This window comes from Bombina bombina, chromosome 2 (genome assembly GCF_027579735.1).
Source record: "Bombina bombina isolate aBomBom1 chromosome 2, aBomBom1.pri, whole genome shotgun sequence".
In the NCBI taxonomy this organism is placed as follows: Eukaryota; Metazoa; Chordata; class Amphibia; order Anura; family Bombinatoridae; genus Bombina; species Bombina bombina.
In genome coordinates, this window is record NC_069500.1 from 816,343,966 (window position 1) to 816,632,323 (window position 288,358).

General features: G+C 38.5%; 1 protein-coding gene across 1 annotated transcript; it reads right to left on the reverse strand.

Annotated features, from left to right (window-relative positions):
* Positions 1-13,742: 13,742 nt before the first annotated feature.
* Positions 13,743-242,205, reverse strand: MYO1F (myosin IF). The gene is made up of 28 exons (XM_053703064.1): positions 242,054-242,205; positions 186,848-186,985; positions 97,642-97,731; positions 90,900-90,994; positions 79,959-80,046; positions 79,400-79,489; positions 78,509-78,640; positions 74,972-75,106; positions 74,753-74,885; positions 73,929-74,125; positions 73,126-73,206; positions 65,779-65,865; positions 62,243-62,329; positions 61,774-61,941; positions 61,541-61,626; positions 56,973-57,054; positions 54,017-54,123; positions 53,804-53,902; positions 53,134-53,278; positions 51,550-51,664; positions 46,340-46,509; positions 37,656-37,801; positions 34,340-34,486; positions 33,664-33,812; positions 33,373-33,450; positions 32,809-32,998; positions 15,844-16,013; positions 13,743-13,937 (listed from the first exon to the last, which is right to left on the reverse strand). The coding sequence occupies exons 1-28, from the start codon at positions 242,054-242,056 to the stop codon at positions 13,861-13,863; spliced, it is 3,285 nt and encodes a 1,094-aa protein (XP_053559039.1). The 5' UTR covers positions 242,057-242,205; the 3' UTR covers positions 13,743-13,860.
* Positions 242,206-288,358: the final 46,153 nt, after the last annotated feature.

Consider the following 288,358-nt stretch of genomic DNA (forward strand, 5'->3'; position numbering starts at 1 on the left):
TATTAAAAAAGGATATAAAACTACCCTCAGGTGCATGTATAAGCTGCATTATGACACTAAAATATGATATTGTTGTTTACCCCTGATCCCATCCCCTCTCCAAACTATCCTTTTTTACATATGAAAACATTTAAAATCCAAACTATTCCAAAATCCAAATACACAGTTTAGATAAAGGGTATGCTACCTGTACATAATTTCTGTAAGATGTGTTTAGCTTAAAGCTATGGTTATCTAGAAAGGCTTATTATGCTTCCCCATCAATTTTAGTTTGTACCTTTATTTCCCTGTACTGCCTTCTTCTAAACTTAATTCTCACCTGTGAACAGTGCCAGATTGGCCCGTCGGGATAACAGAAGTTTCTCTTGTAAGGTGTATCCAGTCCACGGATCATCCATTACTTGTGGGATATTCTCATTCCCAACAGGAAGTTGCAAGAGGACACCCACAGCAGAGCTGTTATATAGCTCCTCCCCTAACTGCCATATCCAGTCATTCTCTTGCAACTCTCAACAAGCATGGAGGTAGTAAGAGAGAGTGGTGAAATATAGTTAGTTTTTTTTCTTCAATCAAAAGTTTGTTATTTTTAAATGGTACCGGAGTTGTACTATTTTATCTCAGGCAGTAAATAGAAGAAGAATCTGCCTGAGTTTTCTATGATATTAGCAGGTTGTAACTAAGATCCATTGCTGTTCTCACATATGTCTGAGGAGAGAGGTAACTTCAGCGGGAGAATGGCGTGCAGTTTACTCTGCTATGAGGTATGTGCAGTTACAATTTTTTCTAGAATTGGAAATGCTAGAAAATGCTGCTGATACCGGATTAATGTAAATTAAGCCTGAATACAGTGATTTAATAACGACTGGTATCATGCTTACTCTCAGGGGTAATACCCTTATAAAAATGCAATATAAAACGTTTGCTGGCATGTTTAATCGTTTTTATATATGCTTTGGTGATAAAACTTTATTGGGGCCTAGTTTTTTCCACATGGCTGGCTTTATTTTTGCCTAGAAACAGTTTCCTGAGGCTTTCCACTGTTGTAGTATGAGTGGGAGGGTCCTATTTTAGCGCTTTTTTGCGCAGTTAAAATTACAGACTGAGACATCCAGCTTTCCTCAGAAGTTCCCTGAATGCTATAGGACATCTCTAAAGGGCTCAAAGTCATTTATTGGGGAAGGTAGGGCCACAGCAGAGCTGTGGCAGTTTGTTGTGACTGTTAAAAAACGTCTATATCGTTTTTTTGATCCGTTTTTTGAACTAAGGGGTTAATCATCCATTTGCAAGTGGGTGCAATGCTCTGTTAGCTTATTACATACACTGTAAAAATTTTGTTTTATTTACTGCCTTTTTTCACTGTTTTTCAAATTTTGACAAAATTTGTTTCTCTTAAAGGCACAGTACCGTTTTTTATATTTGCTTGTTAGCTTGATTTAAAGTGTTTTCCAAGCTTGCTAGTCTCATTGCTAGTCTGTACAAACATGTCTGACATAGAGGAAACTCCTTGTTCATTATGTTTAAAAGCCATGGTGGAACCCCCTCTTAGAATGTGTACCAAATGTACTGATTTCACTTTAAGTAATAAAGATCATATTCTGTCTTTAAAAAATGTATCACCAGAGGAATCTGACGAGGGGGAAGTTATGCCGACTAACTCTCCCCACGTGTCAGATCCTTTGACTCCTGCTCAAATGGCGCCAAGTACATCTAGGGTGCCCATAGCGATTACTTTACAAAACATGGCAGCAGTCATGGATAATACACTGTCAGCGGTATTAGCCAGACTACCTGAATTTAGAGGTAAGTGAGATAGCTCTGGGGTTAGACGAAATGCAGAGCATACTGACGCTTTAAGAACCATGTCTGATACTGCCTCACAATATGCAGAAGCTGAGGAAGGAGAACTTCAGTCTGTGGGTGATGTTTCTGACTCAGGAAAGATACCTGATTCTGATATTTCTACATTTAAATTTAAGCTTGAACACCTCCGCGTATTGCTCAGGGAGGTTTTAGCTGCTCTGAATGACTGTGATACAATTGCAGTGCCAGAGAAATTGTGTAGACTGGATAAATACTATGCAGTGCCGGTGTGTACTGATGCTTTTCCAATACCTAAAAGGTTTACAGAAATTATTACTAAGGACACACGGGACTTATGGCAGACAGTCCCTAAGGTGGAGGGAGCAGTTTCTACTCTTGCAAAGCGTACTACTATCCCTGTTGAGGACAGTTGTGCTTTTTCAGATCCAATGGATAAAAAATTAGAAGGTTACCTTAAGAAAATGTTTATTCAACAAGGTTTTATCCTACAGCCCCTTGCATGCATTGCTCCTGTCACTGCTGCTGCGGCGTTCTGGTTTGAGTCTCTGGAAGAGGCTTTACAGGTAGCGACTCCATTGGATGACATACTTGGCAAACTTAGAGCACTTAAGCTAGCCAATTCCTTTGTTTCTGATGCCATTGTTCATTTGACTAAACTAACGTCTAAGAATTCTGGTTTTGCTATACAGGCGCGCAGGGCGCTATGGCTTAAATCATGGTCAGCTGACGTGACTTCAAAATCTAAGCTGCTTAAAATTCCCTTCAAGGGGCAGACCCTATTCGGGCCTGGTTTGAAGGAGATTTTTGCTGATATCACTGGAGGAAAAGGTCATGCCCTTCCTCAGGACAGGTCCAAATCAAGGGCCAAACAGTCTAATTTTCGTGCCTTTCGAAACTTCAAGGCAGGTGCGGCATCAACTTCCTCTAATGCAAAACAAGAGGGAACTTTTGCTCAGTCCAAGACGGTCTGGAGACCAAACCAGTCCTGGAACAAAGGTAAGCAGGCCAAAAAGCCTGCTGCTGCCTCTAAGACAGCATGAAGGAACGGCCCCCTATCCGGTAACGGATCTAGTAGGGGGCAGACTTTCACTCTTTGCCCAGGCGTGGGCAAGAGATGTCCAGGATCCCTGGGCATTGGAAATTATATCCCAGGGATATCTTCTGGACTTCAAAGCTTCCCCCCCAAAAGGGAGATTTCACCTTTCACAATTATCTGCAAACCAGATAAAGAGAGAGGCATTCTTACACTGTGTACGAGACCTCCTAGTTATGGGAGTGATCCATCCAGTTCCAAAGGAGGAACAGGGACAGGGTTTTTACTCAAATCTGTTTGTGGTTCCCAAAAAAGAGGGAACCTTCAGACCAATTTTAAAGATCTTAAACAAATTCCTCAGAGTTCCTCAGAGATCTTAAACAAATTCCTCAGAGTTCCATCATTCATGATGGAAACTATTCGTACCATTCTACCTATGATCCAGGAGGGTCAATATATGACTACAGTGGATCTAAAGGATGCTTATCTTCACATTCCGATACACAAAGATCATCATCGGTTTCTCAGGTTTGCCTTTCTAGACAGGCATTACCAGTTTGTAGCTCTTCCCTTTGGATTAGCTACAGCCCCAAGAATCTTTACGAAGGTTCTAGGGTCGCTTCTGGCGGTCCTAAGGCCACGGGGCATAGCAGTGGCCCCTTATTTAGATGACATCCTGATACAGGCGTCAAACTTCAAAATTGCCAAGTCTCATACGGACGTAGTACTGGCATTTCTGAGGTCGCATGGGTGGAAAGTAAACGAGGAAAAGAGTTCTCTATCCCCACTCACAAGAGTTTCCTCCCTAGGGACTCTGATAGACTCTGTAGAAATGAAAATTTACCTGAGGGAGTCCAGGTTATCAAAGCTTCTAAATTCATGCCGTGTTCTTCATTCCATTCCACGCCCTTCGGTGGCTCAGTGTATCGAAGTAATCGGCTTAATGGTAGCGGCAATGGACATAGTGCCATTTGCACGCTTACATCTCAGACCGCTGCAACTATGCATGCTCAGTCAGTGGAACGGGGATTACACAGATTTGTCCCCTCTACTAAATCTGGATCAAGAGACCAGGGATTCTCTTCTCTGGTGGCTATCTCGGGTCCATCTGTCCAAAGGTATGACCTTTCGCAGGCCAGATTGGACAATTGTAACAAAAGATGCCAGCCTTCTAGGTTGGGGTGCAGTCTGGAACTCCCTGAAGGCTCAGGGATCGTGGACTCAGGAGGAGACACTCCTTCCAATAAATATTTTGGAACTGAGAGCGATATTCAATGCTCTTCAGGCTTGGCCTCAGATAGCGACAATGAGGTTCATCAGATTTCAGTCGGACAACATCACGACTGTGGCTTACATCAACCATCAAGGGGGAACAAGGAGTTCCCTAGCGATGTTAGAAGTCTCAAAGATAATTAGCTGGGCAGAGATTCACTCTTGCCACCTATCAGCTATCCATATCCCAGGTGTAGAGAACTGGGAGGCGGATTTTCTAAGTCGACAGACTTTTCATCCGGGGAGTGGGAACTCCATCCGGAGGTGTTTGCACAATTGATTCATCGTTGGGGGCAAACCAGAACTGGATCTCATGGCGTCTCGCCAGAACGCCAAGCTTCCTTGTTACGGATCCAGGTCCAGGGATCCCAAGGCGACGCTGATAGATGCTCTAGCAGCGCCCTGGTCTTTCAACCTGGCTTAGGTGTTTCCACCGTTTCCTCTGCTCCCTCGACTGATTGCCAAGATCAAGCAGGAGAGAGCATCAGTGATTTTGATAGCGCCTGCGTGGCCACGCAGGACCTGGTATGCAGATCTAGTGGACATGTCATCCTTTCCACCATGGACTCTGTCTCTGAGACAAGACCTTCTACTTCAGGGTCCTTTCCACCATCCAAACCTAATTTCTCTGAGACTGACTGCATGGAGATTGAACGCTTGATTTTATCAAAGCGTGGCTTCTCCGAGTCAGTCATTGATACCTTAATACAGGCACAAAAGCCTGTCAGCAGGAAAATTTATCATAAGATATGGCGTAAATATCTTTATTGGTGTGAATCCAAGGGTTACTCATGGAGTAAGGTCAGGATTCCCAGGATATTATCCTTTCTCCAAGAAGGTTTGGAAAAAGGATTGTCAGCTAGTTCCTTAAAGGGAAAGATTTCTGCTCTGTCTATTCTTTTGTACAAGCGTCTGGCAGATGTTCCAGACGTTCATGCATTTTGTCAGGCTTTAGTTAGAATCAAGCCTGTGTTTAAACCTGTTGCTCCACCATGGAGCTTAAATTTGGCTCTTAAGGTTCTTCAAGGAGTTCCGTTTGAACCTCTTCATTCCATAGATATCAAACTTTTATCTTGGAAAGTTCTTTTTTTGGTAGCTATTTCCTCGGCTCGTAGAGTCTCCGAGTTATCTGCCTTACAATGTGATTCTCCTTATCTGATTTTCCATACGGATAAGGTAGTCCTACATACCAAACCTGGGTTTTTACCTAAGGTGGTATCTAACAAGAATATCAATCAAGAGATTGTTGTTCCATCCTTGTGTCCTAATCCTTCTTCAAAGAAGGAACGTCTATTACACAATCTGGACGTGGTTCGTGCTTTAAAGTTTTACTTACAAGCTACTAAAGATTTCTGTCAAACATCTGCTTTGTTTGTTGTCTACTCTGGACAGAGGAGAGGTCAAAAGGCTTCGGCAACCTCTCTTTCTTTTTGTCTAAGAAGCATAATCCGCTTCACCTATGAGACTGCTGGACAGCAGCCTCCTGAAATAATTACAGCTCATTCTACTAGAGCTGTGGCTTCCACTTGCGCCTTTAAAAATGAGGCTTCTGTTGAACAGATTTGCAAGGCGGCGACTTGGTCTTCGCTTCATACCTTTTCAAAATTCTACAAATTTGATACTTTTGCTTCTTCGGAGGCTATTTTTGGTAGAAAGGTTTAACAGGCAGTGGTACCTTCCGTTTAAGTACCTGCCTTGTCCCTCCCTTCATCCGTGTACTTTAGCTTTGGTATTGGTATCCCACAAGTAATGGATGATCCGTGGACTGGATACACCTTACAGGAGAAAACACAATTTATGCTTACCTGATAAATTTATTTCTCTTGTGGTGTATCCAGTCCACGGCCCGCCCTGTCATTTTAAGGCAGGTAATTTTTAAATTTAAACTACAGTCACCACTGCACCCTATGGTTTCTCCTTTCTCGGCTTGTTTTCGGTCGAATGACTGGATATGGCAGTTAGGGAAGGAGCTATATAACAGCTCTGCTGTGGGTGTCCTCTTGCAACTTCCTGTTGGGAATGAGAATATCCCACAAGTATTGGATGATCCGTGGACTGGATACACCACAAGAGAAATAAATTTATCAGGTAAGCATAAATTGTGTTTTTTCCCCTCTTACATTTTGCTGCTAGCAAAACTAGTTATTTCACCTTTCTAACTGCCAAAAGCACAAATATTAAAGGGACAGTCTACACCAGAATATTTATTGTTTTAAGTTGAAAAGATTTTATTGTTTTTTCCAAAAAGTAAAAATAACAAGTACAATTACAGTATTACAGCATTAGAGAATGAGGTCACAGCCTTTTATGTACAATACCTGAATTTAGAATTAGACTAGCAGAAGTCATGTAGCAATACATATAATAATATCTTTGTTCATGCTTAAGAGGGGTAAGATTCCATTGTAGAAAGCTACTTAATGTTAGCAGGATGCATGCTGAGGTATTGAGAAACTCGAGATGTGACAACATAATATTGATACAGTGTCAAATAGTAAATCCCAAACAAGGGTAATCTAAAACCAAAAGCTAAGGCATTCTGTGTATTTCATACTGCTGTATAAAGGATGTCTACACCTGATCTAGGTGGTCCTCAAAGAGTTAGCATTTGGTTGCCGTCTAGCCCTCGCTTCCGTATACATGATCCAAGGCTCCCACAGGGAGATGAATTGTTCTTTAGTATCAAGTATATCAGCTGTGGTGCTACATAACTGAAAGTAGTAGTTTATTTTATTATGGATAAGCTGAAAAGTGGGAACCACCGATTTCCAGAATTGGGCAATAGTCAATTTAACTATGGGTACAAATAAGAAATATTCATTTATTTATTTTCATGTTAAACCCAGGTACTGGGTCATGACGAAGAGCCTGGGCCGGGGTCAGAGTGAGATTTGTCTCCAAAACTTAACTTACTAGTGTGAAGGACTGTGTCCAAATATTAGATACCTGCTGGCAGTGCCACCACATGTGTGGGTAAGTTCCTCTCTCAGTACATCCTCTCAAACAATTCGCTTTATTTGGGTCAGTGGTATGCAAACGGGAGGGGTGAAAATACCACCTAAACGCTACCTTCATGTAATTCTCTTTTAAATTAGCACATATTGAAAAAGAAGGTCCTTTGTTTAATGTTTTGTACCATTTCTCAGGCGACCAAGAGAAATCAAGATCACTTTCCCATTTGTGCATAAAAGGAAGCTTGGTTGCGACAAATGGAGCATTAAAAATGAAGTAAAGTTTTGAAATGATACCTCGAGCGCGATTCGAGTTTAAGCATAACTGTTCCAGGTATGTGTCATTGCCCTTAATGTTTCTGCCCACCACCTCCAGCACCCTTGCCCTAAGTTGTAAGTAATGGTACCAACTTGGTTTGTCTAGCTCGTTAAGTCCAGCATATGTGTTGAAATCTATGAATTTCTAATTCTGTAGTGTGTCAGCAATGCAATATAACCCTCTATTAGCCCATTTGTCATGAAGGGCTATATCAAATTTAGTGAAGAAAGTCACTAAAGGTGTCGCCCTAGATTTTCCTGGTAGTAAGCAAAAATTTGCGTTTATGGAGTCCCATAATGAAACCGTGTGATAAACAGAAGAATTTTTTCCCCAAACTATGGGTCTATCAGACCTATCAGACCATAATAATTTGTATATTGGCTAAACTTTTTCAGGAGTATAGTCATTTTAACTGTGGCAATTCTACCATAAAGTGAGATGTTCAGCTTCTCCCATCTCTGAATCAATCCTTTTATCTGAGAAAATAGGGGACGGTAATTGAGATGATATAATAAGTCTAATTTATTTGAGAGAAGGATTCCCAGGTAACGTAGTCCTCTATCCACCCATGCAAAATTAAAATTAATCTCGATTAATTTCTTAGTATGCTGTGGCAAATTCATGCTGATGGCTTCACACTTATCATTATTGATTTTGTAACCTGATATTAAAGTGAATTTATCTATTGTAGAATATATTAGAGGTAGGGAAATAATGGGTTTGCTAATGGATAAAATTATATAATCCGCAAATAGGCTGATCTTATATTCATGGGAATTCACATTTATCCCCGCAATGTCCTTATTCTGGCGAATATGAGCTGCCAGAGGTTCAATGCATAATGCGAAAAGTAGCGGGGAGAGTGGGCAACCTTGCCTCGTTCCATTTAAGATGTTTATAGACTTAGATTTATATCCAGCTATTTTAACAAAGGCATTCAGTTGGGAATAGATAGATGATATTGCAGTCTTAAAAGTGCCTGTTATACCCATCGTCTCCAGTACTATGTCAAGGTAATCCCAGTAGATCTGGTCAAATGCGTTCTCTGCATCCAGAGAAAGAAACAGAGAAGGCACCTTATTAACTGACGAATAATCTAATAAATCTATTACTTTACGCACATTGTCTGGGGCTTCCCTATTGAATATGAATTCCACTTGATCTGAGTGAATAAATTTTGACATTAGATTGTTTATTCTGGATGCTAGAATCTTGGCAAAAATCTTGATATCCTTATTTATCAGGGATATCAGCCTATAATTCTTGCAATGTTGCTTATTTTTACCTGGCTTCGGGATCACTGAAATGCGAGCCATTAAGAATTATTTGGGGATATTTCCTCCTACTAACATGTGATTAAACGTGGAAACTAGCAGAGGGCCTATTTAATTTAAAAATAATTGATAGAATATGCTAGAATATCCATCAGGGCCTGGGCCTTGCTGGGTTTCAGGTTTCGAATGGTTTGCCTAACCTCCTGAAGGGTAATAGGTGAGTTTAGGCTAGTTAAATTGTCAGAGTCTAATTTGGGTAGGCTACAAGCTTCAAGGAAGTCCTTAGTATTAGAAGTGTGTTGTGTGCTGTTGTTTTTTCGGGGGAGGGTGTATAGGGATTGGTAGTAAGTAGCAAAAGTATCTGCAATGGTCTGTGGGTGATTAGTAGTGGCTCCGTCTGGTTTTTGTAGTTGAAGAACTGTTGTTAATCTAGTTAAATCCTTTAATCAATTGTCCAGCATTTTATCAGGCTTGTTAGCATAAATTAAGTATTGAGTATCTATGAGCTTTAGTGACCTAGTAGCCTCTAAAAAAAGAAGATTATCTAAAGTTTCCCTTTTAGAATTAAGAGTTCGCAATATAGAAGGGTTATGTGTGGAACAATGTTCAGCGTGAAGTTGATTGATATCCTACATAAGACTATCTATCAACAACTGAGAGCTTTTAGTTTTAATGCTAGCTTCCCTAATTAGTAACCCTTGTGTAAAGGCTTTAAGTGCTCCCCAAACATAGGCAGGATTGCTAACTGACTGATGGTTTGTCTCCATGAAGCCTCTAATGTCTGCCTTCAGTGTTTCAGTGAGTAACTTGTCTCTAAATATAGTTGGATTCAAAGTCTAGCTTCTATTTCTTAAAGGGTCAATTAAGCCTGTAAGTTTAGTTAAGACTACATTATGGTCAGACCAGACATTGGGGATACTATTGGAAGCAATAACCAAAGGAGCTAGGATTTGACTAATTAGAATATGATCAATTCTGGAGTAATCTTTGTGTGCTGTTGAGCAGTAAGTATAATCTCTAGTTTTTCGTTTATGGGCTCTCCACCTATCTATAAGATTATGGTCCAATAAAAAGTCATATAGTATTTTTTTGGTGCTCTGAGGTTGCGAGGACCTTCTAGGGATTGATCTATCTATATCAGAATCGACTACCAGATTGAAATTGCCTCCGATAATAAGACGGTCTTGCCTCCAGCTTGTCAGTAGTTTGCTAATTTTGGATAGAAAAGGGGCTTGGGCTTCATTGGGGGCGTATACGTTTCCAATAACTACATGGGTATCATGAATCCTACCTCTTACTATGATATAATGGCTTTGTTTGTCAATAATAGTCTTGTCTGTTTTAAAATTAATACTGTCATGAACCAGGATAGAGACCCTGCACTTCTTTTTCTGACAAGTATTTGGGTGTTTGGGCCTTCGTAAAATGTGTCTCCTGCATGAGGATGATGCGGGCATTCAGGGAACGATATGTGGAAATGGCCTTTCACCTTTTTATGTTAGAGTGTAATCCCCTAACATTGTGTGAGATAACATTCAACGACATTGTGTGTAGATGTCTGGCCGCAGATGGAATATTGTAAGAAACAAAAGGATACAATAGGCAATACTAGCACTCTCACCAGAATTAAATTAACTGGATCTGTCCTTTTATGATAATATGCATCATTGTGATATAAATTATATTCTAGGTATAAAGGGTACCTTATAGAGGGGCAGCTCTGTGACCGTGACCTGTAAAAGGAACAAGAAAAAACAATACAAACAAAAAGCAATAACCTTATCAAATAACAAGTAACCAAGAAGTAATGGGGTCTGAATTTCAGACTCAACAGTGAAAAAACAATGGGTAACCAGTTATCACCCATACAAAGAACAAAGTAGTTGTTAGTGGACTCAGCAGGGGGGGGGGGGGGTTAGGAGGACGGGGGTAAGGAAAGGGAAATGGGGAAAAAGGGTATTAAATAGTACCAATTTTGTGCTATAAACCTGTTAACAGTTATAAACAATGTGTATCACAAATAACTATCCCGAACAGGGAAATCAAGTCTACTCAGGACTTAAGTAGGACTACTCAGGACTTAAGAAAAAGAGAAAGTTTGCTATGAAGTCCTCAGGTTGGGTTCTCAGAGTCTCGTCTAGACTAGTTTTTGCCATTTCTGTTTATTGGGGTTCAGTCTCATGCAAAGGTCTTGCGCTGTGGTTTGGGAGAGGTGGATGTTTCTGGTGTTACCTTTTTGAGGTGGAGTTTGTCCAGGATGTCTTGCCCTTCAGATAGTGAAGAGCAGTAATACGTTGATCTCTCGTGCATGAAGATGAGCTTAAATGGGAACCCCCATCTGTATTTAATTTGAGCCTTGATCAAGGCTGCAACAATAGGCTTGAGCTTGTGTCTTCTCCTGAGGGTAGTGGATGATAGATCTGTGAAGAGTTGCACAGTGTGTCCTTCAAAAGTAATTTTGGGAGGCTTACGGACTGCTTGCATGATTTGATCTTTAACATGAAAGTAGTGAAGTTTAGTGATCACATCTCTCATTGCTGTGGGAGTGGGGGGTTTGGCAAGTGCCCTGTGTACTCTGTCCATATGAAATAATGACTCATCCACCTCAGGTAGTATCTGCTGAAAAAGCTGTGTGATTCAGGCAGGTTGCGAATTCTAATGTGTGATCTTTGGACCTATTTTCAAGGTCCTCTAAGGAATCTTCCAGCTTGTTGGTCTGTTCCTGCTGAGACTGGATTGTTGATTATAGGTTTGGAATTTCATCTGAAATGTCATCCACTCTATCTTCCAATGAGGCGGTGTGGTCACCAATATTGGAGATGTCCTGTTTCAACTCAGAGAGTGCAGCTCTCATCTCTTCATGGAAGAGCTGTTTGATTTGTTGCAGAAGCTCTACGTTCGTAGAGGCTAAAGTAGACGAAGGTGAAGGGCTCTTAGTCAAAGATGATAAAGAGTCTTCTTCCAAAGAGGTTTCTAGTGCTAGCTTTGACGGATTGATTGCGTCCCTTCACCTTGGTCCCGTATATTATGAGATCTTAGTATATGGCGACGTACTGGACTTGGGCTGAATAGAGTGCCAAACTTTGTAGGTTTCAATGCTTAATAAGGGGGGCCCACTGAGTCCACATCAGTGATAGGGTTTCAGCGAAGCATCACTACTATCATTAATGGGTCAGATGTTCCTTGAAAATGGGCTGTCTGAGGGGGTGCCAATACTGAGGCTTATCCAGCCCTCTTCCCACGGCATCCCAAACCGTTGGCAAAGACCCAGGTCTAGGGTGGGAAGAAGGTATCTTATTACAGTCCTCCCAAATATAGTTGGCACCCGCTCAGATATATAGTGTCATGGGTTCATATAAACTGACATGCACCTTAACATATTTTCTCACCCAGAGCTGTAGTGATTTTCTAATTCCTTTATAGCAGAGTTATTGAACTTCTGCAAAACTCACCTTCCCAGGGGAGTTGTCCTCATAGGGCAATCACGGAAAGCAGTTGAGTATATGACCCACCAACACACGGGATGGCAGGAAAGGGGATGGGGAGTGAGTATTGCTTAGTGATGCTAAATAACTAGATGTGTAGCTTTGTTGCACTACAGTAAAGTATTAGTCTCTAAATAGGTGGCTAGGTAATGCAAAATGTATATAGGCCGTATATTTTCTTCCTGTCACAAGTCCATTAATAAAACAGGGATCTCAGTAATCCTCCTCAGACCCAGGAGTTATGAATGTTACTTTGTTACCACCTGGGAAGGAGCGTATGAGGTTTAGGCCTGAGTAAAATTTAAGGAGTAGGTTGCTTCCAAGTTGTTATCCCCCTACTATCACTGTGTCATCACCGTAACGGGGATAAATGCAAAGTACAGTAGTAGGTTTTGCCGGCCTTTTGTAAACAAGTCCCAATCGCCAGTTCTGAAATAGGTTTATACAGGGATCTGGGGCTGGGCCCACTCTGACCTAGTTGATGCATACCTCCAATATGGGGACTCGCGCCTAACCGCAGCCCTAATCTTCCTGCTAGTGATCCTCCCTGCAGCTGTCTTTAGCGGTCCTGGGTGACCAACAGGGACTCCAGGGCTAAAGTTCCCTCGATATTGATGTCTGCCACACGTCGGGGAGATTCTGCTGATCGCGCACCGACCGTTCTGCTTCTCTACTGCTAGTAAGGCCCAAGGCCCCGGAACCCCACAGTGTCACTGTCTTTAGTAATGGGATGCTCCTGGATCTGCTCCAATACCCAACCGGGGGTAGTTGATAGTCTGGTGTGTTAGTTATGTGTGTTAGTTTAAGAGCAAACAAGCAAGAATATAGCTTTTAGCTCGGGTTACTAGCTAAAAGTCGAGGAACTATGCAGGGACACGTTCGCTCCTGGTGATGGTTAACTCGGCCCTGAATATTTATTGTTTTAAAAGATAGATAATCTCTTTATTACCCATTGCCTAGTTTTGCATAACCAAAACAGTTATATTAATACACATTTTACCTCTGTGATTATTTTGTATCTAAGCCTCTGCAAGCTGCCTCTTATTTCAGTTCTTTTGACAGACTTGCATTTTAGCCAATCAGTGCTGGCTCCTAGGAACTCCACTTGCGTGAGCACAGTGTTATCTATATGAAACACATGAACTAACACCCTCAAGTGGTGAAAAACTGTCAAAATGCCCTGAGATAAGAGGCAGCCTTCAAGGGCTTAGAAATTAGCATATGTTCCTTCTAGGTTTAGCTTTCAACTAACAATACCAAGAGAACAAATCAAAATTGGTGACAGAAGTAAATTGGAATTTTTAAAAAAATTACATGCCCTATCTGAATAAGGAAAGTTTGTTTTGGAATAGACTGTCCCTTTAAGTGATTTGACTACCTTAGCTGATAGTAACAAGCAGAGCAGTTACTTTATCTCTTTGGCTCCTAGTAACACAGGCATTTAAGTGACCAGTTGTTATGCATTAATTTGACTGGACAGCCAGTTAAAAATACTGATCAATCCAGTTGAGTACCAGACAACTAACAGGCCTAACACACATCCAAGTTCCTATTGACAAGTCCAGAGACATGAAATCACAAACTTGGTTTTTAGACATAATGGTGTATTTAATTTGTTTATGTGCAAAGAGCAGTCTTCTATATAGTTTATTAAAAAATGTATTTGGATTTGAAATCACTTTGAATTGTGCCAGTGAACCAGAGTTCATATTTTCTGTACGTAATTGCCTGGGAATAATCCTTCCTTTCCATAAAGTCTTCCTTTCCACCAGCCAGATGGGTCTGTAATATAAGGGAAAACAAATACAAATAAACCAGGGTGACAAAGAAACATAAGCAGTAATGAGATATGGCATAGATCTGACAACTGACATCTGCCACTCACATTTAAGTTTAAAACAGTGATAAATTCAATAAAAAATAGCTATTAGGCATCAAAACTGTCCCTCCCCACCTTAAATAAAGTAATACCCCAAACCTCCAAATTTTTCTTTTATGACTGAGATAGAGAAGCAATGCACTACCAGGAGATAACTGAACAAATCTAGTGAGCCAATCACATGAGACAAATGTATGCAAGCACAGGCACCAATCATCAGCTAGGAAATGTACATATTATTTTTCAACAACAGAAACCAAGAGAACAAAGTAAATTTGGAAATAGAAGCAAATTTAAAATTATGCGTGCTCAAAAAAAATACATAATTTTCTCTCATGCATTTGGATTGTTTATATTTTTTGTTAAAGGGCCATTCATTAAAGGGATATGAAACATTTAGCCACTAATCAGCAAGTGCTACCCAGGTGCTGAACCAAAAATGGGCCGGCTGCTAAGCTTACAAACCTGCTTTTCAAATAAAGATTCCAAGAGAACAAATACATTTTTATTTAATAGGAGTAAATTAGAATCATGCAAGAAATAATGTGTGTTTCATATACCTTTAATCATTTTCAGACAAATGCAACAAATATGGAAATATTTAATGATCAACTAATTTGAGGCCATCACAATCCATACATTAAATACCATTTCATTATTTTAATGCTTCAGACCATCAGAGTTGAGACAATTATTCCAGTAAGTCAGAAGGATGAGAGGTTTCTGAACATTCAGACTCAAGTGCTTTGCACAGATTTTAAAGGGACAGTATACTGTAAAATAGTTTTTCCCTTAATGTGTTTACAATTGCTTTTTTTACCAACTGCAGTGTAAAAATGTATGAAAATTAGCTTTTGAAGGTTTATTTGTGTATATTATAGCTCTTATTTTCTGTTTTGAAGCCACAACCTAATAAAATGGGTTGAGCTTGTAGGTATAATCAGATCTCATTACTGTATCACATTGTGTACATATACCTGCTTCTTTATCTTATATCTGTCTATAAACCAATCACCAGTACTTGAGAGAACAATCGAAAAGCAACATTTTATTACCTTATCTCTGCTATAGCCCACTGGGAGTGTAATTTATTCTGCTGGCTGTGTTTACACAGCTTAGCTATAGCTTGGACCTGCGGCCACAAACTTTCAGAATAGGTGGGGATACCACAGGCTAAATCAACTATTTAAAATGCCAATATAAGGGTAAAGGAGCTACTTGTAAACAATTTAATACACTCCAGCAGGTAAAGAGGATCATTGGGAACAAATTAAAGGGGAGAAACATTTTGAGTAAACTGTCCCTTTAAGAAAGACAAAAGTAGCTGAGCTGAGAATGACAATTTTCTACTGCAAATCTAGGAATGTAACCCTTATGGTATCTATACCTTCCACCACTAGATGATACAGGGATTTAGCAGATCCCTCAAATCACAATACCCGATAAGGTGACACTATTTGAACTTCCCTAGATTACCTTATATAAGAATAAGAATTCTCACATAATGAAATGGAAACTAAAAATCAAATTATGCAAGTCACTTCCTTTACAACAGCAGATATATGTTCTGAGATGTTGTTAGATATAGAAATCACTGCGCACTATGAAACATTTTTTTTTTTTTTAAAGATGGCAGGCCAGACTTGTCAGATATAATAGAATAAAGATCATGAAAAATCTCCCTCCCACTGCAGAGTAAAATAAACAGAAGAGAACAAGGGGACATGAGACAAGTCTCACATGACAGAATGACACAGTGGTGCAATTACAGGAAACTTTTGTGACATGTTGCTTGATCTTGGCACACACCTTCCAGTAAAATATCAATAATATCATTAACGTTAAAGCTGAGCTCGTCCACATCCTGGCCCAGGTACTGGTAAAGAGCTTTGCATCGAGGTCCTACGGGTCGTTGCTGGGGTTTTGGCCGTCCCACTCCTGGTGGAGGTTTATGGCTCACACTCTTTCTCCTCTGAGCTCTGCAAACCAAAAAATGTGTTAGAGAATGAGACACAAAGACAAAATGACTATACATACAGGTGACCCTCGGTTTACAACGGTTCAATTTACACTGTTTTAGAATAACAACCTTTTTTTCCAGTCATGTGACTGCTATTGAAAAGCACTGAGAAGCAGTGCATTTAATAAAATAGCCAGTAGGTGGAGCTGTCCGCTTGTGTTGCAGCAAAGCCAAGCAAGCTGAATTTAATCAGTTTAACCAGACCTGAGCTATCGAACAGATTTCAAAGGAACAAGGTCTTCCTGTCTATAAATCAGTCCAGATTGGAATGCATAGAAAGAACTGTTTGCAGAAAAATGCAAGTGAAGTCTGTGTTGTGTGATTATTATATTAGGTTTATAATGCTGTTTAGCAAATGTTTTTGTTTCTTTAACTTAGTTTAATGATATATTCTGTGTTGTGTGAATTTTTTAGGTTTATAATGCTGTTTAGCATTTAAAGTCTTCATTTCAAAGCTTTAAAAATAATGTATTAGGTGTTACTTATGACAATTTTGAAAGGGGCCTGAAACCTAACTCACTTCCCATTGACTTACATTATAAACTGGGTTTCAATTTACAACTAACCACTGCTTAGTTCATATCCCTGTTGTATATCCCTTTATAAAACAAGAAAAAGATTCATAGTGATTTTAGCCAGACATTTATGGAACTCACAGAGGTTAAACACCTAATACAAGTTTGCATTGCTGGGGGTCGATCCGATATAAATCGTCGCCCGCAAAAGCCGGCGACGCCAATATTTACGCTGATTTGGTATCACATATACGGCGTAACCTAGAAGTTACGCGCGTATATTTCTGCCGTCGCCCGTAGTTTTTTGGGCTATAGGCAGGTATACCAAACCAGCGCAGTTTGGTATCCAATATGCAGCGTAAGGACTTACGTGGCGAAAATGGAGAAAACTTACTCCATTTTCACCTCGCCACAAAAAGCAGCCGTAAGAAGCCTTACGCTGACTATTGGAGCCCCGTAACTCCCTAAACTGGCTGCTAAAATAAACCTAACACCTAACGCACCCTAACGCATGCGCAATGTCTATCTCCCTGTCAACCGCGATCTTCTAAAATAAACCTAACACCTAACGCATGCGCAATGTCTATCTACCTGTCAACCGCGATCCCCCCCCCCCGAAATCCCTAATAAAGTTATTAACCCCTAAACCGCCGCTCCCGGACCCCGCCGCCATCTACATAAACTAACCCCCTACTGTGAGCCCCTAAAACCGCCGCCATCTACCTTATCTATCCCCTAATTAGAACCCCTTACACCGCTGTCATCTACCTTATCTATCCCGTAATCTGACCCCTTACACCGCCGCCACCTATATAAAAATTATTAACCCCTAATCTAATCCCCCTATACCGCCGCCAGCTATATTAATATTATTAACCCCTAATGTAAGCCCCTTACACCGCCGCCATCTCTATTAAAATGATTAACCCCTAATTTAATCTACCTACCCCGCCGCCAGCTATATTATCTATATTAACCCTAAGTATATTATAGTTAATATAGTTATTACATTATATATATTAACTATATTAACCCTAATTATATTAGGGTTAATATAGTTAATATAGCTACTATAGTATTTATATTAACTATATTAACTCTATCTAACCCTAACACCCCTAACTAAATTTATATTAAATTAATCTAATTCATTTATAAACTAAAATATTCCTGTTCCTGATCGGAACAGCCAATAGAATGCGAGCTCAATCTGATTGGCTGATTGGATCAGCCAATCGGATTGAACTTGAATCTGATTGGCTGATTCAATCAGCCAATCAGATTTTTTTAACTTAATTCCGATTGGCTGATAGAATCCTATCAGCCAATCGGAATTCGGCGGACGCCATCTTGGATGACGTCATTTAAAGGTACCTCATTCGTCGTTCAGTCGTCGGCCTGGATGGATGCTCCGCGGCGGCGGAGCGAAGAAAGAAGATTGAAGATGCCGCCGGAAGAATGAAGACTTTGCTGCCGCTTGGAGGAAGACGTCGCCGGAGGAAGAATTCTTCTTTGCCGCTTGGAGGAAGACATCGCCGGAGGAAGAATTCTTCTTTGCCGCTTGGAGGAAGACATCGCCCGGATCGGATCAGGAGTTCGGCCCGGTGTGGTGAAGACAAGGTAGGGAGATCTTCAGGGGGGTAGTGTTAGGCTTTTTTAAGGGGGGTTTGGGTGGTTTTAGAATAGGGGTATGTGGGTGGTGGGTTGTAATGGGGGGGGGATTGTATTTGTTGTATGCAAAAGAGCTGAATTCTTTGGGGCATGCCCCACAAAAGGCCCTTTTAAGGGCTGGTAAGGTAAAGAGCTTTGAAATTTGTTTAATTTAGAATAGGGCAGGGAATTTTTTTTATTTTGGGGGTTTATTATTTTTTTAGGGGGCTTAGAATAGGTGTAATTAGCTTAAAAATCTTGTAATCTTTTTTTTATTTTTTGTAATTTAGTGTTTGTTTTTTTTGGTAATTTAGTTTAGTTAATTTAATTGTATTTTTAGATAGATGTTTGTAGTTTATTAAATTTATTGATAGTGTAGGTGTATTTGTAACTTAGGTTAGGATTTATTTTACAGGTAATTGGGTAATTATTTTAACTAGGTAGATATTAAATAGTTAATAACTATTTAATATCTATTATACCTAGTTAAAATAATTAACAATTTACCTGTAAAATAAATATTAACCCTAACATAGCTACAATGTAATTATTAATTATATTGTAGCTATCTTAGGGTTTATTTTATAGGTAAGTATTTAGATTTAAATAGGAATATTTTAGTTTATAAATGAATTAGATTAATTTAATATAAATTTAGTTAGGGTTAGATAGAGTTAATATAGTTAATATAAATACTATAGTAACTATATTAACCCTAGTTAATATAGTTAATATATATAATGTAATACCTATATTAACTATAATATACTTAGGGTTAATATAGATAATATAGCTGGCGGCGGGGTAGGTAGATTAAATAAGGGATTAATCATTTTAATAGAGATGGCAGCGGTTTAAGGGGCTTACATTAGGGGTTAATAATTTTAATAGAGATGGCGGCGGTGTTAGGGGCTCACTTTAGGGGGTTATAGATATAATATAGCTGGCGGCGGGGTACGGGAGCGGCGGTTTAGGGGTTAATAGCTTTTTTATTGTTAGGATAGTGAGGGGGGATAGCGGATAGAGGGTTAGACGTGTCGGGCTATGTTAGGGAGGCGTGTTAGACTTGTCGGGTTATGTTAGGGAGGCGTGTTAGACAGTGCGGGTGTTTTAGACTTTAGTCAGGTTTTATAGGCGCCGGCAGATTCTAACGTGCCGCAAGTCACTGGCGACGCCAGAAATGTGTACTTGCGCAGATTTCTGGACATCGCTGGTTTGTCAGACTTACGGCACGTTAGCATCTGACGGCGCCGTATATGGGATAGCTCGAGTTGCGAGCTGAAACTGCGGGCGACGCCGGTTCCCTCGCTTGCGCCGCAAACTGCGATCTATATCGGATCGCGCCCCTGATTTGAAAATTGTTAAATGATTTGGCTAGTATAAAGTGATATAGGCTTTTTACATACCTTTTTCTTTACATTTTACAACTGTTCAAAATGTGTGCCAGCTAACAGCAATCTGAAAGTTATTAATGGGCTGAATGTAATCTGAGAACAACTAATAGTTTTTGGCTGCCATCGACTTCAATGCTGTCAAAATTTGGCAAGTGCAAAACTAAACCTGACAGCTTTGTAAACTCCCAAATGATGTAATCTTTTTGGTTGACATTTTAATTTCTATTGGTCATGCAAAACTAATATTTTAATGGATATTGGCCATCCAAAAATAATTAACACCACCAACATAAATTCTGGCTTAGTAAGCATTGTCACTAATACAACATGACTTGCTCTAGCACGTTAGAAAATAAAATAATTGTTTTGCATTGCAATTTCTCTTTTAGTTGAGAATTTCTATTAGTGAGCAATTCCTTTTTTTAATTCCATATTAACTTTTTTCCTTTGAATATAATTTTAAATTATTTTTAGAGTTACTAATATCTGTAAATAATAATAATAATGAAAAAAAAGATGAGAAGTTGGACCTAGAAACTTGACATCACATTGTGTCTTTACGTATGTACCAGGGTAATTTTATTATTTTTATTTATTTGTAGCAAATATGGTTTAAATTGCAAATTGAATTTTCTCTCCCAAATTACTCTAACTTTTAAAATGATCCAAAAATAAAATTGTTTTTTATTCTAACCTTAATCATTATGCATCATTATAAATTAACATGACAGTCCAAAATAGAAAAAAAAACATCTCCAAATACCCATAGCTTTAGGAATTTTGCAGACTGTTTTCTACTCTACCTCAGTTTTGGATGACCTTTTTGTTCCGAATATTCAGGGAAATTCGTTTCCCCAAATATTCAGTGGCTGCATCGTTCTTTATAACGAGACAAATACTGAATTTTCGTTAAACATTTACATTTGTTTTCGTTAAAATGAATGTAAATGTTACAAAGCACAAGTGAAAAGTTCACCTGTAGCTACAATGCTTACCTTAATGTGCTCTGCAGACTATGGAGAACGCTAAGGTAAGTATTAGCCAGTTAAACAAATGAATACTGGCGATTTTCATCAGTATTTTTTTGTTTTCTTTATTTTTGTCGCTGCATTCACTCGGCTGTTTGTTTCATTAAAACAAAACAAAAATCCGATTTTCGTGACGAATGTGCATTTGTCCGAAAACGAATGCACATATCTAAAACGTATCCCTTCCAAATCTCTTAAAGTTTAAAATGTAATTTCTGAAAGTGGTGGATGCCCGGATAACACGATCTACCGAAATGCATAGTAGTTTCAGGGCGCAAAATCTGGGGGAAAACTAACTTTTTAAAAAGTTAGTGCCCCATAACCAACTTTACACATACTGTAGGGGCTGAACTGGCATTGGTGCAGCAAGTGCAGTGGCATCAGGATTCAAGTGTTGGGGATCCCTTAGCAGCCGTCAGACAGTCTATACATAGGTTTGTGCATAATGTGTACAACCTAATGCAGGGGAGCCCTTTAGTAGTGCAGATTGCAGATCCAAGTTATCTACCTACCTATCTACTCAAAATCATTATACAGGGTATATTATTACTATTGCTTACTACTAAGTTACCTTTTGGGTGTACAAAACCAATTTTGCACCAGGTCCACTACTGACATACTGCTAGGGTTGCCACCCGGCTGGTATTTTACAGAAACAGCTGGTATTTTCACATTAAAGTTGAAAGCAAAGAAACAATATAGAAATAAAGATGCTATCATAGTGAAACTTCTTCCAAGTGTATTGGAATATGATTATAAACCAATGATCATTAAACCAGCCCTAGCAGCTTTAGTTCCTAATATAGCTTTTTAATTATTTATGCTAATGAACATGGCCGGTCATTTTTTTTTTCCTTTCAGAAAAGGTGACAACCCTACATACTGAACAATAATGTAACAGTATTATTTATGCTTAGTTAACGTTTAACCAGTTCTTAAAGCTACCGGCCAAGGAAAAAACTGTAACATATGATAAAAGTCCCATAGAGTGTATAGGATGATGCTAAAGGGTATGTATGAGGCATGAATCCAGCAATCTTGACTTTATATGAAGCATATCTAGCATTGCAAACACAGGACATTTGCCAAACAAACTGTACATAGCTATTTTATAAGTGCAACTGCAACCAGATCAAGGATAAAAAAGTAAAATTAGTACAGTCAGTTTATAATAGTAAGCCACAAGGTGGCAGCAGCTTGCATATCTCCACAGCATATTCACCTTCGTTTAGAGTTTGTTTTGCTTTTGTTGCTGTTGGGAGTACAAGCTAAAGGGACAGTCAAAATTAAACTTTCATTATTCAGATAGGGCATGCAATTTGAAACAACTCCAATTTACTTTTATCATCAAATTTGCTTTGCTCATATGCTAATTTCAAAGCCCTTGAAGACTGTCTCTTATCTCAGTGTATTTTGACAGTTTTACACGTTTAGACATTGCTAGTTCATGTGTGACATATAGGTAACTATGTGCTCACTACTGTGGAGTTATTTATGAGTCAGCACTGATTGGCTAAAATGCATGTCTGTCAAAAGAACTGAGATAAGAGGGCAGTCTGCAGAGGCTTAGATGCAAGGCAACTACAGAGGTAAAAAGTATATTATTATAACAGTGTTGGTTATGCAAAACTGGGGAATGTGTAATAAAGGGATTATCTATCTTTTTAAACAATACATTTTTGGAGTAGACTGTCCCTTTAAGATTAGTTAACATCAAACATTTTCTTAAACATAATTCAATATTCCCTATCTTTTATGTAAAGGATAAAAACACATTAAAAAAAACTTTTTTATAAATGTATGTCTGAATCAGAAAATTGACTGCTCTGTAAAAACCTTGGTATAAAAACCTAAATAGTTTGAAATGTAATTCTGCTGGTATGGTCTTTACAGATTCAGCCTGTCCACAACTAGTATAACCAGGAGCTAAATGGTATTTCCTTTCTTGCTTTTTCAAACTAAGATTAGTAGGAGCTTCTGAAAGGCCATACAGTGGCTTTACCTAACTCTGTGCGTTTTGTTCTGACTAAGGGCCTGATTTTCAAAAACTCGCCAGCATAGAGAGCACATTTTACTGAACCATAAATTGTAAAATAAGTGTCTCTGCTTAACATAAATTATATTATTGAACTCCCCTTAATGAAATACACATTTCCCAAGGTAAACATTGCATTTAAAAAGATCCCTAAGGAGCCTCGTAATACTGATGAGGCAACTTAAAGAATCTTGCCAGACCAGTATACTTAAAGAAATAGGCTTCATTAGAGATCCATATAATTGTAGATAGTCCATTCCAAACATGGTAAGAATAGAGTTTTGCATACACAGATACCCAGTTGCTATCATCTACTCCTATCACCTGAGAGTAGGCTGGCCAGGTGTCCAGTATTCAACCAAACAGTCCAGTGTTTTAGCAGGCTGTCCAGTAACATCTACAGAAAAATACTGGCTGCATTAAATGTCCATATTTTTAGTGTTCCCTGAGTGCCAGTTAAATGTAAAAAGTATGCCATGGGGCCTATTTACCATGGTGCGAGCAGACATGATCCGATATAGCGGATCATGTCCACTGCACATCGATAAATGCTGACAGCATATGCTGCCAGCATTTATCATTGCACCAGCAGTTCTTGTGAACTGCTGGTGCATTGCCGCTAGGGTTGCCAGGTGTCCGTTATTAGACCGGACTGTCCGGTATTTCAGGCTACTGCCCGGTAATTTTATTTAAAAAAAAACGGACATAGCCTTATGTAGTTTTCTTACAATATTTTTTACTAGCTGCTTTTGATTTACCCAAGCCCAGCCCCGCCCCCTGTAGGCTAGTCCGTGTCAACTCAGGCTCTGTTCAGGTCAGCTGATTGGATCATCATCTTTCTGATCCTGACAGTGTGCTGAGCCGGAGTTGCGGTCGGACCCTCTCTGTCCCCTCTGCGCTGCCGGTGTCTTGAGTTACTGACTGGCTGTGTCGCGTTGGACATCGTGAGCGTGACGTCACGTCAGTTACATTATACGATAGCAAGAAGAGAAGACCCACTCTCAGACTCAGTCTATGCTGCAGGCTAGCAGACACAGCCAGTGAGATGAGGTATTATATAGTTGCACTGTAATATATATATATATATATATATATATATATATAGCTTAGCAAAATATATAATAATATATAAAAATATTTTACGCAGCTGTATTTAAAAATATAAAAAAAAGTTACCAGCCCCCAAATATGTGATATATATATATATATATATATATATATATATATATATATACACATATATATATACACACACACTGATGTATTAAAATACTTTGCTTAAGACCCGGGGAGTGCACTCCTACTTTTGCTCTGAATAATTTTTTGATTGCACCCCGGGCATTTTGTCTTATGAGAAGTGAGTGCAGTGCCCTACACACAATATATATATATATATATATATATATTTATATTTATATTTTAATACATACACACACATAATGCAATATATAGGTGTGTACATATATTATACAGTATATGTGTGTGTGTGTGTTTATATATATATATATATATATATATACACACACACACACTATGCAGCTGTATGTAAATTATAAATAAAAATTACTAGCCCAAAAATGTAATGTGATATATTGTGTGATATACTGTATGTATGAATATATATATATATATATATATATATATATATACACACATACATTTATATAGTGTGTTTGTGTATATATATATATATATATATATATATATATATATATATATATATATACTGATATATATATATCACACACGCATATATATGCCTTTTTTCTGCCACAAAACCACCTACCACACTTCATTCCAGCACCAACCCCCCCCCCCCCCCGGACATCTGCTGACTGTCCAGTATTTTCTTGAAGGACAGCTGGCAACCCTAATTGCCGCCCCCTGCAGAATCGCCGCTAGCAGGGGTGTCAATCAACCCGATCGTATTCGATCGGGTTGATTTCTGTCCGCAGCCTCAGAGCAGGCAGACAAGTTATGGAGCAGCGGTCCATTTGGAGCTTGATAATTCGGCCCCTATGTCTTTATTTATTACAAATATGTCCCTAAAAGAAGTGACACTATATATGCACCATTCTGTGTGTTCCTGGCAGTCAAGGAGGGTAAAAACGTGTTACAAGCAGTCATGTGGGTTTTAATTCACCACATTATGAGCAAGATTTCAAGTTGCGCAGCAAATCATTTGCAAAAACTCTGTACGCGTTATGGCTTTTTCTCATTTGGGGTTGCACAGCTATTACAAGTTGCAAAATAACTTATTTTGCGTGCACATTAAGCCATGTAATGAAAACCGAGAAATCATGTGCGCGTTCACGTATTCCCCATAGCAGTCAATGGAGAAGACAAATATAAAAATAACAAATAACACAAAAACCCTAATTTTTTGTGGAAAAACCCTAATTTGTTGTGCAAAGCCCATGACGTTTTCTCCTTGAAAAGTGCACATGAAAATGCGAATATTTCATATTGCAAAACTGTTTTCGCAACGGAATATGTTCTATTTATTTCTAAATAAATTCTTTTGATGATATTTGGACTGCTATATCTTTTTATTGCGAGATATGTACTGTATATGAATATACAGTATATATATTTAGATATCTCGAGATCTATATGCGAATATCACATTGAAAATACATCTTAGATATTGTTTAATGTGCATAAGATTGTAATGTAAAATCGTTTCATTATCTCCCTAGTTAAACATCTGTATACATATAAATCCATGTTTCTCTATGTATGTGTATGTAAGTCAATGTAAAATCCCTGCGTCAGCGTTTTTTCCCAACACCCGAGATCTCATATCTTTGAGCCCTTATAACTTTTTTGTGCAATATTTTTTTTTAAATAATTTTTATTTGACAGTGTTATTATGAGTGTAAGTGTACTTTGTAATGTATTCTTGAAGTGAACTTTTTATGTCTTTGAGCGCAGAAAGGATTGTTGCATAAAAAGGTGTATGCATGCGCAATCACAATTTTTTCAAGACTTGTAATACCTGCTCAATGGAAATTGATTGCAAAAAGACCACACTGTGCGCGCTGAAAACTCATAATGCGCTACTTGTAATCTTGCTGTATGTGTGCTACGGTCAGTATACATGTGTTACTTGTAGCCAAAGAGAAAACATTATGTGCAAGATACTAGCAGCCGACAAGATACAAAAATATATGTTGGGTCAAAGGTGGGATCTAAGGTAGAGCTTTTGGGGTGGTGCATGGTGTGATCATGTACCACCTGTGCCCAGTCACCAACAAGTTGTCCAGTATTTTTGTGGAGGACAAATGGCAATCCTACCAGAGAGTGTCTTTCTATGGATAGGTTCACCAACGTTAACATCAGGTAAGTCCATGGCAGACAAGTCACATGTCACTTTAGAAATGTGCTTCTTGTGAAGCATTTTCTTACACATAGCTGTCACCACACAGACTTTCATAAAATGCTGGGTATAAGCAGAAAAGTCTTGACTCACCTTTACATTAGATGCTAAACTGGACTACTTTTCATGCCGTCAATAGGACTATTCCTCCAATAAAAAATGGCCTTTCATTACTCTTTATCTTTACTATTACATGTACTCTCCCCCCACCCTAAAAACATATTTACTATACATTCCCATTTCCTAGTGCTGTCGCCTAGGCTTATTATTGTGATTTCAGCAAAGAAGTCTGGAGTTGCTCGATCTCTCATAACTGTGAATAATTGCCACCAATCAATAGCAACACCTTGCATAGTTAAATAGATCATGCTTGAACATTGTTAAGGCTGAGACATATTTAATATTTAATAATATTTTTTCTCTTGACCTGTTCAATTCTTGCCGTTAAACAGTGACTGACAAAATCTCATTGTCCATGTTGGGCAGTACAGGATATGTCAGACCTTCCTGTAGCAAGCTTCTTTACCCTTACTGATTTTATAATGATGAGCAAGAACCTTTATATAGTATTTCACTTTGAATGTGGGTGTTAGCTCTATCCACTCAGTACTGGAGTATTTTTAATCTTAGTGTTGTTTGTTACTCATGTTTGTGTGCACATTTTGATGAATTTTATTTTGTGTATATGTCATTTTTTATGCTTTTAAAATGAGATGCATATATTAAATACATTTATTTACAACATTGCTATCCGGTACAAATTAAGCTTACAATAAAGCTCAATCTTAGAGTTTGTAAACTTGAGACGTTGAGTCAGCCTGGTTTTAAATCTTTCACACTGCCCCCTAACACACTTAGCATTGTTCATGTTCAGCATTGGATACATACATTTCAATGTTTAGACTATGGCACTATGGTTTTGTGAGCAGCATGGTTTGAGAGCAAATTGTCTTACTCTTTATTGTAAAGTGATGTTTCGGGACAGCTCTGTGTCCCTTCCTCAGACAATATACAGTATATATAAATGTATTTATATATATATATATATGTATAAATATATATGTATATTTATATATATGTGTGTGTCTATATAATATATATATATATATGTGTGTGTGTGTATATGGATATAATATATATATATATATATATATATATATATATATATATATATATATATATATATATATATATATATATATATAGGGAGACTAGAGAGAAATGCACTCTTCTATGCACTGTTCTATGGCGATTCACCACCTGGGTGCAACTTCTTTTAGCCCAGTAATGCTTTTCACAGAGTAGAATTCTCCTGTAGTATATCAGTCTGACCCCGCCCATTACGGCCAGTCCAGCGCCGAAATACCAGGCATCTCCTCTCTGAACAAGGAACACAGCAACGCCAGACAATCGTTTCGGCCTTCATTGGGCCTCGTCAGTGAGGTGTAGCAGTATTCCTCTAAGCACACTGAGCAAGGGGTCCATGTCTGGGTTACCCTTTTTTTACATAGGGAGACTAGAGAGAAATGCACTCACAGGAACGAACAACCAGCTCAATACCATTGTTAGCCTGTTCTATGGTGATTCACCACCTGGGTGCAACTTCTTTTAGCCCAGTAATGCTTTTTTATATACATACAGGTAGCCCTCAGTTTACGCCGGGGTTAGGTTCCAGGAGAAATGGTTGTAAATCGAAACCGTTGTAAATTGAAACCCAGTTTATAATGTAAGTTAATGAGAAGTGAGGGAGTTAGGTTCCAGGCCCCTCTTTAAAAATTGTCATAAGTAACACCTAATACATTATTTTTAAAGCTTTGAAATTAAGCATTATAAACCTAATAATATAGATTGTATCATCATCAAACTAAGCTTAATGAACAAAAACATTTGCTAACAGCACCTAAATAAATAATCACACAACAGACTGCATCATCATTAAACTAAGTTTAATGAACAAAAACGTTTTTTTACTAGCAGTTTTCTGCAATAAGTTCTCTGCATTGTTAGCATGTTAGATAATATTGGTCTGCACCTATTCTATGCATTTCAATCTGCAGTGATTAATAAGCAGTTAGGCACCCTCACCTCAAGCAGCTGGACAGGAAGATAATAGGGAAGTGGCTGCTCCATAGCTAATGTCTGTTCTGTGTACACAGATCAATTTCAGACCTGTTAAGTTGCATAATTTTGCTGCAAAACAAGCAGACAGCTCCACCTACTGGCTTTTTTAATTAGTGCATTGCTTTCCAAAGCTTTTCAATAGCAGTCACATGACTGAAAAAAAGGTTGTTATTCTGAAACGGCGCAATTTGAACCGGCGTAAACCGAGGGCCACCTGTATATATATATATATATATATATATATATATATATATATATATATATATATATATATATATATATATATATACTGTATATATATATATATATATATATACACACACAGTATCTCATAAAAGTGAGTACACCCCTCACATTTTTGTAAATATTTTATTATATCTTTTCATGTGACAACACTGAAGAAATTACACTTTGCTACAATGTAAAGTAGTGAGTGTACAGCCTGTATAACAGTGTAAATTTGCTGTCCCCTCAAAATAACTCAACACACAGCCATTAATGTCTAAACTGTTGGCAACCAAAGTAAGTACACCCCTAAGTGAAAATGTCCAAATTGAGCCCAATTAGCCATTTTCCCTCCCCAGTGTCATGTGACTCGTTAGTGTTACAAGGTCTCAGGTGTGAATAGGGAGCAGGTGTGTTAAATTTGGTGTTATCACTCTCACAATCTCTCATACTGGTCACTGGAAGTTCAACATGGCACCTCATGGCAAAGAACTCTCTGAGGATCTGAAAAAAAAATGGTTGCTCTACATAAAGATGGCCTAGGCTATAAGAAGATTGCCAAGACCCTAAAACTGAGCTGCAGCATGGTGGACAAGTCCATACAGCGGTTTCACAGGACAGGTTCCACTCAGAACAGGCCTCGACAAAGAAGTTGAGTGCACATGCTCAGCGTCATATCCAGAGGTTGTCTTGGGGAAATAGACGCATGAGTGCTGCCAGCATTGCTGCAGAGGTTGAAGGGGTGGGGGTCAGCCTGTCAGTGTTCAGACCATACGCCGCACACTGCAACAAATTGGTCTGCATGGCTGTCGCCCCAGAAGGAAGCCTCTTCTAAAAATGATGCACAAAAAAAAGCCTGCAACCAGTTTGCTGAAGACAAGCAGACTAAGGACATTGATTACTGGAACCATGTCTTGTGGTCCAATGAAACCAAGATAAACTTATTTGGTTCAGATGGAGTCAAGCGTGTGTGGCAGCAACCAGGTGAGGAGTACAAAGACAAGTTTGTCTTGCCTACAGTCAAGCATGGTGGGGGGAGTGTCATGGTCTGGGCCTGCATGAGTGCTGCCAGCACTGGAGAACTACAGTTTATTGAGGGAACCATGAATGCCAACATGCACTGTGACATACTGAAGCAAGCATGATCCCCTCCCTTCAGAGACTGGGCCCCAGGGCAGTATTCCAACATGATAACGACCCCAATCACACCTACAAGACGACCACTGCCTTGCTAAAGAAGCTGAGAGTAAAGGTGATGGACTAGCCAAGCATGTCTCCATACCTAAACCCTATTAAGCATCTGTGGGGCATTATCAAACGGAAGGTGGGGGAGCGCAAAGTCTCTAACATCCACCAGCTCCATGATGTCGTCATAGAGGAGTGGAAGAGGACTCCAGAGGCAACCTGTGAAGCTCTGGTGAACTCCATGCCCAAAATGGTTAAGGCAGTGCTGGAAAATAATGGTGGCCACACAAAATATTGGCACTTTGGGCCCAATTTGGAAATTTCCACTTAGGGGTGTACTCACTTTTATTGCCAACAGTTTAGACATTAATGGCTGTGTGTTGAGTTATTTTGAGGGGACAGTAAATTTACACTGTTATACAGGCTGTACACTCACTACTTTACATTGTTACAAAGTGTAATTTCTTCAGTGTTGTCACATGAAAAGATATAATAAAATATTTACAAAAATGTGAGGGGTGTACTCACTTTTGGGAGATACTGTATATACAGTATATGTATGTATGTATATAAATATATATATATATATATATATATATATATGTGTGTGTGTATATATGGATATATATATATATATATATATATATATATACTGTATGTGTGTGTGTATATATATATATATATATATATATATATATATACACACACAACCCCAATTCCGAAAAGTTGGGACAGTATGTATAAATATATATGTATACTGTATATATACTGTATATATATATATATATATATATATATATATATATATATGTGTGTATGTATCTATATATCTATATATATATATATGCACAACCCCAATTCCGAAAAGTTAAGACAGTATCGAAAAGGCAAAAAAACAAACAAAAAGTGTCATTTGAAAATTCAATTCACTGTGTGCTATATTGAAAACACATTTTTAACACATTATTTGATGTTTTACTTTGTGAATTTAATGTATTTTTAAAAATATACAATAATTTCAAATCTGATGACTGCAACACGTTCCAAAAAAGTTGGGCAGGGCAATTTAGGACTAATAGCGAGGTGACAAGTTGAAATAAGAATGTGATGTGAAACAGGTGAAGCAATCGTGTAATCATAGTATATAAGGAGCCTCCAAAAAAGGCCTAGTCCTTCAAAAGCAAGGACAGGTCGAGGCTCACCAATCTGCCAACAGATGCTTCAGCAAATAATCCAACACTTTGAGAACAACATTCCCCAAAGACAAATGTGTAGGAATTTGGGCATTTCATCTTCTACAGTGCACAATATAATTAAAAGATTCAAGGAATACGGTCAAATCTCAGTGCTTAAAGGGCAAAGCGGAAAACCACTTCTGAATGCGCGTGATCTCCGATCCCTCAGGCGTCACTGTCTCAAAAACCATCATGAGTGTGTAATGGATATCCTGACATGGGCTTGGTAATACTTTTGTAAACCTTTGTCAGTCAACACCATTCGCCGCTGCATCTACAGATGCAAGTTAAGGTTTTACTATGCAATGCAGAAGCCATACATCAACACTGTCCAGAAGCCCGCCGACTTCTCTGGACTTGGTTTCATCTGAGATGGACAGTAGCACAGTGGCAGGTCTGCACTTTTGGCAGGGTGAGAGGGGCATGTGCCCAGGGCCCCCGCACTTAGTGGGGCCCCACAATGTCAGGTTAAAGGTATAAGAAGGTGCAATATACATCCTGTATGTAGTTTATGAAGAAGGGTTTATGATATCAGGAGGTATAATATATAGTGCTTTTCTTGATATAGCTAACACTGAATGTTGGGACAGATGTATGCCATTCAGGGAACAGGGCATACAGAGGGAGGGGAATAAGGGTGCTAGGCCAAGGGGTCCCACAAATTTGTCTTGCCTGGGGCCCCGCAAATGCTAATGGTGGCCCTGCACAGTAGAATCATGTTTTGTGGTCCGACAAATCAACATTTCAAATAGTTTTTGGAAAAAAACAGCATTAATTTTCTCTAGGCCAAAAAGGAAAAGGACCATCAACCTGTTATCAGCGTCAGGTCCAAAAGCCTGCGTCTGTTATGGTGTGGGGCTGTGTCAGTGTCCACGGCATGGGTAAATTCTGTGAGGGCACCATTAATGCAGACAAATATGTATACATTTTGGAGCAACATACGTTGCCATCCAGGCATGTTCTTTTCCAGGGAAGTCCCTACATTTTCCAGCTGGACAATGCCAAACCATATTCTGCCCAGATTACAAGCACGTGGTTGTGTAAGCAGAGAGTGTGGGTGCTAGTATGGCCTGCCTGCAGTCCTGACTCTTCTCTCATTGAGAATATGTGGCACATTATGAAGCACAAAATAAGGCAACAAAGGCCCTGTACAGTTGTGCAGCTGAAGACATGCATAATGGATGAATGGGGGGAAATTACGCTTCATAAACTTAACTAACTGGTGTCTTCAGTGCCCAAACACTTAATAAGTGTTTTTAAAAGAAAAGGTGATGTTACACAGTGGTAAACAGTCAACTTTCCCAACTTTTTTTGAGTGTGTTACAGTCATCAGATTTGAAATGAGTGTATATTTAAAAAAAAAAAAACCCATTAAATTCACAAAGTAAAAGATCAAATAATGTGTTTTCAATATAGTACAGGGCAAAATGAATTTTCAAATGTCTTTTTTTTGTTTTTTTTCTATTTTCCATACTGTCCCAATTTTTTCTTAATTGGGGTTTTACATGTATATATATATATATACTGTTGTTTTTAAGTTTTGAATAAACTTACACTTTTAACTGAAACTTTGTCTGGATGTCTACTTTGTTTTCTGCTCATATATATATATATATATATATATATATATATATATATATATAGAGAGAGAGAGAGAGAGAGAGAGAGAGATAGATAGCCCTTCCAATGTTAAACTTTAAACATTCAATCAGTTATGCTTTATAATTAATGATGCTAATTATGCACAGTTTTTATTTTTTTCCTAAAAAAGGTGTCTGACAACCCTAGTACCAAAAATAGGTTTTGAAAAAATCAGATATCAGTGGCTTATGACCAGTTTCTGCAGTGAATGCATCTTATTTTTAAAGAAAGTGGTGGCATTACTGGCAGGTAAACATGCAGCGAAGGGATACCAGTTCAGTCTATAAATAGTTGTTGCTCAGTGAGTGCCTTTGATTTATTGTACAATGAAGGATTGCTCACTTACCCAGCTACCCCCTGGTCTGGTACATTGAGAAATTCCATGTTGTGATCTGAGGGAAGTCGGCTTCTTCTTGGGACAGAGCTTTTGGGTATGGCAGCAGCAGGTGGAGCTCTGACCTGCCGCTGGGCTTGGCTGTAAGTTGGGGTTCTAGAGCTGCTTTTGGGGACATGAGGGCCACCATTTCTAAAGCCACCTTTGAAAAATAGGATAAAAGCAGAGATTGTAATGTAAAATTGGGAGGCAAGAATAGAGTAGATGAGATTGAGGTTTGCTGGTGGGCAGGGTAGGCTACCAGGGCCCAAGAATAGAATTACACCAACCCCCAACTTTCTATCGACTAGAAAATAAACCCAACCATCTTTAGCAGTCTCAAAGATAACATTTTAGCAGATTGAAATTCAACAAAGGCAGCTGATGGACAGCATAGGAGTTGTTTTCCCTAAAATATACATGGCCTGAATATGATCTCCTTGTGTGCCACCCCTTTCAAATGCTACCTGAGTACTGTGGTGCCCACCTGTTTCAATTATAGAGCTGGCACTGGTAGTGGAGAATGGCTTTACTTACTTGTAGGAGGTGGAGGAGCAGCACGGTTTGGAGGTTGTCGATGTCCACGACTCTGGGGAGCACTTTTTCTTGTGGGTTCTAAAGGCAAAAAAAGCATCACAAAAAATACATAAGGCCAACTTTTCTTGATTGCCTCCCTTTCTGTCATTCTTTTTATTTGTATTTTTCTCATTTTCTTTTTTTGATGCTTCTTTAATATCCCTTCCCTTATTTTTAAAACTTCCCTTATTTCTTTTACCTCTCTTAACCTAAAATCTAGCATTTGTTACCTACTTTCTGATAGAAACTTACTGGTGTTTTTAGGTAGCCCATCCCCAATGCTGATCATCAGTGTTTTGCCTCCAGGTTTCATCATGGCAACCTCACCCTGCCCCCTCATAAACTGCAGGCCTCGGGTTCCACCTCCTCCCCAGCCTTCCTTCTTCACTCGAACATGAATGCTAAGGAGACATTGGAACAATAATAAGGCATCACAAGTACTGAGGGGTTTTGGCACCATACTGTACACATAACACACACTCTTAACTGTTTTATCTCTCATGTTCGGATATTCTGTGATACAGTACATGCTGTACTTCCGTGATGCAAAACATGCTACCCTAGCAATGACTTATATATTCACACACACCTCTGTCCTTTTCTCTTCCATCATATTTTTATTTACTTATTTTTAAAATGTAGATAATATTCCATTACACAGCTATGTTGTCATAGCAACACTATTCATTATTTTAAGTAGTATGTCTCAAATCAAGCTGCCACTTTTCTTTCCATAAAACACCATACTGCATAATCATCCTTGCACCTTTTTTATATTAGACAAGGGAGTCACAAACACATCTATGATATTCTTCTACGTTTATTTAAAATATGCGTTATTTCTCCTTTTTAAAGCTGTTGCAGTTATTGACTGGCTACTTTTTCTGTGTAACACTACAGCTGAGAATTCCTCCCTTGTGTATCTTACGTGTCAGCAAAGTTGAGGGCCAGTTTACTTTTAGTCATCTCCTCATAGCGTTTGCACATCAGGCTAATGAGCTCTGTCTTGAACACGGACTCCAGAAGAGTATCATGGTCCCCTTCGTGTAGAATAAAGAAGTCATCCTGGCGAGTGCTGTTTGGGGTCAAGAAGATTAAGTTTAGATTGTAGCAATGCCAACTACCCATTTGATTTATATAAATGTTACATGTGGTTATCAGACAGTTTAAGAGTGTAGCTGTCTGTGAGTGTTGGTGAGCACCCAGAGCTTTTGTTTTAAAATTTCCCCATATGGGCTTTCAACCCAGGTTTGTCTGGGTTTAACTCTGAGTCCCTGAAAGCTGTGTAGCTGCTACTGGCGAGCACCCAGAGCTCTGAGTTTTGCAGGGTCATGTGATATGTACCCAGTTCGGTTTGAGAGTACAATCCTTTTCTATGTTTTGTTTGTGTCTAGGGAAATTACAAACCCTTGTTTGTATCTCAGTGTGTTTGATTGAAAGCATGCATTGTGTGACTGTAGATTAGGGACCCAGGGATAATAGAGGATGTGGTCCTGAGCCGATCACCATTTGGCCAAATGCTGTAACTAACTCTTCTATTTTGCTTTTGCTCGAGCTGTGTGTGCTTGCAAGAGAGTACCAGACTTTCGTTTTGTATGTATGTATATATGTGTGTTTGTGTGTGTATGTATATATATATATATATATATATATATATATATATATATATATACACATACACACAGTATACATACACATTTATTTGAATTTTGATGTCCCTTTAAGAAAAGATTTAGAGAGACAGACGTCCTGATTTTGTTGTGAAATGTAATACTTTTTTTTCATATGCAACTTATTTTTTGATTGCCTAATAGTGTCATCATGCAGTCAACAACTTCCACATTTAAAGGAAAATGTTGTCTTCTATGCACATACACCACTGACTATACATTCTTGGTATGTATTATGGACTACTAATACTGAAACTGAGTCACTTTAAAAAAAAAAAAAAACTGCCCTAATCTGATATTATTCACTAGAGCCCCACGAAAGTTTGTAAACTAATTTTCAATGGAAACAAATGTTGCATAGAATAAAACACAAGTTTGAACATTTAATTTAATTTTGGTGCTTGGTGAAATGCTTTTGAAGTATTATATATATATATATATATATATATATATATATATATATATATATATATATATATATATATATAATTAGATTAAACTGTTATTGCTGGGTGTAGAGAAAGATACAGAAAGAGATGGAGAAAAATAGTGGCAAATAAGAAAGAGAGACAGGGAGGTATAGATTAGTACCCTCTGCAAAGTGGCCTAATTTTGATTTTACTGTGTTATTTATTTAGCAACTTGCAGATAAGGCACATAACACTGCTGGTTAATCAAACAGATAAGCTACATGTGTGGTGTAATGCTTCTCACTTATAAAACTGCAGTTTATAATTAGTGTTTAACATCCCTTGAAGCAGTATAGCATTTTCTAATAGCCAAAAGTATAATAAACTGATATGCTGATACTTTTTTGTTCTTGGAGAGTAGCTAAGGGGATGAGAGAGAGAGACAGACAGACCAGACAAATGATTTACTGCAGTATTTATTAACTCCAGTACTTCAGTACTCCTAAAAGGCCAGATTTTCATATCTTAAAGGGACACTGAACCCAAACATTTTCTTTCATGATTCAGATAGAGCATGCAATTTTAAGTAACTTTCTAATTTACTCATATTATTAAATTTTCTTCATTCTCTTTGCATCGTTATTTAAAATGCAAGAATGTAAGTTTAGATGCCTGCCCATTTTTGGTGAACAACCTGGGTTGTTCTTGCTGATTGGTAGATAAATTCACCCACTAATAAACAAGCGCTGTCCAGTGTCTGAACCAAAAAATAGCTTTAGCTGTCTTCTTTTTCAAATAAAGATAGCAAGAGAACAAAGAAACATTGATAATAGGAGTAAATTAGAAAGTTGCTTAAAATTGCATGCTCTATCTGAATCACAAAAGAAAACAATTTGGGTTGTGTCCCTTTAACTAGAGCACAAGTGAAGTAATTAGATGATTGGTGAGCACAGGTTAGTAACCATGGTTACTGATCAGCTGGCTATTTCACCTGTGCTCTCGTTAAGTTTTCCAAGGAAAAATTAAATTAATATTTGAATATAATTGTATTATACTTTTGACAATGCTGGTAAACACAGATTATAAACTGTAATTTCCCAGTGCAAATGCAGATTTGTTTTGTCCAGGTATACTTTTTATGCCTTTTCATTTTACTGTCCCCTAAAACAAAATAACTTTGCTAACAAATGCAGTTGCAGAAGGAAAATGGAAGCGGCAGCCTTCCCCTCTTTTCTCCCCTTAAAGGGCCATAATACCCAAATGTTTAAACACTTGAAAGTGATGCAGCATAGCTGTAAAAAGCTGACTAGAAAATATCTCCTGAACATCTCTATGGAAAAAAGAAAGATATTTTACCTCAAAAGTTCCTCAGTAGCCACCTCCCATTGTAAAGGATTTCTAAGCAGCATTTTAGTGTGTTTGTCCTGGGACATCTTAGGGAATGAGCTTCGTGAACTCTCATATTATTTCACCAATCAGGTAAAGGAAGTTTACTATGAAATCTCATGAGAGTTAAGTGAAATCTCATGAGATCACAGTAAGAGTTCATGACCTCAGCACTGCTGATGCTGATTGGCTGCTGTTCATTTCTTCATTTTTTTTTATTTTTACCTGCAGCTTGGAGCAGGTGAAGTATAACTTTTTACACAGAACTTACTCTGCTGAGCTGAGGAGATTGTGAGGTAAAATATCTTCATTTTTTACATAGAGATGCTCAGGTGATATTTTCCTGTCAGCTTTTTACAGTTATACTGCATCAGTTTCAAGTGATTTAGCATATGAGTATTATGTCCCTTTAAGGAGGCACTGTATAATGTAGCCTCAGAATATTCTAGTGGCAGAGAATATTTTTTGGAGTTTTCAATACCTCCCAACCATGCCAGATCTTGCAGGATTGTCATTGGTTAGGCAGTCTGACAGCTGTCCAGTTTTTCAGGGGCTGCCTTGGCTCCACACATGACATCACCAACTCTGCTCTATTTGCCCACAACATTCTACCCACAACATTTCTCCCAAAACAGCTCCACTCAATAAACAGTTGGCAAATTATATATAAATGCCAGTCTTCTCCTCATGCATGTCAGCTATACACACACACATATATATATATATATATATATATATAATTTTTAAACAACCCTTGAGTTTGCTATGTCCAACTCACCTGAGAGAAATACTCTGCACACATTGAATCTCCAGTTTCTTTTTCAGGACTTCCTTGATCTGACCTTTCTCAGGTCCTTTCTTTACCTTTTCACGTCCAATCAAATAAATATATTTGGGGCTGAGAATAAGATCTCTTTTAATACTCTGTGGAAGAGATGATGTTATTTTAGTTGAATGCAGACATGCATGATCCTCTGTGGGCAGCTGTTTAAGCCCCAGGTACAAAATGTATGCATAAGTTAATTTAAATAGAATACATTTGTAAATTAACTGCTGCTATTCATCGTAAAATAGACTTAAATCTCAACATTTAATCTCCCCCCCCAAAAAATAAGCAAAATAAAACATTGCAGTATACATTAATAATTTATTTTGTCTTTGTTTTTCTGTAAAATACATGTGCACGTTTCACAAAGATCAAAACTGAAATTTACATAGGTGCATTTAAGTTTTAAATAGAAAGCCTTTTGGCAATATACTTCCTTTAGCAAAAATGCTTCTAGTAAAATGTATTACTGTTTTGTCAGCAGCATACGCACATATACTGTAAGTGACCGTGCACCAGTATTCAAACACCAGACCTTCTTAGAAAGGCAGCACTGGCTTGTATGACACAAACTAAACGGACTGTATACTTGAAATTGTATATTCTTTAAAAAGATAGATAATCCCTTTATTACCAATTCCCCAGTTTTGCATAACCAACACTGTTACTTATACTTTTTTACCTCTGTGATTACCTTGTATCTAAGCTTCTGCAGACTCCTCTTTATTTCAGTGCTTTTGACAGACTTGCATTTTAGCCAATTAGTGCTGACTCATAAATAACTCCACGTGAGCACAATGTTATATATATATATATATATATATATATATGGCACACATGAACTAGCACTATATAACTGTAGAAAAACTGTCAAAATGCACTGAGATAAGAGGTGGCCTTTAACGGCTTAGAAATCAGTTTGAGCCCACCTATGTTTAGCCTTTAACAGAAAATGCCAAGAGAAAAAAGTGAATTTGATGATATAAGTAAATTGGAAAGTTGTTTAAAATTGCATGCGCTATCTGAATCATGAAAGTTTAATTTTGACTAGACTGTCCCTTTAAGTCTTCACTGATGCAATACACACCACAGCCAGCTCTCTAAACAGACACAGAGTTTAGCTTCTGATTTTCTAGGCACACGTAGCATATGTGTGTATGCCCCTGAAATGGCAATACATTTTACTAGAAGCATTTTTGCTATTTGAAGAATATTGCAAAAATATTTCTATTTAATACTGAAATGCATTCATGCACATTTCAATAATGACCTTTCTATCCCTTTTTTAAGCACAGTGACATTTACCTGAGCCTGCAATATTCTACACAGGAATTGGCTAGATCAAAGCACAAGCTCATTTACAAATGTCCATAATTGACCAAAACAAAATATACCATGAACATGGATTCCACCAGGCTTTTTAAGATGTTTACCCCTGAACGTATACTGTCGGCATTTATCGTTGTGCGGCGGACATGATACGCTACATCATATCATGTCCGCTCGCACATTGATAAATATAAGTGCTATTGCATTGTCTTTATATCATACAATTGATGATTATGCAAATCTACTGTATTTACTTTGAGTCCCTTTAAAATACTCATTGCATTTGTCTTTTTCCAACTGTTGTGAGTTGTTTCATAGCACAAACCTACAGAGACCGACATTGTTACTTTTCTACTTGATTTTCTGGTGTATTTTATATATGTATCAAGAGCATATGAGTAAATACTGTAATTCAGGTTTATACCTCAAACCATTTTACTGTTATTCCCTAAGACTGAAAGAGTCTCGGTGCATCTTATCTATCTTCTTTAGTTTCTGTATTATTGTGCACAGCCTTTCACCAAACCTATCTTATCTCTCTATTCTTTAGTGAATGTGTTGCATAGAACCTAACACAAAAAAATGTTTATTCTATAGAAATTATTGAGACCCACCAGTAATGTAGTCAGACAGCAGCTAATAGAAGTTCATTATAGATTTGTATCTTCTAATAATGTTCTATGACCAATCAGAAGTTCCAGAAGATCGTCAGTAGTAATAACTCATCTGACCTGTGGCCACATTATGAGCAAGATTACGAGTGGAGCGGTATTTTGTGCTCTCGCTCGCACATCAACTTCGCTAGAAGTAAGCTTTTTGTACGAGTCAGGTAACATGCGTATTACAATTTGAAAGTAAAAAGTTTGGCGGCGAGACTGCGCTATCAAAAAAGCGATCGCCATTGAAAGACCAATGATGTATAGGATGCATTGCTGGTCATTAAGGGGTTAAATACATATTTCTGTATATATAAACACTTTATTAAATATGAATATTACATAAATATTTTTCATGTTTTCAGCTACTTAAAGAGCCACAATGCATATATATATATATATATCAATCCTGAGATTGATGGAGTGTACACCTGAATAGCACTCTTCCCCTATTTAGTAATGGCAAAAATTGGAGCAGGTGTAGAGGTCAGGATTGGGAGGAGTATGTGACGATATATTAAAATATAACTTTTATTAGACAATTAAAAATAAAAAGCAACAACACACACAATAAACATATATACTTTATTAAAATCACAGGATAGGGTCTGGGTAAGTTCTCTCCGTGAATCACGGGAGATAGGAGTGGTTGTGATAAATGTTTAAGAGAGCCTGAATGTCAATGAGACATCAGGGTATTCTCTTAAAAATATATATTATTTCGATATTGGTAGCACTGGCTCAGTATCAGTAGATACGCTAATTGGCTTGGATATACTGTGTGTAATTTATAACTTGCGGTGGAATTCAATTTTTATATTTATAAAATTGAATAATGGTAGTGCAACTTTCAAATATTCTCTTAGAAATCTGTCTGAAATTTATATAGAAAAAAAAAAAAAAAAAAAAAAAAAAAAAAACTAAAAAAACAGTGAGAAGTGAAGGGTGAATTTACAATATTGAAAGTGATGGTGGGTGAGTTTATTATCAGTATTAATATTGTAATATGAATATGTTGCTGTTTATTATTGTAAAAGTTTCCCAATATTGTTAATTTCTGGTTTCTTTTTGTTTGTTCTGAGTTATTGTAATCTGATTTATATCTATATAGTATATAACCAATATTGCAAACGGTCTATTTAAGACCAGCATATAGCCTTTAAAAATATCGAGTATTGAATACGATAATACGTTCAAACAGAAAACTATCAGCATAAGCAATACTAAGCCAGCCTTACGAGGAGCAGCTATCTTGCAGCAGCACTGTAACCAAAAAATATACAAGACAGTGATAAGTGTGCAAATGAAACAAACATAGGGGGATATAAATTCAATAACTTGGAAAATTATTGCAACAGAATTTGGGTCTGAAAAAGCTACAGTTGCTATATCCAACATAAAAATATAGCACGAACAGCACTATACCATTAAGCAACTATCCTATGTTTCCAAGCCAAGAATACTTGATTCTATATAAATTTCAGACAGATTTCTAAGAGAATATTTGAAAGTTGCACTACCATTATTCAATTTTATAAATATAAAAATTGAATTCCACCGCAAGTTATAAATTACACACAGTATATCCAAGCCAATTAGCGTATCTACTGATACTGAGCCAGTGCTACCAATATCGAAATAATATATATTTTTAAGAGAATACCCTGATGTCTCATTGACATTCAGGCTCTCTTAAACATTTATCACAACCACTCCTATCTCCCGTGATTCACGGAGAGAACTTACCCAGACCCTATCCTGTGATTTTAATAAAGTATATATGTTTATTGTGTGTGTTGTTGCTTTTTATTTTTAATTGTCTAATAAAAGTTATATTTTAATATATCGTCACATACTCCTCCCAATCCTGACCTCTACACCTGCTCCAATTTTTGCCATTACTAAATAGGGGAAGAGTGCTATTCAGGTGTACACTCCATCAATCTCAGGATTGATATCTTTTGTCTCTAATAACCAGTACACAGCACCTCAGCCACCTTGCAAGATATTAAATCTGGATTATAAACAAATTCACATTACTATATTCTACAAATTAATCCAGAGAATAATAGGCTACCCTATTTTATAAAATTGTGCAGTGCCATTAGTAATTTTTGGTTTTCTTTGATATATATATATATAGCTGTATTCATTTGTATTTGTGTTTATATGTGTATATATGTCTGTAAATACATATATACACATCTAAATGCATAAACACACATATATATATATATATAAATATATATATATATATATATATATACTGTATAATATATATTTATATAGGACTCGAAATTTCAAGTGCTAAGCTACTAGCCAGGACAAAATGTTACTCGCCACTTCTAATCCCACCCACACCACACTACGTCACCCCCTCTTTATATATGCTAAGCCATTGTGAAACATTTTGTAATATTGTTTTTATTTTATACCATAGCAAATTAAATAATGCTATATACAGTAATAAATTAACAAAAATAAGTTCATAGCCGTTAGAAACATCAACTAGAGGTTCTGGGAAAGACAACAGCTGGATAGAAAAAGGAAGTTGTTGAACATAGATAGTGCAGAGAGTGCTGACAGTCATGGAAGGTGATAGCAGACCTGCAGATTTTTTATTTTTTTTAAATAACAATTTTTTATTGAGAGTTCAGTTCAAAAATACATCAGTACATTACCAAGAATTGACACAATGTATAACATATGAGCATACAGTTATTAGTGCAGTTTCACATTCTTGGGTAAGCCATTTAGTAGAACCAAATATCTCAATGGGTTTTTTTATTGTATCCAGTGAGAATGAAATGCTGTCAAAGCTATAAATTGCTGAATCAAGTAATATAAAATGTGAAGGAGAAAAGATAAAAGGGTATAAATAGTAAGTATCTGATGAGTGTCCCTGCAGCGAATGTATCCATAAATGGTGAGATGGGGAAAGGGGAGAGGGTGAGGAGTAGGTAGAGGGATAAGGTGAAGGGGATGAGAAAGAAAAAAAAAAAAGGGGAGGGGAGGGGAGTGCAGGCCCCAAATTGCAGTTGTAACTGAGGGGTATATTCTAGTCTGAGAAGGACTCCATCCAGGGAAACCAAACCTCATAATAGAAATCAGTTTTGTCTAGCGATCTGTAGAAGTATAACTCCATCTGTTTAATATAATTTATAATGGAGAGAACCTGTGATGTGGAGTAAGGCTATCTCTGGTTTGAAGGGTAGGTCAATTCGGAGTAGATTAAAAGTGTGGAAAAGCCATCTCCAAAGGGGGCGTATCTTGGGGCAAGACCACCATATGTGTAGCTGGGTTCCTATCTGTCCACAACCTCGCCAGCATCTGAAAGAGTGAGTGCCATATATCTTGTTTAATGTGGAAGGTACTAAGTGCCATCGCACTATAATTTTATATTGTAGTTCCCATAAAGTGAAGGAGTTTTTTGGTTATGAGTATTCGTGTATGCCATGCATTAGTGTCAGCTGTAAAACCTATCAGTCTCTCCCAGGCTTTATGTTGGGAAATTTTATGGAGAGTGGTAGGTTCAAGGATAAGATTATAATGAAAAGACAAAGCGTGGTTAAGACTATGTCCCTGCAGCCACTTTGTCTCCCATTTGGTAAGAGATCTCAAATCTTGTCTGGGGAATCCCCAGGATTTCAGCCAATTGCTAAGTCGGAAAGCTTCAAAACGTAAAGAAGTAGGGATATGAAATTTCAGACAAAATTGCTAGTGTGCAATCCATTGACCCTGGTCATAGAAATCTGTCACTAACACGGGTTGTAGGTTTTGCCAAGACTTCAAATGAGAGTCCGGGAGACAGAAGAGAGCTCCAGTCAAAGTGAGAGCAGGAGAGGGGTGGGGTGCTAGATCTGAGTTGTGTCTGATGTGATCCCAACATTTCAGGGTGTCTATAACAATTGGTGGTAAATTATCTAGTTTTCCTCTGTAGTGGGTAGGGATCCATGGTAAGTCAGATAGTGTGAGTCCTGGTGGTAGAGTGAACAGTTCAGAATCAATCCAGCACAGGCAATCAGTGGTGATTGACCAGTCGTGTATGTGTGACAATCTGGCCGCATTATAATAAAGAATTAGATTGGGTAGGGCTAAGCCCCCGTGTGCGTAGTTGGTCTCTGTAATGTGGTGCTAGAAGTCCGAGGCCTGTGGCCTTTCCAAACATAATTTGTTATGAGGCTCTGTAACCTGTTTAATAGGGGTCTGGGAATGTTATATGGTATACATCTGAATAAATAGGTGAGCTTAGGTATAAATGAAGATTTCTTTGAACTCCCAAGTGAGAAGAAGATTCCTGAATTCTGGGAGCCTCTCTGTGCAGTTTTTAGCTATTGTGAACTCCGGGTTGGGTCTTAAAGATGTGCCTAAAACTTTGATAGTGTAAGGATTACATTGGAAACGGTACTTTTTTTGTAAGAGAAAAAGTTCTTGAGGAGGAATGTTTAAATATAGAGCCACTGTTTTATTAATGTTCAATTTATAGTAAGATAAGCGGCCAAATTAATTGATAAGTTCGAAAACAGCAGGGAGAGAGGTAGTTGGTGAGGTAAGGAATAGGGTTATGTCATCTGCATATAATGAAATGGAGTGTGATGACGTTGCGAATTGTGCACCTGTGATATGCGGATGGAGTCTAATCGCTTGTGCTAAGGGTTCTATTGTTAGTGCAAAAAGAAGGGGCGAGAGTGGGCAGCCCTGCCTAGTACCATTGGTGATTTGAAAAGTATTGGATCTGAAGCCTACTCCTTTAACTCTAGCTGTGGGCGTCGAGTAGATAGCCCTAACTGCGCGTACAAAGGTGTCCGAAAGGTTGAAGGCTTCCATCGTGAGCCAGAGATATTCCCATCTCACCCTGTCAAACGCTTTCTCAGCATCCAGAGACAGGGCGAGAAACGGGACCCCCTTCCTTTCCATAACTGAGAGAATATTGAGAATTCTCCTAGTTGCATCCGGTCCTTTTCTGCATGGTATAAACCCTACTTGATCTGAATGGATCAGTGGGTTAATAACGCTTGAGAGTCGTTCGGCTAATATTTTAGTGTATAATTTAATGTCTAAATTAAGAAGCGATATGGGCCGGTAGCTACTACATTGATCAGAGTCTTTCCCGGTTTTCAGAATAGTAGTGATGGTTGCTTCTAGATATTCACTGTTGACGGTTCCCTTTTGCATAATCTCGGTAAATAGTCTACACAGTATCAGGACTACTATAGATTGAAAAGATTTATAAAAGCGTGCAGTATAGCCATCCGGGCCAGGGGATTTGCCTAGTTTCAAGCTCTGAATCACTTTTAGAACTTCCTCTTGTGTGATAGGATTGTTCAGAATGGTGGCATTCTCTATGGAGAGGAGGGGGAGATGGAGAGAGCTTAAGAATGTTTTTTATGCTATCCGCATCGGGAGGGGAGTAATCTGGGTTCTCTTTTATATTATACAGGCAGTGATAATAATCTTGGAATGTTTTACCTATATCTTTAGGAGAATAGACCAATTTGTTCACTGAGTTTCTGATTGATAGAACTTTGGCCTGTGCTGTGCAATGCCTGAGTTTGGCCGCGAGAAGTGTGGAGGCTTTGTTGCTATGGTGATAAAAAATCCTCTTGAATTTCTCTAATGTGTTGTGCGTCTTTCTGAGCTCTAACTCCTGAATTTGTTTGGTAACATCAACGATTTCTTGGGTTACTGAACTGGAGTAAGATGCATTTAATGTTTGTCGGAGTTGTCTGAGACGGGTAACGAGAGTTGTTAAGGGGGCCCCTGTTTACTGCGTTTATCTGCATCAATGGCAATGAAATGACCCCTGAGAAAGGCCTTAAAGGCGGCCCATAGTATCTCCGTAGAGGTCTGTTGATTGTCATTGACGTCTAGAAATTCTAGTATCTTCTCCTGTATCTCTGTTTTAATGAGGGGATCTGTAATAAGGTAATCTTTGAGCTTCCACATGGGAGGAGAATGAAGGCTAACGTGTGGGTTCGTAGTTAAAGTAGCAGCGTCATGATCTGAACAGGAAACCGGTAATATATTTGTAGAAGATATACTATCTAACATTCTGGTGCTAACGAAGAAGTAGTCTATGCGGGTGAATGATCTGTGTGGGGGGGAGAAGAATGTGCATTTCCTATCTTGTGGGTGAGTCGCTCTCCAGGGATCATATAAGTCATATTGTTGGAAAGCCCTGAATAGAGGGTGAGTTGCTCTCTCTAACGTGGATATCTTGGGTCCTAACCTATCTAGATCCGGGTGCCATATCAAATTAAAGTCCCCTCCTAGTATTAGTTCACCCTGTTTCACAGCTGACACCAACTTTAGTAATTTTGTCAAGAATTTGATTTGTTTGGAGTTAGGAGAATAAATGTTCACTAGGGTGACCAGGTGACTATTTAATTTACAAATATGTATGATGTAGCGGGCTTGGGGGTCAAGTTCCAAGTGAATGGATTCGTATTGAATATCTTTGCTAAGATAAGATTTTTTTTTTTTAATAATTATTATCTCTCCCTTCTAACTATTTTTCTTGACTCCCTTCTCTCTCCAGTCTCTCTTTTTACCCTCTCCCTTCTCTCTTAGGCCATAGCTGTACTTTTAAATGTCATTTTGATGTGTTTGTGTAAATTGTATTTGTTGCTGATTATGAAGAAAAAAAAATACCTTAAATCTTCTGTCATATTTGTTAACAGAGTCAGCAAAGTCAATTCTTTCTCGTTTGGCCATGAATTGACGGAGTTCTGGCTTATCTTCCATGCCCAGGTAATCTCCAACAAAGTTGCGATTGATACTGTTTCTTCGTCGCTCTTTGAAGCCGTAAAGTATGTTAGAAGCTAAGGATTATAAGAAGTTATAGTGAAACAATATGCTCTCACACTATGATACTTTACGATCATGTCATAGGGTTTGTCTGTCTCTTAGTTCTCAACCTCAAGACTTTGGGCCTGATTCTCAAAAATTTGCAGGAATGCTGAAGCAACAGCAATGCACTACTGAGAGCTAGCTGAACACATCTAATCAGCCAATCACAAGAGACAAATGTATGCAAGCACCAATCAATCACCAGCTTGTTCCCACTAGTGTAGCATATGTACATAATATTTTTTATCAATGGATACCAAGAGAAAAAAGCACATTTGAAAATAAAATAGAATTTAAAAGTGTCTTAAAATTACATGCTCTATCTGAATCATGCACGTTTAATTTTGACTTTCCTATACCTTTACATTTTTCCTACATACTAAGAGTAGGAATTTTACTGCATAATTTAAATTTGCATTTTGCGGCACCCTTTTAATACAAATTTTAATGTGTACTATTACCACAATATATAATGCATAGTTGACTACCATTTTAAATAAAACTTTCAATAATTTTTTTTAAACTTCTAATTTTGCTGAGCACTATACTGTGGGGTAGATTTATTATTGATCGGATGGACAAGGTTCACATGTAGGGACTGGAAATTGTGGGGCATATTCATTCCCCATATTAAGATTCATGCATTGCTGCCCCTGCTCTCGCTCAGCTTATTTTCTTTTGCCAACTTTAAGTTTACACACATTAGCAAGATACATAGCTTTTAAATTAAATGTTATTTTTAAAGAATGCTTCATTGGATTTCATAGAACTAAACAATCTTTTTAGACAATCTTGTCTGAGCAGAGAGCTTTAGCAAATAGGCCCCTAAATCTTAAGAAATATTATTCATGCAAATCAAATTGTGTCAGCTGATGTCATTGATGATGTCATCTGTGTCAGTGTTGTGAGCTTGAGTCCACTCTCCAATATATACTATAAAGTCCCATTCCAATCTGATAGAGTTTGCCATGTGAATACATATTTAAAAAAAAAATATTTTTCTATATCATTCCAATTTATTAGAAGTGCTATTGAATGAATACTATATAACTGGAAAAGCGGTTTCTTAGACCCAAGTGAACAGTTATGTGAAAAAGGCTTATCCCAGAGTTTTTGCACCGATATTTCATGGGTCACATAAGTAAAATATATGTGGTAAATTCAAAAGTGAAATGTGGGGGCTAATTAATGCAATATTGATGATAACTATTTGTGTTGAAATGTGTCTTTTTTATATCTATACTATAATTGCGTTTGTAATGTCCGTTGCCGTCGGCAGTTGCGCACGCATCCTCAATGGAATGTTGGCAGCGCAAGGACAAAAGAATACACCTGAATGCAGCGAAGCTGCTTCCAGGTAAATTCCGAAAATGGCAGGGTGGGTGGATTCTTTCATAATGGCAGGGTGGGTGGATTTTTTGTAATGTCCATCGCCGTCAGCAGTTGGAATGATGGCAGCGCGAGGACAAAATAATTCACCTTGATGCTCTCATCCTATTGGCTGATTTGAACAGCCAATAGGATTTGAGTAGCTCTAATCCTATTGGTTGATTTGAATTGGAAGAATCAAATCAGCCAATAGGAATTCAAGGGACACCATCTTTAATCGTGTACCTTGAATTCACTATTCAGTGTATGGCGGAGATCATACGAAGAGGATCCTCCACGCTCCATGGCTCCGCGGTCTTCAGTTCCAGGGTCGCCTTATTTGCGTTGTGGGTTTTGGTGGTTTAAGGGGTTAATAAGTAATTTTGGTTTATTGCGATGTGGGAGTTTTACGGTTTAAGGGTTAATAGGGTAAATAGGTTTATTGCGATGTAGGGGTTTTGCGGTTTAGGGTTTATTAGTTTAATTAGGTTTATTGCGATGTAGGAGTTTTGCGGTTTAGGGGTTATTAGGATAATTAGGTGTATTGCGATGTGGGTTTTTTGCAGTTTAGGAGTTAATAGGGTAATTAGGTGTATTGTGATGTGGTTGTTGACGGTTAAGGCGTTATTAATTTTAGTTTTACTTGCAATGTTTTGATATTTTTAAGACAGTAGTCCATTATAATTATAGTATTGCTTCACCTGTAGCTTAAATATTTATATAAAAGAAGAGTTACAAAATAGGTTGTTTCTACATCTGTAGTTTAAAAATAATTAGACTGCCCTCTGGGCAGGCTTATCGACTAGTATCCAATAATATAAATTCATGTCACTTGCAATTAACAATTGTTAATAATTTTTTTTGTGATTTTATAATTAACACAAATACTGGTAGGAATGTGAATTCAGAGTTCTCTCATTGACTCACTGTCTTCTTGGTCAGCAAATACTTATCAGTAGGACAGACAGCAGGAAAACAAGAACCAGGATCATCCATCCCGGCCGACGACTGAACGACGAATGAGGTACCTTTAAATGACGTCATCCAAGATGGCGTCCGCCGAATTCCGATTGGCTGATAGGATTCTATCAGCCAATCGGAATTAAGTTAGAAAAATCTGATTGGCTGATTGAATCAGCCAATCAGATTCAAGTTCAATCCGATTGGCTGATCCAATCAGCCAATCAGATTGAGCTCGCATTCTATTGGCTGTTCCGATCAGCCAATAGAATGCGAGCTCAATCTGATTGGCTGATTGGATCAGCCAATCGGATTGAACTTGAATCTGATTGGCTGATTCAATCAGCCAATCAGATTTTTCAAACTTAATTCCGATTGGCTGATAGAATCCTATCAGCCAATCGGAATTCGGCGGACGCCATCTTGGATGACGTCATTTAAAGGTACCTCATTCGTCGTTCAGTCGTCGGCCGGGATCGATGCTCCGCGGCGGCGGAGCGAAGAAAGAAGATTGAAGATGCCGCCGGAAGAATGAAGACTTTGCTGCCGCTTGGAGGAAGACGTCGCCGGAGGAAGAATTCTTCTTTGCCGCTTGGAGGAAGACATCGCCGGAGGAAGAATTCTTCTTTGCCGCTTGGAGGAAGACATCGCCGGAGGAAGAATTCTTCTTTGCTGCTTGGAGGAAGACATCGCCCGGATCGGATCAGGAGTTCGGCCCGGTGTGATGAAGACAAGGTAGGGAGATCTTCAGGGGGGTAGTGTTAGGCTTTTTTAAGGGGGGTTTGGGTGGTTTTAGAATAGGGGTATGTGGGTGGTGGGTTGTAATGGGGGGGGGTATTGTATTTGTATGCAAAAGAGCTGAATTCTTTGGGGCATGCCCCACAAAAGGCCCTTTTAAGGGCTGGTAAGGTAAAGAGCTTTGAACTTTTTTTAATTTAGAATAGGGCAGGGAATTTTTTTTATTTTGGGGGTTTATTATTTTATTAGGGGGCTTAGAATAGGTGTAATTAGCTTAAAAATCTTGTAATCTTTTTTTTATTTTTTGTAATTTAGTGTTTTTTTTTTTTTTGTAATTTAGTTTAGTTAATTTAATTGTATTTTTAGATAGATGTTTGTAGTTTATTTAATTTATTGATAGTGTAGGTGTATTTGTAACTTAGGTTAGGATTTATTTTACAGGTAATTGGGTAATTATTTTAACTAGGTAGATATTAAATAGTTAATAACTATTTAATAGCTATTATACCTAGTTAAAATAATTAACAATTTACCTGTAAAATAAATATTAACCCTAACATAGCTACAATGTAATTATTAATTATATTGTAGCTATCTTAGGGTTTATTTTATAGGTAAGTATTTAGATTTAAATAGGAATATTTTAGTTTATAAATGAATTAGATTAATTTAATATAAATTTAGTTAGGGGTGTTAGGGTTAGATAGAGTTAATATAGTTAATATAAATACTATAGTAACTATATTAACTATATTAACCCTAATATAATTAGGGTTAATATAGTTAATATATATAATGTAATACCTATATTAACTATAATATACTTAGGGTTAATATAGATAATATAGCTGGCGGCGGGGTAGGTAGATTAAATTAGGGGTTAATCATTTTAATAGAGATGGCGGCGGTGTAAGGGGCTTACATTAGGGGTTAATAATATTAATATAGCTGGCGGCAGTATAGGGGGATTAAATTAGGGGTTAATAATTTTTATATAGGTGGCGGCGGTGTAAGGGGTCAGATTAGGGGATAGATAAGGTAGATGACAGCGGTGTAAGGGGTTCTAATTAGGGGATAGATAAGGTAGATGGCGGCGGTTTTAGTGGCTCACAGTAGGGGGTTAGTTTATGTAGATGGCGGCGGGGTCCGGGAGCAGCGGTTTAGGGGTTAATAACTTTATTAGGGATTTTGGGGGGGGGGGATCGCGGTTGACAGGTAGATAGACATTGCGCATGCGTTAGGTGTTAGGTTTATTTTAGAAGATCGCGGTTGACAGGGAGATAGACTGCGCATGCGTTAGGTGTTAGGTTTATTTTAGAAGATCGCGGTTGACAGGGAGATAGACATTGCGCATGCGTTAGGTGTTAGGTTTATTTTAGCAGCCAGTTTAGGGAGTTACGGGGCTCCAATAGTCAGCGTAAGGCTTCTTACGGCTGCTTTTTGTGGCGAGGTGAAAATGGAGTACGTTTTCTCCATTTTCGCCACGTAAGTCCTTACGCTGCATATTGGATACCAAACTGCGCTGGTTTGGTATACCTGCCTATAGCCCAAAAAACTACGGGCGACGGCAGAAATATACGCGCGTAACTTCTAGGTTACGCCTTATATGTGATACCAAACCAGCGTAAATCTTGGCGTCGCCGGCTTTTGCGGGCGACGATTTTTAACGTATGGACCCCCAGAGGTGGCAGACTTACAACATCACAGACATCATCTGGTATGGTTAAAGTCCTGCTGGTGCATAGTTGGTAGTGCAATCATAAATTCTGGCAGTGGATTCCGACTTGCTCCCTAAAAACCTGGGGTGGACAGGTTTCCAGTGTTATAAAGAAGGGCCTCTCTTTAACTTGAATGACCTTGATATGTGGACATTTAAGCAAGTGATAGTACAAGCTATTTTTGTAAACAGATAATATACATTGTGTAGGGCACACATTTCCGTTTACCTTCTTCTCTCATTTGCTCATATTTCCTCCTGGCGATATAACGTCTCCATGCTTTTTGTATGGTCCTAGCAAACGTATCAAATTTCCTCTCCCTCATTTCTTCCAGTAAGAATAGCTGCAAATGTGAAAGCAACAGGTGTGTTAAGGTAAACTACAGCAAACACTTAAAGGGACAGTATACACCAATTTTCATTTAACTGCATGTAATAGACACTACTATAAAGAATAATATGAGCAGATAATTATATAAAAATCCAGTATAAAACCTTTTAAAAACGTACTTAGAAGGTCCAAATTTAGCACTGTTGATGATATTAGCCTGGGACACCCACTGAAAGGGGCTTTTAGCAGAACCCCCCTTCCCTCTCACCTGCATTTGAAAAGTCCCATTATACAAAAAGAAGCAGTCTGAAGTCTGCATACATCAGTATACATTTAAAACATTGGGGCTTGGTTAGGAGTCTGAAAATCAGCACAAAGTTATTTAAAAATAAGCAAAACTATAGATTTTTACAAAAACAATCCAAGATGGGCTATATAAATGGATCATCTACAAAACATTTATGCAAAGAAAAATCTAGTGTACAATGTCCCTTTAAGAGGGAAACAGGAATGGGGCAATTTGGTAAAAAGGATAGATTATCCTGTATTTTGTTTTCACCAAAGTTAGAAGATACATTCTTCTTCTTCATTTGTCAATCTGACCAGAGTCAATTTTAGGATTTTACTGTAGCTAGTTATCCAAACCTTAAAAGGTGCCAGCTGCCATGAACTTTCACAGTAGTGCAGGGTTTTTTTTACATGTGAAATGCTCTACACAGTACAAATAAAGGTGGAGGGGCAAGAGGACATTTAAAAGAAATGCTAGGATTAGGTAGCAGAAGATGAGGTCCACCAGGTGTAACGCTCCAACTCCAATTTTGCTTTTTTGGTCAACTTCTTTCTTCACTAAATTGTATAGGCTATAACCACCCTTGCTTCTGACGACTATATATCTTCTATAAGTGTTATACAGAGAGCTTGGGAACACAGTGGATACATCCCTTTAACTGTATGTGATAAAAAAGCTGTGGTTATTGAATTAATTACTATGTAATACTAACATATAATAGGGAAGTGACCTATTCTCTGAAACTTAAACTGAAAGTTTGGAAGTAACATAAAATGTTTTTGTTTTTTCCAATTACTCTTTCTATCTCAGAGGTGCACTCTACACATTTTCCTTTGTTCCTTCTAATTCAGAGCTTGTGCTTGAAAGTAGTTTTTCTTGCCCGTTTGGCTCGTCTCTTTCCACCAATACAGCTTTTGGGTTATTCCATTCAGCCTTTTGAGCAAACATACTATAGTTTGTAATGTGCATTGCCTACTAGCGGGTTTTATTACATTTATATATGTATTGAAAGTGGGCTGGCTAAGACACACGCCTTCATTTCTTAGCATTTTGTTGTTATTGCTTTTATAAGCGCAAAAGAAAATTCTTGCCTTAATGACCCTTTACAATTAAATGATGACAGCATAAATAATAATAATAAATAGCATAATATAATTCAGGATGGTAAAATACAGACAGTTTTGGGAACTTACTGATTCAGGATTCTTAACAAACACTTTGGTTCTGCCCATCTGGTACTGATCTGAATCCATGTTTACCGATCTCAATAGGTGCTGTACTCCCTGGCGCTCATCTCCTCTCCACCTTGGCCAGGTTTCTGGTGTCAGGATGGCGTATCTGGTGTGGGTGTAGGCAACAAATATAACTATTATATTGTTATGAAAGAAAATATCCTACAACCCTGTCAAGCTCCCAGCCTTAGGCCTCTATTTATCAATGGTCTTGCGGACCTGATTCGACAGTGCGGATCAGGTCCGCAAGACCTCGCTAAATGCGGAGAGCAATACGTTCTCTGCATTTAACATTGCACCAGCAGTTCACAAGAGCTGCTGGTGCAACGCCGCCCCCTGCAGACTCGCAGCCAATCGGCCGCCAGCAGGGAAGTGTCAATCAACCCGATCGTACTCGATCGGGTTGATTTCCGGCGATTCCTGTCCGCCTGCTCAGAGCAGGCGGACAGGGTTATGGAGCAGCAGTCTTTAGACCGCTGCTTCATAACTTGTGTTTCGAAACACGGGGCATCAAGCTCCATTCGGAGCTTGATACATATGCCCCTTTGGGTCAGCTGTATCATGTAATGATGAAGGACAGAGTGTAAACAAACAACAAATAACCCTATTTTATTTTTGTTATTTTTTTTACCTTTGTAAGAATTTATTAAACACCCTCCTATATGCATAACCAGCTCTGCGCACTCTGATGTTTTCCTTCAGGCCTAGATACTCTACTTGATGTTTGACTCTAGGATGAGAAGATATTTAGTACTGACTACATATGAAACCAGACCTAGCTGGGGAAGAGAAACCCCACATTGATCATGGAACCCCAAATGTATTACTTATTTTCTTTCCTTACCTGTTTTCCTCCCAGTCTTTGGGCCTTTTGGTTTCATTGGGTTTGATACAGCGGATATAATGAGGAGTACACTTCATTAGAGTGTTTACAAGGTCATTGGCTTGTTTCTGCAGAGGGAAAGAGAGAGAAAGTAAAGATGTTAAAGGGACATTTAGCTTATAGCACATATAAGCAATCAAGCACTGTGCTGCAAAGGCAATGTATTTAAATCATCAGGGATACCCCACTTGAGAAGACTAAAGGAATCCATTTTCCTAGAGTCATTTGCTGTGGCTAATTTGGTTCTCTATGAACAATCACTGCATAGATTTTTGCAGGTTCAGATACATTAAACCCAAATTTTTTCTTTCATGATTCAGATAGAGAATACCATTTTAAACAACTTTGTAATTTACTTCTATTATCTATTTTGCTTCATTCTCTTGATATTCTTTCCTGAAAAGCATATCTAGATAGGCTCAGTAGCTTCTGATTGGTGGCTGCACTTAGATGCCTCATGTGATTGGCTCACCTATGTGTATTGCTATTTCTTTAACAAAAGATATCTAAAGAATAAAACAAATTAGATAATAGAAGTAAATAGGAATGTTGTTTAAAATTGTATTTTCTATCTGAATCATGAAAGAAAATATTGTGGTTTAATGTCCCTTTAAGTATATATTTAGGTGTATTTCACCTGACAAAATAAATTTGAAATTAAAGTTTGAGTTATACCTCTTCACAACCCCTGTACTTTTACTAAAATGTTCAATTAGATATGCTTTACTTTTACATGCAAGTGATGTAATTTAAATATGTTAATCTGGGTTATAGGGAAATATTCATTAGAAATATGTCTTTTTGACTATCATGGAACAGATCATTGGAACATAATCCACGTGATGTCATTAGGCCACATTGTTTGTTATTTCCCAGCATTCTGTGCCTTTATGCTTCAACAGAAATATACATGTACAGTGACATAGAAAATAAACTTTATCAAGTTACTTATTTACTGAAATCCCCATAGAATTTAATGGTGTTTTTCAATTGATAATCATTAGATACGTTGTTTTCTAAAGTATTGAGATTAACTCTATAGTGGGTAACAGCTCTTTCCATTCTCTTCTTCTTCCTATTCCAGCAATAACCAAGCACAATCTGTAAAGAAGGAAGGGGCCTCAATGAAATGGCTTAAAAAATAAAATAGGAACTGAAGAAAGCTGAGTCCCCCCCAGATAATTATTGTTATGTGAAGTTTTTATCATTTAACACAAGCATATTCCCAACCATCATGCAAATTGTTTTAAAAAAATATAAAAAATGTATATCCTATATTTTATAGGGAGTTGTGGGACACTTTATTTTAATGTTTTGAAAACCAAACATTTTAGGCCAAATTACAGGGGAGCTCCAACAGTAACGCACAAGCGATAAGGGGTATATTGTGGGTGTTTGCGAGCATCTGGTTTTTCACTCATATTACAAGTTTAAAGTAAACATGATCGCTTGAGCGCAATTCAAGTTAACGCTCGTCGGGTTAGCGCATCCTCAGAGCTCTAGTTAACTTTTTTGTGGAAAAAAAAGTGTCACAAAACACATAAAAAATAAATTACAAAGTAATTGCACAAAAAAAAGGTCTCAAATATAGTGTTAGAAAAAAAAGGCAGGCAAAGGACTTTAACATAGAGTTACATACATATACTTGTCTAAAGATAGATATGTATGTATATATATATATATATATATATATATACACAGTATGTGTGTGTGTACATATGTATTTATGTATTTATATGTGTATTTACAGATATATATATCATATATACACACACATATATATATATCTTCCTTTCCTTTCCTTCCTCAGTTGTATAAGTAGTGTATATTGCAGGTTACCGGCTCCTTCCCAATATGAAAAGACAATATCACAGATTCAGTAAAAAAGTTTGTCTTTATTTGGCTCAACGCAAAAGCGTTTCAACGGTCCCAGCCGTCTTTCTCAAGAGCAAAAAAAGTGCTTTACAAACCAAAGCATCATGCTTTGGTTTGTAAAGCACTTTTTTTGCTCTTGAGAAAGACGGCTGGGACCGTTGAAACGCTTTTGCGTTGAGCCAAATAAAGACAAACTTTTTTACTGAATCTGTGATATTGTCTTTTCATATTGGGAAGGAGCCGGTAACCTGCAATATACACTACTTATACAACTGAGGAAGGAAAGGAAAGGAAGATACCAACGACTGATACAAGCTGAACCAGCGCCTCCAGCTAGCACACCTGATATATTCACACAGACCTTGGGAGAGACTGTGGGACGGCTGCGGTTCACCAGAAGGGGAAAGTATTAATACATATTATACACCTGTTTGCATATATATATATATATATATATATATATATATATATATATATATATATATATATATATATATATATATATATATATATATATATATATATATATATATATATATATATAAGTGCATTGGAGCCATTTGCAGTTAAGTAGAAAAGATGTAAAATCTTATACAATATTCATATTTAATAAAGTGTTATTATGTGTATTTACTGTAAATATATAATAAATAACGCTCCACTTGTAATCTGGTCCTTTATGGTTTGCCAATTTAAAATTAAAATTTAATGGGACATTGTAGTCAATGTTTTTTTTGTTTACTTAATCTAAAATAGAGCATTTCAAAATATATTTAATTATTTTAAATCATGCTCCTCTCCTCAATATACAAGAGTTTTCCTGTCACACTTGCAGAGTCCTCTCCACCAGTAAGGTAGAGGTAGTTCTTCTTATGAGCCAATGATCATTAGAAGGAAGCCCAACCAATACTACAGTATTAGTTCCACTTTAAAACAGATTTTGCATAATATGTTTGTTCCTGATGGTGCTTTTTCAAATACATGACAAAAATATTTGAGTATAATGTCCCTGTAAAGATTTTGCAAGGTTATTATACAGTACCTTAATTTTTGAGCTCACTGTGCTTGGTCGACCTTTTTTATCTGAATCTAGTTTTTCTGGGAAGAGACTCTGCATAAATCGGCTGGATAAAAACAAATAAAGGAGTATGTCAAGGAAGCAAAATGGAGAAAAATTAGAACAACAAACAAGGAAGTTAAAGGAAGAAAAAAAGAGAAAAACTAGAGGAAGAAAGATAGAAAAAAGATGCTAGAGAGTGAGGCAATGAGTTGTAATATACTGGATAAAATAGTGTGTTAAAAGGCCATTGGAGTGGGAAACTGTACATGGTCTAATTTGTTAGAATATATCAATTTAACACTAGCAACTCTGCAATGCTTTATTTTTGTCTCAAGAAAAGGGGTCAAACAGAGGCCCGGACATAGGGTATACAGGGCATTTGTCCTGTGGGCCGGAGCCAGTTGCAGGCCGGGACCAATTTCTTTTGGGCCACCCAGTCACCAGCATTATTATTTGTGTATCACACAGGGCCAGCTCTAATCTACCTTTCTGTGTATGTAGGCCAGGTCTGGGCCAATCATGTCCCCACCCCAGGACTGTGTTGTGCCCCCCAGCATTACATCAAACTGATCCACCTTACAATGGGTGATTAATAGACTGCTAAATAGCTCCCTGTAGAGCTGTCTCTTCTGATGGATTTGCACTGTGTCTGTGTCTGTGACAAATCAGACAACCTCACACCTGAGTAAGTAAGGAGTATGCACAGATTATTTATTCCCATATCAATATAGCACTGTTCTTGGGGTCTGCGTGTGTTTTTCACAAAATTTATGACCGCTTTATGCCCTCTAGTAAATATTTACTATCTATCTACAATTTTGAGATAACCTGTGTCTCGCCACTTGGGCAGGGGTGTAACTACAGGGATCTCAAAGGTCTCAATTAAGACTGGGCTCAAAAATTTAGTGGGGCCCTTCTGCCCTTCAATCAGGAACCACCTGTATCATATCTGGCCCCTCTGTGTGCCACCAACAACCCCCAACAATAGAGTGATCAAAGTATCTAGAATTTGCCTTTAATGTGGCAAGCAGGAATGGACTGGGACCAAAAATAGGCCCAGGCATTTAACCCCTTAATTACCAAGGACGTGTCAGGCACGTCCTACAAAAAAATACAGTTAAGGACTAAGGACGTGCCTGACACATCCTATGGGGTTTCAAGCGCTGGAAGCGATGGTGATCGCTTCCAGGTGCTTTCAGGGTATTGCAGTGATGCCTCAATATTGAGGCATCACTGCAATACCCTTTTTTACCCACCAATACAATACCCACCAATACAATACTCTGTGGCCCTCTCTGCATCGACCATCGATGGTGCAGATCGTTGCTGGGTGGCAACTGTAGCAGGGAGGTGGGTGTGTGGCCCATCGTTTACTAATTCCGGATCCGATCACTCAGAAGTGTGCGCAATTCGTCAGGAGTGTGGCGGGGGGGATATTTTGTAAATGTATGGCAAGGAGGGAGAGGGAGGGGGAATAAATGTTGGGCAAGGGAGGGGGGGCAGCTACACTACAGAAAATGTTTAATTATATATAATTTGATGGCGGCAAATAGCTTGAGGGGGAGGGTTAGAGAGCTGTATGAGGGGAATCAGGGAGGTTGGGGGCTAAGGGGGGATTCAACACTGCAGAATCAATATAAAAAAAAATTAAACTTTCTGCCAGTACTTAAGATGGCGGTGACAAATGTGAGGTGGGGGAGGGAAGAGAGCTGTTTGAGGGTGGTCAGGGAGGGATCAGGGAGTGGGATGTGACAGGTGGGAGGCTGATCTCTACACTAAATCTAAAATTAACCGTACAAGTTACCTACTTAACCCCTTCACTGCTGGGCATAATACAGGTGTGGTGCGCAGCGGCATTTAGCTGCCTTCTAATTACCAAAAAGTAATGCAAAAGCCATATATGTCTGCTATTTCTGAACAAAGGGGATCCCAGAGAAGCCTATGCAACCATTTGTACCATAATTGCACAAGCTGTTTGTAAATAATTTCAGTAAGAAACCTAAAGTTAGTGAAAAAGGTAAGGTTTTTTTTATTTGATCACATTTGGAGGTGAAATGGTGGCAAGAAATATACCAAAATGGGCCTAGATCAATACTTTGGGTTGTTTACTACACCACACTAAAGCTAAAATTAACCCTACACGCTACCTAATTAACCCCTTAACTGCTGGGCATAATACAAGTGTGGTGCAGCCTTCTAATTACCAAAAAGTAATGCCAAAAACATATATGTCTGCTATTTCTAAACAAAGGGGATCCCAGAGAATCATTTACAACCATTTGTGCCATAATTGCAAAATCTGTTTGTAAATAATTTCAGTGAGAAACCTAAAGTTTGTGAAAAAGTTAATGATTTTTTAAATTTGATCGCATTTGGCGGTGAAATGGTGGCATGAAATATTCAAAAATGGACCTAGATCAATACTTTGGGTTGTCTACTAAAATAAATATATACATGTGAAGGGTTATTCAGGGATTCTATGGCTAACTATGGCTAATTTGAAAAAAAAAAATGGTTTGGAAATAGCAAAGTGCTACTTGTACTTATTGCCCTATAACTTGCAAAATAAGCAAAGAACATGTAAACATTGGGTAATTCTAAACTCAGGACAAAATTTAAAAACTATTTAGCATGGGTGTTTTTTGGTGGTTGTAGATGTGTAACAGATTTTGGGGGTCAAAGTTAAAAAAGTGTGTTTTTTTAAATTTTTTCATCATATTTTATAATTTTTTTATAGTAAATTAAATGATATGATAAAAATAATGGTATCTTTAGAAAGTCCATTTAATGGCAAGAAAAACGGTATATAATATGTGTGGGTACAGTAAATGAGTAAGAGGAAAATTACAGCTAAATACAAACACCGCAAAAATGTAAGAATAGCCCTGGTCCCTAATGGTAAGAAAATCGAAAAATGATCTGGTCACTAAGGGGTTAGGTGAACAGCTCACATCAGTCAGTTAAACCTCTGTCAGATAGGAAGCCATATGACACCAAATCTCTTGTCCTGCAGCAGCTCTGCTAGACAGCCAGACAGAAAAATTAAAACAGCTTTAGATTGTTACCCGTGTTAAGAGCGGTGGTATATAGCAGCAAGACCCACATAGGAGCCTGGCTCACTGGAGCATTTGCCCTGTATGCCCTATGACCATTCCGGGCCTGGTAGCAAGTTATCCAAGATGGCAGCCACAGTGCTGCTGTACTGGAAAAACACCACAATATTTATAGAGGAAGGCTTCAAAAGTGCATATTCTCTGTAGTGGGCTAAGCAAGGGGGGAGGAAGACAGTTACAGCTCCTCTTGATGCTGCCTGTTGATGTCTGTGTGTTATTTTCCTCTTATAGTACAACTTATGTGTGATTACAAGTGCTACAGTGCCTGTTATTTTGAATGACTGTGACAAAGCATGATGATCAATAAGAGATTATTTAATTTTGTGAACTAAAGTAGGCTGTTTTGTGTGGGTCAATTAGTTGTTACAAACTTCAAATGATTTTGCAAATCAAGCTAGTACATTATATATGTCAGTTTGGGGGTATAGTTAAATAACAAAAGGTCGGAGTGGTCCAGTCCGGCACAATTCTCTAAAAAAATTAAACATGTAACTTTACTATTGTAATGTCCCTTTAACTGAGAGTTTTTAAAATACAAAGATTATGGGAAAATGAAAAAAAGGTGAATTTTATAAGTGCTAGAACATTGAGGTTTATATCTGACAAGAAGTAAAATGGGCATGGGAATCCTAAATGATCCATCATTAAATAATCCATACTTGTTTTACAAATTACATTTATTTTGTTAACATAAAATGAATGCAGTAAAAGTTAAAAGATCAAACAATGCATTAAATTATTTCAGGGCAACCATTTTGGGAAACCCAAGGCTGCAGCACTGAGCATAAAATCAATACAGGTCAAAGCAAGTTGTAATACTATTACAACTTGCTTTGACCTGTATTGATTTTATGCTCTTGATAAAGGCTTGTTTGCCGAAACGCGTTGAGCTATATTTAAGCAATATTTTAATAAATCCTGAAGCTGCATCTGAAGACACCATTGTGATGGCTTTTACTAAAAGGCTGATTTAAATTGATATCTTGTGAGTATAACCTGTGTGTGCGCCAACCATACTGCTTGAAACGTGCTACACCATTGTGAGCTTTTTATTTTGGAGGTGGAAGAAGCCAGGTTCTCAGAGGAAAAGGGCAGCTTGTATTCCCAGGGGTGCCACTTTCGATATTTCTTGTTTCTGGATACGGTTTGGGAGAACCGGGCTAGCAGCGAGCATCTGAAGGGAAGTGCTAATATAGCTTCATACTTTACTGCTATCTATAAGATTTGTATGTATTTTATGCAGAAATCCAAATTATTGCATAGTGTGAAGATATGCACAGTACTCATATTGATTGTTTTGTAATGTTTTGCTCTTTGTTTTACTTTTTAATAAATATAAAGCTATTACGAGTGGTGATTACTGGATGTGTCACATCATTTAACACAAGAAAATAGTAATGATATGTAGAGGGGGAGGGGTTAAAGGGTCCTTCTTACTATTCGCTACTCTGCATCAGCTCAATGAGATCACTGAAAAGAACATCTCGATTCCTTTCACAGAATCCTTCTATATCATAAGATACCTGCACAATAGTGAGAAAGACAACGAAAGTCAGACAATGGTTAAATAATGTTACCCAAAAATCTGTTCTATTAATCTTCATCTCTTGACAGATATCTAACCATTATTCCTCCATCTTTAAGTTATATATACCAATAAGTCTGTGTACCTTCCCTGCATAATGGTGAATCACAAAGCCTGAGTTCCAGTTGTTGAAATGTTCATGGTTCCCAACAGCTGCTTGGAGCTTCTGTAACAGTGTTTGATCTGCCCCACCACTTGTAGCATGCATGGTTGCACACACATCGTCAAGCACACTCATAATTCCTGGAGGATTCTGGGAACACAGAGGAAGTTATACCTATTGTTATCTCTGACCCATAATTCCTTGCTGTGTACTACACATATACTCATATATATACATCATGAGTGAAAAGCTATTTCTTCTCCCAGTAATAATAATAATATCAGCCAACAAAATAAATGAGGTCACTGTATAACTAAAAAGGAAATATTGCATAGGGCCATTGCCAAAAAGGCTGTCAGGTTAGTCATGCAAGTGAATGTATATGACTGTATTCATATTTATTTTCATATCATACTGCAAAATGATTTTTCTTAATATATAATTTTCTTACCAACTTGTTCTCAATTAGGTCACACACAATTTTATTGTTGAAATAATCAATGGGTGTCCATTTTATACCTTCAGCCACATACTCTTCCTGGAAAGGAAAAAAAATCATTACATTTAAGATTAGATCAGTGTAACACAATAGTTCTGCGTAACCCATAAGACCATAGATTTACTAAAGCATGCTAAGTTCTGAAAGCTAGCAATTCATACATGACATGGGGCAGTCCTTACTCAATTCTTAAAGAAAATGGGCTGAACCAGGTTGTGTTATTAGCTATGAGCAGTGGCAGTTCTAGAACTTAATATTTGGGGAGGCTAATTGGGGGGCTAAGACAGCACACATGTAATATATGGTACCCTTTGCAGCTCAACGGGAGTGCTACACTTGCATTTGGAGGTGCATAACACCACTCAGCACCCCCATAGATCTGCCACTGGCTATGAGCTGCCCTACGTAGAATAAAAGAGTATATAGACAGCATCATGTTCTTTAATATGGCATTCCACAATAGTGCTAAACATTCTCCATATTAACTGAATACAAATGAAAACATTTTGTTGCTGCCAGTGCCGTTTAACTTATTCTATTAGTACGTTACTTTTTTCCTATTAGTTTAGAAAGCCAGAAAGATTTTCAAAAGTAAAATACTTAAATAATTGAACTGAGAATTCTCACACAAATACACTCTGATCCAGGCCCACTCACTGAGAGTGAGTCACATATTTTACATAGTATATAACAAAAAATTAATTCTTTATCATCTAAAAATGTAGTCCTAATTACAATACTATGGGGTCAATTTATTAATGTGCGAGCGGACATGATACAATGTAGCATATCATGTCCACTGCACATCAATAAATGCCGACAGCGATTTATCATTGCACCAGCAGCTCTTGTAAACTGCTGGTGCAATGCCGCCCCCTGCAGATTCGTGGCCAATCGGCTGCTATCAGGAGGTGTCAATCACACCGATCGTATTCGATCGGGTTGATTTCTGTCCGTTGCCTCAGAGCAGGTGGACAGGTTATTGCATCAAGCTCTGTATGGAGCTTGATAAATTGACCCCTATATGTAAAATTCAAAGTTTAAAGTGCATAAAACTCACATTACATCAAGTATAATAAGTCGCCTGCCTTAGGGCTGATTCTCTCTGGTTTCTTTAAGACGCCTTGTCAGTATAACTAGGTACCTCAGGGATTGCTTTAACCCCTTAATGACCACAGCACTTTTCCATTTTCTGTCCGTTTGGGACCAAGGCTATTTTTACATTTTTGCGGTGTTTGTGTTTAGCTGTAATTTTCCTCTTGCTCATTTACTGTACCCACACATATTATATACCGTTTTTCTCGCCATTAAATGGACTTTCCAGAGATACCATTATTTTCATCATATCTTATAATTTATTGTAAAAAAAATTATAAAATATGAGAAAAAAATGGAAAAAAAACACTTTTTCTAACTTTGACCCCCAAAATCTGTAACACATCTACAACCACCAAAAAACACCCATGCTAAATAGTTTCTAAATTTTGTCCTGAGTTTAGAAATACCCAATGTTTACATGTTCTTTGCTTTTTTTGCAAGTTATAGGGCCATAAATACAAGTAGCACTTTGCTATTTCCAAACCATTTTATTCAAGATTAGCGCTAGTTACATTGGGACACTGATATCTTTCAGGAATCCCTGAATATCCCTTGACATGTATATATTTTTTTTTAGAAGACATCCCAAAGTATTGATCTAGGCCAATTTTGGTATATTTCATGCCGCCATTTCACCGCCAAATGCGATCAAATACAAAAAATCGTTCACTTTTTCACAAACTTTCGGTTTCTCACTGAAATTATTTACAAACAGCTTGTGCAATTATGGCATAAATGGTTGTAAATTTTTCTCTGGGATCCCCATTGTTCAGAAATAGCAGACATATATGGCTTTGGCATTGCTTTTTGGTAAATAGAAGGCCGCTAAATGCCGCTGTGCACCACACGTGTATTATGCCCAGCAGTGCAGGGGTTAATTAGGGAGCTTGTAGGGAGCTTGTAGGGTTAATTTTAGCTTTAGTGTAGTGTAGCAGACAACCCAAAGTATTGATCTAGGCCCATTTTGGTATATTGCATGCCACCATTTCACCGCCAAATGCGATCAAATAAAAAAAAAAGTTCCCTTTTTCACAAACTTTTTGTTTCTCACTGAAATTATTTACAAACAGCTTGTGCAATTATGGCATAAATGGTTGTAAATTTTTCTCTGTTATCCCCTTTGTTCAGAAATAGCAGACACATATGGCTTTGGCGTTGCTTTTTGGTACTTAGGCCGCTAAATGCGCATCACACGTATTATGGCTAGCAGTGAAGGGGTTAATTAGGTAGCTTGTAGGGAGCTTGCAGGGTTAATTTTAGCTTTAGTGTAGAGCTTAGCCTCCCACCTGAAACATCAGACCCCCTGATCCTCCCAAACAGCTCTCTTCCCTCCCCCACCCCACAATTGTCCCCGCCATCTTAAGTACTGGCAGAAACTCTGCCAGTACTAAAATAAAAGCTATATTTGGGCTTTTTTTTTTTTTAAGAAAAGGCATATTTACATATGCTGCTCTGTAGGACCCCCCTTTAGCCCCCAACCTGACTGATCCCCCACCAAACAGCTCTCTAACTCTCCCCCTCTGCCTTAATGGCCGCCATCTTGGGTACTGGCAGCTGTCTGCCAGTACCCAGTTTAGAATAAAATTACTGATATTTTTTATTTTTTCCCCTTTTCTGTAGTGTAGCTCCCTGCCCCACCAAAGACCAACCCCCCACCCCCTCCTAGATACCTCCGATTTATATATATTATAATTTTAATACAGCATTTCTCAAACTTTTTATAAGTTATAGTTTCTGTAGTGTAGCGTTCCCACCCGCTCCCGCCCCGTGCACGCGCCCCCCCCCCCCCCCCCCGGCACGCGCGCGCGCCCGTGCGCGCCCCCATCAGCCCTGCCCCCGATCCCGCCCCCCTCTACATTACCCGGCCCATCGATGGCCGCCCACCCGCCTCCCAAGTCGGCTCCCACCCACCAACGATACCGGCCATCGATGTCCGGTGCAGAGAGGGCCACAGAGTGGCTCTCTCTGCATCGGATGGCCAGACAGTGTTATTGCAGGATGCCTCCATATCGAGGCATCACTGCAATAACCGGAAAGCAGCTGGAAGCGAGCAGGATCGCTTCCAGCTGCTTTCCACACCGAGGACGTGCAGGGTACGTCCTCAGGCGTTAACTGCCTTTTTTTTGAGGACGTACCCTGCACGTCCTCGGTCATTAAGGGGTTAAAGACAGTTTTTACCTTGGGAACTGTGTATCTCATTGAGGTGAGTTCACTAATATCAATTTATACTGTTTCATTCTTAGACACTATGGTTATGGCATCCTTAACTTTTCAATCTTTCCACCTGCATAACCAATTCATTTTGTATGTGGCTTATTATTGCCCATAATGCATTGCATGACCTTCACTGATTGTTGTTACCCAAAGTGGGACTAGGTTAGACCCTCTACCTGCTCAGCCTTTAATGTCAGCTCAATGAAGATCTGCTGCAGCTTCTCATTCACAAAATTGATGCAAAATTGTTCAAAGCCATTTTTCTGATTGAGTAAAAGAGAAATGGTTATTGTATCACAACGGCTTACCAATGATACTTAAAGGGATATACAAGTGCAAAAAGAAAATACTCTAATATGTTATGTTGCTTTTATATAAATTGTTATAGATTAAACACATAGTTAAAGTCAGCTCCAGAGCAGCAATGCACTACGGGGAGCTAGCCGAACACAACTAGTGAGCCAAAGACAATGTGTATAGCCACCAATCAGCAGCTAGCTCCCAGTAGTGAAGGATATGTACATATTCTTTTTCACAAAGGATACCAAAAGAACAAAGTAAATGTTTGTGTGTGTGTATATATATATATATATATATATGTAGTAAAGAATGGGGATGCACTCGCCAGGATTTCCAATGATTGTTAGTTTGTATTGTTTGACGAAGGGGGTAACACCCCGAAATGTTACATTAAAGGTAACTTTGGAAATCCTGGCGAGTCTTTACTACTATCAATACCATGGAAGCACCCTGGGTGGATGAAATGTTAACCGTGAGTGCTGGCCTGCCTGCTGTCTATATATATATATATATATATATATAAATATATATATATATTTATTTATTTATTTATGATTGCATGAACAAGGTTACTTAAAACTGATTAAATTGCTATTGGTCTGGTCTAGATTCTTTTTTAAAAAAAGATTATCTTACGGGGGAAAAACATTGCAGCACAAATATTGTGGAATCAATAATGAATTGTAAATGCTCCTCATCACAGTCATGAATTACGCGTCACTTTATAATCAAAAACACCTTCAAAGCTTTAAAGAACAAACAAATTTAAAAAAAACTCCCTTTGCAAAACAGTCATATATAACATATACAGAAAAAAAAAGCCAGCCCCCAGGGACTTCTTTACTATAACAAAACAGACCTGCAAATATTTCGCAAGTACTAACATTTACATAACCGATTTAGGGAAAGATTATGAGTGGAGTGCTATTTAGAGCTTTGGCTAGATCGCTAATTGCTCTAGAAGTAAACTTTTTGTGGGCGTCGGCTTGCACTCGTATTATGAGTTTAAAGTAAAAAGTTATCCGTCTCGCGCTAACCTGACGCACGCAAAGTTAAAATTGATAACCTACAGGGAGTGCAGAATTATTAGGCAAATGAGTATTTTGACCACATCATCCTCTTTATGCATGTTGTCTTACTCCAAGCTGTATAGGCTCGAAAGCCTACTACCAATTAAGCATATTAGGTGATGTGCATCTCTGTAATGAGAAAGGGTGTGGTCTAATGACATCAACACCCTATATCAGGTGTGCATAATTATTAGGCAACTTCCTTTCCTTTGGCAAAATGGGTCAAAAGAAGGACTTGACAGGCTCAGAAAAGTCAAAAATAGTGAGATATCTTGCAGAGGGATGCAGCACTCTTAAAATTGCAAAGCTTCTGAAGCGTGATCATCGAACAATCAAGCGTTTCATTCAAAATAGTCAACAGGGTCGCAAGAAGCGTGTGGAAAAACCAAGGCGCAAAATAACTGCCCATGAACTGAGAAAAGTCAAGCGGGCAGCTGCCAAGATGCCACTTGCCACCAGTTTGGCCATATTTCAGAGCTGCAACATCACTGGAGTGCCCAAAAGCACAAGGTGTGCAATACTCAGAGACATGGCCAAGGTAAAAAAGGCTGAAAGACGACCACCACTGAACAAGACACACAAGCTGAAACGTCAAGACTGGGCCAAGAAATATCTCAAAACTGATTTTTCTAAGGTTTTATGGACTGATGAAATGAGAGTGAGTCTTAATGGGCCAGATGGATGGGCCCGTGGCTGGATTGGTAAAGGGCAGAGAGCTCCAGTCCGACTCAGACGCCAGCAAGGTGGAGGTGGAGTACTGGTTTGGGCTGGTATCATCAAAGATGAGCTTGTGGGGCCTTTTCGGGTTGAGGATGGAGTCAAGCTCAACTCCCAGTCCTACTGCCAGTTTCTGGAAGACACCTTCTTCAAGCAGTGGTACAGGAAGAAGTCTGCATCCTTCAAGAAAAACATGATTTTCATGCAGGACAATGCTCCATCACACGCGTCCAAGTACTCCACAGCGTGGCTGGCAAGAAAGGGTATAAAAGAAGAAAATCTAATGACATGGCCTCCTTGTTCACCTGATCTGAACCCCATTGAGAACCTGTGGTCCATCATCAAATGTGAGATTTACAAGGAGGGAAAACAGTACACCTCTCTGAACAGTGTCTGGGAGGCTGTGGTTGCTGCTGCACGCAATGTTGATGGTGTACAGATCAAAACACTGACAGAATCCATGGATGGCAGGCTTTTGAGTGTCCTTGCAAAGAAAGGTGGCTATATTGGTCACTGATTTGTTTTTGTTTTGTTTTTGAATGTCAGAAATGTATATTTGTGAATGTTGAGATGTTATATTGGTTTCACTGGTAAAAATAAATAATTGAAATGGGTATATATTTGTTTTTTGTTAAGTTGCCTAATAATTATGCACAGTAATAGTCACCTGCACACACAGATATCCCCCTAAAATAGCTAAAACTAAAAACAAACTAAAAACTACTTCCAAAAATATTCAGCTTTGATATTAATGAGTTTTTTGGGTTCATTGAGAACATGATTGTTGTTCAATAATAAAATTAATCCTCAAAAATACAACTTGCCTAATAATTCTGCACTCCCTGTATTCTCCCATAGGAGTCAATAGAGAAAAAAAAGTGGGAAAAAACTAACACCCTACTCACTCACAAACCCGATCGCATAGTCTCATGTGTGTTAACCCGACATGAAAATATGAATACTTTACATTCCAATTTTCTTCACATACTTTCTATTTATATGTTCTATTTAATCCTAAATACATATTTCTACATATATCTGATGTTTTTTTCGGATATATATATATATATATGTGCCATTCTTTCAAACTAAGGAACACAAATTGGAATAGAAGAGAGAAACAAGCCTTAGAAGATTTAAGTAAAGACCCCAATATCGTTTTCAGAGAAGCAGATAAAGGTGGTGCTATCGTAATCCAAGATCGAAAGGACTATCTTACAGAGCACAAAGGATATTAGAAGATAAATCTACCTATAGTTTGTTAAAGCAAGATCCAACAGTACAGTTCTCAAACGAACATATGTTTCTTATAAACAACGCACTCAAAAAGAAAATCTTAACAATTGAAGAACATAGATTCTTGAAGAATGACAATCCCAAAATGGCCACATTCTATCATCTTCCAAAGATTCACAAGAACCAAAGCAATCCCCCCGGCAGGCTAATCATTTCAGGGATAAATAATTTGACGAGCAGTCTCTCACAATATGTGGATCACTATTTACATCCTCTGGTACCAGAACTCAAATCGCATATAAGAGACACACATCACATTTTTCGATATTGAAAGATTTAAAATGGGAGAGAGAATTCTCTTTTGCAACTCTAGATGTTACTGCTCTATATACCTCGATTCCACACAAAAAAGCTGTCAAAGCAATTGAATATTAACTAAAAAATAACTTGAATAAAGAACAAACAAACTTTATATGTGAAGCTATCAAATTCATTCTTTCAAAAAATTATTTTTGCTTTGAGAATAAAATATTTCTGCAATTAGTAGGGACGGCCATGGGCACAAAATTTGCTCCGAACTTCGCAAATCTATAAATGGGACAATTTGAGGATATAAAAATTTGGAATGACAATCCCTTTCTACCCTATATAGTCAAGTGGTATAGGTTCATTGACAATATTTTGGTGATATGGAAAGGAGAACAGAACCTCTTCCATGACTTTGTTGATTGGATCAATAAAAATTAATTTAATCTCACATTCACGAAAGAGTGGAACCAACAGACAATACATTTTCTGGATATAACTATATACATTGAGGAAGATAAAATACACACAAAATTGTACATAAAAGAGACTGACACAAACGGATACTTGGATGCCACCAGTGGATATCATCCTCAATGGATTAAAAACATACCGTTTGGTCAATTTCAAAGGATTAAACGTAATTGCTCAAAGAAAACTGATTTTGAACAAGCAGCAACAAAGAAAAATTTAATGAAACATTTTTTGACTCCATAAACGTAGAAGAGGCTTATGGAAGGGTTGAAAAACTGGATAGAAAAACTCTAACAAGCAAAAGACAAAACAAAAACCACAAAATATAAAACACAATGATCCTCATTACATCACACATATAAAAATGCAGCACCACAAATAGAGAGGATCCTGAAAACACATTGGCACATTTTAAAGGAGGACCCCATAGGGACACTCATATCTAATAAACCAATAATGACATACAGCAAAAATATGAATTTAAAAAACATTCTAGCACCCACAAAACTTAAATGCAGTAATAAAACAAATTTTATCAATGTAAATCCAATAAATGGATTTTTTTAAATGCGGCAGGAAAAACTGTGAGTGTTGCAAATATACAAACCACGCTATAGATTCCAATACAAAGTTTTATGAACTGTAAATCAGACTACGTAATATATCAAATTGAATGCATTTCTAAGAAATTTTACATTGGAAGAACGAAACGCACCCTTAAGACAAGGCTCCTTGAATATGTCAAAAATATTGAAGGGGAGTCCTCAGAATATGGTTTAAGCACCCACTTTGAAGAATACCATAATACAAATTCAAAAGCATTACGCATAAAGGCTATTGAACAAATTCCTCCAAGTTGGGGAAAAGAAAGATTATTGCAACTTAGGAAAAGAGAAACATATTGGATATATCGTTTAAACACTAGAGTTCCATACGGTTTAAATAGAGACATTGACCTAGCAGCCTTTTTATAAATAACTACTTTAATATAACTGTCCCCAGTTTTAATTAACCATTAGCTTTTAATTAACCATTAGCTTGTAAAATAAATTGTCTGTTATTAATATTTCTTTTATTATATTTCTTTTATTTTATTTTATAGTGTTTATCACAATTTGTATATATTTTAAAAGGGTGTGATTTCTTTAATATCTATTAATATCTTCTGATATACAACATTCACTCTGCATTAATATGTATGCTGCAATATAATAGCTCAATGATGATGAATCTTTTTGCAGTTATATAAAATACATAATATAATATATATAAAATAAAAATACAATAATATTGTTTTTAAACAAAATTAATTTTTTATTCAGTGGACCATTCCGGTGAGTATAAAAATAATCACATATTCTTTGTCTCACAAAACACTCTTATATCAACTAGATTTTTAACTCTTTGATCTATTGCAAAAGCAGAATAAATTCATAGAGAGTCATTTCTAATAAATAACCATTTTGTTTTAAGTATCTTATTGGTGTCTAATATAATTTGCCATTTCCGGTCTCCCAGTATAAATAGCTTCTGAGGACTGTACTGGATTACCCTCTGACGAAGTGGACTAGTGTTTCATGAAACGTGCAAGGGATCGCAATACTTTGTGATGTCACTTCCGGTTTCGGTATCTCTCGTTCATCACATAGCGTTGTCCATGCTACCACACACCTTTCCCCTTTAGGGGGACCAGATAAGTTACTTAGCATTCAATACTTTATGTTCCTTCAATTGTTTTTCATCCATTAATATTTTTTTTGTATATATATTTTTCTCGTGTGTATTTGTGTTCTAATTTAATTTACACTTCTATTTCTGACACCCTGGCCCCAGTGCGAAGCTACTCGTTTTTAACCGGTTAGAATCTGTTCTGTGTTTACCGCTATCTATTTTGTAGCTGTTAGACTTTTTAGATTTTTTTAGGTGCTGCAATATTTATACAATTATTTTTAAATTTATATCCTCATTCTCACTTGGTATTACACGCCAATCATATCAACTTTTATATTGATTATTATTTCATTTTATTCTCCATGTCTTAATATTGGCGGTTATTTTTGTAGTATTTGGTCACCCCCCTCACCTTCATAATTTCTACGAGTTAGATGGTGTTTGAGGGACAGACCTATATTAATTTACTCCATTTGTTTCCACATCCAGAGAGCTTTGATTTTGCATTTGGTATTAATTTCATATATCCTATACACATTTACATATAATTATATATATTATATTAGATTAATATATATTAGATTAATATATATATATTAGATTCTTTAATATGATTATATAATAAACTCTATATGATTATAAACAGAACCATCATTCACATCTGAATTTATATTCTATTCATATCCACTTGACCACACTATTTGGGTTTTAATTTAATAAACTAATCATTCTGAAACTCAGATTGTAACCATCTCATGTTTTATTCTATATCTGATGACTAATACATCATTAACTTTAGCATTTATCTAGCGCTATTCTCTGCTCCTTCTCTCTCTCACACACACACACACACACACACATATATATATATATATATATATATATATATATATATATATACATATACACAGGAATATATATTTATAAATACATATAACATATTCTGCTATGTGCAGAACATTGGAATGTGAAATAGTTACAGTAAATATACATTATAACACTTTATTAACTATAAATATTGCATAAATATGATTTTACATGTTTTCCTCTACTTAACTGCAAAGGGCTCCAATGCACTTATATATATATATTCAAAAGCAATCACATTCATTAGAATGCAAACTCAAATTTGGAAGATAATTTTACTTGCTGGATTGAAGATTGAATGAAGACTCATTCAGCTGAAGGCAATGTCATTTACAAAAAAAGAAGGAAGTCTTACTGTCTTTGGAGGTAATTCAATTTACCTCTCTCGGGATTGAAGGTAGTCTAGCTTGCTAGTAGAATACAGTATCAAACAATAGTTTCCAGCCTTCAATTTTAAAACAGGCTTTTATTTTCTCATATTGGGTCCAAGGATAAAATGTACAACGTTTTAGGGCAGCACTAGGCCCTTAGTCATGCCATGATAAATGACTAAGGGCCTAATGCTGGCCTGAAACGTTGTACATTTTTTTTCCTTGGGCCCAATATTAGAAAACAAAAGCCTGTTTTAAAATTGGAGGAAGAAACTATTGTTTGATACTGCAGATGAAGGCTTGGCAAGTCTGTGATTCTGTGTTCCAGTGACAAAGAGTGTGCTGTTTTTCATTATCTTTGATAATAATTGCTAGTATACTACACTTTATTTCACTGTCAGGCACTCTTTCTTACTGGTCAGCAGTGTCCCTCACTACACCTGCAGTGTACAGCCACAATTATATTACTCTATATTAATGCTTTTAAGAAATTATTGACAAAAATAAATACCTGGAATATTTCAAAGCCATATATATCTAGCACTCCAATGCTGTATTCTTCATGAGGTTTTTGCATGGCCCTGTTAATAGACTAATGAAACAAGAAAAATAAGGTATTTGTATTATTTACCCATATAGATAATTAACTCTCTGAGTATTTCAAAATGTATACATAGTCCATTTAGTTTCAGCAGGGTAACATTTGTGTCATAGGCCCTGTAACTACTTAAAGGGACATAAAACAACAGGTTGAGATCTCTGTATATCCTAAAAGTGATTAAAAATAGTTTGCATTAAAAAAATTAAAAATTGCTGGCAAGTATTTTAAAATAATTTTCAAAAATAAGCAAAATGAATTACATAGCTAAGCTGCCTGGAGCAGCTAACTCCCCCCCCCCTTATCAGTGTTTAGACACAGGCATTGTATTTCAACTGAGTTCACAGCTTCTAGGCCTGCTCCAGCAGATAATCCCTATGCACTTTTGCATTGTACCAAAACCACAATAGATATAGATACAGCCATAAAAGGAATTGTGTGGGGGGCAGTTAGAGCTTTACAATTCAGAAACTAAAAAGAAAGGATTAATGACAAGTCACTGCAGTATAAATTTGCAGTAAAGTAATTAAAGTACTTTATTATTTTTTGTCTCTATCCCAACTTGTTTTATGTCATTTTAAGGAAAGTAGGTTGCCCTTTTGTTCTGCCTCTCTTTCACATTGAGTGTGACTGTATGTAAGAAAGACCCTATTTTTTTTTGTGAATAATCCAAAATGTCCCTCAATGTAAGTAAGGTTCAGCATATTTATTCTTACCTCTACCAGAAAGTCAAACACCCTTGCATATAGTGCTTTTGCTAGAGCGTCCCTAGTGTAGGAGGCCTGCTCAACATTTAGGGTGACAGTGATGGATTCGGAACGTCCTCCCCACTTGCTGTCCATTTTACGACTAGTAATCTTATTATTTAGACGGTCCTTGTCTATACCCAGCAAGTAGGCAGGGAAAGCCAGGACTAGAACACAAGAAAAACAGTATCACTCATGAAAAGTCACTTGTAAGAAGACAAAAAGACACTTAAAGGGGCCGATTTATTAAAGTGCAGATGGACATGATACAATGTATCATGTCCATCTCACAACGATAAATACGCTGTCTGCATTTATTATTGCACAAGCAGTTCTTGTAAACTGCTTGTGCAATGCTGCCCCCTGCAGATTCGCGGCCAATAGGCTGCTAGCATGGGGTGTCAATCAGCCCGATCATATAGGATCGGGCGGATTGTAGACCGCTGCTTCATAACTACTGTTTCTGGCGAGCCTGAAGGCTCGCGCGGGAACAGGGGATTTGGCCCCAAAGACTCAAAGCTATCTCCTTTAGTATAAGACAGAGACAGTATCACTAGAACACCCAACACAGTATTATTATTCATAAGAAATCTTATCATTATGTTTTCCAACTAATTTGATCCAAATGAATTTAGTTTTATTGTAAAGAAGACGAACTTTAGAAGAACCCTCTTTTATTCACCCTCAGCTGAATCTCACTCATTTGGAATGCAGGTTTAGGAAAGAGCAATTGTTTCACACATCACAAAGTTATATATTCAGAATGCATTGCAAATTCCAGTTGTATTACTCACGGTCTGCACATTCTACCCCGGCGTAGTTCCCTTGTTCTTGAAAGTTGATGTTCCCTAAATGTAATATGCCAGCGGCGATTTGCAGGACTAACTGCTGCTCCTCCCCGGTAATACCGATCACTTGCATGGCGTTCTGAGGAGCCACGAGACAGAAGATGAAATGGAAGTTTTATATGTGAAATAAACAAATGAAACGTACAAAAGTGTGAGACCACTCACCAGCATTTCATAGAAATCACTCTTATCATCTGTTCCATCCACTTTGTATGTTTCTGATTGATTTAAATAAAAATAATAATCAGCTGACATTATCCCCAGATTCTGTCTCTGTTCTTGTGAAGCCCCCTCTAGCAGCTGTAGAGAAACAAGAGGAAGCAGAAACATGAATGATTAATATTGTTACATTTAAAGGGACAGTAACATACAATTTAAATGGGCATGAAAACTAAAAGTTTTCTATTGTCACTCACACAGGGCATACAATTTAAATCAAGTTTCTAATTTACTTCTATTATCAAATTTTCTTCATTCTCTTTGCATCCTTTGTTGAAAAAAACTTGGGAGCACTATATGACAGCAGTTTGCAAGAATTTTATCCATTTGCAAGAGCACTAGATGGCAGCACTATTTCCTGTCATGTAGTGCTCCAGATGCCTACCTAGGTATCTCTTCAACCAAGAAAACCATGGGAACAAAGCAAATTTAATAATAGACGTACATCACAAAACATTTTTTTTTGGATTTCAGTTACCTTTAATCTTTCATGACTCAGATAGAGCATGTCATTTTAAACAACTTACCAAGTTACTTCTATTATCAAATTTACTTCATTCTTTTGGAATCCTTTATTAAAGAGTAAACTCAGGAGCAGCAATGCATTACTGGGAGCTAGTTGAACACCTCTGGAGCCAATAACAAGAGGCATATACAGTATCTGCAGCCACCAATCATCAGCTAGCTTCTAGTAGTGCATTGCTGCTATTGAGCATACCTAGGTATGTTTTTTTCAACAAATAATACAAAATCAAAATTAAACTTTCACAATTCAGATACTGCATGCAATTAAAAAAAACTACTTTCAACTTTGCTTCTATTATAAAAAGTATAAAATGTACCTCTCTTGGTTTCCTTTATTGAAACTATTCTCTATAAGAGTTATGTCTTAACAAAGGACACAAAGAAAAAGAGCTAAAGTTAAAGGGACATTAAACCCAAATTTTTTCTTTCATGATTAAGATAGATAATACCATTTTAAACAACTTTCTAATTTACTTCCATCATCAAATTTGCTTTTTTCTCTTGATATTCTTTCCTGAAAAGCATATCTAGATAGGCTCAGTAGCTTCTGATTGGTGACTGCACATATTTGCCTCATGTGATTGGCTCACCCATGTGCATTGATATTTCTTTAACAAAGGATATCTAAAGAATGAAGCAAATTAGATTATAGAAGTAAATTGGAATGTTGCTTAAAATTGCATGCTCAATCTGAATCATGAAAGACATTTTTTGGGTTTAATGTCCCTTTAATAGAAGTAAATTGAAAATATTGTTTTATATTGTACTTCTATTTGAACCTTAAACATTTAATTTGTATTTCCATTTCTATATTTTAAACAACTTTCTAACTTACTTCTAGTATCAGATTTGATTTGCTCTCTTGGTATTCTTGATTGAAGAAGAAGCAATGCACTACTGAGAGCTAGCTAAATGCATTTGGTGAGCCAATAACATGAGGCGTATATGTGCAGTATCAGCTCATGAGTCTACTTACGTATCCTTTTCAACAAAGGATATCATGAGAATAAAACAAATTAGATAATAAAATTAAATTGGAAAGTTATTTAAAATAAAACGCTCTATCTGAATCACGAAAGAAAAAACTTGGGTTTTATGTCTCTTTAACCCCTTAAAGGGACAGTTTACCATAGAATTGTTATTGTTTTAAAATATAGATAATCCCTTTATTACTCATTCCCCAGTTTTGCATAACCAACACAGTTATATTAATATACTTTTTACCTCTGTGATTACCTTGTATCTAGGAACCTTCTTCCAGCCCCCTGATCACATGACTGTGACTGTTTATTATCTATTGTCTTAAATTTAGCATTGTTTTGTGCTAAATCTTAAATAACCTTCTGTGCCTGAACACAGTGTTATCTATATGGCACACGTGTACTTTCTGTCTCTTTGTGTTGAAAAGCAATTTAAAAAGCATGTTATAAGAGGCAGCCCTCAAAGGCTTAGAAATTAGCATATGAGCCTACCTATGTTTAGTTTAAACTAAGAATACCAAGAGAAAAAAACAAATTTGATGATAAAAGTAAATTGGAAAGTTGATTAAAATTACATATCCTATCTGAATAATGAAAGTTTAATTTTGACTAGACTGTCCCTTTAACCCAATGTGATGTATATATACTTCATGCGTTACTTTGCCTGTCGTACTGCATATACGTCTGAGCAGCAGGGAGCTCCAGCAGTATCCGCTGTTAAGTTACAGTCGAGAGCTGGAGTTCATGAGCTCTAGGCATCTCCCTGCATATAGAACTGGAGCACAATCGGTGCTCCGGTTCCATAGGAAGGCAAATGCCAGATCATTACAGACATTGACACTGTGTGAAGCAGAAGCCATCGGGAGGTGTGGGAGGGAAACCAGGAGGAAGGTGGGCGGTCCAGCAGGGGAGAGAGTGGGATAGCCCTAAACTGCAGAAAAAAATAAAGGGAGAGGGAGGGATGGGGAGCTACACTACAGAAAAAGTGGGGTGGGTGGTTCCAACTAACAATTGCTGGGGGAGGTGGGTGAACCACTACACTACAGAAAATGTTACAAAAAGGATAACAAAAATAAAAAATATATGTAATTTATAGGTACTGGCAGACAGTTGAGAGAGTTTAGGGTTAGAGGGGGTATTTGGGGGGATCAGGTAGGTGGGAGGGTTGAGGAGGATCCCTACACTGCATAAAAAAAATAATATAAAAAATAATAATGCTAATCATTAAAAAAAAAAACGTCTGCCAGTACCTAAGATAGTGGTGACCAGTGAGGAAGGGACAAGAGTTGTTTTGGAGGGATCAGGTAGGGATCAGGGGCGGGAGGGTAATCTCCACTCTACAGCTAATAGTAACCTTTACAAGCTACCTGATTATCCCCTTCACTGCCGGTAATAATAAAAGTTTGGTGCCCAGCTGTAATTAGCAGCATTCTAATTACCAAAAAGCAATGGCAAAGCCATATATGTCTGCTATTTCTGAACAAAGGGGATCCCAGAGAAGCTTTTACAATCATTTGTGCCACGATTGCACAAGGATTATGTAAATAATTTCAGTGAGAAATCCAAAGTTTGTGAAAAAGTTATCAATTTTTTTTATTTGATCCCATTTGGCAGTGAAATGGTGCCATGAAATATACCAAAATGGGCCTAGATCAATACCTTGGGTTGTACTTAAAAATATATATATAGTTTTGATAGGTAAATAAATGTTTAAATGGAGTGATGACAAAAATGCTAAAAATTATCAGGTATTTTGGGAAAGTTCTTCTCTTAAAGTCCCAGTAGCGAAGGGGTTAAGGAACTTAGAAGTCATTATTTGGATCAAAGAAGTCTGATCATCCATTGTTCATCAAAATACAACATGCAAGTGACATTGCTCTTGGCTTTAGCCCCACTAAACAATTATTGCCTTCATTGAGTTGTTAGACTACATATAAAAAAAAGGGATGACTATAAGTTTACACAGCACAACCCTTACCTGGTAAAAGACATGAAAGTTGCGCTCATTCTCATTCTGATTGACCACTCGGGATTTTTCCAAAAGGAAGTTAGAGATTTTCCCACCATCTGGCTCCCCCCCACGACTAAACTGGATCTCAAAGTATTTACCCTGTAAAAGGAAGCAAAAAGTATTTTGGCAAAATAAAGGCATGTGTTGTCTTAGCACAATATATAATACTCACTGTTACAACTGTTGTATGCAATTATGGTTTTATTGACACTGTAATAACTTATGACTAAATATAGTGGTTTGCATGCCATCCTGCCCATTTATAGATAACTATATCAGTGAATAGAGTGATATAAAGGTAGAGATTTTTTCCAATTAAAAAAAACTCAGTGAGCATTAGAAAAATTATGTGTGTGGTGTGGTATTTTGTGTGGTGTTGTGTGTACAGTGTATTGTATTGTGTGTGGCCTGATATTGTGTGTTGTGTGTGCAGTGTGTGGTACTATGTGGTGTAGTACTAGTTGTGGTGTGGTACTGTTGTGCTGTGTGCAGTTTGTGGTATTGTGTGTGGCTTGGTATTGTGTGGTACTGTGTGTGGTGTGGTATTGGGTGTGCTGTGTGCATTGTGTGGTATTAAGTGTAGTGTGGTATTGTGTGTGGTGTGGCATTATATGTGTGATATGGTATTGTGTGTTTGGGGGGTGGTATTGGGTGTGGGGCGGGATTGTGTGTGTGGGCTGGTATTGTATGTAGTATTGTGTGTTGTATGATGTGTGGTGTGGTATTATGTATAGTGTTGTCTCATTTTGCAATGACATTAAACTTCCAGCTTGTCTTGCAAGTAAAAATATAACAAAACAAAAACATTTGCCATGTTTCAAAATTCTCTATCCCTCTGATTCTAGTGTATGTACTCACAAATCGGCTGGAGTTGTTATTTCGTACAGTCTTAGCATTACCAAATGCTTCAAGAAGAGGGTTGGACTGGAGAATGATATCTTTGACATGCTAAAAAACAAAGACAAAGAGGCTATGATTACAAGGGGAACATAACCAATAGCTCAGGGTGCGCTATCTTGACCCAACATTTTCCAGTCATTGGACAACCTGATCACGAATACAGACACCAAATCATTTGGGGTGAAAAAGTCCACAGCTTGTTTTATTAAACACCATAACATTAAAATATAAACATCTTAAAACCCTCAACAACAGAGCTTGCCCTGGTAGCTACTAATACGGGCTATCCACCTTACGTGGCACGCCTCCATAAAAACCAACCCTCTCCTCCTACCCCAACAGGAGGTACCAAAATGTCCACTTAAATGGCATAAACACCCAGGACAAGCACCCCATCAATGCTGTGACAAAATTAACACTTGTTTCAACTGAAGAAGGACTGTGGAATCACATTATTAGTAAATAGTCAATGAAAAGATGAAGAATAATGTGCATGGGTGAGTAGGATTATGGGTACCTGCACTTTGTCTCCACCCCCAGACACTTTGGATATGTATCCCATAATGTATTTTGCAGCCACTGTTTTCCCTGCTCCGCTTTCACCACTAAAATAAATAGATGATTGACAAAAGATCAGTGCATTTGGCCCAATAATTATATGATTTTGAGCAAAATTCATTTTGAGCCATTGATGCAGTTCATAACATTTGTATTATTTATTTGGATATCTACCCATCATATAACCTCGTCAAAAGACATAGGCCTCTATTTATCAAGCCGTCAACCGCAAATACGCTGGAATTCTGCAGCGTATTTGTGACGAGCCTGATTTGCCTTAGTTATCAAACCCTACAGACCGGCAAAAGTAGAATTTAGTGACGTAACATACGATCTGCCGGACTCAGTCTGACACAGATCGATGTTTACGTCACTACAGATGTTCCGAACGCAAGTTCGGCACTATCTGACTACTTTTGCTAGTTATCAAATAACTAGCAGGTACGCTCTGCACTTTTCCGGCCCAGCGTACCTGGTTTTCAATCCACCGCCCTGGAGGCCGCGGATGCCATAGGAATCAATGCAAAGCAGCGAAAGCTCATGTTCCCCGAGTCTAAACACCCCTAATCTGCCCCCCCTACACCGCCGCCACCTACATTATACTTATTAACCCCTAAACCACCGCTCCCGGACCCCGCCGCAACTAAATAAAGTGTTTAACCCCTAAATCGCCACTCCCGGAGCCCACCGCCACCTACATTATACTTATTAACCCCTAATCTGCCCCCCTACACCGCCGCCACCTACATTTAACTTATAAACCCATAAACCGCCGCTCCCGGACCCTGCCGCAACTAAATAAAGTGCTTAACCCCTAAACCGCCGCTCCCGGAGCCCACCGCCACCTACATTATACTTATTAACCCCTAATCTGCCCCCCTACACCGCTGCCACCTACATTATATTTCTTAACCCCTAATCTGCCCCCCCTACACCGCCACCACTATCTTAAATGTATTAACCCCTAAACCTGTCTAACACTAACCCTGACATCCCCTAACTTAAATATAATTTAACTAAATCGAATGTATTAACCCCTAAACCTAAGTCTAACACTAACCCTAACACCCCCTAACTTAAAAATATATGTTACAATCAGCCAATAGAATGCGAGCTCAATCCTATTGGCTGATTGGATCAGCCAATAGGATTGAACCTCAATCCTATTGGCTGATTGCACTAGCTAATAGGATTTTTCCTACCTTAATTCCGATTGGCTGATAGAATTCTATCAGACAATCGGAATTCAAGGGATACCATCTTGGATGACGTCACTTAAAGTTACCTTCATTCAGTCGTCGGATGTCGTTGGAAGAGGATGCTCCGCGTCGGATGTCTTGAAGATGGACCCGCTCCGCGCCGGACGGATGAAGATAGAAGATGCCGTCTGGATGAAGACTTCTGCCCATCTGGAGGACCTCTTCTGGCCGGCTTAGATGAAGACTTCTGCCCGTCTGGAGGACCACTTCGCCCGGCTTCGTGGAAGACTTCGGCCCGGTTGGGTGAAGACGTCTCAAGGTAGGGTGATCTTTAAGGGGTTAGTGTTGGTTTTTTTTAAGGGGGGATTGGGTGGGTTTTAGAGTAGGGTTGGGTGTGTGGGTGGTGGGTTTTAATGTTGGGGGGGTATTGTACTTTTTTTTACAGGTAAAAGAGCTGATTACTTTGGGGCAATGCCCCGCAAAAGGCCCTAGGGCTATTTGTAATTTAGTATAGGGTAGAGCTTTTTATTATTTTGGGGGGCTTTTTTTTATTTTATTAGGGGGATTAGCTTAGGTGTAATTAGTTTAAAAAAAACTTGTAATTATTTTGTTATTTTCTGTAATTTAGTGTTTTTTTTTGTACTTTAGATAATTTTATTTAATTTTATTTAATTGTAGTTAATTGTAGTTAATGTAGGTAATTAATTTAATGATAGTGTAGTGTTAGGTGTAATTGTAACTTAGGTTTTATTTTACAGGTTCTTTTGTCTTTATTTTAACTAGGTAGTTATTAAATAGTTAATAACTATTTAATAACTATTGTACCTAGTTAAAATAAATACAAAGTTGCCTGTAAAATAAAAATAAATCCTAAGATAGCTACAATGTAACTATAAGTTATATTGTAGCTATCTTAGGGTTTATTTTATAGGTAAGTATTTAGTTTTAAATAGGAATAATTTATTTCGATTTAGTTAAATTATATTTAAGTAAGGGGGTGTTAGGGTTAGTGTTAGACTTAGGTTTAGGGGTTAATACATTTAATATAGTGGCGGCGGTGTAGGGGGGCAGATTAGGGGTTAATAAATATAAATTAGGTGGTGGCGGTGTATGGGGGGGCAGATTAGGGGTTAATAAATATAATGTAGGTGGCGGTGGGCTCCAGGAGCGGCAGTTTAGGGGTTAAAACTTTATTTAGTTGCGGCGTGGTCCGGGAGCGGCAGGATAGGGGTTAATAATTTTATGTAGGTGGCGGCGGTATAGGGGGTGGAAGATTAGGGGTTAATATGTATAATGTAGGTAGGCTCCGGGAGCGGCGGTTTAGGGGTTAATACATTTATTAGAGTTGCGGTGGGCTCCAGGAGCGGCTGTTTAGGGGTTAAACACTTTATTTAGGTCCGGCAGGGTCCAGGAGCAGCGGTATATTGGGTAAACAATATAGTATAGTGTGGGTGTTTAGTGACAGGGTACCAAGAAACCTGTAAAAAAGCAGAATAGCAGCGAGATCGATGACTGTTAGTTACCAACAGTCCGCTGTTCATCGCCCCGTACTTGGTGCGTGGCTTTTTGACAGCTTATTTGGTAACTTTGGAGAACGTATTCAGGTCTGCGGCAGTGATGTTAGGTAAACTTAGGTGAGCGTATTGGTGCCATCGAATGCAAGAAAGTCGACGGCTTGATAAATAGAGGCCATAGAGCAAAAATATAAGCAACCTCTACTACAGGTACAAAACCCTTTTTACAAAAAAGTTATGGATTTTGGAATATTTATATATTTGCATCTGTAAAATTGGACAGATTGGAGAGGGAATGGAACCAGCAATATCTTATGCAATTTAGGCAATATACAACTTATACATGCAAGCTAAAGGTAGTTTTATAGAATTTGTAATACTTTTCTATACATAGTACCATAAGAAAGATAGTACTGTAGTGTAATCAGAAAGGCAAAAGTTATTGTTCTAAATAGATAAAGACTAGAATTTGCATTTTAGAACATAAAAAACAACTTAAGACACAGGCAGAGAAAATCAAGAGTTACTGGTTGTAAAAATGGAAACTTTTTAATTTTTTTTTTTTTAAATATGAATAAAAAAGTCTGAATTTTGGAATTCTGGATTTGGGGATCTGTATCTGTACTACTATATGGAAACTGGTTAGTTCATTAGACCAATCATTAGTAGCAAGCTATCTCCAAAATACATTAAAATAGTTTTGAGATATCATTATTTAACCATCTACAATGCACTTAAATTTGAGCACTGTAATGAAATAATACAGCATACACAACACAATGCCTGATGATAAAAAATCTTGTTTTTTTTTAGAACTTATGCTAATGTGTTTCTCTTTCACGTCACAGCATAGCGAGATAAACAGCTCTAAAGGTTGAATGTGCCTCTCTATAACTCTTTGAGGTACCTTGCAGTACTCACAAGACTTTTTAGATAATCTCACCAGGCCAAAGAGCTTTAACAAATAAGGCCCATAGTCACAAAAATTCAAATTTTCCCCAATTAATACGTATTTACCTCCAGCAGATCTGACCTTTCCTCTGTAGAGTTGCAGCAGCTAAAACGTCTATCTGTTGGCTAAACCTAGTGCTTACCCTAATTACAAAGTCACCATTCACCTGTTCTGAGAAGGGTGGTTGACTACATTGTTCAATTTCAGTGTCTGGATGGGCAGTGAGCTTTTGGTATAATTGATATCTTATGGTTTAAGGATAAAAAAAAGTTTTATTAAAGATACTTTATGTAGAGAGTTCATTGTTAAATGGACAGTGAAAGTATTATAAATGAAATACTCTTACCCCAGATGTGCCCTTTTAAGGATTCCCTAACTTGAAGAAAAAAATAATAAGTGGAGTAGATAGGATGTTAAAAATTAGAAGAAAGTGCAACAGATTCTGCTTCCAGGTGGTGACCCACCAAAGAACAAGCTACTGAGCTGTTGTTTGTTCCTATTTAAGTGCTTCTATCTCTTGTGTATATTTGTATCATGACCCTAGGGATATTCTCCCTAAGGGTGATGGGTGGAAACTAGGACTCCCTACCAATGTGCATTGAGGGATATGGATGCAGCTCATCGATGAGGCCCACAGAAGGTCAAAATAATCATCTGGGGTTTCTATGTTCCTTGTTCAGAGGAGACTTGCCTGGTATTTTGTGGTTGGACTGTCTTTTTTTAAAGTCAGAATTAGATTGAAACACTTGAGGAAAGTTCTCCTCTGTGAAAGGTACAATTGGGCTAAAAGAGGCTGCTCCAAGCAACTTAGCTGTTGTTTGTTCCTGCTTGACCACTTCTCTCCTTGTGTATACTAAACAGATACATTTCTAATTTGAGTATCTTTAAAAGAGCATATCTGAGTTAAGTGTATTAAACAGAGTTTTGCATTTCATGTGTGTCTATAATAGAATAAACTAAGACTTTTCTTCTCTATATGATGCCAACTGCTGTTTTGAGATCTCTCCACAGGTGCTCTATGGGATTGAGATCTGGACTGATTGCTGGCCAGTTAAGTGCTCTCCAGCGCGTTGTCTTAAACCATTTCTGGGTGCTTTTTGACGTGTGCTTTGTGTCATTGTCCTGCTATAAGACCCATGACCTCTGGCGGAGATCCAACTTTCTGTCACTGGGCCCTACATTGCACCACAGAATTCTTTGGTAGTCTTCAGATTTTATAATGCCATGCACACAGTCAAGACATCCAGTGCCTGAAGCAGCAAAGCAACCCCAAAACATTAGTGAACCTCCACTATGTTTGACTGTAGGGACTGTATTCTATTCTTTAAAAGTCTCATTTCTTTTTCTGAAAACATTAGAATGATGGACTTTACCAAAAAACTGTAATTTTGTTTTGTCTCTCCACAGCACATTCACTGAAAAGGATTTTGGCTTGCTCAGGTAAGTTTTGGCAAACTCCAATCTTTTTTTTTTATGTTTCTGTGTCAGCAGTGGGGTCCTCCTGGGTCTCCTACCATAGTGTCCCTTTTCATTCAGATGGCAACGTATAGTGGAAGCTGACATATTTGTACCCTGTGCCTGAAGGTCAGCTTGAATTTGTCTGTAAGTTGATCAAGGTTCTTTATCCACCATTCGAACAATCCTTCCTTGTAATCTTTAATCAATTTTCCTCTTTTCTCCACATCCAGGGAGATTAGCTACAGTGCCATGGGCTGTAAACTTCTTGACAATGTTGCGCACAGTGGACACAGGAACATTAAGATCTCTGGAGATGGACTTGTAACCTTGAGATTGTCCATGCTTTTCCACAATTTTTGTTCTCAAATCCTCAGACAATTCTGGAAACGGAAAGGCTAAGTTAATTGTTCACCATTTTAACACCTGTTAATTGATACAGATGAGTTTAAATACAAATTACAGGAGCATCACAAACTTGGAATGCAATTATTTCTTAGAATTTTGAGAAGGTGACAATAATTTTGCGCGGTCTATTTTTTGAGTTTTGCGTGGAATGTATCAGATTTGGCTTTTTTTCTCCACTTTTCTGTTTCATACCAATACAAACAAAAGAAATAAACATGAGAATGCCTAAACATTTATAATTGCAACAATTTTCTGGGCAAAGTGGTGCATTATCTGATAGAAATGCAGGGGTGCCAATATTTTTGGACATGACTGTATATATTCAGATAGACCATACAATTAAAAAAACAAAAATTACTTCTGTTTCAAAATTTACTTCTCTGGGTGTCTTTTGTTAAATAGTATATATGTCAATAATTTTGCATCAATGCTTTAAACAATGTTATACCCTCTTATCACTAGATTGTGTGTAGTATTGGGTGTGTTATTATGTGTGGTATTGTGTATATGTGTGTGTGAACATGGGACAATAGATAAAGAATGAAAAATGTTTAAAACAAAATCTGTTGGCTATATATATATTTATATATGTATAGTACATATATATTATATATATGTATATATAGTCACACAACTGCACTCAGTATCCATGCATGTGGCTCAGGGGGGAGGGGCCCCAACCAACCATTAGTAATGGGCCCCAAAATTTTTAACCGCGGTCCTGCTGGAGAGTGTTGGGAGTAAGGGTAGAATCCTTGATAATCCTGTGATTTGTTAACAGGCTGTTACAAATTATTGGACAGAGTAGATCACTAGACAACCAACACAATGTGAAAATCAATTATGTAAACACTGAATGGCACAGTTATTAGCAGCATGGAAATTCCTCAAGATGGAGTCCTCCTGAATGTCATCTAATTAGGTTTTGATTTGTATCTATAATAGTCCTAGGCAGACAGAAATCTAGGGGTGCACGTTTGGTACTCTTGGGTGATCTGTACAGCCTATGAGAAGCTACTGCTCCTTAAAGGAACAGTCTTCACTAAAATTGTTATTGTTTAAAAAAGATAAATAACGCCTTTACTACCCATTCCCCAGCTTTGCACAACCAACACTGTTATATTAATATACTTTATAGCATTTAAACTTCCACATTTCTGCCTGTTTCTAAGCTATTAAAGACAGCCTCTTATCACATGCTTTTTTATTTGTTTTTCACAACAGAAGACGGCAAGTTCATGTGAGCCATATAGCCAGGGATAGGCAAGGTGTCCGTACACGGACACTGGTGTCCGTTACTGGCCCTTACAGTGTCCGCCGCCCGTTGTGCAGTGGGGAGGGGTTAGTAGGATAGATGAATGCTGGTCCTGACTCCTCCTTAACATACACGGCACCAAGTTTTGCTGGGCCGGGGCCACCCTCGTGACACAGCTCAGTATTGGGAAAATGACGGAGAGAGAGAGGGAAGAAGCAAGCTGTCTGCAGTTAAGCCTGTGTCAACCACCGTGAGTTGTGACCCGTACCAATTCCTTGATCTGTGCTGCAGCCTGGTGCTGGTGTCGGTGTGTAGAAGTAGCAGACCACTGCCTACTGTGACAAACCTTACCTAACCAAGTAAGTAACCAACCATGATGATCATGCGAGTAACATCAAGGTGGGTGTGCTTGGTCAGGAGTTGCAGAGCCCCCCAGCAGCCTCTTTAAACTGGCTGCTCTGACTCTCATTATTCTCAGACGGTCTCATGTGTCCCAGCAGCAGGAGCCTCTAGAATCCTGGAAGCTCCTGCTGCTGGAACACATGATACTGTCTAAGAATGATGGGAGTCAGAGCAGCCAGTTTAAAGAGCCTGCTGTTCTGTTTGTACTGGGACACCCAGTGAATGTCTTAGCAGCCAGGGGTCTGCATGCTGAGACCACCAAGGGGAGAGTGAAGGGTTAAAACAGGCTCTCTGCAGGGAATAGATCTAGGAGAGCTGGTAACAATTCTGTGCTGCTTGTATTCAGGTGGAATTCAGTCCGGCTTCACCACAGATACATATTTTATTTCTGGGTGCTGATGGGCAGTACATGAAAAGTGCTGCCCATGCTGTATGGATCATTGGTGTGCTGCAGGGGGGGGGTATCCAGTGAGGGAGGTATTATATAAAACTGCCCTGACTAGTTAATTGGTGTCTGTAATAAAGAATAGTACAGGACAACACTTTTCGTGTACTGCCCTTCGCTGCCACTTCTGCTGGATGCTATTCCACCATGCATCCACTACCCTCTCAGTAAAGAGAGTGTTTTTTGATGTTTTTTTTATTTGAAATCTACCTTGGTGTCCTTCACTAAGTTCTGTACCTTGGAAAATGTCCACCACAGCCTTGGTCCGTGCCTATCCCTGCATATAGCATTGTGTTCACGCTCGAGGAGCTATTTAAGAGTTAGCACAAAACAGTACTAAATGCAAGTCAATAGATAAAATATAAAAGTCATGTGATCAAGGGGCTGTCAGAAGATGCTTAGATACAAGGTAATCACAGAGGTAAAAAGTGTATTAATATAACTGTGTTATTATGCAAAACTGGGGAATGGGTAATAAAGGGATTATCTATCTTTTAAAACAATACAAATTATATTGTAGACTGTCCCTTTAAAGGGACATTACATTCAAAATGTAACTAAGGGACATGAAACCTATTTTTTTCACAAATCAGACAGCAATGCAATTTTAATACACTTTTCAATTGACATCTAGGGCAAGATTACATATGCGGCATCGCCCGCAAAAGCTGGCAACGCCGTTTTTTACGCGGTTTTGGTATAACATATACTGCGCCGCATATAAATGTGGCTCGTATATTTTACCCATTGACCGCAATTTTTACTCCCATAAGCTAACATAGAACCGCGTCGCAAATTGATATCACATATTCAGCGTAAGGACTTACGCAGCGAAAATGAAGACATTTTACTACATTTTCACCTCGCCACACATAGGCAGGTGCAGCAAGCCTTATGCTGAAAATGTGAGCACCGTAACTCCCGTAACTGCCTGAAAATATAAACTAACACCTAACGCATCTATCTACCTGTCAACCGCCAACCCCCACCGCAATAACTAATAAAACTATTAACCCCTAATCCGGCATTAACCCACATTGCAATAAACGTAATACATGTATTAACCCCTAATTCGCCATTAACCCACACCGCAATAAACCTAATAAATGTATTAATCTCTAATCCGCCATTAACCCACATCACAATAAACCTAATAAATGTATTAACCCCTAATCTGCCATTAACCCACAATGCAATAAACCTAATAAAACTATTAACTGCTAATCCGCCAAAAAACGCAGATAACTAATTAAATTACTAAGCCCCCTAAACTAACACCCCCTAAATTAACCCCAATTACCTAAATTAAAATTAAAAAGCTAACATTACTTAAAAATAAAAAACCTAAAATTAAATTAATTTAAGATTACAAAAATAAAAAAGTTTAACATTACATAAAATAATCAAATTATCAAAAATAAAAAATTATACCTAATCCCTAGGAAAATAAAAAAGTTTCCCCCAAATAAAAACACCCCCTAATCTAATACTAAACTACCAATAGCCCTTAAAAGGGCCTTTGGCAGGGCATTGCCCTTAGTTAAACAGCTCTTTTACCTAAAAAATACTAAGTCCTCCCCCCCTCAACAGTAAAATCCCCACCCACCAAAGCCCCCAGAATAAAAAAACAACACTAAAAAATCCTAAACTACCCATTGCCCCTAAATTTGTATGGGCATTGCCTTTAAAAGGGCATTCAGCTCTTTTAAGAGTGCCCAATTGATCCCTAATCTAAAAACAAACAACCCCACCCCCCAAAAAAAGCCTAAATTTAACCTCCAAATAGGTACTCATTGTTCCTGAAGTCCGGCGGGGAAGGTCCTGTTCTAGGTGGTGAAGTCTTCTTCCAAGCGGCCGACATCTTTTTCCAAGCGGGGACCACTTCCTTCTTCATCCAGGACCAAGCCGGTGTGGAGCAGAGATGAGCGCGGAGCAGGACCAGCGACTGCGGAGCCATGGAGTGTGGAGGATCCTCTTCGTACGATCGCCGCCATACACTGAATAGTGAATTCAAGGTATGTGTTTAAATATGTTGTCCCTTGCATTCCTATTGGCTGATTTGATTCTTCAAATTCAAATCAGCCAATAGGATGAGAGCTACTAAAATCCTATTGGCTTATTATTGCATTGTGTGGGTTTGGTGGATTAGGGGTTAATAGATTTATAAGGTTTGTTGTGATTTGGGTGAATGGCAGATTAGGGGTTAATAGTTTTAATAGGTACTTTGCAATGTGGATTAATGGCTGATTAGTGGTTAATACATTTATTAGGTAGTTTGCGATGTTGGGGTTGGCGGATTTAGGGGTTAATACATTTATTAGGTAGTTTGCGATGTTGGGGTTGGCGGATTTAGGGGTTAATACTTTTACTAGGTAGATCGCGATGTGCGAGGTGAAATTACGGGCGGCGCGGGTTTCAGCAGTTACGCTGAAGCTTGCGCCGCATATGTAATCTCGCCCATATTGTCTAATGTGCTCAATTCTATTGGCATCCTTTGTTGAAAAACATACCTATGTAGGCTCACGAGTAGCAATTCATTACTGGGAGCTAGTGACTGCACATATATACCTCTTGTCACTGGTTTACATGATATGATCAGCTAGCTCCAAGTAGTGCATTGATACTAAGGATACTAAGATAATAAAGCAAATTTGATATTATAAGTAAAATAGAAAGTTGTTTAAAATTGTATGCTCCATCTTATAATTTACTTTCATTATTTATTTTGCACGCCTTTCCTGTAATGTAAAGGGACACAAAATACACTGATATTGTAAAATAAAGGGCCAGATTACAAGTGGAGCGCTAAATATCGTTTTTAGGAATTTAGCGCTCCACTTGTAATCTATCCCAAAGTTTTAAATAAAACAACTTGGCAATATACTTTAATTATGTGTTTTCCCCTCTACCTGTAATAAAAAATTATGAGTTTTTCAAATATGAGAATTGGAAGCACACACACCAGAATTCACAAACTTAACCCTGCTACATATCTTTCCCCAATTGGCCTCAGTAGAGGGGGTCAGATAAGGAACTACAAACCAAAGATTGTTTTGTTAACAAAATGACAGTGGCTAGCCGTGTTTACTCCAGTAACAAGTCTGGCAGCATAATAACCGCTAATATTCTGGCGCATTATTGTTTATTCTTTGACCATTTTGAACATCTTTTATTATGTAGTTTAATTAAACACCTATTCGTGTTTTCTAAACATTTTTGATATACTTGTAAACTAGTGATTCATCATATAGTAATAGAAGTGTACTTAACCTGATAATGACACACTGGTTCTCGCCATCTATCAACATATTACGATACATGTTGTCTGTCAAGGCATAGATGTGCGGGGGATTCTCATACTGAGCCTGAGAGAGACAGAAAGTTAATGCCCTGATGACTTGTCCTTCTACTAAATAATGTCACTTCTATTGACAAATCCCCTTTTATTGTTTCATATAATGCTCCATATATCCCCTCCCAATAGCTTATCTTGTTGCTCCATAACCATCTCTTGATAAGTACTGCTCATCTTTATAATTTATTTACTATACTACATAACTTAAAGGGACATGAAACCCAAAATGTTTCTTTTATGATAAAGATAGAAAATGCAGTTTTAATCAACTTTCCAAGTTGCTAAATTTGGGCTTCATGTCCCTTCAATCATATATTCCCCTTTTGCTTCACATGACCTCACCTTATATCTAACCGTATTGCCCCATATAATACCCTCCTATAACTGCTCCCTTTTCTGGGGTTATTATCCTTCCCTTATTGCTTTACATAACAAAGTTTACATGTTTTACAGATATATTTACAAAAGTATTTTTTTTTTTATACAAAGTATAACCCTTTCCTCAAAGGGATATAAAACACACATGGCCAGATTACAAGTGGATCGATATTTGTCACTCACGCTTGCGAGCTAACTTCGATAGAAGTTACCTCTTTGCGTGTGTCGGGTAGCACTTGTATTACAAGTTAAAAGTAGAAAAGTTTTTGCTTGTGCGCTAACCCGATGCACCAAAAACCTAAGGCCTAGATTTGGAGTTTGGCGTTAGCTGTGAAAACCAGCGTTAGAAGCTCCTAACGCTGGTTTTAGGCTACCGCCGGTATTTGGAGTCAGTGATTAAAGGGTCTAACGCTCACTTTTCAGCCGCGACTTTTCCATACCGCAGATCCCCTTACGTCAATTGCGTATCCTATCTTTTCAATGGGATCTTCCTAACGCCGGTATTTAGAGTCGTTTCTGAAGTGAGCGTTAGAGCTCTAACGACAAAACTCCAGCCGCCGAAAAAAAGCAGGAGTTAAGAGCTTTCTGGGCTAACGCCGGTTCATAAAGCTCTTAACTACTGTGCTCTAAAGTACACTAACACCCATAAACGACCTATGTACCCCTAAACCGAGGTCCCCCCACATCGCCGCCACTCGATTAAATTTTTTTAACCCCTAATCTGCCGACCGCCACCTACGTTATACTTATGTACCCCTAATCTGCTGCCCCTAACACCGCCGACCCCTATATTATATTTATTAACCCCTAACCTGCCCCCCACAACGTCGCCGCCAGCTACCTACAATAATTAACCCCTAATCTGCCGACCGCAAAGCGCCGCCACCTATGTTATCCTTATGTACCCCTAATCTGCTGCCCCTAACACCGCCGACCCCTATATTATATTTATTAACCCCTAACTTGCCCCCCACAACGTCGCCGACACCTGCCTACACTTATTAACCCCTAATCTGCCGAGCGGACCTGAGCGCTACTATAATAAAGTTATTAACCCCTAATCCGCCTCACTAACCCTATCATAAATAGTATTAACCCCTAATCTGCCCTCCCTAACATCGCCGACACCTAACTTCAATTATTAACCCCTAATCTGACGACCGGAGCTCACCGCTATTCTAATAAATGTATTAACCCCTAAAGCTAAGTCTAACCCTAACACTAACACCCCCCTAAATTAAATATAATTTTAATCTAACGAAATTAATTAACTCTTATTAAATAAATTATTCCTATTTAAAGCTAAATACTTACCTGTAAAAAAAAATCCTAATATAGCTACAATATAAATTATAATTACATTGTAGCTATTTTAGGATTAATATTTATTTTACAGGCAACTTGGTAATTATTTTAACTAGGTACAATAGCTATTAAATAGTTAAGAACTATTTAATAGTTACCTAGTTAAAATAATAACAAAATTACCTGTAAAATAAGTCCTAACCTAAGTTATAATTAAACCTAACACTACCCTATCAATAAATTAATTAAATAAAATACCTACAATTACCTACAATAAAACCTAACACTACACTATCAATAAATAAATTAAATACAATTTCTACAAATAACTACAATTACATAAACTAACTAAAGTACAAAAAATAAAAAAGAACTAAGTTACAAAAAATAAAAAAATATTTACAAACATAAGAAAAATATTACAACAATTTTAAACTAATTACACCTACTCTAAGCCCCCTAATAAAATAACAAAGACCCCCAAAATAAAAAAATGCCCTACCCTATTCTAAATTAATAAATTTAAAAGCTCTTTTACCTTACCAGCCCTGAACAGGGCCCTTTGCGGGGCATGCCCCAAGAAAATCAGCTCTTTTGCCTGTAAAAAAAAACATACAATACCCCCCCCCCAACATTACAACCCACCACCCACATACCCCTAATCTAACCCAACCCCCCCTTAAATAAACCTAACACTAAGCCCCTGAAGATCTTCCTACCTTGTCTTCACCTCACCGGGTATCACCGATCGGTCCTGGCTCTGATATCTTCATCCAACCCAAGCGGGGGCTAGACATCCACTGAAGATGTCCAGAAGAGGGTCCAAAGTCTTCCTCCTATCCGGCAAGAAGAGGACATCCGGACCGGCAAACATCTTCATCCAAGCGGCATCTTCGATCTTCTTCCATCTGGTGCGGAGCGGGTCCATGTTGAAGCAGCCGACGCGGATCCATCCTCTTCTTCCGGCGTCTCCCGACGAATGACGGTTCCTTTAAGGGACGTCATCCAAGATGGCGTCCCTCGAATTCCGATTGGCTGATAGGATTCTATCAGCCAATCGGAATTAAGGTAGGAATATTCTGATTGGCTGATGGAATCAGCCAATCAGAATCAAGTTCAATCCGATTGGCTGATCCAATCAGCCAATCAGATTGAGCTTGCATTCTATTGGCTGATCGGAACAGCCAATAGAATGCGAGCTCAATCTGATTGGCTGATTGGATCAGCCAATCGGATTGAACTTGATTCTGATTGGCTGATTCCATCAGCCAATCAGAATATTCCTACCTTAATTCCGATTGGCTGATATAATCCTATCAGCCAATCGGAATTCGAGGGACGCCATCTTGGATGACGTCCCTTAAAGGAACCGTCATTCGTCGGGAGACGCCGGAAGAAGAGGATGGATCCGCGTCGGCTGCTTCAACATGGACCCGCTCCGCACCAGATGGAAGAAGATCGAAGATGCCGCTTGGATGAAGATGTTTGCCGGTCCGGATGTCCTCTTCTTGCCGGATAGGAGGAAGACTTTGGACCCTCTTCTGGACATCTTCAGTGGATGTCTAGCCCCCGCTTGGGTTGGATGAAGATATCAGAGCCAGGACCGATCGGTGATACCCGGTGAGGTGAAGACAAGGTAGGAAGATCTTCAGGGGCTTAGTGTTAGGTTTATTTAAGGGGGGGTTGGGTTAGATTAGGGGTATGTGGGTGGTGGGTTGTAATGTTGGGGGGGGGGGTATTGTATGTTTTTTTTTACAGGCAAAAGAGCTGATTTTCTTGGGGCATGCCCCGCAAAGGGCCCTGTTCAGGGCTGGTAAGGTAAAAGAGCTTTTAAATTTATTAATTTAGAATAGGGTAGGGCATTTTTTTATTTTGGGGGTCTTTGTTATTTTATTAGGGGGCTTAGAGTAGGTGTAATTAGTTTAAAATTGTTGTAATATTTTTCTTATGTTTGTAAATATTTTTTTATTTTTTGTAACTTAGTTCTTTTTTATTTTTTGTACTTTAGTTAGTTTATGTAATTGTAGTTATTTGTAGAAATTGTATTTAATTTATTTATTGATAGTGTAGTGTTAGGTTTTATTGTAGGTAATTGTAGGTATTTTATTTAATTAATTTATTGATAGGGTAGTGTTAGGTTTAATTATAACTTAGGTTAGGACTTATTTTACAGGTAATTTTGTTATTATTTTAACTAGGTAACTATTAAATAGTTCTTAACTATTTAATAGCTATTGTACCTAGTTAAAATAATTACCAAGTTGCCTGTAAAATAAATATTAATCCTAAAATAGCTACAATGTAATTATAATTTATATTGTAGCTATATTAGGATTTTTTTTTACAGGTAAGTATTTAGCTTTAAATAGGAATAATTTATTTAATAAGAGTTAATTAATTTCGTTAGATTAAAATTATATTTAATTTAGGGGGGTGTTAGTGTTAGGGTTAGACTTAGCTTTAGGGGTTAATACATTTATTAGAATAGCGGTGAGCTCCGGTCGTCAGATTAGGGGTTAATAATTGAAGTTAGGTGTCGGCGATGTTAGGGAGGGCAGATTAGGGGTTAATACTATTTATGATAGGGTTAGTGAGGCGGATTAGGGGTTAATAACTTTATTATAGTAGCGCTCAGGTCCGCTCGGCAGATTAGGGGTTAATAAGTGTAGGCAGGTGTCGGCGACGTTGAGGGGGGCAGATTAGGGGTTAATAAATATAATATAGGGGTCGGCGGTGTTAGGGGCAGCAGATTAGGGGTACATAAGGATAACGTAGGTGGCGGCGCTTTGCGGTTGGCAGATTAGGGGTTAATTATTGTAAGTAGCTGGCGGCGACGTTGTGGGGGGCAGGTTAGGGGTTAATAAATATAATATAGGGGTCGGCAGTGTTAGGGGCAGCAGATTAGGGGTACATAGGTATAATGTAGGTAGCGGCGGTTTACGGAGCGGAAGATTAGGGGTTAATAATATAATGCAGGGGTCAGCGATAGCGGGGGCGGCAGATTAGGGGTTAATAAGTGTAAGGGTAGGGGTGTTTAGACTCGGGGTACATGTTAGAGTGTTAGGTGCAGACGTAGGAAGTGTTTCCCCATAGGAAACAATGGGGCTGCGTTAGGAGCTGAACGCTGCTTTTTTGCAGGTGTTAGGTTTTTTTTCAGCTCAAACAGCCCCATTGTTTCCTATGGGAGAATCGTGCACGAGCACGTTTTTGAGGCTGGCTGCGTCCGTAAGCAACTCTGGTATTGAGAGTTGCATTTGCGGTAAAAATGCTCTACGCTCCTTTTTTGGAGCCTAACGCAGCATTTTTTTGAACTCTCGATACCAGAGTTAATTTTATGGTGCGGCCAGAAAAAAGCCTGCGTAGCGTTAACAGCCCATCTACCGCCAAACTCCAAATCTAGGCCTAAGTTAGAACGTTGCAACTGTGTTAACATTTTCCCCCATAGAAGTCAATGTAGTGAGTAGGGTGTTAGTTTTTTCTATGGAAAAACCCAATACCCTACTCACGCGCAAACTTGATTGCATATTCTCAAGTGCGCTAACCCTACATGAAAATATTAATATTTCACATTCCAATGTTCTGCATATAGAATATGTTCTATTTATTCATAAATATATATATACAGTATATATGATGTTATTTTTGTACAGTATATATCTATGCTTTAAGATGTTTTTATCTATTAGACTGAAAAGTGTTCCAATGCGCTTATATATGTGTATATATATATATATATATATATATATATATATATATATATATATATATATATATATATATATATGTGTGTGTACATATGTATGTATATGTTTCTATGTGTATATATGTCTGTTAATACACATCTATACATATATATATATATATATATATATATATACATACATATATACACACACATATTTAGACATGCATATGTACTGTATGTATCTCTATGTTAAAGCCCTTTTTTCTCTAACAACTGAGACCTCATATCTTTGAGCCCTCATAACTTTTTTGTGCAATATTTTTTTTTAATCATTTTTATTAAATAGTGTTGATATGAGTGTAAGGGGCCGATATATTATTGTGCGGATGGACATGTCCACCGCACATCGATAAATGCCGACAGCATACGCTGTCTGCATTTATCATTGCACAAGCATTTCTCGGGAAATGCTTGTGCAATACTGCCCCCTGGACATTCGCGGCCGCTAGTAGGGGTTGTCAATCAACCCGATCGTATCCGATCGGGCTGATTGCTGTCCGCCGCCTCAAAGGTGGCGGACGAGATAGGGAGCAGCAGTCTTAACTCCTGTTTCTGGCGAGCCTGAAGTCTTGCACGGAAACAGATGCATTAGGGGCCATAAGGAGCTTAATGAATCAGCCCCTCTGTGTACTTTGTAATGTATTTTTCATGTGTTTTGTAACACTTTTTTGTTTTGCGAAACAATTAACCAGAGCTCTAAGGACGCGATATTCCAACATGCACTAAAATTCCAATGCACTCAAGCGATCTCATTTACTTTTAACTTGTAATACGAGCGCTACATTTGACATGCGCAAAGAACCACGATAAACCCGATATCTCTCCAATTTACTTCTATTTTCAAATTTGCTTAGTCCCCAGGTTATTCTTTACCTAGGTAGGTGTCTGGAGCACTACACGGCAGGAAAAACGGCTGCCATATAGTGCTCCAGACACATGCACGCTCCTGAGCTTACGTCTCTGCTTTTCACACAAAAGATACAAAGAGAACAAAGAAAATTGGTAAAATTGAAGTAAATTAGAAAGTTGTTTAACATTGCATGCTCTATCTAAATCATGAAGGAAACATTTTGGATTTCATGTTCATGTTCATCAGAACAACAAATGGAGAAGTTTAATTGCCTTGTTCATTCTGTTGCTGAATTCTATTTGTTTATGGTTTCTGTTGCATAACTTAGTGCTAAAGAATAAAAGACTTTAGAGGAGATAAAGAAGTGAGAGATACTTACGGCACCTTGATATAATTCAATTTCTCTATCTGTAAAATAAGGCATCTGTTTGAATGGGTTAACTGAGATTAAGACGGATCCTATATAGGTCTGATTGCAGTACAGTTAAGGAAGTTTTTTTTTATATTACAGATTTCTGCTATATCGTTTTTATAGAGGAGATATGAATTGATAAAACAAGATGCGCACACAAACAAACACAAACACACACAAACACACACAAACTCACACAAACACACACAAACACACACAAACACACACAAACACAAACAAACTCACACAAACACACACAAACACACACAAACACAAACAAACTCACACAAACACACACAAACTCACACAAACACACACAAACACAAACAAACTCACACAAACACACACAAACACACACAAACACAAACAAACTCACACAAACACACACACAAACACACACGAACACACACAAACTCACACAAACACACACAAACACACACAAACACAAACAAACTCACACACAAACACACACAAACTCACACAAACACATACACAAATACACACAAACTCACACAAACACACACAAACACACACAGTTGTCTAGATTAAATAATACCTCTGTATGAAACTAATATTTCTCAACATCCAAGTTCAAAAATTGCACAATTTAAAGAGATTTGTACCGACTTCTCAAATCATCTGCAATATATGAGTGACTCAATATTAAAATAAATAGAGGGGCATCTATCTTGTATTTATTCACCTTTGGGAAAATAGAATGAACTCAAAATGTTACAGATCGCAAGAATTAAAAAGGAATAAAACACCCTTGATAAAACAGTCCACTCCAACATATGTACAAATGGGAACTTGAAAAAAGTAAAAGAAAAAAAAAATTGAGACAACGTCATTCATCAGTTTTGCTCAGGGGTGATAGTCTTTATGAAGTCTGCATGCTTGGGGGTCAATTTATCAAGCTCCATACGGAGCTTCATGCCCTGTGTTTCCTTCAGGCTCACCGGAAACAGAAGTTATGAAACAGCGGTCTAAAGACCGCTCCTCCATAACCTGTCCGCCTGCTCTGAGGGGGCGACACAAATCAACCTGATCAAATACGATCGAGTTGATTGACACCTCCTGCTAGCGGCCGATTGGCCGCAAATCTGCAGGGGGCGGCATTGCACCAGCAGTTCACAAGAACTGCTGGTGCAAGGATAAATGCCGACAGTGTATGCTGTCGGCATTTATCGATGTGTGGCGGACATAATACGCTACATTGTATCATGTCTATCCGCACTTTAGTAAATATACCCCTTGGTGTTAGTGTAGGTGAAAAATACGTGAAAACTTGTCCAGACACCTACAGTCAGTTCCTTCTTTGTGTCTGTAAGGTCTCCAAGATACCTCTTTTTCTATCAGCGAGACATTTCTATAACAAAACAGACCTGTGTTTTTAAAGTTGCTGCTGTTGTTAGGTTCTCATTTCATGTGCAAGATATCTCGCTTAACAGCGCTTCACTTTTCAGCATTAATATGGAGCTGAAGTTCAACCTCCAAAGATTTTGAAACAGTGCTGAACTCATTGTGAGATTGCGAGAAAGACGACTGGCACCATTTTATTATGTCGCCCTGCAGTCTGTTTACAGTATTGCAGTGAACTCCATGGGATAGATTTATCACAGGTCGAGCGGACATGATTCTCTGTAGCGGATCATGTCCACTCGACCTCGCTAAATGCTGACAGCATATGCACATTCTGAAATGCTTGTGCAATGCCACCCCCTGCACATTTGCAGCCAATCGGCCACTAGCAGGGGATGTCAATCATCCTGATCGTTTCTGATTGGGATGTTTTCAGTCCGCTGCTTCTTAACTTCAGTTTTAGGACGGACCTGAAACTATCAGGGCAGAATACAGCATCCGCTGCATAATAAATCTACTCCCATGTCTTAGTGTCATAGTCTGGCAAATTTTACGACAGTAGTTATTATTTTACAGGTACTGTACAGTTTTTATTGAGAGCAAATTAAATACTGTACTGTACTGTGATAGTGTTAAACACCATTTTTAGCGCTATTGCACACCTAATATATGATAGTTCAAACATATTTTTAAACACACTGGCAAGTGAAAAGATAGCTAAAACCACCTTGTTTCACTTTAAGGAGGTTTTCACTTTACAGCAGGGCTCCAGTCCCTATCTCGCTGTATGACCAAAGTATACCTGTATATTGTGTAATTAAAGTGACAGTATACACTAATTTTCACATAGCTGCATGTAATAGACACTACTATAAAGAATAAGATGCACAGATACTGATGTAAAAATCCAGTATAAAACTGTTTAAAAACTCACTTAGAAGCTTTCAGTTTAGCTCTGTTGAAAAGGCAGCTGGAAAGCCCACTGCCAGGGGGAAATAAGACACTCCCCCTCCCCCTTATTTTGCATATGAAAAGACCCTTTACACAAACAGGAGCAAGCTGGAGAAGGTAGCTAACGGTATTCTCCTAAAACTTTGGAGTCTGAAAATCAGAGCAATGTTATTTAAAAATAAGCAAAACTATACATTTTTTAAATTTTTTTTATGGGCTATATAAATAGATCATCTACAAAACATTTATGCAAAGAAAAAATGAGTGTATAATGTCCCTTTAAAGGACCGATAAATACAGTAGAATTGCCTAATAAACACAAACATAATACAAACAAAGTGCAATAGCATCAGATTTTGTTCTGCCAAATTTTAAAATTGACTTCAGTTTTCGGGACTTCTGTATTATGTGACAGTCAATCTCAGACACATATACTTATACACTGTGAAATTTTGCATATGCTCAGTAGTAGCTGGTACCTCAGAAAGCATGAATATAAAGATACTGTGCAAACTGCATGCTCTATTTGAATCATGAACTTAATTCTGATGCTAGTTTCCCTTTACTGTAACTAGAGATGTTAATAGCAGGAATGTCCACTAATAAATTTGTAGAAAATATAGAAGAACACTACTGCTACCTGATTAATTAGATACACAGTAATATGAAGTAATATAATAATTCACACAAATAATAAAATGATGGTAGATATAATTACATATGTATAAAGATATATAACACAATACTGAGGGAAACATGTATATGGGAAATATAATAATTTACAGAGGGATACAACAATATGTAGAGAAACAGTGATTAATAGGGCCAGATTTCAAGTGGAGCACTAAATATCGCTTGCGTGCAAGTGATATTAGCTATGCACTTTGTAATACCAGCGCACAATAATGTGCGCTGGTATTACAAGTAAATCGAAATGCTAATGTGAGCTCACGTTTGCATTGCTTAGGAAGCATTGCGCTAACGCGTGCACATTGCCACAGGTTCCTGTGTTAGCCTAGTTCTAATGCCAAGTAGCGCAGTGATGGGCAGCATTTTTAAATATATATGTATATGATTATATAAATATATATTTATATGTTAATGTGTATATACACATATTAAAACATAAATATATATGTATATAAGCATATACATATATATTTACATTGTGGTGTATGGAACCCCCAACTCCAACCAACTTTAGACCCCAAAAACTGCCTAGTGCAGATGTTTTTAATTAAAAAAAAAAAAATACATTTTTTTTAAATTAAAAACTACAATGCCCTCTATTTTAAGGGCATTTGGGGCACTTTTTAGAAAATTATCCAGAGATCTAATCTCTGGTTAATTTTCAGAGCGCTAATTGCTACCGCTTGTAATGACTGGTTAATTGTTGTTACCACTTAATTACCACTTACAATGGCTGGTTAATTATTGCGCGCTTGTGGGAGTGCAATAATTTAGTGCTCCACTTGTAATCTAGCCCATAGAGAATAATAACTAGCAGAAATATAAAATAACATGATAAAAACATATTCTGTAGAGTGATATAACGACATGCAAAAATATACAATTAATCTATTTGCATTATTATGTAGCATTATATTGTTACAGTGAATAATAACATTGAAATATATAACAACATGAAGAGTCACAAAGTAACACAGGGAAGATATAACATATTGCAGTCATATTCCTAATAGCATGTAGAGGTTTAAATGTATTATACTATTCAGATTGATATAATATTAAGCAGAAAAATGGCATGGAGAAACTGTATAAAAACAGGCAGAGATGTACAATAATATGCAGAAATATAACTTCAATGTATGAATATATAATATATACATATGTAAAACATGCTGAGAATTAGTTCTGTGAATACTGATTTGCTTTGTTTTTTTGTGTAGTTTTAAAATACAAAGCCATTCCAGTCCATAAGAGAACATATTTTTCTTATGGTTTTCTATTATTTTTTACTTTGCACAGCAAAAACGCATTAGATCGTTTGAATTGAGACCGCTCTCCCCAACAGTATCAGTCCTTTAGAAAACACAACTTTCACATATGACATCTGAACTTTATCAGTCTTTTTAATGCTTGCATTTCCATTTCTTGTATACTTTTTTGTGTGTGTTTTTTGTTGTTGCTTTATGTCAAACAATAGGCTTCAAGTGGATTAGAATGCGATAGAAAAAGAAGCCAAAAACCACTTAAGTTGAATATTGAGTTTGGAATGGCGGGCGTAGAAAAATAAAATCATGCGTAATAATATAATGTAAAAATCCAGAGACAGAACAGCATGTAGCTAATGTTAGAAACAGTACACAGATATAACATGTAAGGGTTACAATATAATACAGACTGATATAATAACAGCAGATACAACATAAATGAGGATGTCATAACACAGTAAAAAACTAAGAGTTACTGTAACATAAGTTATACAGCAATAAAAAGTGTAGTCTACAACACTCCCCATGTTTACAGTGTATACTTGTGAAGACCTGGAGTGCATAACTGCCAACATTTAAAGGAAAAAAAGTAGATTTGCATAATGAACAAATGCATTATAGTCCAGTTTATGCTGTCAGCCTTTATTGTTGTGCGGCGGACATGATACACTACATCGTATCATGTCTGCTCGCACTTTCATAAATCGGCCCCATTGTGTAGAAGTGTTTAGATAACCTGCAGTATATTAAAAGTTGGAGGATTGCCAGTTTTCCTACGAGTACCAATCAGCCGCAGTAATACCCATTAGGCTGTGTGACTCACTCCCACCCCTGTCACTGGATCTACTAACTTTGCAAAGGTTGCAAACGTTTTGCAGAGAGTAGGGTATGTGCAGTGAGATATTTTAGCCAGATGCTTCCAGTTGTTGTGACTGACTGGCACTCTCTGCCTCCCTATGTTTCAGGGAGTCCTCTCCCATTCTAGCCATTATCCTATCACATATGCCCCTATTATGAAGCCCAAGATAGTCAGCAAAAAAGAAATATACACTAAATTTACACTTCCTCATGCAAGGGCGCCCTTAGGCGGTCATCTAGTCTGCCTCTATTGTAGCACCGGCCCTAGGTAGGGATACCACAGGCAAAGTCAGCTATTTCAAATGCTGATATGAAGACGCTATTTGTAAACAGTTCAATACATGCCAGCATGGAAAAATAGATCATTGTCAATAAATTAAGGGCTAGATTAGAGTTGCGCACTAACTCTTGTGTGTGCGAGCGAAGAGGTTTATTGAAAAGTAAATGCGTTAGCTTGAGCGCATATTAATTTAATAAGCATAGGGATAGTGTGAGTTTAGAGCTCTGGTTAACTGTTATATATCAGTCAAAAAGATACACAAAACACATTAAAATTACATTTAAAAGTACAGTTACACTCATAATAACACTAGCTAATACAAATTATTTTGAAAAATTGCATTAAAACGTTATAAGGGCTCAAAGATATGAGGTCTCAGGTGTTAGAACTAAGAGGCAGGCAAAGGGATGTAACAGAGATACATACATATACATGTCTAAAGATGTAGATGTATGTGTGTGTGTATAAGTATGTATATATATATATATATATATATATATATGTGTGTGTGTGTGTGTATAAGTATATACAGGGCCGCCACTAGGGGCCCCTGACTTAACCATTGATCAGGACCTCCCCCTCCCCCCTCCTTTGACATGTGCAATTTTTGACCAAGTGATTAAAACGTATATGCACTTTATTCTTAAGTGTCTATTTAAACTTGGAAATGTTGTAAAGGTAGTAATATACAAACACATAGATACACTCATACACTGAAACACACACACACTCACACATAAGGTTTCACATATAGACACTCTAGCAGACACGCAAAGAAACACACTCAGACACAGACACCCAAACAGACACTCACTTGTTTACATTGACCTGACAAGTAATGAGGTAAACTACAGTTTTGTAAAAAAAGGAGATTTAGAAAATAAAATATGGAGTTCTGATTATCTTTTTGTAAAGGAAGATGACAACTAAATGATGACAACAGCATGCAGTGGCTGAAAGGAATGGCCCTGAACTGCCTAAACAATAATTTAAAGATTAAATGGTAGATTGGTGACTTCCAGAAAGGTCTGATTAGTCTCAAAGTCTGTAGAAAGATGTGAATAATCAGTAGTAAGGTCAAAATGTCCTAAAAAGGAACAGACAATGGACACACACACACACAAACTCAAACTTGCACATACACCCAAGGAAACACCGACAGAGACAGCCTCAGAAAACACACCAAGACATACACACACACACACACACACACACACACACACACAGACACCCACAGAAAACACACAAAGACATACACACACAGAGAGACAACCACATAAAACACAGAAAGACATACACACACCCTCACTGAGACATCCACAGAAAACACACAAAGACATACAAACACCCTCACAGAGACGCCCACAGAAAACACACACCCTCACAGAGACATCCACAGAAAACACATACATACATACACACACACACCCTCACAGAGACATCCACAGAAAACACAGATATACACACCCACCCTCACAGAGGCATCCAGAGAAAATATACAATGACAAACATACACAAACCCTCACAGAGACACCCATAGAAAAAGCTCAAAGACATATGCACACACCCTCACAGACATCCACAGAAAATGCACAAAGACATACACACCCACCCTCACAGAGAGACCCACAGAAAAAAATACATACACACTCATAGAGACACAAACTAAAGCACAAAGACATAAACACAGAAACCAACAGAAACACTAACAGGAGGAAACATGTATGCGCCTTGCATCCCCTAAATCAACAGTGTGTTACATGCATGATAAAAAAAATTGCAGAAATTAAGAGATCACTTTTTAAAGAATCATATTTGTAAATGTGCAAACAAAAATAATTATGTGAATTCAAAATTGTACATTAATGATCTGGGTAGATGGCTAGATGAAGAAAAGTACTTTTAAAAGGTTGACATATGTTTGTTTGATTTTTCCCTATTTTCCCCAACCAAGAGCACCACTTCAAATATAGTGTACAAATAATCCCAACTGCCAGCTGTACTTATGGATTTTGAAAATGCTGTACTCTATATGGTCTTGGTGGAACCATAAGCTGTGGTACTCATACCATTAGATGTGGTTAAATGCAGGATTTAGGCTTGTTGGTATGTATTTCAAAATTTACTCAGCTGTAGTGTAAACTGAACAGTTTAAAGTTAACCTGTCTCATTTAAAACACTGAGCAATCTTAGTCTGAGAGTATAACATGTTATGCAGATGTAAAAATCTTAGATAAAATGCCTCCTGGCATCTGGAAGTCCTTGCATAAAGGGGCAGTAAACTGGAATGTAATATATATATATTACATTCCAGTTTACAGAAGGTTGCTACAATACTACTGGGGACATACCGTTGTTATTATTATTTTTATACATACACCGCAAACTACCCAAAGGACATTTTTATGAATAATTTCCATACTTTTTGGATCTCCATGCTACTGCCATAGCTGTTTTAATCAAGGATACAGACTACAGTGTTTTATATATGTCTTTATCTTACCTCATACATGATTGAGGTCTTTTAATGTAAGCACATATTACCACTTAATAAATATTTCTTGCTGTGTTAAAACAATATTATGCTATGTGCCTTTTTTTCTTTCCTATGACCAATACCTCAACCTGAGGAGACGGAGATTCTCACCATCTGAGGGCACACCATCCCAAGGATCTTTCAGAAGGGATCAAGTATTCCTACCACCATTGAAAAGAGATATACACAGACAAATTACAGTCCACATCTTTCTCACTAAAGAGAGTCCAGGATCTTCATTCTCACAAGCTCAAGAAATTCAGAGAGGGGACCCCTTTTCAACAAAGGACAGAGAGGGGGGGGGGAAACACAGTGTACCATCTCTAATTGGGCCAACACCTTACCTCATATGATTGAGGTAACAGCTGGTAAGCAGTAAATTCTTACTTGACTGAATTATTGTGAAGATTCCCTCCAGGATACCACTCTATACTATTTGTGGACTTACACTTATACCTGTATATAATACACTAAGTATACTACCATATAGCTGAGCGCCTCCATTTCAATATTGAATTTTTCTCTTTCTATACACATTTTTACAGAGTCAGGGGTACTCTGTTTCAATACAGAGGCTGCACACTATCTCCTTTCAGTCTTTTACCACCTTCATAAGACTGTTAATAGACATATATCTATTAGCTTTATATACGTATTAGGATTTATTTCCTTTCATACAACTAATATCCTAGATCTAGCGCTGGTGACTTCTTTCTCATATATATATATATATATATATATATATATATATATATATATATATATATATATATATATATATATATATATATATATATATATATATATGTGTATAAGTATATATATATATATATATATATGTGTGTGTGTGTGTATAAGTATATATATATATATATATATATATGTGTGTGTGTGTGTGTGTATAAGTATACATACATATGTGTGTGTGTGTATAAGTATATATATATATATATATATGTGTGTGTGTATAAGTACATATATATATATATATGTGTGTGTGTGACTGTGTGTGTGTACATATACAGAATATATTCTATTTATTCATTAATACATATGATAATATGATATTTCTAAATATATCTGATGGTTTTTCAGTAAAAATATATATCTATACCTATTCAAATATATATATATTTGTAAAGATATACAGTATATGTTACAGAAAAGCCATCAGATATATTTAGAAATATGTATTTATGTGAAGAACATAGGAATGTAAAATATTAATATATATTTCATGTTGGGTTAGCGCACTTGAAAAAATGTGTTTGGGTTTGCGTGTAAGGGTGTTAGTTTATTTCCTACTTTGCACACTCCAAGTTTATGGGGGAATACATCAACATGGTCACAATATTCGAAGTTTGACTTTTTGTGTGTGCCAGGTTAGCGCTCATGCGAAAACGTATTTACTTTCAACTTGTAATACGTGCGCAACCCCACGCGTGCAAAAGCTTACTTCTAGCATAGTTAACACACGAGCGGTATCGATTAATAGCGCTCCACTCATAATCTAGCCCTAAAGGGGAGAACATTGTAGGGTAAACTGTCCCTTTAATTGATGATATATATCAAAATTGACTAGTTCCACTTGAATCCCCTTTTCTTATTATGTTAAAGATGTGCTGACGTTACAAGGCCTGTGAATTGCTAACTTGCAGAGCTTGCAAGAATTATTGTTATCTAGGTCACTGGCTAATAAAACTGCAATAATCACATATTACATATTCACAATGTAAATAGTTTAGCAGATGCTATCATACGAAAAATACTGTGGTAAGTTGTGCATTTGTAAGTATCTTTGTAGGACAGTAGCGTGATGATTCACACATCCTGAAACTAAGGGGAAGGAAACACAGGTCAGTTATTGTGTATATAAGTGTATTCAAGTGCTTATAGATGAGTGATCTGCCTGTATCACCTTTTAGCGACTAATTATATCTGCATATTTTTGTTTATATTTTTTTTGCATAGATCAAGGGTTTTCAAATCTGTCCTTGGGCCTCCCTAGTAGGTCAAATTTTTAGGATATCTGAACTAAACATGGTTACTTGTCTGCTCTCACTCAATGTGATCCTTAAAATCTGGCCTGTCAGGCAGTCCTGGGGACAGGTTTGAAAACCCTTGGCATAGATTGATATCAGGAGCTTTTAGCCTTTCATGCGAGGGTCATTAAAACATTTTTTCTTATTTTGAGGGCCAGTGTACAACTTAGAAATGTTACTAATAGTAACACATATCCTGTAATTATGTATAATCAGCCTTGAAACAGACAACATTTTAGCTAGATATACATTATTTTGGCTTGCACTTTACCAATATCTGGTAGGCACTGATCTTAAAGGGTCATGAAACCCAAAATTTTTCTTTCATGACTCAGATAGAGAATACAATTTTAAAAAAATTTCCAATTTACTTATATTATCTAATTAGCTTTATTCTTTAGATATCCTTTGTTGTAGAAATAGCAATGTACATGGATCAGCCAATCACACGAGGAATCTATGTGCAGCCACCAATCAGCAGCTACCGAGCCTATTTAGATATGCTCTAAAGCAAAGGATATCAAGAGAATGAAGAAAATTAGATAATAGAAGTAAATTGGAAAGTTGTTTAAAATTGTTTTCTCTACCTGAATCATGAAAGAAAAAAATAGAGTTTTCTGTCCCTTTAAGAATAAAAAGGAAAATTTCTACAGACAGTCAAATGAAAAAAAAAAATATAAATTGTCCCTGGTTCACACACACGTACAGGACTAGATTACAAAGGGTAAAAAAAATATTAGCTCTATTGTGTGTTGGCATCGCTCAAAAGCAATAATAAAGCTTCTATTTTGCTCTCATATTACAAGTCCAAAGTAATTTGTTTATTTTTTGCTCAAAAATGTTGAATAGCTTGGGTGCGCTAAATCCCTCACATAAAAGATTGCTATGGGGATGCGCAGTAAAATTCATGTCACACTTGAGCGATCAGCTGATGGTGTGCTAAGCCTAGGGTGCACAGAGGAGTACGTGTATTTCTGTGCTATACCCTTCATACTAATGTCTTACTTAAAAAGTGCTACATTTTACAGATGTATTTGTATTGAGCCTGAGAGAAACACTTCACTCACCACTTGTAAAACAAGCGCAATGAGCGAACTAATAATGCTCACTTTGCTATCCATTAAAAGTACAAGGAACACTAAAAAAGTTTCAGCAATATTAAAATGCTTTGATTAAAATATTTAACCATCCACTTGTAATGCTAGATTGTATGTTGTTTTTTAAGCTCCACTTGTATTCTATCCCACAGTTTTTAGTCTGGTGAAATTGAAGTGCATTGGTGATTTAGTGAATAAGTCCAGCCAGAAGAATCATAAAATGAAACTTTATTTACCTATCTGGGTTCAACATAAAACTGGCAACGTTTCAGGTCCTCACTCTGCTCTTAATCATGCCTCAGGTACCCAAATGAGGGCCTGAAACAGTGCCAGTTTTAAGTTAGACCCAAATGGGTAAATAAAAGTCCATTATATGATTTTATTTGCCTGGATTTAGGATTATATGTATGGGAAATGGCAATCCCTGCCTGCGCCTGAATTGCAACATTTAAGAGTGGTACTGTCTCTACTTTGTTTCTTTAGAAATGCATTGGTGAACCATAATGGTGTTCCTGATCCTTAAATGAAATAAACTTGGCTTTATCATAAAATAACACAAGTGGTAATGCAAAATGTTTAGAGTTGCCAGTTGTCTAATCCATACAAAAATGGATATTTAAATGTACAGCTTTTTTTTAGCCACTGAGCGGCAGTTATGGATCAACATTTTCAAAAGATGACTCCAGAAACAAGTGAGACAGAAGATGCATAGCATTATTTTGTATACACAGTATTACCACCTCCTGATAGATATAGCACCTGGTGGTGCGCTCCCCATGTTAGTATTTTATTCCTTCCTTTATACCGAGACAGAAAATGAAAATGACTGCAACCCAAAATAAGTTTTCAAATGGCTTATTTGCTTGTCATATGTTTTGAATTTCATCAATAAAAAATTGTGTAATTGTGTTTTGTCTCTTGTTATAGAAGTACCTACATAGGGCTAGATTACAAGCGGAGTGCTAATTTATTGCAAGCCTGCAAACAGATAAATTTGCCTATTTGCAGGTGCGTGATAAATAACCAGCCATAACAAGTGGCTGGTTATTGCTACCGCAAGCTTGCGGTAGCAATTAGCTCTTATAGAAATAGATCTAAAGTTAATTTTATAAATATGCCCCAAATGCCCCCAAAATACAGTGTAGTGTATTTTATTAAAAATCAAAAGTTGTAGCATCTTTATTTTTTAATAAAATAACTTCACTAGCCAGTATTTTGGGGGTAAAGCTGGCGAGAGTGGGGTGTTAGAAAAAAACAACCCCGAAAGTGCCTTTAAATTGGCCATGCAGGCCCATTTAAGCCACAGATAAGTGGGTGAAAATAAAGGGTGGGGGCAACCACTAGATGGAGCAGGGTAGTTGCACCCCATAAGCTAAACACCAGTGGCTATGCAGGCCCCTTTAAGCCACAGACAAAGTTTGTATGTGGGTTAAAGGGCCCTGCATGGCCACTGGTGTTTAGTTTATGGGGTGCAACTACCCTGCTCCAGCCAGTGGTTGCCCCCACCCTTGATTTTCACCCACTCAGCCCAGTCTAAGGGAAGCCTATAATCTGTTCATGTGCTTTGGCTCTTTGTAAAACATCAGCTCTCCTTTTACTGTAGTTTCTCGGCAAGTCACATGTCAACAACAGCTTTTAGATGGGATCTCTGGTTTTGACCGCTGGCAACCATTTGTCACCAACATTCTTGCAGACACACCTTTTATATCATGCAACATCCACTCAGATCCCACAATAGCAATGCAGTCATTTAGTTTGCCACATACCTGCATCAAAGCAGGCTCTGGCCCTGCTGCAGCACTGTCATCCATATACTACTCGTTTTAGAGCAGACATTACCTGTAAGCTGTCACCATGGTAACAACACACCACCCTCCTCCCGCTGCTCGGCATCTAGCACAGTCAGTCAGGGGTCTCGCAAGAGTTGCTAGTGCAGCTCAGCGAGAGCAGGCGGAGGATAACTTCGGATCGGAAAAGACTGTGGTTGTTATGGGAGCGCTTGTAGAAGTAAAGGAAGGCGCTGAATTATTATCGGTGGCTTTTGTATTTGAATCTTCGTGCAAAGGCAATACATTCTCAGGTCTCTGTAACCTTATGTCTGTCAATGACTCCTCTTGCAGGCACCGCACAGAGACTCTCTGCCCGCATTAAATGAAAGCCCGTGCAGTCATTTAATGCGGGCAGAGGGTCTCGGTGTGGTGCCTGCAGGAGGAGCCATTGACAGACACAAGGTTATAGAGACCTGAGAATATATTGCATGGGTAGCCGTGTGCTGTGGTAGGAGGGGAAGGCTGCATTCCTATGCAATGTTCGCCACAATGACTGATCATTTCATTCAAAATAAAAACGGCCCAGAGTAAAAAACAAAAACAAGCAACAATTTAAAAAAAATATGTCACACTTTTGTCAGTTTGCTGTGGCACACCTGAGGATCTCTCACGGCACACTGGTTGAAAATGACTGCACTAGAGTATAAACCACAGTTGTATATGCTATTGGTACAGAAGGAATACAAAAGTAATTGCACTATGTATATAACTGGCAGCCATGGATGCGACAAACCATTTTATAGTGTTCTAGGCCACACTCTGATCTTCCAGTTTTTTATGGAGGAAAGGTGGAAATCCTACAAATGTTTATGAAATATTATGCAAGGGGTATAAATAAATGAGATATTCCTTAGTATGCAGTGCACAATAACATTGAAAATTACATCATCTGCAAAGATATCAAAATGAAATATGCAGAGATTTAAAAAACAGACTTATAACAGCATATAGAATAATGTTACAATATATTGAGATATATAATCATGCAGAGAGATATATTAAATACTAATATATGAAAGCAAACAAAAAGGTATAATAACATGCAAACATAAAATTATAAACTGAAATATGACTAGCGTGAAGCGTATTACTATGGTACGACTAATTTAACACACTGACACATATCGGCTTGCATATTAGTACAAAAAAAGCTAAGTTGACAAGATACAATAATGTACGAAGATATAAGCAGTGTATTGATATAACATGCTGAGATTTTAAACGTTGCTCATGTAAAACATATTATGCTATGATATTGTGCAGAGATATAATAGCCAGGGGCGCTACTAAACCTCACTTCTCCTTTGAGCTGCAAATGCGTCCCCCAAATTCAGCAGAGCCCTTTCTGACTGTTTGAAATCAACAGTAGTTGAGTCAGCAGCTACATATTCGCCAGATTAGCTACTTCTCTATGATTGTGGGTCATCCTTCTCCCTTGGTTGGTCTGCACCAGAATATATGCACTTGCACAGGCTGCCTTCATATACAAACATGGTGGTAGGGTTTTCTATACAGCTACACTGTGACAGCCATCTTGAAAACCCTGCCATGATATATGTAAAGGCAAATACACACACTTTCATTATGCTGTGAGCCCTGTTTTGCAGTGATTGCACCCCGAGGTGAATACTGGACTTCTCTAGGCCCCCTGCAGCAAAATCAATACTGATTGCAACTTTAGATGGGCCCCCTAGAGGTGCAGACCAGTCTGAATTGTGACCTTTGAAACCCTGTAGTTATGCTCCTGATAATAGCACATAGAATATTTTAGTAATATGAATTGTACAATAACCTATATAAATATATAACAGTAGGTAAAATGTTAGTATGCTGATAAGAAATTTAGACATTTTACAGAGCCCCAGTCATTTCACATTTTGCAGGACTGTCATGGGATGACGCTCTCTTTCGCTGCCCCCTCTGCTTTATCTCATCTATTTATATACCAGCTTGTAGAAAAGAAAGATGGGACCATCCTAGCTGTAAAGTGATGTCAAGATACCTTTCCAAAATTTATGGCCACCCTGGTCCCCACCAACAGTGCCCAGGTGGTACTACCCAACTCATGCTCACTCCCTGCCCAGACCTCCCAGAATGTGTCCTGAGCCTCCCAGTTCTGACAACTGAGTGTATGCTATAATATGTGAAATAATATAAAAACACAAATATAGCACATTTTTTGTATCTCATAATAATATAATAGGTTTAAAACATATATGAACACGTTTACATTGCTGGTGCAAAAACCAAGCTACATAGTGTTAGCAAATTGTGTTGTGGCTTCTGTTTTCCTGCATGATTACATACTTCTTTCTGTTTTACAAGTGCACAATAATTATATCAGGTGTTAAGTGTAACCCTAGCCCCATTTTCATTTAACGATCAGAAACTTCTTAGTTTTTCTAGAAGAGAGTTAGGGGGGATATTTATCAGAGTGTTAATCACGGTGCATTTGCCGGAGCCAATACGCTCGCCAAACATCGCCAGACATCGCTGCCGCGGATCCACATGTGCAATGCCCTTATTTATAAAAAAAAAATATAAAAAACACACGCATCAGGGGGTCAATTTATCAAGCTCCATAAAGACCGCTGCTCCATAACTCGTCCGCCTGCTCTGAGGCGACGGACAGAAATCAACCTGATCGAATACGATCAGGTTGTTTAACACCCCCTGCTAGTGGCCGATTGGCCGTGAATCTGCAGAGGGCGGCATTGCACCGGCAGTTCTTGTGAAATGCTGTCAGCATTTATCGATGCGCGGCAGACATGATACGCTACATTGTATCATGTCCGCTCACACATGAATAAATTGACCCCCAAGTACGGCGCGATGAGCATCAGACTGTTGTTAACTAACTGTCATCGATGTCACGGTTATTCGGGTTTCTCCCAAATTTATTTATACCATTTAATTACTGTCCATGAACAAGCACATTTCTCTAAAGCTAATCTTTTATTTTTCATCTGTTAATGTCCAAGAAATAGCTAGATTTATACCTCAACAAACAATATCTCATAGAAAGTTATTTTTATATTTATTTGTTATACAAAAAAATCTGTTATATGAAACTTTCACATAAATTATATATATTTTTGTTCTTAACATTGCTGTCTGTCATAGCTCTGTGTTTATTTATACCACTATATGTATATAGTGTAAATGTTTTATTATTCTGAGCAGGAATAATTGTGAATATAACATGTAATCAGGGTATCATATGTATTTATTGGCAATCAATGGATATTTTAGGAGCTGGGCCAGTGTTCTCTCTGTACCTGTGTAACCCCTCCTGATTGCAATCTAGTTTTAAAAACCACCCCTACACAGGTGTTATAAAATGGGCTGGTATATAAGATGACATTTCTTACTGAAAAAGAAATTCAAGAGAAGGAAGAAAAAGACTGATAATATCATGACAGTAAAGAGGTGATTTTCATTTCTGCTGTATCTGAATCATGATGGTTTAATGTTAGGTGGGCTATCCCTTTGAGCTATCAGTTTAAGATTATATTGAATCAAACACCAATTCAAATTTTAAAATCATTGTCTAAAACAGTGGTTCCCAATCTGTAGTATGTCCCTGGAGGTACGCGGCGGCCAGTTGGGGGTATGCAAAAATGTTGTTGGTAATGGCGGAAGATGCAAGGGGGAGGGTCGAGGAACTGTGGAAGGAAGGAGTGCTCAGCCGGAAAGTGACAAGTGAAGTCCTGGCCTGGCATATAGGCAGATGGGAGCCCCTGCACCTAAAATATGTGGACCGTATGTGGATGACTCTGGTCCACATATTAATGATCACCCTGTGTCACCAGACAGCTTAGTCTCCTGCTCCACCCACCCCCGTGCCATGCACAACATTTTGACTGCGAGTGTGCAGTTAGAAGTGGCACTGCAGCAGCATAGCTGCGTGGGCACGTGTGGTAGAGCCGTGGAGGTTGTGACTCACACAGGCAAGGTGGGTCTGCATCCCCAAATAAGTTATAGTCAGTGCCGGTAAGTAAAGTACTGCTGCTAGTGCTTGCTTGATTCAGATTGCTTTACTTCCATCTAAAAATGTCCATAGTGGCTGGGTGGTTAATATCGATCTGATCTCACAAATTTAAATATTTATTTTTATGATCATTACACTTTGACTCCCCTCCAGGGCCGTGTTTAGGGGTAACCAGGCATCTGCCAGGGGCGCCAGCCACGCAGCAGGGCTCCTCCTGAGAATGATATCTGAGCTTTAATCCTGTTGATACACGTACAGTCATATGCCATTCAGGTATAGCTTACCTTAAACTATTTATTATCAGGGTATTGTCAGTTATTAATCAACTATTATCAGGGTATTGTCAGGTATTAATAAACTAGTTATTATCTGTGTTTACCCTGATAATAAATAGTTTATTAATACCTGCCAATACCCTGATAATAAATAATTTATTAATACCTGCCAATACCCTGATAATAAATAGTTTATTAATACCGGATAATAGATACTTTATTTATACCTGACAATACCCTGATAATAAATAGTATAAATTTAAAAAAAACACTTTTTTGAGGGATGGGTGTGGGTAATGAAGAGAGGGGGTACTCATAAATGAAAAGCCTAATCAAGAGGTATGGGAGCGAAAAAAAGGTTGGGAACTGCTAGTCTAAAATATTGCACTGTGTGTCCTTATGTCAGCCTCAATGTTTATCTTTAATACTAATTTCACATATACTGTACATACTTTCAAAGTATAATACACAATGTAACAAATGGCACTTACAAGTTCTGATGAGTAATCAATGACTCAAGTATCGAGCAATTTGATTCGTTAGTGATAGTTTAAAATGTATATTTTAATCAGATTGGCTGATGTCATAAATCATGTGATTATATATTCCAATCAAAAGTGGTTGAAAAATGTGTGGGTTGTTTAGGACTTTGCGTCATAATTGGTGCGAAAAGTATTGCGTCAAATTTGGGGCGAAGTGGAGAGTGGGACTTGCATTACATGGCTTAAACATGGTTCAAATAGATTTTTCCAAAAAAATAAAAATAAAGTTAGCTATATTATGTTGGTTATTTATTTAATTTGTATCTCTAGATCTATTAGTGCAACAAGTTTGGGGCAAAACTTTGCAACAAATTTGGAGAAATAATATTGTCCCCTTGCTTTGTAATGAGAGACAAAGTTGTAACATAATCCATAAGTAGTAATGTATTTTTCATTTTTATCCCTGTATCTATTAGTGCACCAAATGTGGAGCAATAATATTGTCTGATTTACTTTTATTATGTCATATACTTCATTCTCTTGCAGCATCGAACATAAGCTTTCTGTGTTTTCAGACTCCCATTGATTTCTATGGCATCCGTGGCCTCAAGGGTGGTGGATTAAAAACTAGGTACGCTGCGTCAGAATAGACGCGAGTGAACCTGTTAAATGTTTGATAAATTGGGAAAAGGGTCAAATAGAGTCGAATATGAATTCAAAACAACTGTAATGACAAAAGCATTGATCTGCGTCGGATTGAGATTGCGGGAATGTATATTTTGTCACACATTTCAACATTTGACGATCTTCACGCTTTGTTAACTACGGCGGATCAATCTTGCATCAAATACGATGCGGGATTCCAGCGTATTATCAGTTGACGCTTTGACAAATATCCACCTTAGCATCAAAGAGTATGTGGCTTAGCAAATCTAACCTGATGATATCAGACTTGTTTTGCTAGTACAACTTTCACCTACAATAAACTAAGTACCTTTTATATTTAAAATACATATTCTTAAAGACTCATATGTTTTTATTAAACATGCTTATTTTATATACCATATGTTGAAAATGTTTCAAATACTAGTTATAAAGGGCATTTTGACTATTTCAGCCAGAAACATTTTAAATGGTAAATTCTTATTATTATTGCAAATATTCAAATTTGTTTTACAATCCTGCCAACTCACATGGTCTAATTGAGTGACTCTCATGCTCTTCTGTATTTTCTCCTGTTCACTGGACACAGGCACCAAAAACTAGATCATGCAACTTTTGCATTTGAATGTCCATTTACAAACAGTGTAATTGTTTGTTCTTCACATAGAAGAATGTTTTATTTATTTATAAATGCATATTTCTATATCTATCTGATTTTTTTGCATAAATATATATTTATATATATATTTTTATATGATTTTATATAGGTATAGCTATATACAGATATATATATATATCTTTGCCTGCCTTTTTTTTCTAACACCTGAGACCTGGTGAAATGCATGTGCAATGCCACCCCCTCCACATTCACAGCCAATTGGCCGCTAGCAAGGGGTGTCAATCATCCCAATCGTATCCGATCGGGATGATTGCCGTCCGCCACCTCAGAGGTGGTGGATGAGTTAAGGAGCAGCAGTCTTATGACCGCTGCTTCTTAACTTTTGTTTCCGGCGAGCTGGAAACGTCGGGGGTAGATTGCAGCATCCGCTGCTTGATAAATCTACCACCATATATCTTTTAGCCCTTATAACTTTTTTCGTGCAATTTTTTAAAATAATTTTCATTAAGTGGTGTTATTATGAGTATAAGTTTACTTTGTAATGTATTTCTGATGTGTGATGCGTTAACTTCAATTTTGCTCAAGCAATTGCGTTTACTTTCAACTTGTAATACAGGTGAAAACCTGATGCGTGAAAACAGCCGTGATAAACCCCTTTTCACTCTTGCACAACTGTTGGCGCACCACTCGTAATCTAGCCCTTAGTCTTGCCAATAGCTACTACTGTAGTTTTACTACATGTACAGCTCAGCATCTGAGACCTTCTTCTGGATAGTGCACGTAAGACTGGAGCAACGGCAAAAGCTCCCAATTTATAATATAGAAAGTGTACAGTCCACAGCACTAAAATATATCAAAAATTATTCAGGCATAAAGACCGACAGGTAAATAAAGGTAACACAGGTGCTGTGGACTCTTCACTTTCTATACCCTTTAATCTCTGAGACTACTGACTATTGTTGGATTTAGATTGGAGTGGAGTTAAGGACTTTATTTGATTAGTGGACCCAGTCAGCAAAATGTCTTGAGCCAGCCCTGAGCATTTAACATATATTTATATTGTGTTTATTCCACTTGCAGTGTCAAAGCAACGTCTTCCTTCCCTTTATCTCTTATCCATTTAAGGGCACTTTTTTCTGACTTACAAACCACAGCTTTATTCTAACCTTTTCACTCCACCTCCCTTTTGAGACACAAGCTTAATGGCCAATGACAATTAAAGGGACAGTCTAGTACACATTAAACTTTCATGATTCAGATAGGGCATGCAATTTTAAACAACTTTCCAATTTAATTGTATCATCAAAATTGCTTTGTTCTCTTGGTATTCTTTGTTAAAGGCTAAACCTAGGTGGATCATAGGCTAATTTCTAAGCCCTTAAAGGCTGACTCATCTCAGTGTAGTTTAACAGTTTTTCACAGTTAGACAGTGCTAGTTCATGTGTGATATATAGATAACATTGTGCTCACTCCGTGGAGTTGTTTATAAGTCAGCATTGATTGGCTAAAATGCAAGTCTGTCAAAAAACCTAAGATAAGGGGGCTGTCAGAAGATGCTTAGATACAAGGTAATCACAGAGGTAAAACGTATATTAATATAACAGTGTTGGTTATGCAAAACTGCGGAATGGATAATAAAGGGATTATCTATCTTTTTAAACAATACACACTTTCTCAAGTAGACAGTGCCTTTAATTAACAGTAAATGCTTTCTGTTACAGGAACATTCATCTTCTTTTATAAAAGTGGACACTATGGGCTAGATTGCAAATGGCATGCTAAAGCTAGCGCGGCGTCGCCATAAACATAATAATTTGTGCTCAACAAATTAGCAAGCCTGAAGATTTATTGGAAAGGTTAAAAAAAAAGTTGCACCAAGCCTAACATGAATATATTAAAATAAAGTATTACATTTATATATACAAAGTATTGCACTCATATAGAAACAGAAAAGACCTGAGATTTGTTACTAAATTATCAAATCAATTGTTTGACATGTAATATAATCAAAAAATATTTCCCTATTCTCTATGGCAATGAAATGCTGAAGAACATTATTGGGCAAGGTTGTGATTTTGTTTACTCAAAAAATCTAATTTCCGCAATATGTTGTCTCCCAGCATGTTGCCCAAACTTGAAGAACAGAGTTCATGAATGGAGGTATCTGGGACCTATAGATGTGGAAAAGCACGGTGAAGGACTTGTCCACACCTTACACAAGGTGGCCATTTTTCATCATATGTCACGGTTGAAACTTCCACCACACAGGGTTATTAATTTTTCTACAACATGTGTAATTTAGTTAATTGAATGTTATCAACATTTAAAACAATGTGGGCTAGATTACAAGTGGAGCGCTAATTTATCTTGCACCTACAAACGGGCAAATGTGCCCATTTGTGAGCATGTGATAATTAACCAGCCATTACAAGTGTTTGGTTATTGCTACCGTGAGCTTGCGGTAGCAATTAGTGCTTATAAAATTAACCAGAGATCAGATTTCTGGTTAATTTTGTAAATGTGCCCTAAATGCCCCCAAAATACAGTGGTATATATTTTATTAAAAATAAAAATTGCAACATTTTCATTTTTTTATAATAACTACACTAGGCAGTTTTTGGGGGCTAAAGTTGGCAGGTGTGGGGTTTTAAAAAAAAAAAAAAAAACGACATTAAAAAGTTCCTTTACATTACCATATAATCATATACATAAATATTTACAATTTGCTGCCATTGCTGTGCTACTTACCCCCTTTGCTGTGCTAGTTCTCATGTTGTGTCTCACAACAGGAGAACGTGGCTCCCATTGGAGTCAATGCTTCCCAACAATGCGAACGCGAGCTGTTGCTTTAGAAAGAGCACGCTGTTTTAACAGACTTTATATTCCTTATGAAATTGTGCAGTCTTTTTATGTGAGCACTTTCTAAAGCACCAGCTTCTTCTGAACATGTGCACGAGTTCACAGTGTATACATATTATTATTATCGGTTATTTGTAGAGTGCCAACAGATTCTGCAGCACATATATTAATCTGTGATGTCACATGATACAGGGGATCGACAAATTAAAGTACTTTTTGACATTTTTTTAAATGTATTTTAAATTCACACTAAGGGGCCAAATTATCAAGCTCCGAATGGCTCGCTGTAAACAGCAGTTATGAAGCAGTGGTCTAAAGATCGCTGCTTCATAACTTGTCCGCCTGCTCTGAGGTCACTGACATCAATCCGCCCGATCCTATACGATCGGGCTGAATGACACCCCTTGCTAGTGGCTGGGGCCGGAAAAAATGGTTAACCAGAAATTGTTCCAGAAATTTGTTCCAGAAATTGTTTTAACTTTATGCTCTTGATAAAGGCTTCTTTTAGCCGAAACGCGTTGAGCTGAAGCTGCACCTGAAGACACCTTTGTGATGATTTTAATAAGAGGCTTATTTTAACTGCAATCTTATGAGTATAACCAGTTTCTGCGCCTACCAGATTGTCTGAAATCTGCTACACTATTGTGAGCTCTTTTATTTTGGAGGTGAAAGCAACAGGGTTGACTCAGAGGACGTGGGCAGCTTGGTTCCCTGGAGGTGACACAGCGCCGCCACTTTCAACATTTTCTACTTAAATGTTTGAATCTATATTTTTTGTTATATTGATGATACACCAGCAGATATAGATTAACCTTATGTTCCACTTAATCGTTATGTGCCTTATCTATTGTCTACATTGCAGTTGGTATATTGACGTGTTTTTTTTTCATTATCTGCATTGCTGAAATTTTTAATAAGTTGAATTTGTTTTTGTTTTTTAAAATGACTACAGAATAGATATTCTCAGTTTGGATATCCAATTCTTTTTGCTTATTTGTACTGTATACTGCTGTGGAATACAGTATTTCATTACAAATAACAACAAAAATAATAGTAGATGACAGTTTGTGTACGGGAGGTAACTATTTATGGTTATCTTATTTGGATATTCATAAATAATTATAAATTACATATATTACGTGCTCTTGATCAGATCCTCATTTAGTTCCCTACATGACCTTATTAAGTCTGTGATAAATAATAGAAAAATAATAGGTCAGTGGAAAAATAACTTCCCTTTAACAAAAATGCTACAAGAAATATTGCTTAGTTCTTAGATCTTTAGATGAATAAGAAAGCACCATATTTGGTTTACAGAGAATATGAGAATAGAAATTAGACAGCCAATGAAATAAAATGAAAAAAACAATAATACATATTGAAGAATTTGAAACACCTTAAAGGGACATGAAATCCAAAAGTTTTCTTTCATCATTAAGATAAAGGCCTCTATTTAACAAAGTCTGACGGACCTGATCCGACAGTGCGGATCAGGTCCGCCAGACCTCGCTGAATACGGAGAGCAATACGCTCTCCGTATTCAGCATTGCACCAGCAGCTCACAAGAGCTGCTGGTGAAACGCCGCCCCCTGCAGACTCGCGGCCAATAGAAAGGTGATTACAATTGTATGCTCTATCTGAATCATGCACAGAAAAATGATTTGGGTTTCATGTCCCTTTAATCACACTTTATTACTGTTGTTTTTAATATTATTTATAGCCTACCGTTTTAATGTGCGCATTCTATAAGAAGGAGTTTTTTAAGGATACAATATTACTTGTACAAGGTTCATTTTAAGTTTTAAGCACCATGTTTGTGGTGCTACTATCTAAAGCAGTGATTTGCAACCTTTTTTTTGCCATGGCACACTTTTTTACATTAAAATATCCTGCGGCACACCACCATCCCAAAATTTTACAAAATCACACATTGTAGCCTAATACAGGATATAGATATATATATACACACACACTGTACTGTGCTGTCATGCCATGCCTCCTACAAACTATACATGACATATTGACATTCATTCACAAACAATCATAATGATTGTCTGTAAATGAATGTCAATATGTCATGGTTGTAAATGATGCCTGATGAACCTGTCACATACCTCCCAATATTTCAAAATTTGAAAGAGGGACACCCCTGCACTGTTGTCAGTCTGCCGTGGCACACCTGAGGATCTCTCACGGCACACTAGTGTGCCACGGCACACTGGTTGAAAAACACTGATCTAAAGTGTACAGTACCTTTTTTTTAAGGTTAATTAAAAGAGAGATCATCTATGCAAGGGGTCCCAATTTTTATGTTCAGATTGACCAAAAGGAACCACACCGACTGTATTGAAAACATATGACTAATGACACCTTTTGAGAATTGACAATTGACTACAATAATTAATGGAGAATATTTTTTATGGCTGGCCTACTCATCATGCCTTTGATGGACTTGCCCGCCATTATCAACTATTGTTCCAAGCATATTCAGCATTTGGGTGCAATAACAGGTGAATGAGAGATGATTTAGAAGCCTATGTAGCTTTTTCTTTTAATCACGTAATAAAAAAAGGATACATTCTAGCAGTACCAGCATGCCATGCAGTGTGACATGTGCATGTATGTATGTATATATATATATATATATATATATATATATATATATAGTAAAAGCACAGACTGCACTCACTGGATTTGTGAAAAAAGTATAAAAATACTATGGGGTATATTTATGAAGCAGCTCCGGAAATGTAAGTTAAGAAACAGATACGATCGGGATTATTGACACCCCCTGCTAGCGGATGATTGGTCGTGAATGTGGAGGGGGCGGCATTGCACAAGCATTTCACTAGAAATGCTTGTGCAATGTTAAATGCCGACAGTGCCCCTATGTCACAATAAAAAGTTTATACTTTTTTCACAAATCCAGTGAGTGCAAACTGTGCTTTTACTATTTGGATTTAATTTTGACTGAGCACCCTGGTCGCTGACTAACAAGAAGTGGGAGTGCAGATTCATGTATATATGTATATATATTTATACAAGGCAAATTGTTATTTTTTGCGTCAAGAGAAGCAGTTGAGAAAAGCACAAAAATAAAAATATAGGTTCTGCAGAGTATGGACGCATTAATAGAGGAAGAAGCGCCCAGTTTTCCTACCAAGAAAACTTTGTCCTGGTGTATCGTGTTCTTCAAAACTATGGTTTTATCATAGGAAAACGGGGCTCATGCACAGATTTACACACAGGTACTCATGTAGACAATAATTATACACACATCTACATAGGCACATATGTTCCAACATAGGGGCCAATTTATCATATGTCGGGCGGATATGATTTGCTGTAGCGAATCATGTCTGCCCGACATCACTAAAAGCGACAGCATACGCTGTTCGCATTTAACATTGCACAAACATTTCTGGTGAAATGCTTCTGCAGTGCCCCCCCTGCACATTCGCGGTCAATCGGCCGCTAGCAGGGGGTGTCAGTCATCCTGGTTATATCTGATCGGGATGATTGCAGTCTGCCCCCTTAAAGATGGCAAAGAAGTTAAGGAGCAGCGGTCTTACAAGCCGGAAACTACGGGGGTAGATAACAGCATCCGCTGCTAAATCTACCCCATATAATCAAAACACATAAGATTTGTAGGCGCACAAAAAATGTAAAAAAAGACAACCAAAAAGATAAGCACATTAGTAAGCACTCAGACATAATTACTACCACATTTCACATAAGCCACCAAAAACATATAACAGCACAATAAAACAGGCCCTCACACATACACCACCCTCACTTTACAGCTTTCAGTCATCCAATAAGATTCAGGAACACATAGTTACATAGGCAAAATTATTCCATATATTCAGACACACAGGCACTTAGAGCAACACACACATGACATCCATACACATTGCCACCAACACCAGGCCCCCCCATACCATTTCTTATTTAATCATACATTTTGTCCATTGGTTGGTATGAAAGAAATTAAGTAAAATATATATATTAAAAAAAAAAACACACAACAAAAACAAAAATAAAGTGCTACTTTTTAATGAGAAAGACATTTAAAGTACTCATTTGTAACACAAGGTACATCAAATAAATGCAAATAATTTAGTGCACATGATATAACCATTAAAACATTCACATTAAAACAAGTGTTTTTTTCTATTTTAAACAGCAACAAAAAGGTTCTAAAGTGCAATTTGTTTATAAAAAAATAAAAAGTGCTTATTTTAAGGACTTTTGCCTTTTTTAACCTTATATTATAAAAATGTCTCATCTTAAATAGAAAACAAACTATAAATTGTACTATACAAACAGTTGCCTTTTGAAAAGAGATCTATGTTTAAGACATTTGTGGTATTCCCACAGCCTAATCAGCCAGATCATATCATATTCACTAGGGATTCAGCAACTTTTGCAGAAGTTCACTAGTTTCTGCAACTTTGTCAATGACATCATCAGAATCAAGGCTCACAAGTATATTCTTTTCTGTTTCCATTAGCATAAAAGAGCTTAAATGTTCCTGGGATAAAGAGCTTCTGAGACGGTTTTTGATATATTTTAAAGTTGAGAAGCTTCTTTCACAGGCAACTTGAGTGAAAGAGAGTGTCAGCAGAAACTTGTAGGCCAAGCCAATCACATTATAAGCATCTGTTAACAAATTATAACGACGTAGAATTAGATAGCAGCAAATTGCACAGTTTTTACATGCTGAACATGACTTGTTCACCAGCTCTATTTCTGCATCATCAGATTCCTGGTCTTCTGTACATACTTCTTCCACAAGTGTATAAACCTCTAGTGGTGATGTTTTCAGCTTGTCCCATTGCAAAGCAAAATTTACTAGCTGTGAACGCAGAATCTCAGCAGATATACTGTCATCAAATTTAACCAATCGTTTACTCAGTTCTTCTATTGCTGGTGGGTGAAGTCCAGATTTTGCAATTTCTGAAAAAGAGCTTGGTTCCAAGCAAGCAAAGTCAACATAGAGAGCTCCACAGTTGAGAAAACGTCTATTCATGCTCTCTGTGACCATGTCCAAGATTACATTGTGGACTTTAACTTTATAAGCTCGGCCATCTTCAGAAATGGGTTCATCTACTGCTTTCTCACCAGCCATACATTTTCCTTTTTTTATTCTTTTTTCCGGTAGTGCTGTTTGTACTTCAAGTTCATAATCTTCTTGTTCTTCAAGTTTGTCATTTGCCCAGGTTACAAAACTATCAGCAGCTTTCTTTACAGACTCAAAATCTCTTGAAAATGTTTTTAATTTTTTATATGTTCCCTGTACCATCTGATGAGCTTTTAAGACATCCATTTGATTTGTTTGTAGATATTTTGACAAAGGTGATGTCAGCTCAAATATTCGAAGAAAAAGTTGAGCTGTAATAACAGTCTCATATTTGAGCAGGGCTTCTACGTAGGCTTTTGCTTTTGCACGCATATCTGGTTTTACTAATGTCCCACTTTCTATAACTCTTTTTTAACGTATAGATCAAACTTAGATACAAGGCGGAATCTGGATTTGAAAATCCACCAAACACTTTTCTCAGAGCTGCATCTTTAGACCACCAGCGAGTTTCACCAATCAATGACAGTCTTCGATGATGAGGATCCTGACTAACCTCTTCCCATATATTCATTCGCTGGTAAGAATCACGAATAAATACTGCAACATCATGCAATAAGCTGAATAATGAAGCACTTTCAATCACAACTTTTGTGGTATCCCCTAGTACCAGATTCAATATATGTGCATAACACCAGACATGAATTTGGTCTGGAGATTCTTTCGACAGCCAGGCTGTTAAACCATTGTATTGGCCCTGCATATTCGCTGCCCCATCAGTTGAATTACCAATGCATAGTTTTATGTTAAGGTCACAAGATTTTATAACTTGCATTAGCAAGTTAAACATGCTTTGTCCAGTAGAAGACTCACAATTTACAACTGCAAGAAGCTTTTCATTGATGCAATCAGTTACTTAGCGAACAATAATAGAGCACTGTTCTTTGCTGGTGATATCCTGGGTTGTGTCAAGCTGTAGTGAAAACATACCAGCTGCCCTTACTTCTCTGCAGATGATCTCTTGTTTTAGCTATCTAATTGCTTCTATTACTTTGTTCACAGTTGTTTTTGAGAGTAATATTATCAATGATCCTCTACCTTTTCCTCCAGAAGAGTGCATCTTTTTGCTGTTTTCTATGCACTTATTGACATGTTCTCTTAGACAAATGTCATACTTGCTAAGAAGTAGAATCAACTCCAAAAAAGTCCCATGGTCTTTCTTTATGTCATCTAAGCTGATTGCAGACTCATCTTTATCTCCTCTATAACTCAATCCTCGTTTTCCTATAACTTTCATAATGTCTACCACCCGTTGTAGTACTTGGCGTCTGTTTCGTACTTGCTTGCGCCGTACAGGCATTTGATTGAAAAAAAGAAGATCACCAGCACCACTGGATTTCAAAAAATAGGATTCTGCACAAGCATTGTGCATAGTACTTTTCTCATGCTCTTGAATCCTTTGATGAATGTGCCTCTTATCGGTCATTCCTTCAATAAAAGCATTTGTTTCATTGAGTTTTGAAAACGCCATACAAACAGAGCAATACATAGCTTTGCGTTGTTTGCAGTAGGTTAGCCACTTGCGGATAGTTCCATCTTTCCGCTTTATTGCCTTTTTTTTGTACTTGGTCCTTGATGTCTTGCTGTGGATGGTATTTGAAAAAAAGTTCAATTTGATTTTTATTGGGACGAACAAAATAATCAAATGATGGATCTATTGTGACATCTTCATCACCAGGTGCAGCCGCAACTTTCTGATCCTCTAATGACCTGCTGAGCTCTAATTCTCTTTGTTCCCATGAGCCTATTTCTGATTCTTCATCTATAAATTCCATTTGCTCTTCTTGTATTGGTGGCATTTCTTCAGTGCACACTGACTCTCTACTTGTCCCAGGTATGGACGCACTGGAACTCTGTACAGGAGAGCTGAACATATCAGTAATTTTTGAACATTTTTGTGCATCAGCTTCTAAAGACTTCTTATATTTCTCTCTTTTTTTCTCCGCTCCTCCCTTTTGCTTTTTCAGAGCCATGTCACAGTAAACACCTTGAGATTTCAATATAAAAATTGTTGGTATACAAAGTAAAAAACAATTGCATTATACTTTAATAATTACTTATTTTGCCCCTTTTCATGTAATTTACCCTTGCAAAATAAGGACATTCTATTTATCAGAATTTGAAATACACACTGCAGAGGTCTGTGAGCTAAGTCTGCTACACATCTGTCCCTAACTGGCTTCAGTAGAGAACACCTGCCATACAACGGAGGCATGCAGACTGTATTAAGATATTAAAAAACAAATGTTTTTACTTGGCTGATATGCTATTCTATAGCAATGCAACGGAAATATCTTGTAATTGCAAGGTGTTTAATGTCTTTATCGTGTTAGTCACTGTCTCAAACAGTTGCCCTGCTCCTTTTATTTTTCAATAACTAGCATTCTAACTTTTGGTTTATAGCAATACAGTGGGCTCTAGATTACAAATTGTGTGCTCTGCATCTGTAAGCTCCTGTTGATGAAAAATGTTAATTGAAAACTGGTTTAAAAATATATGCCCAATAAGAAAAATGAAAGTTTAATTTTATGTTTACTGTCCCTTTAAGCAGAGATTATGTGAGGGAACACATCAAAAATAAATGACCAGTGTTAACGTGAAAGACTGATCTGCTGCTATGTCGTCAGCTAAGGAGTTAATTACTGATCTATGGCTCTGTGTATCATTTGCTTTGTTCTTTTTAAATCATTTTTTTTAAATCATATATATGTAGGCTTAGGAGGTAATACTGAGAGCCGATTATTGATTGGCAGATGCACATATATGCCTCTTCTGAATTTCTTAACTAATGTGTTCAGCTAGCTCACAGTAGCGCATTGCTGCTCCTTTAAAGGGATAGTAACCCCAACGTTTTCTTTTATGATTCAGATAGAACATACAGGCCTAGATTTGGAGTTCGGCGGTAGCCGTCAAAACCAGCGTTAGAGGCTCCTAACGCTGGTTTTGGCCGCCCGCTGGTATTTGGAGTCAGTGATTAAAGGGTCTAACGCTCACTTTACAGCCGCGACTTTTCCATACCGCAGATCCCCCTACGCCATTTGCGTAGCCTATATTTTCAATGGGATCTTTCTAACGCTGGTATTTAGAGTCGTTTCTGAAGTGAGCGTTAGAGCTCTAACGACAAGATTCCAGCCGCCTGAAAATAGCAGGAGTTAAGAGCTTTCTGGCTAACGCCGGTTCATAAAGCTCTTAACTACTGTACCCTAAAGTACACTAACACCCATAAACTACCTATGTACCCCTAAACCGAGGTCCCCCCACACCGCCGCCACTCGATTAAAATTTTTAACCCCTAATCTGCCGACCGCCACCTACGTTATATTTATGTACCCCTAATCTGCTGCCCCTAACCCCGCCGACCCCTGTATTACATTTATTAAACCCTAACTTGCCCCCCACAACGTCGCCGCCAGCTACTTAAAATAATTAACCCCTAATCTTCCGACCGCAAATCGCCGCCACCTACGTTATCCCTATGTACCCCTAATCTGCTGCCCCTAACATCGCCGACCCCTATATTATATTTATTAACCCCTAATCTGCCCCCCACAACGTCGCCGACACCTGCCTACACTTATTAATCCCTAATCTGCCGAGCGGACCTGAGCGCTACTATAATAAATGTATTAACCCCTAATCCGCCTCACTAACCCTATCATAAATAGTATTAACCCCTAATCTGCCCTCCCTAACATCGCCAACACCTAACTTCAATTATTAACCCCTAATCTGCCGACCGGAGCTCACCGCTATTCTAATAAATGTATTAACCCCTAAAGCTAAGTCTAACCCTAACACTAACACCCCCCTAAGTTAAATATAATTTTTATCTAACGAAATAAATTAACTCTTATTAAATAACTTATTCCTATTTAAAGCTAAATACTTACCTGTAAAATAAATCCTAATATAGCTACAATATAAATTATAATTATATTATAGCTATTTTAGGATTAATATTTATTTTACAGGCAACTTTGTAATTATTTTAACCAGGTACAATAGCTATTAAATAGTTAAGAACTATTTAATAGTTACCTAGTTAAAATAATAACAAATTTACCTGTAAAATAAATCCTAACCTAAGTTATAATTAAACCTAACACTACCCTATCAATAAATTAATTAAATAAAATACCTACAATTACCTACAATTAACCTAACACTACACTATCAATAAATTAATTAAACACAATTCCTACAAATAAATACCATTAAATAAACTAGCTAAAGTACAAAAAATAAAAAAGAACTAAGTTACAGAAAATAAAAAAATATTTACAAACATAAGAAAAATATTACAACAATTTTAAACTAATTACACCTACTCTAAGCCCCCTAATAAAATAACAAAGCCCCCCAAAATAAAAAATTCCCTACCCTATTCTAAATTAAAAAAGTTACAAGCTCTTTTACCTTACCAGCCCTGAACAGGGCCCTTTGCGGGGCATGCCCCAAGAATTTCAGCTCTTTTGCCTGTAAAAAAAAACATACAATACCCCCCCCCCAACATTACAACCCACCACCCACATACCCCTAATCTAACCCAAACCCCCCTTAAATAAACCTAACACTAAGCCCCTGAAGATCTTCCTACCTTGTCTTCACCATCCAGGTATCACCGATCCGTCCTGGCTCCAAGATCTTCATCCAACCCAAGCGGGGGTTGGCGATCCATAATCCGGTCCAGAAGAGGCTCCAAAGTCTTCCTCCTATCCGGCAAGAAGAGGACATCCGGACCGGCAAACATCTTCTCCAAGCGGCATCTTCGATCTTCTTCCATCCGGAGCGAAGCGGCAGGATCCTGGAGACATCCAGCGCGGAACATCCATCCGGACCGACGACTGAACGACGAATGACTGTTCCTTTAAGGGACGTCATCCAAGATGGCGTCCCTCGAATTCCGATTGGCTGATAGGATTCTATCAGCCAATCGGAATTAAGGTAGGAATTTTCTGATTGGCTGATGGAATCAGCCAATCAGAATCAAGTTCAATCCGATTGGCTGATCCAATCAGCCAATCAGATTGAGCTCGCATTCTATTGGCTGTTCCGATCAGCCAATAGAATGCGAGCTCAATCTGATTGGCTGATTGGATCGGCCAATCGGATTGAACTAGATTCTGATTGGCTAATTTATTTAGTTAGATAAATATTATATTTAACTTAGGGGGGTGTTAGTGTTAGGGTTAGACTTAGCTTTAGGGGTTAATCCATTTATTAGAATAGCGGTGAGCTCCGATCGGAAGATTAGGGGTTAATAATTGAAGTTAGGTGTCGGCGATGTTAGGGAGGGCAGATTAGGGGTTAATACTATTTATGATAGGGTTAGTGAGGCGGATTAGGGGTTAATAACTTTATTATAGTAGCGCTCAGGTCCGCTCGGCAGATTAGGGGTTAATAAGTGTAGGCAGGTGTCGGCGACGTTGTGGGGGGCAGGTTAGGGGTTAATAAATATAATATAGGGGTCGGCGGTGTTAGGGGTAGCAGATTAGGGGTACATAGGGATAACGTAGGTGGCGGCGGTTACGGAGCGGCAGATTAGGGGTTTAAAAAAATATGCAGGGGTCAGCGATAGCGGGGGCGGCAGATTAGGGGTTAATAAGTGTAAGGCTAGGGGTGTTTAGACTCGGGGTACATGTTAGAGTGTTAGGTGCAGACGTAGGAAGTGTTTCCCCATAGGAAACAATGGGGCTGCGTTAGGAGCTGAACGCTGCTTTTTTGCAGGTGTTAGTTTTTTTTTCAGCTCAAACAGCCCCATTGTTTCCTATGGGGGAATCGTGCACGAGCACGTTTTTGAGGCCGGCCGCGTCCGTAAGCAACTCTGGTATCGAGAGTTGTATTTGCGGTAAAAATGCTCTACGCTCCTTTTTTGGAGCCTAACGCAGCATTTGTTTGAACTCTCGATACCAGAGTTAATTTTATGGTGCGGCCAGAAAAAAGCCCGCGGAGCGTTAACAGCCCTTTTACCGCCGAACTCCAAATCTAGGCCACAATTTTAAACAACTTTCCATATTAATACTACTATAAAATTTCCGTCATTTTCTTGTTATCCATTGCTGAAGGGACAGCATTGCACTACTGACAGGAAGCTGAAAATATCTATTTAGCCAATCACAAGAGACAAATTAGCAGCAGCTCCCACTAGTCTATGATATGTGCGTATTATTTTTCAACAAGGGATACTAAGAGAACGAAGCACATTTGAAAATAGAAGTACATTTAAAAGTGTCTTAAAATGGCATGCTCTATCAGAATCATGCAAGTTTAATTGTGACTTTCCTATCCCTTTAACATATGATACCAGGATAATAAAGCAAACCTGATAACTGAAGTCATATATAGTAATAGTATAGTACAGTAATTCAAAGGTTCCATGAAGCAATGGGACCCTTTGAATCTTCTATCTAAATAGAATATACACCAATGTAAGATTAAAGTGATACCTAATTTCCTGCCTTGCAAAGAAAAAAAAATCCTTTGACTAATATAATTGCCCCACTGTAGACATAGATTATGGATATATTTATGATAATGTACAAACACAATAATTCATAAAGCAGCCAGCATATCTGTGTGTATTCTAATGAATCGCCATTGCCATTATACAACTCAGCTTCAACTGTTATCAAAGCATCTGTAAAACATGCTTTTAAAAAATGAATAAAAAATAGTGCACAGTATGACAACTGTAGGAAAAATTAGTGTGATTGACTATCACAATTTTCAATGTTGGGTCATTTTAGCATGATTGTCAGTGTTATCATGGGTATTAGAAGAATAAGACTTGTGCAAAGTTAAATGCCAAAAAGTATTTGCATCATTCTGAGGGTTGATGATGATTAAGATTAGAGCAGCAATTTTAAACAACTTTCAAATTTACTCCTATTATCATTTATGGTATGATATCTAAATTTGACATAGCAGAAATGAAAGCTTAGAAGCTGACCGTTTTTTGTTTAAAGGGACATGAAACCCAAAACTTTTCTTTCAAGATTCAGATAGAGAATACAATTTTAAACAACTTTCTAATTTACTTCTATTATCTAATCTGTTTCATTCTCTTGGTATCATTTGTTGAAAGAGCAGCAATGCACTAATGGTGAACACATTGGTGAGCCAATCATAATCAATATATATATTATGCAGCCAACAATCAACAGCTATAACCTAGGTTCTCTGCTGCCCCTGAGCCTGCCTAGATAAACCTTTCAGCAAAGGATAACAAGAGAAGGAAGCAAATTAAATAGATGTAAATTAGAAAGTTATTTAAAATTGTATTCTCTTTCTGAATCATGAAAGAAAATTTTGGGGTTGCATGTCCCTTTAAGCACCTGGGTATCAACACTTGTTGATTGGTAGTACTACCCAGATTCTGAACCAAAAATGGGCCAGGTTTCTAAGCTTACTTTTTTTATTTTCAGATAAGATGCAAAAAGAATGAAGCTAAATAAATAATAGGAGTAAATATAGAAAAAAATTAAATTGCTGCTATAACTGATTCAAAAAAGAAAAATATTGGGTTTCATATCCCTTTAACAATTGACTCAGAATCAATAAAACTAGTTGTAGATAGTCTAATGCAACAAAATAAAGTTTATTTAATTGAATTAGCCAGGCTAGGTACATCTGGATTTATAGATTCTGACAGTGACTGACTTGCTTATTGCTGCGTTGGATGATCATTGATCTAATTTATAGGTCACAAAGTGTGCGTCCCATAACACACATTTAGGGGTTGCTATAATGCACAGTGTGCGTCCAATAACAAAATAAGAATATGTCAGACTCACATAACACACCGATATATGGCACAAAGTATATGTCACACATTATAACTCAGTAAACTCACATATATAGGGCTTAAAGTATATAGTCACATAACACACGGCTATAGGGCACAATGTATATATCACATTATAACACGCAGATATATAGCACAAGTATGCCACATTATAGCGTAACACACAGATATAGGGCTCAAAATATGTGTCACAAGTCACATAATAACACAGATAGGGCTCAAAGTATATGTCACATTATAACACACAGCTGTAGGGCACAAAGAATATGGTACTTAATAACACATATTAGGCATGATGATCTCTTCAATTGTTTTTGCTGCCTTGGATGATTGATCATCACATTAATCTCTTCAATTCAAGAGATGATGATGATCATTCAAGGCAGCAAAAACAATTGCATTATGAGCATTATGAGTCCCTCACATACTGATATATGCAGCTGAATCAAAATATATCAGTATGCAATATGTGTATGTGATATGTGAATGACAGACAGTCACTCACAGTGACAGTGACTTATCACAGTAATGTTATGATATGTGAGTGATGATGACATCATGACTCATATTACATGATAATCATCATCATTCACATCAGACATGCATTTCAGCAAATTCAATAATAAAGAATTTTTAAACAAACAGCTTACCTGTAACCTGCTGATAAAGACTGTTTTTTCTTTTTTTCACTGAGGTGACAGACAGACAGTCACAGTCACTGGGCAGCCACAGGAATTTCAATATATAGTGATTGAATTTGAGATTGAGTCTCACTGTCTGTTGGTTCTTCTGAAACTTGAGCCACACTGAGCCATAGACGGTGTTTTCTGTTTTTTTTTCTCCCAATGACCCACCCACCACCTGACCCAGGACTAGCAACCCAACAAAATAGATATTGTGTGCTGTGTGGTGCATCCACTTGACATGGAGGAGTCCATCATTCATGGCACGTGTAATCCCAATGCATTCCCCATATGGCCGCAGACTCAGAGACTGAGCAGCTCAGCTGTACATACACAGATGTGACAGATAGACACTGCCGGTCTGCCGGCCCAGCCAGGCCTAGTTAGTACTGCTGACTGAGATCACTTACTAAGGCTAAGCTGTAAACTACAATCATACTACTGTATAAGTCAAGTGTATATAATAAGTAATAATAATAATATTAATATTATTGTATATATATTAAGGACAACAGGTCCTCTGAGACCAGACCTGTGGTGTCGCAGCCTCCTCAGTCCTGACAACGTCCTCCTCCTCATTAGATTCATTGCTGGTCCCGGCCCCAATCCAGACCATGATGGCAGATGGAGGACTGTGAGGTGATGGGTAACTTGTCTTGGAGCAATGGAGCCTAGCGGCTAGGCCCTAGCCAGTAGCCTCACTCAGCCTGGATTCTGGGAAGACCGTCACTCAGTCTCAGGAGTCAGGACCCGGCCCAGGGCAACATATTTCTGGCCTTGCCGCCTGCTCCAGCAGCTCTCCTCCGCCTCCAACCTGACACAGACAAGTCACGTGGTGGACCCGGCACGTGGCATGAGTGTGTAGCCGCGTGCAGGGCGTGTGTCTATCACAGTCTGCGCACCATCTACAAACATTCAAGATTCCATGGGCCTCCCCCCCATTCTGATTGGCCGCACTGTCCGCACATGTGCACTGCTTCCGGCCCCTGTGAGTGACGTCAGAGTTTGACGTCACTCACAGGGGTCGGAAGCAGTGCGCATGTGCGGACAGTGCGGCTAATCAGAATGGGGGGGAGGCCCATGCAATCTGGAATGTTTGTAGATGGTGCGGCGGCCCTGAAAGAATCCTGATGGCTGATGATTACCAATTTGCAATTTCACAGCCAGAGAGACTAGTTGGTTGTGGGCCGTGGCAACTTCTTGTTATATTCTGTATTGCACGTCGTATGGTACGGCGGCCGCGTGCGCACCATGGCACTGAGTCTGAACAGTAACAGTTGATGATTTTTGCAGTAGTACACAAACAAACATATATATAATATAACATTACAAGATTTATTTATTAAATATTAAAAAAAAATATTGTCAATTTTTTTTCCTATGCTGTGGCGTGAGGTCGCAGTGGGCGGGGCTAAACTACATTGCGGCCTACCGGGAAAATGCCCGGTATGCCCGATGGCCAGTCCGGGCCTGACCAACACATATTCATACAGAACAGCTCCCAGAGACACAACACCTTCATACTAAAAAAAAAAACAGACACAATACTGACATAAAGAAACTCTCTGCACTTTTATTAGGACGTTGAGCGTCACACCTGCACCTACACACAACCTCTGTGATGTCCCCTTCACAGTGCACTGCAAGTTGCATAGGAATCTGGCTCCTTCCTGTAGCAGAAAGAGACCCCTCCCTCGAGTACTGTTCTACTCTGTACACAACCAATATAGCTAACACCAAGGGGGCGATTTATCAAGCTCTTTCGGCAGGCTTTGCCTGCCTATGACTGTAGGTTCTCACAAGAGAACCTGCACGGCATATTTAACAAGAAGCAGTTATCAGACCGCTGCTTCCCTACCCTTTCGCCACCTCTTAGATTGTGAATTTCAATCTCCGTGGTCTAGTCCAAACGGGGAGATTAACAGCTCCTGCCGGAGCGTGATTGGCTGTGTGAGGGCAGGGGGCGGGATTGCACGCGAGCGCAAAATAGCGCTTGTTTGCAATGCTGAATTAAGCCAGGGGAATTAAGCCCGCCAAAGGTGAGCTGCGGCGGACAGGGGCGTATATGTGTGCCCCTGTCTGTTTTAGCTTGATAAATCGCCCCCTCTAAATAATTTTATTTGAGTGATGTGGTGCTTACTAAATACAAACGGTCACAATAGGGGCCAGCACATCATTTATGACAAAGCTTATAAACAAACTTAAAAAATATTTATAAATTATTAAATATGATAATCATAATGTAAAAAAGTATTCTATTTAATGTAGAACACTATTCTATTTAATTGATGCCTCTCCTTTGCCCCCCTCCCCCACTGTAGTGAAAATAATTGTATCCATAAAGATAGGGCAGAGAAAGTGCATGTCTGCAAATGTGTACAAGACTGAGCAGGACCAGTTAAGCTGGGGAAAAGGAGGCAAGTACAATGTACAAAGTATAGTTTAGAAGGCAGAATTGTGTACTTTTGTACATTCTAATAGCCCCTAAGAGGCAAACTCTGTTTTATTTCCCTCTGGCTCCCACTATTACATCATTGATGGGGCCCCAGGAGGCAATTTCCACATTACCCCACTGTCCAATGCCCCCTGAACTGAGGTGAGGATTGAGTGACTTTTTAGCTTGTTTGCAGGGCCGGCTCAAGATATTGTGCTGACTGGGTACAAGAATGCCACAACGTCCCCCCAGTAGTAACATTACTGATTAGCATTTCAACCTAATAGCCTGGCTGCTGACCTTTCTAAGCCTGCCTACCTGCATGCAACCAATGCTTATGCACAATTGCGCAATAAGTGGGAAGGATGTTAGGCCCTGAAGAGATGCACTTGTCCACCCTTGAATGTCACCCTTGACCTGTGTCTTTGTGCATGATGAGGTTATGCTACTGGGAGCCTGTGGAGACAGAGGAAAGGAGTGGTCTGGGTCTGACAGTGACAGTGCCCCTTGTCAACTGCTGCCTGGCACACTTGGTCCCATGGTTGAGCAGGTCCTGCTTGTTTGGCATGATAAATGGTAAAATAATTATGGAAACTTTGACAATGAGCTTTAGCAGTTGTGAGGGAATAACTCTTAATGGAATCAGATCAAGGGAGCTAGTAATAAAGTGATGAAATTAGAGAAGTGTAGACACATGATCATGTGAATGAGTGTGTATTGCTTAGAAAGGATAATCTTGTATATTTATGGCCTGTGGTGACGAGTGGACTTTAGAGGATAGGTCAATTCTAATGAGCTCATTTTTTATTTATTTTTTAAAAAAAACCTGGGTTGTGAAACAGCTGGTCTGGTAGTGAAGGATACAAATTGTCTAAAGATATCGTGACCAACAGAAAAACCACTACTAAATCAGTAGCAGTAATGATGATAATTCTGCTTTGTGTGGTTGAAGACATATATGAGGGGCCTTAACGTGAACAAGAAATGTAGAACATTGGCTGAAATGTGAGACTTCTAGAGAAAATACGTTTTAGGGTGCAAAGACCCATTGAAATGTTGAGATATGTAAATAAGTCTAACCTATGGCAAAACAAATGCGGTATCAATTTTTCTAAAATTTGGCATGCAGATTTTATTTTTTAGTATATGGTTTTGTTTGTTTGTTTTTGTTTTTTTGCCCTTAGGAAAAATTCCATCCACAAATATAAGAAGCAGCTCTCACTCAAATAGGGGCAATGTTAAATTTTGCCAATGTTAAATTTTGCCATGAGATGCTGCACCACAAGTAATAATTGCAGGAGGACATTAAAGGGATAGGAAAGTCACAATTAAACTTGCATGATTTCGATAGGGCATGTAATTTTAAGACACTTTTAAATTCACTTATATTTTCAAATGTGCTTCATTCTCTTTGTATCCCTTGCTGAAAAACAATACGCACATATCTTACACTAGTGGGAGCAGCTGCTAATTGGTGCCTGGACACAGTTGTCTCTTGTGATTGGCTGACTAGATGTGTTCAGCTAGCTGGCAGTAGTGCAATTCTGTTCCTTCAGCAAAGAATAACAAGAGAACAAAGAACATTTGATAATGGAAGTGAATTAGAAAGTTGTTTAAAATTGTATGCTTTATCCAAATCATGAAAGAAAATTTTGGGGTTTCCTGCCACTTTAAATCAGTTTATTTGGTTTGGTCAAATTTTTTAAACATTTTAAATCTGTTAATGAAATCTGTTTGCCATTATTACCTATAGGGGGCATCTTCAGAGCATTAGAGAATTAACTGGACAGCAGAGCAGAGTGAAGTTATGCCTACCTACCAACATACACTGACTTATGGCCACAATGTGTTTTTATAACTAAACCAGAGGTTACCTGGTTCATCCTGTCTTGACACTTAACATTACTTAATTCAAAACTAGACATGTGCATGGGTCAATGCCCTGAAATGTCACAAGCATGCATTAAAATAAGGATTATCAGCTTCACTTAAAGCCAGAGAGTGGCGTCTCATTTTTGTGCTATTTGGATCTATTCTGGCAAACTGTTATTGTGGGACTTGTCTGTGAGAGTGCAAATACTTGAGGATTTATATATGTGTGTTCATATGTATTTATGTGTTTGTATGAGTATATATATATGTATGTATGTAAACAGCATGGGCTCCAAATATTCAAAATACAGAGGCCTCTATTTATGAAAGGTCTTGCGGACCTGATCCGACAGTGCGGATCAGGTCCTCAAGACCTCGCTGAATGCGGAGAGCAATACGCTCTCCGTATTCAGCATTGCACCAGCAGCTCACAAGAGCTGCTGGTGCAACGCCGCCCCCTGCTGACTCGCGGCCAACCGTCCGCCAGCAGGGAGCTGTCAATCACCCCGATCGTATTCGATCGGGTTGAATTGCGGCGATTCCTGTCTGCCTGCTCAGAGCAGGCGGACAGGGTTATCGAGCAGCGGTCTTTAGACTCGCCAGAAACTCGCAGCGGTCTTCAGACTCGCCAGAAACATGGGCCATCAAGCTCCATTCGGAGCTTGATAGATAGGCCCCAGAGTATTTTAAATATTTGGAACTAAAGATTCGGCCGAACCAAAAATTTCCCCCGTTTAAATGTCTAATATATTATTAAATTGCATTAAAGATGATAAAGAAATTGTTCTGCAACAACCATATTTTATTTAATTAAAGTTACATTAAAATTATGCTTGAAAAAAACGAATGTACACAGTAGAAATTGTACTAACACTACACTAACTTCACATATCTGCTATTTGGCTGAAGAGGGGTGTTCTATAAGTGTAGCTGAAAGTTCTCTCTCTGGCATATTCACTAAATATTTTCACATTTTCTCCTGATTTATTTTCCAAACTGAAGGTAGCAAAAATGTGCCAAGATACAAAAAAACACTTAAACGCATACAAAAATAGGGCATTTGTAAAATACTATACACTGAAGTCAGGGTAATTAGATTTGTATTGGCTGCAGTATAAAATGTTTCAAGTGTTGTCCCTTGCCTCCTGCTAACTTTTTTTTTGGGAGGAATCTCGCAACTCACAGGAACAACACCTTTCTTTTTTTTAGAATTCCATAAGGGCAGCCCCTGCAAGAGTCGGTGTAGTTTTTTTTTGTCTGATACAGCACGTTAGATAATTGGGCCCTAAATCTTTCCTAATCAAAAAAATGATTAATTTATTTTCAAAACTGAGACAGGAATTCCTCTGGTGGTTTTCATATATAGAAGCGTGGAATGACTGCACAATATTTGGTTATGTTGGGGGGCTGCTTGCAGTGGAGGAGGACATTACCCCTCCCAATAGATAAATATTCACATAAATTGGCTGGAGCTAATGTCAAACCTTCACATAAATTGTCTTACTTTGGGGCTGATTTAACAAGGGACGAAAGGTCCCTAATCGGCCTGTTTCCGCTGCTCCTTAACTCGTCCGCTGCTTCTGAGGCTGCGGACATCAATCCGCCCGATCGTGTACGATCAAGTTGATTGATACCCCCTGCTTGCGAATCTGCTGGGGGAGGCATTGCACAAGCAGTTCACCAGAACTGCTTGTGCAATGTTAAATGCCGACAGCGTATGCTACAGCGGATCATGTCCGCCAGACATTGATACATCGTCCCCTTTGTCTTCTCTTACCAGAAACCTTTTCAATTCTGTCTACAATTCCAAATATCACTAAAATCTCAATATATTCCTATTGGCAGGTTCTCAAGAAATTGTAGGAATGACTGTTATGAACACTTAACTTGACTGAAACTCAGTTTGTATTCTTTCTCTTCCAAAGGATGGCATGTCCTTTTCAATTGGACCTAATTGTCTCAAGCCCCAACCATCAACATTCTCATTACTTCAGCTGGTTTCCAGACCACAACTAACAGTTGTTTTTTTCAGAACTGCCGCCTCCTTGTTGGTATCACAATAAAGAGACCTTGAAAACCTAAATACTCTTCCTTGTGCTATAACAATAAACTCTTAAGAATCAACTTTTCTTAAGCAAATTTCAGCAAAGTGAAAAATCCTATTGGCGAAATAGGAAATAGCATGCGCCAATTGTTAATAATATGTAATAGTGATATAATTCATATAGTGATATAATTTATAGTGAAACTGGAAAAAGAAAGGAGCAGATATGTATTTGGTGATAAGTTAAACACTCATGAAACTAGAAAATAATTTCTGAATAGTGCAGGTGATATCTAAATGGTGCAAATAAGAGAAAATTGTGTCCTGGTGGGTAATATGTGTAAAGACGGGATGCTTGATGATACAATTAAATCACATTAAAAAATATATATGTACAAAAAACAAATGCATAAAGAAAAAACGTTAAAATATCAAGAATATATATAAATATATATATTGGTGATCAAGCAATTCTTAATATATAACCAACAAACTTATCGTGATAAGAGTCCCAAAAAGAACGGTGCTGATAAGTGAAGCCGACAAGTATCAATGTCTCTGCTAGCACATTTCTTTCAAACTTGTAGATGTTTAGTGGTCAGAAGAATTCACAAAAGGAGCAGGCAGCTGGTCTTGGGTGTGTCTGATCGAAATACACAATCTCTAAAAATGGTAAAGGAAAAGACAGCGCCTCATAGTGCAAATAAGTTCCAACAGTGATGGATAACACTGAAAAGATAACAGAAGGTAATATACTCACAAGGAGATTGGCACCTTTGTTGAAAGAGGTGCAAACAGACAGACTGACATTTAAAACAGCAGTCAGTACGCTGGAGCCAAAAAGCGGTTCAGCTTTCCTGAGTGGGCCGCTGCAAACTCTCCTCTTTGGACGAGAGCAGAATGTTCAGATGTTGTGCTGTATAAATGAGCAGCAGGCAGTATTGTATTTGGCAGGCGAAATCAAAAGCAATAGTGCTAAGATGCATAAAGTTAAAAACACTTTATTATATGAGCTTAGGACGCGTTTCTCGGCCGCAAGCTCCTGGCCGTTTCATCAGATAAAATGTTTATCTGCTGCTCATTTATACAGCACAACATCTGAACATTCTGCCCTCGTCCAAAGAGGAGAGTTTGCAGCGGCCCACTCAGGAAAGCTGAACCGCTTTTTGGCTCCAGCGTACTGACTGCTGTTTTAAATGTCAGTCTGCCTGTTTGCACCTCTTTCAACAAAGGTGCCAATCTCCTTGTGAGTATATTACCTTCTGTTATCTTTTCAGTGTTATCCATCACTGTTGGAACTTATTTGCACTATGAGGCGCTGTCTTTTCCTTTACCAAATTTCAGCAAAATGCACCACTTTCTGTTTCCCTATGGTACAAACTCTTGACCCTGAAGCATATAATTTCTACCCAAAGCATGTCATTTTTATTTCTATATATACAAAATGTAACAGAGCACCTGCTACCTAACCATCGGCGAGATTACGAGATTTTGCGCTAGCCTTAAAAAGTAGTGTTGAGAGGTCCCCCCTAATCTGCCGACCGGACATCGCCGCCACCTACATTATACTTATGAACCCCTAATCTGCTGCCCCTAACATCGCCGCAACCTACATTATAGTTATTAACCCCTAATCTGTCGCCCCCAACATCGCCACAACCTAACTACACTTATTAACCCCTAATCTGCCGACCGGACATCGCCGCTACTTTAATAAATGTATTAACCCCTAAACCACCGCACTCCCGCCTCGCAAACACTAGTTAATTTTTATTAACCTCTAATCTGCCTGCCCTAACATTGCCGACACCTACTTACATTTATTAACCCTTAATCTGCCACCCCCAACGTCTCCGCTACTATAATAAAGTTATTAACCCCTAAACCTAAGTCTAACCCTAACCTTAACACCCCCCTAATTTAAATATAATTTAAATACATCTAAATAAATAACTACAATGAAATACATTATTCCTATTTAAAACTAAATACTTACCTGTAAAATAAACCATAAGATAGCTACAATATAACTAATAGTTACATTGTAGCTATCTTATGATTTATTTTTATTTTTCTGGCAACTTTGTATTTATTTTAACTAGGTACAATAGATATTAAATAGTTAATAACTATTTAATAACTTCCTAGTTAAAATAAGTACAAAATTACCTGTAAAATAAATCCTAACCTAAGTTACAATTACACCTAACACTACACTATCATTAAATAAATGACCTAAACTACCTACAATTAATTACAATTAAATACAATAAACTAAATTAGGAAAAAAACAAACACAAAATTACGAAAAAAAAAAAAAATTACAGAAAATAAAAAAATTACAAGAAGTTTATACTAATTACACCTAATCTAAGCCCCCTAATAAAATAAAAAAGCCCCCCAAAATAATAAAATTCCCTACCCTACACTAAATTACAAATAGCCCTTAAAAAGGCCTTTTGCGGGGCATTGCCCCAAAGTAATCAGCTCTTTTACCTGTAAAAAAAAGAAATACAATACCCCCCCAACATTACAACCCACCACCCACACACCCCTACTCTAAAACCCACCCGATCCCCCCTTAAAAAACCTAACACTACCCCATTGAAGATCACCCTACCTTGAGCCGTCTTCACCCAGCCGGGTACCAGTGGTCATCTGATGGGGCAGAAGTCTTCATCCTATCCGGACAGAAGAGGACATCCGGACCAGCAGACATCTTCATCCAAGCGGCATCTTCTATCTTCATCCATCCGACGAGGAACGGCTCCATCTTGAAGACCTCCGGCGCGGAACATCCTTCTAGGCCGACGAACTAACGACGAATGAATATTCCTTTAAATGACGTCATCCAAGATGGCGTCCCTCGAATGCCGATTGGCTAATAGGATTCTATCAGCCAATCGGAATTAAGGTAGGAAAAATCCGATTGGTTGATTTAATCAGCCAATCAGATTGAAGTTAAATCCAATTGGCTGATTGGATCCGCCAATAGAATTGACCTCGCATTCTATGAACTTCAATCCAATTGGCTGATTAAATCAACCAATCAGATTTTTCCTACCTTAATTCCGATCGGAATTCGAGGGATGCCATCTTGGATGACGTCATTTAAAGGAATATTCATTTGTTGTTAGTCCGTCGGCTTAGAAGGATGTTCCGCTCCGGCGGTCTTCAAGATGGAGCCGTTCCTCGTCGGATGGATGAAGATAGAAGATGCAGCTTGGATGAAGATGTCTGCCGGTCCGGATGTCCTCTTCTGCCCGGATAGGATGAAGACGTCTGCCGGTCCGGATGTCCTCTTCTGCCCCATCGGATGACCACTGGTGCCCGGCTGGGTGAAAACGGCTCAAGGTAGGGTGATCTTCAATGGGGTAGTGTTAGTTTTTTTTTAAGGGGGGATTGGGTGGGTTTTAGAGTAGGGGTGTGTGGGTGGTGGGTTGTAATGTTGGGGGGGGGGGTATTGTATTTCTTTTTTTTACAGGTAAAAGAGCTGATTACTTTGGGGCAATGCCCCGCAAAAAGCCCTTTTAAGGGCTGGTAAAAGAGCTGATTACTTTGGGGCAATGCCCCGCAAAAGGCCCTTTTAAGGGCTATTTGTAATTTATGTGTAGGGTAGGGAATTTTATTATTTTGGGGGGCTTTTTTATTTTATTAGGGGGCTTAGATTAGGTGTAATTAGTATAAACTTCTTGTAAATTTTTTTATTTTCTGTAATTTATTTATTTTTTCCATAATTTAGTGTTTGTTTTTTTTCCTAATTTAGTTTATTGTATTTAATTGTAATTAATTGTAGGTAGTTTAGGTAATTTATTTAATGATAGTGTAGTGTTAGGTGTAATTGTAACTTAGGTTAGGATTTATTTTACAGGTAATTTTGTACTTATTGTAGCTAGGTAGTTATTAAATAGTTAATAACTATTTAATAGCTATTCTACCTAGTTAAAATAAATACAAAGTTGCCTGTAAAAAAAAAAAATCATAAGATAGCTACAATGTAACTATTAGGTTTATTTTACAGGTAAGTATTTAGTTTTAAATAGGAATAATGTATTTCATTGTAGTTATTTTATTTAGATGTATTTAAATTATATTTAAATTAGGGGGGTGTTAGGGTTAGACTTAGGTTTAGGTGTTAATAACTTTATTATAGTAGCAGCGACGTTGGGGATGGCAGATTAGGGGTTAATAAATGTAAGTAGGTGTCGGCGATGTTAGGGCAGGCAGATTAGAGGTTAATAAAAATTAACTAGTGTTTGCGAGGCGGGAGTGCGGCGGTATAGGGGTTAATACATTTATTAAAGTAGCGGCGATGTCCGGTCGGAAGATTAGGGGTTAATAAGTGTAGTTAGGTTGCAGCAACGTTGGGGGCGGCAGATTAGGGGTTAATAACTATAATGTAGGTGTCGGCGATGTTGGGGGCAGCAGATTAGGGGTTCATAAGTATAATGTAGGTGGCGGCGGTGTCCGGAGCGGAAGATTAGGGGTTAATAGTATAATGCAGGTGGCGACGATGTCGGGGGCGGTGGATTAGGGGTTAATAAGTGTAAGATTAGGGGTGTTTAGACTCAGGGTTCATGTTAGGGCGTTAGGTGCAGACATATTTTTTATTTCCCCATAGGAAACAATGGGGCTGCGTTAGAAGCTGGACGCTGCTTTTTTGCAGGTGTTAGGTTTTTTTTTTTTTTTTTTTTTTTAAATAATTTTTATTGAAGTTCAAATAAAAGCTTACATGCATGTCGTGTTATCAAAACAAAAACAGATAGATTAACTGGAAAGAAACATACAAGCGATAGGGCAATCAATACACAATAATGACATATCATGGGGATATAGATGAAATGCTTGCCTATCATGACTGTGTACCTCCTGGTTAATACTTAAGGCCACTCATGGGCCCCTTATTAATATAGAGAGTGCAAAGTTATAAGAGGTACCCTCTGATTGATAGAGACCACTCTGGGATCCCAAATGTTGAACTTCCATTCTATTTTTTCATTTTTTTATTTGTCAGTTGTTAGAGTTCTTGCAATGAGCTGTTCCTTTATAATGTATATTTGCATTTATGTCAAGAACTGTTGTAGCATATCTAGTTATAATGGTGCGGCATAGGCAAGAGAAGCCGCAAAGTTATCCCTCCTCAAATAGGAGGTACCTTCCTTAGCTGGGGGGGGAGGTGATAGGCTATAAACAATGCTTAAAATTTATAGCGTAAGAGGCCAAAGTCTCATATAGAAGAGTTAGATAAAACAATCAATAAACTATATAGATATAGGGTTAGCACATATGAAGTGAAATACTACAGATAAATTCCCTGTTTAGAAGGCTCAGACATAAAATGGTTACTATGAGCTCACATAATGAGAGCTAGAATATAAAGCTAATAAAATAAGATTCTGACACCCCCAACAGAGTTTTATATACAGCAAGACACTTACTCCCTAAAAATGCGTTTACCACTATTCGGGTGTGATTTGTGAGGGAATCATTCTAAGAACCATAACTGCATAAACGGCAAATGCGAGCGGTAAAGGAAGCTAAATGCACAAAGCTAGTGCAAATGGTCTGGTAAGAGGATTACAACAGTACAAATGATATATCAGATAATTGCATGGGGGAGGGTATTAGGATAAGCTTCAATGTTATGAGATCAGGATGTTTAAAGGAAGAGCTTTAACATGGGTCCAGCCCACTAAGATAACATAATAAGCACCATATTGCTATACAGTATGTCCCCCTATAGTTATTGTAATCATTTTTACAGGTAGATAGGTTAGTAGATCAAAACTCTAAATAAGAATTAACATATGCCAAAGAAAGTAACATTAAACACAGACACTAAAACATAATCGTGGTAACAGAAATTGCACATGTCCTTCACATCTGAAAACATTCTACATATATTGCAGCAGTGGTGTGAAAACAGCTATCTAAAAGGGAAAAACTAAAGAAACACGTAACTTCACCCATATACTCTGACTGGGTGTGATGGTCTCCGTTTGCAATGAAACCGTATAGGAGTTAGCAACCCACTGCTCCAAGCCCATATACTTAGTTATAAAAGGCAGCGGTAATTGTAATGGGATATAGAGTCCGGCATCACAGTCAAGGTGGGCTCATATAAGATGTAAAAGAGGTCTATGGTGCAGCTGTCCGGTGTAAAAGATCTTTTAGGGTCTGCCATGTTGTTGCCAGGGCTATCTATAGAAAGAGCAGTCTGCTTCCTCTATCCAATACCTCTCTTGACCCTCCGTGCCTCAAGCTCGAAGTGTGCCTCTGCAGTATGCAACTCAGGGATGAGATGCCGGGAAGAACTAGGTAGGCAGCCTTGATTGTAGGTAGGAGGGAATTGACGCAATGACATCCCGAGTTGTAAGGCCAGTGGGGGAATACCAGGGACGGCCAAATAAGAAGTGGTACTAGGAGGGCCACAATACTTTAAAATTTCCTGTGGCCCAAACTCTATGTTAGGGAGGTCCGCACTTGCTCGACTTTTGAGAATCACTTCAAGTGATGCGGTCATAGCGGTAGTCGCTGCAGCCTCTGGAGCCTTGTTTGATGTCTCGGTCTCAGTCGGTGTGTAACTAGGAGGACATGGAGGATGCTGGGGCTCCAAAGCATCCCCCTTAGCAAAAGCCGCTTTGGCCGAGACTGGAACCCCAACCGTCGCAGGTCCCCATTTTTCCTCTAGGACAATGGTGCTATGTACAGGTGCAAAGAGTGTTTGCCTGTGATAGGCTAGAAGTCTTCCAATTTCGGCAAGTATTAGTCTAGAATCCATCATAACAGCTATGTTCCCACGAGGAAGATAAAATGGCCACCGTTCTTGAAATTTGTAGGAAAGTCTCTCAGGGCTAATACAGCGCCAGCACCCCCACAGCCAAATCGATCATCCTCCAAACAACATACAGGGCATTAGTAAGGTAATCCCCTTATGTTGGGTGCCAATAATGAGTTTAAATCCAGTTTTAGGTCTTTATTATCTCGAATTGCTCCGGAGCTCTGGTAATTTGCGACCTCTCTTGCACGCTGTTGGCTCCGCCCCCCGAGTTAGGTTTTTTTAAGCCAGCTCAGCCCCATTGTTTCCTATGAAATCGTGCATGAGCACTTTTTAGCCAGCTTACCGCTACCGTAAGCAACGCTGGTATTACAGTGAGAAGTGGAGCTAAATTTGCTCAACGCTCACTTTTCTGAGGCTAACGCATTCATTTAGAAAACTTGTAATACCAGCTTTGTTTAAAGTGAGCGCTGGAAAAAAAGGCTCGTTAGCACTGCATGTCTTTACCGACAAAACTCGTAATCTGGCAGCATATTTTTCCTTCAAATTCAAAGTATTAAAAAAACCACAACCACTCATTAAATACTCATCAGGACAACTACTATTTTTTATGCTAATCAACATGGTCCTGTTCCTTGTCCCACTTTAGCATTTTGGACATAAATGGTTTATATTCCTTGCAGGACAAATTTATGGGCACATTCAACTGGAGCATTTTCTACTTTAATGTCTTACACTTTAGTTAGTCCACATAAAATGGACATGAAACCTAAAATTTTTGTTTTATTATTCAGATAGAGGGGCCGATTTATCAATGCCTGGCGAACATTGCTGAATGCCGCCCCCTGCAGATTCACGGCCAATCGGCCCCTAGCAGGGGGTGTCAATCAACCCGATTGTACACGATCGGGCGGAATGATGTCCGCAGCCTCAGAGGAGGCGTATGAGTTAAGGAGCAGTGGTCTTAAAGGGACATAATACTCATATGCTAAAAAAAAAAATGCTCATATGCTAAATCACTTGAAACTGATGCAGTATAACTGTAAAAAGCTGACAGGAAAATATCACCTGAGTGTCTCTATGTAAAAAAGGAAGATATTTTACCTCACAATTTCTGTGTAAAAAGTTATACTCAGCTGCTGCCCAGCTGCAGGTAAAACAAAATAAAAAAATGAAGAAATGAACAGCAGCCAATCAGCATCAACAGTGCTGAGATCATGAACTCTTTTACTGGGATCTCATGAGATTTCACTTAACTCTCATGAGATTTCATTGTAAACATCCTTAAACTGAATAGGGAAATAAGATGAGTGTGCACGAAAGTTCGCTCCTTCCGCTGTCCCGGGACAGACATACTGATTTGCTGCTTAGAAGTACTTTACAATGGGATGTGGCTACTGAGAAATTTTTGAGGTAAAATATCTTTCTTTTTTACATAGAGATGTTCAGGTGATATTTTCTAGTCAGCTTTTTACAGCTATACTGTATCACTTTCAAGTGTTTCAACATTTGGGTATTATGGCCCTTTAAGGTGCTTCTTAACTCCTGTTTCTGGTGAGCCTGAAGGCTCGCGTGGAAACTGATGCATTGGGGCCGATTGACTGTTTGATATATCGGCCCTAGAGAATACAGTTTTAAACGACTTTCCAATTTACTTCTATTATCTAATTTGCTCCATTCATTTGGTATCATTTGTTGAAGGAGCAGCAATACACTACTGGGAGTTAGCTGAATACATTGATTGAGTCAATGACAAGAGGCATATATGTGCAGTCACCAATCAGCAGCTAGCTCCCAGCAGCACATTCCTGCTCCTGAGCCTACCTAGGTATGCTTTTCAACAAAGGCTAACAAAAGAATATAGCAAATTAGATCATAGAAGTAAACTGGAAAGTTGTTCACAAGTTTGTCTGAGTTCTGAAAGTTTAATTTTGACTTTACTGTCCCTTTAATGGAATTCTAGCACTAGCAGACTTGGTCTGATATTTCAACTTTTGAGACTTGTTTTTAAAACCATTTCTCTTTTTTTTCTATGCTTTCTGTTAAATTTAAAAAATATGAAGTCTCTTGCGATGTAATAAAATTCAGATTATTATAGCTCTATTAATAAAATAATCAAGCTTTTAAGTCAGGCAGCAAATATTTTCCTTCCCATAGAGTTTAAATAGTTTAATAAAAATCAGTAATGTAACTGACATGTTTTACTAATATCTTTGTTTTATTTTCATCTTCTTCTTCCAGCTTTTCAAATACTTCCCAGTTCAAATGTTTTCAAGTTATTTCCTGTTTGGTCTACAGCACATTCTCATGCATTCAAGATCCTTTCTTCATGATGAACAGCTTATTTAAGGATTACCTTGTTCTACTTTGATCTTATTTTTTTATGAACTGAGACATCTTCCATCTCTATCTTTGTAAACTTTTCTTGGTTATAAAATATCACACAACATCAAGAAGAGGAAGATATGATTAACCTTATTGGTTATGTTTACAGTGGCCATATTTCTGATTGGTTAAAGTTATTTTGTTTTAGTGGCTTCTAAGATAAGTCATTCAAGACATCAATGCAAAATAATATCCCTTGTGTCTTTAACAAATTATTTATTTTGTCACTAGAGCTTTCATAATCTGAATTGCTATGAAAACCTTAGGATGACCGAACACCCTGGCTGAGAATCTCTTCTCTAAATATATTTTATTGTTAGGGTAAATGGACCATATAGGGAGATAAAAACTTGGTCTTCAGCAATGTATAAGGGTGACTGAAGAAAAATAAGATATAATGAAATGTCAATTTTATTCATTTTAGACTAAAATTGTATGGAAATTGAATATGTACTAAATAATAAACCTTAAGGGTCAGAATAGAAGTGGAGTGGAAATTTATGCTCCCGCTTGAGCGTTAATTGCTCTAGAACTAAGCTTTTTGCGCTTGTTAGATTGTGCTCGAATTATGAGTTGAAACTAAACTGTTTTCGCTCAATTGATAACCTAACAAGCGAAAAAGCCAAACTTACAATATTGCATGTGCATTCACGTATTCCCCCATAGAAGTCAATAAACAAAAAAGTGGAAAAAACCTAACACCCCACTCGCAAACCCGATCACAATATCCTCATTTGCGCTAACTCAACATAAAAATACAAAATATTTCTACATATATATGATGTTTTTTTGGTACAATATATTATATATATCTATATATATATATATATATATATAGATAAATGATTATATATCGGTAAAGATATATACAGATATATATAGGGATATCTATTTATAAATATATTCTGCTATGTGTAGAACATTGGAATGTGAAATATTTGCAGTAAATACATAGTTAAAACCTTTATTAAATATGAATATTGCATAAATATGTTTTTACATGTTTTCATCTACTTTACTGCAAAGGGCTACAATGCACTTTTTTATATGTCTATATATGTGTTCATATGTATTTGTGTTTTTATGTGTATATATGTCTGTAAATACATACAGTATATACGCATATAAATACATATGTGTGTATGTATATATATATATATATATATATATATATATATATATATATATATATATATATATATATATATATATATATATATATATATATATATATATATATATGCAGCAGCAAAGTTCCTGGTAACCCATGCAGTTAACCCAAGAGCAGCCTGGGTGACAGGCCCACAGCAGATTCACAGTAATGTTTAAAAGCAAAACTGGGGGAAGTCGGTTACATTTGGCCTGCAGGGAAGCATTACAAACATTATCAACACAACACACAGAAAACCTGGCACTCGCCAGCAAATTCACAGTAATGTTTAAAAGCAAAACTGGGGGAAGTTAGTTACATAAGACGCCAAAGGATCAAGCCCAGGACCAAGACAAGGTCTCCCACTTCCTGGGACCCTAAACCAGCACCCACACTGCATACTTGCATATGCATACTTCCAAACAAACCAACTGGGAGCCTCCCAGGGTGACACAGGCTTTTTTAACCTCCCCTATGTAAATACAAAACACAGGAATGGACCGCACTCACAGACTGGACTGGGTACACATCCTAAGCCACAGCAAACTCCACAGCCCTGAACACTGACAGACAGCTGCAAAGTTCCCAGCAACCCATGCAGTTAACCCCAGAGCAGCCTGGGGTCCATTCCTGTGTTTTGTATTTACATAGGGGAGGTTACAAAAGCCTGTGTCACCCTGGAAGGTTCCCTGTTGGTTTGTTTGGAAGTATGCATTTTGTGGGTGCTGGTTTAGGGCTCCAGGAAGGGGGAGACCTTGTTGTGGCCCTGGGCTTTATCCGTTGGCGCCTTATGTAACTAACTTCCCCCAGTTTTGCTTTTAAACATTACTGTGAATCTGCTGGTGAGTGCCAGGTTTTCTGTGTGTTGTGTTGATAATGTTTGTAATGCTTCCCTGTGGGCCTGTTACCCAGGCTGCTCTGGGGTTAACTGCCTGGGTTGCTGGGAACTTTGCAGCTGTCTGTCAGTGTTCAGGGCTGTGGAGTTTGCTGTGGCTTAGGATGTGTACCCAGTCCAGTCTGTGAGTGCGGTCCATTCCTGTGTTTTGTATTTACATAGGGGAGGTTACAAAAGCCTGTGTCACCCTGGGAGGTTCCCAGTTGGTTCGTTTGGAAGTATGCATTTTGTGGGTGCTGGTTTAGGGCTCCAGAAAGGGGGAGACCTTGTCGTGGTCCTGGGCTTGATCCTTTCGGCGCCAAATATAACTGACTTCCCCCAGTTTCGCTTTTAAACATTACTGTGAATCTGCTGGCGAGTGCCAGGTTTTCTGTGTGTTGTGTTGATAATGTTTGTAATGCTTCCCTGTGGGCCTGTTACCCAGGCGGTTCTGGGGTTAACTGCATGGGTTGCTGGGAACTTTGCAGCTGTCTGTATCAGGTACACTCACTAATCCAAATGGCAACAGCCGGGGTGCTGCGTATTAAAGTATACACGCAATTCTTCTATACTTCCAAGAGTAGACGCTGCACTCACCGGGTTTTCAAGTAAAGCGTCTCTTTATTCAATCCGTTAAAATAATCTCATCCCCAAACGTCTCGGTAGCATTCTGGTACTTTTGTCAATGGGACATCACAGTGCATAGAGCGGTATGTTTGTACACATTACCCGCCCCTATTTAAACCAATCCTGACTAACACTTCTGGTCCGGCTGAGCCAATGATGTTCCACTGTGTCATCAGTCATACACGCCTAAAGGTAAACAAAACCGCATGACTAATTACCATAGCCTATAACTGTGTACTGTGCATGACATATGTCACTAGTAAATAGTGCCGTCACCTGGGTAACATTTATGGGCTTAGATGATCACGGAGTCCTTCACCTAAAAAATACTGTAATCTAACAAATTAGGCTGCTCATTAATGCTGAATAACCTTCTATATACATTTGTTTAAAATAACACACACATATCAAGAAAATAATTACTGGGCAGTGAAACCTAGCTCCAGCTTCCTGCTTGCTGGAATATGGTAGATAAATTTGGCGAAACATAGTAAGTCAGGCAGACACCAGGGCAATGTCAGATCATGCACACATGTAACCTAGACCATCCAGTCATAGAGACACGTATATTACAGGAAGACATTAAAGTCCAATTGTGTATTTAGTCCTTTGGGGGCTACCATGTCCAAGCGATATATCCATTGCGTCTCAGTGTGTAGTAATTTCTTGTGCCTATCACCACCCCTCTTCAGTGGTGGCACATGGTTGATCAGCATGGTCCTTAGGCTAGCTGCAGTGTGCCCTGCCTGTAAAAAATGTCTGGCCACCGGTTGATCCGAAATGCGTTTATTGATTGCTTCCTTTATGGCACAACGGTTGTTAGCCATCCTCTCTCTGAATGTTGTAAAGGTCTTACCCAGGAAGACAAGAGAACATGGACAGGATACTATATAGATCACATAATCGCTCGTGCAGGTGATTCTGTCTATCAGATTTCACTATGTCCCAATTCGTGTAAAGGGGTGAATGTAGTTAAAGAATTCACTTTGTAGCTCCCTTGTCAACACCTTCCTTATTTAGGAAGGATAATTGATCATGTTGTAACACTTTTTCATGAGCTTTGTTTATATCAAAAGGCCTGTAGCCCCTCTCCTTCAACTTTTTCTTCATTGCTTCTTCTTGATGTGCCCTAGTGCTGTCAAGCGTGTTATTAAGTGCTACTCGCATGAGCTGAGAGGAGATGACACTCTTCTTCTGATGTTTTGGGTGAAAACTGTGTGCTAAAAGCAGGGAATTCTTGTCTATGGGTTTGGAATATAGTGTAGTAGCAAACCTCAAATCACCTTCATTTAAGTTTTTAAAGATATTTAAATCTAGAAATGGAATGCTGTCTATATTGTATTCATACTTAAAACATATGGGTGAATCAAGCATATTTAAAGTATTAATCCAGGATATCAGAGTATCAACTGTACCTCTCCAGACAAGGAACACGTCATCTATATATCTAACATAAAATTTTATGTTAGATATAGAAGCCATGTTCATGATGTATGTCTCATACCATAGCATGTATACATTGGCATATGCAGGAGCCATATTAGAGCCCATAGCAAATCCTGCTACTTGTAGAAAGAAATCTTTCTCAAACTTAAAGTATTTTTTTTTCTAGACAAAAAGTTAGTAACTCTAGTAGGAACTCTATGGGGGGTTCCGCATATGCCAATGATGTACTCAGCATGGACCTAACAGCCTGTACCCCCTCAGAGTGGGGGATCACAGTATATAGGCTGTTTATGTCCATAGTGACAAGCAGATCATCCTGTTCCAAATATGTAATTTCAACCAGTCTTCTAATAAGTGTAGATGAGTCTAATAGATGTAAAAAAGATTCTTTCATAACAGGCTGAAGATAAAAATCAATTAACTTGGCCACATGGGAACATAGTTACCCCCTGGCAGAAACAATAGGTCTACCAGGGGGGGTTCACCAGTGCCTTATGCACATTGGGTAGAAGATATAATACAGGTGTGAATAGAACAGTTTGCTGTCTTCCATGGGCTCGTGTTAGGCATATTGTGGAGTGTATTGAGAGATTGTTAGAGGGATGTGGTGCTGATCCTGCAGTCATGGTACATATTGGTACTAATTAAGAAATCAACAGGAGATGGAGAGTCCTAAAAAATGACTTCAGGGAGTTAGGTAGCAATGTTAAAGCAAGGACTTCCAAAGTATTTTTTTTGGAGATATTACCAGTGCCGTGTGCTAAATCAATAAGGCAGAAGGAGCTAAGATCTGTTAATTCATGGTTAAAAACATGGTGTAAAAATGAGGGGTTTGACTTTTTAGAGCACTGGGCAGTAAGGATGGATTGCACCTGAATGACATGGGTGCAGGTGTGTTGGGGGAAAGGATGGTAGCACGTTTAGAGAATCGTTTAAACTAAGCAAAGGTGGGAGAGGGTCAGTTAGAACACAATAGAACAGAGAGATCAGTCTGTGAGTATGTCACTCCTATAATATCTCAAGGAAGGGATGACTTAAAAAATGTCACAGTAGAAAGTATGGAGGAAAACACACCAAGTAACAGCAGAAAGCACACAAAAATTAAATATATGACAACAAATGCAAGAAGCATGACAGGTAAAATGGGGGAGCTGGAGCTCTTAGTTGCAGAAGAGGACTACGATTTATAACTGAAACTTGGTGAGATGATTCACATGACTGGGCAGTTAACTTAGAGGGGTATACTTTATTTAGGAGGGACAGGAATAATAAAAGGGGTGGAGGAATCTGCATGTATATTAAGCCTAACCTTAAACCTACAATAAGGGAAGATATTTATGATACAGGTGAAAATGTAGAGACCCTGTGGGTTGAAATAAAGAGTGGGGGAAAAATCCTTAAAAAATATTACTTGGAACATGCTACAAGTCCCCCAACATTAATGACCTGGAGGGAAATAAACTATGAATGCAAATAGATAAGGCGGCTAATAAAAGTGCTGTAATTATGGGAGATTTTAACTACCCTGATATAAACTGGGTCAATGAAATTAGTAATTCAGCTAAGGGGGGTAGATTTTTAAATGTTCTTAGGGATAACTTCTTGTCACAATTAATAGAGGAGCCAACTAGGTAAAGCTATTTTGGATTTAGTGCTATCAAACAATACAGATATAATATCAAACATAGAAGTCAAAGAACATTTGGGTAACAGTGATCATAACATGGTCACATTTGAAATCTCTTTTTATAAGCAGTGTCTTAAAGGTTTAACTAAGACTTTTAAGAAAGCAAAATTCAACGATTTAAGGAAATCATTAAATAACATAAATTGGGACAAAGAGGTCTATTTATCAAAGAGTTAACTGAAAATACTCTTGAATTCCGCATCGTATTTGTTGCGAGATTGATCCGCCGTAGTTATCAAATTGTCAAGATCGGCAAATGTTGAAATTTGTGACGTAAAATACGATCCCGTGATCTCAATCCGACGCAGATCGATGCTTGTGTCATTACAGATGTTTCAAATTCACATTCGACTCTATTTGACCCTTTTCCCAATTTATCAAACATTTAACAGATACGCTCGCGTCTATTCCAATGCAGCGTACCTAGTTTTCAATCCAACACCTTTGAGGTTGCGGATGCCATAGAACTCAATGGGAGTCTAAAAACACAGAAAGCTTATGTTCGATGCTTCAAGAGAATGAAGTATATTACATAATAAAAGTAAATTATAAACTTTATTATTAAAATTGTATACCCTTTCTAAGTCAAACAATATTATTGCTCCACATATGGTGCACTAGTAGATATAGGGATAAAATTTAAAAATACATTACTACTTATGGATTATGCTACAAATTTGTCTCTCATTACAAAGCAAGGGGACAATATTATTTCTACAAATTTGTTGAAAAGTGTTGCCCCAATCTTGTTGCACTAATAGATATAGAGATAAAAATGAAATACACAACATAATATAGCTAACTTCCTTTTTTTTGTGAAAAATCTATGTGCACCATGTTTAAGCCATATAATACAAGTCCCACTCTCCACTTCGCAGCAATTTTGACTCAACACTTTTCGCACCAATTATGGCGCAAACTCTAAAACAACCCACACATTAGTGAATTTTTCAACCACTTTTGATTGGAATTTGCATAAACACATTATTTATGACATAAGCCAATCTGATTCAAATATACATTTTAAACTATCACTAACAAATCAAAATGCTCGATACTTGTGTCATTGATCACTCATCAGAACTTGTAAGTGCCATTTGTTACATTGTGTATTATACTTTAAAAGTATGTACTGTATATGTGAAATTAGAATTAAAGATAAACATTGATACTGACATTAGGACACACAGTGTAATATTTTAGACAAGGATTTTAAAATTCGAATTGATGTTTGATTCAATATAATCTTAAGTTGATAGCTCAAAGGGATAGCCCACCTAACATTAAACTGTCATGATTCAGATACAGCAGAAATGAAAATCACCTCTTTACTGTCATGCTATTTTCAGTGTATTTTTTCCTTCTCTTGAATTTCTTTTTCAGTAAGAAATGTCATCTTATATGCCAGCCCTTTTTATAACACCTGTGAAAACTAGATTGCAACCAGGAGGGGTTACACAGGTACAGAGAGAAAACTGGTCCAGCTATTAAATTATCTATTGATTGCAAATAAATACATATGATAATTACGTAGAAAAAGGGGGGCTGAGGGCTAGTGGGTTAAGACTAGATAAAAAATTGTAGGGAGAAATTATATGATAAAGACTTATAAGTATATTAGCCCTATAATTTTAAGAGAGAGACAGGAAAGATACATATGGATGTACCATTAATTGCAAAGACAAGAAGAAATCTTGCAAGAAAGGGGATAGGCCTGTCAGGCTCTAAGCATATATTTTAAACAACCCACTGGTTTAGATTATCAGCACAAGATAGTAATTCATGGAAAAGAGCAATGCTCTATGTCAGGGAGTAACTAGAACCCCATATATCCAATTTTGAACTTAGAATGAAGTTAAAATTGTCTCAGAAAACCATTCATACTGACAAAATCTTTATTAAGAGACAAAGGATAAAGTCCAGCAGGACTCAGACAAACATTCACACATACACTGGTTAAAAATAGCTCAAGCTCGTTTCTTAATTAAAGAGAATGCAGTGTATGGCGTGTGAAATAGAAATAGTATTTAAATAGTAATCTCTGCAAGTAGAATTCTTAAGGATATCTAATATGAGCAAATGTTGAAAGATTCCTAAAAATTGTAATGTGCAGAATAACTGTTCTACAGTGAATGGTGGACCTTTGGATGGTGTGTACAAGGAATATAGCTAGGATATATATATGTAGCTTATTCAATTTTTAGCATTCAGGGTGTCATAAGGTTCAGTAGTTTGTGCACTTATGGGGAGCACAGGGTAGCGCTTAATATCACTAAGATGAATTGATTGTATTGCAATATAACTGAAGGCTTGAATTCAGCAATGTTGTTCAGAGATAATATAGATGCTATGTGCAAAAAATGGTGGACACCAGATAGTATTCGATTATCTCAGAGATCGATTAAATAAATTACAATATGACTGGGAGCTTTCAGCAATGTTGCTCAGAGAGAAAATATATTTTAGGTCTGACCTAAGCGATATTTTGTGACCCAATATTCTCAATGGTTTAACTGGTATGTGCGTGCTCACTAATGGTTACATTTGTATATTTTGATACATATTAGCACAGCTGAAAATATAAATCAATATCTAATGTCTCCCAGTTACAAAACATATATATGCTAGGCTGCACTGTTGTTGTAACTTTGGTTAATACCAGGTTACCATACCATGTATATATAGGTATTTAGGTAATGTACCACAGGTTTTATAACCTATATATTAGTATCATAGATTTTGGTTAACCTATTCCTTTAGTTTTGATATTAACGTGAGCCTAGCACAAATATCAAGTTGCCACCTTAGTTGCCAAACATATATGGGTTAATGTATTGTTGAATATCAGTTATACAAATTTAGCAAAGTAAGGAAACTCTCATAACCCCTGGCTGAAGTAAGCCTCTTCTATAGCGGAGGCTGAAATTAATATTACTTCTAGCTAATAACACTCAAACGTTCATATCTTGATCTACAAAAGTCTCTACTATATCGGAGACTGTATTACTGTTAGTCTGCTCCAATTTCACACACGCATATATTCAATAAGTATTAGAAAGTATATTAGCGAGCGAGCGGCTAAAAGCAGTGAGGTACTATGACCTCGTGAACAATGCCCCTGACGCGCGTTTCACATAACGCTTCTTCAGAGGGGTACGCGCCGGCCGGACTTGTAATGTTATATTCTTTTGAAAGACCCAGTCAGGATCATCGATTGGCTCACAGAGTATCAGATTGTCGGATGGTATTGGTTAGTATAGATGGAACGCACCTATGACTGACCCAATCAAATAATCTTTGCGAGCATCACCTGTTGTCAGGTAAAATTCATGTGACAGAAAGACTCGATCTGTAAAACAGAGACGATCAAATGAGCAAAAAGGAATGATTCATTAAGCTGCTTGGATATCATAAGCTGTAATGCCTGCACTTTTTGTGTGCACTTGTCAGTATAATTTACAATATGTTAAGCAATGCAGTATCATGTTGTGTTTGATCAGTTCCAGTTTATACGTGATGCAGAAAATAGAAAAGTGTAAGGGAAATGTGCTAGAGTACTTGTGTGAGATTGCACCTTGTATTTGGATAAAATATAATAGAATATTCAACGTGAGAGTGGGGAAATAAAACACGATCACTTGGAAGGTTTTTTATATAAAATATAAAATGTGCTCTGGAATATCAAGCGTGGTGTTTGACATTAATAACAGACATGGTGAAGGTAGAAAAACATACTATTAAATAAGTATGGTAAAGTTATATTCTAATAATGTGATAGGTGACATAGATATGAGATAGCAAAGAGATTTGCTAATGTATATGCCCTTTTTAATTTTATAAAACTATTCAAACACTTGACTGAAACTTTGTGTATGCAAACAATTTTAAATGAGTAACCGATCTGCATATTAGTCGGTTTCAGTGATTTATTAGGTTTGCAAGAAAACATTGTAGTTATTATGCTCATTTAATCCAACTGGGTGTACAGTATTGAGCAAATGTATCCATCTGCACTCTGCCTTCAGTAGTGCATTCTCAATATTGCCACCTCTTATGCCTAGTGATATTTTCTGTAATACTGCAAATTTCATATGGTTATATTGACTTCTGTGTTTAGTTAAGAAGTGTTTAGCAACACTAGTAATCTTTTTGCCGTTCTGAAGGTCGTTTTCAGCATTTTTGATGTTGTTCTTATGTTCCAATATCCTTACTCGTGCCTCTCTAGTAGTCATTCCTACATAGGCTTTGTCACATTCGCAAAAGATAATATAGATTACCCCAGAGGTCCTACATGTAAAATGTTGGTAAAGTTTATGGACTGTGCCATATTTGTCTTTGATCTCTTTTATCTTTTTAACAAAAGGACATGCTGTACATGTACAGCAAGGGTACATGCCTGGGTCAGTATCTTTTTTTCTTGGATTGTGCACATAGTGGCTCCTGACCAATTGGTCCTTCAAATTCCTGGGTCTCTTATATCCAATTTTAACCCTATCTCCTATTATGTCATGGAGATCAGGATCATTTTCTAGGATGAACCAATTGTCGTTGAATATTTTGATTACATGCTGCATCTGTGGATTATAGGTGGTAATTAACCTAGGAATGGTTTTGGAGGTATCTTTCTTTTTTGGATGAAGTAATTCAGATCTTTCTGTTTTCAAGGCTTTAAATTTAGCCTTCTTAACAGACCTCTTACTGTATCCCCTTTGGATTAATCTTGTTGTTAAGTCCTTACTCTCATTTTCAAAGATTGCAGTGTCTGAACAATTACGTCTGAGTCGAAGGAATTCCCCGTAAGGTATAGCTTTTAATGTACTGTTAGGGTGAGCACTTGATTCATGTAGTAATGAGTTTGTGGATGTTTCCTTTCTAAAAATCTTAGTTTGTACTGTACCATCTAGATTTTTGGTTATTGTGAGATCCAGAAAGTTAATCTCATGTAGTTCTGCTTGGTAGGTTAATTTGATGTTAAGATTGTTGACATTGAGTGTTGATAAGAATTCATCTAACATTTCACGTGTGCCTTCCCACAGGAAGAGCACATCATCAATGTACCTCAGCCAGAGTACCACATGGTTAGTGAATTTTTCCATGGTGTCTGTGAAAACTACTTTTTGTTCCCAAAAACCTAGAAATAAATTGGCATACGTAGGGGCGCATGAGGTGCCCATCGCTGTGCCTTGTGTTTGAAGGAAAAAGCTATCTTTGAACGTGAAAATATTATGAGTTAGAACAAACTGTAAAAGAGAAATGACAAATTCATTATGTTCTTCATTATCTAATGAATTAGTAGATAGAAAATACTTCACTGCTTGTATACCATCTGCATGTCTAATACTGGTGTATAAAGATTCCACATCTGCTGTAATGAGCCAGGTATCTTTTCCCAGATAGAGATTTTGTAAAATCTGTAATACTTCCATTGTGTCTCGGACATATGATGGTAGCGTTGTTAAGTATTCCCTCAACCTCTGATCTACATACTTGCTTGCAGACTCAGTTAGATTATTATTGCCGGATACAATGGGTCTACCGGGAGGTTTGGTCAGATTTTTGTGAACTTTTGGCAGGAAGTATATGGTTGCGAGAGTGGGATTCTTCTGTATTAGAAATTCTTTTTCAGTTTTTGTGATGATTCCATCTTTCCACGTTTTTGTAATTAATTTGTTATATATGTTCATATACTCTGTTTGGGGATTCGAAAATAGTTTTCTATAGCAATCTTGATTCATTAGTTGTCTCATTGCTTCTTCGACATAGTCAGTTTTAGACCATAGGACAATATTTCCGCCCTTGTCAGAGGGCTTAATGATTACATCATTCCAAGTTTTTATTTCGTTCAGAGCACTTATTTCAGAGTAAGTTAAATTGTTATTCACATTGTAGATAGGTAGTTGTTCAATTTTTTTACATACTATTTGTGAAAATACATTCATTTGTGGAGATATTGTTGTAGGGGGCATGTAAGTGGATTTTGGTTTTAAATCCTTTTTCCAGGCGATTGATTGGATATCAGTATCTGATTGTATATCTGATTGTATGTCAGTTTCAGTTTCACTTAAAAGATCCTCCAAATCTCTCAAAGAGTTCAGATCATCATTTGATAGAGAGAAATCTTCTTTATGAGAGTACATCTTTTTTAATAAGAGTTTGCGTGTGAATAGGTGTACGTCTTTAATTATTTCAAACTTATTAAGTTTGTTGGTGGGACAGAAAGTTAAGCCTTTAGATAGAACTAGTTCATGGTTAGTATTCAGAACATGATCACTTAAGTTAATGATTCTCATGAGTTGGTCCTGATTTTTGTAAATGGACTCATCTCTCTCTTTCTCTCTGACTGTCTCTGAGGTCCCGTATTTTTCCTTTTGTTGTTTCTTGTTTTGCTCACTTGTGTCGAATTTAATGCCTGTTGTTGTCTGTGGCTTAATGCTAAAAAAGACATTTGCTGAGGCTGTTGTGGGGTGGACAGTATAGAGCTGGTTTGTGCTTCTGTTGTTGGAGAGTCTCTTGTCGTTGGCTCACTATCATCTCTGTTATTTTCATTATCTGAGATGTCTGTTTCAGTATCTGTCCCACTATCATTTTCTCTTATTGTTCTTCTCTGGGATCTAGATCTATTAAAGTTATGGTTTCTCCACCTATACACTCTTTGATGTTGAAAATCATCTATGTCTCTCTGTAATTTTTGTTTCTTGGTCTGAATCAACTCATTTTCCAATTTATCCAGTTCTTTCTGGTATGTCTGATAAGTATCCACAAAATTGAATTTCTCTTCAAATTTTTTTAAAATCTCATTCTGTTTTTTAATTTCTGCATCCAGATTCTTAAGTTCTAGAGAATCATGTTTTTTGAGGATTTGAATCAATTTGAGTGAACATTCTGTTAAGGTGCCTTCCCATTCTTTGACCAGTTCCTCATTATTTAGAGTAAAGGCTGGAAACATTTTGATTCTAAGACCTCTAGGTATAATACCACGTTCTGCATATTTATCAAAAAAATGCCAGTTCCACCATCTTTTAGTGTGTTTGTATAAAGTTTGGTGTAGTTGGCATAATGTGTTATTCAGTTCATCTTTGGTTATCTGAATATCTTCAATGTTAGGTTTATCAAATAATTGATTTAATTCTTTTAATCTTTTTTCCTGTCTGACAATTAAATCTTGTTGAATGTTCATATTGATTTGAATTATAAGCCCTCAAAAAGAAACACTAGGATAACCCTAGCAAAAAATCACAATTACGTAGAAAAAGGGGGGCTGAGGGCTAGTGGGTTAAGACTAGATAAAAAATTGTAGGGAGAAATTATATGATAAAGACTTATAAGTATATTAGCCCTATAATTTTAAGAGAGAGACAGGAAAGATACATATGGATGTACCATTAATTGCAAAGACAAGAAGAAATCTTGCAAGAAAGGGGATAGGCCTGTCAGGCTCTAAGCATATATTTTAAACAACCCACTGGTTTAGATTATCAGCACAAGATAGTAATTCATGGAAAAGAGCAATGCTCTATGTCAGGGAGTAACTAGAACCCCATATATCCAATTTTGAACTTAGAATGAAGTTAAAATTGTCTCAGAAAACCATTCATACTGACAAAATCTTTATTAAGAGACAAAGGATAAAGTCCAGCAGGACTCAGACAAACATTCACACATACACTGGTTAAAAATAGCTCAAGCTCGTTTCTTAATTAAAGAGAATGCAGTGTATGGCGTGTGAAATAGAAATAGTATTTAAATTTAAACTCTTATTAAAAAAGATGTACTCTCATAAAGAAGATTTCTCTCTATCAAATGATGATCTGAACTCTTTGAGAGATTTGGAGGATCTTTTAAGTGAAACTGAAACTGACATACAATCAGATATACAATCAGATACTGATATCCAATCAATCGCCTGGAAAAAGGATTTAAAACCAAAATCCACTTACATGCCCCCTACAACAATATCTCCACAAATAAATGTATTTTCACAAATAGTATGTAAAAAAATTGAACAACTACCTATCTACAATGTGAATAACAATTTAACTTACTCTGAAATAAGTGCTCTGAACGAAATAAAAACTTGGAATGATGTAATCATTAAGCCCTCTGACAAGGGCGGAAATATTGTCCTATGGTCTAAAACTGACTATGTCGAAGAAGCAATGAGACAACTAATGAATCAAGATTGCTATAGAAAACTATTTTCGAATCCCCAAACAGAGTATATGAACATATATAACAAATTAATTACAAAAACGTGGAAAGATGGAATCATCACAAAAACTGAAAAAGAATTTCTAATACAGAAGAATCCCACTCTCGCAACCATATACTTCCTGCCAAAAGTTCACAAAAATCTGACCAAACCTCCCGGTAGACCCATTGTATCCGGCAATAATAATCTAACTGAGTCTGCAAGCAAGTATGTAGATCAGAGGTTGAGGGAATACTTAACAACGCTACCATCATATGTCCGAGACACAATGGAAGTATTACAGATTTTACAAAATCTCTATCTGGGAAAAGATACCTGGCTCATTACAGCAGATGTGGAATCTTTATACACCAGTATTAGACATGCAGATGGTATACAAGCAGTGAAGTATTTTCTATCTACTAATTCATTAGATAATGAAGAACATAATGAATTTGTCATTTCTCTTTTACAGTTTGTTCTAACTCATAATATTTTCACGTTCAAAGATAGCTTTTTCCTTCAAACACAAGGCACAGCGATGGGCACCTCATGCGCCCCTACGTATGCCAATTTATTTCTAGGTTTTTGGGAACAAAAAGTAGTTTTCACAGACACCATGGAAAAATTCACTAACCTTTCTTGCAAGATTTCTTCTTGTCTTTGCAATTAATGGTAAATACATATGATACTCTGATTACATGTTATATTTGCAATTATTCCTGCTCAGAATAATAATACATTTACAATATATACATACAGTGGTATAAAAAAAACACAGAGATGAAAGAAACAACGTTTTGATAAGAAAAAAGAAAGTAATTTAATAAAAAATGAGATAAAAGCATATCATGACTTCTAGAAATACAAATACACATTTATTTATGTGACAGTATCATATAACAGATTTTTTTGTATAACAAATATAAAAATAACTTTCTATGAGATATTGTTTGTTGAGGTATAAATGTAGCTATTTCTTGGACATTAACAGTTGAAAAACAAAATTTATGCTTACCTGATAAATTTATTTATTTATTGACACGATGAGTCCACGGATCATCATTAATTACTGTTGGGAATATCACTCCTGCCCAGCAGGAGGCGGCAAAGAACACCACAGCAAAGCAGTTAAATATCACCTCCCTTCTATCCCACCCCAGTAATTCGACCGAAATATAGGAGAGAAAGGAAGCAACAAGGTGCAGAGGTGTCTGAAGTTTATAAAATACTAACAAACTGTCTAAATAACAGGGCGGGCCGTGGACTCATCGTGTCAAGAAATAAATACATTTATCAGGTAAGCATAAATTTTGTTTTCTTTCTAATGACACGATGAGTCCACAGATCATCATTAATTACTGTTGGGAATCAATACCCAAGCTAGAGTACACAGATGATAAGGGAGGGACAACACAGGAAACCTAAATGGAAGGCACCACTGCTTGAAGAACCTTTCTCCCAAAGCGACCTCAGCCAAGGCTTTATAGAAGTTTGAAAAAGAGTGAAGAGAGGACCAAGTTGCAGCCTTGCAAAACTGTTCCATAAAGGCTTCATTTTGAATGCCCAGGAAGAGGAAACAACACTCATAGAAAGAGCCGTTACTCCCTCAGGAGGCTGCTGTCCAGCAGTTTCATAGGCAAAGCAAATGATACTCTTTAGCCACAAAGAAAGAGAAATAGCCATAGCTTTCTGTCTGTTTGTTAAACAGAAGACTGAAGAAAATCCTTAGTCGCCTGTAAATAGAATTTTAGTGCACGTACCACATCCAGATTGTGTAGAAGCCATTCCTCCTGAGAAGAAGGATTAGGACACATGGAAGGAACAACAATCTCCTGATTAATGTTCCAGTCTCAAACTACTTTAGGGAGAACCCCTAATTTAGTACGTAAAACCACCCAATCCGATTAAAAATAAGGTAAGGAGACTAACTTAATATCTAAGGAATGCATTGGCTCAAACAGAGCCCCTTGAAGAACTTTAAGAACTAATTTAAGACTCCAAGGAGGAGTAACTGGTTTGAATACAGGCCTGATCCTGACTAGGGCCTGACAAAACGATTGTACATCTGGGAAGGCCGCCAGACGTTTATGTAACAAAATAGACAAGGCAGATATTTGACCCTTTAGGGAACTTGCCGATAATCCCTTCTTCAAATCTTCTTGGAGAAAGGACAGAATTCTAGGAATCTGAACTCTACTCAAACAATAGCCCTTGGATTCACACCAGTATAGATATTTACGCCATATCTTATGGTAAATCTTCCTAGTCACAGGTTTACGAGCCTCAATCATGGTCTCAATGACCGATTCCGAAAATCCATGCTTGGATAAAATTATGCGTTTAATCTTGAAGCAGTCAGCTTCAGAGAAACTAGATTTGGATGAAAGAAGGGTCCTTGAAGTAGAAGGTCCTTCCTCAAAAAAAGTCTCCAAGGTGGAAGAGATGACATGTCCACCAGGTCTGCATACCAAATCCTGCGAGGCCACGCCGGTGTAAGGAGGATCACAGACACCCTCTCCTGCTTGATTCGAGCAATGACTTGAGGTAGAAGAGCAAACGGAGGAAATAGGTATGCGAGACTGAAATTCCAAGGTACAGTCAGAGCGTCTATCAGTACAGCCTGAGGGTTCCTTGACCTCGACCCGTACCATGGAAGCTTGCCATTCTGCCAAGAAGCCATGAGATCCAATTCCGACTGACCCCATTTGAGAATCAGGCTGGAAAACACTTCCGGATGGAGTTCCCACTCCCCCGGGTGAATAGTCTGCCTGCTTAGGAAGTCCGCCTCCCAGATGTCCACTCCTGGAATGTGGATCACCAACAGACAGCAATTGTGGGTCTCTGCCCACTGAATGATCTTGGCTACCTCTGTCATGGCCAAGGAACTCTGAGTTCCTCCCTCACGGGTGATGTAAGCCACTGAGGTTATATTATCCGACTGGAACCTGATGAACTGCAAAAAAACGTAACTGTTTTATTTTTGAACTGACAAAATGTAATTGCTTTATTTTTTACTTCAAAATAAAGATTCAACACACTTCAAACAGCTTCTACACCTCATCTTAGCTCTGCTGAGTTGTCAACCTTGTTGGAATACCGGAGATAATGTATATGAAAACTGGAACCAAAACAGAGCTATTGTAAATAATGTTAAACTATCTTTAATCCGTTTTAATTAAAAACGGCAAGTAGCCAGATTTCTCTCATTCATATACCGTAATTGAGAGAAAATATGTGCTCAACAGATAATTCTACCGCAACAGAAGCCCCGCCCATTGTGGGCATGTCAAAATTAACGTGTCAGTCGACATTTTATGTGAGGCTCCGTAATAAATAACTAACAGAGTATCACCAACATTGAGCCTAAGTACATTAGGATTACTGTATCATTCCAGGAAAATAATAAAAAGCCATATTTTTTCCCTAATGAAAAAGAGTCCTTTTTCTTTACTAGTCCCAGAAAAAATAAAGTCAGCACTTACCTCATAAATCTGCCAGGCAGCAAGGCAGCTCACTAGGTTTGAGAGGTCCTCTCCCTCGCATGGACCTGTGGAAAAAGAGATAAAGACTGAGTAATCTTACTCATGCTTTCAGGATTAGGGCAGCATAAATATATGGGAGGCGCAGTGAGAATTATGTCCCACAAGTTCCCATTGCTCTAAAGCCACCACTGCTCTACTGAAGAGACTGATATGGACTACGGCTACACCCCATAACAAAGCAGCACAATCTTGTACTACTTAAGAAATAATAAACTCTTGATAGAAGAATATTTAACTAACACCTAACTTTACCACTTCCTTGCTCTAACGTAGGCAAAGAGAATGTCTGGGGTGGGATAGAAGGGAGGTGATATTTAACAGCTTTGCTGTGGTGCTCTTTGCCGTCTCCTGCTTAGCAAGAGTGATACTCCCAACAATAATTAATCATGATCTGTGGACTCATCGTGTCATTAGAAAGAAAATAAAAGATTAGCTTTAGAGAAATGTGCTTGTTCATGGACAGTAATGAAATGGTATAAAGTTGGGAAAAACCCGAATAACCGCGACATCGATGACTGTTAGTTAACACCAGTCCAATGCTCTTCGCACCATACTTGACTCTCATGTTTTTGACGGCTTTTATAGACGCCCATGTATCCTCTAATAAAAATACAGAGAATAAATGGATAACATTTAAAACTTTGTTAAATAAATATACATATCAACAAATACCATATGGTTATAAAAATAAAAATAAAAAATCCAAATAAAAATGAGAGAAATTAGGAAAAAACGTAGGGCATTTAAATTATTCAAAAAAAATAGTACAGACTCAACATACCATATTTATAAGGAATATAACAAAGCATGCAAAAAAAGCCATCAAATTTGCCAAAATTGCAAATGAAAAATTAATTGCAAAGAATTCTAAGTCGAACCCTAAAAGGTTCTTTAAGTACATAAATAGCAAAAAAATCTAAGAAGGACAATATAGGTACATTAAAATGCGTGGAGGGTAGCATGGCTAACAGTGATAGGGAGAAGGCTGAGGTACTAAACCAATTTTTTTCTTCAGTATACACAAGAGAGGAACCAATGGACGATACTTTGGAACAAACTAGAACATGCCAGCCCATACCATTATCTGGGTTATATATAGAGGATATCAGGAAAAAACTGGATAATATTAAGGTAAATAAAACTCCAGGCCCAGATGGAATACACCCAAGGGTGTTAAGGGAATTTATCACTGTTATAGACAAACCTCTACTCTTAATTTTTCAAGACTCATTATCCTCAGGCATGGTACCCCAGGATTGGCATAAGGCTGATGGGATGCCACTCTTGTAAAAGGGAAGCAGGGATGATCCAGAAAGCTATAGACCAGTTAGTCTGACATCAATAGTGGGGAAGATATTTGAAGGGATTATAAAAGATTATATTGATGAGCACATTTGTGTAAACAAGATTACAAGTTCAAATTGCATGGTTTTATGAGAAATATATCATGTCAGACTATTCTAATTAGATTTTATTAGGAAGTAAGTAAAAATATAGATAATTGGGAATTAGTTGATGTGATGTACTTAGATTTTGCAAAGGCATTTAATACAGTGCCACATGAGAGATTAATGCACAAAATTAAGGGACTGGGAATAGCTGAAATTTGTTAGCTCATGGATAAATAACTGGATAAAAGATAGGGAGGAATGAGTAGTAGTGAATGGATCATACTCAGATTGGACAAAGGTAATCAGTGGAGTCCCCAACGGATCGGTACTGGGCCCTGTTCTTTTTAATATTTTTATAAATGACTTGGAGCAAGGATTAAATAGCGATATCTCTATTTTTTTTTAATTTTTATTATACTAAATTAAGTAAGGTCATTAGGTCAGAGCAGGATGACCTTTCATTACAAAGGGATCTGCAAAAATTAGAAGTATGGGCAGGTAAATGGAAAATGAGATTTAATACGGGAAAATGCAAGGTTCTACATTTTGGAAGTAAAAATAAGCAGGCAACATATTATTTAAATGGGACAAGACTTAGCCAAACAGAGGAGGACAGTGATTTGAGAGTAGTAATAGATAACAAGCTAAAGATGGGTGCACAATGCAGGGCAGTGGCTACAAAGGCTAATAAGATACTAGCATGTATTAAAAGAGGCATTGATTCAAGGGAGGAAAGCATAATTCTGTCACTATAGAAATCCCTGGTAAGACCTCACCTTGAGTATGGAGTGCAGTTCTGGGGACCGATCGCAAAAAAAGATATTGTAGAACTAGAAAAAGTTCAGAGAAGGGCTACAAAGCTAATAAGGGGAATGGAGAATTTAAAATATGAGGAGAGGCTAGCCAAACTGGGTCTGTTTTCTTTAGAAAAAAGGCACTTGAGAGGTGACATGATTACTTTATATAAATATATTCAAGGCCCATATACAGAGATGGCAGAAGCTCTGATTATTCCAAGAAAATGGTTTGTGACAAGAGGTCACAATTTAAGGTTGGAGGAAATGTTTTTTCACTATAAGAGCAATAAAATTGTGGAACTCATTACCAAAGGAGGTAGTGAATGCCAATACCCTAGATACATTTAAAAATTGTTTGGATAAATTTCTGTCTAGAAACAAAATTCATGGCTATGATTGCTAGTATTAAATAGGTCACCTTTTAGTGGGATTATTTAAGCTTAACTGGAGCTTTTTGTAAGTATTTTAGATCTGTATAGGCTGAACTTGATGGACTTTGGTCTTTTTTCAACCTCATCTACTATGTTACTATGACTGTTACTGGAAATGTAACACTCATGTAACCGTATTCATCCTCATCTATCACACCTGCTTCAAAACCACATTTTAAAATATTATCCAATGTCTTCTTAAATACCATGATGGGGTTACCCCTTAATTTAGTATAAGTGGCACTATTGGACAACTGCCTATAGTCTTTCTTCCTATAGTCCGAATAGTTTTGCACAACTATGGACCCACTGTTGTCCACTGCATGGATAATAATGGAGGTGTCATCTTTCAGACTCTGTAAAGCTGTCTTTTCATCTTTAGTGAGATTAGAAAAATATGTCTTAGGTTTAGCTTGTTCACAATCAGCAGTAACCATGCAAGTGAAACTACTTATAGAGGGATTGGAGTTGGCTGGTTCAAAACCACTAGGAGTTCTGAATGTACCGGATTTGGTCTGTGGTTTGTCTTTGAAAAAATCCCATAACTTCAGTTGTCTCTGCAACTTTTAGATATCTACATTCACGTAGAATTTATAATTTTTTGGGGGTAGGGACAAAGGACAGACCCTTATTCAGTACACTCTTCTCGTTTTCACTCAATATACGGTAACTCAGGTGGTATACAATGTTCACTTCCATTTGGGGGGCTTTTTCTTTGTATCCTCCCCTTCTGACGTGTTTCCTACTTCGTTTCTTTTGGATACAGGTATGGGGGGCTTGCCTGCAGATCTTGTTGTAATCCCTCCTAAAGGAAGTTCTGTACCCACAGTGTCACTAGAAGTTACATTGTCTCCTTCAGATGTTTCACCCCCACTGCTGTCAACTGTGTCCACAGTTTGTCTATTCCTAAACTGTCTCCTACATCTGAATTGGAAGCCAGTGTCATCTTTACCGTCTCTCACTGTAATCTGCTTCAACGGTGACTAATTTATTATTCTTAAAAGTGAGTAAATCATTGCGATATTTCACAATTTGTGTTTCTAATTTCTTTACCCAATTTTTACTAGAGTCATTTACAATCATATGATAGCTTTGTTGTTTTACATAATTTATTTCAGCTTTAACCAAGTTGTATAGCCTATTAGTTTCCTCAATCACCAGAAGACTAAGATCATATGAGAATTTGTTTAAAATGGAGCACCTCTTCCTACAGAAATCAGGATTAGACCTGCCTATAGTAGGAATATTTCTTATACAAAATCCTCTTGGTATTTGCTTATTCTTGTGGTAGTTTGACAGATAAACAGTGTGCAAATGACTATTCGGACTATAGGAAGGAAGCCTATAGGCAGTTGTCCGATAGTGCCACTTATACTAAACTAAGGGGTAACCCCACTTAGTGTTTTTGAAGCAGGTGTGATAGATGAGGATGAATACGGCTACTTGAGTAGTGCATTTCCAGTGACACCTGTATTATATCTTCTACCCAAGGTGCATAAGGCACTGGTGAATCCCCCTGGTAGACCTATTGTTTCTGCCAGGGGGTCACTATGTTCCCATATGGCTGAGTTAATTGATTTTCATTTTCAGCCTGTAGTGAAAGAATCTTTTTCACATTTATTAGACTCATCTACCCTTATTAGAAGACTGGTTGAAATTACATTGTTGGAACAGGATGATCTGCTTGTCACTATGGACATAAACAGCCTATATACTGTGATTCACCACACTGAGGGGGTACAGGCTGTTAGGTCCATGCTGAGTACATCATTGGCATATGCGGGACCCCCCATAGAGTTCCTACTACAGTTACTAACTTTTTGTCTAGAAAAAAAAATACTTTAAATTTGAGAAAGATTTCTTTCTACAAGTATCAGGAACTGCTATGGGCTCTAATAGGGCTCCCACATTTGCCAATCTATACATGCTATAGTATGAGACTTACATCATGAACATGGCGTGTTCCTTGTCTGGAGAGGTACAGTTTATACTCTGGTATCCTGGATTAATACTTTGAATACACTTGATTCACCCATACGTTTTAAGTATGCATATAATATAGACACCATTCCATTTCTAGATTTAAATATCTTTAAAAACTGAAGGTGATTTGAGATTTGCTACCACACTATATTCTAAACCCACAGACAAGAATTCCCTGCTTTTAGTACACAGTTTTTACCCAAAACATCAGAAGTAGAGTGTCATCTCCTCTCAGCTCATGCGAGTAGCACGTAATAACACGCTTGACAGCACCAGGGCACATCAAGAAGAAGCAATGAAGAAAAAGTTGAAGAAGAGGGGATACAGGCCTTTGGATATAAACAAAGCTCACGAAAAAGTGTCACAACATGATCAATTATTTCTCCTAAATAAGGAACGTTTTTACAAGGGAACTACAAACAAAGTGAATTTTATAACTGCATTCACCACTTTACACAAAGTGATGGAGGATTCGATTCGATCGAATTGGGACATAGTGAAATCTGATAGATCACTACCATTCACACAAACAGAAGCCCCTCGGATGGTGTACAGGAAAGCTCCTAAGTTGAGAGATATTCTTGTCCACAATGACCCAGTGAGATGCTACCAAAAAGGTTGGATAAAAAAAGGAAGCTAGGATGCTATAAATGTGGGGACTGTACTTCTTGTAATAGTATGTTCTGTTTCACCATCCACATACGGGTAAGAGATACAAGATCCATCACAGATTAACCTGCATGAGCGAGTATGTGATATATATATTATCCTGTTCTCTTGTCTACATGGGTAAGACCTCTGCGACATTCAGAGAGAGGATGGCTAACCAACGTTGTGCCATAAGGGAAGCAATCAATAAACTCACTTTGGATCAACCGGTGGCCAGACATTTTTTACAGGCAGGGCACACTGCGGCTAGCCTAAGGACCATGCTGATCGACCATGTGCCACCATTGAAGAGGGGTGATAGGCACAATAAATTACTACAAACTGTGACGCAATGGATATATCGCTTGGACACCGTAGCCCCCAAAGGACTGAATATACAATTGGGCTTTAATGTCTTCCTGTAATATACGTGTCTCTATGACTGGACGGTCTAGGTTACATGTGTGCATGATCCGAAATTGCCCTGGTGTCTGCCTGACTTACCAAGTATCGCCAAATTTATCTACCATATTCTAGCAAGCAGGAAGCTGGAGCTAGGTTTCACTGCCCAGGAATAATTTTCTTGATATGTGTGTGTTATTTTAAACAAATGTATATAGAAGGTTGTTCAGCATTAATGAGCAGCCTAATTTGTTAGATTACAGTATTTTTTAGGTGAAGGATTCCGTGATCATCTGAGCCGATGATTGTTACCCAGGTGACGGCACTATTTACTAGTGTTGTAGGTCACGCACAGTACGCAGTGATAGGCTATGGTAATTAGCCATGCGGTTTTGTTTACCTGTAGGCGTGTAAGATTGATGACACAGTGGAACATCATTGGCTCAGCTGGACCGGAAGTGTTAGTCACGATTAGTTTAAATAGGGGCGGGGAATGTATTACGCACATACCACTCTATGCGATGTCCCATTGACAAAGGTACCAGAACGGTACAGAAACGTTTGGGGATGAGATTATTTTAATGGATTGAAAAGACGTTTTACTTGAAAACCCAGGGAGTGCAGCGACTATTCTTAGAAGTATAGAATAATTGCGTATATATATATATATATATATATATATATATATATATATATATATAATCAAAGGGAAGAAGTTCAATAAACTGCACAAAATGGTGTAAAACTATAAGCAAGATTCAGCGTGATATGTATCTCCTTCCTGTGATATGTGAAAGTTCACTTGGTAGTGCAGTATCAAACAGCAATGATGCAAACAAACAAACAGAGGCGGACTCTATCCCCGGTGTTACTGACACTAGCGGTGCTTAGTGGGACCTCCTAGAGCAATCTATGCCCAATTACAGCGATATGCTGTGCCCACTCACCGCTCTCCTAGTGCCTCCAGCGTCTGGAAAAACCACCGTGATCTCCGAAATCCTTTGGCTCTCTGCTTGTTCGAATACGGGGTTCCGCCGCGGTGCCGGGAGGAGTGTCCTCTCACGTGACCTTGTCACGGCCAATCGACTTGGTTGCTGTCGTAACCAGGCAACAGCATAGGTGAATCCAGCGTGTCAACAGGTGGTGCTAAATCTGCGAGCTTCTCCTCGCACTAGGGAATCCTGGTGCAAATTTAGACAACGGTAAAGAACTTGATCCCAGGCGAGGTATTTAAAAGCACAAAAAGTCTTTATTTAATTCCACTTGTGGTAAAAGCATAAGGAGGTACCAAAACACATAAAAAGAATATTCACACGAAAGCATAGGCTAACATGTTTCGGCCTGATGCCGTAGTCGTAGCTGGAGTAATGCAAGCGTGTGAAGCATTTAAAAGGACATCTGTTCAGTGATAGGTCAAATAGAAACCAATCATGAGCCTTCATTTTAAGTGTATGTGAATTCAGACAATTAACCCGTTAGTTGCCAAAAAGATACATAGAAAACTTTGCACATCGTTCTTGCATAATTACAAAATGCATTCTTAAATTATAGACATTTTAGCCTGAAGGACAATTACATGAGTAATGTACGTAAACTTTTAAACTTAAGATAAGATATTATTAGAAATAAGATTGGCACACTACAACTTGAGCTTAATAACAGGAGGGATGACATTGATTTTTCCAAATTTGATGGGATATTAAGAAATACTCTCTTAGAGTCTAAGAATCTTGTATTAAATTTGAAACATACAAAATATCTTAGAGATTCTGCAGACTATGAAAATAAAATAGTCTATAATTGGCATCACCAACAGAGTAATCAAAATAGGAGATTTAATCGAAGGGGGAGATCCAGGAGTAGGAGTAGAGGTAGGGGTGGCAGACAAGGGGCCTCCAATAAGGAGACAACACTTTCTGGTACTTCAGATAGTGAAGGGGAATCAGGTGAAGATATTGGTGCGTATAGCAGTGAGGATATACCTGTAACAACAAAAGGTATACTCAAAAACAAGATCCCTGAAAAACAGGTTACGATTCAGTTTCCCACGCAAGATCAGTACACCAATAGCCAAACAGTGAGACCGAAAGAGCAAACCACCAAGAAAGCACCCCCACATACAAACTCAGGGTCCAAATATATCAGTCACACTACTACTACACAAATTGTACCTACCACTACTAACACTAGTGTAGATCGACAAGTTTTTGAACAGGTTTTTTACAAACCAACAGAGAAAACAGGAATAGGCCAAGAGAAGCAAGAGAGATACCCACGGAGGGGGAACAGGAACACAAAATACAAGTAAACAATGTTATTAATCTCTCTGCTTATAATCTATCAGAAACACAACTAAGGGTATTAAGTTATGGTTTAAACTTTGCGCCAACATGTAATTTTAATTGTCTAAAGATGTATATGTACAGTATATGTGTGTGTATATATATTTATATATATACACAGTATATACGTATATATATATATATATATATATATATATATATATATATAGACAACGGTAAAGAACTTGATCCCAGGCGAGGTATTTAAAAGCACAAAAAGTCTTTATTTAATTCCACTTGTGGTAAAAGCATAAGGAGGTACCAAAACACATAAAAAGAATATTCACACGAAAGCATAGGCTAACATGTTTCGGCCTGATGCCGTAGTCGTAGCTGGAGTAATGCAAGCGTGTGAAGCATTTAAAAGGACATCTGTTCAGTGATAGGTCAAATAGAAACCAATCATGAGCCTTCATTTTAAGTGTGTGTGAATTCAGACAATTAACCCGTTAGTTGCCAAAAAGATACATAGAAAACTTTGCACATCGTTCTTGCATAATTACAAAATGCATTCTTAAATTATAGACATTTTAGCCTGAAGGACAATTACATGAGTAATGTACGTAAACTTTTAAACTTAAGAGCTATGTGATACTATGTAAATATGTATCAAATAAATAAATCGAGTCAAAGGGAGCAATGCAATTGCTGATACATTTATATATGGTCAAACTGGGACAATTACGAGTCTATATAACTTGGTAAAATGGACAATATTCTGCATATGGAATGGAATATCATAAGCTTGGAAATGATAATAAATAAATCGAAAAGGCTCAATTCCATGTAGAGCTAAAATAAAACTTTTCCTTTATTAAAATATCCAATGCATATGTTAATATCCACCCTCAATCTCTATATGCAGCACAGTGTTCATACACACTGTTAAACCGGTATTCACAGTTAAATGAGTGGGGGTAAACTGATAAATAAATGAAATGTCAATAAATACAAAACAACTCTTTCTTATTTTAGTTAGTATCAATAAACAAACAATAATAATGAAAATGTAAATGATAAATACTAGAATGGAGGGACGTAAGTGTAGATTTCAGCATAATAATAATAGTCATATGAGACTGTACGTGTATACACTAGTGAAAATGAGTATAACACATTTTAGTATTTATGTTTTGAAATTTGTAGTTGTATTTGGTATTGAATATTGACTGAATGTGCGATCAGTCCAAAGGTGGACACAGATATGATAAACCTGATCTATTTCCAATAATTAATTAAGTCATATTCTGAGTTGAGGCCCTTGGGCACGCGTGTTTGCAATCTAAAGATCCAAAACATTTTGCGTTTCCCCAAAGCCTCATCTCTATTACCGCCTCTAGGAGGGTGTTTAACCCATTCAATGGCTTGCCATCTTAGTGTGTTGTTATTTTTATTGTGTATGTTTTTGAAATGTTTCATCAAGGGTGTGGTTGCTTCACCAGTCTTAATAGAGGAAAGATGATTCCTTATCCTCGTATTGACATCTGTCGTGGTGAGACCCACATATTGAAGGTTACATTGGATACAAGTCAGGACATAAATGACATAAGAGGATGTACAGTTGAGGCAAGAGTCAATGCTAAACTCCTCTCCAGTCACTTTTGACTGAAATTTGTTTGAGAGGGTAGCAAATTCACACGGTCTACATCTGGACTTGCCACACCTGTACATCCCCCTATGTCGAAGCCAAGACCCACTTGGGGGATCAGCTGGACTGGGAAGTTCAGAGGGAGACAAGTAGTTCCCTATGGTCTTACTCTTTCTGTAGGAACAGCGTAAGCCTTGTTCCACACATTTAGTCAATTTGTTATCAGCTACTAGAAGTACAAAATGTTTTTTCACTATTTTGCATATACTTCTATATTCTTCGCTGTATTCAGTTACAAAAGTAACCTGGTCACTGTGAGTGGAAACAGATTTTTTGTTTTTGGACTGTTGTAACAATGTCTGTCTATCAAGTCTGTCTACTTGTGTTTGTGCTCTCTCCAATACATGCTTCGGATAACCCCTTTGTTTTAATCTCTCTTTCATTTCAGTTCTTTGCTTTATATAGGTTTTTTCCTCGGTACAATTTCTTTTAATCCGTATAAGCTGTCCCTTAGCAACAGCAAAAGGCACATGCCTGGGGTGACAACTCTTGGCATGTAAAATTGTATTTCTGGTAATGGGTTTCCTATACAGATCACTGACTATCTGTCCATTACTTCTATGCATTAAAGTGAGATCTAAAAAATTGATACAGGTTTCATGTTTTTCAAATGTAAATTCAAGTCCCATCGAATTGTTATTCAGACCTTGTACAAACAAATCCACAGATTCGGTTTCTCCCTGCCAAATAAATAGCAGGTCATCGATATAACGTCTGTAAAAGACGATGTTATTCTTGTAAGCATTTCTATCTCCATAGATGTGGGACAGCTCCCACCAACCCATAAAAAGGTTGGCGTAAGAGGGGGCAAATTTGGCCCCCATGGCTGTCCCACATCTCTGGAGATAGAACTTGCCCTCGAATCTGAAAAAATTGTGTGTCAAGAGAAAATATGCTACCCTCAATACAAAATCCACAAATTTTGTAGAAAAGTTAGAATAACTTTTGAGAAAAAATGAGAGAGCCTGTATGCCTTGGTCATGTGGAATGGACGAGTAGAGGGCTGTAACATCTACTGTGACCCAAACATTGTTAGTATCCCAATGTAATGTCTCAATTAAATTAACCAAGTCTTTGGTGTCTTTTAAGTAACTTTGTAAAGCCGTGACAAAGGGGTTAAGTATGGCATCAAGCCATTGGGATAGGTGTTCCAACATGGAACCTATCCCACTCACTATCGGGCGACCTGTTACATTGGTAAGTGTTTTGTGCACCTTTGGAAGGTGGTGGAAGATGGGCACCACTGGGTTATGGACCAAAAGATAGTCAAAGGTAGATTGATCAAGGTGCCCATCTTCCAACCCATCATCCAAAAGTGACATTAATTCCCTTTGGTATAAATTGGTGGGATCTCGAGTGAGGGGTTCATAGTTGTTAGTGTTATGAAGTTGTCTATAGGCTTCTTCAATGTACTTGTCTCTACTCATAACAACTACTGACCCCCCCTTATCTGCTGAGCGAATAACTATATCTTGGTTTTCATGTAATTCTAACAATGCTTGTTTCTCGGTTTTACTGAGATTCTGTCTCTTAGATTGAACCACACTCCCTGATCGAATTGTGTCAGAAAGTCTAGTTAAATCTGCTTCCACTCTATGGTAGAAGGTTTCAAGAATAGACCCCCTACTCTGAATTGGGTAGAATTCAGAAGGATTCTTGAAGCCATTAAAGCTATTGACTATATCTCTATCATCGACAATATCTCCCTGTCTCCCCAAGTTCTCCAAGGCAATCACATCACATGTCTCTTCGAAATTTAAATTCAAAACTGGATGCGGAGTCATGCCAGAGGTAACCACATTTTGTGTCATTCCTATAGAACCCTGCTCAATATCACTAAAATGTTTTTTAAGGGTTAAGTTACGTATCAATTTGTTGATATCCAACATGGTGTGAAACAAATTAAAATTACATGTTGGCGCAAAGTTTAAACCATAACTTAATACCCTTAGTGGTGTTTCTGATAGATTATAAGCGGAGAGATTAATAACATTGTTTACTTGTATTTTGTGTTCCTGTTCCCCCTCCGTGGGTATCTCTCTTGCTTCTCTTGGCCTATTCCTGTTTTCTCTGTTGGTTTGTAAAAAACCTGTTCAAAAACTTGTCGATCTACACTAGTGTTAGTAGTGGTAGGTACAATTTGTGTAGTAGTAGTGTGACTGATATATTTGGACCCTGAGTTTGTATGTGGGGGTGCTTTTTTGGTGGTTTGCTCTTTCGGTCTCACTGTTTGGCTATTGGTGTACTGATCTTGCGTGGGAAACTGAATCGTAACCTGTTTTTCAGGGATCTTGTTTTTGAGTATACCTTTTGTTGTTACAGGTATATCCTCACTGCTATACGCACCAATATCTTCACCTGATTCCCCTTCACTATCTGAAGTACCAGAAAGTGTTGTCTCCTTATTGGAGGCCCCTTGTCTGCCACCCCTACCTCTACTCCTACTCCTGGATCTCCCCCTTCGATTAAATCTCCTATTTTGATTACTCTGTTGGTGATGCCAATTATAGACTATTTTATTTTCATAGTCTGCAGAATCTCTAAGATATTTTGTATGTTTCAAATTTAATACAAGATTCTTAGACTCTAAGAGAGTATTTCTTAATATCCCATCAAATTTGGAAAAATCAATGTCATCCCTCCTGTTATTAAGCTCAAGTTGTAGTGTGCCAATCTTATTTCTAATAATATCTTATCTTAAGTTTAAAAGTTTACGTACATTACTCATGTAATTGTCCTTCAGGCTAAAATGTCTATAATTTAAGAATGCATTTTGTAATTATGCAAGAACGATGTGCAAAGTTTTCTATGTATCTTTTTGGCAACTAACGGGTTAATTGTCTGAATTCACACACACTTAAAATGAAGGCTCATGATTGGTTTCTATTTGACCTATCACTGAACAGATGTCCTTTTAAATGCTTCACACGCTTGCATTACTCCAGCTACGACTACGGCATCAGGCCGAAACATGTTAGCCTATGCTTTCGTGTGAATATTCTTTTTATGTGTTTTGGTACCTCCTTATGCTTTTACCACAAGTGGAATTAAATAAAGACTTTTTGTGCTTTTAAATACCTCGCCTGGGATCAAGTTCTTTACCGTTGTCTAAATTTGCACCAGGATTCCCTAGTGCGAGGAGAAGCTCGCAGATTTAGCACCACCTGTTGACACGCTGGATTCACCTATGCTGTTGCCTGGTTACGACAGCAACCAAGTCGATTGGCCGTGACAAGGTCACGTGAGAGGACACTCCTCCCGGCACCATGGCGGAACGCCGTATTCGAACAAGCAGAGAGCCAAAGGATTTCGGAGATCACGGTGGTTTTTCCAGACGCTGGAGGCACTAGGAGAGCGGTGAGTGGGCACAGCATATCGCTGTAATTGGGCATAGATTGCTCTAGGAGGTCCCACTAAGCACCGCTAGTGTCAGTAACACCGGGGATAGAGTCCGCCTCTGTTTGTTTGTTTGCATCATTGCTGTTTGATACTGCACTACCAAGTGAACTTTCACATATCACAGGAAGGAGATACATATCACGCTGAATCTTGCTTATAGTTTTACACCATTTTGTGCAGTTTATTGAACTTCTTCCCTTTGATTATTATTTCAGTGCTTCCTGGTAGCACTGCCTCAATTTAAGCTGCACCTTTTAGAGCTTCTATACAACAATACATGGAGAGTACCACTTCAGACTTTTATTCCTTGTTACCGGTCACTGAAAGGAGCAATGACTGTTTGGTTATGGACAGAGTCTTTTCAACTGATATAACTACATATTGTTTGGGGGATTTATTTGATGAAATTGAAAAATTGCTTGTAAAAGAACATAAACTTCAGTTTGATGTTTGGACACTTGATAAGTATATAAAATTGCAGATTATACCAAGAGGCTTGAGGATAAACAAATTTCCGACTTTTGAGGTTAAAGAAATAGACCTAGTGGAATCTTGGAATCTTATACTCACTGAATGTTCTTTCAGGCTTATGCATTGGCTTATTTCTTACAAAACACAACAGCTTGATATTATTAGAAATAAGATTGGCACACTACAACTTGAGCTTAATAACAGGAGGGATGACATTAATTTTTCCAAATTTGATGGGATATTAAGAAATACTCTCTTAGAGTCTAAGAATCTTGTATTAAATTTGAAACATACAAAATATCTTAGAAATTCTGTAGACTATGAAAATAAAATAGTCTATAATTGGCATCACCAACAGAGTAATCAAAATAGGAGATTTAATCGAAGGGGGAGATCCAGGAGTAGGAGTAGAGGTAGGGGTGGCAGACAAGGGGCCTCCAATAAGGAGACAACACTTTCTGGTACTTCAGATAGTGAAGGGGAATCAGGTGAAGATATTGGTGCGTATAGCAGTGAGGATATACCTGTAACAACAAAAGGTATACTCAAAAACAAGATCCCTGAAAAACAGGTTACGATTCAGTTTCCCACGCAAGATCAGTACACCAATAGCCAAACAGTGAGACCGAAAGAGCAAACCACCAAGAAAGCACCCCCACATACAAACTCAGGGTCCAAATATATCAGTCACACTACTACTACACAAATTGTACCTACCACTACTAACACTAGTGTAGATCGACAAGTTTTTGAACAGGTTTTTTACAAACCAACAGAGAAAACAGGAATAGGCCAAGAGAAGCAAGAGAGATACCCACGGAGGGGGAACAGGAACACAAAATACAAGTAAACAATGTTATTAATCTCTCTGCTTATAATCTATCAGAAACACAACTAAGGGTATTAAGTTATGGTTTACACTTTGCGCCAACATGTAATTTTAATTTGTTTCACACCATGTTGGATATCAACAAATTGATACGTAACTTAACCCTTAAAAAACATTTTAGTGATATTGAGCAGGGTTCTATAGGAATGACACAAAATGTGGTTACCTCTGGCATGACTCCGCATCCAGTTTTGAATTTAAATTTCGAAGAGACATGTGATGTGATTGCCTTGGAGAACTTGGGGAGACAGGGAGATATTGTCGATGATAGAGATATAGTCAATAGCTTTAATGGCTTCAAGAATCCTTCTGAATTCTACCCAATTCAGAGTAGGGGGTCTATTCTTGAAACCTTCTACCATAGAGTGGAAGCAGATTTAACTAGACTTTCTGACACAATTCGATCAGGGAGTGTGGTTCAATCTAAGAGACAGAATCTCAGTAAAACCGAGAAACAAGCATTGTTAGAATTACGTGAAAACCAAGATATAGTTATTCGCTCAGCGGATAAGGGGGGGTCAGTAGTTGTTATGAGTAGAGACAAGTACATTGAAGAAGCCTATAGACAACTTCATAACACTAACAACTATGAACCCCTCACTCGAGATCCCACCAATTTATACCAAAGGGAATTAATGTCACTTTTGGATGATGGGTTGGAAGATGGGCACCTTGATCAATCTACCTTTGACTATCTTTTGGTCCATAACCCAGTGGTGCCCATCTTCCACCACCTTCCAAAGGTGCACAAAACACTTACCAATGTAACAGGTCGCCCGATAGTGAGTGGGATAGGTTCCATGTTGGAACACCTATCCCAATGGCTTGATGCCATACTTAACCCCTTTGTCACGGCTTTACAAAGTTACTTAAAAGACACCAAAGACTTGGTTAATTTAATTGAGACATTACATTGGGATACTAACAATGTTTGGGTCACAGTAGATGTTACAGCCCTCTACTCGTCCATTCCACATGACCAAGGCATACAGGCTCTCTCATTTTTTCTCAAAAGTTATTCTAACTTTTCTACAAAATTTGTGGATTTTGTATTGAGGGTAGCATATTTTCTCTTGACACACAATTTTTTCAGATTCGAGGGCAAGTTCTATCTCCAGAGATGTGGGACAGCCATGGGGGCCAAATTTGCCCCCTCTTACGCCAACCTTTTTATGGGTTGGTGGGAGCTGTCCCACATCTATGGAGATAGAAATGCTTACAAGAATAACATCGTCTTTTACAGACGTTATATCGATGACCTGCTATTTATTTGGCAGGGAGAAACCGAATCTGTGGATTTGTTTGTACAAGGTCTGAATAACAATTCGATGGGACTTGAATTTACATTTGAAAAACATGAAACCTGTATCAATTTTTTAGATCTCACTTTAATGCATAGAAGTAATGGACAGATAGTCAGTGATCTGTATAGGAAACCCATTACCAGAAATACAATTTTACATGCCAAGAGTTGTCACCCCAGGCATGTGCCTTTTGCTGTTGCTAAGGGACAGCTTATACGGATTAAAAGAAATTGTACCGAGGAAAAAACCTATATAAAGCAAAGAACTGAAATGAAAGAGAGATTAAAACATAGGGGTTATCCGAAGCATGTATTGGAGAGAGCACAAACACAAGTAGACAGACTTGATAGACAGACATTGTTACAACAGTCCAAAAACAAAAAATCTGTTTCCACTCACAGTGACCAGGTTACTTTTGTAACTGAATACAGCGAAGAATATAGAAGTATATGCAAAATAGTGAAAAAACATTTTGCACTTCTAGTAGCTGATAACAAATTGACTAAATGTGTGGAACAAGGCTTACGCTGTTCCTACAGAAAGAGTAAGACCATAGGGAACTACTTGTCTCCCTCTGAACTTCCCAGTCCAGCTGATCCCCCAAGTGGGTCTTGGCTTCGACATAGGGGGATGTACAGGTGTGGCAAGTCCAGATGTAGACCGTGTGAATTTGCTACCCTCTCAAACAAATTTCAGTCAAAAGTGACTGGAGAGGAGTTTAGCATTGACTCTTGCCTCAACTGTACATCCTCTTATGTCATTTATGTCCTGACTTGTATCCAATGTAACCTTCAATATGTGGGTCTCACCACGACAGATGTCAATACGAGGATAAGGAATCATCTTTCCTCTATTAAGACTGGTGAAGCAACCACACCCTTGATGAAACATTTCAAAAACATACACAATAAAAATAACAACACACTAAGATGGCAAGCCATTGAATGGGTTAAACACCCTCCTAGAGGCGGTAATAGAGATGAGGCTTTGGGGAAACGCAAAATGTTTTGGATCTTTAGATTGCAAACACGCGTGCCCAAGGGCCTCAACTCAGAATATGACTTAATTAATTATTGGAAATAGATCAGGTTTATCATATCTGTGTCCACCTTTGGACTGATCGCACATTCAGTCAATATTCAATACCAAATACAACTACAAATTTCAAAACATAAATACTAAAATGTGTTATACTCATTTTCACTAGTGTATACACGTACAGTCTCATATGACTATTATTATTATGCTGAAATCTACACTTACGTCCCTCCATTCTAGTATTTATCATTTACATTTTCATTATTATTGTTTGTTTATTGATACTAACTAAAATAAGAAAGAGTTGTTTTGTATTTATTGACATTTCATTTATTTATCAGTTTACCCCCACTCATTTAACTGTGAATACCGGTTTAACAGTGTGTATGAACACTGTGCTGCATATAGAGATTGAGGGTGGATATTAACATATGCATTGGATATTTTAATAAAGGAAAAGTTTTATTTTAGCTCTACATGGAATTGAGCCTTTTCGATTTATTTATTATCATTTCCAAGCTTATGATATTCCATTCCATATGCAGAATATTGTCCATTTTACCAAGTTATATAGACTCGTAATTGTCCCAGTTTGACCATATATAAATGTATCAGCAATTGCATTGCTCCCTTTGACTCGATTTATTTATTTGATACATATTTACATAGTATCACATAGCTCTTAAGTTTAAAAGTTTACGTACATTACTCATGTAATTGTCCTTCAGGCTAAAATGTCTATAATTTAAGAATGCATTTTGTAATTATGCAAGAACGATGTGCAAAGTTTTCTATGTATCTTTTTGGCAACTAACGGGTTAATTGTCTGAATTCACACACACTTAAAATGAAGGCTCATGATTGGTTTCTATTTGACCTATCACTGAACAGATGTCCTTTTAAATGCTTCACACGCTTGCATTACTCCAGCTACGACTACGGCATCAGGCCGAAACATGTTAGCCTATGCTTTCGTGTGAATATTCTTTTTATGTGTTTTGGTACCTCCTTATGCTTTTACCACAAGTGGAATTAAATAAAGACTTTTTGTGCTTTTAAATACCTCGCCTGGGATCAAGTTCTTTACCGTTGTCTATATATATATATATATATATATATATATATATATATATATATATATATATATATATATATACGTATATACTGTGTATATATATAAATATATATACACACACATATACTGTACATATACATCTTTAGACATGTATATGTATGTATATCAATGTTAAAACCATTTGCCTGTCTTTTATTCTAACTCCAGAGACCTCATATCTTTGAGCCCCTATAACTTTAGTGTGCTATATTTTTTTAAATACTTTTTTTTGCGAAAGTTAACTATAGCCCTGAAGTCACTGTAATTATTCTAGTGTAAATCGTAATTGCGCTCAAGTGATTGCATCTACTTTCAACTTGGAATACCAGCATTAGGCCTGACAAGCGCAAACACTCACGATAAAACCATTATCGCTTGCGCTCCACTCATAATCTGGACCTAAGAGTTTTAATATTTTTTTTAGATGAAGCACTGTTTAGCACCCTATTTTTGCATAAACTTAACATCACTACCACAAACTACCATAATTGCACCATCAGGATCTCATTCTCTATACTTAACCTAATTGCAACGTTACCCACAACAAAATATCGAACCTTGTGAAGCCAGAATTCTCTAAATGTGCTTTCTCTTTCCCTCGACAACATCTTAAGCATAACTGTGTGTTTGTGATCCCCCAATAGAAGCCTAATTTTACTGTCCCAAACCCCCTCCACAAGTAAACTTTGCTATCTCAATCCCCCATTTCCAAACCATGCTCTCCCCCACTACACTTAACTTAAATGCTATCTGCAGTGCCTTGGGCATCTCCCCATCACACTTAATCATATTCATGTTGACCTGGCTCCCTACCAAATTTAACCGCTTGAGCATTTACCTGTCAACTACCAAGCATTTAACTCTATGCATACTGAACAAGCTCCGTCTACTACTCTTAAACCTCACAAAGAATACCTGGAACTCTTCAGGGCAATTAACCCTTTCTGATCTGATCCAAAACAATTCCCAGTGCAGTTAACAGTAACTGTGACTACCCCCAATGTAAGCCCACTTAGTCCCTTATGGAACACCCCCACCAAAACACCTCCACTGCACCTTCCTCTTTGCACCCTCTCCATAGTTAAACCATTGTTGCAGCTGATATGATTCTACAATTAACCCATACATTTTTCCACTTCAATAAACCTTTACAGCTCTGTCCCTACACAATTAAGATTCTGTCTATTTACATTCTTGATTAGTTAACCATTCAGGATTGCATTTTTTGTTGTAAATGGATGATGAAACTGCTTTGAAGCTGTTGGCTAGAAAGTGGTTGTATAATGAAATTTGCCCGTTTGCAGGCATGCAATAATTAATCATCCCTTACAAGTGGCTGGTTATAGCTACCTCAAGCTCACGGTAGCAATTAGCGCTTTTAAAATTAACCAGAGATCAGATCTCTGGTTAATGTTATAAATGTGCCCCAAATGCCCCTTAAAATAAAGTCTAGTGTATCTTATTAAAAAATTAAGATAGCAGCATCTTTATTTTTTTAATAAAATAACTGCACTAGGCAGGATTTTGTGGCTTAAGTTGGCTGGAGTGGGTTGTTAGAAAAAAAATGGCACTGAAAAGTGCCTTTACATTGCAGTCTATGGGAACTGTGTGTTCCCATTCCCAGTAAATATATATGTAAATAATCAGAATGAGGCTCACATTGGAGCCTATAGAAGCACATTCTCGTGAACTCAATGCACTTTAAGTTAGATACTTTCCATGAGTGCATAGTTAGGTATTTTTAGGAGAATTCAGTTGTGTTTGCAACAATGGAGTTGATATTTTTGGAAATCTTTTAAAAAAATCAGTAGAAATAGTCAGCATTCTTTATAAGTGATCACAATCATAAACTGCCAATGCGGGAAAGCCTCATTTTGGAAGTGGAAAACTCCTGAAAACATGCAGGAATTGCCATTGTAGTTGTTAATCTATTGATTTGAATATATATTAATATAAAAAAACTACCTTAATAATAAGACAATTAAAATTGCAATTTCCCAGGTTTATTAATTAAATCAAAGCTGAAACACACATGTATAGTGATTGATCCTTTTTAATAGTAATTAGTGTGTAATTAACATGTTACAAAAACATAGAAAAGTATGCAAGTCTCTTTAATGAATTAGAACAAGGGCATTATGGGTATAGAGGGCATGTTTGTTTGCTATGTTATTGTTTAAGATCCTTTTTTTAATTAGTGTAAAAGTACTTAATAATACTTTTTAGATTTAGTTGATTAAGCAGGTAGCAGCTGGTACCTGGTGCTTTATAAACTACTTTTAGCAGTCAAACATGTGGCAAAAAAGTGTGTATATATTTTTTAACCATTTTGATTGTGCTCACTAGAAATAGAACTTCCCCGTGGTAAGTATAGGGCCATTCTTCTGTAATTTGTGAGTTGAAGTTGAAGAAACACCAATAAACTAAACCACCAATTTTTAACAATGCTAGTCAATAAGTTCTCCAGACACATACACCCACTTGAGCCTACCTCAGTATGCTCTCATTGTAAGAAGTACGTTTCAACAGTAGATAACAAGAGAAAGAGATACATTTGAAGTAAATTTGTAAAAAGTTGTTTAAAATTATACATTCTATCTGAACTTTGAAGGTTTAATTTGTCATGTTAATATTAACATTTTATATTTTTTATCTGACAAATACACAGTTCTCATAAAACTTTCTATATTAAAGTTTCTGTTTCATTTTTCTATAAATGCCTAGTTTAAGTAAAATAATTACATTCCTGATAATATTATACACAGGACTTAAAAGAGCTGGTACAAAAGAAAACATATTTTACATTTGGCTAAAATCATTCGATTCTGACATCTGTCAAAGCAACATGTTAAAAGGATACAAATATGTAGTCATCCATGTACCTCTTTTTGAGGTTCTCCACAATGGCCTCTTCCGAGATTTTAGACAGGAGGACCATATCATCAACTCCACTTTGTTTGACATTCTGGCTCTGCCAGTGATACCTTTCTTTGCTGCCCTATAAAAAGCAGAAAATGTTGGTTAAACTACATGAAATTTAGTTGGTGGTACAATTTTAAATGTACATTAAACTCATGGTTAAAGGGATATGATTTAGATAGAGCACACTATTTTAAACAACTTTCCAATTTATGTTGTTATCTTTGTATCCTTTGTTGAAAAGTATATCTATGTAGGCTCAGAAGCTGCTGATTGATGGCTGCACATATATACCTCTTTTCATTGGCTTTCAGCTAACTTTCAACTAACTCCCAGTAGTGCATTACTGCTCCTTCAACAAAGGATACCAAGAAAATTAAGCAAATTGGATAATAAAAGTAAATTGGAAAGTTGTTTAAAATGATATACTCTATCCCAGTTTCCCAAACCCAATCTTTAGGACCCTTAATAGGCCAGATATTAATTATGTCTGAACAAGAGCACAGGTGAAATAACCAGCTGATCCAGGGGCAGAACTACAGGGGGTGCAGAGTTCGCAACTATGACCGGGCGCATGAGGGTGGAGGCCCAGCTAAAAAAAAATAAAAAGCGTTGACCTGCCACTGCCTGCACTGATATCATGTGAGTGTGATGTGATACTTCACTAGTTTTTGTTTTACCCATTGGTGTTTGTGTGTGTGTATGTATGTGTGTATGTATGTATGTGACTGTGTGTGTATTTATGCATGTATGTGTGTGTGTATGTATGTATGTGACTGTGTGTGTATTTATGCATGTATGTGTGTGTGTGTGTGTGTATGTTTGTGGAACCAGCAAATTACAGACCTTGTTACTAAAGCATGGGGGGGGGGGCAGGGGGTAAACATATACAGTATCTCTATATACAGTACGGGGGGGCTGGATCATGTCACAGACTACTGTGGTCACTTTATGAAATACTGGGGTGGGTGGGGTCAGGCCAGCCATCTCACCAGCAGATTACAGACTGTGCCACTAACTCACTATATGCAGTACTGGTGGATTAAACAGTGTAACTATATACAGTAATAGGGGGTCAGACCATCTCACAGACTGTGGGCACAGGGTACATTTTTTTCTGTGTTAAATGTTAAAAAAAAAAATGACGTATCAAATTCACCTTTTTTTTGGGGGGGGGGGCATTCTTAGATTCTTGCACCTGGGCCCTGTGGTTTCTAGTTACACCTCTGAGCTGATCAGTAACCATGGTTACTAACCTGCTCTCACCCATCAGCTGATTATTTCACCTGTGCTCTAGTTAAGATGTAATGAAAAACACTGCTGTATCATGACAGAAAAGTTTGCGGTTTCATGTCCCTTTAAATCCCCTGTAAAACATTTAATATATTTTTTTTTTAACACCGCAAGATAAATTCATTATATATTTGTCTGCTCTTGCTGAAATAATTACAAAAGAGAGAAAGTATGGGGGCTTACAGCACTATTCCATATATATATCTACGTTATACCACAAGCACTCACTTGACTTGATACAGGTGAAATAAAAAGTGTTTTATTCCATATAAACAAGTGACGTTGCGGGGGGGGGTTCACCCCTTCATCAGACCAACGGGTTGGTCTGATGAAGGGGTGAACACCCCGAAACGTCACTTGCTTTTATGGAATAAAACACTTTTTATTTCACCTGTATCAAGTCCAGTGAGTGCTTGTGGTATAATTTGGATATTTGAACTTTCTACAGCACCCTGGCAGAATTGAAACTTACTATTCGTGGGAGTGCACTTATTTCAGTGGATTTTATATATATATATATATATATATATATATAGGGAATAGTGCTAATAGCCCCCATACTTTCTCTCTTTTGTGTAATTTAATTGTTATTTTTGGAGGATTAGCACCTTCTTCCATAGAAATATTTTTATTTGATAAGTTTCTCCCACTTTTTTGGATTGTAGTGCCGCCTTGCCCTTATTTGTTAATTAAATATTCTTGCTGAAATAAGTCTGAAAAGCAGTTCCATCATAATTAAAGAATAGTAAACTTTGAGATTGTAATATATAAAGCTTAAAGAAACGTGAATCCCAAACTTTTTCATGATTCAGATAGAACATACACTTTTAAACAACTTTCCAAATCACTTCTATTATGAATTTAGCTTCATTATTTTTGTATCCTTTGTTGAAGGAGCAGCATTGCACTACTGGGAACCAGTGTTAATTTTGACGGCAAATTTCAATTTAGGCTTAGTTTTAGTCTTTTGGCTAAAATGCCATTTTAGTTTTAGTCATCTGAATTGCTTTAGTTTTAGTCTTCTGAATTGCTTTAGTTTTAGTCTTCTGAATTGCTTTAGTTTTAGTCTTCTGAATTGCTTTAGTTTTAGTCTAGTTTTAGTCATCTGAATTGCTTTAGTTTTAGTCTAGTTTTAGTCATCTGAATTGCTTTAGTTTTAGTCTAGTTTTAGTCATCTGAATTGCTTTAGTTTTAGTCTAGTTTTAGTCATCTGAATTGCTTTAGTTTTAGTCTTCTGAATTGCTTTAGTTTTAGTCTTCTGAATTGCTTTAGTTTTAGTCATCTGAATTGCTTTAGTTTTAGTCTAGTTTTAGTCATCTGAATTGCTTTAGTTTTAGTCTAGTTTTAGTCATCTGAATTGCTTTAGTTTTAGTCTAGTTTTAGTCATCTGAATTGCTTTAGTTTTAGTCTAGTTTTAGTCATCTGAATTGCTTTAGTTTTAGTCTAGTTTTAGTCGACTGAATCTCCAGTAGATTTTAGTTGACTAAAAAATTAGGGGTGTAGTTAAAGTGTAATGCATTATTTAAGCATTTCTTTATAATTTGCAAACTGATTATATACTCCAGGAGTAAACATAACACCTGTTAATATTTATGGTATTAAGGTTTAAACATGCAATACAGACACAGATTTAGCCGTTGTGATATGTAACATCTTTATTAAACTTTAAAAATTAAATAAAACCAAGTTTCATAAACAAACAGAAGTGCAACTCTAAAATATAAAAAAAGCAAAACTGTATTGGCTGTATTGAACATATTACCCAGTATAAAAACTTTAACAGTTCTCTGTTAATAATTAAAACAAGTATCAAGTAACTCAACACAACAAAAAGTTTCTGCAGCTAGCACAGGCACAGCATAACTTAAACCATTATTCGTGGGTTATGCTTATTTCAATAGGAAGAATCAATTGATTGTTCACAGATTCGAAAAAAATTTGGCAACGATATTAGCACTGCTCTAGAACTTCCAAACTCATTATATACTCCTGGAGTAAAGGTTTATTAACCTGATTTTATTTATGGTATTAAGGTTTGAACATGCAATACAGATTTAACAGATTTAACTGTTGTGGTATATAACATGTCTTTATCTTAAAATTTAATAAAATTAAGTTTTGTAAATTTGACAAAAGAGCAGTAATTGGATATGGATTGATTATAACAACTTGCATAAAATGTTTTTGTTAGCAAATTTTGATTTAGTCTTTTGACTAAAATGTCATTTTGATTTCGTTTTAGACATAGGGGCATATTTATCAAGGTCTGGCGGACCTGATCCGACACTGCGGATCAGGTCCGCCAGACCTCGCTGAGCTCGCCGTATTCAGCATTGCACCAGCAGCTCACAAGAGCTGCTGGTGCAACGCCGCTCCCTGCAGACTCGCAGCCAATGGGCTGCCAGCAGGGGGGTGTCAATCAAAGCGATCGTACTCGATCGGGTTGATTTCCAGCGATGTGTGTCCGCCCGCTCAGAGCAGGCGGACAGGTTATGGAGCAGCGGTCTTTGTGACCGCTGCTTCATAACTGCTGTTTCTGGCGAGCCTGCAAGCCCGCCAGAAACATGAGGCATCAAGCTCCAATGCCATTTTAGTTTTAGTCTTTAGTCGTATTATAGTTAGAATTTCTTTAGTTTTATAGTCATTTTAGTCTTGTTTTAGTCGACAAAATTAACACTGCTGGGAACTAGCTAAACACATTGTTAAGCCAACCATAAGAGATATATATGAGCAGCCACCAATCATCAGCTAGCTCCCAGCACCTAAGCCTACCTAGGTATGCATTTCAACAAAGGATATCAAGAGCAAAGAAAATTAGTTAAAGGGAAAGACAACCAACACAGTTATATTAATATACTTTTTACCTCTGTGATTACCTTGTATCTAAGCATCTTCTGACAGCCCCTGATCACATGGCTATTTATTTATTATCTATTGACTTGCATTTAGTGCTGTGTTGTACTAACTCTTAAATAACTCCAGGGACGTGAGCACAATGTTATCTATATGGCACACATGGATTAGCAGTCTTGTTGTGAAAAGATAATAAAAAAGCATGTGATAAGAGGCTGTCTTTAGTGGCTTAAAAACAGGCAGAAATTTAGAGGTTTAAATGTTATAAAGTATATTAATATAACCATGTTGGTTGTGCAAAGCTGGGGAAAGGGTAGTAAAGGCATTATCTATCTTTTTTAAAAATAGCAATTTTTGTGTAGACTGTCCCTTTAATAGAAGTAAATTGGAAAGTTACTTAAAATTGTATGCTATGTCTGAATCATGAAGTAAAACATTTGGGTTTCATGTCCCTTTAATTCTGCATAGTAAAATACCTTCACAGTACATTTAAATGATGTAGGTTGTCTCTTCTCATGTGACTAAAGTCTGCAAACTGTGGATTTTCCAGTCCTGAAAACAAAAGAACACTGCAGACTTCACAAACCTAACCTTGCTATGTGTCCCTAATGTTTCTTTTTATTTCTGCTGAAGCCAAACTATGGAGATTTTGTTAACACTTCAGCAGTGGCAAGCCCTGTCAGACGCAAGTCCCGATTGGCTCCTCTAAATAAGGAACGTGGTGGCTGGAGTTTGACCTAATAATGTTCTTTTATTATATTCTTACTGCCCCTTTATATGTGGTGAAATTTATCTGAGCCTGCAATATTCTATGCAGTAATTGGTTAGCTCATAGCACAAGCTTCTTTACATATGTCCCTAACTGGACACAGTAAAGGAGGCCAGGTACATTAATCCTAACTGGCTTTTCAAGAGGTATATTCCTGAACTGCTCTTGATTTGTAAAACTTTTTATTTGTGATAAATTATGTCAGTGTTAAATGTTTTATCCAATAAAATTTCTGATGTTCATTGTGTTTAATGTCATGTTATAAGAACCCCAAAAGCATTGTACAAATAACTGAATGTAGAGGACATCCCATAAACGCCTATAGAACAAAACTTTTCTGACAAAACAGTTAAAGGGATATGAAACCCAAAAATTTTCTTTCATCATTCAGATAGAGGTAAAAATTTGCAATGCAGGGTGAAGTACAGAGGGGGAAACCAGTGTGTTTTAAAACATTAATATTAAGCTTAATACAAATCAAATTACGCTGTTCTCAGTGCAATGTACCTTAAATTCGCTGTAATTTTCGTATGCATAGGTTTTCCTTTCAGAGTAATTAGGGCTAGATTACAAGTGGCGAGGTGTATATATTTTTTTGCGTTAGTGCAAACTAGCGTTAACCCGAATAGCGTGAAAAACATAGAGATCAATGGAGAAAAAAACCTAACAACCGAGATCGTGCAAACGCCATCGCCTTTTAGCATTCCCCATAGAAGTCAAAGGAGATTTTTTTTTAAAAAAAAACCCATACACCCATCACGCATACGGCATAGCATATTCGCATTAGTAAATGTGAAATATTTGTTAAATATGAATATTGCATTTATTAAATATGAATTAAATATGAACATTGTATAAATATGTTTATCATGGTTTTATCTGCCTAATGGCAAAGGGCTGTAATGCACTTATATATATGTCTCTGCATAGACATAATTTGCTGCAGTGTGGATACTGATTAGCATAGGACCAGTCTGATTTGGGACACCTTGTAAGTGGTAGACTGGCTTAGCAGAATATGATCACATTGTGTGACTAAGATCCCATTTTTATTTAAAAGCATATTTTTCTGATAATATTCTTTGCAATTTAAATATATGTCGATATTATTGTGTGAGATGTCTATCTCCAATCTTATTTGAACAGTGCAAGTATATTTAGCCAATTGAAGTATATATTTAAATATGCTATAACTATGTGGACTCTAGTGGTAGAATGTGCACCTACACTTTCTTGTTTTTTTCAATTAATAATTGCTGGTCACCTTGGTAGCACTTCCACAATGTGTGTGCTAGGTTGCAAATAGTCTTTTTGTGGTGTGCTTAACCAAAAAAAAACCTTTGTTGTATCTTATATATATGTCTATATATGTGTACATACAGTATATATTAATGTTTTCATATGTGGATATATGACTGTTAATACATATAGAAACATATAAATACATTAATATATATGTACTCATATCTAAACATACTGTATATACTAGACATCTATATATATATATATATATATATATATATATATATATATATATATATATATATATATATACACACATACAAATACATCTTTAGCAATGTATATGTATGTGTCTCAATGTTAAAGCCATTTGCCTGCCTTTTTTTTCTAAAGCCCGAGATCTCCAATCTTTGAGGCCTTATAACTTTTTTGTGCAATATTTTAATTAAATAATAATGTATTTTTGAAGTGTTTTGTGTAAGTTTTTAGTTTCTGAAAACAGTTAACCACTGAGATCGCGGAAAGGATTGAAGCGTAAAGGGCGATTGCTTACGACCTCTGCTTTTAAACTTTGGTTTCTGGTGAGCCGGAAACTTCGGGGGTAGATTGCAGCATCAACTGCTTGATAAATCTACCCGAGGTCTCAGGTGTTAGAAAACTAAAGGTAGGCAAAGGGTTTTAACATAGAGATACATAAATATACATGTCTAAAGATGTATATGTATAAATAAATATATATATATATATATATATATATATATATATATATATATATGTATTTACATGTGTATACATGAATTTGCAGACATATAGACACATATAAACACATAATGACATATGTTCACATATATAGACATATCTATAATTGCTTTGGAACCCTTTACAGTTAAGTAGATGAAAATATGTCAAATCATATTCATGCAATATTCATATTTAATTAAGTGTTATAGTGTGTATTTACTGTAAATATTTCATTCTAATTTTCTGTACATAGCAGAATATGTTCTAAGTATCTGTACCTACTGTATATATAATCAGGTATAGATATATATTGTACCAAAAAAAATCAGAAATATATAGAAATATGTATTTATGAATAAATAAAACATATTCTTCTATGTGAACAACATTGGAATGTGAAAAATTAATATTTTCATTTCAGATTAGCGCACTTTAGAATATGAAATTGAGTTAGCGTGCAAGTAGGGGGTTAGATTTTTTCCACTTTTTTTCTCCATTGACTTCTATGGTGAAATAGGTTATTGTGTGCGCAATATTGTAAATTTGGCTTTATACACGTGTTGGGTTAGAGCGCATGCAATAACTTTTTACTTTTAACTTGTAATATGAGCACAATCTGACGCGCGCAAAAATCTTACTTCTAGTGCAGTTAACGCTTGAGTGGGATCGTTAAAAACCGATTCACTCTGTCCCTTCTCCCTATGTATTTTTGCTGTATTTTGCTGTATTGTGTTTGCTCTGTTTTTTTTTTAACACCTACCCCCTATCCAGCTAACCAGCCTGCCCACCTTTCCTGCTGTATTTAATGGTGCTTGCTGTGCGACCACGCAGCGGGCATGCCGAAGTTGCACCAAAGGCAAGCCTGTCAGCACCCATCAGCGCCGACCGCACCCAATGCCACGAACCTTGGCTCCAGAAACTTTCGCCACTACGACGCCAGCACCCTCCACGCGCTCAACACCAGCAGATCGTCCGCCTGCCACCATGCATCCCGACCAACACCTTCAGACTTTTCACCTGCCGCAACTGCTCCTTCCCCTCCCTCCGGACCACAACCCAACCAACTAACCCACCCAAAAACAGCCGCAATTACCTCAACTGCACCCTCCTCAACACTCGCTCCATCCACAAGCACGCCAGCGAAATCTGGAACCTGCAAGACTCCACCTCCCCAGACGTCACCTTCCTCACCGAGACATGGCTAAACCCCGCATCAGCGCCAGACATCACCACTGCAATACCCAACGGCTACAAGATCTGTCACAAAGACCGCAGCAACCAACCTGGAGGAGGCATCGCTATCATCCACAAACACACCATCCAAGTCACAACCAGCTCCGACGACCACTCACCAGGCTTAGAACACCTACACTTCAAGATCCAGGTCAACCTTAACACCACCCTCCATGGCACCCTCATCTATAGACCTGTCGGACCTCGTCCCGCCTTCTACGACTCCATCACCGACCACATTGCACCCCATGCCCTCGCCTCAATGGACTACATCCTCCTCAGTGACCTCAACTTCCATCTTGACAACCCCAACGATCACAACACCTCCACCCTCCTGGAAAACCTCGGAACCATCGGACTGAAGCAACTCGTAAACCACCCAACTCACGCAGCCGGCCACACTCTCAACCCGATCATCTCATCAGGCAACCACATCTCAGTCAATCACATCACAGAACTCCTCTGGACTGACCACCACTGCATACACTTCTCCTTCAACAAACCCACCACCCACCTCCAACAGTACCACCCTCCCCGCAGAAACTGGAACAACATCACCCAAGACCAACTACACTGCACCCTAAGCAAATCCTCCCCACCTACCTCCACAGATGCCAACTCCTCTGCCCAAAACTTCCACTGCTGGATTACAGACTGCTCCTACACCCTCGCCCCCCTCAAAAAAACGTCCAGCCGCCAAACCATCAACAAGGCCAGCTGGTTCAACCCGGCTCTCCAGGACTCCAAACGCCACTGCAGATGATTGGAAAGAACCTGGAGATCCAGCAAGACCCTTCTGGAAAAAGCTGCCTTTAAGAAAGCAATCACCACCCACCACCACCTCATAAAAACCGCCAACAAAACAGCCATCCAAGACAGAATCAACTCTAACGCACACAACAGCATGGAGTTGTTCTCAGTCATCAAGGAATTCTCTAAAACCAACAGCGACACCACCAACATCCCACCCTCCCAAGACCTCTGCAATACCCTCGCTGCACACTTCCACCACAAGATCCTCGACATCTATGACAGTTTCACGCCTCATAACTCAACCTCCACCACCCACCCCCCTACATCCAATGACACCCCTCCCAAATTCACCCCCACACCACACACGGACTATCTGGAGCCCCCTCACCACAGAGGACACCCTCAGAATCATGAAATCCATCCATTCCGGCTCACCCTCTGACCCATGCCCCCATCACTTATTCAACAAAGCAAGTGACACCATTGCCCATGAACTCCACCGCACCATCAACTGCTCCATCAAAATCGGCACCTTCCCAGATGTCTGGAAGCACGCGGAACTGAAACCCCTGCTGAAGAAACCCTCGGCAGACCCCATGGACCCAAATAACTACTGCCCCATCTCACTACTCCCCTTCCCGGCCAAAGTCGTAGAGAAGTTCATCAACTTGCAACTTATTGACCACATTGAGGCCAACCACACCCTGGACCACTTTTTTTCTTCAAAAAAAGCTTTATTTAAGAAAGTATAACCATTACATACAATGTAAAATAAAGGTAGATACATATACAACAGCGTTTTGCTGGTCAGGAGACATAAATAACAACAATGTGTCCTTTGCATAGGTGATATATAACAGATTGCTAACCAGGTTGTGTTATAATTACATATATCATTGCATGTACTATTTTAAATTACATAAGATATTATCAGTGCTAGATAAATAAAAAGTGAGTTCAGTCTACGAAAAAACATGTATATTTTTATTTGGTAGGTAACAAAGGTGGTCTCCTGTCTAGTTAGAGGTTATGGGGTATTATTTCAAATTTGCCCTGGACCACTCTTTATCCAGTTTCAGAAGCAACCACCGAGACTGCCCTCCTCGCCGCCACAGACAACATACGCACCATGCTCGACCGAGGAGAAACCGCCGCCCTCATCCTCCTAGACCTCTCAGCAGTTTTCAACACTGTCGACCACAACACCCTCCACACCCGCCTACACTACGCCGGCATCCGCAGCAAAGCCCTGGAATGGATCACCTCCTTCCTCATGGGCAGGACTCAGAAAGTCAGACTCCCACCCTTCTCCTCCAAACCCACACCAGTCAACTGCGGTGTACCGCAAGGCTCTTTGCTAAGCCCCATCCTCTTCAACCAGTCAACTGCGGTGTACCACAAGGCTCTTTGCTAAGCCCCATCCTCTTCAACAGGACCCCTCTTGCCGCCATCATCCGACGCCACGACCTCAACATCGTCTCCTACGCTGACGACACTCAGTTAATCATCTCACTCACCCGAGATCCTACCACTTCCAAAAAGAATGTCCACAAAGGCCTGACAGCAGTGGCCGCCTTGATGAATGACAACCGGCTCAAACTTAACACAGACAAAACCGAAGCCCTCTTCCTCGGACCCAATAAATCCGCATGGGACGACTTCTTGTGGCCCACAGCACTCGGTCACCCTCCAACCCCAACCGACCATGCACGAAATCTAGGCTTCATCCTGGACTCTCCATGGACTGACAAATCAATGCCATCACCTCAACATGCTTCCACATTCTCCACCTGCTACGAAAAATCTTCAAGTGGTTCCCTACCGAAACCTAGAAAACAGTCACCCACGCACTCGTCAGCAGCCAGTTGGACTATGGCAATGCACTCTATGCAGGCTCCACCATCAAACTCCAAAAGAGACTCCAACGTATCTAGAACGCCTCAGCCAGACTCATCCTCGATATCCCTCTCTAATGCCAGATCACCAAACACCTAAGGAACCTTCACTGGCTCCCCATCAACAAGAGAATCACCTTCAAGCTCCTTACACACACGTTCAAGGCCCTACACAACATCGGACCCGAATACATCAACCACCGCGTGCATTTTTACACCCCCGCCAGACAACTCCGATCGGCCGACCAAGCACTCGCAGTAATCCCCTACATCAGCAAATCCACAGCGGGCGGAAGATCATTCTCCCACATTACAGCAAAGGCATGGAACACCCTCCCACTGCACCTCAGACAATCCACCTCCCTTACAAAGTTCAGAAAGGACCTCAAAACCTGGCTCTTCAACTGAATGCCCATCCCGTCCCCCCCTCCCCCTATCTGCTTTACCTTAGCACCTTGAGACCCTCACGGGTGATTCGTTCGCGCTCTATAAGTACACGATAGATAGATTTGTAATCTGGCCCTTTATTAGCATAGATTATGCCCTACCTACCTTTAGTAATGGGTGGCGCCATATTAAAACCTATCTTTCACTACATTCTAGTGCTAACCTGTTTGCACATGTGCAGTAACCCTCCTTCAGATAGCTGCAGTGTAACCTAGGGTCCATATTGGCAGCACCCATAATTAGAGGGAGGTGCATTTAGTGTTTAGTGTACATTTGAAAGGACATGAACGCCAGTAACTTCCCCAGCACATTATTACAAGCCCCTTTCCATTAGCCATTTTTAAAAATGTAATCTATGCCATGCGCACATGCCCAGTTCATTCACGTGGGTACTGATTGGTACTTATGCTCCATGCATGAAACATACTTATCAATCAGTATCGCTTTTGGTACATTGATCATCATTGTTAAAAAGCCTTTTTAATTCTACTGTGTAGCACATACTTTGTGATAGTATGCTGAGATTGTATTGTCCTTATGCCCCTTTAAGTGTAGCAAATTACATTAAGTTGGATTTTGTGATGTCTTATAAAATTTGTTGGTTAGTTATGCCAAATTCTAGTCACAAAATATGCAAATAGATCAGGAATTGAGGATTTATCTGAGAAGAAGGTAGGGTAATGACTACCCATATGGACCATCAGTAAAACTCAATAAGGCTTGGCAGAGGCAGGTTAGTGCTGAGGCTTGGCAGATGAAGGTTAGTGATGAGGCTTGGCAGAGGCAGATTAGTTCTGAGGCTTAGCAGAGGAAGGTTAGTGGTGAGGCTTAGCAGAGGAAGGTTAGTTATGAGGCTTGGCAGAGGCAGGTTAGTGCTGAGGCTTGGCAAACGCAGGTTAGTGATGAGGCTTGGCAGAGGAAGGTTAGTGCTTAGGCTTGGCGGAGGCAGATTAGTGCTGAGGCTTGGCAGAGGCAGGTTAGTGCTGAGGCTTGGCAGAGGAAGGTTAATGCTGAGGTTTGGCAGAGGTAGGTTAGTGCTGAGGCTTGGCAGAGGAAGGTTAGTGCTGAGGCTTGGCAGGGGAAGGTTAATACTGAGGCTTGGCAGAGGCAGGTAAGAGACTTGGCTACTGGACGCAAGTATCCCTTACAGACCAGACTGGATGAAGAAACAGGCTGGGTAAGAGCATTACCCCACACCAGTGGCAGTTCTAGAACTTAATATTTGGGAGGCTAATTGTGGGGGCTAACAAAGGTGGTGAGAAAGTTGAAAGGCACAGGTATATTAACTTCATCAATGCTACTGGACAGTGCTGTTAGGGCGTTTTGCAATGGGGGTAGGTTTACTTTCAGCATGGGGCTCACAATTACACTGTATATGTGAAAGGCTATAAAAATGGTACCTGTGTAGTAGAAGCATCACTGTTATAGAGACTGAAGTAAGAAACTCCCTGATGACCAAAGACAGCAACATGCCATCAGGTACCACTAATATACAGTGACCCACAAATAGCAATCCATCACTAAATAATAGCAAGTTAAAGGGACATCATGATTCAGATAGAGCATGTCGTTTTAAGGAACTTCTCAATTTACTTCTATTATCAATTTTTGCTTCGTTCTCTTGATATAATTTTAGTGAAAGTGCAGGAATGCAATACTGTGAGCAAGCTGAACACATTGGGTGAGCCAATAAGTGCAACCACCTATCAGAATGAAGCAAATTTGATCATAGAAGTGAATTGGAAAGTTGTTTAAATTTGCAGTGAATCCATAGTTGCCAACTGTCCCATTTTCCTCGGAGAGTCTGTTTTTTTGGCTTCCTGTCCCTGAATTTTATCTCTGTCCCTTGTACAATTTAGTCTGTATTTAGTTTGCTTACATTGGGCTAGGTTACAACTGGAGCGCTAATTTATTATTAACTAGACATGTGCATAGTGAAAAAATTTGGTTCGGATCGATTCGGATTTTTTTTTAATTTCGGTTCGGATCGATTCGAATTCTGAAAAATTTGAATCAATTAGTTTCGGATTCATTCGGATTTCAATAAATTCGGCTGGATTCGGTTCAGAAATTTGGAATTTCGGTAAGTATTAGGTGGGATGTGCTGTGTATTAGACTAGTATTATGTACTGTATATTAGGTGTAACCCATAGCAGAGTGATATAACCTAATATACTGTACAATACTAGTGTAATCCATGGCCATCCGAATCTACCGAATAAATCCGAACTAATTCGGATTTATTCGGTAGATTCGGCACTATTTTAATTCTGAAATTCGAATCGATCCGAATTTCAAATTTACCGAATTCGTCCGAATTTCCAAATCGATCCGAAATGAATCGCACATTTCTATTATTAACCCCTAAACCGCCAGCCACCCACATTGCAAACACTAAGCTACACTATTAAGACCTAAACCGCCATCCCCCCACATCGCAAACACTAAACAACACTATTAACCCCTAAACAGCCATCCCCCCACATCACAAAATCAAAAACTAACATTGAAACCCCCTAACCTAACACCCCTAACTTAACCCAAATTAAAATACCCAAATCTTACAAAATAAATCCTAACTCCCTTAAAAAAACAAAGCAAACTTACCTGTAAAAATAAATAAAACCCAATCTTACCTAAAAAGCAAACCTAACATTGCTTAAAATAAAAACCTTACATTACTAAAAAAAAAAATAACATTACAAAAAAATTAAAAACTCAAACCCACCCCAAACTTAAACAAACCCTATTCTAAAAAAAACCCTACAAATTGCCCTTAAAAGGGCCTTTTGTAGGGCATTGCTCTAAAGCAGGGGTGGGTAAGATGTAGATCGCGGTCTACCAGTGGACCGCAAGTGAATTTTGAGGTGATGGCCTGTAAGATTTCAAAACTCTGCATAATAAGAGAAAGATTTCTCACACATCTACGGCGGCGAGGCTCTTCACTCAGAATCTAAAATTCTAGATAGAATCTAGATTCTGAGTGAAGAGCCTCGTCGCCGTAGATGTGTGAGAAATCTTTCTCTTATTATGCAGAGTTTTGAAATCGGCTATGACTCTGAGTCTATGATGGCAGTATGGGCACTGTACTTCAGCATGCACGACGCGGCTGTAGCAGAACTTGCTGCCCCAGCTTTGGTTACAGGACTTGCCCCCTAATCAACCTGACATGGCGTCCAGCCAATAAAACTACTTTGTAGAATGAGTCTTGAGCTGTCTTGATTGTGAGACTACTTATCATACGCAGGCGTGACGTAAAGAGAGAGCTCTTGCAGTAAGTAAAGACAGAGCGCGGCTGTATTTGTTAAAGAGTGCGGCTGATTTTTAAAGCTGTATTATTTGTGTCAAAAATACAATTTTCAGCCAGCAGGTCCTATTTGTAACAAAAACACTATTCTTTGTGTTTTTTCAATAAATACATTTTTTTTTTAAGTTAGGTGACCACAAACAAAATTAGAGGTAGCCCTTGCCTTACAAAAGTCTGCCCACCCCTGCTCTAAAGCGATCAGCTCTTATACTTTTTGGGTATTTTAATTTGGGTTAGGTTAGGGGGTTTAGATGATAGTTTACTATTTTGCGATGTGGGGGGATGGCAGCTTAGGGGTTAATAGTATAGTTAGGTAGTTTGCTATGTGGGGGGATGGCAGCTTAGGGGTTAATAGTATAGTTAGGTAGTTTGCTATGTGGGGGGATGGCAGCTTAGGGGTTAATAGTATAGTTAGGTACTTTGCGATGTGGGGGGATGACGGTTTAGGGAATAATAGTATTTTTATGTATTTTGCGATGTGGGGGGTGGCGGTTTAGGGGTTAATAGTTCATTTAGGGACTTTGCAATGGGGATGGCGGTTTAGGGGTTAATATAATGGGAAGTTTGCAGTGGGCTATGTGGCGCGTTATTACAGTAGGGACTTATAGTGATTGGGGTTAGCGCGCGAGTAGGGTGTTAGTTTTATTTTTTATTATTTTGCTAGTGGTAACCTTTTTTGTGAGTCGGGTTAGGACTAGAGCAAAAACTTTTAACTTTCAACTTGTAATATCTGCGCAACCTGACTCGCGCAAAGGGTTTACCGCAATTATTATTTAAGCACAAGTGGTAGTTACCGCTCCACTTATAATGTAACCTATTATGTGCAGTGCACCACAGAGGTTGCTGTGACTTTAATCTCATAGCATTCAACACACTTTTTCTGTAGTTTTCTTTATCTGTGCTATGTGGTCTTCTGTTGCATTGAAGTTTAGTAGTGTGTAGTGAGATGTCAGGTAAGGGAAGCCATGATATGTGAAATATAATATCAGAAAGGGTAAGAGGGAAGTGGGGAGGAAGTCTGAATACTGTTGCACAATTTGGAACATGTGTAAGTTCCCCCATTTATATATTGAGGCTTTGCTTAGCAGGAACTTAAAGGGACAGTCTAGGCCAAAATAAACTTTCATAATTCAGATAGAGCATGTAATTTTAAACAATTTTCCAATATACTTTTATCACCAATTTTGCTTTGTTCTCTTGGTATTCTTAGTTGAAAGCTTAACCTAGGAGGTTCATATGCTAATTTCTTAGACCTTGAAGCCCACCTCTTTCAGATTGCATTTTAACAGTTTTTCACCACTAGAGGGTGTTAGTTCACGTATTTCATATAGATAACACTGTGCTTGTGCACGTGAAGTTATCTGGGAGCAGACACTGATTGGCTAGACTGCAAGTCTGTCAAAAGAACTGAAAAAAGGGGCAGTTTGCAGAGGCTTAGATACAAGATAATCACAGAGGTTAAAAGTATATTATTATAACTGTGTTGGTTATGCAAAACTGGTAAATGGGTAATAAAGAGATTATCTATCTTTTAAAACAATAAAAATTCTGGTGTAGACTGTCCCTTTAACCCATCAATCTCTTCTTGTGCTAGGACTGGAGTTCACAAAACAAACAAAAATCCAAATTCATTGGAACATTTCTGTGTCTATTAACCTATTGTCCACAATCACTGCTGCAGCAAAGATCAAAAATGACTATTTACTTTATAAAATGCCACCTGCTTGTGAAACTTTTAATAGTGTCTTAGCAAAAGTAAAACATATACAAAAAATCCTCAACATATCTGCATATATTGTTCTCAGCAGCCCTTTAGGCATGTTGACGTAATATTACTGTGTAACATCTATATAAACTAGTGTGCTCTGTGGTGCCTGCTATACAGATGCTGAAGGGTTAATAATTTAACCATTGCTTGCTTATTTTGGTACTTGATGTAAAGGTATAATTTAGATGCCAATTATGTGCTTGAGAGGTGATAAGGATCTTGATGATTTAACCTGCAGAACTATAGCAGTGCATAGAGAAAATACTCTTACATGTTAGAGCAATTTCATTATTGCACTATTGCTTGCATATAGCCATGTGTTTGCAACATGATTAAACACATAGTTAAAGCCAGTTCCAGAGCAGCAATGCACTTCTGGGAACTAGCTAAACACATCTGGGGCGCGATCAAATATACGGCGCAGGTTTTGGCGCAAGCGTGGAAACCTGCTTCGCCCGTAATTACATATACTGCGCCGTTAGATGCTAAACTGGCGTAAGTAGGACAAACTGGCGATCTTCCGAAAAGTGCGCAAATACACATTTTAGTCATCGCAAGTAACTTACGCCACTATTTTGTCCATGTAAAGTCTCAATAAAGAGTAGTTTTATGCAAATTAGGCTAACACTCGTAAAAATGAACCGCGACTTCATCTAAAAATGCGACACGTAATTACGCTATTCAAAATTCATATATAAACCCATGCGCAGCCGCCATTTTCTTCAGTGTGTTTGGATGGTTCATTGAGCTACAGCACACTACAGTGGAGTGGAGGATTTGTCAGAGTAGAGAGAGAGGCGCAAACAAAGGACTTAGTTCGGTCGCATTGTTGGTTGATTAAGCTTGTATTTTTACATATTGCACACATATTGCATACATACATATACAAAGACACCACACTTTTTTTTCTAACACCTCACACATTTTATTTCAATTTTACAGTGTGATAGGCTGAGTGTTTGGTTGTGATTGTGTGTGATTGAACTGGGAGTGAGTGTGAGTGTGTGAGTGTGTATAGTGTGAGGATGGCAGGGAGAGGTAGGGCGGAGGGGAGGAGGGGAGAGGAGTGGCAGGGAGAGGAGTATTGTAGAGGACAGGAGGAGCAGTGGGGTCCGTCAGGGAGTAAGTGGAGTGGGGAGAGGGAGAGCTAGAAGGGATGATGGGAGGGGAAATGCCCGAGAACCCCAGAGACCAGGCACATCTAGAAGAGGGACAGAGGGTGCACATGGGGACAGAAGGGGGTAGGGGGGAGAGGATAGGGAGGAACCCACACCAGGGACATCACAGGGAGCAAGCCAGGTGTCCATGGAGGATGAGAGGATGAGATGTCCAAACTTCTCATTCGATAAAAATATTGCCCTAGTCCAGGCCATCATGGACAATTACAGTGCCCTCTTTGGGCAGGAGAAGGGCAAAGGCAGTGCCAAAGGCATAAAACAGCATGGTTGGCGGTAGAGGATGCCGTCAACAGTGTGGCCCCACAGAGGAGGACTGTTGAGGGCCTTAAAAAGCTGTGGAATGACTGCAAGAGGCAGGTGAAAGAAAAGATGGGGCAGTAAGCCATGCACCAGAGGGGAAAAGGCGGTGGTCCACCACTGGACATAGAATATAACACCTGGCAGGTCCCTGAGTATCACAGCAGTCCGTGGACTTCCAGGGGCTCGTGACTCAGGGGCTGCAACCACAGCACATCATGCTGGTGAGTAACATCCCAGACACCAGTATTATATGTATTTGAGATATAACATCCTTTAATGTCACACATTCATGTACACAATGAGGAGCATGGTATTTGGCCTACTAACAAAAACATCTACAATTATATTTGACATTAATGCTACTTAACACAATGCAATTCATGATATGAGGTGGAATAGTGCAATACTAACATGTCTCAGAGTAACACAGGCCACAAGCCACATGTAGAGTTTTCAGTAAATGGACACTATAGCCATCACAATACTTTTAGCTCAAAAAAGTAGGTTCTGTGCCTACATCAGGCTAAAGTAAATTGTGTGACCATAGTGTCACTTAAAGAACACATTTTTTCCATCATTGACATGTACACATAACTATTGTATGAAACACATACATGTATACTGCGCATATTAAAATCCCTCATATCACAAATCACAATGTGCACATGCATGTTATAGAGTTTGATATGAGAATCAGTATAGGCCCTAGCATGTATCAATGTACATTGTATGCCCACATGGACATATATCTGACTGTACTAATCCCTCTCATCATTTGACTCCTCCACAGAACCTCCTGTCACGAGGATACAAACAGGCATGCCGCCACCACCACCACCACCAGTCACAGGCATGCCGCCACCACCACCACCACCAGTCTTCAGGCACCCACATGAACAGTATGCTCCCAGGCATGAGCAGGGTTGGATTGCTTCAGTTGAGGACCCGGGAGTGATGCCACCAACATTGCCATATGACCCCTGGCAAGATTCCTGGCCAGAGGAATATTCTTCTTTTGGCTTTGAGGGGGAGCCAAGACAGCCACAAAAGGTCCATGTATTTACCCCCACCCCCCAACACAATCTCAGGGCAGTCATAGCTTTTACCCACAGACTATGTCACAAGAAGTGCCAACTGGACAGGCTGAGTGGTCACACACTGGTTATCAGTGGGACTATCAATCCACCCTGAGAGTTCCACCATCCTCATAACTTGGGAGAGCTCCACCATCCTCATCACTTGGGAGAGCTCCACCATCCTCATCACTTGGGAGAGCTCCACCATCTGCAGATGAAAATATAGCTGAAAGTACTCAAGCACCAGCAGATGCAGCTGAACCTGTCCCAACAGAACCAGCAGATGCAGCTGAACCTGTCCGCACAGAACCAGCAGATGCAGCTGAACCTATCCCAAAAGAACCAGCAGATGCAGCTGAACCTGTCCCAACAGAACCAGCAGATGCAGCTGAACCTATCCCAACAGAACCAGCAGATGCAGCTGAACCTGCACCTTAAGCACCTAGAAGCCCTGCAGCTCAAGAGCCTGTGGATGCATTGTATTCTCCCCTGGGTGAGGAATACATTGCACTCCAGAGGAGGCTCATAACAAGCTCTGAGAGCAGACAAAGAGGCCAAGAGAGGTTTCACAGGAGCCAAGAGAGGTTCTTCAGGAGCCAAGAGAGGTTCTTCAGGAGTCAAGAGAGGTTACACAAATGTAGCATAGAGCTGCAGAGGGACATGGCAGCATCATTAAGTGGAAGTGTTCAAAACCAGTCAAAGATGATGCGAATTCTGTCTGATATGCAGATGCAGATGGACAATAGATGGCGAGAACAAAATCAACTCTTGGGTGTGTTGGTTGAGCACTTTACACACCAGCAGGACACTGCCTCCAGCCTATCATCTCTGGCCAGCACACCAGCAGAAACATCAGAATCTTCTCAAACCAGGAGAACAAGGAAATCCACTACAGTCACCTCAGCTCCCTCATGCAAGAAGCCAAAAAAGAAATAAATATTCTTATAGTTCACCATAAATCTTGTCCTCTGTTATGTACCATATAATTGTCATCCACATCCATTAGAGGTGTGTTTTAGTACACTAATATTGTTAAAACAGATAATAAGACCTGTGTGGAAATGGCCAAAAAAAGGTAATATTATCATGTTTATGACATATTCATGTTCTATAAACCACATCACATAGTTGTATATGAAGGGTACATATAGCAATATTCACTTATAAGATGTAAATCAAGGTTTCTCACATCCAATATAAATTGACACATGGGTTTATACATAAATAATAATGTATTTACAGAAGGTGTGAACATAAGGTATAAACTTCCATTTTCATTCTTCATGATATTCAATAAATCATAGTGACATAAACATGAATGAAACAAATGAGACATTTTCAGTAATTAGGGTGGTTAAGTGAAGGGGGTGGGATGTAGTAGTTTCACTTACATGCAATGGAAATCCGCAGTATGTCATTCTGCAAGACATGATATATACACATGCAATGGTTGGTGAGGTGCAGTAAAACATCATAATACATGTGAATGTTACGGTTTACTGTACTTATGAACAAGTAACTTACAGGTGAAGTATTCACGGATGACAAAGTCCCTCACTTCATTCCACATCCTCAGGTACAGGAACCAGCTGCTGATCTTGGTCTGGTTCTATGTCCCCCAATATACGTGTGTCCACAGCAATGTTATGTAGAATACAACATGCATTGACAATGGAACACACATTGTTGGGGTTATACTGTAAAGCTCCACCTGTCAAATCCAGACACCTGAATCTGGTTTTGAGTAAGCCATAGCTCCTTTCTATCACATTTCTGGTTCGTATGTGGGCCTCCTGGTACCTGAGTTGTGGCTCTGTTAGGGGGTGTGCCAAGGGGGTTAACACTAACAGCCATGGTCTGCAGCCATAGCCTGCGTCACCTGTCATGTAACATATGTATTATGATTACTACAGGTTTATCATGTGCTTAAAGGGACATAACATGGATTTCATTTAAAAGAGATATTTTCCAAAAAAAATAAATTGGTGCATTGTAAGCAATCTACTTTTATGCCAGGATTAGTCTAGACAAAATTCTATTTTCATGATTCAGATAGAACATGCCATTTAAAGAAAATGTCCTTTTAAGTGAAAAACTATTTATATTATACTGTCCCTTTAAAGGGACATGAAACACACATTTCTTCTTTCATGAGTTAAAAAGAACCTGCAATTGTATTCAACTTTATAATTTACTTCTATTATGTAATTTTCTCCATTCTATTGATATCATTTGCTGACAAGCATATTAGATATGCTCATTAGCTGCTGATTGGTGGCTGCACATAGATGCCTCTGTTTTCCCACTGGCTGCACATAGATGCCTCATATGATTGGCTCATCTATGTGCATTGCGATTTCTAAAACAAAGGATATCTAATGAATAAATCAAATGAGATAATAGAAGTAAATTGTAATGTTGTTTAACATTGTATTCTCTATCTGAAACATGACATAATTATTTTGTGTTTAGTGTCTCTTTAGTATAAATATACAGAAAGAATGATGGTAGTGCATACTCACCAAGCAGCCAACCTCCCGAGAGTGTTCCAGATTCAAAAAGCTGGAATAAGGAGGTCTGGCGCAGGATGTAGGAATCATGGACACTCCCTGGAAAGCCTGCATACAAACGTGTGAATTTCAGAGTGGTATCGCAGACCATCTGGCAATACAAGGAGTAAAACCCTTTCCTGTTAATATAGAGGAATGGCTCCTCATGTGGGGCCACAATACGCACATGTGTGCAATCAATTGCCCCCATGACATTGGGAATACCCCACAGTCGATAGAAGCCTTGTTTAAGACTGTTCAATTCCTGGGGGGTACGGGGGAAATGAATGTATCGCTGTGTCTGGTTATCTAGAGCAGTAAAAACCTCCCCTAGGAGCCTGGAGAAGGTGGACTGCGCTAGGCCAGACACGAGGCCCTCTGTTGACTGGAATGAGCCAGATGCTAGGAAGTGTAAAAGACACAAGTTGAGTTATAGGGGCCTATCTATCAAGCTCCGAATGGAGCTTGATGCCCTGTGTTTCTGGCGAGCCTGCAGGCTCACCAGAAACAGCAGTTATGAAGCAGCGGTCACAAAGACTGCTGCTCCATAGCCTGTCCGCCTGCTCAGAGCAGGCAGACAGACATCGCCGGAAATCAACCCGATCGAATACGATCGGGTTGATTGACACCCCCTTGCTGGCGGCTGATTGGCCGCTTGAGGGTCAATATCATCCTTCAAGACCTCATATTGTTCAATGAGGCTTGCAGAAGTCAAGCAATACTTTTCCCTGACCTCCCCTTCTGTCATTCCAAACAGGGTGACCCTAACCCTGTGTATCCTTGGTGCCCTTGCTCTTCCCCTCTGCTAATGCTGACGTCTTATAGGCCCTGCTGGCCTATGACCAGCTGCAGCAACAACAGCAGCAGCAGGGGCAGCACCAGGGACAGCAGCAGGAGCAGGGAAAACTACAGCACCATGACCAGGGACCTCAGCAGTAACTATATCAGCAGCAGGTATATCCTATTGTACCGCACAATAAATATATACATCTGAGCTTCAGAGAGCTCCAGCAGTCTCAACTGTTAAGTTACAGCCGAGAGCTGGAGTTCCTGAGCTCTAGGCATCTGCATATGGAACCAGAGTGCAATTGGTGCTCCGGTTCCATATGGGGTAGATGCCAGATCGCTACACACAGTGACACTGTCTGTGTCACTGTGTGTAGCAATCAGCTGCTGGTGCCGGTGGGAGGCGTGAGAAGGAATCCGGGAGGTGGGTGGTCCAGCAGCGGAGGGAGGTAGTGGGAGGGCCCTACCCTGCAGAAAATGAAAAAAAAAGTGAGAGGGAGGGAAGGGGCGCTACGCTATGGATAAAAGGTGGGGTGGGGGTCCCTAACTGACGATTGCGGGAGGTGGTGAGAGATGAGATCAAACATGAGATAATTAGTAAACTCAGCCATGTTTGTTGCATAATCTATTTAAAACCTTTGTTAGTCTTCTCTTGTTCTAATGTTACCAGAATAACTAATGATACATTTCACGAAGAACAAGCTATTTTTGTCAAGTTAAGTTATAGGGGCCTATCTATCAAGCTCCGAATGCAGGCTCGCCAGAAACAGCAGTTATGAAGCAGCGGTCACAAAGACCGCTGCTCCATAAACTGTCCGCCTGCTCAGAGCAGGCGGACGGACATCGGGTTGATTGACACCCCCCTGCTGGCGGCCGATTGGCTGCGAGTCTGCAGGGGGCGGCGTTGCACCAGCAGCTCTTGTGAGCTGCTGGTGCAATGCTGAATACGGCAAGCGTATTGCTCGCCGTATTCAGCGAGGTCTGGCGCACTGTCGGATCAGGTCCGTCAGACCTTGATAAATAGGGGCCATACTGTGCAATTAAATAGTTAAAGGGACATTACACACTAATTAAATCCTAGATAGAATGAAGCATTCAAAGAAAATATTAGTCTGAGAATAACATGTAGATGTATTTTTTAAACTTTTATTAGCTGTATAAATATTGACAAAATAAGAGTAAAGTTTTAGTGTCTATAACATATTGGGAGCTGCCATGTTGTAACTTAGGTTACCTTCTCTTCTGTGGCCAATTAGGGACAGTTATAAATAGGTCACTAGAGTGTGCAGCCAATGGCTGTGCAGAATACAACAGTGTCCTGGAATTCCATTTCTAACAGGAACTGAAAAGCTCACAATTTCAGAATGGAATTACAGGAAAAGGGGAGAAAATAAATAATGAAAGTCTATTGCAGAGTTTTTTTTATATATATGATTTACCATGCTATATTACCATCTCAAAGTGTTTAAAGGGACATTATACATTAGATTTTTCTTTGCATACATGTTTTGTAGATGATCCATTTATATGGCCCATACAGTTTTTTTTTATTTTTTAAATGGATAGTTTTGCTTATTTTTAAATAACATTGCTCTGATTTTCAGACTCCTAACCAAGCCCCAAAGTTTTAGGAGAATACTGATGTATACCTACTCCATCTTGCTCCTGTTTGTGTAAAGAATCTTTTCATATGCAAAGGAAGTGGGAGGGGGGTGTCTACTATTTCCCACTTGCAGTGGGTGTTCCCGCTACTTTTTAAACAGAGCTAAACTGGGAACGTCTAAGTAAGTGTTTATAAGGTTTTATGCTGGATTTTATATCAGTATCTGTGCATATTATTCTTTATAGTAGTGTCTATTACATGCAGTTATATAAAAATTGGTGTATACTGTCCTTTTAATGTCCTTTTAAATTCACTCCACTTATTCTTTGAAATGTGTTTTTAAAGTTGTAACAGAATTCTGCGTTTCATTTTAAAGTAAGTAAGCTTCTGTGTAGTTACATGATAAACCTGAATGCTGTATTTTGGAAGCTATTTAAAAAAAACTTGCTTGTGTGGGAGGAAATGAGATCTCAGTCTGGTTGTGCAAATAGATTTCAAGTTTCCTCACAACTTCTCCTTCCTCATCTGACATTTATAACAGATGCTTTTTTTAACAGTGACTTTACTGACTAATTCTTGACTGCTTATTGCAACTGTAGCTGCTCCTTATAAGAAGTCACAAACTACTATAAAAAAAAAATTATTTCTCTGTAAAGCATTTTAATTTCTTGTAAAAATGCTCTTATGAACTTCCTTATTTTTTTTTAATTCTTCGGTATATAAATACCTGTTCCTATAACCAATAACAATAGAGATCCCTAAATGTTCACTTCTAATGGCATCTATAATCGGTCCCTATTATCCCTCTATAAAGGCTCGATTCTAAATAGATTTCTGGCCTAGAGTGGTTTTCCCGTCCAACACTCGCAGGAGCAGCCCTCATGGAATTCTATTAAAAAGGGGGGCTTTGCGAGAATGTACACAGGTTATGTTTTAACTTTAATACTAATACTAATCAAATTACGCTGTTTTTAGTGCACTGTACCTTATATTCAATGTTATTTTAGCATGCATACGTTTTCCTTTCAGAATAATTAGTATTTTGATTAAAGTTTGCCAATTTTTTATTTGTGAGAAAAAACAGTGAGATCTGTAGGGCAAAAATGTTTACAGATTTACGTTGGGATTTGAGATAAAATGTTATATACGCCCATGGAAGGCTAGCCCCAGGACACGAAGGAACATAGGGGGAGGGGGCATTTGACCCCCGGGAGGACTAAGTCCCATGATGAGTGTAGGGGGCGGGGCCCAGGAGAGGGGTATAAGAGTCAAGGGCAGCCATTTTAGATTAATTATTTATAGGAAGCAAAAAGTTTGGCAGTAAGAGTTAAGTAATATTAAGTAAGTTATTTGGGCCATTATGGATGTGGATGGTATCCTCCAACAGCTGAGGGCTTTAGCAGAGGATAAAGGTGCTGCATGGATTCAAGAGCAGCTATCGGAAGTCCTTTCAACGCCTGGGCCATCCAGACAGCCAGAGGAGGAGCAAGCCAGGCAACGGCCCACGGGGCGTTCGCCCCCCTGAACGGCCCAGTCCAGATCTGAGCCAGGGAGCCGTTAGGAGAAGGAGTAGTAGGATCAGTGAGGTGGTGAGAGGGTCTTATCGCAGTCCGCGTGTGCAGACGATCGTGGAGGAGGAGCCAGGTGAGGTGCCTTGCATTGCGGTAGTAGCTGAGGTACATGGCAGACACGTGGGGCCCATAACAGTGGAGTCTGGGGATCCGGAGCTTGTAACACCTAATGAGGGTATAATTGATCTACAGGCAATTAGTGCTGTGGGGCAGAATATTCCTATGACTATAGATATAGTTCTAAGGGAACCTTTGCCTAAGGGAAAAGATATTACAGTTAGGCATTCCCATCTTAGCCAGCAGGGCCCCCGTGAGAAATGTGTGGGTAGGTCTGACTCAGGCCATGTATTCTATAGGGGTGGTAAGCATAGGGTGGGGTTCTTCTATTGTTGTTACAGGCTCATCCATGGTTAGAGGACAGGCCAGGAGTGGTGCTAGAGGTCAGAGCATTCTATAATCTAGGTTGGAGGAAGGTGTAATTAAGTCCTTCTCCAGCCAATCAGATGGGGATGAAGTTGTCCCCCCTTCCCCGCAGTTTAGGGGTAGGGGGTCTGGCTCCAGGCACTTGGGACGCATGTCTGATTTTCAGACGGGGTATAGGGAGCAATTGGTTCTGGTTTCTCACGCAGGGGGTTGTTTTCCTAGCGAGAGAGGGAGGGATTTGGTTGTTGCAAATAATCAGATGCCTTCATCCACAGATCAGTCTGGAGCTCATCAGGTGCAATACGGGTCTGTCGGGGTAATAGTGAGGAGGCTGATGCCTTTCATCTGGCGGATTCCTGGACTGAGTCAATTCGCTTGGACCCTGACAAGGGAGCATAATTGGATGCTGCCTTTAGATGCGGTTGGTGCAGGGGTCCCAGTGGGAACAGGAGAGGTGGTTTTTGAGGAGGACAGGGAGTCAGCTGTACGGAAAAGACATGCTACCCTTTTTGTACCTGAAGTTGTGAGGGGGAGGGCTGTGTCTAGGGGTCGAGGAGGTGCTAAAAGAAGAGGAGGGGGAGATGATTTTTCTGCTGCAGGGCCTTCTGGCCATAAGAGGGTGAGAGGGTGTATGTCGGTTAGAACCACGCATCTTGAGGCTGGGGTTCTGGGGGAAACAGTATTTCCATCCGGAGATAAGTCATCTATTGATATTTTGCAGAGATCAAAGGATTGGACATGGTCTTTGGGGTCAGACTTGAACATTGAAGGAGCAATTCGGGAGCAATCGGCAACGGAACGACGGTTGGACATGGCAGTGTCTGCAGGTAAGCAGAATGATGGGGTTCAGTCTGGACACTTGGGAAAGGGTTTAAATACTGAGAGGTCGGATAATGACTCTGTGTCAGTTAGGATATTAGAGGGTATTAAGGAATTGCTTACAAGGTTTCAATCTTCTGTAATAGCTACATCCCCTCCTCTTCCTGAGGCTAGAGCATGGGTCCCCACTGCTGGAGTTGTTCAGTCTCCCATTGTGCTGTCTAATGTGGCGACTCCGTGAGGGGATGGGCTAGGGGTATTGGGAGCATCCGAAACTATCGCACAGCAAGGTTGGGTTTATACACAGTCAGGGGAACCTGACAAAGAAAAAGATGGTCCGGCTATGTCCAGATCCTGCTTATGCTTAATTGGACCCCTGGGGCTGCATTTGTCAAAAGATAACATAAAAGAAAAAATATGGAAAAGAGAGTACATCGAATTGTTTTCTTTATTGCCCTTAGAGCAGTCTATTGAGTTGCCTGATGACTCCAAAAAGGAGGCCTCTAAGAAGAGATATCGCAAACTCCCTAAGACCTTTACTAATTGGTTTCAGGCTTTTGTGAAATACGCCAGTGTGGTGGAGGAACGATTCCCTGGTCTGGGGGCTCCTCTTTTCTGTTACCTGGATGAAATTGCTGCTGCTCAGCATACATATGGAGTTATGGCATGGTGGACGTACGGTGAGCAATTCCGCCAGCGTATAGCAGTTAAGCCAGATATATATTAGGACGATAGGGATATGGGCCTCTGGTTGAAGGTCATGACACCACTTCGAGAGGCGCAGCCTTTTTGTGTCTCAACCAACAGATCCACAGCTTCTAGTTCGTCGGCTCCATTCAAGAAAGGTTTTTGTTTCTCATTTAATGAGGGTCAATGTAAGTGGGATAACTCGTGCAAATTTTGTCACGAGTGCTCTGGATGCGGAGGTGGACACTCCTTTAACAAATGTTTTAAAAAAAGTAAGCAACCAAAGAAGTACGATTGGTCTGACAAAGAGGGCAACTCCGGTCACGGTGGAAAGGATGGAGCAGTGGTTAGGCCGATACGGAAGTAGGGGGGGTTACTTGGAAAGAGCAGGTGTGCTTTTGCACGGTTTTACATACTGTTTTATTAATCCATCAGCTGGGGGATCAGATTTGTTTCGGGGTAACTTGAAGTTGGCCAGGGAATTGCCAGATATTGTTAGAGAAGAAATCTCTAAAGAGGTAGAATTGGGTTGCATGGCGGGTCCGTTCCCTTCCCCTCCTTTGATGGGCTTGCAAATTTCACCCCTAGCAGTTGTCCCTAAAAAGGATTTGGGAAAATTTCCAATGATCCATCATCTTTTATTCCCGGAAGGACAGTCAGTGAATGATGGTATCCCCGCATATTTGACGTCAGTGAAATATGCATCTTTTGACCAAGTGGTTGCTTTGGTGAGGAAAGCAGGAAGGCATGCATTGATGTCTAAAGTCGACATTGAGGCCGCCTTTTGGTTGCCCGTTCACCCAGTCTCGTATAGGTTGCTGGGGTGTTCCTTTGACAGGAATGGGTGGTATGTGAGCAATCCGGTTGTTACTCCGAAGTCCTTTACCTGGACGATTTTTTGTTTGTGGGGCCCGCTAATTCTTTTGTCTGCCTACATCTCAGAAACACGTTCTATAGTATGGCTGAGGATTTCGATGTGCCTATAGCGTATGATAAATTGGAAGGCCCATCGATGCTCCTCAGTTTTTTGGGAATTATGATTGACTCAGTCAGAATGGAGTGCAGACTACCGGAGTCCAAAGTTGTGGATTTACAGAAGGAGATAAGGGCCTTCTTGGAGTCCAAAAAGGTCACGCTCAAGCCGATGCAATATTTGTTGGGAGGATTTTTTGCCAGCGTTTGGCATTGGCCACGGCCGGGGTAAGGCGGCCTCATCATTTTATTCGCCTTTCTAAGGAGCTAAAAGGTGACCTTAGGATTTGGTCAGACTTTCTTGACAATTTTAATGGGTCTGCAATGATACAAGCACCCCAAATTTCATGTGAGGAGTTAGGACTGGCCACTGATGCAGCTGGCAGTGTGGGCTTTGGTGCAGTTTTTGGGAATGAATGGTGCGCAGCTGAGTGGCCGGTTGAATGGAAGGAGGCTGGTCTAGTGAAGAACCTAGTATTTCTGGAGCTGTTTACAGTTTTGGTGGCCATGTATGTATTGGCAGAATCTTTTGAGAACAGGTTGGTGTTGTTTCACACGGACAACATGGGGGTGGTGTCAGCAGTTAACATGTTGTCTGCTTCCTCCCCCCCTGTCATAAGGTTGTTGAGGGTGTTTGTGATGCAGTGCTTGTGTTTGAATGCCTTGGTGAGGCCGAAGCATATTGCAGGTGTTAGTAATTCATTGGCCGATGCCCTTTCTCGGTTTCAGTGGCATCGCTTTTGGGAGCTGGCGCCTCGTGCAGACAGAGTGGGGCGAACATTGCCGGTGTAGCTGTGGAACCTTGGTATGGAGGACTAGCACACCTAGTGAGGTCTTCCTTGGCACAGAGTACGTAGTCTGCCTATGCAAGAGTATGGTCTAAGTTGGAAGGCTTGCTTTCTAGTCATGACATTAAGGATGGCAAAGAGGCATGTGTGGGGGTCTTGCTGCATTGTATGTAGATGTGGGGCACCTGTGGGTTTTTTTCGTCCCTGGTGGATAAAAAATTGGCAGCCTTGGCCTTTCATTTTTTTTTTTTTTAAATGTTTTTATTGAGGAATTATGCATTACAATTATAAAACAGTCATACAGAGAAGTAAAAAGGTTACAAGTAATGCTGAAAAACACTTTTGCAAATATTTAAACAAAATTCCTCATTTTTATCCCCATTGAAAAGGCTTGGACCTCTCTTGGTCCTTTAGATTTAACATAAAATGAGTAGAGGGGTATTCCAATGATACAACATGGTATTAATAGAACCCAGGCATCATATGGCACGGAATGTTTTGTCCATACAACACATGCTCCTGCATAAGAGGTAAAAAGATATATTGTATAAGCCAAATGTCTGATGTTTACTTTACCTCCAAATTAACACATGAGGCCACTCTTGGACCTCGTCAAGATTTGCGTAAGATATAGGAGGTGATTTTTCAATTGTTGAGACCACTTTTGGATCTCAGATGACAATCCTCATTTTATATTTTAATAGAAATTATAGTGACCTTATATATTATGTACATCTGTCAATATTATTAGTGATGCTGCTTATACCTGGAGGGCAGATTAAGAAATTAAGCGTATAGTTAAACAATATGCCACTCATGCCCCCTTAGAATCTACAGTAAAATCACTTGAATCTGTAAAAAGATTATTATAACCCCAGGATGGTCTTTTATGTCTTAAAACATCATCTAAACGCGTTCAATATACATAATAGAATTTTGAGGTTATGAATAGTGTTGATCACAAACAAAATTAACAGGGCTTGAGTAGAGGGAGCACCTAGAACATTTTTGGGAGAGCAACCATGAGTGGAACTGAAAAGTTTAGGTAAGCAAATAATGTGACAAGGGTTATGTATGTAACAAGAATGAGAGGCATATTAGAATTTGCTCCTAAGAGGTAGTTTTTCAAAATATCCTGTTTTTTTTCTTGCCTTTTTTTTGCATTCTTATAGGTCAATACTTTTAACACAAAATATAAAGTTCGTCAGTAACAGTAAAAACGAAATAAAGGTTGAGAGTACTAGGCAGACCTCTGTCCCTTCATAGAGGTCCCAATGAATATGTCTTATGAATCTCAGTTTGATGCACTGGCTAGGAGGTTTTCCATCCACCATTATACCCTTAAACAAAGTAAAATGAAGTAGAAAATAGCCCGCCGTCTCGGCCGCTGACGGCAAAAGCATCTCACACAGCATTTATGGAATATTTGTATAATGGTACAGCAACGGCAGTAAGTGAGCCTTCATCATTTCCTGACATGGTAATTACTATTCAAATAACAGAAATAAGAGAAATAAGACCTATTAACAAATATCACCCATTAGTGATCATAACAGAGCAAGTATAGATAACCAACTATGGATGAATACTAACAAGATATTAACCTATAAACAGGATAGATAGTCACTGTTTCAGAATGTTCCCTTAATAGCAAACATCAGCCCCTTAAGACTTCATTATGGGCATTAAGGAAAGGGAAACTAATATCTGTTCTGATAAACACTTTAAATCTATATAATTAATGCCTCTTAATTAACTGGAAATAGAGAAATAGAGTAATCAAGGGGCTGAATCCCTTCTCTCAACCAACTCCGGTGCGGCTGTACTCACTATGACCCAAATCCATGTTCAGCAGCCGGGATAGTTGCGCATTATTGCGAGAACTTGTATGTTGGCTCCTCATAGCGCAACTCTTTAAAGGATAGTTGATGTGCAGTGACTGACTGCCCCATTTACTCTTTAGGGGGTTTCTCTGAGATAGGATGGAGGTAACCATAACTTGCGGTCTTGTAGCTCCTAGGATAAAGTATAGTTCCTCTAGGACATACCCTTGCACAGAGTAAATTGTGAGTTGCGTATAAGCCTCTTTGCCCAACACATGCTTTAAGTTCTTGCAGTCGTCGGTGTCCCACTTCAAGTTATGTGCCTCACTTGTAATATTCAGAGACCGACTCTGAAATAAATCAACACGATGTTCCGAACCACATGGGGCTATATCAGCTGGTTTTCTCTGCTCCTTTACTGGGGCATTTAGATGTAGTGAGTCAAAAGAGGTTTGTAGGGTTTCTGTAAAGGAGATCCGATAAGTACATAACAAAGCCTGTATCTCTTCCAACAGGTAATAAGCAGACTCCATAGTGATCGTAGGTCAGACAGATGTTGCGATTATTCAGCAGTAACTGCTGCGTAATGACAAGGCCAGAGAGCACCTCGCCGGAGGTTTGAAATAAAGGCTGCAACCTCAGATGTTATACCGGGCTCTGATGCCAGCAGCTATTTCCTCAATAATAAGCTTAGTAGATGCAGGCTGTTTAGCGATTCATAAATCAAGCTGTATAATGCGAAAATAAGTCAGCTAAGTCACCATGTTATGCAAAAACAGTTGAAATGCTAGAGCAGCATGCAGATTTGCGACCAGTCATGGCCGCCGCCCGGAAGCTCCCCCCTTGGCCTTTCATTTTAAGTTATTGAATGTTTCTGATTTGACAAAGTTATTCTGTGTGCGGCAAATTGTCAAAGGAATTAAAAAAGGGGCCAGGCATGCAAGGGATGGACGGCACCCGGTCTCCTTTTCCTTGCTGATTAAGCTGGTGGAGGTGTTGCCTACAGTGTGTGTGTCTGGGTATGAGGCTGCCCTGTTCATGGTCACTTTTGCTTCGGCCTTTTTTGGGGCATTTCGAATATCAGAGTTGGTCAGCCATTACAAATGGTCTCAAGGGTGGGTGGGTGTTAGGGACGTGGTGGCTACGGACTCGCAACTGATCAATTGGGAAAAGGGAAGTCTGTGATATTGTTTCCCACCAGGGCTGCTGCATGCCCTTGTGTTGCACTGCAAAACTATTTGCAGTTCAGGCCCTTTAGTGGGGGTTCATTGTTGATACATGCAGATGGTGGAGTGTTGTCACATTTTCAGTTTAGGGCAGTTTTCATGCAGATGGTGGAGTGTTGTCACATTTTCAGTTTAGGACAGTTTTGGAAAAGGCCCTGGGTAAATTGTGTTTAAACCCTGGTGATTTTGGTTCCCACTCCTTCAGAATTGGGACAGCGACTGAAGCTGCGGTGTTGGGTTTGGGTGACGAGGTTATCAAGGGTGTGGTTAGGTGGAGTTCTTCCAGGTTTCGTGCATATGTGTGTCCCCATTTTAGGGTCTAAGTTTTTATGGTTGTCTTATCTCATTTGTAGGTCCAGTGTGCATGTTGGTGGTTGGTCACTCTTTTATTTATTGGGCCAGGTGTGCTGCTGCGGTGAAGACGGATGGCCTTCAGCTTGGCTTTGATAGACAAAAAGTACTCTTGAAATGGTTTGGAGTCAGAGGTCTCAGATGGGATCGAGTGTTGCCTTTGGTGGTTGACTACGCTAAGCAATTTCCACCTCCTCGGATTTTAGTGGTTCATGCCGGGGGAAATGATTTAGGTTTATTACCTCAGAGGGAATTGGTGCAAAGAATTAAAAGGGATTTGGCGAGTTTGCTTGAGCTGTTTCCAGGCTTAACCATTGTTTGGTCTGTCATGGTTCCGAGATTGGTTTGGAGGACGGCATGGAACCATGATAGACTTAATAATAGTAGAAAAAAGGTTAATAAACTGGTTGCAGCCTTTATGCGTAGAGTGCAAGGGATGGTGATTCATCACAAGGATTTGGAGGATGTTGGCAAGGGAGAGTTTTATTTGAAGGATGGAATACATCTTAATGTTTTTGGTTTAAGACGGTTTATCTTGGGGTTCCAAGAAGCTTTGGAAGCCTTGGTGTGAGGGGTGGCGGTCTGGTCTGCCTGTTAGACAGTCCAGTCTTTGGAGGGTGCTAGACTGCTAGTTCCCTCACGCCAGTAATTGGACTACAGCCATAATTGAATGAGTTAACCTCCCCACAGGGTGGGAGAGCAGGTTAAGTAGCTTCTTTGGCACAGGGTTCATTGGAGCTTGGGATGAAAAAGTAACAGACTTATTTAAGTCCCGGTGAATCTTAAATACGGCCTGGTCAACAAGAAAATGGGGATTAAAAAACTAAGTTTGGGACAAGCATCTTCACAGTTAATAAAGTTATATGATTCTAAGAGTTATTTATTTATGTGTTTAAATTGTTATTTAATAAACAGGCTGTGGCCAGTATTTTTTTACCAAACAACAAGTGTCAGAGTATTCTTTAATTATTGGAATGTTTAAGGTAATTAAGGTTTAAAAGAGGGACGTAAATGGACGTCTCATGGGGTCATGTACATGTTCAGTACATTTTATGAAGAACAAAAAATACAATTATGCTTTTTATTTTCTATTTCTAAGTATGAATTTCTATGTGTTTTTTGCACATCCAGCGTACTTCAATTACAATTTATGCTGTGCATATTTTTTTAGATTTTAAAATCTTTTATTGAGGTTTTACTTATGAATCACATACAAAATATGTCCAATAATAACAGGAAAACATGAACAGGATGTAGGCAGGTAGTATACATAATATATATATATATATATATATATATATATATATATATATATATATATATATATATATATATATATATAGAGCTAGAGTACGACTCAATGGATACAATTATAGAAGCCATTAAGGAACTATTGTAAGCTGTGATATAGGAATATTTGAGACAAATAAATATTAAGACTTGAGTCTGAATGGTTTGAGAATGATAAAATATAACTCACTGACAAAATGTACAAACATAGGCGTGAGCAGGAGCTCTAACTGGTATGAGTATCCCAAAGTAATTAGGACATATTTGAATGAAACCTCATTTTCTATTTATGGCTCAAAAAATGGTCCCCTCGCTGCTTGAGGGGTCACTTGTGTACCCATCCAATCTAATGCTTCAGGAATTGAGGGGAGTCAGCTTTTACCATGGTCACTTTTGGACCTTAGGAAATAAGGAGAGAACTTTAGCTAAGATACAAAAGCTATAGCAAAAAATAAACATATTACTAGTTAAGTAATAGTATGGTGTAGGATAGATATGTGCATGGCGAAAAAATTTGGTTCGGTTCGGATCGATTCCGAATTTTTCAAATTTCGTTTCGGACTGATTCGAATTCGGAAATTTTTTGAATCGATTCGTTTCGGATTCGTTTTGGATTCATTCGGATTAGAAGAAATTCGGCTGGATTCGGTTCGATTCGGTTCGGAAATTCAGAATTTCGGTAAGTGTTAGGTGGGATTAGACTAGTATTATGTACTGTATATTAGGTGTAACCCATAGCAGAGTGATATAACCTAATATACTGTACAATGCTAGTGTAATCCATGGCCATCCAAATTTACCGAATAAATCCGAACTAATTCGGATTTATTCGGTAAATTCGGCAGTATTTTAATTCGGAAATTCGGTTCGATCCGAATCTCTGAATTTGCCGAATTTTCCGAATTTCCGAATCGATCTGAAATAAATTGCACATATCTAGTGTAGGATGCAGACTAGTGGATAACATGGTAGCTTATGGTGAAGGAGAAAATTGTAATATCTGTGGTATTGAGTATAGTATAACAACCATAGCTATATGTTAGCAGGGTAACAAATGTATACTAGATGGTGAGGGCAAAACTGGAATATTTTGGATGATTATGCCAAGTGACCACTCCTGGGAACCCCAGGTCTTAATTGGCCACCCTCTTTAACTTAGCCTTAGAATCTTGCTCACCAAGTTGAGGTAAGGTAAATAACCATTTGGTTAAGATATGGCTTGTAATAGAATACGTTTATATACACTTAAAGGGGGGATATAATAATACTGTATTTGGCTGAGGACCTAGTAAGTACATATATTTTGAACTTATATAGTGGTTATGTAATACTTTTGGGTAAATAAACTAAATGCAGAGTTAAGTCTAAGGGCATTCACTATATATATAAGATTGGGAAGTGTCAGCTGGATAGTCTTGAGGAATAGGACCCTAAGTGGGCAGGATTTTTGAAATCAGCAGCTAAGTCCTGCATACGAGTATCAGACTATAAAGTTATCATCATTACATGAAGAACTGAATGGCCTAGTGATGCAGTCCTTTTGCATGTGTTTGAAGGTGTATGCCATAATAAAGTTACCCACTCCCTGTTCGAGTGTCTTTAGTCTTGTTGCTGACATGGAAGAAACTCTGTTCGGAGCATTGGGTGAAATTGTGCCATCGGGTGCATTCTCCTGATTTTATCTGCTTCATCTGAACCAAAGGGCATAGATACGTATCGATACTCGGGGTCGCATCTGTCCATGCTAGAAAAGGTACCACAGAAGATTTGAGGTTACCGGTCATCACAGGATCGCAGTATATTTCCACCGTAGGCGTCGGGTGGCTGTCTGCATCCACCCACGCTAGTGGCTGCTTCTCCTCAGATGCTCTCCCAAGTCTGGGAGCGGTAAGTATGGCTGAAGCTCCATATCTTTGGTGACAAGGATTAGCTTCCTGCTCCCTCACACACGGGTCCTCCCGTGATGTTGCATCATTCTGGGCATTCCCTGCCACGTGGGAGAAAGGCTGTAAGTGGCTGTGCTGTATGTCATGATTTAAATGATCTGCCATTTTCAGTTCAGTGTCCCCCCGCTTTAGAGATCGGGCCTTTGTAAAGGATATGAGGTGGGCAAAGTTGTTGTTCATTTGCCGAACCAGGGCAATCAAGAGGGCTTGGATTTTACTATATGATGTCTCATCCATGTTAGAGCTTTTCTTCACCACCTAGAAGCAGCAGTTAGATGAACCTGCTTTACCCGGCGAACCGGGGGGGTGGGGGAGGTTGGCTGATGGTAAAAGCCTTGCCTAGTTATTAGCCCAGTTTAGTGATCCAGAGAATGCAATCATCATGAAACGAGTATCACTTGGCTCAACCGTGCTTCATAGAACTGATTCTGTGTAAGATAGTTCTGGATTGTAAGTTAAATCGTGAATAATCGTAATATTATCCGCATAAGATCAAGATTCTGAATGCATGGCGGCTTCCTGAACACACCCCCTTATGCTGTGCATATTTAATACGATTTATTCCTGTGTAATTTGCATACAAATTTTACATCTTTGATACAATTTTTAGTGAACAGTTTTGTTATGATTTTTTATGCATTTTAACAATACATTTTTTTTCCTGTGTATATTTGTGTGAATGGTTGAATGATTCATTTTGTATGAATTTTAAATTACAATTTTTATTGTGCACTTTTGTAATGTATGCATCTCCTCCCCATACAGAAATGCAGTATACGCCCCTTAGGGAGACACACTGTATTCAGGGTAATAAGTAGCTTTATAGAATTCCACCAAGAAAATAGTACTGTCGAGTATCCTTTAAAATTTTCACCAGCCCAGAGAGCTTTATAGAATCGGGCCGTAAGTTATCAATTTTATCATTCTTTTGGCTTAACTGCCTTTTTTTATTTTGGATAAGATTACAATGGAATTATATTTAAAGGGAAAGCAAAAAGCCACTGATATTGTTATATAAAGTGCAAAATTATGCATATTAAAAACAATTTTTAATAAACTTTAATTTAAGTCTGAAAATGGTGGATTTTCCAGTCCTGAAAATTAATAATCGTTAGAAATTATTATAGATACTGTAAAACACTCTAAATAATCCATAGAATATATGTACAGTATATATATATATATATATATATATATATATATATATATATATATATATATATATATATATATATATATAAATAAAGAACAATGTGGAAGAAGGGCACTCTCAGGGTTTGTATAGAGACAAATATTTTCTTTATTCCTAGAACATTAATACATGGTCGACGTTTCGGCCCTCAGTTGGGCCTTCATCAGGACAGGTATTATCTTTAAACTGCCGAGTGGCAGTAGTCTATGGATCTATGACTACTGCCACTCGGCAGTTTAAAGATAATACCTGTCCTGATGAAGGCCCAACTGAGGGCCGAAACGTCGACCATGTATTAATGTTCTAGGAATAAAGAAAATATTTGTCTCTATACAAACCCTGAGAGTGCCCTTCTTCCACATTGTTCTTTAACTATCTCTTATAAGGATTGCACCCAGGTTGTGGCTGCTCCACCTGGTTGGAGTGCTGGGCTATACGCTATTTTGACTTTTGAGATATATATATATATATATATATACATACAGTATCTATAATAATGTTTAATCATTATTATACGTTGTTTTAAATATTTTATATGTAATATTTCAATAATGGAATGTAAGATTAGTAATTCTTCATGTGCGCTAACCCGACACCATGTTAGACCTAAATCTCAAAACACAAATCGCGTTATGCATATTTTAGATTCCTATGTTCTAGAAATAGAAATTGTTTTTAATTTGTATTATTAAACATATATTTCTGGTAATGTAAAATAGATATCTATACCTATATATATATAGGAATAGATATACAAATATAGGTATATACAGATATATATATAAATAAATGTTTACAATAAAAAATTACATTGTTCTGCATGTGAAGAACATTGGAATGTGAAATATTCGTAATTCCTGTCAGATTAGCACGCGAATGATAGGTGTTAGGTTTTTTCATCTGCGTTCTCCATTGACTACTATGGGAAGAATACGGTAACACGGTCGCAATATTTGGTTAGTGCGTGTCGGGTTTCTCTTGCACGCAAGCTTTTTACTTTCAACTTGTAATATGCTCGCAATGTGACGCGCGCAAAAGGATTACTTCTAGTGAAGTTTATGCTTGAGCGAAAGCGCTAAATAGCGTTCAATTTGTAATCTGGCCCATATTGTTTTAGAAATGCTAAATATTGCCATGTCTACAGGCACTGGCTCTCAGTTAAAATAGAGGTGCATGAATTACTAGCTCTAGTAATAAACACCTAGATTTAGAGTTCTGCGTTAGCCTTAAAAAGCAGCGTTAAGGGGTCCTAACGCTGCTTTTTAACGCCCGCTTGTATTACGAGTTTGGCAGGTACAGGTGTACCGCTCACTTTTTTCCCGCGACTCAAGGCTATCGCAAATCCCCTTACGTCAATTGCGTATCCTATCTTTTTAATGGGATTTGCCTAATGCCGGTATTACGAGTCTTGGAGAAAGGGAGCCTCTACCTCCAAGACTCCGACCGCATAAAAAAATCAGTAGTTAAGAGTTTTATGGGCTAACGCCGGAACATAAAGCTCTTAAATACAGTGCTACAAAGTACACTAACACCCATAAACTACCTATGAACCCCTAAACCGAGGCCCCCCCACATCACAAACCCTTTAATAAAATTATTTAACCCCTAATCTGCCAACCGGACACCGCCGCCACCTACATTATAGCTATGAACCCCTAATCTGCTGTCCCTAACATTGCCGACACCTATATTATATTTATTAACCCCTAATCTGTCCCCCCCAACGTTGCCGCCACCTACCTACACTTATTAACCCCTAATCTGACGACCTGACATCGCCGCCACTATAATAAATGTATTAACCCCTAAACCGCCGCACTCCTGCCTCACAAACACTATAATAAATTATATTAACCCCTAATCTGCCCTCCCTAACATCGCCGCCACCTACCTACAATTATTAACCCCTAATCTGCCTCTTCCAACGTCGCTGCTACTATAATAAAGTTATTAACCCCTAAACCTAAGTCTAACCCTAACACACCCCTAACTTAAATATAATTTAAATAAATCTAAATAAATTTACTATAATTAAATTAATTATTCCTATTTAAAAATAAATACTTACCTGTAAAATAAACCCTAATATAGCTACAATATAACTAATAATTACATTGTAGCTATTTTAGGATTTATATTTATTTTACAGGCAACTTTGTATTTATTTTAACTAGGTACAATAGCTATTAAATAGTTAATAATTATTTAATAGCAACCTAGTTAAAATAATTACAAAATTACCTGTAAAATAAATCCTAACCTAAGTTACAAATACACCTAACACTACACTATCAATAAATTAATTAATTAAATAAATTAACTATAATTATCTAAACTAAAATACAATTCAATAAACTAAACTATAGTACAAAAAAAACACTAAATTACAAAAAATAAAAAAATATTACAAGAATTGTAATCTAATTACACCTAATCTAAGCACCTAATAATTGGATCAGCCAATAGAATTGACCTCGCATTCTATTGGCTGATCCAATCAGCCAATCGGATTGAACTTCAATCCGATTGGGTGATAGCATCAACCAATCGGATTTTTCCTACCTTAATTCCGAATGGCTGATAGAATCCTATCAGCCAATCGGAATTTAAGGGACGCCATCTTGGATGACGTCATTTAAAGGAACCTTCATTCAGTCGTCGGTCGTGGAAAGAAGAGGATGCTCTGAGTCGGATGTCTTGAAGATGGACCCGCTCTGTGCCGATGGATGAAGATAGAAGATGCCGCTTGGATGAAGCCTTCTCCCGGTCTGGATGTCCTCTTCTGCCCCATCGGATGAAGACTTCTGGACGAATTGGATGACCAGTGTTGCCCGGCTGGGTGAACATGGCTCAAGGTAGGGTGATCTTCAATGGGATAGTGTTAGGTTTTTTTAAGGGTGGATCGGGTGGGTTTTAGAGTAGGGGTGTGTGGGTGGTGGGTTGTAATGTTGGGGGGTCTTTTTTTTCTACAGGTAAAAGAGCCGATTAATTTGGGGCAATGCCCTGCAAAAAGCCCTTTGAAGGGCTGGTAAAAGAGCTGATTACTTTTGTAATTTAGTATAGGGTAGGGAATTTTATTATTTTGGGGGGCTTTTTTATTTTATTAGGGGCTTAGATTAGGTGTAATTAGATTACAATTCTTGTAATATTTTTTTATTTTTTGTAATTTAGTGTTTTTTTTTTTTTGTACTATAGTTTAGTTTATTGAATTGTATTTTAGTTTAGATAATTATGGTTAATTTATTTAATCAATTTATTGATAGTGTAGTGTTAGGTGTATTTGTAACTTAGGATAGGATTTATTTTACAGGTAATTTTGTAATTATTTTAACTTGGTAGCTATTAAATAGTTATTAACTATTTAATAGCTATTGTACCTAGTTAAAATAAATACAAAGTTGCCTGTAAAATAAATATAAATCCTAAAATAGCTACAATGTAACTATTAGTTATATTGTAGCTATATTAGGATTTATTTTATAGGTAAGTATTTATTTTTAAATAGGAATAATTTATTTAATTATAGTAAATTTATTTAGATTTATTTAAATTATATTTAAGTTAGGGGGGTGTTAGGGTTAGGGTTAGACTTAGGTTTAGAGGTTAATAACTTTATTATTGTTGCGGCGATGTTGGGGGCGGCAGATTAGGGGTTAATAATTGTAGGTAGGTGGCGGCGATGTTAGGGAGGGCAGATTAGGGGTTAATAAAATTTATTATAGTGTTTGCGAGGCGGGAGTGCGGCGGTATTAGGGGTTAATACATTTATTATAGTGGCGGCAATGTCCGGTCGGCAGATTAGGGGTTAATAAGTGTAGGTAGGTGGCGGCGACATTGGGGGGGGGGGGCAGATTAGGGGTTAATAAAGATAAAATAGGTGTCGGCGATGTTAGGGACAGCAGATTAGGGGTTTATAGCTATAATGTAAGTGGCGACAGTGCCCGGAGCGGCAGATTAGGGGTTAATAATATAATGTAGGTGTCAGCGATAGTGGGGGCGGCAGATTAGGGGTTAATAAGTGTAAGCTTAGGGGTGTTTAGACTTGGGGTTCATGTTAGGGTGTTAGGTGTAGACTTAGAAAGTGTTTCCCCATAGGAAACAATGGGGCTGCGTTAGGAGCTGAACGCTGCTTTTTGCAGGTGTTAGTTTTTTTTTCAGCCAGCTCAGCCCCATTGTATCCTATGGGGAAATCGTGCACAAGCACGTTTTTCCAGCTTACCGCTTCCGTAAGCAACGCTGGTATTGAGGGTTGAAGTGGAGCTAAAGTTGGCTCAACGCTCACTTTTCTGAGGCTAATGCAGCAATTCAGAAAACTCGTAATACCAGCGTTGTCTTAAGCGTGCGCTGGAAAAAAAAGGCTTGTTAGCACCGCAAGTCTTTACCGACAAAACTCCGAATCTAGGCGAAAATAATTGCAACATGTAATTTGTGACAATATTGCACAGCTATTGTTATTAATAGTTCACAGCTGGTAAATTGTCACTAAATGACAATGGCTGAAAACCGCTGTAAATCTTTTGCTATCAGCAGCTACAGTTTCACATTTAAGACTAAAATGCTTTAAATGTTTGAAAATGTTTTCCTAAGTGTGTATTTATGTGCGTGTATATATATATATAGTATATGATTATTTGAATATGGGCAGCTCCATAATATTCATAATCACCTGCATATAAACCGTTTTAATTTATTTTTTAAAAACACACACATATATATATATATATATATATATATATATATATATATATATATATATATATATATATATATATATATACTGTATATAAATATATACATATATATATACATATATATAAAATTATAAATTGTTAATTTATTTGTAAAAAATAAAACTGTTTATATGCAGGTGATTATGGTCACCTTGGATTCGGTTTTAAAATAACTTATTTTATCTTTGTAATATTTGCCATTTATTTTAATGAGTTTGTATCATTAAAGGGACATGAAACCCAAAATGTTCTTGCATTTCAAATAAAGATACCAAGAGAATGAAGACAATTTGATAATAGTAGTCAATTAGAAAGTTGCTTAAAATTGCATGCTCTATCTGAATCACAAAAGAAAAAAATTTGGGTTCAGTGTCCCTTTAAGTGAATGAGTATGTGTTGTCATGGTAACACTATCAGTCATAATTGGGGGGGGGGGGGAATAATCATCATTGGTGACCATCCAGGTCTTATTGGAAAATTCAACACATTCAGGCCCATTTATCAAGCTCCGTACAGAGCTTGAAGGGCCGTGTTTCTGGCAAGTCTTCAGACTCGCCAGAAACACAACTTATGAAGCAGTGGTCTAAAGACTGCTGCTCCATAACCCTGTCCGCCTGCTCTGAGAAGGCGGACAGGAATCGCCGGAAATCAACCCGATCGAATACGATTGGGTTGATTGACACCTCCCTGCTGGCGGCCGATTGGCCGTGAGTCAGCAGGGGGCGGCGTTGCACCAGCAGCTCTTGTGAGCTGCTGGTGCAATGTTAAATGCGGAGAGCGTATTGCTCTCCGTATTTAGCGAGGTCTTACGGACCTGATCCGCAGTGTCGGATCAGGTCCGCAAGACCTTTGATAAATTGGGGCCATAGCATGGCATATTATAATAATAATAATAATAATAATAACAATAATAATAAAATAATAATTTGTTAAGAGAAATTAGGAAAAAAACCTAGGGCATTTAAATTGTTCAAAGAATATATAAGGAATGTAACAAAGCTTGCAAAATAGCAATCAGATTAGCCAAAAGGAAAGAGTTATTTCAAAGGATTCTAAGACAAACCCGAAAAGTTTTTTTTTAAAATATCTAAATGGCAAAAATCAAAGAAGGATAATATACCTACATTAAGATATGAGAAGGATGGCATGATTAACAGTGTCCAGGGAAAGACTTGTATGCTAAACCATTTCTTTCCCACAGAATACACAAGAGAGCAACCAATGGGAAAGACATTGAAACAAATGAGAACATACAAGCCCATACTAATAACTGAATTATCTCTAGATGACATCAGGACAAAAATGGATAATATCAAGGTAAATAAAGCTTAGGTCCAGATGGAATACCACCTAAGGATTCTAAAGGAATTTAGCACTGTCATAGCCAAACCTCTGCTCTTAAAGGGACATGAAACCCCCAAAAAATCTTTCATGATTCAGATAAAGAATACAATTTTAAACAACTTTCTAATTTACTTCTATTATTTCATTTGTTTTATCATTTGTTGAAGGAGCAGCAATGCACTACTGGTTTCTAAATGAACACATGGGTGAGCCAATGACAATTGGTATATATATGCAGCGACCAATCAGCAGCTAGAACATAGGTTCTCTGCTGCTCCTGAGCTTTCATAGATGAACCTTTTAGAAACATAGAAACATAGAAACATAGATATTGACGGCAGATAAGAGCCATAGGCCCAGCAAGTCTGCCCGACCTTACCTAACAGTATAAACTTATCTAGTTCGTAGGATAGCCCTATGCTTGTCCCATGCATTTTTAAAGTCCCCCACAGTGTTTGTTGCTACTACCTCTTGAGGAAGTTTATTCCATAAATCAATCACTCTTTCTGTAAAGAAGTACTTCCTCAAATTACTCCTGAATCTACTACCCTTTAGCTTGAGCTCATGACCCCTTGTTCTTGAATTTTCCATTTTATGTAAAATACCCACAGCCTCAGTTTTACTAAACCCTTTAATGTACTTGAAAGTTGCTATCATATCACCTCTTTCCCTTCTCTCCTCTAAGCTATACATATTTAGGTCATTGAGCCTATCCTGGTAAGTTTTATTTTTTAGACCATGTACCATTTTGGTAGCCCTCCTTTGCACAGATTCAAGTTTGTTAATATCCTTCTGAAGATATGGCCTCCAGAACTGCACACAATACTCAAGATGAGGCCTAACTAATGATCTATAAAGTGGCATAAGAACCTTACTATTTCTGCTGCAAATACCTCTACCAATACATCCAAGCATTCTGCTAGCCTTACTCGCTGCATTACTACATTGTTTACTAAGTTTTAAATCATCTGAAATAATAATTCCCAAGTCCTGTTCCTCTTCTGTAACAGTCAGTAAAGTGTCATTGAGTCTGTAATTAACATTTGGATTTTTCTTCCCTAAATGCATTATTTTACACTTTGCTGTGTTAAACTTTAGATCCCAGTCGTTTGTCCAATCCTCCAATTGTTGTATATCACTTCTCATTTTGTCTACCCCCCCTGGAACATCCACTCTGTTGCAAATTTTTGTATCATCTGCAAAGAGACATACTTTCCCCTGTAGCCCTTTGCTGATATTGCAGATAAATATGTTAAACAAAACAGGCCCCAGAACTGACCCCTGAGGAACACCACTAGTAACAGCCCCCTCTGCTGAATGAACTCCATTTACTAAGACACTTTGTTTTCTGTCATTAAGCCAGCATTCCACCCAGTTCACAATTTTTGAATCTAGACCAAGGAGATATAGTTTGTGAATAAGTTTATTGTGTGGGACGGTGTCAAATGCTTTGCTGAAATCTAGATATGCTACATCAACTGCTCCTCCCTTGTCTAATACTTTTGTTACATAATCAAAGAAGTCAATTAGATTAGTCTGACATGATCTCCCTGAAGTAAAACCATGCTGATTTTGGTCCTCTAAATTGTTTAGCAAAGAATAAGAAGAGAATGAAGCAAATTAAATAATAGAAGTAAATTGGAAAGTTGTTTAAAATTGTATGCTCTATCTGAATCATGAAAGAAAAATGTGGGTTTCATGTCCCTTTAAGTTTTCAAGCCTCGTTATCCTCAGGCATAGAACCCCAGGCCTGGCGTAAAACTATTTTGGTGAAACTTTTTAAAAAGGGAAGCAGGGCTACTATAGACCGGTAAATCTGAAATCAGTAGTGGGGAAGACACTGGAAAAGGATTATAAGGGATTATATTCAAGAGTATATTTGGGAAAACAAGATTATGAGTTCAAATCAACATGGTTTTATGAGTAAATAGAAACAAAAGATAGAATAGGCAGCACTCCAAAAAATCCTGAAGTAAAAATGAATACTTTATTCTCATGTAGATAAAAACATGCACTCAAACAACGATTACAATGGTAGGAGGAGGCGGAGTCCTGACATGTTTCGTGCCTCATATTGCACACCTTTTATAGTTGATTGTATCCAATCACCGTTTCAAACAAACTGTTCCCTTGGGAACAAGAAAATAAACATATATGCGCTATACAAGTGTAACAAATATATGTAAAATGTAAATAAGTTAAAATCAAAATTGGCAATATAAATTTACATCTATACTTGGAAACGTCACATATACATATATTATATCAAATTTTGAATGTTAGCCTCCAATTCATCCAGTAAGTTTGAATAACACTTTAGCACAGGATGGGCTTCAGTATGTGATTATTAAATGACACTTTGTAAAAAAGCAAAATAGCTTAAAATTGATTAATTTGATTTAATAAATGTATCCACATACTCAAATGCCCATACTATGTCAGGTAATGTTATACCAAATCTGGTAATCTATCAGTGAAAAAAGGTAGACATTTAAAATAGACAGCCCTATGTGTACACATACACTAAGGGCATACATAACAAGGCACAAAAAGGAATCACAAGGAATGATACAGATGACACTTCTGAAAATACCAGTGACAACATCCTATTAACATCTTAATATCAAGGTAATTCCACTACGTCTCTATAACTCCATCAAATCCGTAGAATGTTAGTGCTAACTTGTATAAAGCTTGATTGCTATTACTAATATATATATATATATATATATATATATATATATATATATATATATATATATATATATATATATATATATATATATATATATATATATATATATATATATATATATATATATATAGACAGAGAATGGACATGAAAAATGTAACAAATGAACTCTATGGCATCGTAAATAGATAGGAGGTAAGGAAAGTTATAGATAATGGTAAATAGGTTGATGTAATTTACTTGGATTTTGCTAAGGCTTTTGATACAGTACCACATGAGAGATTATTGTACACAATTAGGGTTTTATGAATAGCTGAAAATATTAGCTCATGGATTAATAACTAGATAAAAGACAGGGAGTGATGTGTTGAAGTAAATGGATCATACTCAGATTGGGTAAAAGTAATTAGTGCGGTCCCCCAGGGATTGGTGCTAGGCCTTGTTCTTTTTAATATTTTTTATAAATAACTTTGAGGAAGGATTAAATAGCAACATTTCTATTTTTGCAAATGATACAAAGCTGGGTAAGGAGATTAGGTCAGTGCAGGATGTAATTGCTTAGAAAGGGGATTTACAAAAATTGGAGGAATGGACTGGTGAATGGCAAATAAGATTTAATATTGGTAATTGTAAGGTTATACATACAATATGCAGGCTACCTATTATTTAGATGGGACTAGACTAGGCAAAACAGAGGAGGGAAATGGTTTAGGATTTATAGATAGCAAGCTAAAAATGTGTGTGCGCTGCAAGGCAAGGCAATGCAAGGCAGTGGCTTATAAGTTACTAGCATGTATTAAAAAAGGCTTAGATGCAAGGGTAGAAAGAATAATTTTGTCCCTGTTTAAATCCCTGGTAAGCCCTCACCTTGAGTAGGGAGTGTCGTTCTGGGGACCAATTTTAAAAAAGGGCCCATATACATAGTTTGTGTAAATACTGTTTATTCCAAGGCAGATGTTTGTAACACAAGGTCACAATTTAACGCTTACAGTAAGAGCAATCAAGATGTGGAACATCTTGTCTAAGGAGTTAGTGACTGCCAATACTTAAAGGGACACTAAACCCAAATTTTTTCTTTCGTTATTCAGATAGAGCATGCAATTTTAAGCAACTTTCTAATTTACTCCTATTATTAATTTTTCTTCGTTCACTTGCTATCTTTATTTGAAAAAGAAGGCATCTAGGCTTCTTTTTTGTTCAGCACTCTGGACAGCACTTTTTCATTGGTGGATGAATTTATCCAGCAATCAGCAAGAATAACCCAGGTTATTCACCAAAAATGGGCCGGCATCTAAACTTATATTCTTGCATTTCAAATAAAGATACCAAGAGAATGAAGAAAATTTGATAATAGGAGTAAATTAGAAAGTTGCTTAAAATTGCATGCTCTATCTAAATCACGAAATAAAAAATTTGGGTTTAGTGTCCCTTTAAATATAAACTTATTTTTTCAACCTCTACACATTCACACACTCACAGTACATTATTAAATCTTGTGAGGACCCTAGAATTTTTTTAAGGGACACCCAAGGATGTACTAACCCCCAGTTTAAGAAGAACTGATTAAGAAGATGAGTCATTGATACTCTTATGGAATTACTGGTGGAATTGGCAAGATGTAGAAGTGGACCCAGATTAAAACGTCAGGGGCCACTATTAAAGGGATAGTTTAGTAAAAAATAAACTTTCATGATTCAGATAGGGCATGTAAATGTTATCAACTTTCCAATTTACTTTTAACATCAATTTGCTTTGTTCTTTTGGTATTCTTAGTTGAAAGCTAAACCTAGGTAGGCTCATATGCTAATTTATTAGCCCTTGAAGGCCGCATCTTATCTGGATGCATTTTTACATTTTTTAAAAACTAAAGGGCGTTAGTTCATGCGTGCCATATAGATAACATTGTGCTCATGCCTGTGGAATTAACTAGGAGTCAGCACTGATTGGCTAAAATGCAAGCCTGTCAAATGAACTGAGATAAGGGGGCAGTCTGCAGAGGCTTAAATACAAGGTAATCACAGGTAAAAAGTGTATTCACATAACTGTGTTGGTTATGCAAAACTGGGGAATAGGTGAAAAATTGATTATCTATCTTTTTAAACAATAAAAATTCTGGTGTAGACTGTCCCTTTAACAAAATTAATCTGCTGCCTTTTACACAGTGGGGGAACTACCATTGGTGCAGCAGGTGCAGTGGCACCAGGGCTGGGGAGGCTATAGCAGCCAGTCTATACATAGATGTATGCAGAATGTGTACAATCCTAATGGAGAGCCTTTTAATGCAGGTTGTAGCAACAACTTGTCTTTCTATCTTCTCAAAATCATTATATATATAGTAGCATATATATTATTGCTATTACTTACTACTGAATTACTGTTGGGGGGGGGGGGGGGCTACAACATTTTTTTATTCAGGGCCCTCTGTTGAGTTGTTGAGTAGGTCCACTTCTGCTTTTACATAGAGGTCTTTTTTCCCACAAACAATAAATTACAATTAACCCTGAGCTTTCACATAACTGCTTGCTAGATGTGCTATTGTTAATAATAGTAGTTCCCTCCAACAGAATCACACTCATTAACTGTAACTTAATATATACATTTTGATATTCACTCTATAAATGTATTATCTTGAGGCTCATAAAACATTTTTTTGCTTAAAACAAAACTCTGTGTATTATATGCCAACTTTTATTTCTTAGTATTTGTCAAGAACATAAGATACAATTCTAAAAACAAACAAATCTGATGTTAATAAGTTACTGGATTATTATTTTTATTTTGGAATTGTGAGAAATTTTGCATTAACAATCGATTAAGCATATTTAATTTTAGAAAAACTAAAGCTTTATAGTTTCTCTCATGGGTTTATTCAACAGGGATTTGGAGGCCAAATATTTAAAATCTTTAAAAAACAAAAGAGAAACAGGGGCGCCACATAGTGTAATCCTGTCTTGATATACAGTCTTGTACCCAAAGTATAGAAGGTTAGTCACAAAGGGAAAACACCTCAAGGTGCCATATGATTAGACTGAGACCTCTCAGTCTCCCAGCTGACGGGATACCCAGCCAACAGAAACGCAACGTTCCGCGGTTACATCAGCAGCCCAAAGCCATAGAAGGGATAAGGCACCAGATTAAAACCGCGTAACCAAGGAAATATAAAATCCAGCAAGTGTCCTTTTGAAGGAACAAACCATTTATTGCTTTAGAGGATAAAAGCAAGCAATGCTTTATTCAGCTATATACAAAACTGTTTCTTCAGCCTATTGACTAAAAGGGATGCCTGCAGCAAGTTAAAGGGACACTTAAGCCAAATTTTTTTCTTTTGTGATTCAGATAGAGCATGCAATTGTAAGCAACTTTCTAATTTACTCCTATTATCAAATTGTCTTTATTCTCTGGATATCTTTATTTGAAATGCAAGAATGTAAGTTTAGATGCCGGCCCATTTTTGGTGAACAACCTGGGTTGTCCTTGCTGCTTGGTGGATAAATTCATTCAGAGTACTGAACCAAAAAAAAAAAAAAAAGCTTAGATGCCTTCTTTTTTAAATAAAGACAGCAAGAGTACGAAGAAAATGTGATAATAGGAGTAAATTAGAAAGTTGCTTAAAATTGCATGCTCTATCTGAATCACGGAAGAAAAAAATTGAGTTTAGTGTCCCTTTAAATACCCCTTGCAATGAAATTTTATAAATACAACCAACTGATTAGTATCCCCAGCTCTGCCTCTAGAACAACTTATATACTACACCCAAAAAATCCTAAAACTCCTATAACATATACCGTATATATAAGCAACATAATTTTGACATCAAAGGAAATACATTTGTAAATAAGTAAATAAATGTGTGTGTGAACATATGCGTGGTCCTTCAAGGCCAGAAAGATTCTACTCTTTCTTTTTCTCTTTCTCTCCATCTTACGCCATGCTTTTCTCTATACTTGTACATGCATTGCAGTTGCATCATTGCATGCCTCTGTTTTCTGTATAGGTCATCCTGTTTGTCTAAATAAAGCTGAGTGAGAAAGCAGTCAGGTAAAGACAGCAAGGGTGTTGCTACCTATACACTGGCTGACAGGATACCAGCAAGTCTTACTGTGCTTACAGTTGAGGGAAATAGAAACCTCTAAAACTGTAAATTTGTTATCTAATTGTTCTCCTTATATAACAACTTGTTTTAACAGTATAGGGAAGTAGTTGTTTCATGACACAAACTCTCCCCACACAACAGGAAAAACAAATTATTGCATACACATTTTGTAAAATAGGACAAATGATTTTCAGTCATAGTTAAAGGGATACTTAACCCATTTAAACCCTTCATGATTCAGATAGAGCATGCAATTTTAACTTTCTAATTTATTCCTATTATCAATTTTTCTTTGTTCTCTTGGTAACTTTCTTTGAAATGCCTGGACTGTAAGCAAACAAGCCGGCCCTTCTTTGGTTCAACACCTGGGTAGCGCTTGCTGATTGGTGGCTAAATGTAGCCACCAATCAGCAAGCACTAACCAGGGTGCTGAACTAAAAATAGGCCAGTCTCCTAAGGTTACATTTCTGCTTTTTCAAATAAAGATACCAAGAGAATGAAGAAAAATTGATAATAGAATTTGCTTAAAATTGCATGCTCTATGAACCATGAAAGAAAAAATTTGGTTTCAGTGTCCCTTTAATGGAAAAATAGGAATGTCACCGTAACAACAAGGTACCTCAGCAACCTCATGATCACTTACAGTATATGAATCTAGCCCTGCTGTATCTGTTAAACACAGCCCTAGATCCAAAAATGATCATGAGGTTGCTCAGCAGTCTTGTTTTGAAGGCGAGATCATGGTCTAAGTTTATTGAGCATCCCTTTACCTATACTGGTAAATAGATACAGATTCATAATCATAAATAGATATTCCAGCCATTAAAGGGACATTGTACACTAGATTTTTCTTTGCATAAATGTTTTGTAGATGATCCATTTCTATAGCCCACCTGGGAGTGTTTTTTAAAAAAATTTATAGTTTTGCCTATTTTTTTTAATAACATTCTGCTGATTTTCAGACTCCTAACCAAGCCCCAAAGTTTTAGATGTATACTGATGTTTACAGATTCAAGCTTGCACCTGTTTGTATAAGCTGCCTTTTCATATACAGGGAAGGGGGTGAGGGGAGTGTCTGCTCATCCAGATTTTCCAGCCCCTTTCAGTGGGTGTCCCAGCCTAACCTCCTCTACAGTGTTAAAGGGACAGTCAACACCAGAATTTTTGTTGTTTAAAAAGAAAGATAATCCCTTTATTACCCATTCCCCAGTTTTGCATATCCAACACAGTTATAATAATACACTTTTTACCTCTGTAATTATCTTGTATCTAAGCCTCTGCTGACTGCCCCCTTATTTCAGTTCTTTTGATAGACATGCAGTTTAGCCAATCAGTGCTCACTCTTAGGTCACTTTACGTGCATGAGCTCAATGTTATCTATATGAAACATGTGAACTAATGCCCTCTAGTGGTCAATATGTATTCAAATTAGAGGCAGTCTTCAAGGTCTAAGAAATTAGCATATGAATCTCCTATGTTTAGCTTTCAACTAAGAATACCAAGAGAACAAAGCAAAATTGGTGATAAAATTAAATTGGGAAGTTGTTTAAAATTGCATGCCCTATTTAAATCATGAAAGTTTTTTTTGGACTTGACTGTCCCTTTAAATTGGGAGTTTTTAAAAGGTTTTATACTGGATTTTTAGATCAGTATCTGTGCATATTATTCTTTATAGTAGAGACTATTACATGCAGTTGTATGAAAACTGGTGTTCACGGTCCCATTAACATGATCCATTATTGCATTACATGATGTCTGGCACATGAAATGAGAACATGATGCTAACCGGCTAACACAATTGCAAGCAAAATATGCTTGAAACACAGTCAATGTTTATAGGTGTAAAATATTTGCAGGTCTGTTTTGTCATAGAAAAGTCATCTTGCTGGACAGAACGAGAGGTATCTTGGGGACCTTGGAGACATGAACAAAGGGTTAACAAGGTTGTCTCAATTTTCATTTCTTTTTTTTTTAATTTTCTTTTGTACATGCATCAAGAGTTAAAAGGCAAAGTAAAGTCATAATTGGACATTTATGATTTAGACAGAGCATGAAATTTTTAACAACTTTCCAATTTATCTCTATTATTTAATTTGCTTCCTTCTCTTGTTATCCTTTGCTGAAATGTTTAGGTAAGTTCAGGAACAGCAAATAACCTAGGTTATAGCTGCTGATTGGTGGCTACATATATATATATACCAACTGTTATTGGCTCACCCATGTGTTCAGTTAGAAACCAATAGTGCACTGATGCTCCTTCAACAAATGATACCAAGAGAATGAAACAAATTTGAAAATAGAAGTAAACTGGAAAGTTGTTTAAAATGATAGTTTCTACCAAAATCATGAAAGAACAAATGTGGGTTTCATGTCCCTTTAAATTGTAACAAGATGCCATTGTTTATAAAGGAGAGTCACACACAAATTGAAGAGTTTAGGATGGGTGCGTACAAATCCTCAATTTTTTTCAAAAAAATTGATGATGTTGCAAAATATTAGTTTCCTGAACAGGGTATTGAATCTGACACAGATGTAATATGTAACACAAATAATGTGAATGAGATAAACACTGTATGAATTGCAAATACAGGTGGCCCTCGTTTTACAACGGTTCAATTTACACCGTTTCAGAATAACAACCTTTTTTTCCAGTCATGTGACTGTTATTGAAAAGCATTGAGAAGCAGTGCATTTATTAATATAGAATAATCAGTTTAACCAGACCTGAGCTATCGAGCAGATTTCAAAGGAACAAGATCTTCCTGTTTATAAATCAGTCCAGATTGGAATGCATAGAAAGAACTGTTTGCAGAAAAATGCAAGTGAAGTCTGTGTTGTGTGGTTATTTTATTAGGTTTATAATGCTGTTTAGCATTTAAAGTCTTCATTTCAAAGCTTTAAAAATAATGTATTAGGTGTTACTTATGACAATTTTGAGAGGGGCCTGGAACCTATCTCCCTGACTTCCCATTGACTTACATTATAAACTGGGTTTCAATTTACAACGGTTTTGATTTACAACCATTCCTTCTGGAACCTAACCCCGGCGTAAACTGAGGGCTACCTGTATTGTTTTCACTAGATAGTTCTCTGATTTTTTAGTGTATTAAGATCACTATATTTAATATATTATTGAGAAATGATGCTCTTTAGCATGACTACATGAGTTACAGGTGTAATGAAACTGTGTGTTGAGATGTTTTATATTTGGGCTAGAGATGAATAGAAACTGCTTCCTGTTATGAATGTTTAGTTTCAGATTTTATCATAATTATCTCTAATAGAAACACCTTCAGGCCAGATACAACGCCCATAAAATGATTCTCTATTTCATACAAATTCCTTTTAGTGTTTTTTTGTTTTTTAACACCCCACATCCCCTCACTTTAACCCCTTATAACTGCTTTGTGCAGTTTTTTATTAAACAAATAAAGATGCTATCATTTTGTTTTATTTGTTAACTGTACACTTTATTTTGGGGTCTGACCTCTGGTTAATTGCGCTAAGCACAAAGTGCTCTTGCAAGCTCACAGAAGCATTAACCAGCCACTTTTAATGGCTGGTTGTTTAACGTGTGCCCGCAAACAAGCACATTTGCCCCTTCGCGGGTGCACGTTACAATAGCGCTTCACTTGTAATCTAGCCCTATAACATACCTCCCAACATTTCAAAATTCAAAAGAGGGACCCCCCCACTGCAAAAAAATTGAAATGTGGTGGGCGGGGCTTAAAAAATCATAAGACCAAAGTAATATAAATAAAATTCTTAATAAAGTCATATTTTAATACACTTAGGCAGCAAATCAAACACAAGCTCAAACCACTGGTATGGCTATGTGAGCTATGTATTTAATTATCCTTTGCAAAGACATTGCTAAATATTTTTATCTTAATTGTACATTTAATAATAAATTCTTAAAAACTGCTCTCTGCATTTCCCATTAATATTCTAGATTCTGGTCTTTAAAGTCAGCAAAAATGTACAGTAGCACACTACATAACATACACTTACACATGCAGATACACACACACTACATATAATACACGTATACATGCAGATACACACACACACACTACATAGCATACACTTATAGATGCAGATACACACAGACTACATAGCATACACTTACACATGCAGATACACACACACTACATAGCATACACTTATACAGGCAGATACACAGACACTACATAGCCACTTATACATGCAGATACACACACACACACATTACATAGCATACACATACATGCAGCATACACTTATACATGCCGATACACAGACACTACATAGTATACACTTATACATGCAGACACACACACACTACATAGCATACACTTATACATGCAGATACACACTTATACATGCAGATACACATACACAGTTATGGATACAGATAGACACACACACTACATCATATATGGGTATCTGTAATTCATTGTATGGGGTCCTGGGGTTGGCAAGCACATTAGCTGTTAGTCTGCGGCTGCCACTGTTCATTACCCTGGTATTAGCACTGCTCATTGTATAAAACTGAAGGCATGCTAGTATTATCACCAGGGGTTAGACATCATCACTACCAGAGGTAGGTTAGAGAGGTCACCATTACCCGTGGTCAGAGTGTATACAGCCTTCTTACTCCTGCTTAACTCACACACCATTGCTTTTCCACAGGGAATATAACACTGCTTCTGAGTATGGACCCAATAGAATTTAAAAAAAAAAATGTTTTTTTTTTAAATGCCTTGGGCAAATCGGGACAGATGGCTAGCAACCCGGGACAGCGGGACAGACCCCTAAAATCGGGACTGTCCCACGAAAATCGGGACAGTTGGGGGATATGCTATATGTTTCTAAGGTGCAAACATTTTCATACAGAGATAACTGGTGCCAATATAAAATCCCCCCCACCTTTGTTCGACCCAGTGTCAGGAGAACCTAAGTAAGTAGCTGTATTATGCACCATAACGCATGTATTATCCTTAGGATGTAACAGGCTTCCCACTACAGAATTAGTTTACCCCCATGTTCATTCATTCTAAATACAAAGCATGTTTTTAATAGCAGCTGTGTGTTACTACTGTTATTTGACAGACATAAAAATAATTATGTAGTAGAAAGACATAGGGAATGCAACAATCATACTGAGAAAAATTAGTAATAAGTGTCTTAGGGATTCCAGTAACCCCTTTCTCCCCCTGATGACAGCCCTGACAGTGTCAACTATGCAAAAGACATGAGTAGGGTTACAAGGTGGGGGGGGGGGGGGGGGGGATGGTTACACTTTCCCATTCGAGAAATGACAAAAAGCAGGTGACAATAATAAATTGCTCAGCTTCTCAAACCTTTAACCCACCCATGCAGCTAGAACTCTCATAGAGCAAGGTAAATCAACTAGCAAGTAACCTACCATTTTGGCAGCTGGTCTCCTCTTTTGCTTCTGGACCTTATTAAGTTAAATAATCATTTCCTTCTTTAATTTGCCATCATAATCCAGTAATTGTTCCAGGGGGGTTTATTGTTCTTCGCTTCTACTTTTCCACTTTAGCGAGAAGCTGAATATTGCAGCAGTTCCTCTCTCTGTCACTTCCTTCTTTCAGATTGTCTTTTTTTTTAATGTTTTTAAAATTCATAGAGGTGTGGTGGGTAAAGATTAGATAGTGGAGATGATACAGTGAGTGACAGGTCTTACTGCGAGCGGTAAATAGTAGTGCCTTATTGCTTTTATTGCTTTTACAAAATAGTCTAAATCTATATGCCTTTCTCTACTTTATGTAGCAGACTCAATAAAAAATAGTATTAAAAAGTGATTGTTGTAGTTACATGGCACAGCCTGCCAGGGTCAGATAACAAGCTAGAGCACAAATGTATACTGATATGATTTTAATGTAGCCATTAATGGTTTTGGGGGGTTGTGTTATGCAACCATATTAATTACCCCAAACCTCAAAGGTGTCAGCTGCCCTATATTTGTAATGTTGCACCTTTTTTACGTACTCAGCGCGCTACACTGATCAAATATAGATTTAAAGGAGGGAGGATTTTCTTCTCTTTGTTTACTATTTATTTATCTAATGGTAGGCGGAAATAGTTCCTAGCTAAGGCTATAAGCTGCTCACCTGCCTGCCAGCATATGCTTGAGCATCACTGCCCCATTTCTCATAGTTAAACATGTACAATCATTTTTGGACTTAAAAAAACCCCCACACTGTTGTCCATAATTGCTGCATTTGTCCAAAAACAAAAAAATGATAAATGCCTCTTTAATGAAAAATTTAATGAAATAATGCATGCAAGTAAAAATGTATTTGCTTAGTTTAAAAAAAAAAAACATTTCTCTATAGCTGGGAAATGCTTTTCTGCAGGCTTCATAAAGTTCAAATTTACATTATGTAGTCAGAAAATGTTTCAAAAACTCAAATTTAGACTATTCAATAATTACTTATCAATTATATAGCAATGCCCTTGTCAGTTAATTGATTCCGGTGTCAGCCGATAAGTATGAAAGCTTTTTTTCGTGACCAGTCTTTATCCCATTAGAAAAAATAATGTGCTGCTGCTGACTTGTAGTAGTAGTAGCAGCACCACTAGCTAAACAATGTACTTTTATTTCATTTTTAAAAATGTACTAACCATCAAACTGCTGGATATTCCAATGCAATTAACCCTTAACTGCTATAAAGCACTCAATCACCCCACCTAACTACTATTAATTATTATTATACTTTATTTATTAAGCGCCAACATATTCCGCAGCGCTGTCCATGGTTACAATTCATTTAAATAAAACAATGCAAGACTTGTAAGATACAGGACAAAATTTACAAACACATACAGGAGGGATTGAGGGCCCTATTCCCATGGGAATTTACAATCTTAAATCTTCCGACTTCCAATGCAATTAATCCCATAACCGCTATAATTCATGACCAATAATCATCCCTACCAATAAATCACCTTACCTGCTATTAACTCCTGAACCCCCTGTTACTAAACCGCCTAATAGCTTATTACCCTAAACTGCCAGACACTCCAGTGCCATTAACCCCCTAACCACTATAACCCCTATTATAATTGACCACCAACACTAAAACTTCCTAACCATTATTAACCTCTAAACCACAAGTCCTCAATGCAATAATCCCTTTAATACCATAACCCCAACTGTAATTAACTTCCACTACTAAACCCCTCCAACTGTTATTAACTCCTAAACTGCCATTTCCCTTTAACACCATAACTCCCTTTTGCAAAATACAACCTCTAATATTAACCTCCAACTGCCATAACCTCATCACAACTCCCCTCTATGAATCCCCTAACCTAATAATCCCTAACCCTCTATTCTAAGACCCCCCTACCTAACCTGCTTCCTACCCTAAAAAGCCCCAATGTGGACCCACCTACCTATACTGGCCCCAAACCTAAGATCCCCACCTAAAATTACACCTATATTAAAGCCTACTCTCACTGCCTTTTTCCCATGTATGGGCCAGATTACAAGTGGCGCTCTATTTAGCAATTTCACTCGAGCATAAACTTCTCTAGAAGTATTTTTTTTTGCATGTGTCGGGTTGCGAGTGAAAACCCAATGCCTGCTAACCAAATATTGTGAACTTGTTAATGAATTCTGGAGAGTGTAGAGAAAAAGCCTAATACCTATCGCTCTCATGCTAACCCGACAGGGGTTAATCATATTTCCCATTTCAATTTTCTTCACGTTCATAACAATGTTATTTTTATTTTAAATACATATTTCTATATATACCTATACCTGTATATCTATTCATATATATATATATATATATATATATATATAGAAACTTCAAAGAAAGAAGAGGCACTCACAGGACTTAATAAATATTAATTTTATTTGTATTTCATCAATAAAAGTTCAGTCAACGTTTCGGTCCTCACAGGGACCTTTGTCAAGACTGTTTCGTAGATTAAGAAACAGTCTTGACAAAGGTCCCTATGAGGACCGAAACGTTGACTGAACCTTTATTGATGAAATACAAATAAAATGAATATTTATTAATTCTGTGAGTGCCTCTTCTTTCTTTGAAGTTTCTACCTATCTACCATATAGGTATAGATATCTATTTTACATTAATATTATCAGATATATAATTATATGTAAATATACATTTAATAATTTATTTATTTTTCTATGTGAAGAACATAGGAATGTAAATTATGTGTATCACGCTTTGTGTTTAGAGATTTAGGTCTAACTGGGTGTCAGGTTTAGCCCATATGAATAATTTCTAACAGCAATGCTCGTTATTGAAATATTAAATATTAAATATTAATTAAAATTATTACACATTATAAATACTGTAAAAATTTCTGAATAACCCATAGAATATATATATATATTTGTTATCATAAAAGAATCAAAAGTAGATTATAGCCAGCACAAAATTTATTTCCAGCAAAATTACTCCACATACTGTGTCATAGAAAGGAGAGAGAAGCCCAAACAGTGTTCAAAATTCAAATATTTTATATATATGTAGAAAAGCCAGAGACAACTGACAGTTATCTAATACAAATACATAGGAGCAAAGACTTAGTGCAAATAATGGGACACCCCAAGGCCTAATATCACATATTATGTGTGCATAGAAAACTTTGCAATCAATTTGGCATATCAAGGGTGTACAAAAAACTTGAATGCAGCTCCAATGAGCAACCGATGGAGACAAATTAATTCAGTGTCCCAAAAGTCGCAGTATAATTACTGCCGTCTAATACACCATTGCCAGATAGTCCCAGTCCCAAGCAAAATGACTTTGATCAGTCATGGAGTTAACACAGTTACAATTTGTCTCACCAGACTTGCGACCAGCTTCCTCCAGTGTTAGCCAATGATTACTTGCCCAATTGCACGTGTTAGATCCTTGTGCTGCAGTCGGCTTTCCTGCCGTCAACCTTCTAGTTGGATACTGCACACTGATCACTTACGTCGTCGACTTTACACAGCATTCACCAAGCGCCTTGGATGCTGTCGGTATATTCTCAGTAACCGGGTGGGACTTCCTTCTTTATCGGTTGTATCCAGTTATTAGTATTTCCCATCAGAATTTGCAACAAAGTAGCATCGCTCCAAACATCAAGATGCTACCGCCCGCATTGGATTCCCAGTGGGCGTAGCAATTGCTTCACGCAACGTACGTTTCACCTGTTAGTGTTCAGGCTTTCTCAAGCGTCATGATTACCTGAGGACATAGTACTGCCTTTTATTCAAAGTAAAATTCTCATATTGGCCTACGGTGAAATTGGTAAACACAAACTGTCAGTGCTCTCTGTGCTTAGAAATGACACTCGAATCAAGGCTTTACATAACAAAAAGTGGGAATCATTGGTGACTGAATAACCATTTAAATTTAATCCCTAACCTCTCACTTATTTTTAATACATTAGCGATGCAGTGGAGTGCTAAACCTAATTGGCAAAAAGCATAAAAAAATATAATAAATAAACAAAATAGTTTTGAAAAATTAGTAAACAATGAAAGATAAAAAATATATATGGTAATAATTAAAGAATAACAATAAAAAGTAATAAATAAAGAATTTTTTAGAAACACTGTGCCTATAAAGTATTAATTGGTTTTTATCCTTAATCATTGAGGAATGGTGCATAGTTTATCTCTTCATTAAGTCCCATTGGCTGTAGGGAATTCAAATTAAAGATCCATTTACATTCAGCTTTCAACAAACGATTATCAATATATTGATAATCGTTTGTTGAAAGCTGAATGTAAATGGATCTTTAATTTGAATTCCCTACAGCTGTTCCAATCAGCCAATAGAATGCGAGCTCAATCTGATTGGCTGATCAGATCAGCCAATCGGATTGAACTTGATTCTGATTGGCTGATTCCATCAGCCAATCAGAATTTTCCTACCTTAATTCCGATTGGCTGATAGAATCCTATCAGCCAATCGGAATTCGAGGGACGCCATCTTGGATGACGTCCCTTAAAGGAACCTTCATTCGGACTTAGGACGTCGCAAGAAGAGGATGGATCCGCGCCGGAGGTCTTCAAGATGGAGCCGGTCGTCATCGGATGGAAAAACATAGAAGATGCAGCTTGGATGAAGATGTTTGCCGGTCCGGATCGACTCTTCTGCCCGGATAGGATGAAGACTTCTGCCCGAAGATGGAATTCTTTAGCCGCCGCTTGGATCCAGACTTCAGCCGGAGAATGGATGTCACTCTTCAGCCCCCGCTTGGGCTTGGATGAAGATTTCGGAGGCTCTTCTGGACAGATCGGGACCCGGTGTGGTGAAGACAAGGTAGGGAGATCTTCAGGGGCATAGTGTTAGGTTTATTTAAGGGGGGTTTGGGTTAGATTAGGGGTATGTGGGTGGTGGGTTGTAATGTTGGGGGGGTATTGTATGTTTTTTTTTTTACAGGCAAAAGAGCTGAATTCTTTGGGGCATGCCCCGCAAAGGACCCTTTTAAGGGCTGTTAAGGTAAAAGAGCTTTTCTATTTTAGTTTTATAATAGGGTAGGGCATTTTTTTTATTTTGGGGGGATTTGTTATATTATTAGGGGGCTTAGAGTAGGTGTAATTAGTTTAAAATTGTTGTAATATTTTTCTAATGTTTGTAAATATTTTTTTATTTTTTGTAACTTAGTTCTTTTTTATTTTTTGTACTTTAGTTAGTTTATTTAATTGTATTTATTTGTAGGTATTGTATTTAATTAATTTATTGATAGTGTAGTGTTAGGTTTAATTGTATTTATTTGTAGGTATTTTATGTAATTAATTTATTGATAGTGTAGTGTTAGGTTTAATTGTAGATAATTGTAGGTATTTTATTTAATTAATTTAATGATACTGTAGTGTTAGGTTTAATTGTAACTTAGGTTAGGATTTATTTTCCAGGTAATTTTGTAATTATTTTAACTAGGTAGCTATTATATAGTTATTAACTATTTAATAGCTATTGTACCTGGTTAAAATAAATACAAAGTTGCCTGTAAAATAAATATTAATCCTAAAATAGCTACAATATAATTATTATTTATATTGTAGCTATATTAGGGTTTATTTTACAGGTAAGTATTTAGCTTTAAATAGGAATAATCTATTTAATAAGAGTTAATTTATTTCGTTAGATTTAAATTATATTTAACTTAGGGGGGTGTTAGTGTTAGGGTTAGACTTAGCTTTAGGGGTTAATACATTTATTATAGTAGCGGTGAGGTCCGGTCGGCAGATTAGGGGTTAATAAGTGTAGGTAGGTGTCGGCGACGTTGAGGGGGGCAGATTAGGGGTTAATAAATATAATATAGGGGTCGGCGGTGTTAGGGGCAGCAGATTAGGGGTACATAAGTATAACGTAAGTGGCGGCGGTCGGCAGATTAGGGGTTAAAAAAATTGAATCGAGTGGCGGCGATGTGGGGGAACCTCGGTTTAGGGGTACATAGGTAGTTTATGGGTGTTAGTGTACTTTAGAGCACAGTAGTTAAGAGCTTTATGAACCGGCGTTAGCCCAAAAAGCTCTTAACTCCTGTTTTTTTTCTGCAGCTGGAGTTTTGTCGTTAGATTTCTAATGCTCACTTCAGCCAAGACTCTAAATACCGGCGTTAGAAAGATCCCATTGAAAAGATAGGATACGCAAATGGCGTAGGGGGATCTGCGGTATGGAAAAGTCGCGGCTGCAAAGTGAGCGTTAGACCCTTTAATGACTGACTCCAAATACCAGCGATAGCCCAAAACCAGCGTTAGGAGCCTCTTACGCTGGTTTTGACGGCTACCGCCAAATTCTAAATCTAGCCGTATATTTTTTTATGCATTTGCCAATTAGGTTTAGCACTCCACTGCATCGCTAATGTATTAAAAATAAGTGAGAGGTTAGGGATTAAATTTAAATGGTTATTCAGTCACCAATGATTCCCACTTTTTGTTATGTAAAGCCTTGATTCGAGTGTCATTTCTAAGCACAGAGAGCACTGACAGTTTGTGTTTACCAATTTCACCATAGGCCAATACGAGAATTTTACTTTGAATAAAAGGCAGTACTATGTCCTCAGGTAATCATGACGCTTGAGAAAGCCTGAACACTAACAGGTGAAACGTACGTTGCGTGAAGCAATTGCTACGCCCACTGGGAATCCAATGCGGGCGGTAGCATCTTGATGTTTGGAGCGATGCTACTTTGTTGCAAATTCTGATGGGAAATACTAATAACTGGATACAACCGATAAAGAAGGAAGTCCCACCCGGTTACTGAGAATATACCGACAGCATCCAAGGCGCTTGGTGAATGCTGTGTAAAGTTGACGACGTAAGTGATCAGTGTGCAGTATCCAACTAGAAGGTTGACGGCAGGAAAGCCGACTGCAGCACAAGGATCTAACACGTGCAATTGGGCAAGTAATCATTGGCTAACACTGGAGGAAGCTGGTCGCAAGTCTGGTGAGACAAATTGTAACTGTGTTAACTCCGTGACTGATCAAAGTCATTTTGCTTGGGACTGGGACTATCTGGCAATGGTGTATTAGACGGCAGTAATTATACTGCGACTTTTGGGACACTGAATTAATTTGTCTCCATCGGTTGCTCATTGGAGCTGCATTCAAGTTTTTTGTACACCCTTGATATGCCAAATTGATTGCAAAGTTTTCTATGCACACATAATATGTGATATTAGGCCTTGGGGTGTCCCATTATTTGCACTAAGTCTTTGCTCCTATGTATTTGTATTAGATAACTGTCAGTTGTCTCTGGCTTTTCTACATATATATAAAATATTTGAATTTTGAACACTACTTGGGTTTGTCTCTCCTTTCTATGACACAGTATGTGGAGTAATTTTGCTGGAAATAAGTTTTGTGCTGGCTATAATCTACTATTGATTCTTTTATGATAACAAATAATTATTCTAGATTACCGTGCACTAATTGGGTCCCTACAGTATTTATAAAAAGGGTCCTGATTAATACTTTATAGCATATAGATCATTACCTTAAGCTGGCAATTAATTTAAAAAAAAAAAATATATATATATATATATTTTTTTTATTTTTTTTTAAAAGTATTTATAATAATTTTTATTAATATTTTATATGTAATATTTCAATAACACCCGGATGCGCATTACACATATTTTACATTCCTATGTTCTTCACATATATTTTTTTTTATTATTAAATGTATTTATATATATATATATATATATATATATATATATATATATATATATATATATATATATATATATATATATATATATAATAATATTAATGTAAAATAGATATCTATACCTATATATCTATAGGAATATAGAGGTATAGGCATATATAACTATATATAGAAATATGTATTTAAAATAAAAATTACATTTTCCTGTAAGTGAAGAACATTGGAATTGAATGTTTAATATGCACTGTAAATATACAGTACATACATCTTTACATATACATACATAGTAACATAGTAACATAGTAGATAAGGTTGAAAAAAGACTGAAGTCCATCGAGTTCAACCTATACAAATCTAAAATACTTTCAAAAAGCTCCAGTTAAGCTTAAATAACCTCATTAAAATGTGACCCATTTAATACTAGCAATCATATCCATTAATTTTGTTTATATACAGAAATTTATCCAGACTATTTTTAAATGTATCTATGGTATTGGCATTCACTACCTCCTTTGGTAATGAGTTCCACAATTTTATTCCTCTTACAGTGTTAAAACGTTTCCGTTGCAGGAGATTAAATCTCCTTTCCTCCAACCTTAAATTATGACCTCTTATCAGAAACAATTTTCTTGGAATAAACAGAGCTTCTGCCATCTCTGTATATGGGCCTTGAATATATTTATATAAAGTAATCATGTCACCTCTCAAGCGCCTTTTTTTCTAAAGAAAACAGACCCAGTTTGGCTAGCCTCTCCTCATAGGTTAATTTCTCCAATCCCTTTATTAGCTTTGTGGCCCTTCTCTGAACTTTTTCTAGTTCTGCAATATCTTTTTTAGCAATCGGTCCCCAGAACTGCACTCCAAACTCAAGGTGAGGTCTTACCAGGGCTTTATATAATGACAGAATTATGCTTTCCTCCCTTGAATCAATGCCTCTATTACTACTCCCAAATCCCTTTCCTCCTGTGTTTGGCTAAGTCTTGTCCCATTTAAAAAATACGTAGCCTGCTTATTTTTACTTCCAAAATGTAGAACCTTGCATTTTTCCGTATTAAATCTCATTTTCCATTCACTTGCCCATAGTTCTAATTCTAGCAAATCCCTTTGTAAAGAGAGTTTGTCCTGCTCTGACCTAATGACCTTACTTAACTTAGTATCATCTGCAAAAATAGAGATGTCGCTATTTAATCCTTGCTCCAAGTCATTTATAAAAAATATTAAATATATATATCAAAGGAGGATGGTAGAAGCACTCCTGGTAAATTGTAAAGGCCCAAAACCGGCCCGTGGTGCCCCGGGTGCACTCCAAGTGTAATACAAATCAGCAAAGTAAGGGAGTCACTCACAGGGTCTTGAAGTTAAGAACAAAGTCTTTATTGACGTTTTGGGGTTGCCCCCATTTTCAAAATAGGTATACAAAAACAGACAAGTACTTACCCCCTATATACCCAAACTAATCATCTAACACCCGTCAGCTGATCACGACAACGTTGCCGTGGCAACCGGACGCCAACCGCAAACAGCTGGTGTAATAAAAACAGAAACACAGCTGCTACATATTCACTTGGGGCACGTTAAAGACATAGTGCAGAATCTATTAACATAGGATAGCGGGTGTGTCTTATTAATTAACAACAGGCGTGTTACTTACTAAATACAAAATACAATGCAAGTTCAATTAGTAATCAGTTGGCTACTAGACAATTAAATGCACACAGTAACCCTGTGCCGGATTTTATATTTCTTTGTTGAATAGGGGTGACTAAAGTGGTTGCCCGTGGTAAGTCCCCCACATGTGGTACAGCCAAGGCATCTAAAACATCCTGGTTTGTTTTTTTAGCCAAGTTTCATTGCTATAGCATTTGATAGGATCCGTTTTAGTTGGTCTCTGAGGGATTGTGCCCTGCGGTATCCAATCCGAGGTGGAGGCATGTTCTTGAAGGGTAGGTCTTTATCCGTTGTGAGCAGGTTCCAGTTGTCCCGCAGCGCTCCTGCGATGCCTCTTTACCGGTGGTGTATGTGGTCGTGAAGGTCAATTTGTTATCTTTCTCCTTATGTTTCATCTTGTAGAGTAGTTTCCATTGCGTATCCTTCATTGATTGTTCTTTACTCTCATTCAGGCTACCTCTGTTGTAACCCCTTTGTATGAACCTGTGCTCCATCTCTATCATCTGTGCATTTCTCCGTTCAATACTGGTATTGTTCCTTGTCACACTTTTGAATTGGGAAGTCGGTAGTGCTCTCTTTAGGCTTGGAGGGTGGGAGCTTGAGGCATATAGAAGAGAGTTCTTGCCTGTGGGCTTGCTGAAAAAGGTTGTGATTAATGTTTCCCCCTGTCTCATGATTCTTATGTCTAAGAAATCCACCGATTCTCTGTCGTAAGTCATCTTGAATTTTACAGTAGGGTGGACACCATTTAATTCCTCAAACCACTGTAGTAAACCTTCTTCTGTGCCTTGCCATATTAAGAACAGATCGTCTATGTACCATTTGAATAGTTGGATTCTGGTGTCATGAAATAGATCAGTCCCTCCACGGTATAAAGACTGGTCACATCCAATGTGAACAGTAATGTTTCATCTGTCAAGGGGGGTAACTCCAATAGTAATTGAATCATGGCTGCTGAATCCAATAGAAAGGAAGGTACATTTCTGACTATTGGTTGTAGTATGCTGTCCACATATGTGGAAATAGGTTGTAGCAGGGATCAAATGGCGGAGACAATTGGTCTTCCTGGAGGATCCGTGAGGCTTTTATGCACTTTAGGCAGCATATAGAGTACCGGTATCCTTGGGAAAGCTGTTGTCATATATTCCTTTGTATCCTTATCAATTAAATTCTGGTCATGTAGTTGCTGGATTAGCTCATCCACCAGGTTTTTTAATTTCTTCGTCGGATCTCCCCTGAGAGTGTTGTAGGTGTCTGCATCGTCCAGTTGTCTCATTACTTCTTTTTTGTAGTCATTGTAGTCCTGTATGATGACAGCCCCACCTTTATCCGCTTCTCTCAGAACGATGTTGTTGTCATTCTGTAGGTCCCTTAGTGCTTGTTTTTCTTTATATGTTAGGTTATGCCTGTATTGGGTATGGGTTTTACAACCCTCCTCGCTTGTCTGCCATAGCAGTCTAGAAAATGGTTTAATAGAGGGATTGTTGCTGTTCGGATCATAGGTGCTCTTTTTCTTCAGGGCAGGTGTGGATTCTTCATTGGTGGATGTCTGGAAGTGTTCTTTGAGTCTAAGTGAGCGGGTACCTTCAGGCTACCTCTGTTGTAACCCCAACTGATTACTAATTGAACTTGCATTGTATTTTGTATTTAGTAAGTAGCACGCCTGTTGTTAATTAATAAGACACTCCCGCTATCCTATGTTAATAGATTCTCCACTATGTCTTTAACGTGGCCCAAGTTAATACGTAGCAGCTGTGTTTCTGTTTTTATTACACCAGCTGTTTGCGGTTGGCTTCCGGTTGCCAAGGCAACATTGTCACGTGACTCCGGTCACGGCCGTGATCAGCTGACGGGTGTTAGATGATTAGTATGGGTATATAGGGGGTAAGTACTTGTCTGTTTTTGTATGCCTATTTTGAAAACGCGTTCAACCCCGAAACGTCAATAAAGACTTTGTTCTTAACTACAAGACCCTGTGAGTGACTCCCTTACTTTGCTGATTTGTATTACACTTGGAGTGCACCTGGGGCACCACGGGCCAGTTTTGGGCCTTTACAATTTACCAGTAGTGCTTCTACCATCCTTCTTTGCTAAATATTTATTGTGGCAGCACCCGGACTTTTGAGGACCTATAGTCCTGCTATTACATTTCTTTTCATTATAACCTTTTTGCTACACAAGCTGTTCTCTAGCATACACTGTATGCAAAAAAAAAACACTATGGGACAAGACATGGAATATGACATGACAGATGCGGAGATAATACAGGGGGCAGAGGAATTCTTCTTTACTGAAGAGGACGCCTCTAGAATCAGATTTGCCACATTACCAACAAGGGCAACAATGGAGCAAAACTTGCAAAACTGAAAAAGAAAGAAAAAGATTTAATACTTCATGCTACATACTTGTCGGAATACCATCGCAAGAAATTCATCCCCCGGGGATTTAGAATAAGGAATACACCGACTATAGGGAGGAATATTCCTGCATTTTGTTTAACATGTTGTAACATTATGAGCAAATGCTCACTCAACCAAATTCTCCTTGTGATTGAGGAGGTTACAAGACTACTAGAAATAAATAGAAACGAAGTAGACTGGAAACAGATACTGACCAAAATTGGCTGAATAAACGTAAGGAAGAGGTTGATAAATACAAAAATGACCTAATAACATTCAAGAATAGAAAACTTGAAGATGTTACACAGGATTATAAGAATATGAGTGTGTACCGGTGGCAGATGAGCCCAGATGAAAGAAGCATGTACAGAGCGAATAGACCCTGGCGACAAAGGTACAATCGTAGAAGACCATTGGGTACGGAGGACAGCTCTGGAAACAGTTCGGATTCGGACAACACCAACAGGGCACCAACTAACACGATGGAACAACAAAGTGGCATGCTAACATGCTCAAAAAACGGGGGAGGCAGAGGACCCATACCCGGAGGGGGGCTACAGGCAGACCACCAAGACTACCCAGGAGAGGAAGGTATATGAGGAGCTGATCATCAACCTTAGTGGACACATACTCACAGAGGACGAGAGGAGTGTCCTTAATAAGGGTCTTTCTTTCATTCCTACTACTAACCCTGACCCCTTCAACCTATATGTGGATGTACAGCGTTTTACCCGCTCACTTAGACTCAAAGAACACTTCCAGACATCCACCAATGAAGAATCCACACCTGCCCTGAAGAAAAAGAGCACCTATGATCCGAACAGCAACAATCCCTCTATTAAACCATTTTCTAGACTGCTGTGGCAGACAAGCGAGGAGGGTTGTAAAACCCATACCCAATACAGGCATAACCTAACATATAAAGAAAAACAAGCACTAAGGGACCTACAGAATGACAACAACATTGTTCTGAGAGAAGCAGATAAAGGTGGGGCTGTCGTCATACAGGACTACAATGACTACAAAAAAGAAGTAATGAGACAACTGGACGATACAGACACCTACAACACTCTCAGGGGAGATCCGACGAAGAAATTCAAAAACCTGGTGGATGAGCTAATCCAGCAACTACATGACCAGAATTTAATTGATAAGGATACAAAGGAATATATGACAACAGCTTTCCCAAGGATACCGGTACTCTATATGCTACCTAAAGTGCCTCACGGGTCCTCCAGGAAGACCAATTGTCTCTGCCATTGGATCCCTGCTACAACCTATTTCCACATATGTGGACAGCATACTACAACCAATAGTCAGATATTAGTGTTGCCGCAAACATAAAAATTTCCACAAATGTTCGCGAACCGCCATAGACTTCAATAGGCAGGCGAATTTTAAAACCCGGACTTTTGAGGACCTATAGTCCTGCTATTACATTTCTTTTCATTATAACCTTTTTGCTACACAAGCTGTTCTCTAGCATACACTGTATGCAAAAAAAAAAACACTATGGGACAAGACATGGAATATGACATGACAGATGCGGAGATAATACAGGGGGCAGAGGAATTCTTCTTTACTGAAGAGGACGCCTCTAGAATCAGATTTGCCACATTACCAACAAGGGCAACAATGGAGCAAAACTTGCAAAACTGAAAAAGAAAGAAAAAGATTTAATACTTCATGCTACATACTTGTCGGAATACCATCGCAAGAAATTCATCCCCCGGGGATTTAGAATAAGGAATACACCGACTATAGGGAGGAATAATCCTGCATTTTGTTTAACATGTTGTAACATTATGAGCAAATGCTCACTCAACCAAATTCTCCTTGTGATTGAGGAGGTTACAAGACTACTAGAAATAAATAGAAACGAAGTAGACTGGAAACAGATACTGACCAAAATTGGCTGAATAAACGTAAGGAAGAGGTTGATAAATACAAAAATGACCTAATAACATTCAAGAATAGAAAACTTGAAGATGTTACACAGGATTATAAGAATATGAGTGTGTACCGGTGGCAGATGAGCCCAGATGAAAGAAGCATGTACAGAGCGAATAGACCCTGGCGACAAAGGTACAATCGTAGAAGACCATTGGGTACGGAGGACAGCTCTGGAAACAGTTCGGATTCGGACAACACCAACAGGGCACCAACTAACACGATGGAACAACAAAGTGGCATGCTAACACGCTCAAAAAACGGGGGAGGCAGAGGACCCATACCCGGAGGGGGGCTACAGGCAGACCACCAAGACTACCCAGGAGAGGAAGGTATATGAGGAGCTGATCATCAACCTTAGTGGACACATACTCACAGAGGACGAGAGGAGTGTCCTTAATAAGGGTCTTTCTTTCATTCCTACTACTAACCCTGACCCCTTCAACCTATATGTGGATGTACAGCGTTTTACCCGCTCACTTAGACTCAAAGAACACTTCCAGACATCCACCAATGAAGAATCCACACCTGCCCTGAAGAAAAAGAGCACCTATGATCCGAACAGCAACAATCCCTCTATTAAACCATTTTCTAGACTGCTGTGGCAGACAAGCGAGGAGGGTTGTAAAACCCATACCCAATACAGGCATAACCTAACATATAAAGAAAAACAAGCACTAAGGGACCTACAGAATGACAACAACATTGTTCTGAGAGAAGCAGATAAAGGTGGGGCTGTCGTCATACAGGACTACAATGACTACAAAAAAGAAGTAATGAGACAACTGGACGATACAGACACCTACAACACTCTCAGGGGAGATCCGACGAAGAAATTCAAAAACCTGGTGGATGAGCTAATCCAGCAACTACATGACCAGAATTTAATTGATAAGGATACAAAGGAATATATGACAACAGCTTTCCCAAGGATACCGGTACTCTATATGCTACCTAAAGTGCCTCACGGGTCCTCCAGGAAGACCAATTGTCTCTGCCATTGGATCCCTGCTACAACCTATTTCCACATATGTGGACAGCATACTACAACCAATAGTCAGATATTAGTGTTGCCGCAAACATAAAAATTTCCACAAATGTTCGCGAACCGCCATAGACTTCAATAGGCAGGCGAATTTTAAAACCCGGACTTTTGAGGACCTATAGTCCTGCTATTACATTTCTTTTCATTATAACCTTTTTGCTACACAAGCTGTTCTCTAGCATACACTGTATGCAAAAAAAAAACACTATGGGACAAGACATGGAATATGACATGACAGATGCGGAGATAATACAGGGGGCAGAGGAATTCTTCTTTACTGAAGAGGACGCCTCTAGAATCAGATTTGCCACATTACCAACAAGGGCAACAATGGAGCAAAACTTGCAAAACTGAAAAAGAAAGAAAAAGATTTAATACTTCATGCTACATACTTGTCGGAATACCATCGCAAGAAATTCATCCCCCGGGGATTTAGAATAAGGAATACACCGACTATAGGGAGGAATAATCCTGCATTTTGTTTAACATGTTGTAACATTATGAGCAAATGCTCACTCAACCAAATTCTCCTTGTGATTGAGGAGGTTACAAGACTACTAGAAATAAATAGAAACGAAGTAGACTGGAAACAGATACTGACCAAAATTGGCTGAATAAACGTAAGGAAGAGGTTGATAAATACAAAAATGACCTAATAACATTCAAGAATAGAAAACTTGAAGATGTTACACAGGATTATAAGAATATGAGTGTGTACCGGTGGCAGATGAGCCCAGATGAAAGAAGCATGTACAGAGCGAATAGACCCTGGCGACAAAGGTACAATCGTAGAAGACCATTGGGTACGGAGGACAGCTCTGGAAACAGTTCGGATTCGGACAACACCAACAGGGCACCAACTAACACGATGGAACAACAAAGTGGCATGCTAACACGCTCAAAAAACGGGGGAGGCAGAGGACCCATACCCGGAGGGGGGCTACAGGCAGACCACCAAGACTACCCAGGAGAGGAAGGTATATGAGGAGCTGATCATCAACCTTAGTGGACACATACTCACAGAGGACGAGAGGAGTGTCCTTAATAAGGGTCTTTCTTTCATTCCTACTACTAACCCTGACCCCTTCAACCTATATGTGGATGTACAGCGTTTTACCCGCTCACTTAGACTCAAAGAACACTTCCAGACATCCACCAATGAAGAATCCACACCTGCCCTGAAGAAAAAGAGCACCTATGATCCGAACAGCAACAATCCCTCTATTAAACCATTTTCTAGACTGCTGTGGCAGACAAGCGAGGAGGGTTGTAAAACCCATACCCAATACAGGCATAACCTAACATATAAAGAAAAACAAGCACTAAGGGACCTACAGAATGACAACAACATTGTTCTGAGAGAAGCAGATAAAGGTGGGGCTGTCGTCATACAGGACTACAATGACTACAAAAAAGAAGTAATGAGACAACTGGACGATACAGACACCTACAACACTCTCAGGGGAGATCCGACGAAGAAATTCAAAAACCTGGTGGATGAGCTAATCCAGCAACTACATGACCAGAATTTAATTGATAAGGATACAAAGGAATATATGACAACAGCTTTCCCAAGGATACCGGTACTCTATATGCTACCTAAAGTGCCTCACGGGTCCTCCAGGAAGACCAATTGTCTCTGCCATTGGATCCCTGCTACAACCTATTTCCACATATGTGGACAGCATACTACAACCAATAGTCAGATATTAGTGTTGCCGCAAACATAAAAATTTCCACAAATGTTCGCGAACCGCCATAGACTTCAATAGGCAGGCGAATTTTAAAACCCACAGGGACTCTTTCTGGCCACAATAGTGATGGAAAAGTTGTTTCAAGGGGACTAACACCTGGACTGTGGCATGCTGGAGGGGGATCCATGGCAAAACTCCCATGGAAAATTACATAGTTGATGCAGAGTCTGGTTTTAATCCATAAAGGGCATACATCACCTAACATTCCTAAATTGTTTTGAATAACATGCTTTAAAACATCAGGTATGATGTTGTATCGATCAGGTAGTGTAAGGGTTACGCCCGCTTCATCGTGACAGACCAAACTCCCCATTTAACGCACTGCAAACAACTGCAAACAGTCCATTTGCACAACCGCAAACTCCCCATTTGCACAAGGTTGGATACCAAGCTAGCCATGTCCCGTACCTTGTCCTCACTGATGTCATTGAAGGTCTCTTCCTCCACCCAGCCATGTACAACTCCAAGGGTCCCCGAAAGGTGACAACAAGCCCCCTGGGACGCCTGCTGTCTTTGGTCTTCCACCTCCTCAAAGCCACCTTCCTCCTCTTTCTCCTCTGACTCGGTCTTCCAACTCCTCTGCAGAGCCACGCATTCCATGCTTGGCAGCTGTCAGCAGGTTTACCCAATGCGCAGTGTAGGTGATATACCTTCCCTGACCATGCTTTGCAGACCAGGTATCAGTGGTCAGATGGACCCTTGCCCCAACACTGTGTGCCAGACATGCCATTACTTCCTTTTACACAATCAAGTACAGGTTGGGGATTGCCTTTTGTGCAAAGAAATTTCGGCCGGGTACCTTCCACTGCGGTGTCCCAATAGCTACAAATTTTTGGAATGCCTCAGACTCCACCAGCTTGTATGGTAAAAGCTGGCGGGCTAAGAGTTCAGAAAAGCCAGCTGTCAGATGCCGGGCAAGGGGGTGACTTTGTGACATTGGCTTCTTACACTCAAACATGTCCTTGACAGACACCTGACTGTGGGCAGATGAGCAGGAACTGCTCAAGGTGAGAGATGGAGTGGCGGATGGTTGAGAGGGGGCAAGGAGGACAGCAGTGGTTGACGTGGCTGAAGATGCTGGACCAGGAGGAGGATGGCGGCTTTGAGTTTGTGTTCTGCTTGTACTCATGTGTTGATCCCATAGGCATTTGTGATATGCGATCATGTGCCTTCGCAAAGCAGTTGTCCCTAGGTGGGTGTTGGACTTCCCACGACTCTTTTGGCACAGGTTGCAAATGGCATCGCTGTTGTCAGAGGCAGACACACAAAAAAAAAGCCACACTGCTGAGCTCTGCAATGACGGCATTCTGGTGGTGGCAACAGCATGCGTTGATTGGCGTGCTGTCTGGCTGACCCCGGGTGCCGATGCATGCTGTCTGACTGTGCCACTAGCTCCTTGCGACGACCTCCCCCTGCTTCCAACTCGTCTCCTCCTCCTCTCTGTCTCCCCATCTGAACTTTCCCCCTGTTCTTCTTCTCTTCTAGCGGGCACCCACGTGACATCCACGGACGCATCATCATCATCAACCGCTTCACTTGTATCTGACAACTCAGCAAAGGAAGCAGCAGCGGGTACAACATCATCATCATCATCACACCGTACGTCCATGTGTGTAATGCTGCCTGACTGAGACATATCCCTTTTAATCTACATCCTCTGGCAATAATGGTTGCGCATCACTCATTTCTTCCAACTGATGTGGAAATAACTCCTCTGACAGATCAAGTGAAGCGGCTGTGGTGCTAGTGTTGGTGGTGGCGGCAGGCAGGTGAGTGGTAACTTGAGAGGTGCCCGAAGCTAAGCTGGAGGAGGATGGTGCGTCAAGGTTCCGAGCGGAAGCTGTAGAAGATTGGGTGTCCTGTGTTAGCCAGTCAACTATGTCCTCAGATCTTTTCGAGTTCAGGGTACGTGGCCTCTGAATACTGGGCATTATTCTAGGGCCAAAGGGAATCACAGCACCACGACCACGACGGCCCCTGCAGGGTGGCCTGCCTCTGCCTGTCATTTTTTTTTCGATTAGTGGTACTATGCGTGCAAGCTACTGTGACAACAGATATGAGTGGCACTGTGCACTGGCAGAAGTTGGCAGAGTAGATGCTGTTGGCCTGACACACACGTTTGCAGACAACTAACTGCTATTCAATCTATTACAGTCAAAATAGTTTTTTTTTTAAATGTACACTACTGTTACACCAGATATGAGTTGCACTGGTGTGACACTGTGCCCTGGCAGGCCCTGAAACGCACACGTGTGAAGGAAACTGACTGCTATTATTTCACAGTCAAATTTCTAGTTTTTTTTTAATGCACACTACTGTTACACCAGATATGAGTTGCACTGGTGTGACACTGTGCCCTGGCAGGACCTGAAACGCACACGTGTGAAGGAAACTGACTGCTATTATTTCAGTCAAATTTCTAGTTTTTTTTTAATGTACACTACTGTTACACCAGATATGAGTTGCACTGGTGTGACACTGTGCCCTGGCAGGCCCTGAAACGCACATGTGCGAAGGAAACTGACTGCTATTATTTCACAGTCAAATTTCTAGTTTTTTTTTAACCCCTTAATGACCGAGGATGTACGCCATACGTCCTCAGAAAAAATACAGTTAACGCCTGAGGACGTATGGCGTACTTCCTCGGTTTGGAAAGCAGCTGGAAGCAATCCTGATCGCTTCCAGCTGCTTTCCGGTTATTGCAGGATACCTCGATATCGAGGCATCATGCAATAACAAATTTTACCCCTCCGGTGCAGAGAGAGCCACTCTGTGGCCCTCTCTGCACAGGGCATTGATGGCCGCATTCGTTGGTGGGTGGGAGCTGAAGTGGGAGGTGGGCGGCCGGCCATCGATGCGGTCCTTGTCAGAGAGGGGGGCGGGATCGGGGGCACGATCGCCGGGGGCGCGCGCACGTGCACGGGAGGAGGCGGGCTGTCTGCCAGTACCCAATAAGGCAGAGGGGGAGGGTTAGTAAGCTGTTTTGGGGGGGATCAGGGAGGTTGGGGGCTACGGGGGGGATCCTACACAACAGCATATGTAAATATGGTAAAATATATATATATATATATATATATATATATATAAAAAGATACCTTTTATTTTAGTACTGGCAGACTTTCTGACAGTACTTAAGATGGCGGGACAATTGTGGGGTGGGGGAGGGAAGTGAGCTCTTTGGGAGGGATCAGGGGGTCTGATGTGTCAGGTGGGAAGCTGATCTCTATACTAAAGCTAAAATTAACCCTGCAAGCTCCCTACAAGCTACCTAATTAACCCCTTCACTGCTGGGCATAATTCATTTGTTGTGCGCAGTTGCATTTAGTGGCCTTCTAACTACCAAAAAGCAACGCCAAAGCCATATATCTCTGCTATTTCTGAACAAAGGGGATTCCAGAGAAGCATTTACAACCATTTGTGCCATAATTGCACAAGCTGTTTGTAAATAATTTCAGTGAGAAACCTAAAGTTTGTGAAAAAGTTGACTATTTTTTTTAAATTTGATCGCATTTGGCGGTGAAATGGTGGCATGAAATATACCAAAATGGGCCTAGATCAATACTTGGGGTTGTCTACTACACTACACTAAAGCTAAAATTAACGCTACAAGCTCCCTAATTAAACCCTGCACTGCTGGGCATAATACACGTGTGGTGCGCAGCGGCATTTAGCGGCCTTCTAATTATCAAAAAGCAACGTCAAAGCCATATATGTCTTCTATTTCTGAACAAAGGGGATCCCAGAGAAAAATGTACAACCATTTATGCCATAATTGCACAAGCTATTTGTAAATAATTTCAGTGAGAAAAAAAATTGTGAAAAAGTGAACAATTTTTTTTTTTTATTTGATCGCATTTGGTGGTGAAATGGTGGCATGAAATATACCAAAATGGGCCTAGATCAATGCTTTGGGATGTCTTCTAAAAAAAAATATATAGGGGGGCGTGTCCGGGCGGCGGCCATCTCTGGTCGCAATATTTGAGGCTGCCGAGGAGATCCTATTAATCCGCCGATTAATTAGAGGAATCTACAGCATACCTACATAAAACTTTTGTGTGAAGATTGTTTATGTTCCACTGCATCTATCGATCCTAGGATCACTGTGTTTGTGACCCTCCAGCCCAGATCTGGACCGTTGTAACTTCAGGCGGCGGCCTACCACGAAGAGACCAACACCCCCCCCGGTAATACGGGTTAAGCAACCACTATTTGGCTGCACTATCCACTCTTGGATCCTACAAAGCACAGCAAGAAAGACGGCACCTACTATGCCGCTCCTACAAGCTGGTCTCTACATTCTCCTAGAGGACCATTTCCAAAAGCTTCACCGGCTGGTAGAAAATTGTTTCCAGGCATGTGGGGCTACAAATAACGATCAGGCTCCCAGACTAGATGAACCCGCGACTGACCTGGTGGCAACCCAGGGTAGAGAGTTGCCCCTTGAGGGTCTTGTGACGGAGCCCTTCTCAGGCGCAGATGACACAGACTTTGCCCTGCAACCGGATCGACCACACCTCAGTGGGCCCATATCTAGAAAGAATTTTGTGCTGAGAGACTATGCAGGTTCAGATAATCTAGACGGCGGCCACGATCCACAACTAGTTCGCTATGAACTGAGACCAGCCGCAGAATCACCAGTATTATTCCTATCGGCAGTTTGTCTGTCATGCGAATGGCTACCCGACCCTCCTAATCATGCGGAGAGCCATGAGAGGGGGAATTCCTCTTTACTGACCGAACAAAACATAACCGCTACACAGCCTTCCTCACATGTGTCGGACGAGGTGGAGAACATTACTAAGGTCAGCCTAACCACTACGGTCCGCATCTTACAGCATGTACCTTCTACTATACGCAAGAGACCTTTCTCAAGGGGGCCAGATCCAGCATATCTCACACAGCGCACCTCACGTACTGGTGTGGGTTAAGGGACCTCTCTTGTTTGCATTGGAGGGCACTTGGGGGTGTCTGCTGCTGGAGCACTGTCATGAACGGCTCCTAAATTTTACAGTACCTCCCTTGTGCAACGGCCGACTGAGCCCCTGCTTTGTGACTCATTTTGCTATTTGTCTCCCCATAACGGGTGGTTATATTATGCACCTTTGAGGTAGTTTTAACTATGTGGTGTTGCAGGACATATACTAAGTTAACAACCTGTTCTGGGGCTGCCTCCTCATGATGTTTAGCTTCACTTATTTTCATTGCAATTATGATTCTACTAGAGGGATACCTTAAGCTCCCTATACATGATGCTTTCAACTTTCTGTATTTCATGGCTGCATTTCTTAAGTTCATTTTTCATTTGATGTCCCACAGTTTGGGTTACACAGTTCTTAGAACCTAGTTAAAAGTCACTAATAATACCCTAGAGTCTTTTATATCCTGATATTGGTTTCAGATGCAGCTTGTGCCTTGACCAAGCAATTATTCTCCCCAATTTCTTGTTTAGAGCTCTCATTTATTAATTTATAGTTCTCGAAACATTTCTAACTTTAAGTTCATGTTCCACTTGTTAAAAGGTCTTAGTTGGGATCCAAGAGAGGCTTTGTTTGTAATTTTGTTTTTTCCCCCTACAGCTCCCCACTCTGACTTAAATTCTTCTTTAAGGATCCCAAGAGAGGTTCCCTAGTTACCATTGTGGGATTTCATTTTAATTGTCTATAAGGTAAGGGGACATATCTTAGTTAAAACTCTGAGGTTAACTTTACATAGTCTATTTGGGTGATTTTTGGACATTACTTCTTTGATTTATAGCATGTATATCTTGGAAATGTATTATTATTTGCCTGTACCATTTATTTTCAACCTCAATAAAAATATCTAAAAAAAAAAAAAAAAAAAAAAAAAATATATACATGTCAATGGCTATTCAGGGATTCCTGAAAGATATCAGTGTTCCAATGTAACTATCGCTAATTTTGAAAAAAAGTGGTTTGGAAATGGCAAAGTGCTACTTGTATTTATGGCCCTATAACTTGCAAAAAAAGAAAAGAACATGTTAACATTGGGTATTTCTAAACTCAGGACAAAATTTAGAAACTATTTATCATGGGTGTTTTTTGGTGGTTGTAGATGAGTAACAGATTTTGGGGGTCAAAGTTAGAAAAAGTGTGTTTTTTTCCATTTTTTCCTCATATTTTATAATTTTTTTATAGTAAATTATAGGATATGATGAAAATAATGGTATCTTTAGAAAGTCCATTTAATGGTGAGAAAAATGGTATATAATATGTGTGGGTACAGTAAACGAGTAAGAGGAAAATTACAGCTAAACACAAACACCGCAGAAATGTAAAAATAGCCCTGGTCCCAAACGGACAGAAAATGGAAAAGTGCTGTGGTCATTAAGGGGTTAATGTACACTACTGTTACACCAGATAAGAGTTGCACTGGTGTGACACTGTGCCCTGGCAGGCACTGAAACGCACACGTGTGAAGGAAACTGACTGCTATTATTTCACAGTCAAAAAAGTGTTGTTTTTTTAAATGTACACTACTGTTACACTAGATATGAGTTGCACTGGTGTGACACTGTTCCCTGGCAGGCACTGAAACGCACACATGTGAAGGAAACTGACTGCTATTATTTCACAGTCAAAAAAGTGTTTTTTTTTTAAATGTACACTACTGTTACAACAGATATGAGTGGTGGCACTGGGCAAGTGGGCACAGTATACGCTGTGAGTCTGACACACATGCTGGCAGGCAGACAACTGCAATTAGATTACACAGGAAAAAAAAAAAAAGCAGACTGATGTTCTAGCCCTAAAAAGGGCTTTTTGGGGTGCTGTCCTTACAGCAGAGATCAGATGAGTCCTTCAGGACTGTAGTGGACACTGAATACACTAGCCTAGCTATCGATTTCCCTATTAAATCAGCAGCAGCTACACTGTCCCTCCTCTCACTAAGAATGCAGCTTCCGAATGAATGTAAAATTGATGCTGTCCAGGAGGTGGGAGGGTCTGGGAGGGAGGGTCTGCTGCTGATTGGCTGGACTGTGTCTGCTGACTGTGAGGTACAGAGTCAAAGTTTACTCAATGATGACGAATAGGGGGCGGACCGAACATATGCGAGCTATGTTCGCCGGGAACTATTCACCGGCGAACTATTCGCGACATCACTATCAGAAATGTACATTCCTTTCTATTGGATTCAGCAGCCATGATTTGATTACTATTGGAGTTACCCCCATTGACAGATGAAACATTACTGGTCACATTGGATGTGGCCAGTCTTTATACCGTCATACCACATCAGGAGAGAATAGCAGCTACCAGAAGACAACTGGCCAGATATCTCTACATTGGTCCTCCAGCAGAAGCGGTATGTGAAATGTTAAGAGTATGCTTGGAACTTAACTATTTTCGCTATGAACGTACATTCTATCTACAAACAGCAGGCACGGCTATGGGGTCGAATATGGCCCCATCATATGCCAACTTATTCATGGCTGAATTGGAAAATGGAGGGACTGATCTATTTCATGACACCAGAATCCAACTATTCAAATGGTACATAGACGATCTGTTTTTAATATGGCAAGGCACAGAAGAAGGTTTACTACAGTGGTTTGAGGAATTAAATGGTGTCCACCCCACTGTGAAATTCAAGATGACTTACGACAGAGAATCGGTGGATTTCTTAGACATAAGAATCATGAGGCAGGGGGAAACATTAATCACAACCCTCTTCAGAAAATCCACAGACAAGAACTCTCTTCTATATGCCTCAAGCTGCCACCCTCAAGCCTAAAGAGAGCACTACCGACTTCCCAATTCAAAAGGGTGACAAGGAACAATACCAGTATTGAATGGAGAAATGCACAGATGATAGAGACGGAGCACAGGTTCATACAAAGGAGTTACAACAGAGGTAGCCTGAATGAGAGAGTAAAGAACAAGCAATGAAGGATACGCAAAGGGAACTACTCTACAAGAAGAAAAATAAGGAGAAAGATAACAAATTGACCTTCACGACCACATACACCACAGGTAAAGAGGGCATCGCAGGAGCGCTGCGGGACAACTGGAACCTGCTCACAACGAATAAAGACCTACCCTTCAAGAACATGCCTCCACCTCGGATTGGATACCGCAGGGCACAATCCCTCAGAGACCAACTGATTAAAATGGATTCTATCAAATGCTATAGCAATGAGACTTGGCTAAAAAACAAACCAGGATGTTTTAGATGCCTTGGCTGTACCACATGTGGCGGACTTACCACGGGCAACCACTTTAGTCACCCCTATTCAACAAAGAAATATAAAATCCGGCACAGGGTTACCTGTACCACATGCTTTATAGTGTACCTACTACATTGTGTTTGTGTGATGTTCTATGTGGGCAAAACGGTGGACGACCTACGGACGAGGATGGCCAACCACCGGTCAGCAATACGGACTGCCATTAAAAAAAGGATCCTCTGACCAGACGGTAGCCAGGCATTTTTTAGAAGCGGGCCACAAGGTATCTGACCTTAAGTACATCATCATCGACCATGTCCCCCCTCTTACTAGGGGAGGGGATAGGGCCAAAATCCTCCTCCAAAGAGAATCGAGGTTGATCTTCGACCTGGGGACAATGACATCCAGGGGACTTAATGTACACTTGGACTGGCATTGTTGCCTATAAAGGCCAGTAAATTGCCAACCAATTATGAAACATACGGTTGCTCCTTAATATGCATGCAACTTGGTGTTCACAGATTTTTGTAAGATTTTCTGTAAAGATTTTTTGTAAACATTTTTGCAACATTCTTGTAACACTTTTATTGCATCTTGGTATGTTTAGAATATAGCTTCCACCACAAGCCACATGATTCAGGGACTATGTTGCCAGTGATACATACATACATAATTGACTGTGATATTTAGTTTTATTACCTATTTCACACCTTATGTGCTTTTCATGCATGGCCAGTATCTTTGTACTGGATATTTATTATGTATATTCTTTATACAGAATATTTGTCTGGTGTACGGGTTAGCATAACACTACTTCTTACTTTGCATGCAACTTTGTGTTTACTTGGGTGTCGTATTTTATTTTATGTATGCGGTTCGCTTTTGCTTGTATTCATTAACCAAGATATTGTAAGATTGTGGATCATACTGCCCTTTAAATGAGTTGTTGACTGCCTTAATTTACATATTTGCTCACAGTATGTGTCTATACTTAGACTTTATAATGGTTAGTCTTACATTATGTAAATAACCTGTGTGCATTTAATTGTCATTTAATTGTCTAGTAGCCTACTGATGACTAATTGAACTCGTATTTTGTATTTAGTAAGTAGCACGCCTGTTGTTAATTAATAAGACACACCCGCTATCCTATGTTAATAGATTCTGCACTATGTCTTTAACGTGGCCCAAGTTAATACGTAGCAGCTGTGTTTCTGTTTTTATTACACCAGCTGTTTGCGGTTGGCGTCCGTTTGCCATGGCAACGTTGTCATGTGACTCCGGTCACGGCCGTGATCAGCTGACGGGTGTTAGATGATTAGTATGGGTATATAGGGGGTAAGTACTTTTCTGTTTTTGTATGCCTATTTTGAAAACGGGGGCAACCCCGAAACGTCAATAAAGACTTTGTTCTTAACTACAAGACCCTGTGAGTGACTCCCTTACTTTGCTGATTTATATATATATATATATATATATATATATATATATATATATACACACACACACACATACACATACATACATACACATATTTAGACATGTATATGTTTCTATTTACAATATAGCCCTTTGCAATCAAACATCTTGTCATATACCATATACCTTTTACCCCTTATAACTATATATATTTTTATATTTATTATTATTATTATCGGTTATTTGTAGAGCACCAACAAATTCCGCAGCACTAATTATATTTATATGAATAATTTTTATCAGATAGTGTTTATATGAGTGTAACTGTAATTTGTAATGTATTTAATTTTTTTTTTCCTGTTCCAGTTGCGCTAACCTGATGAGTATAAAATGTGATTGCACTCCCACGATCTCATTTACTTTCAACTTGTAATACATGCTCTGTTTCGGGCGCGCACAAAAACTTGATATTTCTTGTGTGCAGCAGTGTGCTCGCCACTTGTAATCTAGTCCTATGTATGCTATAAAAGTACAATTCAGTATAACATTCTGTTTTTCTGGTTCCTAATTGTTCTTGAAGTGTTTTAATTAAAATTGTAACTGTGTCAATTAGACTTAAGGGACATTAAACACCTATTGCTTTTGTGTAAAAAATATGCTTTGTCTCACACCCTGGAGAGAGGCCAATAAGCAAAAATGTAACCTAGGTTTTCAATATGCTGGAAATTACCTAAACAAGCTATTTGTTTTGCAGCACTATGTCTGGTGCTGGCAGACATAGCCATGTGTAATAAGTCATTCCGGACTGAAGTTTTGAATTGCCATATACAGCAGAACAGCTCGCAACAAAAATGGTCATTTTGGATGCACAGGATATACTGAACGGTAACGAGACGTGCAGCCTTTGATCATACTCGGATGACACTTTTTGTTTTAATGCGTATGTCAATTTTTATCTTGTAAATTGCTGCCTATCTGTTTAGGGGCTTCAATTAAATACTTTTATACTACACTTAGATACTTGGTTGTGGTCTTCCTGTTTGATATAATGACATGCTCACTATGGCCCTGATGATCAAAAACTCTGTGATATGAAGAGTGATCACACAAAGGGCTAAATTACAAGTGGAGCTTCAGGTTTTATTTAAAATACAGCTCAACGCATTTCGGCTAAAAGAAGCCTTTATCAAGAGCATAAAATTAAAACAATTTCTGGAACAAATGGTTATAGCCTAGCAATATTCACAAACACATTTATAGTCCCAAAATCCTGCCTGTCTTCTTCAAGACAGACTCATCCACAGGAGTATGAATTCAGCTTACATCAGGGCTGTATCCAATTCCTATCTTTTTCTGTCAGGAAATGTAGAAATATACAAATGAAATTCAGTAGGCCAAATGCCTTAAATAAATTTATATAGTTACACTTCCCAACATAAAAAGCTTCCATTCTGAGATCAACAGACCTATAGTGTCTTTGTGTTGATAATCTCTTTACATTGATAATATCTCACTAAATAATCTGTATTAAAAACAATCTGTGCTTGAAAAAAATATGTGTTTTTTAAACATTTATTTGTGCAGCATAAATCAAACTATACAAATTATGATGAACCACATTAGCTATTGGTACAAGGCAAAAGTTGTGCCACTAATAAACATCTTATTATTGCGATCTCTGTTAACATCAATATTAAACGTTAAAATAACTATAAAGATAGTGACCAATCTACAAAAATAAACATCGGTCAAATGTCCTTGCGTCAACCAAAGAAGAAATTTGTAGTCCCACTCGATCTCGATCCCAGGACCTTGTGCATGTCAAGCAGACGTGATAACCACTGCACTATCACAATCTTAAGTCCTCTTTCTCCCAATGGAAACACTGAACATATTGCTCTCATAGCATTTAGAAGTCCCGATTCAATAGTGATAGTGATATTGTCTGCCATTTAGGTGTACAATTGGCAAGATAAAAGGAGGGACATTGTCTCTTATTATAAGTTTAAAGTAAACTGATTTCGCTTGCGCACAAACATGATGAGTGCAAAAAGCTGAATTTAGAATATTGCATGCATGTTCATGTATTCCCCCACAGAAGTTAATGGAGCAAAAAAAGGTGGAAAAATCCCTAACACCCCACTCGTGCGCAAACCTGATCGCATATTCTCATGTGCGCTATCCCGACATAATACAGATATTGGCTGTCATGAGATGCAGGACATATGCAGGACACAGCAATGATGGTACAACTCTATTTTATTACAGAGCATAGCAATACACATCCAGACAGGTTGATTGTACTAAACTAACTGCGACACAGACACTGGACCTAAGCCCCGCCCACATGCTAGTGACATCACATCCTGCTATCATCACATCTTCCCCTTTTTCAAAGGCAAAGCATACATTCGCATATATTAAATAACAAGGTACACCAACAGGGTATACAACAACATTTTGTTTTAGAACATTATAAAAACAGATAGATTAGAAAACATGAACAAATAAATTACATCCTGACTTGGACATCGGGGTAGACTACCCTAGTCCACAGTGACCATGGGATTATTCTGCCCATACTTCCGGTCACTGTTCTAGCTAAAGTCAGTCCCTGTATCGGGCCGGAAGCCTCACCACTCTTCCGCTTGATGTAACTTTGCATGAACTGTCCTCTGATACAGAAGATGGTGAACAAGAGTCTGCTGGAGGCAAAGATATATCCCCGCTATGATCTTGCTGAGGGGAAGGCACCTCTCTTAGAACAGGGGATCCCACCGGCGGTGGTACTGAGGTATCCGGTTCCAGACTCTCAGGTACAGGCTGAAGATGTCTTCGGTTACGGCGTGTAACCGTCCCTCCCTCTGTAAGGACTGTGTAAGACCTTGGTTCTGGAGAGCGGCCCACTACCGTAGCAGGCGTCTTCCATTTCTTCTCATCATCCAGTTTAATTCTGACACTTTGGCCCGCTTTCAGTTCCTGTAAAGGCCTGACAGAATGTCTCCTGTCGTAGAAGAAACGATAACCCTTTTTGGCCTCTTCATCCCTCCTAAGGACTTCGTCCCGAGGAACAGGGCCAGGCGGCTTGAAGACACCCACTGAGGGTAAAGTGGTGCGAATCTGGCGTCCTAGCATCAGCTGTGCCGGGCTAAACCCGGTGGCTTGAATGGGCGTCGCCCTGTATGACAAGAGGGCTAGGTACGGTTCAGATTGCTTTAGAATGAATTTTGTTGTTTGAACTGCCCTTTCAGCCATTCCGTTGGCCTGCGGATAATGTGGACTTGACGTGGAATGTACAAAATCATATTCCCTGCTGAAAGCACTGAACTCTGTAGAAGCGAACTGCATGCCATTATCACTCACCAGCTCCATTGGAATGCCCCAGCGGGCGAACAAGCTCTTCAGGCGAATGATAACGGCCTGACTTGTGATATCATTCAGGGGTGCTATTTCCAAATACCTGGAATAGTAGTCGATAACAATAAGAAACTTTTTCCCGTGCAGTTCGCACAAATCAGCAGCTATTTTCTGCCACGGCCCCGCAGGCAGCGGAGTAGACATTAAGGGCTCCCTTCTCTGAGTAGGCCGGCGTTCCCGGCAAAAGGCACATTTAGACACGTGATTTGCAATGTCGGAGCTGATCCCAGGCCACCACACAGCTGTAGCTGCTCTTTCTCTGCACTTTGTAATGCCTAAGTGGCCATCGTGAATCCTGTTTAACATCTCCTTCCTCATGCTGACAGGAATTACAATACGGTCTTGGAACAGCACCAACCCCTCCAGCTCCGTGAGCTGCGACCTCTCTGGCTGGTAAGCATTTAAAGACATCCAGGCTGCCCGGCTCTCGGGCCAGCCATCTCTTATGTACCTTATAACTTCTTGCAGATCTGTGTCCAAATATGTCTCTTTCTTTATCTCTTCCAGTTTCCTTGAAGAAATGGACTTAGAGGCCAGAACTGAATCAACATACACTTTTACATCCGACTCTGTGGAGGATTCTTCAGCAGCAGCCAGCGGGAGCCTGGACAGTGTATCTGCCACAACCAGCTGCTTCCCCGGCACATGCACTGCCTGAACATTGAACCTGAGTAGTCTCATTAAAAGTCTCTGGCATCTCAAGGGTGTTTTGTCGATGTCATAAGAATTGATAAGAGGGACTAGCGGTTTGTGGTCAGTTTCCAGACTAAATTTCTCCAAACCCACTAGATAACGCTGAAAGCGCTCACAGGCCCAAACTGCAGCCAGGCACTCTTTCTCAATTTGAGCGTATTTTGACTCCGCAGCCGTCAGTGTGCGGGAACAGTAGGCGATGGGCTGTAGTTTGTTGTCATTCAGCTGCAGGAGTGCAGCCCCCAACCCATAACTGCTTGCATCAGCACTAACCACAGTTTTTTTTGAAGGGTCGTAGAACCCCAGCACTGGGGCAGACCCCAGCAGGGACTTAGCATGCAGGAACGCTTTTTCTTGTGAGGGTCCCCAGACCCAGGCAACATCTTTCTTAAGCAACTCTGTGATAGGGTGCAAAACTGTAGATAAATCTGGAAGAAACTTGCCCACGTAATTTACAAGGCCCAATATCTGTCTCAGCTCATGTACATCAGAAGGGCTTTTCATCTGTTCGATAGCCCGAATTTTCTCGGGGTCCGGCTTGATGCCATCCCCGTTGATGATATGCCCAAAGTAGCATAATTCAGTTTTCCTAAAAAGACATTTTTCTTTATTCAGCTTCAGCCCAGACTCTTTGATAGCCTGCAGCACACAACTCAAACGCTGATCATGCTCCTCCACTGTAGACCCATACACTAGAATGTCGTCCATGACGACTGCTGTACCCACGTGGCCACTCAGGAGAGAACTCATTTCCCTCTGAAAGATCTCAGGAGCGGAGGATATCCCAAAGGGAAGTCTGCAGAAACAGAACCGACCTACCGGAGTGATAAAGGTAGTCAGTTTGCGGCACTTTGGATCCAGGGGGATCTGCCAAAAGCCGCTAGAAGCGTCTAATGTGGAAAAGAACTTCGCCCCAGCCAACTTCGGGGCTATATCTTCCAGTGTCGGCAGCACAAATCTCTCCCTCTTCACTGCCTCATTCAACCTTTTCAGGTCCACACAGATGCGCACCTTTCCGTTTTTCTTTGCAACTGGAACAATGGGGGCACACCAATCAGTTGCTTCAACAACCTCTTCAATAACCCCCATAGACTTCATGCGCATGAGCTCTTTCTCCACTTGAGGCATGAGCGGGAACAGAATTCTACGAGGAGTAGAAATACTGTACGGGACTGCGTCACTTTTAAGTGCTATACGGACAGGTTTGCAGCTCAGTAGGCCCAACTCGCCAAACATATCTTCAGAGATCTCATTCACTCTGGCCACGAGGCCCAAGTCACAGGCTGCTTTTCTGCTCAATAAACTGTTAACACACTGACCTCGGATCACATGCACCCACATGGTGAACTTCCTTTGTTTGTACTCACAGCTGGCAAGAAATTTCCCCACACAATCAATGCGGCCACCAGGACTATGAACATTTGTAGTAACCTTCGCCAGCTGGGGCTGTCGAGGCAGTTTCATAAATTCAGCAAAAGACATTACAGTGATATCAGCTCCTGTGTCAATCTTAAAATCAACATTGGCTCCCATTACAGTAAAGGTAACTTTCCAATCTTCCTCTGAGCTTGTCCGTTCCACAACAGACCCCACAAAAGACACTTCCTGACCCTCCTGGTCACTGTCCACCTGCATCTCCTTAACGTATTCAGTTTTACACACCACTTCAAAATGGCCTATTCTGTTACATTTTCTGCATCTTTTATCTCTGGCCGGGCATATAGCACTCTGATCATGAGCCCGGTAGCACCGTGTGCATCGGCCATGTTGCGCCCATCCACTTCTAGGCCTTTCCAGTACTTTAGATCTACCGCTCACACTGTGCCTTTCACTAGTAATTTTCCTAGACTGTTGCACTTCATCCACAATACTCTCAGACCTCAGATCAGCACTTTGCTTTTTCACCAGTTCACTCTGGCGGGCCATCCTAATAGCCCCGTCTAACGTTAAATCAGGCTCTAACTGCAGCTTCAGGGAGACTTCAGCATCTGCAATTCCAATAACTATTCTGTCTCTGATTTGCTCTTCTTTAGCAACACCAAACTCACAGAATTCAGCTAATTCATACAGGCTGCGCACAAATGACTCCACAGATTCTCCCACACGCTGATTACGTTTGTGAAAACAAGCTCTCTCATGAATCACATTTCTTTTGGGCACAAAGTGGGCACTGAGTTTATCCATAACTATATCAAAGTTAACTTCGTCCCCTTCTTGGAAAGTAAAAGCATTGAACACTGGCTCTACATCTTTCCCCATAGAATATAAAAGAGAATTAACTTGTACTTCACCACTCTCCTTGTTCAGTTTGGATGCAATCCTGAAGCGCTGAAACCGCTGACGCCATGTGGGCCAAGCTGCAGGCTGAGAAAAGTCAAAAGGCTCAGGTGGGGTAAACTTTGACATCGTCATCATCAGAAACAGAAGCGTAGTCCAGAACTTCTGACACCATGTCATGAGATGCAGGACATATGCAGGACACAGCAATGATGGTACAACTCTATTTTATTACAGAGCATAGCAATACACATCCAGACAGGTTGATTGTACTAAACTAACTGCGACACAGACACCGGACCTAAGCCCCGCCCACATGCTAGTGACATCACATCCTGCTATCATCACATTGGCCTCTAGTTATGAAGCCGTCTACTTAGCTGCATTTGCCGGCCCAATACGCTCGCCTAAGCTCGCCTACCATCGCCGCTGCGGACCTGAATACGTTCGCCAAAGTTATCAAAAAATCTGTCAAGAAGCCACGCACCAAGTACGGGGCGATGAGCAGCGGACTGTTGTTAACTAACAGTCATCGATCTCGCTGCTCATCGGCTTCTTCGCAGCTTTTTTGATAGCCTGTCACTAAGCACCCACACTAAACTACACTGTTTTACCCCCTAAACCGCCGCTCCTGGACCCACCGCAACTATAATAAATATATTAACCCCTAAACCGCTGCTCCCAGACCCCGCTGCCACCTACATTATACCTTTTAACCCCTATCCTGCCCCCCACTACACCGCCACAATCTACATTAAACTCATTAACCCCTAAACCGACGCTCCCGGACCCCGCCGCCACCTATATTAAACTTATTAACCCCTAAACCTAAGTCTAACACTAACACTAACACCCCCCTAACTTTAATATTATTTTAATAAATCTAAATAAAACTTACTCGTTTTAACTAAATTATTCCTATTTAAAACTAAATACTTACCTATAAAATAAACCCTTACGGCTAGATTTAGAGTTTTGTCGGTAAGGACCCGAAAAGCTAACGCCGGCTTTTTTCTGGCCGCACCATAAAAATAACTCTGGTATTGAGAGTCCACATAAAGGCTGCGTTAGGCTCCAAAAAAGGAGCGTAGAGCATATTTAACGCAGCTTCAACTCTCGATACCAGAGTTGCTTACGGACGCGGCCAGCCTCAAAAACGTGCTCGTGCACGATTCCCCCATAGGAAACAATGGGGCTGTTTGAGCTGAAAAAAAACCTAACACCTGCAAAAAAGCCGCGTTCAGCTCCTAACGCAGCCCCATTGTTTGCTATGCGGAAACACTTCCTACGTCTGCACCTAACACTCTAACATGTACCCCGAGTCTAAACACCCCTAACCTTACACTTATTAACCCCTAATCTGCCGCCCCCGCTATCGCTGACCCCTGCATATTATTATTAACCCCTAATCTGCCGCTCCGTAAACCGCCGCTACTTACATTATCCCTATGTACCCCTAATCTGCTGCCCTAACATCGCCGACCCCTATATTATATTTATTAACCCCTAATCTGCCCCCCACAACGTCGCCTCCACCTGCCTACACTTATTAACCCCTAATCTGCCGACCGGACCTGAGCGCTACTATAATAAAGTTATTAACCCCTAATCCGCCTCACTAACCCTATAATAAATAGTATTAACCCCTAATCTGCCCTCCCTAACATCGCCGACACCTAACTTCAATTATTAACCCCTAATCTGCCGACTGGAGCTCACCGCTATTCTAATAAATGTATTAACCCCTAAAGCTAAGTCTAACCCTAACACTAACACCCCCCTAAGTTAAATATAATTTACATCTAACGAAATTAATTATCTCTTATTAAATAAATTATTCCTATTTAAAGCTAAATACTTACCTGTAAAATAAATCCTAATATAGCTACACTATAAATTATAATTATATTATAGCTATTTTAGGATTAATATTTATTTTACAGGTAACTTTGTAATTATTTTAACCAGGTACAATAGCTATTAAATAGTTAATAACTATTTAATAGTTACCTAGTTAAAATAATAACAAAATTACCTGTAAAATAAATCCTAACCTAAGTTACAATTAAACCTAACACTACACTATCATTAAATTAATTAAATAAAATATCTACAATTACCTACAATTAAACCTAACACTACACTATCAATACATTAATTAAATACAATATCTACAAATAACTACAATGAAATAAACTAACTAAAGTACAAAAAATAAAAAAGAACTGTTACAAAAAATAAAAAAATATTTACAAACATAAGGAAAATCTTACAACAATTTTAAACTAATTACACCTACTCTAAGCCCCCTAATAAAATAACAAAGCCCCCCAAAATAAAAAATGCCCTACCCTATTCTAAATTACTAAAGTTCAAATCTCTTTTACCTTACCAGCCCTGAACAGGGCCCTTTGCGGGGCATACCCCAAGAAGTTCAGCTCTTTTGCCTGTAAAAAAAAACATACAATACCCCCCCCCAACATTACAACCCACCACCCACATACCCCTAATCTAACCCAAACCCCCCTTAAATAAACCTAACACTAAGCCCCTGAAGATCATCCTACCTTGTCTTCACCATACCAGGTTCACCGATCCGTCCTGGCTCCAAAATCTTCATCCAACCCAAGCGGGGGCTAGACATCCATCTTCCGGCAGCTGAAGAGGTCTAGAAGAGGCTCCAAAGTCTTCATCCTATCCGGGAAGAAGAGTAGATCCGGACCGGCAACCATCATCTTCCAAGCGGCATCTTCTATCTTCATCCGATGAGGACCGGCTCCATCCTGAAGACCTCCACCGCGGACCCATCTTCATCTGGCGACGTCCAACTGAAGAATGACGGTTCCTTTAAGGGACGTCATCCAAGATGGCATCCCTCGAATTCCGATTGGCTGATAGGATTCTATCAGCCAATCGGAATTAAGGTAGGAATATTCTGATTGGCTGATGGAATCAGCCAATCAGAATCAAGTTCAATCCGATTGGCTGATCCAATCAGCCAATCAGATTGAGCTCGCATTCTATTGGCTGTTCCGATCAGCCAATAGAATGCGAGCTCAATCTGATTGGCTGATTGGATCAGCCAATCGGATTGATCTTGATTCTGATTGGCTGATTCCATCTTGAATAGGATGAAGACTTTGGACCCTCTTCTGGACTTCTTCAGTGGATGTCTAGCCCCCGCTTGGGTTGGATGAAGATATCGGAGCCAGGACGGATCGGTGTGATACCCGGTGAGGTGAAGACAAGGTAGGATGATCTTCAGGGGCTTAGTGTTAGGTTTATTTAAGGGGGGTTTGGGTTAGATTAGGGGTATGTGGGTGGTGGGTTGTAATGTTGGGGGGGGGTATTGTATGTTTTTTTTTACAGGCAAAAGAGCTGAACTTCTTGGGGCATGCCCCGCAAAGGGCCCTGTTCAGGGCTGGTAAGGTAAAAGAGCTTTGAACTTTAGTAATTTAGAATAGGGTAGGGCATTTTTTTATTTTGGGGGGCTTTGTTATTTTATTAGGGGGCTTAGAGTAGGTGTAATTAGTTTAAAATTGTTGTAATATTTTTCTTATGTTTGTAAATATTTTTATTTTTTTGTAACTTAGTTCTTTTTTATTTTTTGTACTTTAGTTAGTTTATTTCATTGTAGTTATTTGTAGGTATTGTATTTAATTTATTTATTGATAGTGTAGTGTTAGGTTTAATTGTAACTTAGGTTAGGATTTATTTTACAGGTAAATTTGTAATTATTTTAACTATTTTAGCTATTAAATAGTTCTTAACTATTTAATAGCTATTGTACCTGGTTAAAATAAATGCAAAGTTACCTGTAAAATAAATATTAATCCTAAAATAGCTATAATATAATTATAATTTATGTTGTAGCTATATTAGGATTTATTTTACAGGTAAGTATTTAGCTTTAAATAGGAATAATTTATTTAATAAGAGTTAATTAATTTCGTTAGATTAAAATTATATTTAATTTAGGGGGGTGTTAGTGTTAGGGTTAGATTTAGCTTTAGGGGTTAATACATTTATTAGAATAGCGGCGAGATTCGGTCGGCAGATTAGGGGTTAATAATTGAAGTTAGGTGTCGGCGATGTTAGGGAGGGCAGGTTAGGGGTTAATAAATATAATATAGGGGTCGGCGGTGTTAGGGGCAGCAGATTAGGGGTACATAGCTATAATGTAGCTGGCGGCTCTTTGCGGTCGGCAGATTAGGGGTTAATTATTGTAGGTAGGTGGCGGCGACGTTGTGGGGGGCAGGTTAGGGGTTAATAAATATAATATAGGGGTCGGCGATGTTAGGGCAGCAGATTAGGGGTACATAGGGATAATGTAGCTGGCGGCGGCGTGCGGACGGCAGATTAGGGGTTAATAAGTGTAGGTAGCTGGCGGCGACGTTGTGGGGGGCAGATTAGGGGTTAATAAATATAATATAGGGGTCGGCGGTGTTAGGGGCAGCAGATTAGGGGTACATAAGGATAACGTAGGTGGCGGTCGGCAGATTAGGGGTTAAAAAAATGTAATCTAGTTGCGGCGATGTGGGGGGACCTCGGTTTAGGGGTACATAGGTAGTTTATGGGTGTTAGTGTACTTTAGAGTACAGTAGTTAAGAGCTTTATGAACCGGCGTTAGCCCAGAAAGCTCTTAACTACTGACTTTTTTCTGCGGCTGGAGTTTTGTCGTTAGATTTCTAACGCTCACTTCAGACACGACTCTAAATACCGGAGTTAGAAAAATCCCATTGAAAAGATAGGATACTCAATTTACGTAAGGGGATCTGCGGTATGGAAAAGTCGCGGCTGAAAAGTGAGCGTTAGACCCTTTTTTGAGTGACTCCAAATACCGGAGGTAGCCTAAAACCAGCGTTAGGAGCCTCTAACGCTGGTTTTGACGGCTACCGCCCAACTCTAAATCTAGGCCTAAGATAGCTACAATATAATTAATAATTACATTGTAGCTATTTTAGGATTTATTTTTATTTTACAGGCAACTTTGTATTTATTTTAACTAGGTATAATAGCTATTAAATAGTTAATAACTATTTAATAGCTACCTAGTTAAAATAATTACAAAATTACCTGTAAAATAAATCCTAACCTAAGTTAAAATTAAACCTAACACTACACTATCATTAAATAAATTAAATAATTGACCTACAATTACCAAAAATGAAATAAAATAAAATAAAATAAACTATAGTACAAAAACAAACAAACAAACACTAAATTACAGAAAATAAAAAAGAATTACAAGAAGTTTAAACTAATTACACCTAATCTAAGCCCCCTAATAAAATAATAAAGCCCCCCAAAATAAAAAAATGCCCTACCCTATTCTAAATTACCAAGTAACCAGCTCTTTTACCAGCCCTTAAAAGGGCTTTTTGCGGGGCATTGCCCCAAAGTAATCAGCTCTTTTACCTGAAAAATAAAATACAACCTCCCCCCAACATTAAAACCCACCACCCACATACCCCTACTCTAACCCACCCAATCCCCCCTTAAAAAACCTAACACTAACCCCCTGAAGATCTCCCTACCTTGAGCCGTCTTCACCCAGCCAAGCCGAATTCTTCATCCAATCCGGGCGATGTGGTCCTCCATCCAGTAGAAGTCTTCATCCAAGCGGCAAAGAAGAGGTCCTCCATCCGGGCGATGTCTTCCTCGAAGCGGCATCTTCTATCTTCTTTCTTCCGGCTCCATCTTCAGACCGCCGACGCGGAACATCAACTTTCCCCGACGGACTAACGACAAATGAAGGTTCCTTTAAGGGACGTCATCCAAGATGGCGTCCCTCGAATTCCGATTGGCTGATAGGATTCTATCAGCCAATCGGAATTAAGGTAGGAAAAATCTGATTGGCTGATTCAATCAGCCAATCAGATTGAAGTTCAATCCGATTGGCTGATCCAATCAGCCAATCGGATTGAGCTCACATTCTATTGGCTCAATAGATCAGCCAATAGAATGCAAGCTCAATCCGAAAGAAGATGCCGCTTGGAGGAAGACATCGCCCAGATGGAGGACCTCTTCTTTGCCGCTTGGATGAAGACTTCTACCGGATGGAGGACCACATCGCCCGGATTGGATGAAGAATTCGACTTGGCTGGGTGAAGATGGCTCAAGGTAGGGAGATCTTCAGGGGGTTAGTGTTAGGTTTTTTTAAGGGGGGATTGGGTGGGTTAGAGTAGGGGTATGTGGGTGGTGGGTTTTAATGTTGGGGGGGAGGTTGTATTTTATTTTTCAGGTAAAAGAGCTGATTACTTTGGGGCAATGCCTCGCAAAAAGCCCTTTTAAGGGCTGGTAAAAGAGCTGGTTACTTGGTAATTTAGAATAGGGTAGGGCATTTTTTTTATTTTGGGGGCTTTATTATTTTATTAGGGGGCTTAGATTAGGTGTAATTAGTTTAAACTTCTTGTAATTCTTTTTTATTTTCTGTAATTTAGTGTTTGTTTTTGTAATATAGTTTAGTTTATTTAATTTAATTTAATTTTAGGTAATTGTAGGTAATTTATTTAATTTATTTAATGATAGTGTAGTGTTAGGTTTAATTGTAACTTAGGTTAGGATTTATTTTACAGGTAATTTTGTAATTATTTTAGCTAGGTAGTTATTAAATAGTTATTAACTATTTAATAGCTATTGTACCTAGTTAAAATAAATACAAAGTTGCCTGTAAAATAAATATAAACCCTAAAATAGCTACAATGTAATTATTAATTATATTGTAGCTATCTTAGGGTTTATTTTACAGGTAAGTATTTAGTTTTAAATAGGAATAATTTAGTTAATATGAGTAAGTTTTATTTAGATTTATTAAAATAATATTAAAGTTAGGGGGGTGTTAGAGTTAGTGTTACACTTAGGTTTAGGGGTTAATAAGTTTAATATAGGTGGCGGCGGGGTCCGGGAGCGGCGGTTTAGGGGTTAAACATTTAATTTAGTTGCGGGGTCCGGGAGCGGTGGTTTAAGGATTAATGAGTTTAATGTAGGTTGCGGCGGTGTAGTGGGGGGCAGGATAGGGGTTAATAACTTTAACATAGGTGGCGGTGGGCTCCGGGAGCGGCGGTTTAGGGGGTAATACATTTATTTAGTTGCGGCGGTGTAGGGGGGGACAGATTAGGGGTGTTTAGACTCGGGGTATATGTTAGGGTGTTAGGTGCAGACGTTTCCCATAGGAATCAATGGGATATCGGGTTGCAGCGAACATGAACTTTCGCTATGGTCAGACTCCCATTGATTCCTATGGGATCCGCCGCCTCTAGGGCGGCGGATTGAAATCCAGGTACACTGGTCCGGAATAGTGGCGAGCGTACCTGTTAGTAGTTTGATAACTACCAAAAGTAGTCAGATTGTGCCAAACTTGCGTTCGGAACATCTGTAGTGACGTAAGAATCGATCTGTGTCAGACTGAGTCCAGTGGATCGAAGCTTACGTCACTATATTCTAATTTTGCCGGGCAGTAGGGGTTGATAACTATGGCGAATCAGCCTCGCCACAAATACACTGCGGAATTCCAGCGTATTTGCGGTTGACGGCTTGATAACTAGAGGCCATTATATCTATATTACAGCATTAGAAATAAGTTTTTTGCATTCATCGGGTTCCTCCCCGAGCTGGATGCCAATGGGGGCACACAACGATTGGAAGAAGACTGCAAAATACAGTCTGAGATGTGGGCAGAGGATTGGCAGTAAGTAAGAAAAGGTAAGTATTTTTTTAACAAAAAGCATGTTTGTAAAGTTTAAGGAATTATGGTGCCACTTTTTTAAGAGAATTTATTGAATACTGGGATTTAACTCCTTAAACTTTACAATCACTTTAAAGCTTTAATTAAAGAATTTCAATAAAAAGAAGAGAGTAAAGTTCAGGAGCCAAAACTTTATTAAACTTTAAAGTAACATGGAACTGAATAGACCATCTGTAATTTTATCAGAATGAATATCCTTGCAATAATTAACAATGGAAACAGTATATTTCCTTAAAGTACATTATAAACTGAAAGTAGTTATACTTTAGTGCAGGGTATCTCCCAACATTTGCTGCAGTATCATAATGTTGATGTGATTTCATAAGCACAAATGATGTTATCTAAAACAGAAAAAAAATAAAAAAAATAAAGCTAAATGGACATTGTTCTTCAAAATAGTTTCCTCTCTAATGTATTCCTGAAGATCTATTTTACCTGTCGGAGTGTATTAAATTGTTCACTTATAACAACTTTATCTTTTTTGTCAATTGAAATAGCTGCTTTTGCCTGCTGAAACTGATATAGCAGCAGCAGAAATCAATCCTCCAATAGAGGGTAGTAAAGAGAGATAGAGAGCCGAGCTCATTTGAAAGAGAGTTCCTGCATCAGCTTTGAATACAATTAAATAATCAAAGTTTCTTGACTGAATACATTGTTTCTTTAATTTCACAAAGGCTCCTGAGCCTACCTCAATATGCTCTCATGGAAAGAAGCTATGTTTCAATCAAGGAGACCAAGATAATGAAGTACATTTGATAACATTTTGATTTCTTATTAAAATACTGTTTATGTTAGACATGTGCATTTGTTGATTATTTTGCTCAATAAATGTTAAATATGACCTGGGCATCGGCATTCGGCTCTTTTTGGCATCAGATATATTCTTGTGAAAGCGCAACACACAAGGATCTGGATTTACACAAACCTTTGTGTATTGCCTTTCACATGAATATATCCGCAGTTGAAAAGACATGAATGTTGCTGCCGGCAGCCTTATTCAACATTCATTGAGCAAGCAAAATAACAAATGCACATGTCTAGGATCTGTATGTGAATCATGAAAGCTCACATTTTGCCTTCCTTGTCCCTTTACTTCACTGATAATTTCTATTTAAAGCTTGATTTTCAAATGCTTTGGAATTGCAGATTTGTCTCATATTGCAATAGTGAGTTGAAATAATGTAAAAAGTAACATATTTTAATAAATCAATGCAGTAGTTTTAAGATATGTTAACCAAAAAGGGCAGGTTTTTAAAACCTACAATATCATAATCATGGGATATAATTGTTTGAAAGAGGCCAACAAAGTGATAAAAAGTGTACAAAAAGGCCAAGTAGTTGCCCTGCAAATCTGATCAATATAAGCCTCATTATGAAAGGACCAAGAAGTGGCAACTGCTGTAGTAGAATGAGCAGTAATGCACTCAGGGGGCATCTTCCCTAGAACCAAATATGCCTTATGAATTAAGGATATAAGTGAAGCAGTAACTGCAGTAGTTTTCTGAAAATGAACAAAAGGTGAAGAAGAAAATCTGAAAACTTTTGTGGCTTCCACATAATTCTCACAACATCAAAGTTGGGAAGAAGTCACTCCTTACATGTCTTAGAATCTGAACAAAAAGAGGGAACCACACTTTTCTGGTTGATAGTATTGCTGTGGCATGTTCCTGCTTGATTTTTGCTCTGGATGTCAATACAAAAGTAGGAATGATGTAAAACAGGTTGAATGACCAGGTAACCACACGGGCATCTATTAGACTCACCTGAGGGTCCTGAGACCTAGCACAATAACACGGCAGTTTGTGATTTAAGCATGAGCCCATGAAATCTATTGCCAGCAGACCTTGACGTTTTACAATCTGGTAAAAAACTTCCTGATTCAGAGACCATTCTCCTAGGTGTAAAAACTAGCGACTTAGGAAGTCTGTTTCCATTTGTTCACCATCTGAATGCAGATGGCAGATGGTGTGGGACACTTCCCTCATTGCTTAGGAACCTCAAGTTCCTCCCTAGTGATTGATGTAAGCCACTCTTGTGATATTGTCTGTCGAGAACCGAAGAAAAGATTCCTGCCTAATGTCAAGGCAACTCTGGAGAGCCTTGTAGCTTGCTCGAAGTTACAGAATTTTTATGGGCAACCTCACCTCCCAAAGAGACCACACTCTCTGCATTCTCTGAGATCTCCAAACTGCACCCCAACCTAGCATCTGTGGAAATCACATCATTGGCTGAAGGAAAGAAGCACCCTTAACCAAGGAATAGTGAGTCTGCCACAAAGTTAGAGATGGTCTTGTCCTGTGATCTAACACAGATCTCTGACACAGATCCTAGTGGTCCTCATTCCACTGATGCAACCTTTACAAATGGAAGGACAGACAATGAAATATGGCAAACAGACCTGCATCTGAGGCAGCCACCATGAGACCCACAACTTCCATGTATAGTTCAGCAGAAACAAAAGAATTGAGTTGATGATTAGCGCAAGTCTGCTGTTACTTTAGTCTGCGCAGATCTGTCAGAGACAAGTGCATAGTCACTGAATCGATCACAAACCCCTGAAAAGACTCACAGGTCTGAAGAGTTAAGGAGCTCTTTCGAAAATGTATTTGCCATTTGCCAAGAGTGACTTTGAAGCAACCACCAGCCAGATGAAAAGAGGGTGCCTGAACCAAAAGATCAACCTTGTTTTTTCAATATTTTATATTTACTAAATACATAATGCGCCTTAAGATAACTCATGTTGGGTTAGTGTACATGAATAATTATTTCACTCCTGTTGGATTTGTGCACATAATTCTGACAGGAGTACACTAATTCGTCATGTGCACTAATTCGTCATGTGCACTAACTCAATATGAGTTATCTTAAGGTGAGTTATGCATTTATTAAATATTGTCAGGGTACCTTTGAAATAACATTAAATAAACTACAGATGTATCACATAATCTAATACTTCATTTTTGGCTAATATCTAATTTGAGATGAATTGGTCTCACTATAGCCCCAACCCCATCTTGTTCTGAAACACAGATGTGTAGAACAAAAGAAATAGACACTTGTAAAACTCAAGATGTCCCTTTAACAGAAGATCCCTCTTCTATGTAATAAAAATTATCAGGTAATAACCCCATGTGGAGATATACAGACATAATGTCTGAGATGGGTCTTTGAGGCTTGAGTGTATGCAGAGGAAAATGACCATTTACACTTAGGTGTTAAATTGGTACCTGCTGAGTCAAATACACAAAGCTCAGACGTATGTCTAAATGGAAAATAGCAGGAGAAAACAAAGAGACATATTTTGCTGAAATCATATCAGTTTAAATCTTGGTTTTGAAAGATAAGTTAGAAATTCATCTATATGAACTGTATAATTCTCAAAGATTTGATACTCAGACTGTATAAATTATATATATATATATATATATATATATATATATATATATATATATATATATAATATATATATATATATATATATATATATATATATATATATATATATATATATATATATATATATATATATATATATATATATATATATATATATCCATGGATCTGAGTAATGCATTTCAGGTTTGTAATAAATGAAATGAACAACATTGTTTCTTTCATTTAAGACCGAGGAGAAAACAGTAAACTGTCCCAGAAATTATATATAAATTGTGTTTTTCATACACACAAAATAACACTATCAAGAGATGTATTGAATGTGAAATATGCTGTATTTGTATTAATATGGGATAATAATCAAATGCAACTTTAAATGCATTTTAAAATATTACTAGAGATATGCTCATATTTAGTCTCTATAAATATATGCTAAATTGTATTAGATGGGACACATATGTATTGACCAGACAGGTTTATTAATATCAAGAAATAGTGAATATACTAAATATACATATTAAAAATATATAAGAATCCATATTTACTGTTGGCAATGTTGATGATGAGACTGCATTTCTGGTTGTCTGCTGCCATCTAGTGGTTTATGCAAGAATTACAACCAAAAGGAATTATAATATCAAATAGCCTATGAGATGTTTATATTTCCAGAGCCAATCAGGGACAAGCTCCGTTAAGGGCCTATCAGACAAGCTCTGTGGAGCATATCCAAACATTCACCAATGATTAGAATAAAAAGGGGTGGGGTGTTCACATTATGTAACCTCAAGCAAAGGGATAGAAAGGATCTTTGCTTGCTAAAATTTTGACTGATAACTTTGCTGCCTTTTTGGGACACAGTCACTATAAGCACAATTGGGCTACCTTTTCATCCATATTGCAAAATACCTTTCTTAATTTATGAGGTGAACTTCAATTTTATCTGGTAACGTATAAAAGGTTATTTCATACTTTTATATTTAAATCAAAGGAATTTTGTTGCCACAGTTTGATTGCAGCTGGTAATTTAAAGAGTACAATTGGTATTTTAAATTTATATTCATAGTCCTGTGTAGTTTTAACTAGTCACATTAATGATAAATAATTTTACTTGTTAGATAAAGGTCTTTTGAATCTTATATCTTTAAGTAAGGCTTATTATTGCAGTTAAATTTCTCTGGTGTATTAAGTTATTTGTAGCTATTGTGACATATTTTAAAACTTATTTTATAGTGGCTAAATAAGAGGTTATTTTAGCTCAGATAAATTGGCATATCAATTGGATGTTAAACCATTTTGTTATACTGTTTAACTAAACACTTTTAAGCTAACGGTCTATACTCTGGTAGTTTATTGTGGTATTTTAATGCGATTCATTGTGAGTAAAGTTAATTTTAAAGGTATATTTTTTTATAATCTGTTGTATAGAATATTGCAACGGAATAAGCATGCATAGTTGATTCATAATCTATTCTTGTCTCTACTTAAAGTGAAGGTAAAGTCAAAGTCCTTATTACAAATATTTAGAGAGATGATGTAAAATAAATAAATGTGACCTAGATTTGAAGTTTGGCGGTAGCCGTGAAAACCAGTGTTAGAGGCTCCTAACGCTGGTTTTAGGCTACCGCCGGTATTTGGAGTCACTCAAAATAGGGTCTAACGCTCACTTTTCATCCGCGACTTTTCCATACCGCAGATCCCCTTACGTAAATTGCGTATCCTATCTTTTCAATGGGATCTTTCTAACTCCGGTATTTAGAGTCGTTTCTGAAGTGAGGGTTAGACATCTAGCGACAAAACTCCAGCCGCAGGAAAAAAGTCAGTAGTTAAGAGCTTTCTGGGCTAATGCCGGTTTATAAAGCTCTTAACTACTGTCCTCTAAAGTACACTAACACCCATAAACTACCTATGCACCCCTAAACCGAGGTCCCCCCACATCGCCGACACTCAAATAAATTTTTTTAACCCCTAATCTGCCGACCACCACCTACGTTATCCTTATGTACCCCTAATCTGCTGCCCCTAACACCCCCGACGCCTGTATTATATTTATTAACCCCTAACCTGCCCCCCACAATGTCGCCTCCACCTACCTACACTTATTAACCCCTAATCTGCCGACCGCAAAGCGCCGCCACCTACGTTATCCTTATGTACCCCTAATCTGCTGCCCCTAACACCGCTGACCCCTATATTATATTTATTAACCCCTAATCTGCCCCCCACAACGTCGCAGCCAGCTACCTACAATAATTAACCCCTAATCTGCCGACCGCAAAGCGCCGCCACCTACGTTATCCTTATGTACCCCTAATCTGCTGCCCCTAACACCGCCGACCCCTATATTATATTTATTAACCCCTAATCTGCCCCCCACAACATCGCCTTCACCTGCCTACACTTATTAACCCCTAATCTGCCGACCGGAGCTCACCGCTATTCTAATAAATGTATTAACCCCTAAAGCTAAGTCTAACCCTAACACTAACACCCCCCTAAGTTAAATATAATTTACATCTAACGAAATTAATTAACTCTTATTAAATAAATTATTCCTATTTAAAGCTAAATACTTACCTGTAAAATAAATCCTAATATAGCTACAATAT

Excerpts from the sequence above, each read along its gene's own strand:
- MYO1F (XM_053703064.1), bottom strand. Across the intron at positions 65,866-73,125 it reads ATGGCTTTGAAATATTCCAG|AAAAATGGCTTTGAACAATT; the intron begins GTATTTATTTTT and ends TTACTCAATCAG. Across the intron at positions 53,903-54,016 it reads AAAGACTGGGAGGAAAACAG|AGTCAAACATCAAGTAGAGT; the intron begins GTAAGGAAAGAA and ends TTCTCATCCTAG.